This window comes from Crinia signifera, chromosome 4 (assembly GCF_055691185.1).
Source record: "Crinia signifera chromosome 4, ASM5569118v1, whole genome shotgun sequence".
In the NCBI taxonomy this organism is placed as follows: Eukaryota; Metazoa; Chordata; class Amphibia; order Anura; family Myobatrachidae; genus Crinia; species Crinia signifera.
This window is the reverse complement of record NC_139220.1, coordinates 111,990,105-112,278,462: the sequence shown is the minus strand read 5'-3', so window position 1 is coordinate 112,278,462 and position 288,358 is coordinate 111,990,105. Positions and strand designations below refer to the sequence as shown.

The following is a 288,358-nucleotide window of genomic DNA, read 5'->3' as shown; positions in this document are numbered from 1 at the left end:
TAACGGATATTCGGATACGGGATACTCGACCTGTATATACATATAAATTGGTGCATCTTTATCACAATTTAAAAAATATATATTTTTAATTAAAATACTAGTATGTCCAGTATAGCGCAGTGTCTCTTGCTTTTTTTCTTATTATGACAGCATTATATTATTATAAAATGGTAAATAAAATGACAAGCATCTCCAGTTCTTCAGGTTACTGGGACTTTTTAATAAATGCTTGTGAATGTTCTCCATATATACTGTATATATTTTGTATGTGCACTTTGTTTTTAGGTTTAGTCATCCTATATTGTCAATATAATAGTACAGTGTCTAATAAGCCCTTCTGACCAATGACAAACTGTACCGTACTGCTTTGGGATTTACACCTAAATTTACTTTTGGTCAAAAGGTCACCTGTTTTTGTTTACTCATTTGGTACTACCTGTATGTACTGTACACATAACAATAGTAAATTACTAATGCATTTTAGCATTGTAAGTTTAATTTAACAGTTATTGTATCGTAATGAAAATTGCTGCACTGTGCGACTGAGAAAAATTTAACTTTGATGCAGAATAATTCCAGGAACGCAACCACATTCAGTGCCAACTGGAAAGTGAGTCATCGTTTGCCGATGTCTGATGTGCAATGATTTGAAGGTCTTAGTCGTGGGGTTAGTGGTCTCTCTAGTGAATAGTCAGCTATATTCATTTATGTAAAGTTTATGTGACCGACAAACTTTACCAAGAAAAATTACCTGTAAATTTCTTTTTATTGCCAATCATGCTTATTTCTGAGAACCATGTTCCACAAGTCTGTATACTTGGAAGAACAAGGGTGAAAGGTTGGCTAACAGCAACCAATGAACTATGGGCCTGATTCTAGTTCACTCCCAAAGCACATTTGGGGCCTGATTCTGGTTCACTCGCAAAAGCAAATTCTTTCTCTAATGGACAAAGCCATGTGCACTGCAGGTTGGGCCAATGTAACATGTGCAGAGAGAGTAGAAGGGAAAATAATAAAAAAAATATTAAAAGAAAGAGATGTGCAATATTTGACGTCAATTTATAGGATCCCAAACAGTATGAATTTACTGGGGGAGTTTGTGCTGAATAATCTTATTGAGATTTGTGACCAATTGTGCATCCACTAAACATTCATTCACAAGGCGAGATTTCACTATAGCAGGGCAGCATCTACTTGTTAACTGGCCGCTGCCAATGCGCACGGCATCGATCAGGTCTGAATCGGGCCCTTTATTCCATGTAGTGAGTTTGCTACTTGATTGCAACAGGTATCTGTTTGTTCTGTTAAAACGAGTGTATGTTGTTTACAGGAGTGTAAGCCTTATGGGTACAAAGTAAGTTTAGGGCACATTACCTAACATTATTCAATGCCCTATATTCAATGCTTCCCCGACAGCATTGAGCAGGGTTTCTTGGCAGAACGAGCCAACTTCACAAGCTGCCGGGCTCGTTCTGCCGAGAAGGGCCGGGAACAGACGAGCTGCCGCCTGCAGCTCGCCTTTTCCTGGCCGCAACTCGCAACCATACCCCCTTCTCGTCCCACTGCAGGCGGGACATTGAATCCCACCTGCATGTTCTCGGTCGAGCTGACCGAGAACAGAACAGGGTCACGGAGCAAGCTCGATTGTTGTGACCTACACATTGAATACCCCCCTAAGAATACAGTTTAATAGTTCATGAGCTTTTATTAAATTCAGCATGTAGTGGCTACACATGTGACATTGGTCGACATTATGAATTCTTCTTGTGTCTTTTAAAGAGTAAAATAACAACTGTGGCCATTAAATGCTGAAAACTATATCCTTTGCTCTTTCAATAAGGTTTATTTAGAATTGCTATCTATTACATCTAGTTTCCCACACTGCTGTTCTAGGCAAAGTGATAGGAATAGCTGCCAGATGAAACTGCTGAATCCTATTATAAATTTGTGTTTATGTAACTTTGATCACCTAATTTGAGATCTTGAAGTCCATGTCTAGGACCATCAAAGAAAGGTCACGGTGTCAGTGACCGTAATTATGTGACTGTTACAAGCAACGATGTCCAATGCCAAGGAACAAGCAATGTGAATTATTAAGGTGACCTTTAGTTAATGTTTTGAATGGGAAAACGTCATTTGTGCTTTTTTACAACAGATTATTTTTCATTACATCAGCATTTTGTCCAAGATCCCTTCTGTCCTTCCAATTGCCCTATGAGTATCGTATTCTTGTGTCTAGGTAAGAAATGTAAATAAAAAATAGTACATGTCAGCGGCGTAAGTTCATCCCAGTTGCCCAGTGGCAAGATAAATATTGGCGCCCCCCAAACACACACACACACCATTTTATATAAATAAATGTATGTATGTATGTATGTATGTATGTATGTGTGTTTTTGGATATTATCTTTGGAATAAAGAGATTGGGACATCTATGGTCCTGCTAAGATTAGGAGTCAGCCACAGAAGCGATATCAATGGATTTCAATTAACTGATTCAAACTTGCAGGGGAGGAGAGGTTCCCCCTTGAGAGCAGGAGCAAAGCAGCTGATGACTCAATTGCCTCCCAGAGTTCTGCCTCTGTGTACAGTACATTGGTATTCTTGAGCTGAAAATTTCACATCATGCAATCAGCAGTTCAACTTGTAAAAAGAGATACTAAGAGATCCTAAGTAAATAACAAGTAGTAGTACCTTTATTTATAAGGCGCCGCAAAGTGTCCGCAGCGCCGTACATAGCAAACAAAAAACAAATTACAAGGTAACGTACAGGGTGTGTTGAAAGATACAGTATAAATAGGGGTATAGCTGGTGGAACTAAAATCAGCATCAGTTCAGAAGTAGGTGTCAAAATTGTCGAGGAGACTGAAGATGAAGTAGAGGAAGGGAAGAACAGGACAGGAGCACAGGTGAGGTAATGAGGTAGGGTGAGTACGTGAGGAAGGAGGACCCTACTCATAAGAGTTAACATACTAAAAATAGGTGGGTGGGCGAACGAAATACAATAGGATAAGTACAGTAGGAACGGAGGGGAACAAGCACTATTACATGTCCTCTGTAAATGCTTGGAGAAGCTTTCCTTCTTCATATGGCATTCACCCAATGCTGCCTAGACATTATGCATTTCTAAAGTTCTATTGGAGCTGCACTGGGTTCTGTTCAAGGACTGAATCTTTCTGAACATTCCTGTGTATAGGCGTAAAGTAAAAAAAAAGAAATATATATATATATATATATATATACTGTAAACGTAAAGTACATAGGGGCAGATTTATTAAGCTTGGTGAAGTGATAATGCTGCGCCGCGGGCCGCTCCTCCCATGGTTTACGGCTCCGTCTCTGTCCTCCTCCCTGGTCCCGACTCCCCGGCAGGCAGCACAGCAGCTGTCCTAAGGTTTAGGTTTGGTGCGTGCGGTACAGCATTGCAGTGCCGCGGCGTGACCTAGACGATGTAAGTTCAAAGTTTTACAGCCTGTCCCCCCGCTCTTTCCTCCCTTAGCCTCTCTGAATGTAGTAAATAGCAGAAGGCTTGCTATAATTATGGAAATGTTATATGTATATCTACAGTGTGTATGAATATATTTATCTATATATATAGATATATATCTATAGATCTATAGAAGACAAAACGAGGGCTGCATAGGCCAGAGTGCAGTTAAGAGCCCGGGGATTTAGGGGTTAAACGCAGATGCACATGCAGCACAGAGCAGTGTGTAATTCTTAGGCAGGTTAGCATGTGGGGCATAGGGGCCAATCAGCACCTAGAGGGGAGGTAGCTTAAGTGGGGTATATAGGGTCCAGCTTGGGGGAGGAACTTCCTCTTGGAATCCGGATTTACACAGTGCAGCACGCGAAGCTAAGTACCTTTTACATTGTATTTTAGGCCTGTATCATCGCGCAGCTGCAGTCATGTCCGGCCGCCCCAAGAGATCTGCACCACCACCACGGTGGTTGGCAGACGCAGCCCGCCCGCTGGTGACTGTACCAGCGCGCGGCGGAGGCAGGGGAGGCAGCAGGACGGCCGCGACCGCGTCATCGCGGGTGCGCGCGCCGTCTCCTGCACAGTCTTTCTCTGGGGGACATGTTTCCCCAGCGCAGGGAAGCGTCTCCCCGGCTCGGCAGGGCTCTGCTATGAGCGGGGAGCGCGCTGCGCCATCAGCACATGGTGGGCACCCAGCAGCGAGTAGTGCTGCTGGGGACAGTGCTTTGGCGCCATCTGCTGGCGTTTTAACGCCAGCGCAGGTTGTTCAGACCCCTATGGACACCCCGCGCGCCTCAGGCAGCGGGGTGAGCGGTGGGGGGGTTTCACTTAGAAGGGGAGACGAGGGGGTGCCCCCCAGGACTAGTACCCCATTAGCGCAGGGTCCAGGGAGTCCTCTGCAAGTCATAACAGGGGGTCCCACATGGAGCCCTCTGCGGATGAATGCAGGTGGGCAGCGCGGGGCGGGTCTGGGCCCTTTAGCCTCCCTGACAAACATCCTGGCCCCGGGAAGGGGGTCGCTCATCCCCTTGGGCTGGGACGGTGGCCGTGGGGACGCTTTCGTCGGCGGCTGGATAGATGGCGGTGCCCCCCCCTTACAGGGTTGGCAGGCCCCGCAGGAGCAATGGCATCAGGGCCAGCAGCCGTTCCCTGCGCCCCCTCAGGGCTTCGCCGGGGCCCCGGCGGGGCAGGGGGGACACCAGGGTTTTGGCCACACGGGTTTTGGTGCGGGTCAGCAGGCATTCATGCAACCCCCCGTGCAGCAGCAACAGCAGTGGGCTTTTCCCGGTCCGAACGCGGGGGGGTACCCAGGATACCCCATTCCCAGCCCACATTACGGGCCCTACCCAGGGACTCAACAGGCTCCTTTCCCGTACTTCCCCCAAACAGCGGGGGCAGGTGGAGGGTTTTCAGGGGGGTATCCCGGGGGAGCATGGCTGGGTGCTGGTGCACCACAACCGCAGAGCCCGGGGGGGCCGCAGCAGGCTTTTCAGGGGGCGGCTTACACTCACCCCAACATGTATGCCCAGGCTCAACAGGTCAACCAGGTTTATGCGACTGGGGGCCTGGGGAGCTCTGGTACAGCAGCGGGAGGGTCAGTGAGGGTGACAGGCTCAGGATATGGTCCTAACACTGCACCTTTCTCTCCTGAGGTATCCTCTGTCGGTGGCAGGAGTGGCATTTTCGGGGGATCGTCCCAGGAAGAGGACGCAGAAGGGTCCAGGAGGGTTCCGGAATCCAGGCCAGCAACACCGGTGGCGGCTCCAGCCACACCCAGGGTCCCGGCACCAGCTCCCAGGACGACTGAGACCCCGGCGTCCACATCAAGAGCGGAAGCATCCACTTCCGCAGGGACGGGGGCCACAGCACGGGTGGATCCCGTGGTCCAAGGCGAAGCCTCTGGAGATGGTGAGAATGATAATACATCAGAGTGTGCATCCTCTTCCTCCCATTCCTCAGCTAGTAGTGACGAGTCTGGGTCCCCCAAGCGCCCACGCAAGTTCGCAAAAATGGTTGCGCGCGCGGTTGCGAAAAAAGTGGGTGGCACTAAGCGGGCTAGGAAAGAGGCGGAGCCAGAGGTAGCTACCAAGGCAGGCGATATGGTCCATTGCACCAACACCGCCATGGCCAGGGGCCTGCGTAAGGGGATAAAGGATAAGATAAAAAGGGGAAAGTTTGTCGACTTCTTTACACTGACAGTCGACATGAAAAAAGATTTTGAGGCAGCCAAGAAGGCGGGGTGTGGTAGCGAGGCGGCCTTTAAAGGCTTCCACAATTGGCTGAAGGGCTTTCTAATCTTCTCCTCTTGTTACCTGAGCACAAGGCCTGGGGAGCACGTGAACGTCTTACGCTACCTGTTCCTTGTGAACGAGACGTACACGGATTATAAGGGGCTGGCGTGGCGGAACTACGATGAGAAGTTCCGCCTCGCTCACGCCGGGTCAAGGGTCATGCCCATGGGCTGCAAGCACGTGGAGATATGGCTCGAGGTCATAGGCAAGGGGCAGCATAGCTCTGACGCATCGGGCAGGAAGCCATTTCCTGCGGCCAAACCCGGTTCCAAAACCGGCGGCAAAGGGAAGTGCTTTGCATACAACGAAGGCAAATGTGACAGGGGCGCCAAGTGCCGCTTCCGTCACGACTGCAGTAACTGCGGGGGGGGCGGGGCACCCCTCCAAATCCTGTAGGTCAGCGGCCAAAGGCGGGGATCACGGGGACGCCAGCACTGGTGGAAAGTAAGGCCCCTTCCCCAATTGTGGTAGACGCCCTGGCCCGTAGGTTAATGGCGTACCCTAACAGGGCTGACGCACGTTTTTTGTTAGACGGGTTTAGTTTTGGTTTCCCCCTCCCCATCCCTGACGAAATCAGAGTTTCCTGCATTAGGAACCTCAAGTCAGCCAGGGATTTTCCGGAGGTGGTCCGCCAGAAGGTCCAAGCTGAAGTGGCCCTGGGCAGGATGGCGGGCCCCTTCCAAGGGAACCCCCTCCCCGACATGTGTTTTTCCCCTCTCGGGGTGGTCCCTAAGAAGACCCCGGGCAAGTACAGGTTGATACAGCACCTGTCGCACCCCCATGGCGCGTCCATAAACGACGCCATTCCGGATGAGTTCTGTAGTGTACAGTACCAGCTATTTGACGAGGTACTTGACATAGTCCGGGGTTTCGGCCAAGGAGCACTTATGGCCAAGCTGGATATTGAATCCGCGTTTAGGCTCCTCCCATTGCACCCTAAGTCCTTCAGGTTCATGGGCTTCAGGCTAGATGGGGGCTCTTACATAGACAAGTGCTTACCGATGGGCTGTTCTGTCTCCTGCTCCTACTTCGAGAAATTCAGCACGTTCCTGCACTGGTGCATACAGAGCAGTACAGGCTGTGCGGGCGTAGCCCATTACCTGGATGACTTTCTCTTTGTGGGACCAGGAGATGACGGCACATGCGCCCATATATTGTCCTGGGCGGTTTCCCTGCTGGAGGAGCTGGGGGTCCCTATAGCTGCGGATAAGACGGAGGGACCCACTAGGGTCCTATCTTACCTGGGTATAGAAATAGACTCGGCTGCGGGGTGCTGCCGTCTGCCTGAGGATAAGGTGACAAAGCTTCAGGGGTTAATAGTTGAGTGCTTGCAGAAAAAGAGGATACAGCTGAGACTATTGCAGTCCCTGCTGGGGTCCTTTAATTTTGCTTGCCGCATCATTCCCATGGGGAGGGTTTTCTGCCGCAAGCTCGAGAGGGCCACGGCGGGGGTTCAGGACCCCCACCACACGGTCAGGCTGTCACGGGAAATGCGGGATGACATGGAAGTGTGGTCCGCATTCCTGGGGCAATTTAATAGAGAGCTTATATGGCCCACAGAGCCCGAATCCAGCAAGGAACTGCAGCTCTTCACAGATGCTGCTGGCTCCACGGGATTTGGAGCTTATTTCCAAGGGGAATGGTGCGTCTCACGGTGGCCACAGTCTTGGATTGACAGGGGTTTCACGGTCAATCTTCTGCTGCTGGAACTGTTCCCCATCATAGTATCAGTGCAGCTGTGGGCAGCGGAATTGGCAAATCGGAACATAGTGTTCTGGTGCGACAACCTGGGGGTGGTACACGCAATCAACAATCAGAGGGCGGCTTCCCCAGAGGCCCTCAGGTTACTGCGTTACCTTGTGCTTCATTGTCTGAAGAACAATATACATTTTAGGGCTAGACATGTCCCAGGCATGGAGAACACTATCGCTGACGCCCTGTCTAGGTTTCAGTTTACAAAGTTTCGGGAGCTTGCTCCTGAAGCGTCACCCCTGGGGCTTAGGTGTCCAAATCTTGTATGGCAGATCATAGAATCGGCATGAAGGGTTTGGCACTGCTGTCACTGGCGCCCTCAACCCGCAGGGCTTACGAGGCAGCCTGGAGGGACTGGGAGGAGTTTCAGTCTGCGCCTGACGCTAGGGGTAAGTCGGTTGAGGACCGGTTACTCGCATTTGTATGGGGCCATTATGTAAGAGGCAGATCAAAGTCGGCTATGACGGCGGCTTTGGCGGGTATAGCATTTCACAGCAGGCTGAGAGGGGAGCAGGATCCCACAGCCTCTTTTGTATTGAGCAAGGCTTTGAGGGGCTGGGCTAAGCAGCGGCCGGTGCCTCCTGACACTCGGCGGCCTATAGACGAGCGCATGCTGGGGGAGCTAGTAGCAAGTCTGGATAGGGTGGCCGATGGCCCCTTTGAGGCTGCGCTCCTGAAGGTGGCCTTTTCATTCGCCTTCTTCGGGGCATTCAGGATTGGGGAGCTGGTAGCTGCAAGCAAGAAAGCCCAGTCTGGTCTTAGGGCGGAGGACGTGGTTCTCCATGAGGACCACGTCCTGTGTAGGATACAGAGATCCAAAACAGACCAGTTGGGGAAGGGTAGTTGGGCCACCCTGCGATCTGGTGTGAACCAAGCCATTTGTCCTGTAGCATTGTGCAGGGACTACATGTCTCTTAGGCCGGTTGGAGCCATGCAGTTTTTGGTGCACACAGATGGTGTGCCCCTCACCCGGTTTCAGTTCGGGGCTGTGTTTAGACGGTGCTTGACCGGCATAGGCCTGAGGGCTCAGGATTATGGGACACACTCCTTTCGCATAGGGGCCGCAACATGCGCAGCGGCGGCGGGGCTTCCACCCTCTGCCATACAAAAGGTAGGGAGGTGGAAGTCATCGGCTTATAAGAAATATATAAGATTAGATAAGATAGATAAGGTAGATAAGTTGTAGAATGCGCCGGTTGCGCCAGCCCAAAAACGTAAGTTTACAATCGGTTCTGGAACGGCTAGCGTTCTGGAATCGACGGTGTGGAGTGAATTTTTTACTTTTTCCTCCGAGATAGAACTAATTCAATTCGGCTGTCACCAAAGTTCACCGGAGGTTTTTTAAGTTTTTCACCTTCACTTGGGCTGTTTACTGTATTCTGGTTGTGTTACAGTGTATATTATATTAATGTTAACGTTAGGTTTTTTCTCTTTCAGCCTTTTCCCTTTCCTCATCACATCAGGGGAGAGTTTGGGTAGTGGGCCACTCATATATTTTTTGGGCGGCCAGGCATCCCATGGCCTCCAGAGCTTTAGGCTTGCTACGAGCTGACTCAGTGCAGTGGTTTGGGGTTAGGGGACTTCAGTGGGGTGGGCTTTATAGCCTACTAGTTTCCAAGGCCCGCAGTTCAGGTCCCCCCAACACATTGATAATACATCTAGGGGGCAACGACCGGGTCAAAAATACGGGGCTCTCCCTCATGTGTAGCATAACGGCTGACCTGGAGCGCATTGCGGCCCTTTGGCCAGGGGTGCGGTTAGTGTGGTCTGATATTGTCCCCCGGCTTCAGTGGCGGGGCTGCAGGAATGCAGTTGCCATAGACAGGGCAAGGCGAAAGGTGAACCACGCTGTTTCCAGGAGGGTAAGCGCCATGGGGGGTAGGGCAGTGCGGCACCCCACGATAGTTAGGGAGTCGGCCCACCTCTATAGGTCAGACGGGGTCCACCTGTCTGACGCGGGCATGGAAGTTTTAATGGGCGACATCTTTTCTGGTGTGACTCGGCAATAGGAAGGCATTAGGTCTAGTTGAGGGGTGGCGGGCCTGGTCCCGGGCGACCTTGTGTTAGGTCTGGGGAGCCTTGGCAGTGGCGAGAAGGCGCTCTCGACCAGCAGTCGGGTGAGGTGTCAGGTGGTCACCGTGCGGTATTACCCCCCCCCCTTGCCAGGACGGTGGGCGAGTCCCGAAATGAGCGGGGACGGTGGGCACTTCCTTGAGGTGTCCGCGCCCTACCTTAGAGGGGGCGGGGAGCCGTCACGGTGCAGGCTGTACCTTACGTAAGGGGTGTGTTTGTTAGATTGGAGCGAGGCAGTCGCTGCCATTGACATACACCTCTGACTGGTGCTGGTCTCAAGTGCTGTCTTGGCCATCCCTTTGATAGACTAACAAGGGTCATACCACCTAAATAAATAACTTGACCATTTTAAACTTATGCCATGGTTGTCTGAGTCTTATTTTTAGATAAGGTGTCCGCGTGAATTATTTCTAGGAAGTTATGTAAGGGTAACAACAAAGGGTAACCAATATAATCCCTTGGGCGCCTTAGGCAAAACGAGGGCTGCATAGGCCAGAGTGCAGTTAAGAGCCCGGGGATTTAGGGGTTAAACGCAGATGCACATGCAGCACAGAGCAGTGTGTAATTCTTAGGCAGGTTAGCATGTGGGGCCATAGGGGCCAATCAGCACCTAGAGGGGAGGTAGCTTAAGTGGGGTATATAGGGTCCAGCTTGGGGGAGGAACTTTCTCTTGGAATCCGGATTCCCACCCTCCCATCCCTTCTTTTCTTTCCTCTCTCTGGTGCTCATTGCCTTCGGGCTGTCCAGACAATTCGGATAAATTTAATTTAGTTTAAAAATCGGCGAGAAGGCGCTCTCGACCAGCAGTCGGGTGAGGTGTCAGGTGGTCACCGTGCGGTATTACCCCCCCCCTTGCCAGGACGGTGGGCGAGTCCCGAAATGAGCGGGGACGGTGGGCACTTCCTTGAGGTGTCCGCGCCCTACCTTAGAGGGGGCGGGGAGCCGTCACGGTGCAGGCTGTACCTTACGTAAGCGGTGTGTTTGTTAGATTGGAGCGAGGCAGTCGCTGCCATTGACATACACCTGACTGGTGCTGGTCTCAAGTGCTGTCTTGGCCATCCCTTTGATAGACTAACAAGGGTCATACCACCTAAATAAATAACTTGACCATTTTAAACTTATGCCATGGTTGTCTGAGTCTTATTTTTAGATAAGGTGTCCGCGTGAATTATTTCTAGGAAGTTATGTAAGGGTAACAACAAAGGGTAACCAATATAATCCCTTGGGTGCCTTAATATATATATAGATCTAAAGATATATATCTATATATATATATATATATAGATATATATATATATATCTATTATAGATATATATATAGATATATATCTATCTATCTATATATATATATATATATTTATGGAAATGTTATATGTATATCTACTTATATATGCATGTGTGTGTGTGTGTATGTATGTGTGTATATATATATAAATATATATATATATATACACATACACATACACACTAGTGTTATGGTGTGTGGCACATAGAATCAGGGGCATTACGGTGTGCGGCGTATAGTGTAAGGGAATTACAGTGTGACGTAACGTGTAAGTGTTGTTACGGTTTGTGTCCCATGTGTAATGGGCATTACGGAGTGTCACATATTGTGTAATAGGAATTGCGGTGGGTGGCATATGTAATGGTCATTGCGTTGTTTGCCATATTGTGTAATGGGCATTGCGGTATGTGGCATAATGTTTAATGGGCATTGCGGTGTGTCAAATATTATGTAATGGCCATTGCGATAAGTGGCATAATGTGTAATGGACATTACTGTGTGTGGCATAATGTTTAAGGGAAATTAAGATGGGTGACATATTGTTAATGGGCTTTGCAGTGTGTGGCATTTTTCTAAATGGCATTAATCATTGAAGCGAGGCTGCACATACATTTTTTTAAATGTGTGCATTCTTTATTTTTAAAATATCTATTGGTAGGGCCCATTTTTACTGTTAAAACTGGGAGCCATATTGTCTAGAAACAGCCCTGTTTGTTTCACTAGAACGCTATTGGGGGGGGGCACAGGAAACTTTTTTGGCTTGGGGGAGCAGATTTTATAGTTACGCCCCTGAATCTGTTGCACATGAGACTGCGCATCGAATAAGATGTCAAACACATGCGATTTTGCTACTTTTCACCTGATTTCTCAGCCCGATCCGTCGAAACAGGGTGAAAAGTGGCCCAATCGCACTAGTGTATGGCCAGTTAACCCTTTGAGTGCCAAGGAAAAATTGACAAAATACAGTAGCTGTGAAAATTGCAAAGCAAACCTTTTTATTACCCCTTTGAGTGCCAACGTTGCTGTGAGAGATTATCAGAATATCCGGTAAAAATGCCAGCGCCGCTCACATGGACTGGTTGTTTTTTGGGGGGTGCAATATTTAACTCAACGTCAATTATTTGGCTGTAGTTGTATTTATTTATGCTAAAAGAGCAGTCACTGTGCTGGCTTTTTTAGGATTACTCATAGCAACGTTGGCACTCAAAGGGTTAAGGTTAGGTTAGGGTTAGACATTAGGAAGAAAGTTAGGGACAGGCTATAAGGTGTGTAGGTTTAGGGTTAGGCTGTGGAAGGCGACAGATAGGCAGGGCCGTCTTAACATGAGGAAGGGCCCCTGGGCAACCTAGTTCACTGGACCCCCCCCCAGAAACCGGTACACATTCGGAAAGGGGGCGTGGCCACATGCAAAGGGAGGCGTAGACACACCCCCTTACCGAATGTGTACTAGCCATTTTTTTCCCATATATGTATTTAACTTAACAAATCTACCCTACAATAGCTATTTATCCCAATCTACTGCCCGTGCCCTCCCTGTATTTATTATACCCCCACATGGCTCTGCAGCAGCAATTATGTACCCCATCTGCTGATATTACCCCCACACGATTCTGCGGCACCAATAATGTACTCCATGACTACTTAGTACCCCATCACACACTGCGCCATCTACTGATAACACCTATCTACTGATAACACCAACACATGGAGTCCAGCTTTACTATGGACTCCGGCACGAGGACCATGCGTTCCCAGCCTAAGTCCAAGCAGTGCGTTATGCCCTCCCCAGGCGATTATACCCCGGTTACCTGTGCTGCCGATGCCCCCGTTTCCATTACATGAGAGCCTGTACTGCCGCTGATGCTTGATTCAAATTCCAACTGCCGCGTCCCAGCCCGCTGCGCTGATTGGTTGCGGTGCAAGCCTCTGCAGCCAGCCCCTGTTCTTCCGGCGCTGCCTTCAGTGACACCTCCGCTTACCTCCGAGACTCGTCTGTTTACTTCCGAGACCACTGCGTGATTGGCGGATGCGTTCTCTGGCACCAATTGGTGCTGTCACGCAGGGGAGCTGCGTCCTAACAGGGGTCTGATCGTCAAAAACCGGTACATTCGGTAGACTTTTATTTAGCCGGTACAGACCATACAAAAACGGTACTGTACCGGCTAAATCGGTATAGTTGGAGGGTATGCCACCATCTTTCCCATTGGGCTGGGCCGGGGGCCCCTAGGTCCTAGGGCCCCCGGGCAACTGCCCATCGAGCCCAATGGGAAAGACGGCCCTGCAGATAGGGTTAGGCTGTGGGAAGGATGGCATAGGTTATGGTATAGGTTTAGTCTCACCTGGATTCATGGGAATGTTGGGGGCCCACTGTCAGGATTCTGATTGTTGGGATCTTGTCTGCCAGTATTTCAATACAACCAGTGCCAGATTAAGCCTTCGGGGGGCCCGGGGCACTTTAGACAGGGGGACCCCCTTGCACAGTGACATTACTGGCCGCAAACTGCATGGGAGAATATTACACTGTCAAAACACAGAGTAAAGGCAGTATAAACTTGGTCAATGGGTAACTGCAGGGGATATATAGATATATAGATATAGACAGATAATATATATATATATATATATATATATATATATATATATATATATATACACACACACATATACACATAAATACATACCACATGAAAAGCCTGTGTTTGTCCCTCTACACCTTACTCTGTAGGTGACCTCACAGTCTCAGTGCTGCCTCTGATTAAAAACCCTCCCATGACTAGGCTGCTGCTGTTCTCCATGGGCCTGAGAAGCATGTAATGAGCTTCACCAATCAGAGCTCAGCACAAACATTTCAGCCTCTGCCCTCTGGTTCAAAGTGTCATGGGGCTTAATCAACTCCCAGTAATACACTGCACACTTGTGCAATCAGTGTGCCAGATGCTTAGCCCGATTAAACATTGTCACATTGGCAGATAGGTGAACCTGCAGCACTACCCCACTCCCATGCACAAAACCTTTAGCTAAAAAAATATATATATATTTTTTTTAAATACATGCCAACCACAGGGTGCCCCTAGCTAGAGGGGGGCCCAGGGGCACTGACCTCTTGTGCCCCCATTATAATCCGGCCCTGAATACAACTTAATATGGACTAGCTCAGTATTACATACATGAATATGAACAACAGCTGTCGGCAGCCAGTGAAAACCTTGTAAAAGCATAAATGTGCATACTTAATTTCAAAAGGATGCGTTAAAATCAACGATGGGCTAATAGCAAGGCAAATATGCTATTGATAATTTAATAACTAGCTATAACTAATCCCTTGTGTTTCCAGTTTAGCTAAAGAAATATAACTTAGAAAATAAGGGCTACAGTATGTGGTCATTAAAACTAGTTAAAGCTTATACTAGACTTTAAAAGAGCATTACAAGTGAGCTGTCTCCATGCCTCCCTGCAGCAGAGTGCAAAATCTGGGTTTGCGTTCAGGGGGGAGTTGGCGACAGGGGGTAATTCGGCATTGCAGGGGCACCGACACAGTGTTGCGGGGAGTGGTCTGGACAATGTAGGCCTGTCTGGACCATTTGCTAGGGCTTTGTGATGTCACACACAGTTGCTGCGATCCAAAACATGGTGGTCCAGCACTTGCATTCGCATCTAGATCGAGCAAGCAATGGGCCACCCTTAAGATGTGAACCCTTTGGTGTATAGTACAATGCATTTGCACAGTTTTGCAATTGCATCGTGGTTAAGGACCCAGCATGCAAAGCGGCCTCTCTCTATGCTGGGCGGTCCACAGCATGCTAGTGACAGCAGATGTAGTTTTGCCAATCTTCACAAAACAACAACTGATCCAAAATTAGGCCCTACTGTATGTCCCTTATACAAGCAGTTTGCTGTAGAATATTTCTATTATACCATCTTATGCTTTTACACTGCAATTTAGATATCAGTTTGACCTTCAAACTGCTTTTGGGCACTGCAGCTGAGCTCATGGGTTTGATTCCCACCATGGTTCTAACTGTGCTGAGTTTGTATATTCTCCCTCTGTTTGCGTGGGTTTCCTCTGTGTACTCCGGTTCCCTTCAACAATCCAAAAATATACTGGTAGGTTAATAGGCTGCCAACAAAATCAACCCTAGAATTTCTGTGTGTGTGTGCATGTACATGTGGTAGGGAATATAGATTGTAAGCGCCACTGGGGCAGGGACTGATGTGAATGTTCAAATATTCTCTGTAAAGTGCTGCGAAATATGTGTGCGCTATATAAGAAACTGTTAATAATAATAATAATAATAATAATAATATTACATATAATGGTGGTGCAATTGTCGGCCACAGACGTTGGTTGATCTGTATTCAAATTAATGGGCAAGATTTAGTGAAATGCGATTTTTTTAGAAAGTGCGATTTTGTTCAAAATCGCCCTATATCGCCCTTTTTTAAAAATCGCACTTTTGCTGTGAATTCGCAAATTTAATAAGATGCGGATTTGCAGCAAAAAATGCAATAATGTGCGATTTTTAGTCATGAAAATGTACGATTTTTAAGTCATGAAAATGTGCGAATTTGATAAAATGTGCATAACCAGCCCCCGGGTCATTGAGCCGAACCAGATTCCAAAAATATGGGGGGGGGGGGGGGGAGCGTAGGAGTCCCCCGTATTTCTGAAACCAGCCCCGGACTCTTGGACCGGTCCTGGTTCCAAAAAGCTGGGTCCCCCGTATTTTGAAACCAGCACCGGGCTATAACAGCCCGCGGTGTCATGCCGCAGCCAGGGGACACTTTTTATATAAGGTCCCCTTGCCAAAACATGAGCACCATGGCTGGTCAGCCTTGGACGGGGTACCAGGAGGAGTGGGGACCCCCCCCCCCAGGCTTCACCCCCCCAGGGCTGAAGCCCGGGGCTGTCACCGGTGTCCGTGGCGAGACAGGACTGAGCTATGCGTCTCCATGGAGAAACATTGGCCAATCACGCTCTCAGCCTTTGTAGCGCTGGGACAGCGCTACAGAGGCTGTTAGCTGCGACGGAGAAAGCCGGCTCACCCCACTGTCAATGCAGGGTGAGCTGACTCTAGAGGAGACAGACTAGTGCTGGACCCTGGATTGGTAAGTATATTGATGTAAAAGTGAGGTGTGTGTTTGTGTGTGTAATAAAGTTATACTTTTCAGTGTGTGTGTCTTTTATTTTAACATTCTTTTCACAGGTGGACTACAAGTCCCAGCGGGCCCATTAATGCCCGCATGCTGGGACTTGTGGTTCTCCAAGTTCCAGCATGCGGGGGAGGTCTGCTGGCACTTGTAGTTCTCCTGCATAAAGTAATGTTAATATTGTGAGAATTAACCCTATCAGGCCGGCGTCCACTGGCCCTGGACAAGTGAAGCCTGGGGAGGGACCCCTTTAATAGGGAGGGGGGGGGTTCCCACTCCTCCAGGTACCCCATATAAGGCTGACCAGCCACGGTGCTCATGTTTCGGCCGGGGGACCTTATATAAAAAGTGTCCCCCGGCTGTGGCATGACACCGCGGGCTGTTGGAGCCCGCTGCTGGTTTAAAAATATGGGGGACCCCAGATTTTTGGTCCCCGGTATTTTTGGAACCAGGACCGGTCCAAGAGTCCGGGCATGGTTTCAGAAATACGGGGGACCCCTATGCTTTTCGTCCCCAAGATTTTTGGAACCAGGTCCGGCTCAATGAGCCCGGGGCTGGTTATGCTCAGGAAGCATTTTGTTATTTTATTTTTACTTTTACACATATTTTAACACTGAACCTCAATGATCTGTGCATGGTTCTGTAAAATTTGCCAGTCAGAACCTGGTCTATTATTTTGGCGATTTTTAAAAAAAATTTGGGGCGATTTCCAAATTCGCACCTCATTAAATTGGTGATTTCTATATTTTTCAATGAGAAAACATCTGGATGTGATTTGAGAAATTGCCACTTCTGAATGTGCGAATTTGCTTCAAAAAGTGTGATTTTTGCAGCAATTCGCATACCATTAAGTTGGCGATTTATGAAAAAAGTGCGATTTTGGCCATTTTTGCGAATAAAGTCTCCAAAAACACAAAATCACTCCCTATTAATGTCACCCAATATGTAGTGATTACTAGATGGCATAACATGTACAATTGATTCTCTATAATGAAGAAACAAATAAAGAAATAACTTAAATAACTGTCTAGAAGAAGATTTTAAAAATGCATTTTGTTTTTAACATACTGTAATTCCAAATTTTTACTTGAATAGCATCCAATATGTTATGGTTGATGGTATTTTCTGTCTGACAATAAAAGAGTTGGCGCAAACTGTAACTATTTATTAAGTGTAAAGTTTTTAAATAAGGAACAAATTTGCAGCTCTCCATCTGTTTTTATAGTGGGAAAATGCACACAATTCCCTGAATACCATGGGTGTTTGTGTGGCCATCAATAAACACAAATATCTTTTACTCAAAATCCCTTAGTACTTATTAGTCACCAGCACTCATTGTGGTAAGGTACAGCCGGTCAACTTTAATCTTGTATCTGCACCTATACTAAATGGATTATTAGTGAGTGGGCATAGGCGAATCTAAGGAGTGGTCCGGGGGTGCACCGGACCACCCATTAGACCGCCGGCCACCGCACACACAATTTAAAGAAATTACAGCCGGGCATTAAGAGCTGTGCGCTGCCCGGCTGTATAGTCACTGTCTTAGTAAAGCAGCAGCTCCATCGATATCTTCAATGCTCGCTCTGGACCATGAGCCAATAGGAGCTCCCAGTCCGGCAGCCAATCAGGAGTGGCCACCAATACCACCAATGCCGCTCTTGATTGACTGCCGGCTGCCAGCAGGAGCATTGAAGATATCGGTGGACCTGCTACTTTGCTTAGACAATACAGCCGGGCAGCGCACAGCTCTTTCTGCCCAGCTGTCATTTCTTTAAATTGTCTGCGCCCGCTGTCACTCCCCCTTGGCAATGAGCAATTCCCTCCCTCCTTGGCAACAAGCAATTTCACTCTCTTCTGGCAATGAGCAATCCCCCTCCCCTTTGGCAACAAGCAATCCACCCCCCCCTCCCCAGACGCAAATTCACTCCACCTTTGCAATGAGTATTTAATTCCCCCTTGGCTACAAACAATTCACTCCCTCTTGGCAACAAGCATATATTCCCCCTTAGCAATGAGCAATCCCCCCCCCCCCCCCATTGACAATGAGCAATTTAACTCCCCCTTTGCAAGGAGCATTTAACAACTCCCTCTTGGCAACAAGCTTGTATTCCCCCTTGGCAACGAGCATGAAGCCCCCTTGGCATTGAGCATGAAGCCCCTGGCATCAAGCATGAAGCCCCTGGCATCAAGCAAGAACCCCCCCCCCCCCCCTAGCAATGAGCATGTAGGTAAGCGGCATTTAAGTGTAAAATATGTAATGGTCATTACGGTTTGTTATATAGTATGTAATGGGATCATGATGTGTGGCACAATGTGTAATGGGCATTACGGCGTGTGGCTTTATTTGTAATAGGTATTACGGGGTTTGCTAAAATGTGTAATGGGCATTACGGTGTGTGTGGTCTAATGTGTAATACCACGCCCCTTTTTGTGATGACATGCCTCCTTTCCATGAGGCCATGCCCCCTTTTCACAGCGCAATGGCCCAACCTGCTTCGGTATATGGATCTGGGACCACCCATTACCATATTTCTAGATTCACCTATGGGAGTGGGCTATACTGAGGCTCATTCAGCCGTTACTGCGCAGCAGCTATTGAGCTGAAATGTAGACATGCAGAAAATGAGATTGCACTTAGTGGTGGTAATGGAGAGGGTTAGCTGAACTCAGGCATGTCATAGCCATTCAGACTGCGTTTTCTGGGTGTGTATAACAGTTGTGAGCATAGCAGTTGTGATTTTACTTGCTACTGGAGAGCTTTCTGTGTCCCAGGAGAGCAGCTCAAACTGAGCATCTATAGAATCAATCCGACTTGACCCAAATTGCAACAATAGTGTCGCGTCGCATCGCATACCATCTCATGCCTTATGGTCTGCGATGCGATGGGCGCCGTGATAGTACACAAGTACCACTATTTTATTTTTTTAAAGCGATAAGGTGCGATTTCAAAACCTTACTAAAAATTGCACTCTATTAAATGTCACCCATGATGTCTAGGTCAAGAGCCATGGTCGAGATGCACAAGGTCGACATTGACAAAAGGTCGACAAGCAAAATGACGACATGGAAAAGGTCCAAACATGAAATGGTCGACATGTACTTTTTAAGATTTTTGGGATCAATGTTGACACCTGGGGACGTGGACCCCCAAATAGCTCCTTTTGCTCGCCATGGTCCGGGCCAGGTGCCTCACTCCACAACCACTGCGCTTGCCACAAAGTCACTCATGTCAAACTTTTATTGTGTTGAACTTTTTTATGTCAACATTTTTGTTGACCTTTTTGGTTTTTGGTATTTGTTGACCTAGACATTATCTGTCAGCCATCCCGATACCCTTTAGAATTACTGTACATTTAAGCAGGCATAAATCAAGACTAAGGTCCTACAGATGCTTTTCACTAATGTAGTTAGTTTTGAGACATATGGTATAGACGATGTCTATACATCATGGCTTAGTGTGTAACATGAAAATCTCAATTGTCTGCTACAGGTACCAGGATGCACACTACATTGCCGCTGCCAGCTGACAGACATAAAGCTATTCTACTACCAATAGCAATACACAGGATCTGATTGGTGGTGCTTTAGCATAGGTAGCGGGAAGCTATGCACCAGCTACCTATGCTAAAGCACCACCAATCAGATCCTTTGTATTGTCATTGGTAGTGAAATACAATTGGTTTGTTTTTTCGGGAGAATGCCACCTAGCAGCAGCTGGTGGGCATGGTGGGCAACATCCGTATTCTGCTAAAAAGCAAGGGGCTACACCTACAGGTCACTGAGGAAAGTTATCTCTTGATTATCTCGCGCTGAGGGATGGAGGATGCCGTTTCAGTCTCTCTGACTGACACACTGGTTCCTTTTCCTCATGTTCCTCATATATTATTAAAATAGGCATAAAACCCTGAGAATTTTTTTTTTTTTAGAGTGAGGGCCAGATGCGCTAAGCTTCAAAAGTGATAAAATGGAGAGTGATAAACAGCCAGCCAATCAGCTTCCTACTGCCATGTCACAGACTGTGGAGGATATTTACTAGCAAAAATACGCATAAAATAGGCATATTGGAATAAAAAATACGCCTATTTTATGCATATTCGTATTTTCGGCATTACGATGCCGAAAATACAGCAGTTTGTATTTGTATTCTTAGTAAACCTGTTTTCTAGGAGTGCCAAGGCTAGAGTTAGCATCTACCAATGCAGTTAACCTAGCCTCAGCTACAGAGGGGTTACTCAAATGGCCAGTGGCATATCTATAATGGGTGCACTGGCGGTCCCACACCGCACACACTGCACCAATTTTTAATACTTATCCCTCCAGAGTCCGGAGATGAAAGTAACTGAGCCTGCGAAGTCGTTGGAAAAAAATGTCCATGGCTGCCATTTTTTGGGAGTTCTGTGCATGCGCAGTAAAGTCGGAGCCCTCTAGTGCTCAGACCTTACTGTCAATTGATTTGATTTGATCAGCGGGCATCTGAATGTGAGGCCTCTCTCAGCCAACACAGGGCCGCCCAGTGTTTTAAACTGTTTTTTTTTCAATTCTGCCACTGCCATCACTGACCCCGCCACCCGCTAGCGCTCCTTCACAGCGCTATGCTACTCCGCCGCCCACCTTCTTCCAACTCCCAAACTTTTTTATGGTCAGGGAAGTAAAATGATGGAACACTCTTCCTGGAGACGTGCTGTGGGCAGACACAATAAATACATTTAAAATATGGTTGGACAAACATCTATTGGGTAAAAACTTCCAGGGTACACACAACAATCATAATCTGTCTATTAAATCACATTTCACAGTTATAAAAGGGATGAAGCAAATAGATCATGCACTATAACAAAAGGTTGAACTTGATGGATGCACATCTTTATTCAGCCATACCTACTATGTAACTATGGGCCTTATTCTAGTTCACTCTTTCTGACAAAATCCTTCTTAGATGGACAAAACCATGTGCACTGCAGGTGGGGCAGATGTTACTTGTGCAGACAGAATTGGATTGGGTGGGGTTTTACTTCAAAGTGAGATCTATATAGCAGTGTAAAAATAAAGCAGCCAGTATTTACCCTGCACAGAAACAAAATAACTCACCCAAATCTAATTCCCGCTGCACATTTTACATCTGCCCCCATGCAGCAGGGTCGGATTAACAATGTGCTTGATGGAGCTACAGCTCCAGGCCCACTCTCCATTTTGTAGCTGAGTGCCAGGGCTTTCCAACGAGCCCATCCCCGCGTCACTAGCCCCCCGGGAACCGGAGATACCGCCAGGCAAAACTGGAACGTTTTCCCCATAGGATTACATGAGACCCGCTAATTCCGACCCCCACTTGACATTACAGAAGCTTGAGGTTGAACTCAGTCGAACTCCAATCGCTGGGCCTTCAATTTGATACCAGGCTGGTCCATTTGGGTTCATTGGTTCTAGAGATATTGCAGGTAAACCGATTTTTTTCATTTCTGAAATATAATTTCATGGCTGGTCATGTTGTTTGAGGACAAGTTTCTCGTGACCAAAATCATTTGAAGACCACATGTAAATGGGTCAGTTGGTTCTGAAGATATAGGTGGTTGTTTAAAGAGGAAGGGTTCTCTCCCCCTCACACCAGAAAATGCAAGGGCCAGCCCGGGACTGTCCCTGCATGATCCTGGGACCATATTCCCGGGTAAATCCCTACATTTTCTGGTGTGAAAGGGATATTATTTCAAATAGCCAGGACCTGCAGTGTTCTGAATACAGCCAGGCAGCCCCCTGCTCTCTGCCCAGCATAGGCAAATCTAGGGGGTGGTCCGGGGGTGCACAGGACCACCCATTAGCCCATTTTGTAGCTGATGGATGGGGCTTTCCAACGATCCCAGCCCCGTGTCTCTAGCCCCCTGGGAACCGGAGATACAACCAGGCAAAGTTGGAACATTTTCCCTATAGGATAACATGGGACCCGCTAATTCCGACCCCCACCCAGTTCAACGGCTGCCAGTTCCCCCTTTGGCATCACTGAAGCTCGAGGTTGATCTCAGTCCAACCCAAATTACTGGGCCTTCAATATGATATCAGGCTGGATCCATATGGGTTAATTGGTTCCAGGGATATTGAGGTAAAACCGTTTTTTTTTTTTTTTTTCATTTCTTAAATGTAATTTCATGACTGTTTATGTTCTTTGAGGGCAGATTTCTCTGTAACCAAACAGCCCAGTTTCATGGGACCAAAATCATTCGAAGCCAACTCAAAAGTTCTTCAATATGATACTGGTCTCATGTAAATGGGTCAGTTGGTTCTGAAGATATAGCTGGTTGGTTAAAGGGGGGTAGGGAGAGGGGAGTGGTTGTCTCTCCCCCTCACACCAGAAAATGCAGGGACTAACTAGACTGGTGTATAAGGTGTCAGCCTGGGAATGTCCCTGCATGATCCTGGGACCATATTCCCAGGTAAATCCCTGAATTTTCTGTTGTGAAAGGGGTATTATTTCAAACAGCCGTGACCTGCAGTGCTCTGAATACAGCCGGGCAGCCCCCTGCTCTCTCCCAGCTGTCAATGACTGTCACCCCTGCAGCTTCCGCTCCAATTCTTCTCCCCGCTTTCACCTCAGCCTCCCCCCCCCCCTTTTAATCATGTGGTGCCGGCGCCCGGCGTGCTCCCCCGACATCACGCACAACAACAGCGGGCACAATATTTCAAATGTCCACTCGGATAGAGGGGACACCAGGAGGGGAGTGTCAGTCTGTTCTGCGCTGCACTCTGCTCCTCTCCCCATAGAAGCAGCTGCACCGCTCTCCATCTCTCCCTTCAGCAGCAGCGAAGGCTCATATAAAAATTTACAGTAAGTGGCACTTTTGGGGGCATTGCTTAAGGGACACTACAAGTAGCGGTATGTGGGGGCATTATGCATAATTTGTGGCTTAATGTGTAAGGGGCATTATGGTGTGCAGCATCATGTGTAAGCGGCATTATGTGTGCTGCATCATGTGTAAGGGACATTAGGTGTGCAGCATCATGTGTAATGGGTACTATGGTGCGCGGCATCATGTGTAATGGGTACTATGGTGTGTGGCATCATGTGTTATGGGTACTATGGTGTGTGGCATAATGTGTAATGGGTACTATGGTGTGCGGCATCATGTGTAATGGGTACTATGGTGTGCGGCATCATGTGTAATGGGTACTATGGTGCCATCAAGCAAGAACCCCCTAGCAATGAGCATGTAGGTAAGCAGCACTTATGTGGCAAATATGTAATGGGCATAACGGTTTGTTATATAGTATGTAATGGTCATCATGATGTGTGGCACAATGTGTAATGGGCATTATGGTGTGTGGCTTTATGTGTAAGTGGCATTACGGCGTGTGGCTTTATGTGTAATGGGTATTACAGAGTTTGCTAAAATGTGTTATGGGCATTACTGTGTATGGTCTAAAGTGTAACACCACACCCTTTTTGTGATGCCACGCCTCCTTCCCACGAGGCCACGCCCCTTTTTGGCACGCGGCTACGCCGCGCTAAGGTCCCCCTACTGTTATGTCTAGATTTGGGACCACCCATTACCATAATTCTAGATTCGCCTATGCTGCCCAGCTATCAATGGCTGTCATTTCTGCCCGGCGGCAGCTGTCCCCCAGTTACCGTGAGCATGTATTCCCCCTTGGCAATGAGCATGTAATCACACATGGCAATGAACATGGAACCCCTGGCAATGAGCATGTAGGTAAGCAGCACTTATGTAGCATAATTTTTTAATAGGCATTATGTTGATTGGCATAATACGTAATGGACATTATGGTGTGTGGCTTAACATATAATGGGCATTATGGTGTACATTTTTTATGCGTGCAATGCCCCTGTTTATGAAGCATATTGTGCATTATTGCTCAATCTGTTTGGTATAGTGTGTATTTTGCCTTAATCTGTGTGGCATAACGTGAATTTTGACTCAATCCGTGTGCCATAGTGTGAATTTTGGCTCAGTCAGTGTGGCATAATGTGTAAGAGGCAAGTACAGTATAAGGGGCATACTATTGTGTTGCATGATTTGTATAAGGGGTATATGGTGTGGTAAATTTAGGTGACTACATTAAAGCTGCTGAAATGTTGTCTACCAAGTTTTGGCTTTCAGTATGTTTTTTATGACTGGAGTGTCGCCTCACCCTGCAAGTATCTTAGGACATCAGCATCCTGCGTATCTTCCTGCATTTTTCCAATTGCCAGCCCCCTGACTTTTCCAGGCATATATAATTAGTTGAAAGCATTTACACAAATAGAGACACACCCATGAGCAGACCACTAAAACAGAACATTGGTCCCACATTATTAAGTGCTGGCCACAACCCCTATTATTGCGCATAATAGGCCCTTGATAATTTTCAGCTCCAGGCCCATTTAGACCTTACTCTGGCACTGCCATGCAGTGCACATGGTTTTGTCCATCTAAGAAGGATTTTGTCAGAAAGAGTGAACTAGAATAAGGCCCTATGTAACTATGATGTGGCATCGCAGATGATATGCAACATAGGGTGCCGGAAAAGAGTACTTTAGGCACCATAAGTTCCGATCGAATGCGATGGGACATTGCATTGCGATATCGCATCCGATCGCATAACTGTATGGATACATAAGTGTCACAGACCATTGTTGTAGTCCTCGAAGATCATGGCTCTCCAGTGGCTTTTGTTTAGCTCCATAACAAATTCATGAAGGAAGTGAAAATGCTGATGAAGTGCAGTGCTGCTTATATGCATTTTGGTGCATTGACATGACAAGAACATTATTAGTCAGAGGTTACAGTTCACAACCAGGCAGTCAAATTCAGTGGTGGCTCATACTGGCAGCAGGGAGGCTGCCGCTAGCTGCATTGCAGACGCCCCCCTGCCGCTGCCGCCACTGCTCCTCCTCCTGGTCGCCACCACACAGAGTGTTCCTGGTGCCTGCACTATGATGACAGGCGCCAGGACTGGCGCGTTCACAGTACATACCTCTGTACTGCGCTTGCAGCAAGCTTTTATGGGCAGCTTTGGCAACAGCCCATAGAAGGGAAATCACGGTTCTAGCGCATGTATAATACAGATGACACTGGGACCAGTGCATGCGCAGTCTCTGGATTTTACTCGGCAGCCTATAGAGAGGTGTCCCGGAGGGAGGGAACACCTCCCAATGGGACTGCCTTGAGTGACTGGCAGGTTGGACTTCCAATAGGAAGTCACTGCCAGTCACAGTGAAGCCAGTGCAGTCTCACAGACTGCATCTAGCTTGACTACAGTGGCGGATTTTACCTGGGGGTGTGTGGGGGGGGGGGGGGGGGGCTGCAGCTCTGCAACTCATACTGTAGGTAAAAACTGCCACTGGTCAAATTGTATCTACTCTTCCTTTGCACTGCGCATCTGTAATCTTATTGACACCTTAAAAATGACACAATTCCACAAAAATAGGCCCATGGCATCACAGGCATTTTCTATAAATGACCATTTGTTTTTTTAAATCTGTAAAACATTTTTATCAGCATTGACAATAGAAATTGCTTCCTTCTGACAAATCAATAATTCTGGAAATTGCACTTGCATTGGTCATTTAATATTTAGCATCTGCTCTAGATTTATATCGCTGGTAATTAAATAAGATAAAAATAAACTCAGCATAGCAGTAATAAAATGCACATGAACAGTACTACAGAACACATTTTGTTCAGTCTTATACAATCACCTTACATGACCCAGTATATATTTCTTTAATATTCCTAAATATACTCTACCATAATCCAATAAATTCTCTTCACTGAAAAAAACACAAAACATACTTTTTCTATTAACAGTTATGTTTCATGCAGTCACATAATTTAGTCTACATTTCCACCTGCTGTTTTATTTTACCAAAATTTGCACATTTCGTTGCCCAAGCAGTTGCAACTGTGGCGTGAATGACATCATTTCATACTGAGTGCTTATGGGAAATGGAACAGCAGCCATTGTGTGTATGAGTCCAAAGCATATCATGTATCTCTTCATTATTCCTAACAACTAGCTTTTGTATTCTTTACATGGGTGCCAGGTTCACACTAAACTGTGGTCTTCATTTCTTCTTTATAACAACTGTCAGGGGTTTAGGTTTTATGAATACAATGAGAACTGGATGTTCTAAAGTTGCTTAGTCCCCAGACCACCTTGTTACAGCTTAAAGAGCTAACTTCCTGGAAGCGAGCGTAATGTTCTATCTTAATGTATATGTTCTGTGAAAAACAGAAATATAGCCAAGAGTGTTCAAGGTTCAATGGAATAGCAAAGCTTGTATTAGACTTGCTATATGGTCTATTGACATCAGTATTTCAGATATACTTTGTTACAATTGTAATAGAAATGTCAGCTGTAAATCATCTGCTTCTACTGAGAGATGTTCAAATGATCACAAATCTGTTCTGGAACCAGTTTGACACATCCAAGTGAAGATATAGAAAATTGTTCAATTTCCATTCAATTAAAAAAATATAGAAATCTATGCTGTTCACCTATGATTGAGTTAGTTCATGTATATGCATCATACAGTACTTGCATCTGATAAGACATGTTAAATGTCGACATGAAAAAGGCTGACGTGGGTTTTTCAAGTTTTTTCCACAAAAAAGTGTTTTTTTTATACTTTACTATCCAAGTGGGCATAGAATTACTGTAGATTATAATAGTGTGCCGAGTGTAGTAACATGGGAGAGGATGCAGTACACCTATACGGTGTTTATGTTGACGTATGTTGACAGAGACACCAAAAAAACATGAAAAACTAATGTTGACCTTGTTCATGACGACCTTTCCCATGTCAACCTGTTGCGTGTGTTCACATTTTGACCCTATTGATCTAAGGCAGTGGTTCCCAAACTGTGTGCCTAGGCACCCGGGGGTGCCTCAGGGCACTTGCAGGGGTGCCTTGGGTTGGTGGACCAAGATCAATTCATATTATTTATGGTCAATGTACCAGTTAAAACCAGTGCTTGTGGCTGCCAATCATAATATATGTGGACAAACAGAAGCAAATCCTGTCCCTCACCAGATAACTGTGACATATAAACACAATGCACTTCATTTAATATTTTTTTCCTGAATTTCTCGATAAGAAGCATTTGGCCTAGAGGTGCCTTGAAAATATTTTGATGCTCTAGGGCGCCGTGATTCAAAAAAGTTTGGGAACCACTGATCTAAGGAATGTTGATCTTTTCCATGTGTCGATCTATGGCCTGTTGACCAATAGTGGTCGATCTATTGACTGTCGACCTACTTTATGTTGACTCTATGACCCATCCCTTGTAACCATTTCCAACAATGCTATCCCTATCATTGTTCCTACTTACCCAATAAAAAGAACAACTTTTAAGAGGTTTAATTGTTTTCTGGTTTTGATTGTCTTCTCATTAATCTCTACCTTGTTATTATGGGTTATTATGCTTTGCAGGGAGTGCAGGCTGGCATCTAACTAGAACACTATTATAAACTCCACAAATATCATAATATACCTTTAGCTATATCAGTTTGAAACAGATGTCCCATCGCGACATAATGTAAAGTGTTAATGGTAAGCAGTACTAGTTTTCTGGAAAAATAGGTCCAGGAACTCCAGGTCTGGGGGTGAATCAAAAAGAGAAAATGTGTGCTCCCTAGAGTGCACAGACAGGCGCTACCAAGGGTGCGTCGCTAAGAGCTGCCACTTGAAAAGGGGTTGTCAGCCCCAATAGGCTAAAACAAAAGGAAAGATAAAGTGGCGCTGATTTGATGAAAAGATGTATGAACGTTTAACCCCTTCCTGACAGAGCCAGTTTTTGCGTTCCTGACAGAGCCCTTTTTTTCAAATCTGACATGTCTCACTTAAGTGGGGATAACTTTTTTTTGCTTTTATTTATCCCAGTGGTTTTGAGATTGTTTTTTCGTGACACATTGTACTTCAAATTAGTGGTAAATTTGGGTCGATACAGTCTGTGTTTTTTTGTGAAAAATACCAAAATATCGTGAAAAAATGGAAAATTTAGCGATTTGCAAAATGTTAAATTTTCTGCTTGTGAGACAAATAATCTTACCACTCAAAATAGTGAATAACTAACATAGACCATATGTCTACTTTATGTTGACATCATTATTTCAACTTCCTTTTAATTTTTTGGGACACTAGGAGGCTTACAATATGAATAGCAAATTCTCAAATTTTCAAGAAAATTTCAAACACTGATTTTTTTAGGGACCAGTTCAGTTCTGATGTGACTTTGAGGGACTTGTATGTGAGACACCCCCATAAATGATGCCATTTCAAAAACTGCACCCCTCACAGTATTCAAAACAGCATTTTGGAAGTTTGTTAACCCTTTAGGTGTTTCACAGGAATTAAAACAAAGTGTAGGTGAAATTTCAAAATTTCTTTTTTTTTGCAGATTTGCAATTTTAATACATTTTTATAAGGAACACAGTACATTTTACTGGAGAAATGTGACTAAAAATTGATTCCCCCAATTCTTTTGTTTTCATAAATATCCTATATGTGGCCCTAGTGTGCACGGTGACCAAACCACAGGCTTCATAATAGAAGGAGCACCTACTTGATTTTGGAGCCTCCTTTTTATGAGATTATTTTTTAGGCACCATGTAGGTTTCAAGGCACCATAAGATGCTAAAAGTTAGGAACCCCCCCACAAGTGACCCCATTTTGCAAACTACACCCCTCAGGGAATTCATCTAGGGGTATAGTGTACATTTCAAACCCCCAGGGGTTTCACCAATTGTGGTACAACTGGGCAGTGAAAATGAAAAATTATTTTTTTTACACAAAAATGCAGTTCTGGCTCCAAATTTGTCATTTTCAGAAGGTATGAAGGAGACAAAGCACCCCAAAATCTGTGCCCCAATTTCTCCCGAGTACGGCAATGCCTCACATGTGACCAAAAAATACCAGTTGGGTGCATGGCAGGACTCAGAAGGGAAGGAGTGATTTTTGGATTTTGCAGCTCAGATTCTGGTGGAATTTTGGTGGGTGCTATGTCGCATTAGCAAGACCCCCCAAGCACCAATACAGTGGAACCCCCCCACAAGTGACCCCATTTTGCAAACTACACCCCTCAGGGAATTCATCTAGGGGTATAGTGTACATTTCAAACCCCCAGGGGTTTCACCAATTTTGATACAAGTGGGCAGTGAAAATGAAAAATTACATTTTTTTACACAAAAATGCAGTTCTGGCTCAAAATTTTTCATTTTCAGAAGGTATGAAGGAGAAAAAGCACCCCAAAATCTGTGCCCCAATTTCTCCCGAGTACGGCAATGCCTCACATGTGACCAAAAAATACCAGTTGGGTGCATGGCAGGACTCAGAACGGAAGGAGTGATTTTTGGATTTTGCAGCTCAGATTCTGGTGGAATTTTGGTGGGTGCTATGTCGCATTAGCAAGACCCCCCAAGCACCAATACAGTGGAACCCCCCCACAAGTGACCCCATTTTGCAAACTACACCCCTCAGGGAATTCATCTAGGGGTATAGTGTACATTTCAAACCCCCAGGGGTTTCACCAATTTTGATACAAGTGGGCAGTGAACATGAAAAATTACATTTTTTACACAAAAATGCAGTTCTGGCTCAAAATTTTTCATTTTCAGAAGGTATGAAGGAGAAAAAGCACCCCAAAATCTGTGCCCCAATTTCTCCCGAGTACGGCAATGCCTCACATGTGACCAAAAAATACCAGTTGGGTGCATGGCAGGACTCAGAACGGAAGGAGTGATTTTTGGATTTTGCAGCACAGATTTTGGTGGAATGAATGGTGGGTGCTATGTTGCACCAATACAGTGGAACCCCCCCACAAGTCACCCCATTTTGCAAACTACACCCCTCAGGGAATTCATCTAGGGGTATAGTGTACATTTCAAACCCCCAGGGGTTTCACCAATTTTGATACAAGTGGGCAGTGAAAATGAAAAATTACATTTTTTACACAAAAATGCAGTTCTGGCTCGAAATTTTTCATTTTCAGAAGGTATGAAGGAGAAAAAGCACCCCAAAATCTGTGCCCCAATTTCTCCCGAGTACGGCAATGCCTCACATGTGACCAAAAAATACCAGTTGGGTGCATGGCAGGACTCAGAACGGAAGGAGTGATTTTTGGATTTTGCAGCTCAGATTCTGGTGGAATTTTGGTGGGTGCTATGTCGCATTAGCAAGACCCCCCAAGCACCAATACAGTGGAACCCCCCCACAAGTCACCCCATTTTGAAAACTACACCCCTCAGGGAATTCATCTAGGGGTATAGTGTACATTTCAAACCCCCAGGGGTTTCACCAATTTTGATACAAGTGGGCAGTGAAAATGAAAAATTACATTTTTTTACACAAAAATGCAGTTCTGGCTCAAAATTTTTCATTTTCAGAAGGTATGAAGGAGAAAAAGCACCCCAAAATCTGTGCCCCAATTTCTCCCGAGTACGGCAATGCCTCACATGTGACCAAAAAATACCAGTTGGGTGCATGGCAGGACTCAGAACGGAAGGAGTGATTTTTGGATTTTGCAGCACAGATTTTGGTGGAATGAATGGTGGGTGCTATGTTGCACCAATACAGTGGAACCCCCCACAAGTCACCCCATTTTGCAAAGTACACCCCTCAGGGAATTCATCTAGGGGTATAGTGTACATTTCAAACCCCCAGGGGTTTCACCAATTTTGATACAAGTGGGCAGTGAAAATGAAAAATTACATTTTTTTACACAAAAATGCAGTTCTGGCTCAAAATTTTTCATTTTCAGAAGGTATGAAGGAGACAAAGCACCCCAAAATCTGTGCCCCAATTTCTCCCGAGTACGGCAATGCCTCACATGTGACCAAAAAATACCAGTTGGGTGCATGGCAGGACTCAGAAGGGAAGGAGTGATTTTTGGATTTTGCAGCTCAGATTCTGGTGGAATTTTGGTGGGTGCTATGTTGCATTAGCAAGACCCCCCAAGCACCAATACAGTGGAACCCCCCCACAAGTGACCCCATTTTGCAAACTACACCCCTCAGGGAATTCATCTAGGGGTATAGTGTACATTTCAAACCCCCAGGGGTTTCACCAATTTTGATACAATTGGGCAGTGAACATGAAAAATTACATTTTTTACACAAAAATGCAGTTCTGGCTCAAAATTTTTCATTTTCAGAAGGTATGAAGGAGAAAAAGCACCCCAAAATCTGTGCCCCAATTTCTCCCGAGTACGGCAATGCCTCACATGTGACCAAAAAATACCAGTTGGGTGCATGGCAGGACTCAGAAGGGAAGGAGTGATTTTTGGATTTTGCAGCTCAGATTCTGGTGGAATTTTGGTGGGTGCTATGTTGCATTAGCAAGACCCCCCAAGCACCAATACAGTGGAACCCCCCCACAAGTGACCCCATTTTGCAAACTACACCCCTCAGGGAATTCATCTAGGGGTATAGTGTACATTTCAAACCCCCAGGGGTTTCACCAATTTTGATACAAGTGGGCAGTGAACATGAAAAATTACATTTTTTACACAAAAATGCAGTTCTGGCTCAAAATTTTTCATTTTCAGAAGGTATGAAGGAGAAAAAGCACCCCAAAATCTGTGCCCCAATTTCTCCCGAGTACGGCAATGCCTCACATGTGACCAAAAAATACCAGTTGGGTGCATGGCAGGACTCAGAAGGGAAGGAGTGATTTTTGGATTTTGCAGCACAGATTCTGGTGGAATGAATGGTGGGTGCTATGTTGCACCAATACAGTGGAACCCCCCCACAAGTAACCCCCTTTTGCAAACTACACCGCTCAGGGAATTCATCTAGGGGTATAGTGTACATTTCAAACCCCCAGGGGTTTCACCAATTTTGATACAAGTGGGCAGTGAAAATGAAAAATTACATTTTTTTACACAAAAATGCAGTTCTGGCTCAAAATTTTTCATTTTCAGAAGGAATGAAGGAGACAAAGCACCCCAAAATCTGTGCCCCAATTTCTCCCGAGTACGGCAATGCCTCATGTGTGACCAAAAAGTGGCAGGACTCAGAAGGGAAGGAGTGATATTTGGATTTTGCAGCACAAATTCTGGTGGAATGATGGTGGGTGCTATGTCGCATTAGCAAGACCCCCAAAGCACCAATACAGTGGAACCCCCCCACAAGTGACCCCATTTTGCAAACTACACCCCTCAGGGAATTCATCTAGGGGTATAGTGTACATTTCAAACCCCCAGGGGTTTCACCAATTTTGATACAAGTGGGCAGTGAACATGAAAAATTACATTTTTTTACACAAAAATGCAGTTCTGGCTCAAAATTTTTCATTTTCACAAGGAATGAAGGAGACAAAGCACCCCAAAATCTGTGCCCCAATTTCTCCCGAGTACGGCAATGCCTCACATGTGACCAAAAAATACCAGTTGGGTGCATGGCAGGACTCAGAAGGGAAGGAGTGATTTTTGGATTTTGCGGCTCAGATTCTGGTGGAATGAATGGTGGGTGCTATGTGGCATTAGCAAGACCCCCGAAGCACGGTGAAATTATGAACCTAATATTCCATAGATGTGTGGTATATTTTAAAACACTCCTTTATACATAGGCCGGGTTTGTCGGGGCAAGTGTCACACTGGAAAATAGTTTGCTTTCTTATTCCCTTTTTATAGCAAACTTTGCACCTTTTTTGTGTCCTGCCCTTTTTTCCAGTGGAGGGGATTTCATCAGGAAAATGCTGCCCTGGTACAATACGGGGGCCAGTACTAGAAGTACTGGGGCCCTCTGCCTGCTGGTTCCCAAATATTAGGCCCTTTATGACTTCCTCTTGAAAGTGCATAAATGTCCCCCTCTGGCCGGTAGAACGGAATAGCACGTAAGCGTTATACAGTGCCATCTGGATGATATACACGGCCACCTTCTTGTACCAGATTTTTGTTTTCCGCAGGGCACTGTACGGCTTCAGTACCTGATCTGAAAGATCAACTCCGCCCATGTACCTATTGTAATCCAGGATACAATTAGGTTTGGAGGTGTGGGTACTGGTACCTCGTACAGGGATGGAGGTGGTACTGTCTCCGTGAATTGTTGTCAGTATAAGGACATCCCTCTTGTCCTTATATTTGACCAACAACATATTTTCGTTGCATATTCCCCTGCTTTCACCCCTTCTCATTACTTGGGCAATGTGCGTTTTTGGGAGGCCTTTTTGGTTCTTGCGCACAGTACCGCAAGCTGCTGTACCTCTTGAACCAAGGGCCTTAAACAGGGGGATGCTGGTGTAAAAGTTATCCACATAGAGGTGATAACCTTTATCCAGGAAGGGGTGCACTAAATCCCAGACAATTTTCCCACTAACACCTACGAGGGAGGGGGGGCATTCTGGCGGTTCAATTCTTGAATCCTTCCCTTCATAAACCCTAAACCTGTGGGTGTACCCTGAGGTGCTTTCACACAGTTTATACATTTTTATGCCATACCTTGCCCTCTTACTGGGAAGGTACTGGCGGAATTTAACCCTTCCTTTAAAATGTATAAGGGACTCGTCGATACAAATAAATTTTTCAGGGATGTACACCTCTTCAAATTTGGCACTGAAATGATCAATGACCGGCCTGACTTTGAATAGCCGGTCAAAGGTGGGATCATCTCTGGGTGGGCACTGTGCATTATCGGTGTAATGTATAAATTTAAGAATTGTCTCAAATCGAGTCCGGGTCATGGCCATACGGTAAAATGGAGTACTGTACAGAACATCTGTACTCCAATATTGCCTAATTTCTGGCTTTTTTACTATGCCCATATGAAACACCAGACCCCAAAACGTCATCATCTCTACTGCATCTACAGGGGTCCACCTAGCAAATGATGACGTGGGGTTTTGAGCAATAAACTGCTGGGCATATAAATTAGTTTGGTCCACCATTAAATTTATAAAATCATCAGAGAAAAATAATTTGAAAAAGTCAATTTCTCTGAGACCTGTGGAATCAAATTGGATTCCTGGCATGGCCAAAAACTCAGGAACCTGGGGCTCAAAATTGTCTGGTGGTGGGGTCCATACGAGATCAATTATTGGGGGGGGGGGGTCTCAGCTGCTCTACGGGGGCGTCTTTGAGGGGGTCCCTCATCACCAGAGGAGGAAGAGGAGCTTAAGGCGAATCCTTCAAATTCCCCGCTTGCATCACTGGCTGTGTCAGAGTCAGAAGCAAGCATGGCATATGCCTCCTCCACTGAATACATTCTCCTGGATGACTGGGAGGACATTTGGGAGGACATTTGGGAGGACATTTGGGATGCCATTTTTATTTTTGTGTTACTGGTAGTGAAATGTTTCAACACGTGTATAGTGTAGGGGGGGGTACAAACTTTATTTCAATCCGGGGGGTATGTAGTGTGTAGTGTGTATGTGGTGCAGAAAAAAAAAAATACTTTATACCAATAAAAAAAAAAAAAAATGAAGGGGTTAAAAATAAAAAATTTAAGGGGTTAAAAAAAAAAAAAAAGGTCCTGCGCCAAAAATTGATCACAGATGTTGGTCAGTAACGTCTGTCACTGAACAGCGCTCAAAGGCAACAGGAATTTGATCAAAAAAAAAATATATATAGATCAACCCTGTGCCGAAAAAGATGATCAGTGATGTACGTCACTGATCAGCGCACAGCGGCCACAGGACACCCACAAAATCACAGTGTGTGTAAAAAAAAATTAAAAAAAGACCCCACAGCACACAAAAAAAAAAGGTGATCAGTGATGCGACACTGATTACCAGTGAGGTGCAGCAGGTGCACAACCTTTGGTGCAACTGACAGGTATATATAAAAAAAAAAAAACCTCTGTACCCCCAAAAAAGTTGCTGATCACCTCAGATATAGTGATCAGCACAAAAGGCGGGGGCAGCAGACACAAAATTTAGCACTCTCTATCACTCTCTGTCACTATCTCTCTCTATCTCTCTATCTCTCACTATCTATCACTCTATGACACTGCAGCAGCAGCACTGACAGGTATATCTATATATAAAAAAAAAACCTGCGCCCCCAAAAAGTTGCTGATCAGTTAATTTATACTGATCAGCACAAAAGGAGGGGGCAGCAGTCAGTTATATCAAAAATATATAGCACAATCTGTCACTATCTCTCTCTATCTCTCTCTCTCTATCTCTCTCTATCTCTCTATAACTATCACACTGCAGCAGCACAAAATATAGCACTCTGTCACTAGGCCTCTCTATCTATCTCTCTCTCTCTATCTCTCTCTCTCTATCTATAACTATATCACACTGCAGCAGCACAAAATATAGCACTCTCTGACACTATCTCTCTCTCTATCTCTCTCTCTCTATCTCTCTCTATCTCTCTATAACTATCACACTGCAGCAGCACAAAATATAGCACTCTGTCACTAGGCCTCTCTATCTATCTCTCTCTCTCTATCTCTCTCTCTCTATCTATCTATAACTATATCACACTGCAGCAGCACAAAATATAGCACTCTCTGACACTATCTCTCTCTCTATCTCTCTCTATCTCTCTCTATCTCTCTCTATCTCTCTCTATCTCTCTATCTATCTCTCTCTCTATCTAGCTAGTACACTGCAGCAGCACAATTTCACAGGAAGGCACAAGTAGCAACAGGATCCAGGAAGCAGTGATGAAGCAGCGATCAGGTAAGTATGGAGCAAGTATGAAGCAAGGTTCTGGTCAGTATGGCGGCAGGGAGGTACGGTGACCGCACTGCACGCTATTCCAGACCGGAATGGCGTCTGCAGTGCAGTCACCGTTAGTTTAAATCCCCCTCCTTGGCTGTGATTGGTCCGTCGGTCCGACGAACCAATCACGGCCTTTGGGGGCGGGCGGGGTGAGGTGGGGTGACACCAGTGTCACCCTTACACCCCGCGGTGATTGGTGCTGTACTTTACAGCACCAATCACCTCTGATCCCGTGTCACCGGCGAACGTTATTCGCCGGTGACACAGGAAAACGCTGTAATTGGCTGTTCACACTGAACAGCCAATCACAGCGATCGCCGACGGGGGGGCGGCATCGCAGCCCCCCCTGGGCATGCACGGACATGTCTGCTGTCAGGGACAGCAGACATGTTGAAACTGTCACCGCGTCTATAGACGCGGTGACAGTTTAAATCCATGACGTACATTTACGCCATGTGTCGGGAAGTGCTTCCCGACCATGACGTAAATGTACGTCAAATGTCGGGAAGGGGTTAATAACAATTAAAAGACAAGATACAATTACACAAATAAAAATGAAAAAAAAATTATATATATATATATAACAATTAATTAATTGATATATCTGGACCGGAGGCTGAATTGATGAAATAATGGATTGATACAGTCCCAGGGAATGCAGGGGTGTGACAACAACTGAAGAAAGTCAAAGGCCCAGCAGGCTGATAATTACCACACAGTATCTCAGATGGTCCAGCATCTCAGATGCTCCAATTACCACACAGTATCTCAGATGGTCCAATGTGATTGCGATGATATCCTCAAATAATTGCGGTGGTGGTGGGGGGGGCAAAATGGGCAATGTCCCAATGATGAAGGGGGCTGCGATTGTCTGTAGCCAGACTTTCCCACTCCGCTAGAGGTCCCAATTTGCGGCTGGTAAGGGGCAGGTGTCCTCAAGGCTATTAAACTTGGATGTTGATTATAAGTAGCCAACCTCAATTCCTGCACTCGCTGTACACCAGATGTCTGGTTGGGATGGTAGCCGAAGAATGTGGAATAGGTACAGATGTGAAAGTCTCACTGTCATGGGGGGACAGGCTGAGAAAGCGTGGTTGACAAATGGCAATGGTGATCCAGATGAGGGGGGGAGTGAGGGGAGATTCAATGGGTATCAGCTGGTCCGGTCCAGAGGTACTTCTAACGCGTTTCGCTGCTTGAGGGGTGCAGCTTTTTCAAAGGGGGTGGATCAATTAAATAAAAAAAATATATAAAAGAGAGAGGGAGGGAGAGATAGATGCATATATTGTATTTAGAAACAAAGGCACTCACAGGTGACTTTAAAATAAAACTTATCTTATGGAAGAGTACATTTTCAGTTCCTGATGATGTCATATTTAATTAGAGGTTCAGGAACTGAGTTCCTGCTGGTTCCTGCTGAAAAATAAGATAAGAGATGCATTTACTACCCTGTAAAAAAGGTGTGTGGATTATTAAGTGGACTAGTCAATAGGTCTCCCCAAAAGGTTGACATGCAATAGGTTGACAAGGTCAAAAGGTTGACAAGGTCAAAAGGTTGACAAGGTCAAAAGGTTGACATGAAAAAGGTTGACATGAATAAGGTCAACAGAGTCAAAAGGTTGACATGCAATAGGTTGACAGGGTCAACAGGGTCAAAATGTCTACATGAAAAAGGTAGACAGGAAAAGGTCGACATGCATATTTTTACAGTTTTCTTGTGTAGATGTAGAAAATGAAATGGCCCCACAATTAATGTAACTTGTACCCTTGGATGGTTCGCTACCCTCGCCATGCTTCAGGCTCAGTGCCTCCCTACGCTCAGACCACTATTATATTCTCCTTTGATACCGACATTGATGATGAAGCAAGAACAAGTCAGTTTAAAAAAACATGAAAAACTCATGTCATCCTTGTCATGGGTCTACCTGTTCATGTCAACCTGTTGATCCTGTTGATCTATTCCATGTTGACCTTTTACCCTGTCAACCTATTGCATGTCGGCCTTTTGGTAGACATTGTAGATCTATCAACCAGAACCATAAAAAAAGCAAATTGCCCTCTTTGTAAAGACTGTATATCTATTGAAGGTAATACATGATACAATGTGCTCGTCATTCTGAAGCATTAACCTGTTTCTAAATACAGAAGACAAGAGCACTGTGGATTTCTAACTCAGTCAATTATTATACACAGTGGTACACCTACAGTAAGTCAGCCATTGAGAGCTCTATAATCAGAGGAAAATGACAGACATAATAACAGACCTGTGGGTTGAAATGTAATAGGATGAAAGATTCAGAAAGTGACAGATTTGGTAAGAAATCTCCAGGGTTTTTTTTTAAAGCGGCAATCATTAACACTGCAAAATCAAACTGGTTTTGCAGTGAAAATGATTGCCGCTTTAAAAAAAAAAACATGGAGATTTCTTACCAAATCTCTCACTTTCTGAATCTATCATCCTATTACATTTCCCCCATGGTTTTGATAATAACTATATCAGTAGCTGATAAAAGAACAGCTGGATACCTGCTATGCTACAAGAAACTGACTTAATTGAGGTGAATGGTGAATGTCATTAGTTACATCTCTGTAAGGCCGCTCTATAATAACCTATTGAAGACTGGTGTTAAATTTGATAAAAGACAGAGGAACACAATATAAATAACAACTTTGGAGTGCCTGTATTCATCATTATTGTAATCAATGTTGTGCGGATTATGTGTCCCTGCAGTTCATGCTGAACAGTTCATGGCTTCATGTTAAAAAGAAGTAATCAGGGATGTATCATTGAATTGCCTGGCGTCATGTGGATAGCAGAATAATTTGTAGCTTTTAATTCTCTAATTCACATATTATTCCATACCATGTCTGTTTATCTGAAAATCAGCCTGTATATCCAACATAAATATTTTTCTGCATTCAGTGTATTAAAAACTGGCTTTCTTTGAAAGCTTCTGAATTCACTTTATCACTCCATTGACCGTATACTGTACGCAGCTCTCCAAATAGCAGCCTGGGAACGAAGGACTTGGATGGAACAATACATAATGTAATGGGATCAGGAATGAAGCCCAGATTCAGTTTGATTGTCTTAAAAGAGCTCATCAAATATTTGTGCTATTCTCCAAAAACATCACCTCAGTTTTCCATTGGATGAGTAAATATGTTTAGAATGATCATTCAGACACATATTTTTCCCTGCAGCTTCATTAGATATATTTTGCAATGACAACTCAGAGTACATCAGTCTATACCACCTAAACGTCCACATTTTTTGCCGAATGGTTCCAATACATGGCATTTAAAGGAACAGCAAAAGTCTTGACCTGATATTCTAATTTACAATGTTGGTGGGTATTTTTGTAAATTGTAAAACAGTCAACATGACTTTGTGTCGACAGGTCGTGATGTCGACATGGGTTTTTTCACAGTTTTTTGACCCGACATGTGCCGACAGGCGGTATTTCATGCCCTACCATCCACTAGGGCATGGTGGGAGAATAAAATAGTGTGCCCGAAGCATCGCGAGCGAAGCGAGGGACTGCGGTTCACTTCCAACTGTGTCCACGTCGACCGTGTCGACATTTGGGTAAAAAAAACCTGTGAAAAAACCATGTCGACCTCGCGACCTGTCAACACAAAGTCATGTTGACTGTTTCACCTGTACATTCTAAATGTCGGTATTTTGACCTTGTCAGGATTTTAAATGTTGGGATTTTGTCCTTGTCCGGATTGTAAATGTTGGGATTTTGACCTTGTCGGGATTTTGTCCATGTCGACATTATGACCCATTCAGGATTTTGACCCTGTCTGGATTTTGACCGTCGGGATTTCATACCGAATCCTTTATAATGATGTCTGTAGATATTGTCTAAAACTCTGCATTATGGGCCTTATTCTAGTTCACTCAAAAGGACAAAGCCATGTGCACTGCAGGTGGGGCAAATGTAACGGGTGACATTTAACCACTTGAATGGTTAACACAGCAACAGGGTTTGTTATTCGCACAGGACCCTCATTACGCTCGAGGAAAAAAGGAAGGACCCCCTATGTAATATTTAATACTTGATGTATTTCTTCAAGTCTTACTGTATGGGATGTGTGCTACCACTGGACATAGATGAGATATATGTGATCAAAGGAAAGAAAAGATATGTCACAGTGTGGGGCACCTTATTGACTCTCACGAATAAAAGTTAACTTTTATTAACACAGTTTAAAAAGTAGCGAAATATAAAAACACACAAGACAGAATAACATAAATGTGGTGTGTTAAAAAACGGTGGCTCACTCTTTCGCACACTTGATTTGTTGTAAATATCAGAGTGCTGTCGACAGGTATTCCCGTTGACACTCTTATATTAAATCTCTCAATAGTTTCATGTGATGGTGTCACAATTCGGGTTGTGCTGATGCTGGGGGGTACATGGAACTGTCTAGGGTCTGTTTAATCTAATATGTATATTCACACCTTTCAGTTCCCCCTATAATCAAACAGGTGGGGTCCAGATGGTTAAGTGTTGCACATACAAGGAAAATGTGTGTTAACAGTGTGCTGTGACCTGTTTATTCACCAACACTGGCTCATATAATTTAAATCTGATGAAGTATGGACATGTCAGCTGAGTATTACTGTAGTGGTCAGTCAACCTAATATTCCCTAAATAGGCTGAAGTCCTTGTTGGAGCTTTGCATAATGTATCAATATCTATGCATACAAATGTTCTGCTACTCCATACAAATATTTGCAACACTGTATAAATATGAGACCAGTGTGGTTTTTAGTACACTAGAGAGTTATGTTACACTCCAGCACTATGGCCCTTATTCTGATCGGTGCGTACTTTCCCGAATTCTTTCGGATCGCGTTTTGTAGCCGTCTGCGCATGCGTGGGGAACGCCATGTGCATGTGCCACGCATGGTCTCCGTACTTGTTCTCACTAATACCGTACAGAAATGTGCACCGCAATCAGTCGGCCAATATGGGTGTGTTATGGGCGTCATGCGGAATGACACAGGGGCGTAGTTTCAAAGTGGGCTAAACTGGGCGGAAACATGGGCGGACACGGGGGAGTACACATATTTTGGTAGGCGTGCATTCGGACAGCACGCCGAATGCACACGAAAAAAAAGGGAAGAAATGTGCGGTGTCCAAAAGGCTAGTATTGCTTAGCGGACACCACTCGGTCATGCGCTAGGCAATCGGAACGCCTAATCAGGACGGACGTACCTCAACCAATGTCAGCTGAACACAATACAATCACCTACTTTACTCATTACTTGTTAATTACACGCTTCTCACTGCTTCAATTGGAACCATTGCAGCTTAAAGGGAACATTACATGCTGCACTTGTCACACACGTTTACACTGCAAATAATGAACACAACTTAATATTAATAATACTAATACACATGTCACTTCTGCATGTATCAATTAATACAGACATTTGTGGGGCCAAACTAACATTTATTAAAGAAACTTAGAAAATAATTTCGAAACCATCACAAAATAAATGGTACCATAACAGGACTAAAAGTAAATAATATATAATAAATAGCCACAGCAGAATCATTAGGAACACATCAGGTGGCTTCACAACAAAAGTAGAGCACCAACACTTCAAGTACAGCACACAGCAATGCTAGCCGAAACTGGGCAACAGGGGAACCAAACATGACATTTGAACCGCGGGCAAATGTGGTGACCCTCGGCACGGATTTTGACACAGGATGCTGACACACACAGCTCAATGGAAGATTTGGGAAGACATAACGGTGGAGATTAATGGGGACACAAGTTCATTTGCGGGCACGTTTGCCCCTGGCAGGCTCCTTGCCACGTGCAGCAGCTCTTCGGCCTCGCCCACGGCCAGAGTCAGATGGTGGGTCACGTGGAGCACATGCTGGGGAGGGGGTGGATCTTCTTCCCCCTCTGGCAGCAGGGAGTGATGATGGTGGTAATGCACCAGAAGCGGGTGACATTAGGACCCTATTGGTGGTAACTAGCTCCACCATAAGTTCATTATGGCGGAGGAGGAGTTCATTTTGCCGCAGGGCTTGATCAGCCAGCACCTGCAGGCTAGCAGCGATAGCCTGCATGCTCGCAGCAATACTCTGCTGGCTGGTGGTCAAACCCTGCAGCACCTCCTCGGCCCTACGCACCCGCTCTGATGCCGAGTCTCCCTGCTGCACAATACTTTCTAGCACATGCCCCCACGTGGACAATTCAGCCGCGGACATTGCCGGCTGCTGCTGCACGGGCCTGCTACTGGGGCCAGGTGGCACAGACTCCACAACCTCCTCAAGAGATTCTTGACCAAGCGGTGGGGATGCTGTTGAACGAGAAAATACCAATTACCACACATTCCATGCAAAATTCAAAACATCTACTTATGGCCTGGCAAATAATTATCTTCAAGCGTAGAAGCCATCACTTCCGCTGGGGACTCGCTGTCTATGGTGCTCACCCCCCGGACCTCCTCCACTGCAATGCAGCACTGTGCCATCTCTTCCAGGGGGGTGAGCTGCAGCTTTGATGGCATGGGACCAGCCCCAGAGGTGTGGCTGTGTTCCCACCGCTGGGTCAATTTCTTCTTGAGGTTGCCTTTGAAGTCGTGCCACCTGCAATCAAAGTGTACATATTAATACATGTCACTCCTCATGTTTGCTGTAGCACCCATTGCAATCTGAAACATAATACAACATGTGCCTACTGACACCAAACTTAGATTATATTCATTTTTAAAAACAACCCTTAGAAGATACAACCACAGTCACCCTACAATAACTATCAATTCAATGTCATGGCAAACATGTCTGTGCCTCCAAGCAACGTGACCACCCATTGACCAACTCCATCTAATATTGAATGTAAACATTACTGGACTTGTACTGCTCAAATGTAACACACATGTACTTGCCTCTTCTTAACGTGCTCCGCCTCACGAACTTGTGGAGCCACTGCATTAATCTCCGCCGTTATCTCCTCCCAGATCTTCCATCTCCTTGTGTGTGGCAACTTTACCGCTGGGCACTCTATCAAATCACGTGCCCGGGTCACCAGGAATTCAAGCTCCTGCGGTTCATATGCCATGTTTCTTGTGGTTGGTTCCTCTGTTGCCCGACTGCGGCCACGGGCACGGCCACTGGCACCGCCACTGCCACTGGCACTGCCACGGCCACGGCCACGGCCACCGGTTGCTGTACTTGAAGTGCTGGCCTGGCTACTCTGTTGGGAAGCCACCTGCTGTGTTCCCAATGATTCTGCTGATGCTGAGGATGGGCCAGCTGCTGATTGGCCTGATGTTGATGGCCCATCTGGCTGCTCTGGGTTGAGGGGGACATAGGTGGTGTTGGCCTCCATGCGGGACAAGAGATTCTGCACCACCTGTTCTTCCTCTGACTCTGAGCCAGCCATGTTTGCAACAACTGTTTGCCTTTCTAGGACAACTTTAAATACTATTTCTGTAATTGGCGTTAATCAGCTGCAACCTGCGTTCCGTACGGCCGCGTTCCGTACGGCAGCGTCAACCGTGCGGCGCATACGGCACGCCCCTTGGTGTGGATAAATATTTCACAAAAACCTGGCAAACTGAGTAAGTCTGATTTAGTAGCTAAATGCAGATTTCAACACCAAAGACCAAATAAAACTGAGGTCACACATGAAATGTATATTTGAATGTACATCTGTACTGTGCACTTGTTTGGTATGTAGTACAACTGACACTACCCATTCCATATGTAAATCCAGTCCACCACTTAGGCACAAGTAATCAGTGCTAGCATCCAAATCACATGTGAAAGCACTCCAAATTCAGGCTGGATGCTAGCTACTTTTTATTCCACCTCTGTAGTATGGGCCAGTAGAAGGTAAGTGTACACATGGCAGCATGGGCTAATTTTGGGAAAAGGTCTGCCACTATTTGCTATGTTTCTGCTGCATAGCTTTCATTATAAAATAGCTGTTTAGTACCTTGTTGAGTTAGGTGTAAGTGTCTAGTGATGCAGACTATTTCACCTGTTGCTTATACCCATGTTTGGTGAATGTTATAGATTATATATAATGTGTTTCCATCTTAGTTTACACTGTCTGTTTAGGATGGGTGTGCGATGCAATGGGTTAGCCGTCTGTTCGGGCGCATACACGCTGTTAGTGTAAAAATGAACAATAAAGTTAATACCAAATATCACTCTGACCAACCAATGACAGCACATGATTGTTTGATTTGTGCCATTGCTAAAATGGCTGCCTACCAGCGAGCACAACCCTTCTCCACTGCGGAGCTGATGTCGCTGGTGGCAGTGATGGAGCGGAGACTGGGCCAGGCAGGCCCCTTCATCACTAATCGGGACAAGCGCCGGGCATATGTTGCGGCCCGGCGCCGCATATTCGCCCGCACTCATGTGCGGAGGACCATCGCCCAACTGGAGAGGCGATGGTCCGACCTGCGGAGGCGGGAGCCGGAGCAGCTGCAGGCTCTGAGGCGGCGTCTTCAACGCTGTAAGTATTTTCGCAAAATACATATAATTGACAGTGGCCCGGATTCGGTCTGCTTCAAAAGTGATAAAATGGAGAGTAATAAACAGGCAGCCAATCAGCTCCTACCTGGCATTTTTCAACTACAGTCTGTGACATGACAGGAAGGAGCTGATTGGCTGCGTGTTTATCACTCTACATTGTATAACTTTTGAAGGCTAGTGCATCTAGGCCAGTGAGTGTTTGCATTTTCACATTATTTAATATTAATATTACATGAGGTCAATTGGGTGTTGATGACATAGAAATGCCATATACTATATGTGTGATATATAACACATATATAATGTGGTTATGATATGTACTTGTTAGAGTGATTTCAATGTCAAATGACACTCACCCATTTTGTTTGTTTAAACCACAGCGCGGGAGAGAGCCAGACAGGCCCGTGAGGAGGCCACACAGGAGGCCCAGGAGGTGGCCAGTGAGGAGGACATAGAGGAGGCCCAGGAGGTGGCCAGTGAGGAGGCCACACAGGAGGGCCAGGAGGTGGCCACGGAGGAGGACACAGAGAAGGCCCAGGAGGTGGCCACGGAGGAGGACACAGAGGAGGCCCAGGAGGTGTCCCAGGAGGTCGGCCAGGAGGTCGAAGTGGAGGAGGAGGAGGTGACCCTACCCCTCCCCGATTTGCCACCACCTCCCAATGTGGAGGATGAAGAGATGGTGGAGCTGGCTGGCAGGGGTAAGTAGACATAATGCATCATTACTGACTTAGGTACAGTTTGTTATGTCGCACAGCTGATTAAATTAATTAATATAATATAGTAAAGAGTAGTCCAAAAAAATGGGAAACAACAGACACACTTTGGCCTTATAGGGCCATGCTGCAAACGTGCAATTTGGATGCTCATGTAGGTGATGAGTGTTTATTTATGGAGGGTCTTAGAAGCAACAATAAAACATTAATGGAATATGGGCAGCCCTGATTTATACTGGAGTCCCAAGTGGCCAGTTCGCCTGGGCCCCCCTCTAGCCAGTGGGCCCGTGTTGTTGGCATGTATTTTTGAAAGGTATTATGTAGGATGGATTGACTTTAGAAATTGTTTGGTGTATGGCAACATCGCTCTCTTTTAAGAACTCACTTTACAAAATGTACCACTGTGTTATTATTGCCTGGTGATTACCTCTGAGCACCAGACAATAACACCCTGAACTGCTGAAATTGGGATGCGGTTAATTTCCCGGCGGTCGGGATCCCGGCGGTCGGAATCCCGACACTGGAATCCCGACCTCCGAAATCCCGAAACTTTCTCCCTCCGTGGGTGTCCACGACACCCATAGAGGGAGAATAAAATAGCGTGCCGAGCGTAGCGAGGCACCGGGCCCGCTGCGTGGCGAGCGCAGCGAGCCCGCAAGGGGGGGCGATCCATGTCCCCCCCTTGTCGGGATTTCGGCGGTCGGGATTCCAGTGTCGGGATTCCGACCGCCGGGATCCCGACCGCCGGGAAATCATATCGGATCCGCTGAAATTAAGGTATAGGGGTGACATGGAGAAGGGAAATTATCATGTGCATACAGATGGGGTACCCTTCATTCAGGCAGGGGCTGGCGGTAGATTCGCCAGCCGTCTTAAGGGGACAGGCGTGCGTCCCCTTACAACGGAGCACCCCTTGGGTCCCGCCACCTTGCCGCCGGTCCCCAATACGTCCCCCCACCTCACCGCTCCCCCCTAACCCTGCCTGTCTCCCTGAAGCGGAGATGAGCAGGGTTCCTGTCCCCTGCCGACAGGAAACTGGGAAGTGCGTGCGTGTGGGACACTCACGCGTCCCAGTCAAATGTAGCGTCGGCTCACCAGTGGGGGTGGTCTGGCGAGCCTCCATCCTGTATACTGTTGAAGTGACCCTCATTTTAAAGAAGAGTGTCTGCACTTTCAGATGATGTGGCCCATTAGTTATTGTCTGTTCATGTCTAAGCAATAACATCTGATGCTACAGAGAGCATTAAGTTATCCAGAGATAAAGGCTGATTCTAGAGCCCAAAGATAACATGTGGCTGGATGACAACCAAAATGTCTACGAGCAGTATATGGGCCCTGGAATGCAAGTGTCTGGATGCTACTTAAACATTTCATGCATTCTGACTGTACAATACATCTGTTAACATGGTAGTAATTCAAACTGCAGACAGTTTTACTACCTCTATCAGTGTATTCGAAATACTTTATGCTGCATTTTACACTTGCCAACATCTGAAAAACCAATAGTTAGGTGCTGTTGGAGGGATTATGGAGTACATGATTGTATAAGTGAAGAATGGCAAAGTACATGAGGGATGAATGTCCTGCTTGTGAGAGGGACAGAAAGACAGAAGTGATGCAGAGGGGGCAGACAGTGAGTTAGGATGAGAGATTGCTCGGTTTGATGAAGAAATGGGTTTAAAGTTCCCTTTTGAAGTTTAAGGTGTAGATGTATAAAGCAGTTATACGGAAGGAGAAGGGAGCCAGTTGGAGAAGTGGCCCGTGGCAACCAATCAGCACTGAAGTAACATCTATAATTTGCATAATATAAAATTATACAAAGCAGCTGATTGGTTGCCATGGGTCACTTCTCCTATGGCTCACTTTTCCTCCCTTATCACTGCTTCATACATCTACCCCTAAGAGAGAGAGGCAGAACTTGCCAGAGCTATGGAGTAACACAGGCAAAGACTTGGAGACAGGAAAGGGAGGAAGTAATCAGTTTGCACATTACTGACTGCAAGTTACAGTGGCAGTGCAGCAAGGCTGGACACATCTCGGATTGCAGTGGCTTCATGTGGTGCCATGCAGCTGCCGCGGCCCTCCCCCAGAGTTGTCTGGACATGCCTGTGTTGTCCAAACCGCTTACATAAAACAGTTGGTTGCCCCCAGGGGCTCTGAAACTCACAGTTGCCTACCCTCCTGCATTCTGCAGGAGACTCTCTAAAATAGAAGCAATCTCCCTCTCTCCCTCATTAGTCTAGCAATCTTTCTCATGTCACCTATCCCACATTAAACTGTTACATTTTTGAGAAAAAGGAATGAGAGATAAATACATTTACTTTGAATCATCAGTGCCATTTCCCAGCACTTTACCAAGTATAGTAGCTCTTACTAACTGCTTTGGGGCAGTGCCGTCTTTCCCATTGGGCACGATGGGCAGTTGCCCAGGGGCCCTAGGACCTTGGGGCCCCCGGCCCAGCCCAATGGGAAAGATGGTGGCCGGGGTCCGGGAATCCGCTCACCCTCGCTGGGGGATCCGGGCAGGGGGATCAGGGCCGTGGCGGTAGCTAGAAGCCTGATTCGGCGAAGCTCTATTTGCCGGCGGGGCGGGAAGCGCTGTTGCATTTGAATAGACTGGCCGGACGCTGATTGGCTGAATTCAGAAAATCAGCATCCGGCCAGTCTTTGAAAAGGCAACAGCGCTTCCCACCCCGCCGGCAAATAGCGCTTCACCTCCTAGCTAGCAGTGAATTTAATTTCGGGGGTCCGTGTGCCAGGGTTCTGATCACCCTCACTGGGTGATCCGACAGGGGGATCAGGGCATCGGTGGCGGTAGGTAGGAGCCCGAAGCGGCGAAGCGCTATTTGCCGGCAGGGGGGGCGAGAAGCGTTGCTGCATTTAAAATGACTGGCTGAATGCTGATTTCCTGAATTCAGCCAATCAGCATCCGGCCAGTCTTTTCAAATTCAACAGCACTTCCCGCCCCCGCCGACAAATAGTGCTTCGCCGCTTCGGGCTCCTAGCTACCGCCACCGCCGCCCTGATCCCCTTCCCCAGCGAGGATGGTCGGATCCCCGCCACCCGGCCACCATCTTTCCCATTAGCGCTATTTGCCGGTGGGGCGGGAAGCGCTGCTGCATTTGAAAAGACTGGCCGAACGCTGATTGGCTGAATTCAGCCAATCAGCGTCTGGCCAGTCTTTTCAAATGCAACAGCGCTTCCCGCCCCGCCAGTTAATAGCGCTTTGCCACTTCAGGGCAGGCTCCTAGCTACCGCCGCTGCCCTGATCCCGCTGCACGGATCCCCCAGCGAAGATGATCGGATCCCCGGAAGCTGACTGGCTGCCGCACGGAGCCAGAGAGGTGAGGGTTGGGGAGGTGACTGTGGGCTCCTGGGCAAACTAATTTGGGGGGGGGGGGGGGCAGTGAACTAGGTTGCCCAGGGGCCCTTCCTAATGTTAAGACAGCCCTGCTTTGGGGATAATCTATATTTTGATCTAAGTACTTTTAAATGATATCTCTCAGATGTAGCAGTACACACTAACGCTTCTAGGTGCCACATTCACAATCTCTTTTAACAATCTCTCCATATAAGGGACTAGACACGCCCTTTGGATGGAGCATGGCACGCCCCCCTCAATTGCTGTGCAAAATTCTACTGTCAACTATAATCTCCCTGAAATTAGTTTTCAAAAGTAGGCAAATATGCTGAAACTGCAATTGCCAGTGATGGCAGTTTCAGGATTCATACATGCTTCACTGAATAGCAATTTCAGAACTTCTGGGCATGGGTTTGAAATAAGCCCATAATCCACAGATCATACTGTTAAACATGCTTTCAATTAAGTGTACAATTTATTAATTGTTGATCTCTATTAGCATTAAACATTGTAATAGCGGATGTGTGTGACCCTTTGCATGTACCAGATGACCACATAAAACTTAACTTCTATATAAGAAATAAAGACACGGAGACTTAAGTTTGGCAGAAACTTGTTAGCTGAATTTATTTTTGAGAATAATTTTAAGCTAATTTAATTTAGGTTATTAATTAATTTAAATGGTGGCCAAGAAAGAACGGCTATTATCTAACTCCACCCCAAACTGGCATATGTAGTTCGGCCTAATACAACAAGCGGTATCCACTTAAACTACAGCATTGACTGCCCACCCGGCCGGGTGGGCTCGCTGTCCCCGGGCGGGTGATACAGCGAAGGCCTAAGCCAATGAGAGGCAAGCGCACCGAAACAAACCAAACTACGCAGCAAACCTAACTTAATAACGCTTTAAATTTATCAACTTGACGCTCTTTCCCGCTAGAGCGGGGACTCCTAACCCGAGGCCCACGCCCAGCCACCGACTAAATCACTGACTCTATCACCACTAGCAGATCCTCTATAAAGAGATGAACAGACCCTCCTCACCAAGATGGATTCCATCAGGTCGGAACAGATGTTGATACCCAAACCTGATACGCTCGTGCGGGACCACTGAACCACCTACTTGTAGAACCCAATGGGCTACCGCTGAATTCAATTTCTTACGGGCTTCGTCAATTGCTCTGCAGTCCCTCGCACCTCTCCAGCACAAACGAGGGACCACAAATGACCATATTAAGGTGCATGAAGGCCATGCTACTCTAATGGTGGCCAGATCACCAAGGATCAATGCTCGTAGCTCCAATTGGGACATTTTCCCGAGGTAATTGCCGCCAAGATGGAGAACCAGTATTTCAGGTAAACCAAATGACCTCACATACTTCATGAGGATAGACCTTAGCTCGCGCCAGGACATACCTCTCACTCCCAACCAACGCACCAAGCGGCCACACTGAAAGACCGGTCCACCACCAGAAGCCACTAGCCTAGCCGCCCAGAATATAAAAAGAGTGGCCCACTATCCATACCTTGAGCCGGTCGTTGCCCACACCTATGAGAAAAGAATCGTAGAAGGTATTAGAAGTTTTGTTTAAACAAGGACGGTAGAACATATTTAGGAGGGTCTGCCAAAAAGAATTTTTTTTTGAAGTGGTGCACAAATTTGGTGCAAAGAAATGCTTCAATAACAATTGAAGCCACTCCTAGACACAAAAGGTATGAGACGAACCAAGGGAGGGAAGGGTATTGGAAGGGGAGGTAGGTAAACAGGGGATTACTCGGCCGGAGGAAAAAACGTCTGGACCTGCTGAGGGACTCTTAATTGGAGCCGAATTAGCCGAATTAAATTGTGCAGAATTCAGTCCGTCAGGTCAGGTAAAAAGCGTGAAAACTCCGGACGCTGGCCCAACAACAGAGCGTAGCTAATCCCCGAGTAGGAAACGGGAGGTATGGGGAACACAGGAGTACGACCAATCAGCTGGAAACCAAACATTCGCAGAGTCAAGGCATAAGATGTGGACAGATGTATTTCCTGTAGCTGGAAGAGCGCCATCTACCTAACGCCTTGATGTCCTGAACCTGCCAGCCCGCCCTAGCGGTGGACGTTGCTGCGCCTATTCTAAAGGAATGGGTGCCAAAGTCCCCCGGTGAAAGGCCCATGGCGACCAAACAATGTCGCAACATCCAGTTGAACTGATACCTGGTCAGAGGTAGCTTGTCGTAGTGCAGCAGCCATGAACCATCAGAAGCCGGTCTAACTTGGGCATACTGAGTAGCCAACGCCACCGGGCAGATTGTGGCAGGCATTGACACCCAAGTCCCCCTAGCTAATTGATTCGTTTTAGAGCGCCTAAGTCTGCACCAAAGCGCCCCCTCCTCGATGCAAATGTCAGTAGCCAGCAAAGTTGCATACTTGTATTTAGAAGGGGCAACAAGTTCTAAAATTCGAAGAGCTCCATGAAACGCCATGGAAAACGCTAACCTAAATAATAGAGCCTCAAACGCAGACTCGGCATAGCTATAAACACTATCTAATAAGGAAGGAAGCATGGAGATTACAATAGGGCGTCTGCAATCCGGAGCAGCAGGAGCCGCCCGTAACCATCCTTTCATTGCTTTGCGCACTAAAAACCCTTTCGTGAAGTCAGGAAGGCCCTTAAGCTGTGCAAAGAAAGATATCCCAGCCAAGTAACGCCCTGCTATCGCCCTGGACTTGCCCGCGTTATAGAGTTGCTATAGAAAAGAAAGCAGTTTTTGGCCACGCCTACCTTGCTGCGCAGACCCTCCAGAAAAGTATTCCCACTCTGACCATGCCTGCCTGTATGTCCTAAGGGTAGCCGGCGCTACAGACAACTCGGCTAGCCCCTCCAGTCCGGCCCGATGACCTGCCAAACATAAAGTGGGCACGCGACCCCGACAAGTTCAGCATCTGGGACTAGCTCCCTAAATCGCTCCCACTGAAAGCGGGATAGCGCATCCGCCACCCCGTTTTCAGTGCCTGGTACGTGCCTAGCTTTAAACAGGATGTTGAAGCGCAGACATTGCAATGACAGCTGGGCTAAAACGCGCAGGACCAGGAGGGACTTAGCCTTCTGGTTATTGATGGCATGTACCGCGCTGTAGTTATCGCACCAGAAGAGTAGGCTGCGATTCGCTAACCGTGCTCCCCAAACTTCCATAGCGTCCATAATAGGGAATAGTTCCAAAAGCAGCATGTCTTTGGTAAGGCCTTTGTCGAACCAGGAGGTCGGCCAGGGCTGAGCGCACCAGCTCCCATTCAAAAAACATCCAAAGCCTGTTGAGCCTGCCGCGTCAGTGTATAGTTGCAATCTGGAGTTGTCTACCACCGGGGCCAGCCATATGTGGGTACCGTTAAAGTCCACCATAAAGGAGGACCATACCTCTAGATCCCGCTTTATTTCGGCGGATAGACGCACAAAGTGATGCGCTTTCTTGACCCCAGCCGTAGCCCTCTCCAGCTTGCGACAGAATAGCCTACCCATGGGAATGACGCGGCACGCAAAATTAAGTTGACCTAACAGCGACTGCGCCTGTCGCAGCGTGATTTTGCGGGATGAACAACAGCATGAGATTGAGTCCCTGAGCTTGGCTATCTTATCCTGTGGCAAACAGCAATGGCCCATAACCGTGTCAATCTGGATCCCCAGGAACGACAAACATGTTACCGGCCCCTCCGTTTTCTCCTCCGCAATTGGCACGCCGAATTGCTGAAAAAGAGAATGGACGGTCGCCAGAAGCACAGAGCACTGATTAGAGCCGGAAGGCCCAACACATAGGAAATCATCCAAATAGTGCGCGATCCCGCGCACCTTGGATGACCTCTCCACACACCAATGCAAAAAGGTGCTGAACCTCTCAAAAAACACACAGGAAACAGAGCACCCCATCGGCAAGCATTTGTCAATGAAGTACTCATCCCCTATGCGGAAGCCCATCAACCTAAATGCATCGGGGTGCAGCGGCAAAAGCCTGAAGGCCGACTCTAGTTCGATCTTGGCCATCAGGGCACCATGGCCATAAGATCTGACCAATGAGAGTGCGTCATCAAACGACTCATAAGTCACCGATGAGCATTCATAGGGTATGGCATCATTCACTGAAAACCCCACCAGATAAGATAGATGTTGGATCAATCTGAATTTATCTGAGACCTTCTTGGGAACTACCCCTACCGGTGATATGACCATGTTCGCCAGGGGAGGGGACGAGAAGGGCCCAGACATGCGTCCAAATTGTAACTCTTTGGCAACCTTTTCCCGTAAGATGCCTGGGAACTCGTTAGCAGACTTTAAATTTCTGAAAGATCCACCCAAAACCTCCCCCTGTATGGGAATGCGGAACCCCCGATTAAAACCTTAGAACAAAAAGGCAGCAGCCTCCCCTGGGTACTGGCGGAGCCATGTGGACATGGCTCCCACCAGCACTGGGGTAGATGCTCTAGCGAGCACCTCCGGAGGGGTGGGGCTTAGGTGCGGCCGGAGCAACCGCCCCCCTGGAGGGGCGGCCGCCCCGAAAGCAGCTTGATGCTGGATGGTTTCCCGAGCAATTGATACAAACATGCTTGTAGCGGCAGCGTTGGCCTAGGGAACAGGATGAGTTATTAAATGCATAGCATTTACGCTTGGCTGTGCCTGGTGTGAATGACCTACCCCCTGCAGGGAAACGTTTCGGGATGGCTACCTCAGCTGAAGGACGCTGCGGGGCATGAGAGGGAGCAGCGACCGGATTACCGGAACGAGTCCCCTCCATCACCTCAGTATTTGCCCTGGTAAGCCCCATCCATACCTCAACATCTTTACAGCCAAAATCCATAACATGCAAGCAGTCCTGCTTCCGCCTGAACTGCTCGTCATATGTCCTCCAAGCGACACCCCCGTATGATCTATACATGTCATGGACCATATGAATATACCAAATGATATTCATATGCTCCTCTGGCCTATCCTCCAGGTAGCAGGGGGCAAAAACGCAAAAGCCAGCCAGCCAATTATCATAAGACCGGAAAGCCTCTGACCCAATGCCACCTTTTGCCTTGGCTGCCTTGTAAGCTTTTTTTGACTCGTCAGTGAGACTGAACAAGTCAACAAAATCACCCTTTTGAATCTTGCTCCTGCAACTTTCCCTGAGGCCCCGTAGCACGGCCGTATAATCGCAATGAACCACACTAGGAAGGTTTCTACGCTTCCTCTCCCTTCGTGACAACGCAGAGGTGCGTCTGCGCTTGCTGCTGGGGGCATGACACCCCGCCTCTTTTTTGGCGTATTTAGCTGCCCGTTTACATGCTTTCTTCTTACTACCCACGTCAGAGCCACCAGCAGACGAGGAGGAGGACGTGGAAGAATCATGGCTAGAGCCTGACCCCACTGTTGAGGAATATGCCACTGACTCAGTCCCCTCACCAGAGGAGTCCTCACCTGTTGCCTCCGCTGGATCCTCCCAAGTATCATCGTCGTCATCAGAATCCGCAGCAGCTCTGGCGTCAATCTTCACTTCACCCTCAGGTACCTCCTCGTCGACATCTGAGGAGACAACAGACAAAGGCCTGGGGGGCAACACGGGCCCATCACGCGCGAGCCCGCGCCTGCTGGGCCCAGGGTTATGATCCCCCCCTTTTTCCCTACCCCGGCTAGACCTTGGAGCAGTATGGCCTAAATCCCTAAATGCCCTTACAAATTCTGCACATCCAGGGATGAGCTGGACCCCAGACCCCATGCAACCATGTTGGCCAGAACCGGCGCCACTCACCAGTACCAGAATCCACCAGAGGAGCCAGGGCACCGGCCACAGAAGCCAGAGCGGCCGAGAGTAATGTCGAATCAAAAGCAGTGGCCGCGGTACCCCCCCCCCCGCTGCCAGCCCTAGGACCCGTTGAAGCCCCATGACGGCCACCACGGGAGGATGTCCCGCCCCTGTGTCTCCCAGACTCACCAACCTCGCGTCCCCTCGCCTGTGCAGGCCTCCCCTGACGCTCCCAGGAGGGCTTATACCCATAGTGTGGGGTCTCTGGGTCCGGGGCAGGTGATAGGACTTCAAAGTCCTCACCCTGCTCCCTATTATGAGCCAGCGGTTCTGGCTGTGGCCTGCGAGTAGAACGCTGCTGCTGTCGCCCGGGCCCTACTGCCTTACTGCCTCTGCAGCCTATGCTCCGCTCAGGGCGACTACCGATTTGCGTTAGCCGACGGGCGCCCTCCCCTCGCGCGGGGCGGTCCTGTTGTCACGGGAGCCCCATGCCCTGAATCGGTACGGGCAACAGGCGCCGCCCGCGGTCCCCGGCCAGCAACAACGCGGCGGGCGCGTCCTACTGACGCGACCCCCCTGCGCGACGCCGTCTTAGTAGGCCCGACCTGAGCCACCGTGGAAGCCGAAGCAGCGCCCATGGCCGGTCGAGACGGACCCCGCGCAACCGCACGCCTCGTCCTGGAGCCCTGATCCAAGGCCCGAGGATCGGCACCGACCTTAGGGGAACCTGCGGCCGCGTCACCAGCTGCATCTGAGGTAACGAACCGGGCAGGCAACCGGACTGAGCGCCTGGGCCGCTGGGGAGTGGAACGGGGCATGCTAAAGTAAAATTGCTTATCTTTTACCACAGAAACGGGAGAGAAGGGGTAATACTCCTACTCACCAGAACCTTCAGGAAAAAGAGGAAGACTCCTCCTCCTGACAGGGATATTATTTCAGCTAAGCTGCCAAACCTAGCCAAATCATTGGCTCTCCGAGTCACATGCTCTAAAGGTACCCACCCAGCTATCCATGTTTAACACATTTCATGTCTACCTAGCCATTACGTTGTTCATATTGCAGCTGCTTACCCTACTGCCTTAAAAGCGTAGAATTTTTCACGATATTGACCTCTCTATTATCTAATGAGGTACAATATGTACAGTATGTATGAATGAATGTATGTATGTTTGTATGTACTGTATGTATGTATGTATGTTGTGTATATGCATAAATGTATACTATATATGTATGTTCTGTGTGTGTGTGTGTGTGTGTGTGTGTATGAATGTGTGTATGCTGTGTGTATGTATGCAGGTACTGTATGCAATGTTTGTATATATGCTGTTTGTAGTGAATATGTTGTCCATCAGTGTGTGTGTGTGTGTGTGTGTGTGTGTGTGTGTGTATGCAGGTATGTATGTACTGTATGCATGTATTTATGCTGCGTGTGCATGTTTAAGTATTTATGTATGCTGTCAGTGCCAGATTAAGGTCTAAATGGGCCTGGAGCTGAAAATGATCAAGGGCCTATTATGCGCAATAATAGGGGTTGTGGCCAGCACCTAATAATGTGGAAGGCGTGACCAATGTTCTGTTTGGGTGGTCTGCTCATGGGTGTGTCTCTATTTGTATAGATACTTTCAACTAATAATATATGCCTGGAAAAGGCATGGGGCTGGCATAGGAAAAATGCAGGGAGATACGCAGGATGCCGATGTCCTAAAATACTTTCAGGGTGAGGCGACACTCCAGTCATAAAAAAATACTGAAAGCCAAAACTTGGTAGACAACATTTCAGCAGCTTTAAATTTACCTAAATTCACCACACCATATACCTCTTATACAAATCATGCAATACAATAGTAACCCCCTTATACTGTACTTGCCTCTTACACATTATGCCACACTGACTGAGCCAAAAATTCACAATATGGCACACAGATTGAGCAATAATGCACAATATGCTTCATAAATAGTGGCATTGCACGTATAAAAAATGTACACCATAATCCCCATTATATGTTAAGCCACACACCATAATGTCCATTACGTATTATGCCAAACCACATAATGCCTATTAAAAATTAGGTACTTGTGGAGTATCACGGCTCCCACGATGGTCATCGCACTTGAAAAAAATCGCATTGCATTGCATGCAATCGCATGCAATCGCATCGCATCGCATGCAATCGCATCGCATGCGATTGCATGCGATCGCTTGCGATTTTTAACAGAAAAGCATCCAAATGCATTGAAATTAGTACCAAACATGTTCAATGGCCCCCAAATGTAATTTTTGAGTCTGTACCACCCCCACTATCAAAGCGAACCCGAAGCGTGGCGAGCGCAGCGAGCCCACGAGGGGCGGCGGTACGCGTCCTACGACCTTTTCATACCCCCATTATCCACGTCGGCGTGGAGTTAAGAATAGAAAGTGTGGCGAGCGCAGCGAGCCACCGAGCCCGAAGCGTGGCTAGCGCAGCGAGCCCCGCGAGGGGACACGGATACCTTTACAGGTATCCGCGTCCAATCGCGGGCTTCACAGGTGTCCGCGTCCCCTCGCGGGGCTCGCTGTGCTCGCCACGCTTCGGGCTCGCCACACTTTCTATTCTCAACTCCACACCAACGTGAATAGTGGGGGTATGAAAAGGTTGTAGGACGCGTACCGCCGCGGAAAATATACAGGTTGAGTATCCCGTATCCAAAATGCTCGGGACCAGGAGAATTTTGGATAACGGATTATTCCGTATTTCGGAATATTTTAATATTTCAATTATGTATTTTGATGTATCTTGCATTTATGCTGTATAAACACATCAAACACATGAAATGCACACAAATATATTTTATTTGTTCAAAAAACAAGGTTTCAAAACATGAAACAAAATTTGTGTACTATCTCAGATATTGAATTTGAATGCCAAGCAATCATTTTCTTGTACATATATAGTGCCAGTTACATATCATGTCCTCAGTAGTGCTGTTGCAAATGTCCCCAGTGAGTTTTTTAGCAAAATTATTTTTTTTTCAGTTTCTGGAATGTATGGTTTTCGGAATAATTCGAATAACGGATATTCGGACACGGGATACTCAACCTGTATTTGTATTCACTATTCATTATTATAATCCTTTATTTATATGGCGCCACAAGGGTCCCGCAGCACCCAATTATAGAGTACAAATAATCAAAACAGTAACTTACAGTTGAAGACAACACAGGACAAAAACATGATAAATGATTATAGGAACATCAGCCGATTACTGCAACATAAGTATCCAGGTGGCAGCAAACAGCACGCTTTGGAATATATATATATATATTTACAAATAGATGTATGGATACATTACACCTGAATAGAATATTGAAGAAATCTAACATTTTACAGTTTAGCAAAATAATGTGATTTCCTATCACCGAAAAACTTTTTGACATTTACACAGTATCATATGTAGATTTCATTATGCACACTGAACAAGTGTGGGATGATGCTGCAATAGACATTTGGGGCATTACCCTTGAAGTTTATCTTCACATTAAAAATTGATCAATTTCCACGAACCAAAAAATAAAAATAAATAAATATGCCAATGTAAACTGTACTTTTTTCCTCACTTGTATGCCCACGCAAGGTGGAATTTGTACTCAAGTTTAGCACCTTTTGTTGTTTAAAGCCTTTTAGCACAATCCGTTGGTTTTTCTAAGGATGTCAATATGCACAAAGCAATCACTTATATTAGGAACAGTAACACATTACAAAGGGCCTTATTTTGGTTCACTCTTTCTGACAAATTTCTTCTTAGATGGACAAAACCATGTGCACTGCAGGTGAGGCAGATGTAACTTGTGCAGAGAGAATTAGATTTGGGTGGGGTTTTACTTCAAAGTGAGATCTATATTGCAGTGTAAAAATAAAGCAGCCAGTATTTACCCTGCACAGAAACAAAATAACTCACCCAAATCTAATACTCTCTGCACATTTTACATCTGTCCCCCTGCAGTGCACATGGTTTTGTCCATCTAAGAAGGATTTTGTCAGAAAGAGTGAACTAAAATAAGGCCCAAAGTGAATGAAGACATGCCAACATCTGTACATCTAACTGTATTCAAAAGTATAACTGAAATTTACTTGGTACTTAAGAAGGAATATTACTTTTAATATACTGTACCTTTTATAGTTTGTTTTTTTAAAATTTGACACAAGATGAAAATATTGATTTTATTAAATTTTTCCTGCAAATTTATAAACTACATTTGAATATAAAAATACTTTGAATAGACTATAAACTATTTATTTATTTACAGTTTCTTATATAGCGCAGCAGATTCCGTTGCGCTTTACAATAGTAGACAGTGATAAAACAAACTGGGTAACAACAGACAGACTTGGAGGTAGAAGAGCCCTGCTGCAAGCTTACAATCTATAGGGATATAGGGGGGAAACACAAGGACAGTCACCAGTAATAGCATAGCAGTCCCACCAAGTTACAAGTCCAGAAGGGAAGCTATATAATACATAAGTGCTGCGGAGGGTTATGCATGTAGAACTTAAATATGATAGGCTTGCCTGAAGAGGTGAGTTTTCAGGGAACGCTTGAAAGTTTGGAGGCTAGTGGAGAGTCTATTTAAAATGTTTAAAAACTATTTAAAATGTATCTAACATTTCCTAGAATTAAGACCACTGAATCGTACTGGTTACTAGTGATTGTCAATGCCAAAGCACAGACTACTATAATTTGTAATTTACTTAATACAAAGTAGCAGGGTTATTAATAGGTGGCAAAGTTTAAGCTAGATGACAGTCACAGTTGTAATTACAGTGATTTGCATGTCTCATTAGTGGGAGATAAGAATGTATTAAATCCCTATACACAACTATATTTTTTATGAGAAAAATATAAAACAAAAATAGGAATGTTGTATATTCATGTTATGTAATTAATAAACTGCAGTTCCCTTATTATTTATTGATATATTTCCAGATCCTTATTATTAATTGCTTTATATTTCCAGACCCAAATTTGGTATTGCTGAAACACATATGTGAAACGCTAAATTTGATTAATTTACTGGTGCTTGGTAACATTATATTGTGGCACTGTTTGGATTGACCACATTCCAACATCAATATTAATAATTGTATGCGGTAATCCAACACAATTTATAACATGATGCGTTTTTGGAAGACTTTCCATCTTTCCTTGTTTATTTTGTTATTGAAATTGCAAGAATGTGAATAAAATAGTTTATGTTATTACAATCCCCATCACCACCTCACAAACATACAAACACATATCATACGCATGCAGCCACAAACGAACACACACGCACTTCTCTTCTTAATGCTTCCTTTATTCAGAATGGCATATTGTTTGAAGAGGGGACTTCCCTTATTCAAATAAGGGTGTCGGATCCAGGATGGGGGATGAGGCATGTTAATTATCTTTACCTATCCTCTGACAGTGCAATGCCCATTAATTTTCTCTGGTGATCACATAGGAAAACGGTATGTGTGTCTGCAATGATACAAAGCTTGAAAAAATCAACTTGCTGACTGCTTTGCCTATAAAATCCCCTCTTTCCAGAAACGACAATTGTTTACTGGTACTCAGTAGTTACTAAGACTTCAACTGTAGTGCAAGCTTATTGTGGCACAGTCACAGACCCATATACTTAAAGAAAACATGGCATTTCATAGACAACAAAAACTATACAGAAAACAACATGCCAAATCTGTGCTTGCCATTCTTCCAACAGCATAAACAAATATTTCCCCATAGTTACATAGTTACATAGTAGGTAAGGCTGAAAAAAGACTTGCGTCCATCTAGTTCAACCTGGTATAGATATCCATTGCTGATTTGGTAGGTTCTGGTATTTTACAGACAAATTATATTTCTTATTTGTACCCATGGATGTTTTTCTCCAATAAATGTTTGTCCAACTTAGCCTTGAATGCATTTAATGAGCCAGCCGTTACCACCTCTCTGGGAAGAGAGTTCCAGAGTTTGACTGTTCTGACCGTAAAGAAATTCTTTCTACTAGCTGAATGAAATCTTTTTTCTTCTAATCTATACTCATGCCCTCGCGTCCTAGATTCCTTTCTAGTAGAAAAGAGGGTGTGTGACAGTTCCTTATATTGGCCCTTGATATACTTGTACATGTTGAGCATGTCCCCCCTTAAACGTCTCTTTTCTAATGAAAATAGTCCCAAATTGATTAATCTCTCCCCGTAGCTTAAATTCTACATTCCCCTAATAGTTCTCCCAAATAATATGTCCTTTCCACAATAGATAATTAATGAGAAGTACAGTAACAGGTCTGTTGCATGGGGTGTGGTATAGAAGCCGAGAGTCGGGATCCTGACAGTCATTAGTCCGACATCGGGATCCCAACTGGCCAGACTCAGACAGTGGGGGGGGGGGCACAAAGAAGCCCCTTGCAGGTACAGTAGCTCGCTATTCTGTTCTCCCTCTATGGGGGTCGTGGTCCCCCACGAGGGAGAAAAACTGGTAGCAGTCGGGACCCCAAGTGTTGGGGTTTTAACAGTCGGGATTCTGACGCTGGTGTAATGACTGTCGGAATCCCGACTGTCGGCTATCCGTCACCCATTGCATGTATAGGTAAATGTCATACTGTATATACTGTAGATGTTAAACTGTTATTGATATCTAAAGATATGAATAGATCCATAGTGACATGATTTCTGCATTCATAAAAAAATGTATTTTGTAGAGATAATGCACAATATTTCCAGCAACACAATTCATTTGCACTGTAGAAAACTCCAAATTAACAGTACTGTAATAAAATACCACACTCTTCTTTTCCAAATGCACAAATCACATACTTAGCAGATCTTCCATAGAGTCAAGATTACCGTCCCATAGTGAGATGTCTTCAGCTACAGTCTTTCCACAGGCTACAGGTAGATACTTCAAGTGCACCTAAGGACAAGACAGAGTCAGAATGAATATAACCCTATAAGGGCTGTAACACCGAATAAATACCAGTCAGAATTCTAACTTCACCTGTTATAATCAGGAGTCAGAAAGACGCCTACCACTATGAGATCTAGTCTGCACAGTTTACTGGTTGCCAAAAGACTGGAAATTGAAGTTGACTTGAGCGAGATTTCCTAAGCTGTCACTGTTAATGGTTCTAACAGGCTACAAGAGAATATACTGTAACTCCTAAAGACCAATGGGGCCACATCATTAGAAAGGGCCATTTAATGTTATCTCCCACATTTCCTGGCTTTTGAAAATATCCATAGCTCCGTTCATTCCCTATTCTGAACAAAAGCAACTATTAGGGGAGGACTCGTGTATTTTTTCTTCCCTATTTGAGCCCCTGCAGTGCTGAGGATGTCATATTCAGCATGGTTTTACTTTTGTATTATTTCTGTATTAAATACTATTCTAATTTGCAAGAATCACATGGGCTCTTAAAATTCATAGGTATTACATATGGCCCAATTCATTCTGCGTATCAATAAACAATTGGAACATTTTATGTCAATGATTTAAAACAAATGATGTTTTAATCACTATACAAAATGATGCATGGATCAGCATTATGGAATTTTTTAAACATCCAATCATAGAATTACAAGGGAAAAGTTATTCATTGAAAGAATTGATTATTTTCATGCTGTATGGTTTTAACAAGATGAGGTTGGGATAAGCAACAGCACACATTAAGCTAAATAATATAGAGCTCCCTGCACAGTTGAGGTAGAACAAGTGAAGACACAAGAAACTCAGGGGCAGATGTATGATGACAATGCAGTCTGCTTTTGTAATGTGTGAGCGCGTTAACTTACCTCCTTGGAGATGTGCACTGAGCCTTTCTCTGCTGTCCGTCTTGGCACACTGGCATCTTTGGCATAGGCTCCCTCTTCCAGCACCCCCTGCAGCAGCAAGCCTGGTGCATGCATGTTTGTTATTGTAGAATGCAGAGGCTCTGATGAGGACCACCAAGTTGGCTCAAGTGATTATGCAACCACCGCAGCCAGGGACAGTGCTAACCCTGATGTGGTGAATGGGCAACAACACCTGAAGCTGGCAAAATCAATAGATGCAGGTGTCGGAATTGTGAGTTCCACTGACCAATCATACACTGCTGTACTATCTTATACAGTACTATATAAACATTTTTTTTGTCTTACAAATATTATTTTCTCTGTGGATTAAGGCCATATAAATCATACATATGGTTTTCTCAATGGACCATGCTAAAAAATTACTTGGCGCAATACAGCTCTGTATTGGTTGTATAATTCTCTTTTTGGTATGAACGTAGCAAACCATTTATCAAAAGAAATTTAAAATGATATGAAAAGCCAATATGGTGTGTAATATCAAATCACTCTATTGGTTCAATCTCACCTACAGTATTATAGATGTATTCAGTATGGGCGGGATGTACTAAAGGGAAAATGCTGTAAAAAACAGGGGTTTTACCGCATTTTCCTATGTAATATTACCCGTCTGCCCCGTTTCCCCCTCTGGGTGGCGATACCCTATAGAAGCCTATGGGCTTCTTTCGCCGCCCGCCGCAACCTCGCCGCCTCGCCGATCCCCCCTTTCCCCCTCCCTTGGGCTTACCTTCTTGCAGGTCCTCCAGGAACCCGGAAGGTAAGCCCTTCCTCCCCCTATCAATGCAGCTGGACATCCTTCCAGCTGCAGGGGGGAGGAGGAGGTGCCGGGGACAGCCTGCTTAGGTGTCCCCGGCGTGTAGGCATCAGGAGCCGGCAGGGAGGAGACGGAGACCCCCCGCAGACCACAGTACAGGTATCGCGGGGGGTCTCCGTTACCGCACCGCGATGCCAGCCGCAAATGTTAGTACATATGCGGAAGCATCGCGGCGGACACCCAGCGAAGGGCGGCGATGTATATTAATACATCCCGCCCTATATGTAGCTATTATAAGTATAATTGTCAATGCTTCAGTTCTAAACTATGAAGCCAAAAAAAACAACTAAATCTGTGTGACCAGAAATATTAGATCCAGGTGATACCCCATCTGTGTAAGATATAGGGGGTTATTGTTGATTCGCAAGGCTGCTAATTTGCAGCAAACCCCGCCTTGCGAATGGTGGTACATTGGCCCACAGTTCGCAAGGGCGATTCTGCGACTGCGTAATATCCATTCACAGCCTTGTGGGATCCGCCCACATCATTCTATGGTAGGTGTTATGGAATGATGGTCAAGGCGCACTTATATATGCGTGGATGCTCGGGGGGGGAGTCAGCGGGTAGCTGACATCGGTGATGTCAGCTGCCCGCTTTCGCACTCACGTCATTGGCCTGGGCGTTCCCATATGCTAATGGGCCGTCCTGCCACCCCACGCCCTCCGCCCGCAAGGATGGGTGCATGCATCCAGCGAACAGTCTGCACATGCGCAGATGCAAAACAAGACCCTAGAATAGCAGACTGACATCAAACTATGCATTCTGGAGCTTGTAGTGTCGGGTCCGGGGGGGTGTCCTGTCCATGGTTGTCCTGTCCGGGGGGGACAGCCTGTGACAGCTGTCACCAGGGAGAGGAAGAGGGAGAGAATAAAGCCTCCCTGTATGGTCCGGGCATGTAGCAAAAACCAGAACGGCTGTAATTCACCCTTCCCCATGTCCTTGGTGAAAGCTATCACATGCATATCCCGAACAAGACACCTCCCGGATGGGACACCCCTGCAGACCTGACACTACAAACTCCAGAATACAGAGTTTGATGCCCAGTCCAGCGTTCCAGGGTCTTGTCTGGGTCCAGTTTTTACTTAGTCTCCATCATCAGTGCAGTATCTGTCTACTGTTATCTGATTATTATAGCCATATACAGTTACAGTACTAAGTATTCATAAAAGTATACCACAAAAATGTATTTCCAGTGTATATTGATGATGCAAAAAGAAATAAATATAGTGGTTCAGATACAGTATATGTTTCCAGTAAGGATCAAATATTGTAACTGTACATATTATTAGCAAAATGTACCTCTTCGTATCAGTTTCCAAATGGCAATATGTACTGAATATGTGCTCTTACCAAGAAAAATAACTTATTCGGATAGATTTTACAAAGAATGTTTTTTCTTTTCCTTGTAATCGTCATTTTTTCCTAATAATTTAGAGATTATTAACCTGATAGTTTGGGCAAAATTCTGAAAATGTTTTCAAGCTTTTGAACTGACAATGTATTACAGTACCTTTGACGTGTTTCAAACTTTCAATTACTTTACTGTTATGTATAAATGAGGCATGATACGTTTATAATAATGCATAGGACATTTGTACACATGTACAATATATATATATATATATATATATATATATATATATATATAACATATACACCTGAGGAACCAACATATATATATATATATATATATATATACAGTATATAGTACATGTGTACAAATTTCCTATACATTATTATTATCCTATAAATTCCTATACACATCTGAGGAACCAATTAATGCAAGTTCGCTGACAATGACAACATCACAGCAGCACCTGGACGAGGGCCGAAAGTAGGTCTCCTGGTGCCTGGGGCAAGGCAGTCTCCTGGTAGTCTGAGTGGACGAGCGGCACTAGGGGAGATGAGAGCGGGTCCGCAGCAGCAATTTTCACTGTCAATACCCCAGCAGCCCCTAGACACACATCGTTCCCCTACATTAACAGCCAGCACTCCCGGAGAAGCCAGACACACGCTCCCCCTCCCCATACATTCACTGCCAGCACTACAGCAGACTTCTCCCCCAATTAATTACCAACACCTCAGCACACAAACTCTACTGGTTGCTTATAAGGGTCCTCCAATCTTGCTATTGGCAGCTCCCATAGCAATAACAGAGGCAGCAGGTCAAATGCATGTGCGTGCATGTGGGTGTGTGTGTGTGTGTGTGTGTGTGGGGGGGGGGGTTTGAACCAATATAGCCAGAGCCCCCACATAACCCCCAGTATCATATCTGATTGCATTCCATCTGGACTGTCTTGTAATGTGATGGGACTGCCATGCTATGGAATTCTATCCTCATGTATCCCTCCTATTATCCCTATGGATTGTAAGCTAGCGAGCAGGGCCTTGTTTCTACCCAGTTTGTTTAATCAATGTTGTTTCCAATTGTAAAGTGCAAGGAAATATGCTGCGCTATATAAGAAGCTGTAAATAAATAAAATAATAGGACCGAAGGGCCATGCCCCTGACCTCCCTTTTATATACATTGGTGTTTTTTCCTTGCTACAGTTTTGTCTCTAGGCTGAAACCGTAGCCTAAAGACAAGGAGCGGGAGGACCAAAGCAACATGCCTCCTGGGTTCCCTGCATATTTCTGCTTTGTGGTATATAACAAAGAATCTGAAGTAATGAAGAAAGATCAGGGTACCCCCTTCAGGGTTGGTGCCCGGAGGCCAACTGCCTTCACTGTCTCCTGTATTGATGCCACTGCAGAGGTGTACTCTCCAGGACATATCAGACCAAAATGATGGGGGGGGGGGGTTTAGTAGTTCTAGGCATATTTGAGCGCACTGTTACAGTAACAGGGAAGGGGGACATAGGATTCTGGAGCAGTACCACACTGGTTAATAATGTAATATCATTTATAATAAATTATGGTGTGGTTGCTTCTTCTGGAATGACTGGCATAAATCTCAAACATGAGGTGTTTTTATCATAGTGCACATTTGAAATGGACCTTTCATAATGCACCGGTTGATTGACTGCCAGTGGTGCACCCTTGAGTTCGACAATAGCTACTATTTGGGCAAAGGGAGGATAAGAAAGCAAGAAAACTTTTTTGGGGGGGCACCCTTAATTCACAGAAGAAGTATTTTAGTACAAATATAGTTATAAAACCTTATTTTTTTATTAAGTATGCATTAGAATGCGTTTGGATGTTTTCCTTGTCATGTATTAATAGTGGCACTGGGAAAATATATATTTGTAATTAAAAGCTATCTGCTTAAACTACAGATTGGTCTTTATGGACTGTCAAGCGACTCTCATTTCTTCCTACCATTTACATACCAGGATATGAATAATGGTATAAGGATGGTCACTTGTCGGTATCCTCATATGAAAGAAATATAAGTTAGTCCTGTGTAGAAAGCCACGGCAGGTCTTAGTGCCTGCCGGCTTTTGTTAATCTGATGGAGTCAGCAGACTGCTGCTGATCCCGTTTAAAAAAATATTTATGACAGGGGGAGCATCAGCCGTTGTGCCCCCCTCGATATGCCATTGCCTGTACATCAAAGAAAGAAGTGGGAGCACAAAGACTCAGCTGCTGCTTGGACCCTGGTTGTATATTGCTTTTAAAGTCAGTCTTTGAAGTAGAGAATGGGTGTTATGTGGCAGGTGATAACACAAATACATGCATGAGTTCATGGAGATGCTGACCTACTGTTCTCCCTCTGGCTCTCTCTCTTGTGGTTGCCTACTCTCCCAAATTGATCGGGAGGCTCCCAAAATTTGGGTGCTGTTCCCACCACTCTGGAATGGTAGGCAAGTCTCCTGGAGCTCACACCCCAGCCCGCATATATATAAATATATATATATATATATTTCTCTCAATACAGTTCCACAGTGAAAAGTTACAATTACATGCTATCATTTTTTTGTTCTTATGTAATAGAAATTCATTGCACAAGTTACATTTGTCAGAACATTATTAATGGCTGCCGGTACACGGCTAATGAATTTACCAGTGCTTTTCTGCAAGCGAAATGTTACCTAATTTGAGGATGCTGAATTTTCTTTGTAAAAATACTAAATAAAGTTCAGGTGGATAAAATCATAAAACCATATTGAATACATGTGAAAATGCCATCACTGAGGATTAATGAGCAGATTATGAAATGTTACCATAGTGAACGATTGGCTTCAACACCAGTTATGCAATATTTATTCTGGCTGTGTGAAAATAGGCCAGATTTTATTTCCCTTTCAAAATCCAAAGCGGGTATTGCTTTAAAATCTGACTTTATTAATATGTAACTAAATATTAAATGAGCATCCTGGAAAGTCAGTAACATTAATTTGTCTCAAGAGAAGAAGGTTATTTGTAAAACATGTTGGGCTCGTTTGTTTTTAGCTCGATGAATAATGTGTTAGCAGGAGAGAGAGATGGAATGCAAGAGATGATGGGAGCGAAAGCCAGAGTACTGAGAAGGGGCCTGACATGAGTGGGATTTTGGTGCATAGAGAGAGTGGGTTTGTTCGTAACATTTGTGCCCCGCCCCCTTTCCTTCCACATTTTCATTGTTCCTAGAACATATGCTTTGAGCAACAGTTGGCAAAAGTTTGGTGTGAGACTGCATTGCTGATGCCAGCAACAATAACATTCACAATGGTCTGCATTCAATTATATGACAGTGTACTTAATTTCATGATATAACTATGCATAGAGCCACTTATACACATACAGACAAACTGGGCAGCTGCCAAGAGCTCCACAATTCTAGGGTAATTTGAGCAGGGGGGTGGTGGTCACCCACTCAGAGGGACAGGCAGCATTCTTTCCCTGCCTCTTAGGCTGCAACCAGGCAGAGAATGGCCATCAGCATGCTGATTGGTTGAAGCTGGCTGGAGCTATTCACCAATCAGAGTGCTGACAGCTATGCACTGTATGGAAGCATGTGGAGAGACGATACAGGACTGCAATATGGATACGTTCTTATTTCTATAATTCTTTCCTGCTTAGCCTAGGGCTTACTCAGTGGCAAATTTCCAGTGAGGTACATGACAAACTCAAATGCTTATGCCAACCATTACTGTTGTAACTAGGGGCACCTTCACCTGTAAATTAGGCCTCTCATTGTAATCAATTACCAAGGTTTTATTACTGAGGAAATAAGAAAAAGGGATATCGACCAACTAAATTATAGAGACTACTACTTATGAATATAATAAAGAAATATATTTTGTTTAGGTAGTGGTGCTCCACAAAGAGTAAAGAGTAAACATATTGTTTTTGTAAACCAGAATAGAACGAAGAAAGAGCTATTTTGAGTTGGGGCATACTTAATTCAGATTGCATTGTTTTGGTTAAAATGTAATGTTTGTTGATATATATTACCATTAAATGAGGTAAAACATCAAACATAAATTGTGAAAAAGTATTTATGCTGAAAAGTATAGAAAATCTACGGCAGTGAATTTCAACCTTTTCCCACTAGCGGCACAGAAAACTGTTGGCAGAGCATATAGCGGTGCTTGTGGTGTTGTTAGAAGACACACTTTTGTAGGAATGTAGGTTTATTGTAATGAGCACGGTTAACAGGATATGTCTGATGTCTTAATAGATATCACTATATGGTCCACCCAGAACCAAGAGTGGTAACATCTCTGTAACATTCCTTTTGACTTGCTCATCTACAGACAACAAGATGTGAATTGAAGTGCACCTATGCTAGACATTCCTCATGAATAGAAGGGGGGGTCAGTTACCAAGGTAACTGAAGGGGCGCCTGTATGAGTGGCTTCAACCAGCAGCTGTCAATAAAGGGATGGTCAGTCCCTATCGAAAATGGAAAAAAGAAGGGTAGACTGCGCTTATTGATGACAGAGTGAGGATAGTAAAAAATATTTTTTAATACTACAATAGCATACTATAATGTAAACACGTAAAATACAATTTATACAGTAAAAGAGGGGGGGGAGGGGGGAGAGGGAAATAAAATGCTGCATCCACTGGGGTATTGATATCACCTTTGTATGTCCACAGTTCAATGGGAACCCAATGATGGTGTGATCCTGTAGTGCTTGGCCACAGCGGTGCTCAGTAATAACTTTATCCAGATGTGGTGTGGGGGTAGCGAGCCTCCCAATTGGAATGGAAAGTTAGGTCGAGACGTCCGCAAGATGACTCTGGGTGGGTATTAGATAGGCGGCTTGCCTTCAGAAGGTGAGTGCCTCACTCCAGGTCAGGTGTGCCGGTGGTAATTCGCAGTTGTGGATCTCCAGTTGGTAGTGGATAGTGGATGGTGATGGTAGGGAGCAGCGTGTTCAGTGGGCTGATGGGAGCCTGGGCCAGTTATGACCAGTTCCAGTTTATATAAAACAAATCATATCACAAGGACCTTTCCGGTGTGTGTCTACTGACTGAAGCTTAGTCCAAGAGGTGATCCTGACTGCGTGGGTAAAACTCAATTGCCAAGGGTGCCGGACAGCTCCCCGTCAGTCGGGATTCTGACAGTCAATACTCCGACGTCGGAATCCCGACTGCTCCCTCGTGGGGGTCCAAGACCCCCATAGAGGTAGAATAAAATAGGTGGCAAGCGCAGCTCGCCACTGTGCCCACAGCATGGCGAGCGCAGCGAGCCCGCAAGGGGCTTCATTGCGCTCCCCCCGATGTGCAGTCGGGATTCCGACGTCTGAGTAATGACTGTCAGAATCCCGACTGTCGGGTAATTATACCACACCCATTGCCAATACTGCTCTCCTCAAAAGCAGTCTTACCCAGTGCCTTAGCATGGGCTCACACTTACTGGGCACACTGTCACTCCAACACACAGCGAGGGACTTAAGGCTCCAACAGGAAGGCACGCTAATTACTCTAAGCGTGTGGGAACAAGGGGAATAGCAAGTGCAGAGGGACAAATCAGCCTGCGGGCTATTGCTGCTGCTGCTGGACTTAAAGGAGACAGTTGCAGAGCACACCACTTCAACACTCCCCCTTGCTCTAAGCTGTCTCTGGTTACATATAAAAGAACATGACATTTTAAGATAGTCATACCTGTAACTGGAGAACATAGGTTAAGAGAAGTAAACAGTTAAAGAAAATCAACATTAAAAACATTCAAGTTCACAGTTTTTAAGAATGTATTTAGCAAGTGTGTCAACAGTCCTTTTGTCAACATGTCGGCAACATTATTTTCACTTGCGATCCAGTGATCTATCACAAACTGGCTTGTCCGACTCACTGCATGTGTGATGTAGGGGCGAGTCCCAATACTTGCGTACATCTAGGGTGACATTCTATGGGATGAGATAAAAGCGCATTTTTTTATCTCGCTCCACATGGCCGCTCTTTGCACTTTCTGAAATCGCATTTTTTAGTAATAAATCGCATATTTAATGGGATGCGCTTTGGAGGCTGAAAAGTGCGATGTAGTGCGATTTGCGGGGAAGTGGTGCGATTTTATGACACATAAAAGTGCGATTTCTTCTGCCGGTCATGTGCGAGTTTTGGAACAACCGGAGTGCGATTTACAAGACTGTCTCCGCATGACTAAGAACCCCCTAACCTATTGGCCCACCTAGGTCCCCACCATTATGCATCACACCCCCTATATAAAGGGGCACTGGCGCCATTTCACTCTTTGATAGGAAGTAAGGAGCATGGAGAGGAGCAGTGGCAGTGTGAGCAGAGGAAGAGGTGTTGGTGGCAGAGTGAGGAGTGGCAGAGTGAGGAGTGGCAGAGGGAGCAGTGGCAGAGGGATCAGTGGCAGAGGGAGCAGTGGCAGCAGCCAGCTAAGAGGAGCCAGTGGGAGGGGGTGGAGGATCCCCTGGCATCCCCATCCTATACCCAGGACCTATTCCATACACCAGAGTAGCTGCAGGAGGGACACATATCAGAGGTGGAGGAAGATGGACGTGAGGAGGAGGAGGAGGAGGAAGACACTGGCATGGAGGAGGAAGGGTACATGGCTGGAGTAGAAATTGAGGAGGAGGAGGAGGTTGAACTGGCCACACAAAAAGTGGCAGAAACGTGAAATTCTCCTACGAGGAGAATGCTGCGCTTGTCCGGGCTATCATACCCCTGTTTGACCGGTTACTGGGGAGAAGTCACCACAAGACCACTGCACAGCGTAAAAGGGCTATGTGGAAGGACATCACTCAGGCGGTGAACGCTGTAAGTCACCACAAGCGCCTGGTCAGAAACGTCAAGAAGAGGTTCAACGACATAAAGAGACACCTCAAAAGTAAAATGGCCATGGAGTTGGAGGAGGCCACCAAGACTGGCGAAGGAAGCCCCAGATTCCCCCTCTGCGTACCCCTCACTACCCGAGGTGTGGTAGGCTGGGCTTCCTGCATGACTGCTGCATGTTCCTCCTCCATATAGGCTGGTTGGGACAGGGCTATGTTGTGTAACATGCAGCAAGCCTGGACGATTATCACTACTTTTGCTGGGTGGTAAAGCAGCATACCCGATGACCGGTCCAAACACCGGAATCTACTTTTCAATACTCCAAATGTACGCTCCACCATATTGCGGGTTGCAATATGGGATTCATTATACCGGTGCTGTGCAGGGCCCTCTGGGGAGCGCAAAGGTGTCATGAGCCAGGAAACACACCCATATCACCTAAAACAAAGATAGGAAGTTATTGCCTTATATGGTAAGGTATGTGCATTGTGCAAACAGGAGTCACAAGGGACAAGAGCAATATGCTTGTGAAACTGGAAACACACACATTTGAGCAGGTATAAATAAGGACAGAGAGGGTAATATGTAAAAATGTACTTACCAAGTAGCCAGCCCTCTGGTATTTGTTGTTGGTTGAATCGGTTCCAGAGGGCTGAGTGCCTCAGAATATAGGCGTCATGGCAGTTCCCAGGGAAGCCTGCAACTACACTTAGGATTTTGAGATGAGCATCACATACCACCTGCACGTTCAAAGAGTGCCGCCCACGCCGATTGACATAGACGTATCCCCGCACGTGCGGTGCCCTAATCCCAATGTGTGTGCAGTCTATAGCTCCCAGCATGTGAGGGAATGCTGAGAGTCTATAGAAAGCCACCTTGTGGTCCTGCCACTCCAACTCAGAACGTGGGAATCTGATGTATGTCCGCCACAACTTCTTTAAAGCAAGTAACACTTGAGTAAAATGCTTAGAGAAAGTGGCTTGTGATACCCCCAAGGACCATGAGGTCACAGACTGAGTGGAGCCTGTGGCCAAATAGTAGAGGGTACACATTAATTTCTGCAGCTCAGACACTGCATAGTTTCCCCCCCCCCCCCGAAAGGGTCCAAATCATCTCTCACCTGCTCATATAAGTCCAACAGGTTATTGCGGTTCAGCCTAAACATCCCCACAACCTGTTGATCCAAGAGGGAGTCCAGGTACAGCCTAGCACGATACATATGTGGGGTACACAGTAGTCGGGGGGTACCTGGATCTGGTGCACAACTTCCTCCCTCCTGCGCAGCTCCTCCAAATGGGCCACATCACAAATCAGCAACTCCAAACCACTCTGCAAAATCTCCATGTCTCAAACCCTCACAGGTGTCCTTAATGATGTTGGGGTATATGTAGGGGTGTTTCTGAGTGAAATTGAGGCCATCCGTGTTGAAATTAACCATTTGTGCACTTAACCAAAGTGAGTTCTGGGCTAAATCGCCCAACAGAACCTGGTCTGAAAAAGTGCGATTATTAGACACCTTAAAAGTGCGATTTCCGAAAACGCATCCCATTAAATAAGCGATTTGTATACTTTTCTGTACGAAAACATCTGGATGCGATAAAAGTGCGATTTTTTTAAACACTTTCAGTATGCATGAGTTATCGCACAGAATATGCGATATCCGGCCCTTAGCGCATCCTATTAAATATGCGATTTCAAGAAAAAATGCGATGTCGCCAATTTTTTTTACTAATAATCACCAAAAAAACACAAATCTCATCCCATAGAATGTCACCCCATATGTGTATTAAAAAAGTAAAGTAACTGTTCTCCAAACCGGATGCAGCTGTGAACCGGTAGTTTCTCCTACTACCCAAATATAAAGCAAATTCAAAAAGTGAGACCCACGCTTCCTATAAACAGATTTACTAAATATCCTGATTGGGTGCTTCAATGTTGATTTTCCCTTGGTTTAGTCCACAATGTTAACCTCAAAAACAAAAGAGAAGACAATTCATAGTGCAGCTTGTACTAACATGTGGTGTTTATATATGATTAGGTAATAAATTATGCCTCCGTACCCTTCTTAGGCCAATAAAGTCCAATCACATAGTGAGGGGGTCATAAATGCCAAAAACTTCTAAGTTCCTCCAGGCAGCGAGATACCTGAGTTAACATCTGACCCCTTTTACGCCTACAGACAAGCCTTTTTGTTAAAAGGCCGGACACGGTACCAGGCTTCTTATTTATATATGTTTTTTCTGTTTGTTGTGTGAATTAATTGGAAACTTTTTACGTTATGAGCATGCATGCTTTCTATTCACATATCTGAGGATTACTGGAGGAGCCATTTGTGACCCCCTCACTACGTTATTGAACTTGGCCTAAGTGAGGCCAATAAAGGGTACGGAGGCCATGCAGACTTTAAAGCTGTGGTCTGTGAGGGCAACAGCAGGGCTAACGCTGTGGCAATGCATATACAGGGAACTGCTGGCGGTGATTGGCAGCTGGGCTCAGAACGCACTGTGTTTAATGGCGGCGTCTGACTCTTCTCACAAGGCGCCTCACCCAGTGCCTTAGCCTGGGCTCATACTTACATAGGAGGGACAAATCAGCCTGCGGGCTGATGCTGCTCCTGCTGGACTTAAAGGAGACAAAAACCAACATTTTAAATTGCCATGGCACACCATCAGACCCCAACAGGGAAAAACTCATGTACCCCTACAGGAAAAAAACAAACCCATTGGCCCCAATATGAAAAAAACAATCACACTTGTCCCCACAGTTAAGATAAATAAAATACATTCCCACATAGAAATACTATCAATCACATTTCCCTTATAGAACAAAAAAGAAATCACATTGACCCCCAGATAAAACACAGTACAGTCTGTGCCAGACTCATCTGCTTGCAGAACACAGGAGAGACCTTATGCCAATGCCAATTTCACTGTGTAGTGTCCCAAAGTACAGAGTTCAAAATTCCCTCATGTGATCACCAAATGAATCACTGCCTAGCTGCCATTATGTTCTCCTAGGTCGCTAGCTGATACAGTATAACAGCAAGACACTCGAGCAGCTCCTCACCCAGCTCCCTGTGACTCGTCTTCTATAAATCTGATTAATGTCCACCATCAGTTTCTTAAACAACAAGCCCTTTAATTGGGACACTGGGACTGACATTGACACCATTGATGTTAGAGGGAGAGCAACAACACCTGCCTCCAACCAGTTGTGATTAGAAGATGACAAGATAAAGAAGGGCCAACAACCAGAGCTTGACCCACTAACATCAGAATGGGGTGGTTTCATATACTCAGGATACAGAGATAGGACTGGAGCAGATAGCGACCAGTGAATAACAGTTAAACTGGTGGTGGTTGTAAACTGGTGTGGGCATCTCTAGCTATGACACTTGAGAACAGCTCAAAACACGAAAATGCTGCTCTAGCTGCATCGCCACCCAAATACATACAGAGCTGTTACGTTATATGTATTCTAATACAATATTGACCCTTAGTCTGTTTTTCAATAGTAGAGAATTTAGACTGTAAGGTTGCAATCACACATTGCGTTTTAGCAGGATGCAGTTGAACAGGATCCTGTTTAGCAGGATGCAGCTTCTTGTGTTCACACATTGCGTTTTAGCAGGATGCAGTTTTTTGGCAGAAATAAAATGAAATAAAATGAGTAAGGATTTTCATGTATTTTCAGAACCAGCACCGAGCTTTTGGAGCCAGCCCTGGTTCCCAATATATGGGGGGACAAAGTGAGTGTGGATCCCCCATTTTTAAGGGACAAGCACTAGGCTCTTGAGCCAGCCCTGGACCAACACTGGGCTCCAATAATGCCATAGTCAGGGGACAAAATGCCAGCACAGGCTGGCATTTTTTGAGCAGGTGTGGATCCCCTGAAATAAAGGGGTCCCTCTCTCCAACGCCCCCAGGCCTGGGCTGAAGCCCGAGGCTATCCCCAGCACCCCTGGGCAGTTGGTGCAGGGTTGATAGCTGGTTGATCAAGTAATATTGTCCTTTACAGTAGAACTTCAGGTCCTGCAAGACTGACCCAAATTCTGGTACTTGGGAGAACCACAGGTCCTGCTGGCGTGTGATGACGCGGAGAGCAGTATTTGGCCGACTCCAATGGGGACCCGTACTACCACCAATGGGAACCCGGACCGCCACTGCCACCAACTGGATCTCATGGGGAACACAGTTTGGCACCATTGCGTGTGGACACATATATTGAAATGTGTGTGTTTGCCTTGAGATCCGGTCATCCTGCCATCCATTCCAGCATGCTCTGGTAGGTTTCTGCGACTACGGCCACACCCCATATGTGTGTATGGGCACTTAGAAAGCCTGTGGTCAGGCCATGCTTAAAGTGACATATGGAAATGCCCCTGTGTACGACTGCTTTGTATTTCAGAATAAATTAAATATATTACCTAGGAGACCACAAATAAATCATTTACACTACTAATGCAAACAGTGACTACTACTAAATGTCATGCTGGAGAATATTAATGAAACAATTATTAAACACAAATATATCAACTAAAGAATGGCATTGTTTTCAGTAATACATATGTCAATATTTATATGTTAATATTTATTATTATCTACTAATGGACCATATACTGTAGGACCATATACTGTATCAGTTAAATTCAGGTGACAATATATTTTTAATCTGTTTAAAAAAGTACAGTGAAGTTTAGACAAAACTTGTATTCATGTAAAAAAAAAAACTGCACACATAAAACACCGCAGTATAGTTGTGAAGAGATCCAACAAAAAGAAAAACTTCCCTTTAGGGATATACTGTAGGGATCTCTGAATATTAGGATCAAACATATTGTTGATAACCTCCAGAAATGTAAAGGATTTAAAATATTGGGTGTGACTAAATCTAATTTGGCTATGCTAATTTGTTTGGTACATGTGTTCTGCATATGTTTCCCATGGGTAGGACAAAGAGGAATCTTTTGCATGTGACTGCCAACCAGCTGCACGACCACCATCTGAGATTGGACACCTGTTCCTCTAGGGCCTCAAACTGCAAGGCAGGTTCCATACTGCATTCAATGAAGACCTACTGCTTACTAATTTAACCTCTTCTGTTCAAAAGACATTCTCAGCTGGAGACCATGCATTATTTATTAATATTAGGTTTAATAAATGTTTTTTATATTACCTTAAAAGGACATGAATTGAAAAGTGTACAAAGCACGAAAGATAGCTTAACAGTGCTCAACCGGACTTCTGTGGGCCAGCTACTATGGTGAGCCCCGAGGATTGGCTGGCAACAGAAATAGGATTTTCCTAACAAACCCAGAAACCAGTTACCTGCATCTAGATAGTATATATAACTTTGTTGGAAATACTCATTTAACAACACCGGTCATAACTGTAAATCAATTCCCAACATGGATGCCGTTGCCCCCTGGGGTGCCTTGTTGTGTTGTGCTGCTTTGGGTTGTGTTCCGGGACCAATTCAAATTATTTATCATGCGCAGACTTGCGTTTTGCTGTGCAGCGCTGAGCATTTGGCTGAAATACTATCCCGTCCCAGGCCGGCAGTGCAGCTGCGTGTGTTATCAGAGGACTCATTGCACAGCACTCCACCAGCATTCACCTCATGCCCCAGCATGTGTAGGCAAGGATCACCACTAGACAGTCTAAAGAAATATGTCACCTTATATATAGAATAGAATTGAACACACAAGGGATCTTGACTACACAAATTGCCATGATAAAGAACATATCGTTCGAAACGCGTTGGAATAGAGACTGGTGTGGACATGATCAGGTGGGACTATTTACAGCCTCCAGGGATGCCTGTGGTAACATCTCAAGCTGTTTATGTCTGCATTTCGTGTAGACAATACCCATCGGTGAGAGTCCACTTTTATTTCCTGATTATTGTTGGTGTTAATAAAGCTGTTTGGTGGAAATTTACACCTATTGTGAAATCCATTGTTATTCCAGAAATGGAATTGATACTCCATTCTCTCATGCTCTCTTTGTCTTACAAAATAGACATTTGAATATGGTATGTTTAGACCGACTTCATAAAAATGATGTATTAGTTTGTCTTATATCAGCGTAATATATATAGTGTAATATATTATTACACTATATCAATGTTTTTTTCTGTTTTGGTACCATGTTATTCGAGGGCATCAGCATTGGAGTCTGGAGATACCAGAAGTACTCACCTGTTACAGGTTTCCCAATAGAGGCAGTGTTCAGTAGACTCTGGAAAGAGGGTACGACTCTTACTTACACCAACATGTTTTTCATTGTTAAACATAATACAATATGATTGTTTTTTATGTTTTCTTTTTCTGGGTATTATGATATGGATATCCCTCATCTGCATAGGCATGCGCACGGGGGGTGCCGGGGGTGCACAGGCACCTCCTAATGCCTGCATCCCCCTCACGCTTGTATGCAGTGCAATTTTGCCAAAGGCAGCGGCGGCTCTGCTCATGCTTCTGAGCCGAGCCGCCTGCACTGACCGGAGCGGGTATTAGCTGTGGCCGCGGCGCTGTCCCCATATATGCGCCCGCCCACACACTTACTTCCTGTGCGGCACTGACCGGAGCGGGTATTAGCTGTGTCCGCGGTGCTGTGTCCATATACGGGCCCGCCCACACACTTACTTCCTGTGTGGTACTACGTCACATGGTTTGCTGCTATGTAGTGTGGCCGCGCTGTCATGAAACAAGTGCCGCCCCGGCACCATCCATGCTGCTGCGGCAGGCTTCAATCACCGCAGACAGCAAAGAAGACTCCCGGCAGCAACAGGTACAGGAGCTTGACATTTAGGAAGCTGCCTGTGCTTTGTGGGTGTTAGTTTGTCAAAGCATGGGGGAGGGGGAGGTATCATTAAATATACTTGATAAGGGTAGGGGTGGGAAAAGATAATTACATATAAATATGGTGCGTGGTGTGAGGGAGGGACATATGTAAGATGTCGCAGATTAACAGCCCCCATACACTATACAAACAGCCCCCATACAATATGCAAATAGCATGTGTCTGACGTCCGATCAGTTCCGCATTGGATCATACACGTAGATCATACGTGCTGCACGTATTATCTCCAGGTTGGACTCCCTCCCAGCAGCAGGGATCGGGGATCGCATTTGTTATATCGCACATGATGTATCAAGGGAATTGGGCAGGTTGCCCACCGCTCTCCGCCCAGCCGCTGTCCCCGCTCTCCCAGCACTTATGTGGCATAATATGTAATAGGTAATAGGCACTTATGTGGCATTATGGCATGTTTTCTAATGTGTAATTGTCATTACAGTGTGTGTGGTATAACATGTAATGGGCTTTATGGTGTGCGGCATAATGTGCAATGGGCATTACAGCATGTGGCATAATATGTAATGGGCATAGCAATGTTTGGTATAATGTGTAAATGGCATTACGGAGTGTGGCATAAAGTTTAATGGACATTACTGAACGTGGACTAATGTGTAATGAGCATTACGCAGTGTGGCATAATGTGTAATGGACATTACGGTGTAAATTTTTGATGCACACCCTGTCCCTGTTTCTACAGTGTGTACATGGTGTGTGTGTGTAGTGGGGGGGGGGGGGGACAACTCATTCTGAAGCACATATACATAAATAAGTCTGTTAGTTTGTATTGATGCCCTGTAGACGGTGATAGACACATTCAGTAGGCAGTGATAGACACGCCCATCAGGCAGTGATAGACATGCCCCTGGTGCACCCCCTAATAAAATGGGCTGCGCACGCCTATTCTCATCTGCAATAATAACTGCATTTAGTGAAAGGCTCTGTCCACTCAGGCAAGGTGACAGGGCAAGATTCACCAAACTAAAAATGCCAAAATGAGCGAAGTTTGGCTTCCTTACTCCTGACTTTAAGCTGCAGTCTTGGATCTGGCCTGAGGTATGGCTGTCATGGCTTTGGTATGTAGGCAGGTGTCAGGTAACTGATTAATTATCCATTTCCAGCATGCACTACACCTAAAATATGGCTATTTAGTTTACCTGAGCACAGCGCATATAGTAGTGATGGATTTTTATTGTTTTCTGTTTAATGCTGTTGGTTTGTTCCTGTATACTGTTAAAACTACGGCCCTCCAGCTGTTGTGAAACTACAAGTCCTATCATGCCTTGCCGTAGTTTTGCTATTAGGGAATGCTAAATCTATGTCAAGGCATGCTGGGATGTGTAGTTTTGCAACAACTGGAGGGCCGCAGTTTGGACATGCCTGATCAAAGGGAAAGCATCTCAATCCAAGCATGCCCTGTCACAAATCTAAGAAGTGAGTTCAACACCCTGCAGAGAGTTCTGCATATGTTCAGCCTGGTCAACTTGGGGACAAATCTCCTGGTGTCTGTGCACAACTCCAACTTTTGGGCACAAGGAAGCCGTCCTAAGTGTCAGGGCATTTGCTGTACCATGAGGGATTTCCAATGTTTTTGTGGAGGTTTCCAAGATTTCCATTCTGGAGGGGTCTCTAGTGCTGCAGTCCAAGGAGTGTTCTCTCTTGTCACAGCCCCAGAAGGGGTCTCTAATGTTGCAGACCCAGAAGGAATCTCTTAACTTGCCATCCCAGTAGGGGACTCCAGTTTTGCCACTGCAATGGGGGACACCAGCCTTGATGTTCTATTGGTTTACGCCGACTTCACTGTCCCAGTAAAAACTTTAACCTATTAGTTCCTGAGATATGCCATCTCTCCAGCCTCTGCTGTGCCAGAATTGCCTTAAAGTGCCACCCTGGGATTCAGCACAAAGCTCCATCTTCCCTTGCCTTCGAGCATGAGGTTCTTCCTGCACATGTCTTCAGACATGACATTATTCCTGCATTTGTCTTCTGCATTTGTCTTCAGCACTTGTTTTCAGGCATGATATCCCCTTCTCTTCAGGCCCTCATGTCTCTTCAAGTACCACAGTCTTGGTCCAATCTCCAAGTGCCACCCGATCATTCAAAGCTTCCAGTGTGCCACAGGTCCAAGAGGAGTCTGCCTTGCAGAGCTTTCAGCCTTGTTTACTGCCAGTCCATTTGTTCCAGGCTCATCTGCGACCATTCCAGTTAGTCCTGTATATGTCCAGTCTGGTTTTCATGAGAGGTCTACCATTAACTCTCTGTTTTCTGTGTCTGTCATACAGTCTTCAAAATGTCCGGGTTATCAGTACCATGATGACTTACCAATAAACAGTTTTTCACCAATTAAATAAATACAATTAATGTATGACACATGTCAGCGATGGAGCTGGCTTCCGATCCCTACGTGCGACCCCCCCACATGTTCCCAATGAAGCTGTAAAGACACAGGGTGGCATGGGGCTGTTGAGTACATTGATTAACAAGGTTGGCAAAACAAAGAATAGGAAAATACATTGGGGCCACACTAGCGGCCTGGTGAATGAATACTACTATATATAGAATTTATTAAGCCTTCACCTCTTGGCACATGTTGCCTTCACATGAAAAATTAGTCTTGACATGTCTTTCTAAAGTATGTAACTGCATGCCAGATAGATTGCTATGCCGTGTTTTCATTGGAGGAATATTTCAAATTAAAGTAACAACTAAAATGTGTAATATACTAATTTAACTGTTGGTTTTGGCATTGAATCATACAGATGGAGCCAACCTCATCTAGCTGTCTTTGGATAGCCATGGTGAGCCATGCTGAGACAAGGCCTATTGTTCTCAGCTGCAATACAAAACATAGAATAGTACAGTAGTAGATTAGCAGAGTAATCCTATTACTCACTTACTCCTATTAAAGGGCTAGATGAGGAGGGCTCCATCTGAAGTGTTTTGCTGAACCTCTGTGATTTTGTTGTTTGTTGAAATCAGTGTGTTTTGTTTCAAGTTGTATGTTAGAAAGCAACATGCGGAACCAACGGGAAGGGTTAATGATACATAATGCCAGGAAAATAAATTAATTTGATAATAGTAAACGTACATATGATCATTACAAAGTACTTATAAATAATAGCTAAAAGTGAAAAGATATACTGCATGGGAGAGACGCAGAATAAGCAATGACACAATACATGCATATTGTGGAAATTTACTAGGAAACTTACTTAAGTTTAGCATTAAATATTATATTCATTTGTCCTGGATATTTACAACATTGAAGTCAGAGGCAGAACTCTGGGAGGCAATGGAGTCATCTGCCGCCGGGCTCCTGCTCCCAAAGGGGCACCTCTCCCTGGAAGTTTAAATCAGTTATATAAAAGCCAACGATATTGCTTTTGTGGCTGAGTTCTGAAATATATATACATGTTCTATCTATCTATCGATCGATCTATCTATATGCTGCACAGAATATATATATTTTATATAAGGTTATGTGTGTACGTATGTGTATGTGTGTGTGTGTGTGTGTGTGTGTGGGGGGGGGACCAAAATATATCTTGCCTCCGGGCAACTGGAACAAACTTACGCCACTGATTGAAGTCTCTGCATTTGCTTAAGAACAAAGGGTCTGATTCTGGTTGACTTGCTATGCTGCTTAAATTTGCTGCTGAGTGAGCCATCTACCACCGCTGAATCTAAAAATTGTTTATATTTTATATGTTTTTCAAAAAATCTTATATATGGTTGTCGACGCATGGTGTGCTTCTTTCTCAGAACATTGTGTATAAAGTAAGAAACTCCAAACACTTTCATGTATAGAATGAAATTCAGATTCCCTATTTGGAACTTCATAAAGTTAATCAAAAATAAATGTTTCGGTACTTGTGTACTAGCACGGCGCCTACGATATTTGGTCGCACAAGTTTTAATCGCATCGCATGCCATACACCCGATGCACTGCGATGCGATTTAAAATTGTATAAGCCCCCTATACAATGTTTAATTGTATAAGCACCCTAATGGGGGCTTACAATGTTAAATGCACCCCCACGCCACCCCCACTATGAACGTGAACCCGAAGCGTGGCGAGCGCAGCGAGCCCGCGAGGGGCGGCGGTACACGTCCTCCGACCTTTTCATACCCCCACTATCCACGTCGGCGTGGAGTTGATTTTATATAGTGTGGTGAGCGCAGCGAGCCCCGCGAGGGGACGCATAATACTGTGAAGTAATGCTTCGGGCTCCGTGGCTCGCCACACTATATAAAATCAACTCCACGCCCACGTGGATAGTGGTGGTATGAAAAGGTCGGAGGACACGTACCGCCGCCCCTCGCTGGCTCGCTGCGCTCGCCACGCTTCGGGTTCATGTTCATAGTGGGGGTGACATGTGGGTGCATTTAACATTGTAAGCCCCCATTAGAGTGCTTATACAATTTAACATCGTATATCCAATGGTATACAATTTTAAATTGTATACCATCGGGTGCCAATCGTGTAGCATCGCATACCATCGCATGCCTTATGGTCTGCGATGCGATGGGCGCCGTGATAGTACACAAGTACCAATGTTTCTAGTAAATAAATATTTCAGTGACAAAGAACTATTGGACGAAGCACTTGAATTAATTAGTGTAGCAAAACACATAAAGCTTTCTCATGTCAGATCTCTATGGCTCAATTCACTTTATGATCAGACATTTATGAGGCAGATGTAGGAACAGTTGATCCCATACTAAGAAACTATTATCACTGGCTTAAGTGTCAGAGCAATACAGTACTACTGGCCAGACTAACACCCTTTCTATTCAAATGTGTAATAAGTAAGCGCTGCCTTGCCGGTGTTGTTTGTAAAGTGGTGAGTGGTAAGAATGAGAAGTAATGAAAAGGCAATCTGTTTGTGGAAAAATACTAAAGATACGGAAATGTGGGTAAAAATTGCATGTATTTATTAATAAATTGACATTTGCAATGTTGAAGGGTGTAGGTGCACACAATGTTCTTTATACTGTGTGGGCTCTATGTTAGATACCTTATGTGGTTTAAATGGTGTTTCAATACACCTATATGAGGTCCAAAACAAGTGTCACTATGGGAGATTCCCAAATGGGGTTAAGAGGGTCTCTAAATTATGTGTGCAGTTGTCAAACTCATGGTTGTTGGAGTGTTGGAGGCTTGCGCTTTGCCCGGTGACTAGTCTCCTTTGCGCATCGGTCCCGGCATTGCGCGGCATCCTCCGTCTGCTGTTACAGCTCAGAAGCTGCTGGTGCAGCACTTCCGGGTTCTGGATCTCGTGAGATGACGGCGGAGCCAGTGTCTGTTAGCGCTGGTGGGATGCGCTGGGCTTTTTTCTGTCCTGAAATAGGGAATGTGAGTCTTAGGTTAGTTCTGTGCTGTGAAGAAGGCCAGCAGAACTGAAACGCATCGTTGCAAACCAGCCCCACAGCACAGAACTAACTCTAGCTAAAGAGGGACACTCACCCGAAAAGGGGACAGGGCCTATGCAAATGAGGCCGCCGTCGGGCCACGTCCCTATTTTTCATCCTTTGTGTCGCTGAGTAGATGCTGTGCGCATGCGCACAGCGTCTATTCCCTTCAGGCTGGGGGAACTCTACATTTATAATTTAATACTTATGGTTAAGCATACGTATGATACAAAATGATTAATCTGAGACAAAAAGACTAAAATGTATATATTTTTAATATCGGTTTTACTGCAAATAAGAAATATACAGCATTAGTATATTTTAATCACAGACAAGCTTACACAAGACCAAGAAGACTTGCTACAAGATCACCGCAGAACCTGGCTTCACTGTACTGTATATCAACAAACAGCTTTTCATGGTATTGACAAAGCTCAATAACCCAATCAGTAAGGAAGGATGACAGTGTTCCGGAAATTGTGCTTGTAATGTATCCTGTGCATGGCATGTTAATGTGTCTCTGAAGTGGTTCTGCTGTACACTAACATTTTAATTTGAGCTTTATTTCATTATAGCAAGTTAGTGGAGGAAAAAAGCAATGTGTAACCTAATAAACCTGTATTAAATATAATTAGCATCCTGCTTAGCCTCCTACATCTTGCAAAGAGTTCAGTGTAAAGATAAACAAATATATTTGCAAGGAATGTGATATCAAAGCTAGAATAGTGTAGAATGGTGTTACTCTAGTCTATAGCTGCTATATTAATTATATGTAGTCATTAAACAAGCACAGAATTTATTGAGTTTTATTATTCTCTTCACAGATTTTTGGCTCAATATGACTTCTTCTCCAAGCGAGCTATATATTGCCCCAATGAGAGTTTAATTTGGAAAGTTATAAGAATTACTTTACACCACTGCAAAACCCCGGGTCTTCGGCGGGTCAGACCCGGGTCAGCGGCGGTGTAAATGGGACACGTCGTGTCCCTTTACACCAGTGCTGTAGCTAGGTTCCACGGTGCCCGGAGCAAGATCATGTTTTGCGCGCCCCCCCCGATTTGTAGTAGGTGGGACCCTTGCACGGCAAAAAGGGGGCGCCGCCTAACATTATACCACACACCGTAATGCCCGTTGCACATTTGTCACATAAGTGATACTTACCTACATGCTCATTGCTAGGAACTTCATGCTCTATGCCAGGGGCTTCATGCTTGTTGCCAAGGGGGACTGTCCTTGCTCATTGCCAAGGGGGACTGTCCTTGCTCATTGCTAAAAGGACTGACCTTGACAGTGTATATTTAATTCATGACAAAGTCCAACTAAATTTCTCCTGACTGTACCAACACACACAACTTACACGGCGTAGAACTATAGTTTATTGCTATAAGATGCCAATGAAGAGAGTAGACTTGGACAAAAGCAACACTTACAGTCACTGACATACTGTATAGCAATAACTGAAAACCACAACTAAATTCTATCAAACACGAAAAACTCCAACATGAAAACTCAGCAGGCGCATTAACTGTAGCCAGCAATGAAAAGGTTAATGTTGCACAATGGGTAAACTCATCTTAATTCCTTTACCATCAGAAATCCTCACAATGAAGTACAGTACAATGAGTTGCAGAGCCATCTGGTAGCAAAAGGGATTAGCAAGTCTCTCTTCATCCCTAATACTGGTGCCCTCCAAGGTGCATGTGGTCCCTGTGCTCCATGCTGGTGCCTGACAGGAGTACTGTATTGGGGTCAGGTCCCCCTCAGTGTAACAAAGGGGGGCAGGTACCCTGGGGGTTCAATCATTTCCTTCTGTAGAAGATGTATGGAGCAGGAAGTACCGCCACTGTGCACAATTTTCCCTGCTGCTGTCTGACAGGGTGAGGGGGCATGTAATGGGGGTCAGGTCCCCCTCAGTATAACACAAGGAGGGGGGGGGACGGGGCAGGCACCCTGGGGGTGTGATCACTTCCCCCTGTATTAGATGCATGGAGCCGGCATTACAGCCACTGTGCACACCGTTCCCTGCTACTTTCAGGTGACTGCTCCATCTGCAGAAGCCGCAGAGGGTCCCCCAGCATTGGGCGCAGGATGGGGATCACACTGATCACCATGTGAGGGGGGGATCAGGTTCCAGGGAGGGATCCCTCACATCTCCCGCCGGAGAGCAGGAACTTTGCTGGCTGTACCTGGAGGATGAAGGAGGCTCCTGGTCCCCGGCAATGCAGCTTCCGTCCCCGTGATGTCCGACTGCACCCGCCCCCCGGCAGGGTCCTGACAGCCTCGGCCTGCCTCCTCCCGTCCCCCCGGGGCCCCGCCTCTTCAGTTCATGCAAATCCCCCGCTCCTCGCTGTGCCCGGCATCAATCTCAATGGGAAAAGTAAAAATCCGGCGAGCGCTCTCACTGCGCATGCGCCAGTTTGGGACGCGCAGTGAGAGCGCTTGGCGGAATTTTACCTTACCCCACTGAGACTGATGCCAGCACAGCGGGTGAGCAGGGCGGGGGAGCCGGCGGCAGAGCTCCGGCGCCAGGTGACATGTCACCGCCCGGAGCTTGTGCTCCGCCGGCTCCACCGTAGCTACGCCTCTGCTTTACACGTGTCTTCTACCGAGGTCCTGACAGCAGCTTACCTTGGTGCTGGGCTGCCCCAAGCGCCACCTCCGTCTACACTGCAGGTGGGCACCGCAGTGTAAACGGTGTAAATCCCGGATCCAACCCGGATTGGATCCTTCTTCTGAATGCCGAGTCGGATCTGGGATTTTTGGTGTAAAAGGGGTATTTTACTGAACTTCTGAGACAAAAACATGCGTGTTGGTGCGAATAGGAGCTGGTTCACAGGTGAACGCTACATAGATTTTTGTGCAATTCTGTGCAGGAGCTGTTCTTTTCAAATCCAGTCAGTAACATGGCAGTTAGGTGCTGATTGGCTGGTGGTTTATCACTCTACACTTTTTGAAGCTTGATACATCTTTCCCTAAGTGAGTTGCATGATGGGCTGCTGCTTACCACAATCCTTTGGGGGGGAGGGGGGGCCCCAACATCTACCTTGTCTTTGAGCTACTGGATTGAAGTTATGCCGCTGGTAATTCGAGGTTAAAGAGCTGACGAACTGAACGCTTTCCCAATGCAGTGGGATAATATACAGGGTTTTTTAATAATCATAAGGCATTGATTTTAATTTTACATTTAGACAATTCATTTTAACAGCAAGCGGCAAGATCATCTTGAAAGCATTCACTACCATGAAGAATAGTGATGTGGTTGATTAGTGAACAATGTGACACTGTTTTAATGTAATTCATATTTTATTCATTTATCCATGTACTTTTAAATTCTGAAGGTGCCCATACACGGTACAATGGTGCTGTGCGATGCGCGCTCCCGCGGGCATCCCATCGCACAGCACATACGGTCTGTGCAGCCCGTGCTTTTTGAACTAGACCCTGATTGCATTGCATCGCATGAAATTCACATGCAAATCGCATGCGATGCGATCTAGCTCAAAATGCACGGGAATATTGTACAAGGTATGGGCTCCTTAAATCATACAAAATGTAATATTTGATTCAAAATATATTCACCAAGAAAGAAAAGGAGAGTTTAATTGAATCCACCAGTTTTGGCAGGTGTGGTGTGTGTGTATGGGGCATAACTCATGTACGAGAAAAGACCCATACTGTACTACTGAGTTACAAAGATACTATTACGTAGTTTAGTACATATAATAGTAAAAATTAGATTTATTTGTTGGAATGTCAATGTGACAAACAATACACTGGCAGAACATCCAGTAAATTAAAGACACATATGCAGTACATGAACATCTTTAGGATATTAAGAGAGCCTTTGAAAATCCTACGTGTTATAACAGCTCACTAAAATGTTTTATGGCAATGGCTTAGAAGTAAAAGGGTAATTATAGGAATAATGATCTCCTATAGCTGGGATTAAATGGATGAATAAGGTGGGAGTTCTATTGAAGATGGACTGTTGTCCATAGCAACCAATCAGATTCTATTATCATCCAGAAGGAGCTAAATAAATAAGAATTAAAATCTTTAATAAAACTCCCATTTTAGTAAATGTACCACTTAATGGGAACTGTGTTATAAATATCTTATTTGATTTTTTTTTTAGATAGTCATGAGGTGGGAGGCTGGGCGGCAGCGGGAGCTGTGCCTCCCGCTGACAAATGAAGACTGTCGGGCAGCGGGGGGCGGGGATAACCCGCAGGGAGAAAATAGGCTGAGAAGCCCATTGAGATTGTATAGGGAAGCGGCATCTACTCCTCTGCCTCAGTGACAGGGACGCACGCCCCTGTCACTGAGACAGATGTGATAGGACAGCGGAGCAGGCTGTCACTCACTGACAGCCTGTACCCGCTGCCCCTGAGCTGTGTAGTGTCATTGCCGTTTCCCGTATACCCACACACTCACTGATTTTATGTAAAATTTAATTTAACCAGGGGGCAGGCAGCGGCGCTGGTGGGAGAAGGGTCAGCCGCAGCAGCGGTGCTGGCAGGAGTAGCGGGCAAAGGCAGTGAGTACCGCTACTGACGTTGCCACTACCAGCCGCCGCCAGGGCTGCAGCTGTAATACTCATTGAAGTGGTAGCGGCGGGTAATGTGCGCACCATGACGCGGGACTTGGCCGCCTGCAGCCCGGCGCTGAACTACGGGTGTGGGGGGGGGGGGCGGCGGCTCAGCGCTGTATAAACATATACAGTGTGCAGCGGCTGTATCTCTGGACCCCTCCGGGAGGCCTGGCTTTCCTTCACCTGCCGCTGAAGCCTGGGCCAGCTGTATCCCCTCCTGTGGGTCAATGGACTGCAAATGCTACCGGTAGACTTAAAGAGTAAGTAATACTTCAGCCCCATGTCCCCACTGTCACTCCCCCCCCCATTCCCCACTGTCACTCTCCCCGCTATCACTCTCCCCCATCCCCCACTGTCACTCTCCCCCCTCCCCCATTGTCACTCTCCCCCATTCCCCACTGTCACTCCCCCCATCCCCCACTGTCACTCCCCCCATCCCCCACTGTCACTCCCCCCATCCCCCACTGTCACTCTCCCCCATCCCCCACTGTCACTCTCCCCCATCCCCCACGGTCACTCTCCCTGCTATTACTCTCCCCCATCCCCCACAGTCACTCTCTCCGATATCACTATCCTCACTGTCACTATCCCCCGCTGTCACTCTCCCCCAACCCCCACTGTAACTCTCCTCACTGTCACTATCCCCCATCCCCCACTGTCACTCCCCCCCATCCCCCACTGTCACTCCGCGCTGTCATTCTTCCCATAACCCACTGTCACTCTCCTCCATTCCCCACTGTTACTCTCTCCCATCCCCCGCTGTTACTCTCCTCGCTGTCACTGTCCCCCATCCCCCGCTGTCAATCTCCCCCATCCCCTGCTGTTACTCTCCTCACTGTCACTGTCCTCACTTTCTCATGGTCACTGTCCCAAATAGCACATGCCTCACCTGACACTAACCTCACCGCACGTCACTGTAGTATACAGACTGTTCAAATGCCTCAATTAGCTATCAGCAAGGATCTGCAGGTGTATATCCTAGGTAGCACACTATGAGGTTGATTTATAGTACTAAGGAGTTATTCTGGTTCATATGCTTGCATGCGAGCGTGATGTTTTTCATCTGCGCATGTGCATTTCTGCACATGTGCATGCACCGGGTGCCAGGGCCATCTTTTCGTATGGGCTTAATGGGCACTTTCCCAGGGGCCCCAGGTTTATAAGGGCCTGATAGCTGAGGATCCCCTTTTTCCAGGGATCCCAGAATTTTGAAAATCGGCCAAGGGGAACAGGAGATATTCAACTTCAAAGCAGCAGTCCACATCCGACCTGTTAATTGCAATTTGCAGTCATATGTCTCAGGTTCTCTCTGATTTAGAGTTTTTCTGAGAGTATATTCCAAAAGCTGGGACTCTCCCCTTTCTGTCGATACTAGCGGCTTGTCTCTATCATGCCCAGAACCAGAGATATCAGACTTCCAGCAGGACTCTAGGTTTTTTTTACTATTGAAGGCTAAGAAATCTATTTCCAAATATTGGCGATATCTGCACTCAAACAAGCTGCCCTTCCACCGGAAAATGACGAATATTAAGCCCACTCCATTACCCAACCCTCCCCTGCGTATAAAACACCCCCTACCTCCCTGAAAATCATTTACAAGGGACCCTTCATACAGATCAGTGCCCCCTTCCACACGTTAGTGTTCACCCTCCCACCACCTGTGCAGTAAAGGAGTAATTAGCAAAAGTTACTGCTCCAGGTCCTACATGTTGAATGGAAGATAGAGCACCCCCTGCCACCCGTGGGACATCAATGCTGCTGCTGATACCACCCCCCACCCCTAGGAGGGGAGAATGGGTAAGGGCCCCAGTGCATTGCTTTGCCCAGGGGCCCACACTGCTGTTAAGATGGCCCTGCCAGGTGCAGAGTGTTTGCCGGGTGCTCGCACCCACCACTGCGGGCGGGGGGACGTAGGGCAGGCAGTTGTGCCCATAGGAACACCAAGTGTTTCATGGGCATTCCCATGAAAATTCTGGGCATTCCCATGGTAATTACCCAATGACTTGGATGCAAGGGGCGGCGGCTGACATCAATGGATGTCAGCTACCCGCCTTTTTCGCCTAATACCCCTTTCACACCAGCCTAAATTCCCGGAACACCCCAGGCGACACCCCAGAAAGATCTTCCTGTGATGCGCACCAATAGTATTTCTCCTTGCTTTAATGTCCTAAGCACTTGCATTCCAATACATAGTAATGCTGCACTATACGCCACCATAACCGTCTGCCGCAAAGTTTGGTGTCGCAGAGTGTATCAAGTGTAGGTGGGAGGAGGCCACAAACACATACAATCACACCACTGCTTAATCATCCTAGCCTCTGATGTGTGACCTTATGCATGTATACAGTTTCACGTTTCAACACTTACTTATATAAACCTGAAATAAAGACTCGGAGACTTGGGTTTGGCAGAATTGTTAGCTGAATTTATTTAAAACACTTTAAGCTAATTGATTGTCCTATAATTCCTTAATTAAATGGTGGCCCAGAAAGAACGGCTAATGATCTAAGCTCCACCCCACAACTGACGTATGTAATGACGTATTCCCTAAACAAGCGGTATGGCTCCACCTATTCCATTGACTGCCAACCCGACCGGGTGGTGTCGCTGTCCCCGAGCAGGTGATCCAGCGCAGGCCTATAGTCAATGAAAGGTGAGCGCACTGAAAACAACTGATGTGATGTATAAACATCGCTTAATGAAGACCTAAATCAATTAATCTGCCATTCTTTCCCGCCTTTCAGCCAACGCGTTTACAGCCCCCCTTTCCCCCCTTGCTAATCCGTAGTAGGGTGGGTAGGATGGGAAATTCCATAGGGAAAAGAGGAAGACTCCTCCTTCCCTGTTCCTATTATCCCAGCTAACTCTGCCCTCCCCTGCTTCCTTATTGGCTCCCAGTCACATGCTCCATCAGGTACACGCAGCCTTGGATGTTTAATTCACTCCTTTCCTATGGTAGTCATTCCGTTGTTCTTTTCTTATGCCTTTTTCTCCTTCTTTTACTCCCCTTGCAGTATATACAGTTCCCCAGCGGAAACGCAAAGTCACCAAAGTAGAGCTCGCAGCACGGGAAATGACCAGGGTGCTCTGGCCCTTATTCTGGTTGGTGCGTATATTTCCGAATACTTTCGGAGCGGTCCGTAAAAACGCCCACCGGTCCTCCGCATTCGGACGGTCTCACTCTTTAAGAAGAGGGCGTGTTTACGGACGACACCTGGCCGTACGCACGGATGCGGTGTATTTTCGCAAAAATCACCACACTTATCTGAACACTGAAATCGGTCACATGACACACTTATGCAATTAGGTAACCTCATTAAAAAGTGTTTGTTTGGAATTTGAATCAATTAAATCCTAATACATACTTAAACACATTACTACCACATCCATTACACACAGTAACTCTTACATCATGTGAAGTGATATTTTAATCATTGTCACCCCTTTATGTAGCTTTTATGTATGCATATTATATCCGAATTGCACGTCAAATGCAATTTTCTACAATGTGCTAATGATTAGTAAGGATGTATACACTACAATAACATACATCTATAGACAGTATGTACCTTTAGGATCAGAAAAATTTTCTAAACAATTTACACATATACTGTTTATTGTGTAAAAAACACACATACAACTTCAAACTGGGATAAACGTTTTATTAACAACTATAATAATTAAATAATTTTTATAAACAAAGAAAGCATTTACAACAGTAGATCTGTCAGATCCTGGAGGTCTGCAAGGACCAGCTGCACGTGATGCCGCAGTCTGAGGAGGGCCCCACGTACACCCTCCTCTGCTTGGGTAGGCTCATCTGTGGGCATGTTAAAGGGGGTACAATTAGTAATGATATTCATGAATAGATTTAACATAGTCATACATAAATTAAATAAATGCAAGGTGACAGGTGTGTGTGTGTGTGTGTATATATATATATATCTATATATATATTTGTATATAGAGACATATATAACTATATATATGACACATACATCTATACATACATGCATACATACTAGATGGAAAGCCAGTTTTTTTCACTCTACCCTTTACTCTGTAGAACACCTCACAGTCATAGTGCTCCTTCTGAATCCAAACCCACCCATGACTAAGCTCTGAGAAGCATGTCATGAGCTCCACCAATAACAACTCATTAAAAATCGCTCAGTGTCTGTTCTCTGATGCAACTTGTGCAATCATGGATGGCTTGATTGCTGATGGTCTGCTCCATAAATCATTGTCATATTGCCAGTTAGGTGAAGCTGCAGCACTAACCCACTCCCATGCACAAAATCATTATTAAGACAAAATCAACCAACAATTATGTTTGCAAAAATACATTCCAACCACAGGGGGTGGCTAGCTAGGGGAGGGCCCAGGGGCACTGACCACTTGTGACTGCAGGGCCGGCTCTACCACTAGGCAGCTTTAGGCAGCTGCCTAAGGTGCCAGGATCTAGGGGGGCACCACCAAGTCTGCCTAGGGAAAAATCAAGGATGTCTGTGAGGATCCTTGTTGTACTTAATGCAGGTGGTTGCTGTGGAACATCTACGACCTCACCTCCATACTTCCTCTTGAGGCATACTTTCCTATTTTGCTGCCTTCTCTTCCTGTACTCTGTTGTGAGTGGCAAAGGGGAGGGTGCTGGGGGCCTCCAGAGAAAGCAGGGGTCTTTCCCAACTACCTGAGGGGCTGGGAAGACTACTCAATTGTGGGAGGCTCCCTGCCATTCCAGAATGTTAGGCAAGTATGCATTGATGTTGGAATATGGTTATTGGTGGCATTATGGGGGGGGGGGGGAGGGCAGTAGGTTGAACTTTTGGCTAGGGTGATGAGAAGCCTTACACCGGCCCTGTGTGACTCCATTATAAGCCACGTCTGTCCATTTATGCCATACTTAAACTTGTTTAGAAATAAAATTCCACTATAAACTCTAATCACCTATATGAGGCTACAGATTGTACGCTTGCAGCAGGGGCCTGTAACCCTAAGGTCACCAACTCATCCCTTTAATCCAGGATACAGATTAACTACACAGGATCTGTGGCAGTTTCAATCGAGATGAAAGCCATCTCCAGAACCTGTGTCATTAAGATGTGTCCCAGATGAAAGGGATGACTTGGTCACCCTATCTAACCCCTAAGTGTGTATGTTGTTACCCACTTTGTTTTTTTACTGAATACTATAGTAATACACAATTGATTCTGCAGTGCTACATTACAAATAATAGGGCTACAAATTAGTAGTGATGCATTATGTATACCTACCACTTTCAGCCACCTGCACCTCACAGGCCTCCTCCTCCGTCAGCAACTCCTCTCCCACTTCCTCCTCTGCAAATTCCACCTCTGCAGCCTCCTCCTCGACAACCACCTCTGCAGCCTCCTCCTCGACAACCACCTCTGCAGTTTCCTCCTCGATCACCACCTCTGCAGCCTCCTCCTCCACAACATCTTTCTCTGCCACCTCCTCCCGGCCCTGCTCCTCCTCGGCCTCCTCCCGGGCCTGTCTTGCGCGTTCACGTGCTGTTAAAAATTAAAAAATGCAGAGTGTTAATTAAGGCACATGATTTTTTCATTCATCATTCCCCAAAAACAATGACATATTATACCTACATTACAGCATGTCAAACAGGAAGTCACACATATATAGTGAATGATTATTCTAATCATTAACAGCCATTTACCCACATTAACATAAATAATCTATTAAAAACATTCACTGGTAAATATGTAATATTTGCATAAAAACTCACATCTTGCGATCTGTAGCCTTAGGCGTTGCAGTAGCTCAGGCTGCCGGCGCCGCAGATCTGACCACCTTCGCTCCAATTGGGCCACGGACCTCCACACCTGTGTGCGTGCGAAGATCCGTCTGCGGGCTGCACGATAGACCTGGCGCTTTTGTGCATTTGTAATAAAGGGCGCCGCACGCCCTAGCCTGGTCTCCATTACAGAGACCAGGGCCCTTAGCTCAGCAGTACAGAATGGTGCTGCACGATGGGAGGTCGCCATTTTCCCAATGGGGCACCACAAGCAATCATGGACTGTAATTGGTTGGTAAGATTGTTATTTGGTATTAACTTTATTGTTCATTTTTACATTAACAGCGTGTATGCGCCACAACAAACGGCTAAACCATCGCATGGCAAAACAACACTTGCTGTAGGTTGGCATCGCTGAGTTAACCTTGGCAGTACTTAGTATATTCAAAACAGACAGGGTGAAAGAAGTTTGAAAACCAATATAATCACCAAACATGGCAGAAAACGAATCATTGAGCTGTGTGTGTCAGCTTCCTGTGTCCAATCCCGTGCAGAGGGTCCCCACATTTGCCCTCGTTTCGAATGTCTTGTTTGGTTCCCCTGTTGGCCTCTTTCGGCTACCATTACTGTCTGCTGTACTTGAAGTGTTGGTGCTATACTTTTGTTGTGAAGCCACCTGATGTTTTCCTAATGATTCTGCTGTGGTTCTGTATGTGACAAATTCATTTATTTATTATATATTATTTTTGTACATTCATGGCATGGTACCTTTTATTTTGTTACGGTTTCCATTTTATTTTTGAATTTATTGTAATAAATGTATATTTGTATCCCCAAATGTGTGGTTTAATTGTTACATGTAGAAGTGACATGTCTATTTATATTATTGATAGTAAGTTCTGTCCATTGTTTGCAGTGTAATTTTGTGTGAAAACTGCAGCATATATGTGTTTGTTTAGTAATGGTCCATTTAAGCTGCAATGGTTCCAATTGAAGCAATGAGAAGCGTGTAATTAATGAGTAATGAGTAAAGGAGTGTATTGTATTGTGTTCAGCTGACATTGGTTGTACTGATTAGGCGTTCCGATTGCCTAGCGCATGAACGAGTGGTGTCCGCAAAGCAATACTTGCTTATGGACACCGCATATTTCCTGCCTTTTTGTTCGCGTGCATTCGGTGTGCTGTCCGAATGCACGCCTACCAGAATGAGTGCACTCCCTCGTGTCCGCCCATGTTTACGCCCAGTTTAGCCCACTTTGAAACTACGCCCCTGTGTATTTCCGAATGACGCCCATAAGACGCCCATATTTCCCGAGTGATTGCGGTGCACATTTCTGTACGGTATTAGTGAGAACAAGTACGGAGACCATGCGTTCCCCACGCATGTGCAGACGGCTAAAAAACGCCATCCGAAAGTATTCGGAAATATACACACCAACCAGAATAAGGGCCTCTGTGAGGAACTGCGCGATATGGACAACAACATGCAGCGACAGGAGGATACCCGGCAACTCCGTTTCATAGAGGCAGAAAGAGAGCTGCAGCTGACCTTCATAACGCAGATAATGGGACACCAAGAGCGCATCTTGCACAGCTACCAAGACTGTCAATTCCAGTTCCTGGAACACATCCTGCCTCGCTTTGTGGGTAACAACATGCACCCAGCTAACCAAGGCCCTACTGCCCCTGAGCATAACTACCCCCCGTATTCAAGAGGTCCATACTATGACCCTCCTAACCCGCCACCATCCTCACCTGAATACCCTATATACAGACAATTGCAATAGGGATTTTCACATTGTTTGCCTGTTTTTAGTGCATGTTTCCTATTTAGGGGGGTGAGGGTGGGTTTTGGGTCTTTAGGGTGTTATATTTATGTTTGATGTGCACTTGATCTATTTTTATGCCTGTGTACAGTCCAGGCAATTGCAATCGCCAATGTTTGGCTTTCTACTACAGTTTTATATTTTTGCCCTTTTGTAAGGTCCTAATGTTTATAGGGCAGGGCGGGGGATGTACGTGTTAAATGTGTTACCCACATGTTATACTTTTGCGCCTACAAAAAGGCAACGTTTTACACTTTATATGCCTGTTATTTGCAAAAAGTAAAACAAAGCCTGAAACACTACAAATGTTTTCTTCATGTAATTATTAACAGTAACTACTCATAGCATCTCATTTAGGTGGTTACAAATAGTTTCCCTAATGAGTTCGGCACTAGAAGAATGTTGCCACTCATCAGCTGTCAAATCCCCAATACAGTGTGGCACTTCAGGGTCCTTCACAGTCCACTCCTCTAGGAAATGTTCCTTCTGCATCTCACATAAGTTGTGAAGGATACAGCAGGCCCTGACTACATGTGGAATGAACTTCAGGTCCATGTCGTTCCTCTTCATAAGGCAGCGCCAACGTCCTTTTAGGCGGCCAAAGGCATTCTCCACCACCATCCTAGCTGAACTGAGAGTGTGGGTATATGCCACTTGAATGGGAGACAGCTGCACACGATGCGTGTACCCCTTCATTAGCCAGGGCCACAAAGGGTAGGCTGCATCCCCGATAATGTGGCCTGGGATGTCCACACCATGCACAGTTTTGGATTTCTGCAAATAAATGCAAGACTACAGTATGAGTATCACTTTAATAGAATGCTGAAACACGTATGGGATGTAAAGGCATAGATATATTTAATTATTATTTACCTCTCTGGGAAAAAGCCATCCTCCCTGCTTGTCCTCCGCAATATTATATAAGTCAGAGTTGGCAAGAACACGAGCGTCATGTGCTCGCCCAGGCCACCCAATAAAAAGCTACAAGAAAGTTTAGAACAATTTTTAGAACAATGAAAGTGTGACATACCTTAAGTTTTAATGTTGTACATGTGTCATTATTATCACAGTGTAAGCTGTATGATTATTTGTATGCTTAGAATACCCTGGACTCTTTACACAGTGACTCAGGGGTTAATAGAAAGGAATGTTGTAACTAGCAAATCCGGTCAATAAAGTTGAGGGGAGCGTGGCGGAGACTGAGATAACCCTGGGCGCGTGCTGAGGGGGTTAAAAAGGGAACAGCCGTTACAGCTGTGGCGCAGTTCCCCTCAGGAAAGGGTTAACGGCAGAGCTACGCAGCATAGAGGCAACGGAGAGCGGTGCTGTGTGGAGAAACAGGACTTGTGACGTACCTCCACGGAGTCGTGCAGAGCAGCAGTGAAACAGCGGGAAGGGACTCTGACAGGCGGGGAGATCTCCGGCAGTGTCTTGATCGTGGATCCCGGTGGGGAGTCCCGGGACAGACAGGCGGCGCCATTGTTGGGCGGTGACCAAGGCAGGGCCGGAGACGGTGACTGGAGTGCAGATTCCGGCGGGGAGTTCTGGAAGATCAGCCGCGTCATCTGTGAGGCGGCATCGTCATCCCGATGGAGGTAGGCCGGAGGGAGCCATGTCATCGCTGGGCGGCTGGTCAGGCGGAGACTGGGCTGTGACGCAGCAGCGGAGGGATGGTCCCCAGCTGGCATTAAAGCTGAAGGCCTGGCAGTAACTCAGCATCAGAAGCGGAGACAGTGGGCTGGCTTGAAGGCGGTATCCGAGGCCCAGCTGATGTATATAGAGGTGGTGAGTCCCTGTCAGTGCCAGAGGGGAATAGGCACTCATATTTAGTTATACCGAGACGGTGTCTCAGGGGCAGGGTGTGCACAGGACGTGCATCTGTACAGTTACCACAGCTCGCTTAAATACATACAGGCTGAGTGGAGGGACAGATCAAGGCAGCTATATAGACACTGTCATGTTATAAGGCGGAGTGTCATTATTACGCTTAAAAACTTATGGAAACCTGTCAGAGTCAGCAGATTTAGACAGACATCAGGCACCAGTTAACACAGATCATAGCTTGGATAAAGGGGCTAAACCCGACTAGCCGAGTCAGGGGACACCCACAGCGGAGGTGATAAACCCACAGTCAGCAGTAAATAGGAGGGCTAAACCCGTTGTAAGAGTCAGGGGACGCCCACAGAAGATACAGCAACCACAGCATCTCAGGACAGTGTAGCCGGAGGACTATGTTCAATAAAGTCGTAGCTCATCACCTGTTTCTCAGGATATTCAAGGTTCTATTTATAACATAGACTGTGCACAGTGAAGATCAGAGAGGGTCATAAATACATGTGGCAGCAGCTTACAAAGAGATACATATAGATAGTTGATAAACTGAACGGACACATAGTTGGTACTAGCTCCTATAGGTTAGAATCGACCTTGCTGAAGTTTATATAGGCCGATTGGTAATAGATACATTGTAGGGTTTGTTATGCTTACCTATTAGCAAAGTATAGTATATCTTGAGTATATAGGATCCTAAACGTAAGAAACGTTAAGTAGTAGTGAAAATACATTCAGATAGAGTAACATCATTGCACAATAATATTTCAAGTTTAAACCGCAAGTCATAGACCTAAGAAGATTAGATTCTAGAGTATAATATTTGTTTGACTAAAATAACCTGTATTAACAAAGGTAAAATTGCTGGAGTTCGGCTATAGGAACGTGAAAGGAGAGTAGATATTCGACATTGGAGACACGTTCCGGTTTAATAAAGTGTACACTACAGTCTGTTTGGGAAACTAATCGGCATCTGTTTGCCGTCTATTTTGTGAATGTGATGTCTTGTGTGCAACTGTTCGGTTGAAGCTGTTGTAATAAAAAAAAACCTGTTCAACTATACGTACGGAGCCATACCTGAGAACAAGGAATTTCAGTTAAATAGGAATGGGGAGAGAAAGAGGACTCTGTTTTTGGGGCACTCTTATGATATGATAGTTTATAAATAAAACTTAGCTATTAATTAATTATTTTAAAAAATTATGTATAGAGGGCTTCGACTCTTGGACAAAGTAGCCTTATTAGTTCAAATTCTATCACCAGTCTTGCAGTGAGCTCTTTATAATATATGCTATGCGCTGGAGATTTTGATAAAAAAAGTTCAGATTGGTTCCACACTGGGGCCAATTTGAAACAAAGATGTGCACCTAGTGAGCCTTGCGGCCGATTTTAGATAGGGCACGTAAGAGGCGATGTTTTTTTGGAATTTAAAGGGTTAATTCCCTATTGTTGTGGAGACTGCTAATTAGTTACAGTACAGTATTTTTACACAATGAGAATGTGTTCAACAATTATTTAGAGGATCTTATGCGTGTAGTGTAGGCATATGTTGTCTCTGTCGACTTTAAGGCATATATCGTTTAATTATGCGCTGTTTATCATCTTGCTGGCAATTGACACACAGTATTTATATTGGCACCGCCATGGTTTGTCTAAGGCTAATTACAGCCTAAATCACCATTCAGCTTTGATCACTGCCCTAAATTGGGCTTCACACAATTCAACTGGCTGCTGAGCACATATACAGAAAAAGTCCTCTGCTTAAATCTTGAAACACTGCCCCGAATTGGGCTTTGCACAATTAAACTGGCTGCTGAGTACATAAACAACTAGGCAATTAGGTGTTAATTAAATATCAAATAACAATTCCATAACAGTGGGTATTGAAACGTAGTATGCACAATATAGATAACATGCACAAAACAGTTTTTAGCACAATAAAGAAGTGCTAATCAGTTACTCTAGGAATCTTGCGCATAAGATTTCAAGTTTGTTTATTGCCTGTGTCGACTAGGCATGCATAATGCTATTTCCAACACAGCTGACACACTGTAACAATTTATAGTCGATACTGATAAATTATTTGACAGTTAGATAGACCCTTAGATTGCTAGTTGAGATTTCTTTCCTAGAGTCATGCAGACGTGCATTGGACTCCAGGATGAGAAAGTCCCAATCTGCACTGCGGGGTCAGGTAATGATAGGAAAAGTAGACACTTCTGCTGTAGACAGTGGGGTTAGCAGTGTGATACTGGTGCTAAGTTAGCATAGCAGGATATTCTTCTGCCCCTATTCTGTCCATGAGAGAGTGTCTGGAAAAGAGTGGGGTGATAGACAGAGAGGGGGGGGGGGGAAATAGCTTGGTGGCACACCTGTTAACCTTCTGCTTCCCACTGAGTCATGCTCCCGCAGTGGACTCTGTGGGTGAGAGAGGTATATTCTGGGTGCTTTTGGGCTTAGTATAGTGGTAGGTATAAAGGGTCGCCTCTACTGTCAGTGTTGGATGTCTGGTTGCCCTGTTATACACGGACAGAGCAGGGACACCCCAAACAGGACACTGATGAGAAAGCGACAGAGTACCTTTCCGTTGTAATATTTTCTCTCCCGCTCAGTCAGATGTATCTTTCCGTTTCCTATTGATCCCCGTTAGCTGGTGCTGGTGTGTCTGGTCCCAGAGGGAAAGGTGCTCCCGGCTGGTATACGTGTGCTGGACGGCTTGGCTTGGTAGCCGCGAGGGGAGAGAGGGGATGCGTTCCCCGAACGTTCTCTCCCTCTCTGTGCGACTCCTACTGCATGTGGCTGTGCAGCTGCTACGTGCGGCTGTGGTGCGCTCCCGGCTGGTATACAAGTGGCCGGAGTGCTGGGTGGCTTGGTAGCAGAGAGGGGAGAGAGGGGATGCCTTCCCCAGACGTTCTCTCCCTCCGTGTGCGGGTTCCCCTAGACAGCTTAATTAAAGAACACTGACACGGCATACGTCACCTGATGTGAACAAGCAGTCGGGGCGAAACGCGCGTCATCCAGCTTCACTGAACACCGGCGCCGGTGGTTCAGTGTCGGGAGACTGCTCGGCAACATAGCCGCACGCAGCAACACAGCCGCACGTTACAGCCGCACGTAGCAGCAGCATAGCCGCACGCAATAGGAGCCGCACACGGAGGGAGAGAACGTCTGGGGAAGGCATCCCCTCTCTCCCCTCTCGGCTACCAAGCCACCCAGCTCTCCGGCCACTTGTATACCAGCCGGGAGCGCACCACAGCCGCACGTAGCAGCAGCACAGCCGCATGCAGTAGGAGCCGCACAGAGAGGGAGAGAACGTTCGGGGAAGGCATCCCCTCTCTCCCCTCGCGGCTACCAAGCCAAGCCGTCCAGCACACGTATACCAGCCGGGAGCACCTTTCCCTCTGGGACCAGACACACCAGCACCAGCTAACGGGGATCAATAGGAAACGGAAAGATACATCTGACTGAGCGGGAGAGAAAATATTACAACGGAAAGGTACTCTGTCGCTTTCTCATCAGTGTCCTGTTTGGGGTGTCCCTGCTCTGTCCGTGTATAACAGGGCAACCAGACATCCAACACTGACAGTAGAGGCGACCCTTTATACCTACCACTATACTAAGCCCAAAAGCACCCAGAATATACCTCTCTCACCCACAGAGTCCACTGCGGGAGCATGACTCAGTGGGAAGCAGAAGGTTAACAGGTGTGCCACCAAGCTATTCCCCCTCCCCCCCCCCCCCCCTCTCTGTCTATCACCCCACTCTTTTCCAGACACTCTCTCATGGACAGAATAGGGGCAGAAGAATATCCTGCTATGCTAACTTAGCACCAGGATCACACTGCTAACCCCACTGTCTACAGCAGAAGTGTCTACTTTTCCTATCATTACCTGACCCCGCAGTGCAGATTGGGACTTTCTCATCCTGGAGTCCAATGCACATCTGCATGACTCTAGGAAAGAAATCTCAACTAGCAATCTAAGGGTCTATCTAACTGTCAAATAATTTATCAGTATCGACTATAAATTGTTACAGTGTGTCAGCTGTGTTGGAAATAGCATTATGCATGCCTAGTCGACACAGGCAATAAACAAACTTGAAATCTTATGCGCAAGATTCCTAGAGTAACTGATCAGCACTTCTTTATTGTGCTAAAAACTGTTTTGTGCATGTTATCTATATTGTGCATACTACGTTTCAATACCCACTGTTATGGAATTGTTATTTGATATTTAATTGACACCTAATTGCCTAGTTGTTTATGTACTCAGCAGCCAGTTTAATTGTGCAAAGCCCAATTCGGGGCAGTGTTTCAAGATTTAAGCAGAGCACTTTTTCTGTATATGTGCTCAGCAGCCAGTTGAATTGTGTGAAGCCCAATTTAGGGCAGTGATCAAAGCTGAATGGTGATTTAAGCTGTAATTAGCCTTAGACAAACCATGGCGGTGCCAATATAAATACTGTGTGTCAATTGCCAGCAAGATGATAAACAGCGCATAATTAAATGATATATGCCTTAAAGTCGACAGAGACAACATATGCCTACACTACACGCATAAGATCCTCTAAATAATTGTTGAACACATTCTCATTGTGTAAAAATACTGTACTGTAACTAATTAGCAGTCTCCACAACAATAGGGAATTAACCCTTTAAATTCCAAAAAAACATCGCCTCTTACGTGCCCTATCTAAAATCGGCCGCAAGGCTCACTAGGTGCACATCTTTGTTTCAAATTGGAACCAGTGTGGAACCAATCTGAACTTTTTTTATCAAAATCTCCAGCGCATAGCATATATTATAAAGAGCTCACTGCAAGACTGGTGATAGAATTTGAACTAATAAGGCTACTTTGTCCAAGAGTCGAAGCCCTCTATACATAATTTTTTAAAATAATGAATTAAAAGCTAAGTTTTATTTATAAACTATCATATCATAAGAGTGCCCCAAAAACAGAGTCCTCTTTCTCTCCCCATTCCTATTTAACTGTTTACTCGGACTCTAGGGAGCACCACCAACCACTTAGTGTCTGCCCAATTGGTACATAGACATAGATCTTAGTTGGTACTAGGCGACTCAAGCCGAACCCCACTGCGGGAGGTAGGGATCTCTTTTGATCCCCCCATCCCGAGTGGGTACAACTTAGTACGGAATCCAAACAAAACCACATCCCCAACAAGGAATTTCATACAGCTATATCAATTATACTTACCTGGAAAGCAGGAGAGTGACAAAAGGTACACTGCATTTAAAAAATAGACCATGAAAAATATGCTTACCAGTATTTATGGTCGATCACAGCTTGTAAAACGATGGAATGCCATCCTTTCCGATTATAATAATCAGCAGGGTTGTCACGGGGGGCAATGATGGGGATATGGGTCCCATCGATGGCACCGGCACACTGGGGGTACCCACGTCGCAAAAAAACCTGGATGGTGTCATCTAGGTGCTGTCCTTGTGGCAAACAGATGAACTTTTTATATAAGTTATCCAGAATAGCCAGGGCCGGCGCCACCACTAGGCAAATCTAGGCATTTGCCTAGGGCGCCGGCCACTGGAGGGCGGCATTTTGTGCCGCCCGGGTACCTGTCCTGCGGCGCTGTGTATTTAAATCTGGCGGCGGAGGCAGCGGGGGTCCCTGCAGTCCATTAGAAATCACGAGCGCTATCCGCCGGGCTATGCGGAAGCGCTTCTAGTGTGAAAACTCTGGCAGCACGGCGCACGCTGATCTCAGCCAATCAGCGTGCTGCCAGTGTTTTCACACTAGAAGCGCTTCCGCATAGCCCAGCGGATAGCGCTCGTGATTTCTAATGGACTGCAGGGACCCCCGCTGCCTCCGCCGCCAAATTTAAAAACACAGCGCCGCAGGACAGGTACCCCCCCTCCCCCCGGCACCGGGGCGCCCCCACCCCGACTCGCCTGGGGCGCTCCGGTGCCTTGCACCGGCCTTGAGAATAGCCTTTGTCACCTGGTGCACAATTATGCAGACAGTGGAGATACCAACCCCGAACAAACAGGAAATTGTGCGGTACTCTCCTGGCGTAGCATACCACCACAGTGCAATCGCGAGTCTCCTCCTTGCTGGAATAGCTGACCGGTAGTGGGTGGTCTGCATCATAAGTGCAGAGGTGAGTAGGCCCAGCAAGTAGTCAAATGTACCACGTGACATGCGAAAGTGGGCCATCCACTGCTCATCCTGAAAAGCCTCCACAGTATCCATGAAAAAATCTCCATGTGGCCGGTCTCTGGCCCACATCCTTCGCTTGCTCCTGGTACTCATCCGCATAACAGAAGCCATGGTCTGCAAAATCAGGGTTCTCCTCCTGCGAGAATACTGACGTTGAGACCTGGCCCTAGCTGCCAAAAAAGCTCTCTCCTCCTCTGGTATAACTCTGCACAATAGAGCACAGGGTTAGAAGCTGCATCAGGCTCTCACTTGCTGGGTCAAACAGCAGTAAAGCCCAAAATATCATGAACACAGGCAGAGACAGTGCTACTGAATCGGCCATGATTGCTGCAATGAGGTGAGCAGGTCCGCCCTCCTTCTCTCCCTCCCTCCCTCTACCCCTCCCTCTCTCTAGTGACCTCATCTTTGTGAGCCTAAAAAAGTCCATTTGTAATGACATTCTAATAGAAATGCAGGGTAAACCCGGGTCCAGTGTGAAAGGTGCCGACCCGGGTTGTCCCTGCTTGAAAAGCATGTGTCAATGGGTCCAAACCCGGGAAAGTACCTGCTTGTCCCGGGAACTTAATTCCCTGGTTTGTCTCTGCATTTCTGGTGTGAAAGGGGTATTAGGAATACACGCAAAGCTAAAGACACCTACAGTATGAGTGTCTTAGTTTTGCGTGTACCTTCCACATCTTGGGTGTTTCCCCATAGGCTGCAAACGGATGTTTATACTAAACATCCATTTATAGTCATTCACCCTGTGAAGGGGGGTGGCAGCATATGCGAACTACGCAGCGCTGCCTGTCAACCGGAATAACCCCCCTAAATACGGGAGTGCTTTTTATTTCTACTTACTAGTTTGATAGGATTATGTTGGAAACTGTGTGGAATTGGAGGGGGGAATGTAATAGGGTTAAAGTATATAAGATAGTTTGATAGATTGACTCTAGGTCAACAGCAGGGCCAGCTCTACCATTAGGCAGCTTTAGGCAGCTGCCTAGGGTGGCAGAATCTGGGGGGGGGAAGGGGGGCGCCACCAAGTCTACCTATTAAAATTTCAAGGATGCCTATGAGGATCTTTATTGTTCTTAATGCAGGTGGCTGCTGTGGAACCTCTTAGACTTCACCTCCATACTTTCCCTTGAGGCATACTTCCCTACATTGCTGCCTCCTCCTTGTGGATGGCAAAAGAGGGCCTTCAGGGAAAGCAGGGGATGCCCACCTTCTCGAGGGGCTGGGTGGACCACCCAATTTATGGGAGCCCCCCTGGCATTCTGGAATGTTAGGCAAGTAGGCCTTAAGGAGTTGGAGAGTGGATATAGGTGGCAGTGTGGGGGTGGGGCAGTAGGTTGAAGTTTTTCCTAGGGTGCTGAGAAGCCTTACACCGGCCTTGGTCAACAGTCATTAGGTTGACCACTAAGGACTGTATTTCTTAAGGACTACAGTCTATGTCAATATTTTGATTGTGTCGACCTTCTATCACTGTTGACCTTGAGTGTGTTGACCATTAAAGTTATCGACCAACCCACTGTCAACCATAAGTGGTCAATCTAATGACTCTCGACCTAGAGTCAATCTGAAATGAGTCCGGATACAATGTAATAAGGCGTGAGAAGCGGTTAGCATAACAGGGTTGACATAAACTAAACATCTAACAACCTGCAAAGTAATGGAGGTTTTATTTACTGATGAGAAGCTGTTCTCTTGACTGGGCTTTGTAATGTGCACTTGATGTTCTGATACATTGGGGTAAGTTTACTAAAAATGGATTTTGATCAATAAAGGTCTTTCAGGGACCAAGAGCCTGAATCTGTATTTTGCAGAAGACAGGCTGCTTACAAAATTCCAGTTATCCTGTATTAAGGCCGGGCAAGCCCTGTTCTGTGCATGTGCAGACTGTACAGCATGATCAGCAGACAGTAAAAGTGGCAATCCATTAGTGCAATAAGGCCACTTTATGGGATTCCAACACATTGCCACAACGGATTGCATAAAAAGTGACATATCGCATGTCATTTTTCTGGCAATTGTGATGTTCCCGTGCGTCTCGCATCGCAGATCCTACATGTTGCCATGAATATTCATTGCAGCCTTTAGCCCCTGCTAGGACCACATAAGATACATTGGGGTAGATGTATAAAGCAGTGATAAGGGAGGAGAATGATAAAGTGCCTGCTACTTTATCACTGACCAATCAGCTCTAACTGTCCCTTTTTAAACCCAGCCTGTAATTTAACAGTCAGGAACTGATTGGCTGGTGTTAAAGTACCAGGTACTTAATCACTTCTCCTTCCTTATAACTGCTACATACAGTACATCTAGCCCATTGTATGCAAAAGGTCTGCATACAAGGTATCATATGCAATCTTGCCGCCTGGCAGCTGCCTAATGAGATAGTGGGGTATTGCATGAGAGTTACCACATGCTATACATCACTCCAGTGGATGGGGGCCTTAACTGTAACAGTAAAAGAGACCCTTCTTTTAATCAACAGTGCCTTTACTTGTGTAGGGGCCAGTCTGGAGGAGATACATAAGTCACATCTGCAGCCATTGCCCACATGGAAAATGTAATGTTTTCTGCAGTACTGGTTGTTGTTATTTAATATCAATATGTGTCATACAATAACTACTATATGACCATACTTTTTATAGAGGAGACATTTTACTCACTTGGGTACTACCAGGTCTATAGGTGCAAAAATGGAGGGAGGTGGGTCTCCTTTAGTTCCTCGCCCCCAGGGACGAATTTAGGGGTCAGGCCGACCCTAGGCACAACATTTTTGCCCCCCCCCCATATTTTAATGTAATCATTGTTAAGGTATAAGTCCTAACTAATATTTCACAGATTTTATCAATAATTATAGAAGTTTTATTTTATTTTTCATTAAATGACTCTTAATGCACACACATTATTGCTTATTTTTTTGGGGGGTATATATATATATATATATATATATATATATATATATTTCACTCAAATTTAACTCTAGCCCACCTTATTATTTTTTTAAGCAGCCTGCATTGCTCACTGTACGGAGGTCCCAGAGGGAGGGAGGCCGGCAGTTGGAGGAACTTTTTTAGCAGTGTCTCAGTCAGTCTCTCTTACAGTCTCACACTGTGACTGACGGACTGACTGAGCGCAGGGAACTGTGCGCCGCTCAGCTCAGCTGCTGTACCCGCCCATTGGATACACAGCAGCCAATAGGCTGCATGTATAGGGTAGCCAATGGGTGCAGATGGCAGTGAGCCTGAGCAAATTCCCAAACGTGCAGGAGGACTGTCGACCCTGCAGATAACCGGTGGGCAGCGGCAGGTGACTAAATCATTAGTAATGGGTTTTTAGTGCGGCACTCTGCCTATATGTTATATTGTGTGGGATCTGGTGTTAAATAATACAACTTTTGGGAATTTCCCTTTTTTCTGGCGTTTGATTGGACCCAATTATCATATCCAATAGAGCATACACGGAGCCCGATCAGATCAAACCGCGCGTCTGAGACATTGGGGATTGGATGCGCATTGGAGACGATTTATATTATTCTTTATGAACACTTGTGAATTTAGACTGTGCAAGCACTGGTAGCCATATAGGTATCAGGAGTTATTGAGAATATATGGTACTTATGTACTAACTGGGCTACTGATTTTGAAATCGGGTCCATCGCATCGCATCGCATCCGACCATATCGCATGCGATGCGATGCGATGGACCCGATTTTTCCATAGGATTCAATGTTAAAATGGACTGAGTCCATTTTAACATGGAATTCAATGGGAAAAGGGGTCCTTTTCATACCCCTACTATCCAAGTGGGCATGGAGTTGGATATAAACCTGTGGCGAGCGTAGCGAGCCACCGAGCCCGAAGCGTGGCGAGCGTAGCGAGCCCAGCGAGGGGACACAGAATACAGTGTAATGTGTAATTGGCATCACAGTGTGCGGCGTAATGTGTAATTGCCATCACAGTGTGTGGCGTAATGTGTAATTGTCATCACAGTGTGCGGCGTAATGTGTAATTGTCATCACAGTGTGCGGCGTAATGTGTAATTGTCATCACAGTGTGCGCCGTAATGTGTAATTGTCATCACAGTGTGCGGCATAATGTGTAACTGTCATCACGGTGTGCGACATAATGTGTAATTGTCATCACGGTGTGCAGCGTCATGTGTAATTGGCATCACGGATAAATAGTGTATAATGATTCAAGTAGCCTGTCATTGTTTGGCCTTGATCTGTGAGGCGTACTAGGTCACTGTGTGGGCCTTTATATTTTTATGTCAATGTGTGGCCTTCAGCCCGCCAACTAAAGTGCGGGAGTACAATGACAATTCCTGCGGTAACCAATGTCTGGACATGCAGGTTGCAAAGGTGAGATGTAAGGTAATTGTTTTCCTGCTTATATTAAGCCACGCCCCCCTATTTCGGCGAGCGCAATTTCTTTGTATTCCTTTGCCCTGGGAGCTAAATTGTCTAGAAACGGCCCTGTTCATCATGTGGGATCATGTAAGACACACTCCTTTCACTGATTCCTTATAAGATTCTCCATGAGGAAATGTTTAAGTCAGAAACAGCAGAACGCCTAAATAGTGACAATTACAGGTGGAGTATCCCTTATCCAAAATGCTCGGGACCAGGAGAATTTTTTCATAAGGGATTATTCCGTATTTCAGAATATTTTTATATTTCAATGATGTATCTTGAGGTATCTTGCATTTATGTTGTACAAACACATAAAATCCGCACAAATATATTTAATTTGTGCATGAAACAAGGTTTGTGTACTATCTCAGATACTGAATGTAAATGCCAAACAATCATTGTCTTGAACATATTTAGTGCCAGTTACATATCATGTAATGACATAGCATGTCCTCAGTAGGGCTGTTACAGATGTCCCCAGTACAGATGTCCCCAGTAGTGCTTTTTACAGATGTCCCCAGTAGTGCTTTTAGCAAAAAAAAAAAATATTCCACTTTCTGGAATGTATGGTTTTTGGAATAAATTTGGATAACGGATATTTGGATAAGGGATACTCAACCTGTACTCATTTAAACAAACCTGAAAGAATTCACAGTATTCACATATACAATTAATATTTTAGATATTTATATTTAAAGTACTCATTTTATACAATTTGTTGTATCCCATAAATGAAACATAAACAGCCATCACCTCTTTCCCATAACACTTTTTGTGTTATACTAGGCATTTAAGTGGAGCTGCTTGAACATGGCCTTGCTGTGGTGACCCACATTAATACAAGCACATCTGGAAAAGGTTCACAAACATATGTCGATTAACTGATGATTTTCAGATGTAAAACTTTTGATGTTAAATAGCTGTCTCATATACAATCACTCAGTTGAACATTGATGACATTAATTTTACGTAACAACTTTTTGAATGATGTAAGAACCATTAATTGTCATCTAGTATTTTCTAACATTACCGGTTTGTCAGTGGCGTAAGTTCGTCCCAGACTCCCAGTTGCCCGGAGGCAACATAAATATTGGTGTGTGTCCGCACATACATACATACATACACACTGGTTTTATAAATATATGTATGTATGCATGTGTGTATGTATGTACAGTATGTATGTTATGGATATGATGTTTATAATAAACAGAGTGTGATGTCTCTGGACTTCTAGGAGGGGAAGTCAGCCAAGAAAGTGATATCAATGGCTTTCAATTTACTGATTCAAACTTGCAGGGGAGGAGAGGTGCCCCTTGGAAGCAGGAGCCCAGCGGCAGATGACTCCATTGCCTCCCAGAGTTACGCCTCTGCAGTTTGCCTTTCCAGCTGTACAACCACCTTGTAAAATTTAGTGGGGGCAGCTAACCTTCTTCCTCCAGTCGAAGCCTCAGAAACTACTATGTGCCCCATTTTTCAAGGACTTCTCTGTTTCTCTCACAGCTGTTCCAAAGAATAGCATGGCAGAGTGAGACAGATGTCAACATAAACATAAAAAACGTAAAAAACTGATGCCACCCTTTCCCTGTGTTGACCATTTCCATGGAAACTTATTGCTTCTATTGACCTTTTGTCACTGTCGACCATTCGTGGTTGACCTAATGACTGTCGACCTAGACACTGTGAACCTTATAGTCCACACCACTTTCTGATCCAGCCTCAGTCACTTGAATTCTCTGATGGCTGCTCCTCTTTGCGCATGGCTCCATGTCTTCTAGAGCAGGTGCATGATGTGAGGTCTAGTTGTCACATGTGCTGCTCTGCAATAAATGCAGAAAACTTTATTGAGCTGTAGTGCTGTTCTGAAGACACAGGAGCTGGCACAGGAAAACAAAGTAACAGCACCTGCCAGCTCCCTGGACATTGTACATGCCTTCAGACTGCTGATCATGCATTGGTGCAGGCAGTAGTTAAGATGGATTTATCTGTATGGGAGGCAGACTACTGTGCCACCCCTAGCAGGTGGTACCATCACATACCTCCCAACTGTCCTGCCTTTCGCGGGACTGTCATGTTTTTTGGGACAATCCCAATTCCTGCCCGGAGCTGGCAGTAGCCCACGGTGGGGGTGCAGTTGGGAGTCCCCCCTGTAATCTGTGAATAGACACTAAGGGATTCCCTGGGCTGGCTGAGAGGCGCTACATCTGTAGGTGCACACCTCAATGAGTACTGAGCAATCTTAGAAGATGGTTAGAAGGTTAGATCAAATCAGTTGTACTGTACCCAGCCTACTGTATAACAATGTTTTGGGATCAAATGTGTAGCAATAGCTAGTCTTACAAAACTTTTATATTGTTTATTCTCCATAACACTATGCAATAATAATAATAATTAGTAGTAATAGTAGTCATCAAGCCCGGCTCTACCATTAGGCACCTTTAGGCATCTGCCTAGGGTGGCAGGATCTGGGGGGGGGGGGGGGGGCAATTGAGTCTTCCTATTACAAAAATTAAGGATGTCTGTGAAAGATGGTATCCGGATATAGGTTGACATTATCTAGATCGATAGTCAATAGGTCAACACTAAAATGTCAACACTGACAAAGGTTCTTCACCAAAACGTTGACTCATGTTTAGGTTAACCTGAGTTTTTCACAATGTTTTCTTTTGTTGACTTTTTCATGCTTTAGGAAGTAAGTGAACTACAATTGGGACCAGCCCAAAGCATGGCAAGTGAAGCAATAAGAGGGTACACACTAGACTAATTGGGGGTCCATATAGAAGTTGTCTTGTCATTGACACTTTGACATGCGTTTTCACTTTTTAAATTTTTTCATTTCTGTACCTTTTTCCTGCCCTCCTTTTGCTTGTGTCAACCTTTGTCAATCATCCTTTTCCATGTTGACCTTGAGTCAATGTCAACCTTACGTCTGTGAACATTTTGGCTTCGACTTATCAACTATGGACCCTTTACACCACAACCTTGTTCCAACTCATGCAGATGCCATATGTGGAACTTCTACGGCGCCACCTCTACACTTGTAATTGAAGGGCTGGGAAGTGGGCAGTAGCCTAACGTTTTGCCAAGGGTGCGGAGAAGCCTTACACTGGCCCTGGTGGTGGTAGTAGTAGTACACACAAACCACATATTATAAACAATTATCCTATTTAATAAAAGGCTAACACTGCTCCTAACTTTTACGGAGCAATTTTTTGTGTGCCAGCGGCCACTAGATGGCATGCGACGGAGCATTTCATGTGTTGCTCTGTGCTCACAGCCGCCGGCACTGACATTGCTGTAATGTGGTTCCGTCATTTGGACGGGCTGGTAACTAGACAATACATAATTAAATTAACCTTTACTTTCCATATTATTTCTATTAAAAGTAATTGGTACTGTAGTGGAAATGACAACTTAAATAAATATATTTGAATACGTAGATATTGTATACAGCTGCCTGTTCTTGTTACAAAATCCTGATGCTTTGGGAAAAATAGCATTTGCAACCCAACATCTTTGAAAGATTACAGTAAAAGCATCCATTAAAAATGTGGTCTCATTAACATAAATCATTTTGCTTGTTTCCCTCAGGTCACCAGATATTACACTTTCCTACCATGATGTGACCGTAATGTGTTTTAGGCAATGCTGTTAACTGATATGTACTACATGTTCTGTACAATGTATCGTACTTCACCATTTATGAATCTCTTTCACAAGTCATAAATTTAAAGTATATTTCTGTTTGACTAAGAGAAATCTATGTAAAGCGCACATACAGTATGAGTGAGAGTAGAATAACGCTGGCAAGTAGAGCAAGTGTTACAGATGTATTGTTCATAAGGGAAAGCATGCTCTTTACTCATTATATTTTCCTGACTGTAACCTCATAGGGATTTATTAAGTTGCCAATTTCACATGTACGACAATAGAACCAGGTCCGTGTTTAATGAATAAGCATGCTAACTTCTGAAAGAAATCTACAAGTAAAGTGTTTGGCCTGCAGTGTACACCTGTTTGACTGAGGCAGGGCCGGAGCAAGGTCTCTTGGCACTCTAGGCAAAACTTCCGCCCCACCCCCCCACCCCAAACATCACCAAGTACCCACCTTCCTAATCAATCAGGTGAAAATGCATAAGCAGCTTCTTATATGTTCTGTGCCACCATTCATACATATCCATTAGAACTTACCTTATCCAAGGCTTTCTTGAGCCGTTCGCGTCCATCCCACCGATAATCCAGGTCGAAAACGAGGCCAAAATGTCATCATCCTGCATCGGATTCTTGCGAGGCCGGATTTCTATATATGCTCCGGCTTCCGGCACCATCTTCATCTGTGTGTGAAAGTCAGACAGCACGGATGTGTCCATGCTGTCTGCAGCAGGAGGGGGACACTATGGGGCTACAGGGAGGGAACAAACGCAGAGGGAAAAGCGTGCTGTCTGCAGCAGGAGGGGGACACTATGGGGGCTGCAGGGGGAGGCAAACAGCAGAGGGGAAAGCTATGGGGCTACAGGGGGGTACAAACAAGGGGGAACTCACAGGATGCATAACTTAATGGGGGCTGCTGGACGGGGAAAAAATGATAGGGTACAGACACTAAGGGGGAACTACTGAGCGGCCAGGGTACATCTCCTAAGGGGGAACTACTGTGATGGAAACTATACTAAGGGGGAACTACTGAAGGTGCCACTATTAAGGGGGCATTACTAAGGGTGCTATTATGTGGGCACTACTATGGGGGGCTGCTATATGGAAGACATTTTTACTGCAGGGCTGCCTGCTATAAGTCTAGCTGTGCTGCCCAGTGTCCCATATCAGTCCAGCTGTTCTACCCAGTTTCCCATATCAGTCCAGCTGTGCTGCCCAGTGTCCTGTATCAGTCCAGGGGAGCTGCCCCCCCCCCCCCCTTTTTTTTATTAAAAGAAAAAAAAGGTGCTTTCTTATTTTTTATATTTTATGGCAAAGGCTGTTATTTGTGCTGTATCAGTCCAGGGGTGCCCGCATGTGTCCCATATCAGTCCAGGGATGCCCGCAAGGTGTCCCATATTTATTTATTTAAAATTTCTTATATAGCGCAGTAGATTCCTTTGCTCTTTACAATAGTAGACAGTGATAAAACAAACTGGGTAACAACAGACAGACTTGGAGGTAGGAGAGCCCTGCTGCAAGCTTACAATCTATAAGGATATAGGAAGGAAACACAAGGACAGGCACCAGTGATAGCATAGCAGTCCCACCAAGTTACAAGTCCAGAAGGGAAGCTATATAATACATAAGTGCCTCAGAGGGTTATGAGTGTAGAACTTAAATGTGATAGGTTTGCCTGAAGAGATGTGTTTTCAGGGAACGCTTGAAAGTTTGGAGGCTAGTGGAGAGTCTAATTGTGCGTGGAAGGGCATTCCATAGGATGGGAGCAGCCCGATGAAAGTCCTGTAATAGTGAATGGGAGCTAGTGATCCGTGCAGAAGAGAGACGCAGATCTTGTGCAGAGCGGAGTGGTCGAGATAGTAAGTAAGTAAGTTTTATTTATATAGCACACATTCTCCAACAGGCAGGGCTGGGGCTATGGTGTCTGGCGCCCCCTGTAAACTGAAATTTTGCGCCTTTCCTTCCATAGCCCATAAAGGGACAGCTTGTGATACAAAAAAAGGTTTTGTTAGAGTACCTCTTCCCCGTTTGCTGGAAGAGGAACAGTGAAGGAGTAGCGTAGCGCTGTGAAGTAGCGGCGGGGTCAGTACGGCAGCAGAATTATAATTTTTTTTTTAAACACTGGCCGGATCAGTGTTTTCAACTGTTTATTCAAATTTTGCTGCCACCGCTGACCCCCGCTGCCCACTAGCAGAGGCGTAGGGAGGGCGGAGCTACCGGAGCTCCTGCTCCGGGCGCCGATTGGTTGGCTGGCGCCGCAGGCCCGCCCCCCCTCCGCAAATGATCCCTGCTACTTGTGGCGTACGCCCGGGCAGCGCCGGCGGCTGCCCTGCCCGGCGCCTGCCTCCTTCCCAGCCTGCTCGCCCGGTCCCCGCCGCCAAGCGTCACGGGCGGTGAGGCCGGGCGGCGGGCTGACAGTCACGCCGAGTCCATCATGTCCTCCTACTGCGGGCCGCGGCTGCCTCTGAATTGCTGCTGCTTAAATGATGGCTGGGGTTCTGTGGGACCGGATGTGGTCACCATCATAGCGGCAGCACTGGTCGGACATGGTGGGCTAGGTGGAGACACTGGAGAGACCCTCCTCCTAGCCCTGTAGCGGCAGATCAATCGATGCGGGGGGGGCGGTGCAGGTTCCCGGCCAGCAGCAGTAGCACTGTGCACATTCGGGAGGAGGACCGAAGGAGCAAGGAGGATCCGCAGCAGCAGCACAGCATGGGGCAGCCGCGGGAGCAGCACGAGCGAGCAGCAGAGGAGACAACAGGACTCCGGAGCAGCAGAGAGAGGGCAGCCCGTCAGCGCCGCAGATAACATGGTAAGCTAGCGGCTGGCTGCTTCGGCACTTCCCTCCTGCTTCTCTCCCTCTGCTCACGCTGTTTACTTTAATAAGGCTCATGCTGTCTCTCAAACCCCCGCCCCCCTCACTACAGACCCCCACGCAGCTTCAAAAGTACCCTCTGAAATGTACTTTGGATAGCTCTGCCCATGGCCCCGCCCCATTTACATGCCGTAAATGGGGTGGGGCCATGGGCGGAGCTATCCAAATTACAATTGAGTGCTCCCACGCCCCCTCTCTCCCGCAAAGCCCAGCTAAGAAGTCGGCAAGTATGCTTTACAGTGTCTTCTATAGCGCAGCAGATTCCGTTACAGCGTCTTATATAGCGCAGCAGATTCCGTTACAGCGTCTTATATAGCGCAGCAGATTCCGTTACAGCGTCTTATATAGCGCAGCAGATTCCGTTACAGCGTCTTATATAGCACAACAGATTCCGTTACAGTGTCTTATTCAGTGCAGCAGATTCCGTTAGTGTCTTATATAGCGCAGCAGATTCCGTTACAGCGTCTTATATAGCGCAGCAGATTCCGTTACAGCGTCTTATATAGCACAGCAGATTCCGTTACAGTGTCTTATTCAGCGCAGCAGATTCCGTTAGTGTCTTATATAGCGCAGCAGATTCCGTTACAGCGTCTTATATAGCGCAGCAGATTCCGTTACAGCGTCTTATATAGCACAGCAGATTCCGTTACAGTGTCTTATTCAGCGCAGCAGATTCTGTTAGTGTCTTATATAGCGCAGCAGATTCGGTTACAGCGTCTTATATAGCGCAGCAGATTCGGTTACAGCGTCTTATATAGTGCAGCATATTCCGTTACAGCGTCTAATATAGTGCAGCAGATTCCGTTACAGCGTCTTATACAGCGCAGCAGATTCCGTTACAGTGTCTTATATAGTGCCGCAGAATCCATTACAGTGTCTTGTATAGCGCAGTAGATTCCGTTAGTGTCTTATATAGTGCAGCAGATTCCGTTACAGTGTCTTATATAGCGCAGCAGATTCCGTTACAGCGTCTTATATAGTGCAGCAGATTCCGTTACAGTTTCTTATATAGCGCAGCAGATTCCGTTACAGCGTCTTATATAGCGCAGCAGATTCGTCTACAGTGTCTTATATATTTCAAATGTAACATGCCAACACATGTTAGCCACGCCCCCAATTCATTTCCGGGGGGGGGGGGCGCGAAATATGCCCTTGCTCCGGGCACCATGGCTCCTAGCTACACCGCTGCCCACTAGCACTACTTAACAGCGCTACGCTACGCCACCCTTTTAAGTCCAGAGACCCTTACGTTCCCAGCACTGACTGTGAATAGTCCCAGTGCACATGGTGCCATGATTACCCTGACTGCTTAGAACCCCAGGCACATGCAATGCACGCTCCCGTGGGCATCTCATCGTACAGTACAAAAAGTATGTGCCACACATACTTTTTGTACTGCCTTCTGATCTCATTGGAAGCACATCGCGTTTTGATGCAATGTGATCCAGCCCAAAAAGGGTGCGATCATCACACCTTGTATGGGCACCTTTAGACTCACTGACTGCACTAGGTGCCATGACCCATAACTGGCAAAGGTGAGTTTAAATAGCACTGTTGCTGTATGCCTATCTTCCTCAGTGCCACTGTGCACTACAAGATGACAGATTTTAGCAGCATCCTATACAGAGATCTTGAGAGAGACAGGAAGAGATAGATAGTATAGACAAAAAGAGAGAGGCAGGCAGAGATAGATTTGGTACTCTTTACCTAGAAGGGCGCCCATCGTGGCCATCTCGGGCATTGAATGCACTAAAAAATCGGGTGCGATTCAACCGACGAGATGCCCGAGATTTCCCATAGGGAACAATGTTAAATGTCTCAATTGACCCAATTTTCCTGTTCAATGCCTCAATTGACCCGATTTTTCCATAGGAAACAATGTTAAATGGGCCACAGAGGCCAAATAGGCACCCTGAAGTGTGAAATGGCCACCCCAATTGTTAACGCCACCCCACGATCAACGTCAACCCGAAGCGTGGCGAGCGCAGCGAGCCTGCGAGGGGCGGCGGTACGCGTCCTACGACCTTTTTTTACCCCCACTATCCACGTCGGCGTGGAGTTGAGAATAGAAAGTGTGGCGAGCTCAGCGAGCCACCGAGCCCGAAGCGTGGCGAGCGCAGCGAGCCCCGCGAGGGGACGCGGATACCTTCACAGGTATCCGCGTCCCCTCGTGGGCTTCACAGCTGTCCGCGTCCCCTCGCGGGGCTCGCTGCGCTCGCCACGCTTCGGGCTCGGTGGCTCACTGCGCTCGCCACACTTTCTATTCTCAACTCCACGCCGACGTGGATAGTGTGGGTATGAAAAGGTCGTAGGACGCGTACCGATGCGCTCGCCATGCTTCGGGTTCACGTTGATCGTGGGGTGGCGTTAACAATTGTGGGGGCCATTTCACACTTCAGGGTGCCTATTTGGCCTCTGTGGACCATTTAACATTGTTTCCTATGGAAAAATCGGGTCAATTGAGGCATTGAACAGGAAAATTGGGTCAATTGAGACATTTAACATTGTTCCCTATGGGAAATCTCGGGCATCTCGTCGGTTGAATCGCACCCAATTTTTTAGTGCATTCAATGCCCGAGATGGCCACGATTTTTTACTAACGATGCCCACGATCAAAATCGTGGGCGCCGTTCTAAGTAAAGAGTACCATAGATTTTATATATATATATATATATATATATATATATATATATATATATATATATATATATATATATATACAATTTTCCAGGTGATCCGCACTCTATTAGATATCCGGTAAGGGGGATGCTCCTACTGATGACCAAACATCAAGGTATAGAAGAGTTGAAAAAGGGCACTCACCAATTTTTGTAAAATCTCAAAAGGTATTTATTGGCATCAATGAACTGTTATATCACCATCGACGTAACGTGACGTTTCGGCCCACAATGGACCATCATCAGGATAAGGTACAGCATTTAGGTACAGCAAAACACAACAAGCAACCTGGCATCCATCCTCCAGAGAGGTGTCCTGGATCTCAGAGAGCACACACACTCAGTAGCTATACAGGGAATATTTTGTAATTCCGCTTGGCCCTAACGGGAATTTATACACTGAAAAGGTGGTTGAATGAATTAATGTGTATATTGGAACTTTGAATATCTTTATGTACTGAGACGGCTATATATACCCTTTTTTGAGCCTTCAATACACAGGTGTGATAACACCTAAAGACGTTTGTGTCTTATTATAATAACACAAGGTATTTACCACTGTAGAGGACTGAGTCCAGTTTTTTGTTCGACCAGTAGAACAACATCAATTGTTTCAGAGCCTTAATGGGCATTTAATGTCTATAAGAAAAAAAACCCTGATGAAGTCTCCAAGAGAGATGAAACGCGTTGGGTTCTGTCTTAAAGCTATGTGAAAAGAAAAAGAAAATTTATTCCACAAGAAACAAGAAGTTTCAAGTGTATATTGTTTTTATATTCATTTATCCATTTTATATAGTTTAAGACATCAAAAATTATAGGGTGCTGAAGACACTATTGTTGGTGTTTATATATATATATATAGAGAGAGAGAGAGAGAGAGAGAGAGAGAGAGAGAGAGAGAGGCAGATATATTATAGAGAGAGAAACAGGCAGGCAGAGATAGATTATATATATATTTAGAGAGAGAGAGAGGCAGATATATTATAGAGAGAGAAAAACAGGCAGGCAGAGATAGATTATCTCTTATATATTTGGCTACATCTGTCACTCAAAATGTATGAGTGTGTCTATAACGCTGGGTGGAACCATCCCAGTGAGCCTACAGTGCCAGACACCCTCTGCCTCCCCATGCTGCCCCTGGCAAAGACACTGCTACTCGCAGCCATAAGCTGAGCACCCCCCCCCGCGCGCCCCCCCTCCCGCGATTCGCGGCACATCACACACCCCCCCACGCGACCCCCCTCCCGCGATTCGCGGCACCCCCCCGTGACACACCCCCCCCCGCGATCCGTGGCGACCAACCCCCACCCCCCGTGACCATCCCTCCAGCGATTCACGGTGATTTCCCCCCTCCCCCACGACCCCATCCCCCTGCGGTTTGTGGCACCCCCCCGCGACCCCCCCTTCCGCGATTCACGGCACAACACACACAACCCCCACGCGCCCCCCCCCCCCGCGACCACCCCTCAAGCAATTCGCGGCAACTCCACCTCCCCGCACCCCCGTGACCCCATCCCCCCGCCGCGCGATTCCCGGCACCCCCACGATTCACAGCACCCCCCCACGACCCCCCCCCCCCGCAATTCACGGCACCCCCATCCCCCCAACCCTCCCTCCTGCAATTCACGGCCCCCCTTGAGATTCAAAGCACCCCCCGCAACCCCCCTTCTCGCGATTTGCGGACCCCCCGCAATTTGCGGAACCCCGCCCCCTCCCACTATTCGCGGACCCCCATCCCGCGATTCATGACACCCCCTGTGCCCACCCCCTTCCAAAATTTGCGGACCCCCCGCGCCCCCCCCCCCCCCCTCCTGCGATTCACTACCCAGCTTCCTGCTCTCCTGAACCGTAACTTCCACCACTGGGGAGTCGCTGACGCTGTGTTGCCCATATACCCCTGTGCTGCCACGCTGGACCCTTACCCACTGGCAGAAGCTGCACAGTGTCCCCCACCCTCTTTAGTCCCCTGTATGCCCACACACCCCTATCACTACCCAGCTTCCTGCTCTCCTGAACCGTAACTTCCACCACTGGGGAGTCGCTGACGCTGTGTTGCCCACATACCCCTATCATGCCTCATAGCCCAGCCTCCTGCTCTCATGCACCCTAACTCCCAGCCAGTAGGAGGAGACACTGACTCAGGGCCACCATCCTGTACTCCTGTACCGCCACGCTGGACCCTCACCCACTGGCAGAAGCTGCACAGTGTCCCCCACTCTCCTCTTTAGTCCCCCCACACACCCCTATCACTACCTAGCCTCCTGTTTTCCTATGTCGTGACCTCCGCCAGTGGGGAGCCGCTGACTCAAAAACACCCTACTATACTATTGCACACACACACACCTAAACAACACGCACACACCCCCCACACCCACAAGTGTCACTGTACCCTCCACACTATCGATGTACATCTTACTCTGTAACCGCTTTTTAATTAAACAAAACAATACACACCCCCTTCCAAATCATATGCTCTCTATTTAATACATTTCACCTATAACTCAAGTTACAATACAGGGCATCTTTCATACAATTCTAACCATATATCTCACAATACAAACGTTCACAAATTAAGGGGGCGCAGACCCTTACGACGGTGTGAAGAGTGCCCGTAGGGCGCGATGAATCACCTAGTATATATATAGAGAGAGAGAGACAGACAGACAGACAGACAGACAGATATATTATATATTATATAGAGAGAAACAGGTAGGCAGATAGATTATATATATATATAAAGAGAGAGGGACAGACAGATATATTATAGAGAGAGAAAAAGGCAGGCAGCAGGGCTGTCTTTTCGTATGGGCTTAATGGGCACTTGCCCAGGGGCCTCAGGTGTATAAGGCCCTATGCTGATAGCTGATGATCGCGTTTTTCCAGGGACACCAGAATTTTGAAAATCGGCACTGGGAAACTGGAGATATCCAACTTCAAATTAGCAGTCCACATCCAACCTGTCAATTGCACTTTCCAGTCATTTTTCTCAGGTTCTCTCTGACTTAGAGTTTTTCTGAGAGTATATTCCAAAAGCTGGGACTCTCCCCTTACTGTCAACACTAGCAGCTTGTCTCTATCATACCCATACTCTGGTGTACAGTTTTATATTTTTGTCAATGGATTGCTCTGGCTCCTGATCTCTGATCCCCAAGTTCCCAGCACCTCCTGAAAGTTGGGACTCTAGGTTTTTATACTATTGAAGGCTAAGAAATCTATTTCCAGATAAAGGCGATATCTGCAGTCAAACAAGCTGCCCTTCCACCGGAAAATGACTATTATATTAAGCCCACTCCATTATCCAACCCTCCCCTGCATATACAACACCCCCTACCTCCCTGGAAGTAATTTACAAGGGATCCTTCATTCAGCTCAGTGCCCCCTTCCACACATTAGAGTTCTCCCTCCCACCACCTGTGCAGTAAAGGAGTAATTAGCAGAAGTTACTGCTCCAGGTCCTACATGTTGAGTGGAAGATAGAGCACCCCTGCCACCCGTGGGACATCAAGGCTGCTGCTGTTAGCACCCCCCACCCCTAGGAGGGGAGAATGGGTAAGGGCCCCAGTGCATTGCTTTGCCCAGGGGCCCACATTGCTGTTAAGATGGCCCTGGCAGGCAGAGATAGATTATATATATATAGAGAGAGAGAGAGATATTATATAGAGAGTAACAGGCAGGCAGAGATAGATTATATATAGAGAGAGAGACAGGCAGGCAGAGACAAAGGGCGGTATTCAATGAGGCTGATTCGCCAGGTTTTTATGGCGATTTTGTGCTGTAAGGCGAATTTCTGACTAAAACGTTGAATCAGATGACCAGATGGCGAATACATTTTAAGGTTTTTTTCGCCATGATTCACCGAGTAGCAATCGCTATCTTTTTATGGTGAAGTGGAAGGTGAACTTTTAAAATAAAGTGTTTTGTTTTTTACAATTGGTGTCAAAAAATCTGGAATTTTATTCTGAGGAGGGGCATGCTATTTTTATTCATGTGCTGTAAGCACATGAATATATATTTAATTTAAAAAAAATATATATATATATATTTTTTTTTACACAGACCAGCCAGCAGGGGGCCGGAGCCGAGCCGCTCATTAGATATTCATATATTCACTTCACCCGATCATTACATATGCATGATCGGGTGTAGTGAATATACCCGGTCCCATGCTGGCACCCCTGGGGGGCAGCCTGTGCTGCCTGGCACCCGGGGAGCCCACCTCCCCCCACAAATGTTCTGGGGCAAGCAGGGAGACTTCCATCAAGGATACCCTTTGAGAAAGGCGCTGTGCGCCGAAACGGCCTGTCAGGGTATTGGTGTGACCCACGGCTGCTGCCTACATTCCAAGATCCATGCTGCATTCATGTAGATCTGCTGCTGCCCGTGTTAAGTATCATGGCCTTATACATTGCCTATAAATAAATGTATATTTTTGCTTTATTCACAAGTGGATGTGCTGGTCCTATCATTGGCTTTTTTGCCTTCAGCGGAGTGCCGGCCAACCCCCCTCTGGTTTATATATATATATATATATATATATATATATATATATATATATATATATATATATATATATATACTGGAATAAGACGACGGCACTCGTAGGACTTTCAAACAAACTGGTGTATTCACAAAATGACCAACGTTTCGAGGTGCTTACACCCCTTTGTCCAGGTACAAACTGGTGGGAAAACAGTGCATAATAGGTGTCTTACCTTAAATAAGGTGGACAGAGAGACGCCACATCCCCCGTTGTCCCGCGCTCGGTCCGGACCGAGCGCGGGACAACGGGGGATGTGGCGTCTCTCTGTCCACCTTATTTAAGGTAAGACACCTATTATGCACTGTTTTCCCACCAGTTTGTACCTTGACAAAGGGGTGTAAGCACCTCAAAACGTTGGTCATTTTGTGAATACACCAGTTTGTTTGAAAGTCCTACGAGTGCCGTTGTCTTATTCCAGTATCTCTATCCCTACCAACGGGCACCGGGGCCCCAGGACCCACAATAGGAGTGCCGGCTCGCCACCACCTGCTATATATATATATATATATATATATATATATTTTTATATATATATATATATATATATATATATATATATATATATATATATTAGAGATGAGCAATCCGAGTCTGGATCCGAGCCAGCTCGGGAGTTCCCGCCTAAATTCCGGACCGAAAACGAGGCAAAACGTCATCATCGCGCTGTTGGATTCTCGCGGGATCTGGATTCTATATAAGACGCACGCGCGCCCCGCCATCTTTACTCCAGCATAGGAGTGGGAAGAGGGTGGTTGTGCTCTGTGCTGTGTGCTGTGCTATAATAATAATATATTATTTTGCTGCTGCTCACTCGATTAGGGTCTGCAGGGGCTGCTGTACACAAGTCCAGTGTACAGGGGCTGGAGTGGCCAGTGTACAAGGGGCTGTGCAGGGGCTGTGTTCAGTGTGACAGGGCTTGTGTCCAGTGTGACAGGGCCTGTGTACAGTGTGACAGGGTCTGAGTCCAGTGTACAGGGTTTGTGTCCAGTGTGCAGGGGTTGTGTCCAGTGTACAGGGGCTGTGTCCAGTGTACAGGGGCTGTGTACAGGGGCTGTGTCCAGTGTACAGGGGTTGTGTCCAGTGTACAGGAGCTGTGTACAGGAGCTGTGTCCAGGGGCAGTGTCCAGTGTCCAGGGGCTGTGTCCAGGGGCAGTGTCCAGTGTACAGGGGCTGTGTACAGGGGTTGTGTCCAGTGTGACAGGGCCTGTCACACTTTGGAATCCTGGTATCCACATCCGGTTGAGCTCCTGCTTGCCTGGTTCTTCTTGTTACCCTGTTTTGTGGAAACTTGGGGTAATCAATTCCCCTTAAAACCAACTCTTCTGATTTGGGACACATTGAACTGCCAGTATTTATTGCTACACCTGATCATCAGGGGATTGCGAGTTTATTCTTCGTTTGGGAAATCTGGTCCCTTAATTGCAGGAATCCTATCCAAGAAATTAGCTTTCGTGTGAAATTTGTCTGTACAAATCTGCTATAATGCCCCTGAGGAAGTCAAGTTTTTGACGAAACGCATTGGGCTACCTACATCTTGCAGAAGACACTTTTGAATAAAAGTTGTTTTTTAAAAATATTGAAATTTATATTGTAATTTATTGAAAAATTACTTGTGATTGTAATGTGTAAATAGAGGCGCACTCTAAACTCCCTTCTATCTCATTTCTACTAATTTGGTTCCTGTCTAACAGAGGATCCCTCAGAGTTGCTGCCACTAGCAAACTTAAGCGAGGTTTGGGTATCTTTTCTTTAATATATATATATATATATATATATATATATATATATATATACACACTGCTCAAAAAAATAAAGGGAACACTTAAACAACACAAAGTAACTCCAAGTCAATCACACTTCTGTGAAATCAAACTGTCCACTTAGGAAGCAACGTTTATTGACAATCAATTTTGCATGATGTTGTGCAAATGGAATAGACAACAGGTGGAAATTATAGACAATTAGCAAGACACTCCTAGGTGGTGACCACAGACAACTTCTCAGCTCCTATGCTTTCTGGCTGATGTTTTGGTCACTTTTGAAAGCTGGTGGTGCTTTCACTCTAGTGGTAGCATGAGACAGAGTCTACAACCCACACAAGTGGCTCAGTTAGTGCAGCTCATCCAGGATGGCACATTAATGCGTGCTGTGGCAAGAAGGTTTGCTGTGTCTGTCAGCGTAGTGTCCAGAACATGGAGGTGCTACCAGGAGACAGGCCAGTACACCAGGAGACGTGGAGGAGGGCAACAACCAAGCAGCAGGACCACTACCTCCACCTTTGTGCAAGGAGGAACAGGAGGAGCACTGCCAGTGCCCTGCAAAATGACCTCCAGCAGGCCACAAATGTGCATGTGTCTACTTAAACGGTCAGAAACACGAGACTCCATGAGGGTGGTATGAGGGCCCAACGTCCACAGGTGGGAGTTGTGCTTACAGCCCAACACCGTGCAGGACGTTTGACATTTGCCAGAGAACACCAAGATTGGCAAATTCGCCACTGGCACCCTGTGCTCTTCACAGATGAAAGCAGGTTCACACTAAGCACATGACAGACGTGAAAGAATCTGGAGACACGAAGGGGAACGTTCTGCTGCCTGAAACATCCTCCAGCATGACTGGTTTGGCAGTGGGTCAGTAATGGTGTGGGGTGGGATTTCTTTGGGGGGCCACACAGCCCTCCATGTGCTCGCCATAGGTAGCCTGCCTGCCATTAAGTAACGATATGAGACCCTCAGATCCCTTGTGAGACCATATGCTGGTGCGGTTGGCGCTGGGATCCTCCTAATGCAAGACAATGCTTGACCTCATGTGGCTGGAGTGTGTCAGCAGTTCCTGTAAGATGAAGACATTGATGCTATGGACAGTCATGTCTTGCTCCATACACCAACGCCACATTGCACCACAGACTGTCCAGGAGTTGGTGGATGCTTCAGTCCAGGTCTGGCAAGAGATCTCTCAGGAGACCATCCGCCGCCTCATCTGGAGCATACACAGGCATGGAGGCCACACACACTACTGAGCCTTATTTTGACTTGTTTTAAGGACATTACATGAAAGATGAACCCGCCTGTAGTGTGTTTTTCCACTTTAATGTTGAGTGGGACTCCAAATCCAGACCACCATGGGTTAATAAATTTGATTTCCATTGATAACTTTTGTGTGATTTTGTTGTCAGCACATTCAACTATGTAAAAGTATATAATAAGAATATTTAATTCATTCAGATCTAGGATGTGTTATGTTAGTGTTCCCTTTTTTTGAGCAGTGTATATATATATATATATATATATATATATATATATATATATATATATATATATATATATATATACAAGGTAACCCTTTCACCGCGCTGTGGATATTTAGGCTGCAACTCTATAAGTCCCCCCCTGTTAGTAGGGGAAGAAAGATAGATACAAAAATGGAAATATAAAGTGTGCCTATAAGTATACCCCCACCAGCTAAAAGAACACTAATAAGTGTCATTGCAACAATTAGCTAGGCAAACTTTTTAGACATTCTTTATAAAATCTTTTAAAAATAACGGTACTTCCGGGTTCTACGCTCGGCAAACTATCTAAAATAAAGTAACTTAACTCCATGCCAACGTGGATAGTTCAAACCCCCACTATACACGTTGGCATGGAGTTAATTTTAGATAGCGTGGCGAGTGTAGTGAGCCACTGAGCCTGCAGCGTGGGCGAGCGAAGCGAACCCCGCAAGGGGACTCAGACACACGGTGCCATGCTTGCGTCGTGAAACTACACAAGTACCAAAAGTACAATCAAGCAAAATCTTTTGCAGCATGACTTGGTCCAGTGGTTCATAAAAAACATGGTTTCATATGGTTTCATACTGAATGGTTTCATACAGTAGTCATCACAAATACCGAAGCATTTCGTCATCTAGACTTCATCAGGGGTGAAACTCTGAGTGGCAAAGAAGAAAGTCATGATGTTAAAAAAGGGGGTAATTACTCCCTTTCAAAGGATTAAAAATTGTGCGGTATACATACTGGTAATATATTGAATATAGTGTTCAATATAGCAAAATGTGTAGGTCCTCTTGGACTTCTTATAGAACTATAAACATTTGCTGGCATCTGTGAATATTATTATACCAGTATTAGAGGATGAGCATGATAAATAATATCAAGGAACGTTTTAAAACGATAGTACATACCAAACATAGTTTTATAGATTTAGTAAAACTAAGCAAATAGCTTAGTGGGCGCCCAACTAACATATAAGTACCAAAATTAGCATAATTTAGAGAGAACTTAACAGACAGTCCTGTTCTGCTAATCAGAAATATCTACAAAATTGATAGGTTGATATCATGTCACTCAGGGCCTTATTCTGGTTATTGCGGTCCGTTCCGAATTCTTTCTGAAATGACCGAACGCCACGCCATGCGGACATTCTAAGAATACACGCCACAGGTCGTCCGCATCCCTTCGGACGGACTCACTAAGGAGAGGGAGTGTCTTCGGACTACATCCAAACGTGCGTGTGCGGTGGGAACACAAAGATTCTGCACGGTCTTACAGCGTCCGAACGGACGGGAAGCTGGCCGTACGCACCAAGTTGGTGTATTTCCGCAAACCTCACTACTCTATTCAAAACTCATGCTTCTGCAACATGACACACTTATCCAATTAGCCAACCTCATAACAAATTGATTATTTTTAAATGTAATTAATTAATTCCTAATTGTTACTTAAACACATTACTAGCACTTTAGATTAACCCTTACATCATGTTAAGTGTTGTAATGGGCCATTTAGGCAGCAATGCTTCCAATTGAACCTGTGAAAAGAGTGTAATTAATCACTAATGAGTAGAGGAGTGGATTGTATTGTGGTCAGCTGAGAGTGCTTCAGGTGCGGGCGTACTAATTGGGCGAACCGAATGCCTAGCGCATGAACAAGTGCTCTCCGCAAACTGAAACTTGCTTATGGACACCGCATATTTCATGCTTGTTGGTTCGCTTGCAGTCGGTGTCCTGTCCGAATGCACGCCCACCACAGTTCGTGCATTCCCATGTGTATGCCCAGATTTGTGCCCAGTTTTGCCCACTTTAAATCTGCGCCCTTGTGTACGCCCACATGACGCCCATATTACGCCCATATTTCCCGAGCCAATTCGGTGAAAATTTCTGGACGGTATTGGCGAGAACGAGTGCGGTAACACTACGTTGCACATGCGCATTGCGTTGCCTACGCATGCGCAGAAGGCTAAAATACGCCCTCCGAAAGAATTCGGAACGGACCAAGCAGAATAAGGCCCTCAGTGACAAGAACTATAACAGAGTCAGGTTAAACAGGGGCTAATAGGAATGATAGAATACAAAGGTCTAACATTCTATTCATACAGAAATTAATTACTTCTTGTCTGTTCCATTATCGATAACAAATTGATTATTTTTAAATGTAATTCATTAATTCCTAATTGATACTTAAACACATTACTAGCACTTTAGATTAACCCTTACATCATGTTAAGTGTTGTAATGGGCCATTTAGGCAGCAATGCTTCCAATTGAACCTGTGAAAAGAGTGTAATTAATCACTAATGAGTAGAGGAGTGGATTGTATTGTGGTCAGCTGAGAGTGCTTCAGGTGCGGGCGTACTAATTGGGCGAACCGAATGCCTAGCGCATGAACAAGTGTATCCCTCTAGTGCTGCAAGTGAATGACTGAGTGAGCTGTGCTGCAATATATAATGCTGAGGGTGAGACATCACTTCCGGTCACGTAGAAAAAGGAAATTGTGCCTAGCGTGGCTAATAAGCTTAAACTAGGTGAACATATTAAGATCATTTAATGGTGTATGAAGTGGACAGTGTTCACTGAAACCGGTTTCTTTTTACCCGTATTACTGGCCTCCTGGGGATAAAAGAAACCTTTATGTGGAAACCACTCGATAGCTACTGTATATGAGTACAGTATGCCATTAACCACAGGTATTGTTGCACTGATAGAAAGATACCTTTATAAGACGAATGTGCTCCACTTTGGTGTCATTGCATGGACTTCACTATAGAACTTTCTCAACTTAAATAATTAAACATACTACACAATATTTTCAATTTGTTTTCTATTTTTCCATATATGAATGACATGGAGAAGAGAAAGATTGTGACTACATTCATTTTCTTTTTTTGGGACTTTTCCTTGTTCTCATGACTGTGAGCGCTGTGTTATACATGTGAAAAATCTTTCTGTGTTAAGTAAGAGTGTAATTTATGGTTGGCTGACCTTCTCTTTACAGTATATGTGGTGGCTCCCATGTGCGTAATTAGTGGTACTGCAACTCTTTCATTCTCATTTTTATTGTTTTTTTTACAATAAACAATTACCCTAACAGGTAGACACAACAATAAACATATGGAGTGTAACGACCAAGTGACATAGTGCATCGTAAAGAATAACAAAGCATCATACATTAAATACAGGATATACATAGGTCTTTCCGCATACATGTCTATACCAGGAATACCCGAAGGCGCCATTCGGGTAAATACCTAGTGTGACTTAGCCGGAGTGTACGGTGCAGTAGTGTACAATTCACTCATTGCAGGATATCGGGAGGTTACCTACATATCAAATCAAAGGGGAACTTCGAAAGGATTCATTGGCATTGATGTGTCTACAAAAAAAAAAATAGAAATCCCCATAAAGTAAACCATCCCTTAACCCCCCACCCTGTATGACCTATCCGCAACACGGTATACTTGGATCCCTAAACTTAACCCCCCCTTATTCACTAACTATCTATCTATACACCCCCCACCCACCACCCCACCAGATATGGGGACAAAAGACTAATGGCCTTAAACTAAGTTGACGCTGGCTCGCCCACCAGAAGCATGTATAATTGGGTTATTATAAACAGTGTAACACAATTAAAGTTTTTTAGAAAAAGACAGGATAAAGTAATATTAGCAGACAAATAAAATTAAGTATATATATATAAAACAGGATATAATAATATTAAACAATATAATGTAGTGTAAAGTGGTCACAGTTGGAAAAAAGCCTTTCCATTAGATAAATGCAGTGCATCTTCAGTCTGGCCACCTGTAAACATTTCGATATGGGGTAACACCAGTATAAGTCCCATTCCTACGCAGACCAGAATAAGTATTCAAACATCCTGTGCATTTACATATTGGAGATGTCGGCGGGGTCAGCAGAACATGGGCAGTATCTTTGGAAAGAGTGCAGGTATTCCACAGCATGTAGTTATGGAGTGACAGTGAGCCAGTAGACCGGGGATATTCTTGGAAATAGGCCAGTTCTCATCATGTATAGGCTTATTACGAATTGTAGGGCAGTTACACGGAGGCATAGTTTTCCCATCTCGGACATCAGGTGATTCAATGTTGTATAAAGGGAAAGGTGTTTCCATATAACCGGTCGCAGATTTTGTAGAGGAAACATTGTAGTAGTCAGGACGAAGAGTTCCACTTCCAATTTCCAGTTCCAATTGCATGATTTCAGGATATAGTGGATTAGCGGAATAATAACAGACAGATGCAGCACCTGTATTTCCCTCTGCACCTCCATCAGGGGTAGAGGAAAGGGAAGGTTTTCCCACCTGTATCTCTTCAAGTTTGTGGAGGAGTCTCTGGGTAGAGGCTTGAATAAATTTGAGGATTAGAGAGACAGCCATATTTGTAATTTAGCTTTTGCAGTGAATTGGCCTAGAAGATAGGTAACAATACCAGCGTATAGGGTAATGTCCAGCACAATAAAAATAATGTAGAGCCTGGTGCACTGATAGCAAAGATGGCAACAGGAATACCTTTCCGGAGATTTGTGATATATTGGAAGGGGCTGGCTGACTCACCGCACCAAGTTTGCTTCACACGGGGGACACCGAGCCAGAAGAGTCCAAGATGGCCGCGGCAGACCCGGACCACAGAGATAAGCAGCTAAATGGCAGGCGAGTGTTGGGAGGGTCCTGTTCGGGTTGGTTGGTAGCCCAGGCACACATTGGAGGCCTGCTTTTTTCTCTGGTGGGTACCGATCGGGGGAGCGCACCCGCACGTCACAGCGGCCGGCAGTATCTGATGGCGCAGCTCTGTGAACTGCATGGAAGGGCCCACCGCTGGGCTGGGTGTCTCGAGCCACAGACTGAGAGTATCACAGGAAAGTCTTAAGTAATCCACCGCCGGGGCTGCAGGAGAGGCTCCTGAGTATATTCAGCACAAAAATAGGAGTAAAAACTGCTTAAAAAGGAGTATTAGACAGGATGTTAGGCGGGAGAGCCAGCAGACACGTCTACTCCTTAGTCACTCCAGGCCACGCTCCCACTGCAACTCTTTTTAGTTGCATGCTATCAAATTTACATTCCTGCTAAGTGGATAAGGACAAATGTAGTATGGCTCAGTTTGTATGATGGCTTCTTCAATGGTCATAAAAGCAAAATGCATCTTAGTTGGCATGGAAAACGATGAGTATGCATTTTTGAAAAATGTAAACATTTTTAGGGCCAGATGCACTAAGCTTCAAAAGTGATAAAATGGAGAGTGATAAACAGCCAGCCAATCAGCTCCTACCTGCCTTGTCACAGACTGTGTTTGAAAAATGTCAGGCAGGAGCTGATTGGTTGGTTGGTTGTTTATCACCCTCCATTTTATTACTTTTGTAGGATCTGGCCCTTAATCTTGTGAGGTTACTGTTCCAAACTTTCTACTCTGTCAAACTTATTTTCTTTAAAATGTAAGTGATTTTGAAACAACTGATAGATTGTTTTTCTATATTAAATTGTCATTTTTCACAGGTTAATAGGAGTCCAATATATTTCAGCAGGGACGGATTGGGAACTAAAAGTGGCCCTGTAAAAAATTGTAGTAATGGCTTCACATGAGCAGCACCAAAGTAAATGAAAGTGGAGCCAACACATCACTACACCTGGGTGAAAGCTCTTTGTTTCAATATTCTTGGCACGTTAGTGACCCCCAGACTGTTAAAAGTTGTTACAAACCATAAACCTCAACATTTCAAATCATACTCCATCCCCCCCCCCACTGAGACAGAAAACAGGTACCAATACCTCCATCAAGCAAAAAAAAAAAACTTATTACCATAATCCCCTGAATATACTGTAAGAACCATCCCCAATCCTCCCCAGTGGAGCCCAAACACACCACAGAAACTGTTACACCACCAGATAGCACCCACTCCAACATATGTCAAAATGGATATAGATGGGAGCCTGCCTTAGATCAGAATTTGCAGTATTGAGTGCTCTGCTCTGAGAACTAGCAAATGTTGAGTGTATGGGATATAGGAGTGGGACACGTTCACTACTCTGGGCAGGGACAAATCATAAAAATAAGTGAGTGGCGTACAAGTGGCCTCACAGGTGCGTCGGCCTACAGGGAATCTTACCTGTAAGGTCTATGGCCAATCCGCCCCTGTATTTCAGCATAGTGCCGATATTCTCTAAGAGGAGGGATGCACTATCAGTATGGTTCCAACTTTAAATATTACAAGGAAATTCAATGCTTTTTGGACTCTATGGCCCTTATTCAGATCTGATCGCAGTGCAAATTTTGTTCTCAAAATGGACAAAACCATGTGCAATGCAGGTAGGGCAGATGCAACATGTGCAGAGAGACTTAAATTTGGGTGGGGTGTGTTAAAACTGAAATCTAAATTGCAGTGTAAAAATAATGCAGCCAGTATTTACCCTGCACAGAAACAAAATAACTCAAACAAATCTTACTCTCTATACATGTTACATCTGCCCCACCTGCAGTGCACATGGTTTTGCCCATTTTGAGGACAAATTTGTACTGCAATCAGATCTGAATAAGGGCCCATGTTTCAATTTGACCCAACACAACAAAGTTTTTTTATTTTATTTTAAATTCTTTTTTTTGCATTTTTTCCTGTAAATTTCAATTGCTCCTTCATTTCAATTGGATTGTAATTATATGATTTGGTACTTGTGAGTTATCTGGGCTGCCGATTTTTTGATTGTATGCCTTAAGTTAAGGCATACAATCAGATGCGATGCGATGCGATATCGCATCGCATCGCATGCGATCATCGGATGCGATGACCCGATTTTTCCATAGGAATCAATGTTAAAATGGACTGAGTCCATTTTAACATGGAATTCAATGGGAAAAAGGGGTCCTTTTCATACCCCTACTATCCAAGTGGGCATGGAGTTGGATATAAACCTGTGGCGAGCGTAGCGAGCCACCGAGCCCGAAGCGTGGCGAGCGAAGCGAGCCCCGCGAGGGGCCGGTATTCTGTGTCCCCTCGCGGGGCTCGCTACGCTCGCCACGCTTCGGGCTCGGTGGCTCGCTACGCTCGCCACAGGTTTATATCCAACTCCATGCCCACTTGGATAGTAGGGGTATGAAAAGGACCCCTTTTTCCCATTGAATTCCATGTTAAAATGGACTCAGTCCATTTTAACATTGATTCCTATGGAAAAATCGGGTCATCGCATAGCATCGCATCGCATCCGATGGTCGCATGCGATGCGATGCGATGTGCCCGATCCGACCCGATTTAGAAATCGGCAGCCCGGATAACTCACAAGTACCTATGATTTTGATGTAGAAACACCAATGAAATTCATTTTAAAAAATTGTTTGTAAAGTACTGACATACTATGCAGTTCTATACATGTATTGGCCGGTGATAAATTACCAGGCACTTTATCACTTCTCCTCCCTTATCACTGCTTCATACATCTAACTCTGTATTGTTCTTGTAAATCTTTAACAGATGCTGTGAAGTTAGAGGTTATCAAGTAATTATTCAGCATTGATAAATCATCTGTAAATTCTAAATTTAAATTTAGCATAATTTACCAAAGTAGATGTCTCATCGTCTATTTTTCAAAAATACTTCTGCATCATTGGCATGAAAATAAACTTTTAGATTGGTGGTAAAACATTTCTCTTACTAGGAGGGAATTCTGGAGGCTGATTTCCGAATTCCAGTAATACATTCAACCGTAACTACTGACATGGGGTTGTTTTGAACTCACTGATGTAGTTTGTGCTTTGAAATATTTCCTTTTCTTGTTGTGTGAGTATGAGCAAGCATTTCTTGGCAATGTTCAAGTATTGACTCACTTTTTCCATTTGTAGCATGGAATCAGAAGGGTCGTGATTAAATAATCATTTCTTTGCTTGATATTTTCAACACACTTGTCATTTTGCATGTATAACAGCAGGTTGTGTCTCATGGCTGCTAATTCATTACTTCGAACAACATGTTCATTCTGGTTTCATTCTACTCAATTAATAGTTCTTGACTGTGATCATCCATCGATACATCTGACCACCAGTATTGTATTTTCATTGATGTCTGTCATACAACTTGTACTTGTAGATTATTGTAGAGACTAGTGTTATGTTTCGAGAAATCAATATATTTAGAGTTAAAGATAAATTATTAGCAATTGGGCATAGCACTTTTTTTCACCAATGATATCAGTTCATAGGCTTAATGGTGCCCATACACGTTACAATTATTGTATACAATATTGTATACAATATCGCATCTCATCCGATTTCGGTTTTGCGATGATATCAGATGAGATAAGATCTAGTACAAAAAGTATGTGCAGCACATACTTTTTGTACTAGATCTCATCTCATCTGATGTCATCGCAAAACCGAGATCGGATGAGATGCGATATTGTATACAATATTGTATACAATAATTGTAACGTGTATGGGCACCATAAGGGTCAGATGTATCAAGCTCAAAAAGTGGAGAGTGATAAACAACTAGCCAGTCAGCTCCTATCTGTCATTTTTCAAAACCCAGCCTATAACATGGCAGTTAGGAGCTGCTTGGCTGGCTGCTTATTACTCTCCATTTTATCACTTTTTAAAGCTTGATACATCTGGCCCTAAATATTTTTTTCCTTTGTAAACTGCCTTGGTAATAGCCCTGTGGTTAAGTATATACTGTCTTATGAAGTCCTTTGAAGTGCTGCAAAACATTTGGGCAAGGCCGCTGAGATCTTAATGGGGTACAAGTACTGGGGACATGACCAAGTCTAATAGAAAATACAAAAAAAGCACAGTAAATAAATACCTTTTCCTGGAGTATACAGAGAGGATGAACTATGGGCTTTATTCAGATCTGAGCTCAGTACAAATTTGTTTGGATAATGGGCAAAACCATGTGCACTGCAGGTGGGGCAGATGTAACATGTATAGAGAGAGTTAGATTTGTGTGAGTTATTTTGTTTCTGTGCAGGGTAAATACTGGCAGCCTTATTTTTACACTGCAGTTTAGATTTCAGTTTCAACACACCACACCCAAATGTAACTCTCTCTATACATGTTACATCTGCCCCACCTGCAGTGCACATGGTTTTGCCCATTTTACAAACAAATTTGTACTGCGATCAGATCTGAATAAGGCCCTATATTCACTATTAAACAATGTTGCTAATATTAGAATTGTTTTATCTGTAAAACTCCAATATATAATGTTACCCTATACACTGAGGCATGATATTTATAACTGTTATATGAACTAGACACGATTTAAACTAAAATTATTACGTTGCACGTGATAATCGCACCGTGTTTGAGCACCATTAGGACTGATTGCAGGATAAGCCAGTGTGTTTTAATGTAGGCTACATGGTCCAGGACCCAGATAGTTCGTGAAGGTGTTGAAATCGGCTGTTAAAATATATAAGATGAAGACAAACAGTAAAGGCCCCATACACTGGGCCGATTTGTCATAAGGACAAGTTGGACCAGTTTGCCCTTGAGTACCCCCAGCAGCTACTCGGGAGGCTCACATGCTATTTGGCACTTGATGTACCATTTTCACACAAATTTTTACATTAATCGCATGCGATTTATTGCATGCAAACCCGGGGAGCCGCTGCAGTGCAGGGGTGTGGGTGGCAGGGTCAGGGAAGCTAGTGGTTGTGGGGGACGGGCAGCTCATAGTGGCGGGCAGCAGGGTCTGTCCAAGCAGTGGCGGAGCTTGTAGCAGCATTTTGCCAGGTGGTGGGGCAGGATGCGGCTGCTGAATATTTTCAAATGACTGGCCGGACACTGATTGGCTGAGATAATTCTCTCAGGCATTCAGCAGCTCACCATCTGATTGGCTGAGAAAATTCTCTCAGCCTTCAATGTCCATCCAATCATTTCAAATTATTCAGCAGCTGGACCCCGCCCCACTGCCTGGCAAAATGCCACTACAAGCTCCCAGTCACCGCTGCTGCTCAGACGTACCCGCTGCCCGCCACTGTAAGCTGTCCGCCCCCTGCCACCACCAGCTGACCGCCCACTTCACAGACCACGCTGCCCACCCCCTGCCACACAGACCCTGCTGCTGGCTGCATATAGGTGTGTGCCAGAGGTGCTTCACTGCTGGCACACACCTAGGATTGGACCCAACAAATCGCAGTTGCTAAAAAAGCACCCACAATGTGCAACTTATGGCATGTCACACACAGCCGATCTGGTCCGATTTCACGGCCCGATCCGTCAGAATTGGACCAAAATGGCTCAGTTTATAGGGGCATTAAGAGCAGGCATGCTCACTCCTTCGTCATACTTACAGCACACAATTTTAACAAAAAGCTAAATACCTCAAACTTTTTCTATTTTTTTTTGTTTTCTTTTTCCTCTGATTTGCTTCCTTTTCTTTGCTAAAACATGTCCTGGGGATTATTTATTGAGTGGTGCAATATTTATTCTAACACGTTTCAGAAAGAGGAGAAAAATGTTTCGAAAATGCAATCGAGTTATTGGCTTTGATTTGCTTTAGTGACATAGATTATTGTTTATATTGAATGTGAACATTTTGTGAAGTACATGGAATGTTTATTTAATGCAATACTGGGCAGAAGTACAGGCTTTATGTTGATTCTGTAGGGACACAGTTCTAATGTTCAGGACAAAGACCATTTTCATGTACATGTTCTATAAACACCTTTGCAATCCCTTAGGTTTCTACTAAAACTACAACCCACTGCCTGTCTGTGGGAAGCGGTCATCTATTAGAATGAACTTAGGTCTACAGTCATTAGGTCGACCCCACTAGGTCGACTGGCAGGAAGGTCGACATGACTTAAGGTCGACATGGGCCAAGGTCGACATGACTTAAGGTCGAATTTGCATAAAGGTCGACATGAGGAAGGTCGACTGGTCATAAGGTCGACATGGGGTTTTTCACTGTTTTTTGAGCCGACATGTGCCGACAGGCGGTATTTCATGCCCTACTATCCACTAGGGCGTGGAGGAGGTTATTAAAGCTGTGGCGAGCGAAGCCAACTGTGTCCATGTCGACTGTGTCGACATTTGGATCAAAACACAGTGAAAAACCCATGTCGACCTTATGACCAGTCGACCTTCCTCATGTCGACCTTTATGCAAATTAGACCTTAAGTCATGTCGACCTTGGCCCATGTCGACCTTAAGTCAGGTCGACCTTCCTGCCAGTCGACCTAGTGGGGTCGACCTAATGATTGTAGACCTAAGTTAATTCTGATAGATGTACCGATTCCTTTTAAAATAAATACTGTTGTACGGGTGGTTTCTCATATCCAGTACAATGGCGTACATTTGTTTAAAAAATATATGTTATCAGGAATGGGTGTGGTATAGCTTACAGACTCTAGGTCAACAGCAAAAGGTCCACAGTACAAGGTTCATTTAAATATATTGTGCATATAGCAGTTCACAGTAAAACCTATATATTTCAGCATATTTGAAAGTAAAAAACTTCTGTCTAACAACCACATTCTCACTCTGGGGGGGATGTACCAGCTCTTGCAGTACATCCTGCAACACATCGTGCCGTGCCACTACTAATTGCATATTTACATACATGTGTGGTTGGTAATGCAAATGCCAGATCTCCTGATAAGAGCTGCCCTTTGAGATGGCTGCTGGTCCCTGGACTTCTGGGTTTCAGGTCTAGAACTTCCTCTTCACTTGCGTAGACTGACACAGCGGCTGCAGGGGATGCTGGGAGGGATCGGCATTGGAACATTGTTTGTAAAAAAAGAAAATCTGAAATTGAATGCATCAGTACCCAATTGTGTGACAAAAAGTGACCTTCAAATCAAACGAGAAGTAAAATGTAACATTATTGGACATCAAGGAAAAGATTTGTATATCATTCAGGGAACATTTTTCAGACATTCGAGAAGATAATGATTGAATTCATAATGCTTTTGTTGACATCATCATCTCCTCAGTGTCACACTTGACTGAGACATTAATTCAAATTGCAGCTAGTTAATGAAGACATGTTTCCAGAGTCATCCATTGCTCTCTATAAAAAGCAGCTGTTTGGCGGGATGCAATAGTGTCCAAGTTCATCGTCTGGCCTAAGGTTTTTTTTAAAGCGTCAATCAGTTACGAAGCCAAACCATGCCTTGTAAATGATTGCTGCTTTTTAAAAAAAAATGTCTGCCGGCAGCCAGCACTTATGGTGAACCAACAACCTGTTTGTGTGTGAAAGCTTTTTCAGGAAATGTTTAATGCTGAACAAGACTTGCAACTTCTCCTTTCTAATGTAATTCTAGACTTTAAATCCCCCTGCACATCTAAGCAGGCCCAATAATCACACTAGTGTTAGTGTCATCAGCTCCCACATGACATACTAAGGACTGTGTGTGTGTGTGTGGGCTCTGGGGCTCAATAGTACACCTTAAGACCCTCATTCTAACAAATTTGGCCCCATTATGATGTTTTGGGCTCTGCTTATGCGCATGGTATATTATGCGCATGTGTAGCTTCTCTTTGCGAATGGCTTTGGCAACTTGCATAGTCACGAGCCATTCGCAAGGATCAGGGCAGGCTGGGGACGGATGGCTGTGGACACAAGGGTCGCTCCTGGGAACATCCAGTGTTTTATGGGCATCCCCATGAAAATGCTGGGCATTCCCATGGGTACACAGATAATGTGTGCCGGGGGCGTGCGGCTGATGTCACAGGATCCCGGTGCTCGCATCGATTGATTTCTCTTGCAGCGGAGGCATGTGAGGGGATGTGTTTTCATTACATATCCCCTTGCATGATAGTGCGGGGAATCAGCAACGTGGGGGTGGTGGTGGTGTATGTGGTACAATCCTCGAAGCTTACTGAGAAAACTAGAATCAGGCCCTAAGTGCAATTTGAAGTATAGTAGAATAAATACCAGCCCCCCTGTGTTGTGATATTCCCCTTTGTGCCTTTTTCTACCAGTTGTGAGCACCCTTCAATCCTTCCTGTAGTATATAGACCTCTTGCAGTATGTTCCAGTCACTCTTTTCTCTTGAAGGCTCTCTGACATAAGAACGGTTATGGAATCATAGCTGCAACTGCATTTGCGTTCCACACTGAATCAGACTCTGAGTACTGGAGGATCCTGTTGTAGACAGCATGGCTTGCCAACGGACCATTGCCCATGTCAAGACCAAGTTTACAATGCTTGTTATTGCTTTCTCTATGAGCTCTACTCTCTGTTTGTGGTCTTAAAGTTACTAACAAAATATCAACATTAGTTTCCTACAAGGTAAACTCTAAAGACTGCAAACATTTAAAACAACATTGTTGTTATGATCCCTAGTCATAACAACATCATCTAGTAAAAATTTAAATCTGAAATTTGTTACAAAACACCTTTATCCACACTCCCCTTCACTTGTGAAAGCAAACTGGAGCTGATTCCTGATATTATCTGAATGGCTGACAGATAATGGGCCAGATGCACTAAGCTTCAAAAAGTGATAAAATGGAGATTGATAGACAACCATCCAATCAGCTCCTAACTCATATTTCAAACCCAGCCTTAACATGGCAGGTAGGAGCTGATTGGTTGGTTGTTTATCACTCTCCACTTGAAGATTAGTGTATCTGGCCTTATGTCTAGATCAACAGTCAATAGGTTGACACAAAATGGCTGGCATGCATAAGGTCGATATTGACAAAATGTGGACATGGAAAGGGTCGACATAAAAATATTGACATGCATTTTCTAGGAATATTTTCACACTTATCCATTCAAGTGGACTCCAATTGGGAATGGTACAGTGCGCTGAGCGCAGGGGTATAGAAAGGGATGCACTAAAGTAATTTAGGATCCACTTGCTCATTAACAAGAAAAAATGTGAAAAAATGTCAACCTTTTCATATTGCTCTTTTGCTAGTCGACCTTTTATCAAAGTCAACCTTGACAGCATTTATTTGATGGTTTTCCCCTGAAGTTGTACATTACATCAGCAGTAAACAGGCACAAACAAGCATGCTATGATTAATCAAATCTATCGCATTTGCTGCTCAGATTTGCAATTAGCTTTGCCCCAGCTCTACCCATCCTATCACACATTACATTTCCAGAGTTCAAAGTTATGTTTTAGCCATTTGCAAACGAATTTTAAATAAGTGACCCAAGCTGAATTAATGCACTTCGCCTCCTATGGGAGGCAAAAAACATAAGTGGTTTGCCAGTGGCAATGTTAAAGTTTAACATGCCAGTACGTGTTGATTAAGAATTCACGGCTTAGAGATCCCTAAAGATTTAGATGTGAGAAACCTTTCAGTTAGTCTAGAAGCTGGACAAATGTACATCAATGAGTCAACGTCAACATCAAGTCAGTAATGTGCAGTATGCTGTAGTATGCGTTCAGTTCTTCATGAATCACACACACACACATACTTACCATCTCTGCCTCAGATTTTTGCTTGTACAGGATTTGAAAACTGGGGAAGACTGATGTATACAGTAGTTGGGCATGTGAGAATGTGTGGGGGCAAATTGCATGTTTGCACAAAAAATGAGGAGATATTTTGCTCGCACTGTATGCTTTCTTATACCAAGGTATACTCTACAAAGAATGAAGGGGCATGCAAGCACTGGTCAAGTACAGTAAGGGCTTGTTCTCCAGAATGTTTCCTATGCTGTCCAAACCATGGAGAGAAATTCTCTCTGCACATGTTACATCTGCCCGCCCTGCAATGCACATAGATTTGTCCATTTGAGAAGGAATTTGCCTTTGCGAGTGAGCCAGAATAAGGGCCTTAAAGTATGTGCATGTCAGGATTGCTGATCCTGGACCAAAATATACAGGAATGATAACGATGACGATGACGTTTCTGGTACTTTTTGATCCCTCTGAAGGCAACAACCATAATGGTGATAGCAATATTTTCACATTATTTTCCTGAGATGTGTGACTGCTCTTGGTAGGTAGGTAAGAGTATGATAACATAGAAATGTGGCTTCACAGTGTAAGTAGTAAAGGCTACAGACACACTATTCTCTTTGAAGTTACAGCATTTCCAACAAATGAGAGGTTTACATTCCAAGGGCATAATAGCAAGAGACACAGAGCTCCACAGCACCATATCCAGTTATTTCAGTGGACAATTTACCACCTGGGTAAATATATTTAGTTTCACAGTTCATGTTTAATATTTTTTTATATATATTCCAATGTGTCATTAAATATGTATTTTTATTTATCAAAACTGATATACAGCCACATCCTCTTATCATTTTGTGTACCCTATGGGAGTGATTTCCCATATTTTTGTGGCAGCTGCTTGACAAAGTCAACCCATATCGGAGCACCCAGTTGATATTTCTATATCATTATTTTCTTTTTTTCCTCCGTATTCTGTACGAAATCTGTATGATGATTACCGTGTTTCCCCGATAATAAGACATCCCCCGAAAATAAGACCTCCCCCAGATTTTGGACATGTGTCCAAAATAAGACCTCCCCCGAAAATAAGGCAGATTCAAATTTCAATCCTGTGGCTTGCAAACAATAAATACTAGACCCCGCTAACTTCCGCTAACCTCCAGGTGATCTTCAATCACCTCTGAGGTATTTAGAGACCTCCGGCTTCTACAGATGCCACTTTGCTCCCGGTCCCAGGGATGCATTGCCGGAGCCGCGTGAGGTCGCCGCGCACATCACGCGGCTGCAGCAGAGCACGGAGCGCTGGCGTTGATGAGACAGAGAGGAGGAGAGGTGTGTAAAGGAGGCTATGGTACGTTCCCTCTCTTTAACTGGGGCATGTTTACAAGGAGCACTGGGGCATGTTAACAAGGAGCACTGGGGCATGTTTAAAAGGAGGACAGGGGCATGTATTAAAATAAGACCTCCCCTGAAAATAAGGCCTATGGTGTTTTTTTGTGGGTTGAAAAAAAAATAAGACAGTGTCTTATTATCGGGGAAACACGGTATATGTGACAAATGGTCAGTCTCTAATTAACTGGCCAGTGTTTACTCTGGACTACCAAGCATGGATCTGTTTGTGAGGAGGTCTGCTTACTATAAATGGTAGGGTGTCACGGCAACAGGCCAAAAACGCTGGGTCTAAGAAAGTGGCAAATCTCTTTCCTGACCAAAGCCAGAGGGGGAAATTACTAAGGTGGGAGATCTATTTCATATGGGGTGCTGCTATGGGCAACCTATCACAATCTACTTCTTATTAATTTAGCACCTTCTAGAAGATAATAGATAGTATTTGATTGGTTGCCCATAGCAATGCCCCATGTGAAATTGAACTCACATCTTCGTAAATTTCCCCCATCACATCCCAAACCCTTAGGCTTCAAACGGACTGATGTACAGTAGATAATTACATTAACCTTTTGGCACTTGACAAATGAGACCTTCAGATACCGCAGTAGAAACAATTAATTCTGTTTTTTGAAGGGTAAAAGTCCAGAATGGTGGGTATTTGTGTGTTATGAGTATTTGCTACACAGATAAATACAATAATAAATGCCTGGTTAAGTGAACCCAGTGTGCACTCTTTGGGGACAACTATGTGTTCAGGGTGCCCCATAGCTCTTATCTCTATAAAGCAGAATTTCATAAACTTTATGGGATGTGGGATGTGAAGTAAAGTCCAAAGCTCCATGAATGGGATCCCTTGTAAAAATGGGGCACATACAGTACATAAGCTGTATGCTTATGATGGGCCACTGCTAACATTGATTGACATTAGAGAGTTAGATTTTAAAAGTGGCATTATTATCTCTATGCTGATAATGCTCAAATTGGCCTTTCCTCCCCTGACTCCTTTCCCTCTCTGCTTATTCATGTCTACCGCTATCTACTATTTTCTTCTGGATGTCTCAGTAGATCCTTAACAGTCTAAGGGTTAAATTTACTAATATGGGAGTTCTATTGAAGATGGGATATTGCGCATAGAAACCAATCAGATTCTATCTATTGTCTTCTAGAGCGTGCCAAATAAGTAAGAAGTACAGATGGAGCACATCTCAGCCAGCGCTGGGATTCTCCAGACTCCCTTAGCTGGCGATCGCTGGCGGAGAGGCGCTCCATCTGACGGCGCTTCAAGGAGACGGGCAGGGATTGGGGGGATCTGGGGGCAGCTGGGGGGGTGGGGGCAGTGGGAGAGCGGCAGCAGGTGGTGGAGGGCAGCTGAGCGCTTCATCAGAATGGGGCATGCGAGTGTCTCGTGCTCACCCCCTTCCAGTGGATGGCGGTGGCTGGTGATAGCATCTGTAGAAACTGATTGTTTGCTATGGGCAACATCCCATCTACAATAGCACTCGCTATCGCCGGCGGAGAGGCGCTCCATCTGACGGCGTGGAGCGCTTTCCCTGCACTTCTCCACTTCAAGGAGACGGGCAGGGATCGGGCGATCTGGGGCAGCTTGATGGGGCAGCGGGGGAGCGGCAGCGGGGGAGCGGCAGCGGGGGAGCGGCAGCAGGCAGTGGAGGGCAGCAGCAAGTGTCTCGTGTGCGCTTCCTGTGCTACTGCAGGTGCTTGATAGCATGAACCAGCAAGATGGCGACTGCTGTATATCTGCGTGATGACATCACGTGGAGGTTGGAGGCTGCTGCGGGAGCCGGTCCAGTGGGGTCGGAGGCTTAGGCAGGAGATGGAGAAAGGAAAGGCTGCAGCTAGAGTCTGGGGGCTTGGAGGCTTCTGCAAGTGCCAGGGGAGGACACTTCGTGGGAGAAATGCAGGAGGGTCCGGTCTGTAGGAGGGCTGCTGCTGTGCGTACCACGCGCATCATGGCATCTGCTACTGAAGAAGGGTCTGAAATACTGTATCATTCAGGTGAGAGTGGGAGTGAGGGGCTGTGTAAACTGCAGTAACTGAGCATGAAAAAGTTAAAACCCCAGTGCCTTCCTCTCTCTCTCTCTCTCTCTCTCTGTGCCCCTTCTGTCCATCCCCCTGACTTTGTTCCCCCATCTGTCCATCCCTCTCTCTGTGCCCTCTTCTGACCATCTCTCTCTTTGTGCCCCCATCCATCCCTCTCTGTGCCCCCTCCTGTCCATCCCTCTCTTTTTGTGTCCCTTCCTGTCCATCCCTCTCTCTCTGTGCCACCTCCCGTACGTCCCTATCTCTGTGCCCATCCCTCTCTCTTTGTTGCCCCATCTGTCCTTTGCTCTCTCGGTACCCCCTTCTGCCCATCCCTCTCTCTTTGTGCCCCCATCTGTCCAACCCTCTCTGTGCCCCCCTCATGTCCATCCCTCTCTCTTTGTGCCTCCTCCTGTCCATCCCTCTCTCTCTGTATCACCTCCCGTCCCTCCCTATCTCTTTGCTCCATTGTGCCCATCCCTCTCTCTGTGCCCCATCTTGGCCATCCCCTCCATCCATTCATCTCTCATGGACACCTCCCATCTGTCTCTCTCTCTGTGTCTCCTCCTTTCTGTCTGTCCATTTTAGTCCTCTCCATCTGTTTATCTCCCCTCCTGTCCGCTCTTCTCCCTCTCTCTTACTCCTCTATTTCTCTCGCTGTATCCCTCATTTCCTCCTTTTCTATGAAAGCCCCGTTATCTCTATCTTGCTCCTCACTCTCCTACTAAGGGACATTTCAGTGACTTGGGGTTGGGGGGGCCCTTTTCAAGATTTTGCTATGGGGCCCCCAAAGTTCTAGTTCTAGTTACGCCCCTGATCTGACCACTCTCTTTAAACACTGTTTACTACACCAAAATTATGTAATGAGCATTTCTGTGAGAGACCAAATGCAAAGAATGACAGTCATATGATTCACTGTTCCATTTTTAAGTTTTATTATGCAAAATAAATATAGTTTACAACAATCTAGTTTTTCTTTTTGCCTTTATTTTCACTCAACACCCTTAGTTCCAGTTTTCTTATCTCTGTGCTATAATCGTACACTACCTTTTATTAGCCTTGTGTTGTTTGCTACTATTCACGTACTCTAAATTTGCTTCCCTGCTTCTCACTACACACTTTAACTCTTTTCTGTTTAACTGCATCACTTTCTAAAAATTAACCTTTTTAGTGCATATCAGGGAACACAAAGAGTAGCACTCAGACATGTATACAATAGGATCAGGACTGATGCAACATAGATCCCAAAATAGCAAGGACAAAGCTTAACATTATACTCACAATAGTTTATCACTTTGCCTATTACCCTCTGTCATACTTTATTTCAGGGTTGCCGACATTTGAAAGCTTCTCCCGGAGAGGAGACTTTCTGCACGAGTTCGGGGCAGGGCTTAAACGTGACATCATTAAGTCCCGCCCCCATGAAGGAAAGTGCCTCAATTTGCCGATCTCCGCGGAGGGTAGCGGGGCTAAATGACGCGATGATGACACTTTAGCCCCGCCCATTGTGGCCCATTTGGAGGAGCTGCGCAGGAGGGAGGAAGCTGCACACCAGATCCAGGTAGCCCCCCGACTACTGCGTACCCCACGTATGTATCGTGCTCGGCTGTACCTGGACTCCCTCTCGGATCAACAGGTTGTAGGGATGTTTAGGCTGAACCGCAATAACCTGTTGGAATTATATGAGCAGGTGAGAGATGATTTGGACCCTTTCGGGGGAGGCAACTAATCAGTGTCTGGGCTGCAGAAATTAATGTGTACCCTCTACTATTTGGCCACAGGCTCCACTCAGTCTGTGACCTCATGGTCCTTGGGGGTATCACAGCCCACTTTCTCTAAGCATTTTACTCAAGTGTTACTTGCTTTAAAGAAGTTGTGGCGCACATACATCAGATTCCCACGTTCTGAGTTGGAGTGGCAGGACCACAATGTGGCTTTCTATAGACTCTCAGCATTCCCTCACGTGCTGGTAGCTATAGACTGCACACACATTGGGATTAGGGCACCGCACGTGCGGGGATACGTCTATGTCAATTGGCGTGGGCGGCACTCTTTGAACGTACAGGTGGTATGTGATGCTCATCTCAAAATCCTAAGTGTAGTAGCAGGCTTCCCTGGGAACTGCCATGACGCATATATTCTGAGGCACTCAGCCCTCTGCCACTCCTCACTCTGCCACCAACACCTCTTCCTCTACTCACACTGCCACTGCTCCTCTCCATGCTCCTTACTTCCTATCAAAGAGTGAAATGGCACCAGTGCCCCTTTATATAGGGGGTGTGATGCATAATGGAGGGGACAGAGGTGGCCCAATAGGTTAGGGGGTTCTTAGTCATGCGGAGACAGTCTTGTAAATCGCACTCCGGTTGGTCCAAAACTCGCACATGACCGGCGGAAGAAATCGCACTTTTATGTGTCATAAAATCGCAACACTTCGCCGCAAATCGCATCCCTAAAAAATGCGATTTCAGAAAGTGCGAAGAGTGGCGATGTGGAGCGAGATAAAAAAATGCGCTTTTATCTCATACCATAGAATGTCACCCATTGTTTTTAGTGAAAAACTCATTAAATATGGTGATGTGTTTGATTCCTGCTTATGCCCTGTCAAACCTTTTGGGCCCAGGCCTTTGGTTGCATATTATTTGGTGTTTAGACCCATATTACTCTTTTAAAGTGTAAGCACAGTGTTACCAAGTAATCTATAAGCAGAATCGGGCAAAGGGCCTGTGTTTACCTCTGTATGGTGCACCTAGTCTGCAAGTGTATTTATGTCTCTGCACATTGAATGTTTTGTGATTTGCATGCTAATAAAAAAAAAGCTTTAGAGGCTCCTCAATGCTTTCCACCTGTAACAGATGGCTATATATCGTATATGAGAGAATGGATAACTACTGTAGGCTCTACTTTATGAAATAAAACAAGTGTGTGTGGCCACTCACTATAGCACTAGAAAGAAAGAAAAATCAGGGGTACAATTGGGCTAATAAATCAATAAAAATGATCAAGACACGTATTTAACAGTGTAAACATTTAATACACAGCTAAAATGGAACAAATACACTTAAGAAAAATACATATACAGATATATCATAAATACATTTTGATATTAAATACAATATATCTCATTATAATACAAATTATTTTATAACTGAATTCAACAAAATAACCAATAAAAGTGCTGGTGAATAAAATAGTAATAAAAGAGTCCTAGTTATGTGAGTAAAGTCCCAGATTCATGTGCATGATTTCATTACCAGAAATCTCCCAGGAATGTAAATGAGAATTTACCCAGGGTCCTTTCTCCAATGGTTATTTAATGAAAAAAAAAAAAAACATTTAAGAATCACTGAGGCCCAGTGGAGGTGAATGTGGTGGCAGGTGATTAAGCCAAAGAACGGGTCCCTGTGAGGTCAGCTTGCATGGTCTAGTATTGCTATGAGTCTGAAGCCAGCAAGACGAGGACCTCTGCAAACTGACGTATAAACACAATTTACTTAATTGGATATTTTTTTCTAAATTTCTCAATAGGAAACTTAAGGCCTAGGAATGTCGTGAAAACAGTTTTGTTACTCTGGAGCACCAGGAATTAAAAAAGTTTGAGAACAACTGATGTATCGCAAAGACAATTTATTTCTCTCTCAATTATGATTTATTTTTTTGATTTGTGATCAATTTGCAGCAATGACAAACCTTCGGTGCCCACGCCCAGTACTGGAACATTAAGATGGAGGGGAACATATAGTATTGCTTCTCAATATGGATCAAAAGGATCTTTATGTCATCTACCTGCAAGTGCTTATAGCCTGTTAGTTTACAGACTTAACACATTTGAAAGTCAGTATCAGTTCTCCCATTAAACGTATAAAACTATAAGAAAATACTGCAAGCATATATTGTTAAAACAACAACAGTTAACGTGTGTAGTATATAAACACAATGTATCAATAATAAAACACAAGTAACCAAATTAACAACACTAGTTAGGCTGTATGTTCAGTATGTTCAGTACTTTAAACATTTAGGGTCACGACTGTCGAGCTGGGCCAACAGCCGTGACCCTGTCCCATTCTCGGACGGCTCAACTTCAAATCGGCAGACGGAATTCAATGTCCTGTCCTCCGAACACCGAAAAGGGGGCGTGGCCGTGAGATGCAGCCATGGATCGTCGAGTTGTGGGAGTGAGCTCGACAATCCATGGCAGTTCTCGGAAGAACGGGCCCGACTGCTTCTAAAGTTGGGAGCGTTCTGCCAAGATCCCTGTTCAATGCTGTCGGCAAAGACAGCATTGAATAGGACCCCGCCGCTATTTTCCCCATTGGGAATAGCGGCGGGAGATTGAACACCCCCCTTTGCAACCAATAACTGTACTCTATGGGGGTATCAAGTACCTTTACAGGGGCCGTTATCTGTTTAGAAAAAACAAACCTTACTGATTGGCTGTTTACATATTAAAGGTAAGTTCGGTTCAATCATTGTTGTCACTGCTGTTAGACTGGAGGGGAGGTGCATGTCAGAAGATGGATATGTCCTTTAATTTATTCCAGATTGTTCATTTTCCCCTTTTCATGTTTCCGATTGTGGTTTTAGAATATGAGATATACACATAAATTAATAATCCTAAACTGTATTGGTTGCACATGTCAACATGCTTAGGAAGTTTGCCAATTCTCCAATCATAACGACATACATGATCTCCTCTAAATGGTAAAATTATGTTGTGCGACAAAAGCAGAATGCTGCCATTTTAAATTAGGTGCAGCATACCAGTCTACCTATATTCTACTCCAGTGGTTCCCAAATGTGGTCCGAAATGAGCAGCAATGGGAGTTTTGTTTAAGATCAGATGCTGCTATGGGCAACCAATAGGATTCTATCTATTATCTTCTAGAAGTTGCTAAATAAATAAGGAGTAGATTCTGATTAGTTGCAACATCCCATCTTCAATAGAACTCACATCTTCGTAAATGAACCCCTAAAAGCCCAGGTTTTAAATATATACATGCTTTGCCACAGGTAACTTAATTAATACTTCAACCAATTTGATTTATGACTCTCTGTGCTACGCCATGGATCGTTTTTAACCTTAGAGTATTAGTACTCCTTGAGGACCGGGTTTGGCGTTCTCAGCCTGTTTATCTACCTGTGAAGATACACAGGCTGGGAACTGAATGCCTTTCGCCCGTGCTGCTGCGGCAGTGGCTGCTGATCCCCAAGATCTATTACATAAAACTGTACATGTATATTTATACAGTATGTGCTGACCAGCTTCCCCCCTGCATTCTGTGGTCGGATCTGTAGCTCAGGGGCAGCATCGGCTGCTGTTATAAATTGCAGAATACTTGTAATTACATTTCCATGTTTGTATCCAGTTATGTTATCAATGAGGGGTGTGTCATTAGCCCGACATCGGGATCCCAACTGCCCGGACTCAGACAGCTGGGGGAGCACAACGAAGCCCCTTGCGGGCTAAGGTCACAGTGGTTCGCTACGCTCACCACCTATTCTATCCTCCATCTATGAGGGTCCTGGACCTCCACGAGGGAGAATAGCTGGTGGCCATCGGGATCCCTAGTGTCAGGGTTTTAACAGTTGGGATTCCGACGTCGGTGTAATGACTGTCGGAATCTCGGCTGTCTGTCAGCCATCTGGCACCCATCAATGAGATGGTGTATAAGTATCAGTAATGTATAAACAATGCATTACTGGGCAGAAAAAGCAGAGACACCCAATAGCAAAATACCAGGAGAATGCACCCATTAAATGTAACCAACCTATACATGTACCAGATCTTGTGCTTAATAATACTTTCTATAAGCTGAAGTAATTGGAATCAATGACCAGTGTCTATTGTTGGGACATAATTCCTGGGAATTAACTAATTCACTAAAAGGAATGAAGAGGTTTCAAAATAACTTAAATTGTGTAATATCAGTAAAAACATGTTTATTATCCTTAACTCCACTAGTGTATGGTTTTCTCATTCATGAACACCATTTTGCTCAGGTCTATAGACAATGATCAATTGTTACTCAATACAATATTTTTCTCAAGAATTGAGATATATACGATCAAGTCCATATGGAGGTTGTTCTGATGTATGGCCAGCTTCAGACAGACTCATGGAAAATCCCCATATTCACTATATCCACTGCTATGCATTGCTGTTTCCAATTTCATGAATGCCCATCAGTATATATATTTAGTAACAATAGTAAGAAACCAGGTGCATTTTCTACCTAGGTGGTTGCAACTCAACATGTGTTATACTGTGTGTGGGAACACACACTGGGCCTTATTCTGCTTGGTGTGGTCCGTTCCGAATTCTTTCGGAGGGCGCATATTAGATGTCTGCGCACGCATAGGCAATGCAATGCGCATGTGCAACGTAGTGTCTCCGCACTCGTTCTCGCCAAGACCGTCCAGAAATGTGCACCGAATTGGCTCAGGAAATATGGGCGCAAGATGGGCGTCATGTGGGCGTACACAAGGGCGCATTTTCAAAGTGGGCAAAACTGGGCATAAATCTGGGCGTACACGTGGGAGTGTACGAACTGTGGTAGGCGTGCATTCGGACAGGACACCGACTGCAAGCGAACCAACACGCATGACATATGCGGTGTCCATAAGCAAGTTTCAGTTTGCGGAGAGCACTTGTTCATGCGTTAGGCATTCGGTTCGCCTAATTAGTACACCCTGAATTAGTGCACCTGAAGCACTCTCAGCTGCCCACAATACAATCCACTCGTCTACTCATTAGTGATTAATTACACTCTTTTCACAGGTTCAATTGGAACCACTAAGACAGGTAAAGGGACAACAAGGAAGTAATACCACTTAACATGATGTAATGGTTAATCTAAAGTGCTAGTAATGTGTTTAAGTATCAATTAGGAATTAATTGATTACATTTAAAAATAAACAATTTGTTATGAGGTTGGCTAATTGCATAAGTGTTGCAGAAGCATGAGTGCTGAATAGAGTAGTGAGGTTTGCGGAAATACACCAACTCGGTGCGTACGGCCGGCGTACCAGGATGAAACCATGCAAGCATGGGGAGAATATACGGTTAGGGCCATGGTGGGGATCAAACCCATGACCTTAGTGCTGTGAGGCAGTTATGCTAACCATTACACCATCCGTGCTGCCCCAATAGTTGTGCTTTGTGTGTTTTTTTATCAAGTTAGTGGAACATTTTGCATAAAACATAAGCATTATATTTAAAAATATTATGTTCATCTGCACAATAATTCAAGCAATCATATAAAATGCGGTTTCGTGAGCTATGTTGGTATTATATATAAAAACCAAGGTAGATGTGACTAATAACAAAGCACTTTTCCTGCTCCATCATGTGGGGCCATTTAAATGTATATGACCCCCTTTATATATAGCTTTCAGGCTTCTGTGATACCTGGATATGTAGGGTTAATCCTCTGTACAGTAATCAAAGGCTATCCCTGAACATAACTGGAAACCATAGTGACAATGAACAAAAGTCACAGCCTACCGTTATAAAATTCTATAACTTAATGGTTAAACACCCAAATGCAGCTAAGTGCAGTGCAATATAAATAGAAAAAAAAAAAAAAAAACAGCTGAGTTGAGCTTTCATGAACTAACTGAGTTAAGGGATAGGAATGACATCATAGCCAGTGAGCGCATAATGATCCCCAGCTGCTAGAATTTAAATGATGCTATTATTGTTGTTTTATATACAATGTAGCTTCAATATCTGTCAGACGTTTATTTTTTTTCTTGGAAAAAAAAATCTTACATTTCTCATGGCAAGTAATATGGCAACTTATTACAGTAATGTTTATAAAAACAATGAAAAAAAAACCCATCTGTTATTCCCATCAAAGAGTTACCATAACATGCTGCATGTTGCAATAAAAATACATTTCAAGTCATCATATTTTCCTCCTGAACTTTTATCACTGTGTACGTCAAACATACTGAAGTGATTACTTGCAGAATATTACCTACATCATGGGAGCTTCATAAGAAAAAGATGTGAGGACAGGCAACAGAATGCAAAGCAGCAGACTCCTCTCTAGGGTTTTTTTTTTTTTTTTTACTATGTCACCAAAGTGCATTCTTTTAAGTAAAAATAAATATGCTTTGTGATCCAGTCCTGAAATGCTAAGGTATGATGATGTTATTTGTCAAGCAGCCCAAAAAAGTCCTCGCTCAGAAACTTGCCAGAAGAGGGAGAGAGAGAGAGAAAACAACTGTTCTCCCAGCTGTTTCCTGTCTACAGTGTCTGTAAATGTAGATAAATGTGAGGATTTTCTGTAAATCCTTCTTCTGTTTGCTAAATCTGACTGTCACTGCTAAAATCAGAGCAGATCCTACGCAATGGAGTAAAGTCCTAATATTCAAATGTGACATAGCTCTGAATCTCTCTGGATTTCTTTTTTTTTTTTTTTTTTTTCTAGTTATCACAGCTAGCAATCTCATTTCAGACCCTGTACTTAAAGAAGCCATGGAAAAAAACAACTGTCTCTCAACACAATTATTTAAGTGCTACTTTTGTGATATCTTAAAGGTAACTCATTTCTTATTTCATCTCATTTTTTTATTAATATTTTAATATCTAATGAATGGAAACATTTGCTGTGTCTCTTTTATCTGTAAGAATGCTTAAAGTAGACTGTTCATCCCAGCTGTCATAGAGCAGTGGTTTTGCCATAACAAAAATGCTGAATGGGCATTTGTTGCATGTGATCCACAATTGTGTGTGCATATATATATATATATATATATATATATATATATATATATATAAATAGATTGTTTTGCTATGTTGTCCTGTAAATAATATGTAACATATGCACTATTTTAGATTCTTATGGGTAACATGTGACTTATTGATAGTTAATGGGTTTGTGTTGCATACCTGTGCATATATTGTAATACTTCTGATACAATACAGTGTGTTACACCTGTGCAAGAGCATTTACTATTGGAGGTATGCATAGGCTAACTTGGCAGCTGGGTAAAGGCTTTTCCACTTGTTAATCAACTTTATGCCTGTGTGCAAACCCTTTAATATAGAAGCATCTAGTTCTGACATTTAGAATATTTATGATTATTGTATTAGTTGCATGTGCCTTCCCTATGGCTAATACAGCTGCCTGGAAGGCATTATCACCTGTCTTCAGTGCAAGTTTAGATTATTGTACTAGTTAACAAACAAGCCTCTTAGCTCTTGATATTCCCTGGGAGCTGTGAAAATGCTTGCAGATGTGTGATTTAACATCATTTTCTAATGATTCACCCTGTTACTGGATCATTTCTACTGCTCAGTCACATTCTAGTGGTTTCAGAGGAACAGTCTGACTGTGAAGAGTTCATGTGTTGTATTATATATTTAAGGCTTTTATTCTGCACCATTTATATCTTTTGTATTTCAATACTTTTCACATATTTGGTCCGACTGGATTTAGTGACCTTTCTAGCAGTTGCTGGCCGGGCTTCAAGTTTCCTTTCTCAGCATAAAAAAAGTTTCTGAAAGCTGAAGTTTTCTTTTTTACATTGTTGGAATGGAATGCGCTAATGCCATTGGATCAGCCACTTCAAGCATTCGCTTTAGGCCCAATCCATAAAACATGTGATCGCTGCACATTTGTAACTTATTTGTTTTAGGCACAAAGAAAGTGACAAACATATTGTAATGATCTTTAAAACAGAGTCTTTTATCTTGGCTGCCAGAGTTTTATACTGTTCTGTTTGTTTTTGGGGAAATGGAATGGTGTTATTGTTGGTTATACTCTGAGTTCAAAATGCTTAAAGTCAACCTTCTATTTCAATAAATCTGTCCTTTTATTGTGCTGCAAGTAATAGAAAATATCAGTAATGGCTGAAAACGCACTTAGCTCTGTTACAGTAGAACATGAATGGAAAGTTGTAGAGTGTAGCATGAGTAGTGTAGAATGTGTAGCATTAAACCAAGTAGAGAGTAGTAGACTGTGTAGAGTATAGACCGTGAAAAGTAAAATGTAAAGTAGGGTGTAGCGCAGATGTTTTAGTTCAGGTTTTAGTGATATCCGGGCGGCAGCACCGATGGTTAAATCAAAATAACGGAGGGAGTCACCTGCGCTCAAGCATGAATATCGCTAAAACCTGGACTTTTATTATGCTTTGGGGACTGAGGTTGGGAATGCCTGGTGTAGAGTGTAGAATGTACTGTACAAAGTGTAGAATGTGTACAGCAGGGGTCCTCACAGTCCTCAAGGCACACTACAGTCCAGGTTTTAAGGATAGCCATATTTGGTCAAAGATGAACTAATTAGTACCTCCATTTATTTTATCAAACATGGATATCACTAATACCTGGAATGTAAGTGTTCCTTAAGTTTTGAGTTTGGGAAATACTGATATATAGTATATACTGTGCAGCCACCATGTGGAAAGTTTAGTATAGTTGCAGAGTTTCCCAAACTCTGCTATTACAGTCCAGTGCTTGAGCACTGGTGACTTCATTAGTACCACACCCAATTTGATTTAGCCATCTGGACTCAAGCATGGATATCCTTAAGACTTGGACTGTAATGGAGGAGTTTTGGAAACTCTATAGTGTAATAGAATGTAGAGTAGCTGTACAGTGGACAATGTGTTATAGAGGGCATGTATTATACATTGTAGGAAATGTAGTATGTAGAGTTTACAATGCATAGTATGTAATGTAAAGTGTATGTATTATTTAATGAACGATGGGCAGTGTAGTATGTGGAATGTACAGTTTATGCTGAGTTTACCAAGTAGTACCGTAAAAACTCGGACAATTGTAGATGTCAGACAACATGTCTACTATGTCTACACAGTCTTTTTCAGACATACAAGACTAAACGGGAGCGATTACTTTAAGTGGAGTCATTAGCATTGGTGTCACCCAGTGTGGATTCCTTACTGTATTACTGTATGTGCGCAAAATACGGACATTAATGGACATGGCCTCATGGCGCAACTGGGTGTCTGATGTTTTGGGGGCATAACTGCATATAATGCATCTGTTCTTGTCATGCTGGGGGCTTGTCCAGCTCTCCTTGAACCTAAACCACCCCCAACCACCCAAATTCCCACCCTTACTAGTGACTCCACTGGCTACTGTAGGAGTATGTGAACTATCATGTCAGCATCCTTTCCCATGTTCTTTCACATTCTAAGAAAATGTCAGACATGGCCTTACAGAGACTGACAGTAGTCCTGAAAGGCCATGGTATGCCTGTCTGTGACCACTAAATCTACCCAAAATTCAAATGCCTTAATCAAGAATGTAGTACATGGCAAAATGGGCCATGGTAAAAATTCATCCTGCTAGGGAAGGGTATTACAGTAACGATTTGTGTTCCATGTGACACTGTCTTCAATTATTTGCAAAGTTAAAGGCCACCTTCTACAAGTTATAGTGCCAGCAAGGTACCAGCCACTCCCAGACAGACAGCAAACTATGTGGAACGGTATTCTGTGTCATACAACATCAGCAGCAGTGCAACACTCCAGTCTCTCAGGTAGCTGTAATGCTGTGTACACACCAGTACAATCTGCATAAGATCCAGATGCGATTACAATTTAGACTATCTGCATACAATTTACACTATCTGCATTCAATTTAGACTATATAGTGCAGATCTGCACTATATAGACAGGGCAGCCAAGACTTTCTGGTTAAGATATGGGAGCGCGCATCTTGAACGCATCTGGATCGCTTGGGATAAAACCCATACAATCTGCATGAGATCCAGATAAGATTTTGACTATATAGTCAAAATCTTATCTGGATCTTATGCAGATTGTATCAGTGTGTACACAGCATAAGTCACCATTTCTTTCTGCACCTGTGGAGAGGGCAATCCTGATAGAACCATGGGGGCAATGTCACAGGGCACTGCTGGTATGACTATATAGACACTGTAAGAATTACACAGTTAAATAACTTTCACTAGTTTCCAGAGAGGCTAATGTGTCCCTTGCAATATGTGTTCTCAGACTGGTCCCTATTTTTGCGTTCTGACAAAGGAGGTTCTTCTAGACTGTGAGGAACTTCATGAACTTAGGTGTGCATGCTCCGTGGGGAGGTATTCTGGGAAATTCTGCCAATAATGGAATTTGATGTTATAATCCTGTCAAGGGCAAACAGTAATGCCTGACTTGTATAATAATATTTTTTAGTTTAGGGCCCCTCCCCCTATGTACTATATATTGTGTATTCATACACACTGGAAGGAACTAGAGACGCCTTCCTCCTTAACTAGCACCCCACCCACCTGTCCCAAATTTGATTTTAATCAGGTTGGAGTCCCAACATTCAAGACTGCACACCTCAGCTTGGCACTATGAGGGTAAGTCCTACTATACATATATGCTGAGTGTTAGTCTGTGGGACTGTGTTTGGGGTGCAGGGCTCTTTGGGCTGCTGTTGCTGGGCTGCTCCATGGCATCATATCGTACACTTTCCTTCACCCCTTTAGTTTGTTTAATATATATGTAGCACCCTTCACATTTATTATTACCAATTACTTAGGTAAGTCTTATCACATATAATTTCCCCTATCCCTTTTACTATCACTTCAATTTCACACTAATGTGATGCCATGGGGTGGCTCTGCTGGGCTGGCCTGGGGGGTCCTGTGCCCTGGACCTGTCTCAGAGTAGTGTTAGGGACTTGTCCTATTGAGGTAACCTGGACGTGGTGGACAAGCCGATAATAATGGCCATCATTATGCTAATAACCTCCAATGCAATATAGCAAAGTTATTAAAAGGTTTAGCATTTATATTTAGTGTGCACCTGCAAACTCCTCCTCCTGCTTGCTGCACTACAGGTCTCAGCAGGTAGCACCTCATATGTCCAGGGTGTGCAGTTTAGGGCCCCTCCCCCTATGTAGTATGTGGAATGTACAGTTTATGCTGAGTTTACCAAGTAGTACCGTAAAAACTCGGACAATTGTAGATGTCAGACAACATGTCTACTATGTCTACACAGTCTTTTTCAGACATACAAGACTAAACGGGAGCGATTACTTTAAGTGGAGTCATTAGCATTGGTGTCACCCAGTGTGGATTCCTTACTGTATTACTGTATGTGCGCAAAATACGGACATTAATGGACATGGCCTCATGGCGCAACTGGGTGTCTGATGTTTTGGGGGCATAACTGCATATAATGCATCTGTTCTTGTCATGCTGGGGGCTTGTCCAGCTCTCCTTGAACCTAAACCACCCCCAACCACCCAAATTCCCACCCTTACTAGTGACTCCACTGGCTACTGTAGGAGTATGTGAACTATCATGTCAGCATCCTTTCCCATGTTCTTTCACATTCTAAGAAAATGTCAGACATGGCCTTACAGAGACTGACAGTAGTCCTGAAAGGCCATGGTATGCCTGTCTGTGACCACTAAATCTACCCAAAATTCAAGTGCCTTAATCAAGAATGTAGTACATGGCAAAATGGGCCATGGTAAAAATTCATCCTGCTAGGGAAGGGTCATTACAGTAACGATTTGTGTTCCATGTGACACTGTCTTCAATTATTTGCAAAGTTAAAGGCCACCTTCTACAAGTTATAGTGCCAGCAAGGTACCAGCCACTCCCAGACAGACAGCAAACTATGTGGAACGGTATTCTGTGTCATACAACATCAGCAGCAGTGCAACACTCCAGTCTCTCAGGTAGCTGTAAGTCACCATTTCTTTCTGCACCTGTGGAGAGGGCAATCCTGATAGAACCATGGGGGCAATGTCACAGGGCACTGCTGGTATGACTATATAGACACTGTAAGAATTACACAGTTAAATAACTTTCACTAGTTTCCAGAGAGGCTAATGTGTCCCTTGCAATCTGTGTTCTCAGACTGGTCCCTATTTTTGCGTTCTGACAAAGGAGGTTCTTCTAGACTGTGAGGAACTTCATGAACTTAGGTGTGCATGCTCCGTGGGGAGGTATTCTGGGAAATTCTGCCAATAATGGAATTTGATGTTATAATCCTGTCAAGGGCACACAGTAATGCCTGACTGGTATAATAATATTTTTTAGTTTAGGGCCCCTCCCCCTATGTACTATATATTGTGTATTCATACACACTGGAAGGAACTAGAGACGCCTTCCTCCTTAACTAGCACCCCACCCACCTGTCCCAAATTTGATTTTAATCAGGTTGGAGTCCCAACATTCAAGACTGCACACCTCAGCTTGGCACTATGAGGGTAAGTCCTACTATACATATATGCTGAGTGTTAGTCTGTGGGACTGTGTTTGGGGTGCAGGGCTCTTTGGGCTGCTGTTGCTGGGCTGCTCCATGGCATCATATCGTACACTTTCCTTCACCCCTTTAGTTTGTTTAATATATATGTAGCACCCTTCACATTTATTATTACCTCTTACTTAGGTAAGTCTTATCACATATAATTTCCCCTATCCCTTTTACTTTCACTTCAATTTCACACTAATGTGATGCCATGGGGTGGCCCTGCTGGGCTGGCCTGGGGGGTCCTGTGCCCTGGACCTGTCTCAGAGTAGTGTTAGGGACTTGTCCTATTGAGGTAACCTGGACGTGGTGGACAAGCCGATAATAATGGCCATCATTATGCTAATAACCTCCAATGCAATATAGCAAAGTTATTAAAAGGTTTAGCATTTATATTTAGTGTGCACCTGCAAACTCCTCCTCCTGCTTGCTGCACTACAGGTCTCAGCAGGTAGCACCTCATATGTCCAGGGTGTGCAGTTTAGGGCCCCTCCCCCTATGTAGTATGTGGAATGTACAGTTTATGCTGAGTTTACCAAGTAGTACCGTAAAAACTCGGACAATTGTAGATGTCAGACAACATGTCTACTATGTCTACACAGTCTTTTTCAGACATACAAGACTAAACGGGAGCGATTACTTTAAGTGGAGTCATTAGCATTGGTGTCACCCAGTGTGGATTCCTTACTGTATTACTGTATGTGCGCAAAATACGGACATTAATGGACATGGCCTCATGGCGCAACTGGGTGTCTGATGTTTTGGGGGCATAACTGCATATAATGCATCTGTTCTTGTCATGCTGGGGGCTTGTCCAGCTCTCCTTGAACCTAAACCACCCCCAACCACCCAAATTCCCACCCTTACTAGTGACTCCACTGGCTACTGTAGGAGTATGTGAACTATCATGTCAGCATCCTTTCCCATGTTCTTTCACATTCTAAGAAAATGTCAGACATGGCCTTACAGAGACTGACAGTAGTCCTGAAAGGCCATGGTATGCCTGTCTGTGACCACTAAATCTACCCAAAATTCAAGTGCCTTAATCAAGAATGTAGTACATGGCAAAATGGGCCATGGTAAAAATTCATCCTGCTAGGGAAGGGTCATTACAGTAACGATTTGTGTTCCATGTGACACTGTCTTCAATTATTTGCAAAGTTAAAGGCCACCTTCTACAAGTTATAGTGCCAGCAAGGTACCAGCCACTCCCAGACAGACAGCAAACTATGTGGAACGGTATTCTGTGTCATACAACATCAGCAGCAGTGCAACACTCCAGTCTCTCAGGTAGCTGTAAGTCACCATTTCTTTCTGCACCTGTGGAGAGGGCAATCCTGATAGAACCATGGGGGCAATGTCACAGGGCACTGCTGGTATGACTATATAGACACTGTAAGAATTACACAGTTAAATAACTTTCACTAGTTTCCAGAGAGGCTAATGTGTCCCTTGCAATCTGTGTTCTCAGACTGGTCCCTATTTTTGCGTTCTGACAAAGGAGGTTCTTCTAGACTGTGAGGAACTTCATGAACTTAGGTGTGCATGCTCCGTGGGGAGGTATTCTGGGAAATTCTGCCAATAATGGAATTTGATGTTATAATCCTGTCAAGGGCACACAGTAATGCCTGACTGGTATAATAATATTTTTTAGTTTAGGGCCCCTCCCCCTATGTACTATATATTGTGTATTCATACACACTGGAAGGAACTAGAGACGCCTTCCTCCTTAACTAGCACCCCACCCACCTGTCCCAAATTTGATTTTAATCAGGTTGGAGTCCCAACATTCAAGACTGCACACCTCAGCTTGGCACTATGAGGGTAAGTCCTACTATACATATATGCTGAGTGTTAGTCTGTGGGACTGTGTTTGGGGTGCAGGGCTCTTTGGGCTGCTGTTGCTGGGCTGCTCCATGGCATCATATCGTACACTTTCCTTCACCCCTTTAGTTTGTTTAATATATATGTAGCACCCTTCACATTTATTATTACCTCTTACTTAGGTAAGTCTTATCACATATAATTTCCCCTATCCCTTTTACTTTCACTTCAATTTCACACTAATGTGATGCCATGGGGTGGCCCTGCTGGGCTGGCCTGGGGGGTCCTGTGCCCTGGACCTGTCTCAGAGTAGTGTTAGGGACTTGTCCTATTGAGGTAACCTGGACGTGGTGGACAAGCCGATAATAATGGCCATCATTATGCTAATAACCTCCAATGCAATATAGCAAAGTTATTAAAAGGTTTAGCATTTATATTTAGTGTGCACCTGCAAACTCCTCCTCCTGCTTGCTGCACTACAGGTCTCAGCAGGTAGCACCTCATATGTCCAGGGTGTGCAGTTTAGGGCCCCTCCCCCTATGTAGTATGTGGAATGTACAGTTTATGCTGAGTTTACCAAGTAGTACCGTAAAAACTCGGACAATTGTAGATGTCAGACAACATGTCTACTATGTCTACACAGTCTTTTTCAGACATACAAGACTAAACGGGAGCGATTACTTTAAGTGGAGTCATTAGCATTGGTGTCACCCAGTGTGGATTCCTTACTGTATTACTGTATGTGCGCAAAATACGGACATTAATGGACATGGCCTCATGGCGCAACTGGGTGTCTGATGTTTTGGGGGCATAACTGCATATAATGCATCTGTTCTTGTCATGCTGGGGGCTTGTCCAGCTCTCCTTGAACCTAAACCACCCCCAACCACCCAAATTCCCACCCTTACTAGTGACTCCACTGGCTACTGTAGGAGTATGTGAACTATCATGTCAGCATCCTTTCCCATGTTCTTTCACATTCTAAGAAAATGTCAGACATGGCCTTACAGAGACTGACAGTAGTCCTGAAAGGCCATGGTATGCCTGTCTGTGACCACTAAATCTACCCAAAATTCAAGTGCCTTAATCAAGAATGTAGTACATGGCAAAATGGGCCATGGTAAAAATTCATCCTGCTAGGGAAGGGTCATTACAGTAACGATTTGTGTTCCATGTGACACTGTCTTCAATTATTTGCAAAGTTAAAGGCCACCTTCTACAAGTTATAGTGCCAGCAAGGTACCAGCCACTCCCAGACAGACAGCAAACTATGTGGAACGGTATTCTGTGTCATACAACATCAGCAGCAGTGCAACACTCCAGTCTCTCAGGTAGCTGTAAGTCACCATTTCTTTCTGCACCTGTGGAGAGGGCAATCCTGATAGAACCATGGGGGCAATGTCACAGGGCACTGCTGGTATGACTATATAGACACTGTAAGAATTACACAGTTAAATAACTTTCACTAGTTTCCAGAGAGGCTAATGTGTCCCTTGCAATCTGTGTTCTCAGACTGGTCCCTATTTTTGCGTTCTGACAAAGGAGGTTCTTCTAGACTGTGAGGAACTTCATGAACTTAGGTGTGCATGCTCCGTGGGGAGGTATTCTGGGAAATTCTGCCAATAATGGAATTTGATGTTATAATCCTGTCAAGGGCACACAGTAATGCCTGACTGGTATAATAATATTTTTTAGTTTAGGGCCCCTCCCCCTATGTACTATATATTGTGTATTCATACACACTGGAAGGAACTAGAGACGCCTTCCTCCTTAACTAGCACCCCACCCACCTGTCCCAAATTTGATTTTAATCAGGTTGGAGTCCCAACATTCAAGACTGCACACCTCAGCTTGGCACTATGAGGGTAAGTCCTACTATACATATATGCTGAGTGTTAGTCTGTGGGACTGTGTTTGGGGTGCAGGGCTCTTTGGGCTGCTGTTGCTGGGCTGCTCCATGGCATCATATCGTACACTTTCCTTCACCCCTTTAGTTTGTTTAATATATATGTAGCACCCTTCACATTTATTATTACCTCTTACTTAGGTAAGTCTTATCACATATAATTTCCCCTATCCCTTTTACTTTCACTTCAATTTCACACTAATGTGATGCCATGGGGTGGCCCTGCTGGGCTGGCCTGGGGGGTCCTGTGCCCTGGACCTGTCTCAGAGTAGTGTTAGGGACTTGTCCTATTGAGGTAACCTGGACGTGGTGGACAAGCCGATAATAATGGCCATCATTATGCTAATAACCTCCAATGCAATATAGCAAAGTTATTAAAAGGTTTAGCATTTATATTTAGTGTGCACCTGCAAACTCCTCCTCCTGCTTGCTGCACTACAGGTCTCAGCAGGTAGCACCTCATATGTCCAGGGTGTGCAGTTTAGGGCCCCTCCCCCTATGTAGTATGTGGAATGTACAGTTTATGCTGAGTTTACCAAGTAGTACCGTAAAAACTCGGACAATTGTAGATGTCAGACAACATGTCTACTATGTCTACACAGTCTTTTTCAGACATACAAGACTAAACGGGAGCGATTACTTTAAGTGGAGTCATTAGCATTGGTGTCACCCAGTGTGGATTCCTTACTGTATTACTGTATGTGCGCAAAATACGGACATTAATGGACATGGCCTCATGGCGCAACTGGGTGTCTGATGTTTTGGGGGCATAACTGCATATAATGCATCTGTTCTTGTCATGCTGGGGGCTTGTCCAGCTCTCCTTGAACCTAAACCACCCCCAACCACCCACATTCCCACCCTTACTAGTGACTCCACTGGCTACTAACTGTAGGAGTATGTGAACTATCATGTCAGCATCCTTTCCCATGTTCTTTCACATTCTAAGAAAATGTCAGACATGGCCTTACAGAGACTGACAGTAGTCCTGAAAGGCCATGGTATGCCTGTCTGTGACCACTAAATCTACCCAAAATTCAAGTGCCTTAATCAAGAATGTAGTACATGGCAAAATGGGCCATGGTAAAAATTCATCCTGCAAGGGAAGGGTATTACAGTAACGATTTGTGTTCCATGTGACACTGTCTTCAATTATTTGCAAAGTTAAAGGCCACCTTCTACAAGTTATAGTGCCAGCAAGGTACCAGCCACTCCCAGACAGACAGCAAACTATGTGGAACGGTATTCTGTGTCATACAACATCAGCAGCAGTGCAACACTCCAGTCTCTCAGGTAGCTGTAAGTCACCATTTCTTTCTGCACCTGTGGAGAGGGCAATCCTGATAGAACCATGGGGGCAATGTCACAGGGCACTGCTGGTATGACTATATAGACACTGTAAGAATTACACAGTTAAATAACTTTCACTATTTTCCAGAGAGGCTAATGTGTCCCTTGCAATCTGTGTTCTCAGACTGGTCCCTATTTTTGTGTTCTGACAAAGGAGGTTCTTCTAGACTGTGAGGAACTTCATGAACTTAGGTGTGCATGCTCCGTGGGGAGGTATTCTGGGAAATTCTGCCAATAATGGAATTTGATGTTATAATCCTGTCAAGGGCACACAGTAATGCCTGACTTGTATAATAATATTTTTCCAATGCTGATGTATCAATGTGTAGACACTGGTCTAGTTCATGTGTCCGCAATATAGATATAATCATGGGTGGGCACAGCTCCTACTATCATGTAGGGGGAGCATGGATTTTATAATGTGTGAAAACTGTTAGCATGAATGGGAATGGGCACTGGTATTATATTTTAGAACACTGGCAGGATAGGAGCACATCTGGTATAACACTGTGTGTGTGTGCGTGGGTGTTATATCAGGGGTGTTCTGCTAATGCCTCCCTGACATAGTTATAGAAGTGTCCTCCAGCTTGTTATGCTAATTAGGCATAATGTTTTTTCCATGTTGTCTGAAGAGGGTTTTTTTGTCATTATCTTTATTGTTACCCATAATTATTTTACATAAGAGTATATGAAATGAGGAACTATTATACTAGTATGTTCGTTGTACAAAATACAAAGATAGCACGCAGCTAACCAACTGTTGGATGGTTAATGTTATTGTACTGTATGTAATATGTTTTTCTATTTATTATTATTTGGCAGGTTAAAATGCACACAATGACCTACATTCATCTCATTTACCTGAGCTTATGTCTACTCACCATAAGCCAGTCAGCGGCTGCTGGTCAAGAAACACTCTGCGGTGCTGAATTAGTGGACACCCTTCAGTTTGTATGTGGAGAGAGGGGATTCTTTTTCAGTAAGCTGTTCTATTTTCTTATTTGTTTACTTTAAGTTCAATGTATTTTAAATGCAAATTAAGGTTCATGTGTACTCAGTAAGCAAAACGTGACAGAGAAGGGCTGTGAAGTCTAACGTAAAACCCTGTACAGTGGAAGGCTACAGAGTTTTGGAGGGGGTAGCAAGTACAAGTTAATGGTCCATGGCACCAGAGCACATGCCCACGTTTACAATAATATGATTATGGAAAGTGTTACATTTGCAACCATAATGCTGGGAATGTTGGAAGGTATTTACATATCACTGCAGCTCTGCATAGCAACTGTCACTTGGTGCATGGTATTGACTGGGTGTTTATAGTAGGGGGAATGAGGCCTAAGGCTGTGGAAGTGCAGGATTTCCCCCTAGTTATACATGGAAGAAATGCTCCCAGTGTTACATGGCCATACTCAGGTGATGTGTGACCATGCATTTTCCCAATCACACATTGTGGAGGGAATGTAAACGCAAAAGTAACAATAATGCCTTCTTTATTTGCTTTTGGCACCAGAGTGGGGCTTTCCAACCCAGTCACTACACCAGTCATGCCTTCTGGTTTTATGATACATTGATGAATTCATTCGAAGTTGGGGCTTTCTGAACAAATGGCGCTATGGCATAACTGTGCTTTACCTCCTAGCATTAGTATCCAAATAAATTTTAGGAAATGTCTGTTGCTATGGGATTTAGTATGTTTACAAACATTTCTGTATATACGCATTATTGCTTTCTGAGACATACTCCTGTATACAGGATCCCAAAGGAAGGAATATATACTTTACAAGCTCACAGGGCCAGATGCACTAAGCTTCAAAAGTGATACAATGGAGAGTGATAAACAGCCAACCAATCAGCTCCCACCTCACATTTTTCAAACACAGCCTGTGACATGGCAGGCAGGAGCTGATTGGCTGGCTGTTTGTCACTCTCCATTTTATCACTTTTGAAGCTTAGTGCATCTGGCCCTCTAACTGTTTATTGTTAAGCGGATTCTTTGAACATAACTTCCGTATAACTTGTCTGCTGTTCCTCCATGTAATTCTCGTTTTCCATGTGGTATCCAATGTGTGTATGCATTTTAAAGGAATGCAATAAACAGTGTTACGCTTAGAAAAACACATTTTAAAAGGGAGCAAATTTCTATATTAACAACATTTATACTGTATGAGCCGAAAAAATCCTCTTGACTAATACTTTTGTTTTGTTTGTTTCTGTGACACAATATGATTGGTTTACATTCACAAGCTTTGTGTTTTAGTGGAGCTGCAGGACCAATCAGAATCACTAGTTTTTTCATTGATTTTCTTTAGGGATTTAGGGCCAGATGTACTAAGCTTTGAAAAGTGATGAAATGGAGAGTGAAAAACAACCAGCCAATCATGTTGTAACTGCCATTTTACAAACACAGTCTGTGACATGACAAGTACAGTTGGAGCTGATTGGCAGTTTGTTTATCATTCTTCATTTTATCACTTTTCAAGCTTAGTACATCTGGCCCTGAGATTTAATAAGGCTGTGCTACCACACATGTATAGGAGAGGCTTTGGATATGCCTAGGCATGTTTCATGTGTGCCATTCTTTCACAGTACTGGTGTCTAGTCAACACCCTCCAGTACAGTGAGCTCACCCCTGCTCTGTCCTGTAGGATGTAACTTAAAGGATGTGAATGTTTACTTATCATGCATGTAGGAAAAATAATTCTTCATTTTTTAAGATCTTCTTGACCTGACATATTTCATTTAAAGCAATGTACTTACCCTTTTCAATGAGTTTGATGTCACCTTATCAATTGCAAGAGGACTAATATTGATGAGCTAAGAAATATAATAAAAATGAACTGCCAGCTGTTAGGGTAAACCTCAGCACACATGGAAGGGGTATTCAGTTAAGTGCTGTTTTTTTTTCAAATTTTGCCATTTTTAGGTTGAATTTACATTTAACCTATTAAAGTGCCAATATTTCAAACTACTCACTGATTCACGTGTTTATGTCACAATTGCAGCCATTTTTGACTATATTTTAGTCATGTCACGCCAATGCCGTTTTGACTGAAAAAAGCTCATAAATGGATGCAATTGAATAGTAAAGTGCATTTTTTTTTTCATCTAGCCAAAATAACGGACTTATTTAAATATCACCCATGGTCTTTTGTGATACCCAGTTTTAGCGGAAGATATATAGATTTGTGGGCCAAACCATCGGCACGTGAAGCATGTCTTAATGATTTTACATTTCGTATTGCAACTGACATTCTTACTGATCAAGTGTGTATGTTCGCTTCAGGGCATGCACAGATTGCTAACACACTAAGGACCTTATTCTGGTTGCAAATTCGCAGCCCTGCGAGTCCACCAGACGCCGCCCTGAGAATGCTGCTACGCATGCCCCCCCCCCCCCCCTCACATGCCGCATTCATGAGCATAGGCTGCAAATGGATGTTTAACATTAACATCCATTCGCAGGCTGTGTGGGAACACCCACATCAGACGATGATCGCTAACCATCGAATGATGTGGAAGGCACATGCACATCTAAGGTTACTATGAGGTTATTGAGGTTACTCTATTGCATGGGCTTTCAGAAGGAAGTGAGGGGGGGGGGCAGCTGATGGCATCCAGTGATGTCAGCTGCCTAGCCCCGACACCCATGTAACTGGCCAATTTTCATGGGAACGCCCAGCATTTTCATGCTGGACGTTCCCATGGGCGCAACTATCTACCGCCGCCCAACACCTTCCTGCCCTAGCCTTGGGTGCATGCACCCTGCGAGCGGTCTGTTTGCAGTAGCCGCACATACCCGGCGTATGCACATGCGCAGAAATGCGGCTGCACATGCACATACACAAAACAGTGGTCACCATGCGAATGTATGGTACTTGCGAACATTCTAGAGGTGCTTGAAGTGCCATAGGTGTGGCCTGCCCCCAAAGGCCAGTGTGGGTACAGTGTTGGCTCCTACACAGTGACAAGAGACAGGTCCCACACGTAATGTTACCGTTTAGCACACGGCTCCTATCCCTCCCTAGTGATGACACTGAATGAGTGCACCTAGAATAATTTTCTATATCTATAATTAATCTGATTGCACATGGCATACCTTCTGTGTCATCTTGCTTCTGAGTCATTTTCCTAACAGGAAAGCTATTGAACATTGGGGCTAATTCAGCACCCATCGCAAACTAGCGTTAATTATACACATGCAATTGCGTGCATGCACTACCCCTTCAACTGCGGTCACATTCAGTAAAATGCGACTGTAGTCTAAGCATTAATGGGGGGGGGGGTGGATATGTGGCGTTGCAGGGACGTCGGCATTATGAGATTGTTTGCTAGGCCCAAAACATGGAGGGCTCAGTCATGCGAGGTGGTTTGCCCTGTGTTGGGCAGCCTCCCACATGCTAGCAGTGGGAGTTGTACTTTTGTGTCTCTTTGCAAAACTACACTTCATACTGAGTTACTCCCAAAGCACAGTAAGATGTGAGTAGTCTATTTATGAAGCTTAAAATTGCAGTCAGGCCTCAGAAACCAACTGTTGAAGAAGTGAGTATTTGGAAATCTTCTGTGATCGCAGCGTCAGTCCATTTAAATGTTAATGCTGATTGTGAAAAATTCCCCAACTTCAAAAAATGTAGCTACATTTTCATTCAACCTGACAGCGCGCCGTGTCTTCCCGCGTGTGTGAGACGTTCACGAGCCCTATTCATGGTAATGGGGCATGCGAGTGAGAGGGATTGTGGGATTCATTTTCACTGACTCATAGTAACGGTAATTGTAGTTTTTCAGTATAAATACTAGTGGATTTCCTCATCCAGATGGGAAATGGAATATAGAAAATGTGTCAGCTATATACTTTTAAAGTGGGTTATAACATAGCCAATAAATTTAAATTTATAGCTCTTTATAGAATTCTTTAACATCTTAAAGGAGGTGATAGGTGAAGAACTGCAGTGTGAAAGCACAATATGCCTTTGAAAGCATTCAGCGAGAAAGGCCTGGCATGAAACACGTTGCAATTTACTCGTACAATTTTAATTCAAATTGCACCTGTTTATTTTCCCTTGAGATGTGATACACAGTCCCGTATAGTCAATATCGCATGGCAAAAAAAAATATGTGCAGGCAGGTATTTTTTAACTCTATCGCATGTACCCTGTAATTGACTATTGTAGTGTAGTCAAAAATCGCATGTAGCTCAGATAGCACCCAGTATACTGTACAGTCCAAATTGTATAGCTCAAATTGTATGGCTCAAATGGCACCTAGCACACATGTCAACCTGTGTGGGCACATTAATTATTTTCACAGGGATCATTGCCAGTGACATGGGGTGGGACGCCTCTCTCCGCCACATATTGCCGGCTACTGCTTAGATAATTATCGTATATGCACTAACATATGCAATAATTATTGCAAAGGACATCTCTTGCGTTAAGAGCTGCCCTTTGTGTTGCGGCGGCGATGTGCAGCGGCTCCCTGGTGGCTCCCCCTCCCTCCCTTACCTGGCACTGATACTGCTGCGGGTGGGTTCTCCTCCTCCCTGTACCCGGAAGAGGATGTGCAGTGCAGCACTGTGCTGCCCAGACACAGGTGAGGGGGGGGTCCTCAGGGGTCTGTGTGGGGCGGCACTGGGTCGCGTTAAGAAGCCCCTAGATGGGTGGTTTTTCCTGCATATTAAAATGCGGTAAAAACTCAGATAGCAGGTGTTTTTCCCCCTTTTTTCACTTAGTGCATCCCACTCATGAGGGGAGGCAAAGCAGGTGAGGAGAGTCTTTCCTGTCATACTCCAGTATAAGCCTGCAGGCTGCACACAGCAGGGAAATCATGTGACGGGAGTGAGCTGTGAATGGATATACAGGTTTTTGCTGGGCCGGGGCATCTTCGCTACCCATTTGCAGGTTTGGAAGGGTGGGATTACACTCTGGTGGGGTGGTGGCTAACTATTCCCACAGTGACCACGCGGCACTGCTAAGTCGCTGCTTTGCAATCAATATCTGTGTCATTGGTGTAACGCTGTCTTATGAGGTGTTGAATATATTTTATTTAAGTGCCTCCACCCCAAAAATAGTATATTAAGCTACCTTTTGTTTCTTCCCACCGTAACCTTATCACTCGAGATTCTTCACTGAACTTTGGATCAATAAGGTGATTAACTTAATGGTTATCATTAGCTTTCACAGTGACAACATTTCATATGCAACATTACCATAACAATATTTTACATGCTTATATATTATTCTGTATAAACTTTGACTACTGTATAGCCCTCCTTTACTTAGACCCTTTTTCTTTAATATATATGCATATATATCTTATTCCTGGTGAGAAATACCATCTGCTGACTGATCTTCTTTTCTTTTGGTATACCGAACTCCTGGCTTTGTTGGCTTTCCTTTCCCTGGTTAACTCATTTGTAATCCACGTGAGACATTATAAAATATCTTCTCCTATTTCACTTTTAATAAGGTTGTTTGTATCCAAAGGGGTCAACAGAGGTAGGGGTCCATGTGTCCTTATCTCAAAAGGTTGCTAGGTTGATGACCACTATGATATAGCTATATGTCTATCCGCCTCACAAGGGAGCTACTGTCTTTGCCGTACTAGTAATTTTTTTAGCATATAAGCCCATAAGCGATAAGTTCCTTTCTATGTCTTATGAAGCATACTTGAACGCTTTCTGTTATTTTACAGAAAAGGCTTCCCACGACGTTCAGCACAGGCCTGTAACGAGTGGGTATTTCCTCTCTTCCTTGGCCGGGGATCACCAGAATGTCCTCGTTGGTGATCGTCGGCGCAGAGGAAGTCCATCTGACTGGGTCGCGCGTGTGTCTCACACGCATGCGCGTCCCAGTTTCAGGAAGGCGCCGCTGCGGGTCCCTGTCCGTCTCCACTTCAGGGAGACGGGCAGGAATAGGGGGGACAGTGGGGCAGCAAGGGGCACCGGGGGAGGTGGCGGGGACCCGTAAACAGCTCCGTAGCCACGGCCCGGGCGAGCATCTCACGCACGTGAGCCCCTGGCGGGAGCCGGCTCAATCTGTAGGCTCCATCTGTATTTATTAAAGTTCTTACCATTGGCTGCAGTGTATTAGAATCCTTGCAGAAGAAAAGTCTATTACCTCCCTTTGTACTCATAAGGGGGTGAGAGAGAATACCCTTGCAGTAACTCTGTAGTAGTATCTCCCAGTAACTTAGGTGACAGTTTATATTTATAGGAAACTTTCTCTTTCTTTAACACTTGTTATTTGCATGCTGTGTTGCATGTATCCGAGGCTTAACAGTTTGTGATGCTGTAGTCTATAACCTGCACATTCCCCGGGTCCTTCGTCAGCCTGAGGACATTACCATGGACGGTGCGGAGGCTGATAGTCTGAGTAGGTGTGAAGCGAAGTTGCCCACTGGAGCTCCAGTGATGTGGCGCTCCTCCTCTATTACGCTCCCCCAACGTCACTATTCTTTCCCCCGGCTTCCCTGTCTCCAAGAAGTGTGGTTGGACTCACCTATCCTCTCCCTTTATTTAGCCTAAATAAAGCTGAAGTCCCAATTTCTGGGTTTCCTTTCCATCAGTAAGTTTTCCCTTTGTGTTCCTTATAAAGGGGACTTCTGAATGCTCTTTAAATGCGCTGTAGACAGATTAGCCCTGAGGTCTGTCAACCAAGAGTCTCTACTGCTGAAGTGTAATTGATGGTGTGTACACACGGTATAATCCAGCATGAGATTTTGACTATATAGTCAAAATCGCATGCAGATCGCATGCAGATCGCACAGGTTTTTTACCTTGCGATACCAATGCGCGCTCCCAAGACAGCACAAATCAAAACCCAGATAGACAGGGCAGCAATGACTATATAGTGCAAATCTAAAGCAGATAGCATGAATTGTATGTAAATAGCACATGAGTTAGCAAAGATTGTATAGCAAGTCGAATAGCAAAGAAATCTCACCATGTGTACACACCATTACGTCTCTCTCCGTGCCCAGCTATAATTGGTGCATGAATAGCCATTTCTATTTCTGGCGAAATCTTGGGACACATTACTGTAGGAGGCTGTCACTCCCCTTGTACTATCCCCTTCTGCAATGTATCTGCTATGTGACTCTAGGTGTCACTTGCACTCAATGTCAAGCTGCACCTTTTCGGCCTAATATGGGACTCTGAGGGTGGTCTAACTCACCACCCTCCCTCCTCTGTCCCTCTGTCCAGCATCCTCCAATGAGTTCTCGTGTTAAGTGCTGGCTACTTTATTCTGGCTCCTCCATCTCCTACTCTGAGCCAACTGACAAGCCAGGTTCAGCTCCATCTGCAGGCACACAGGAATGCCTCACCTTTCTCCTTGTGAGACTACAGGTCTCTGTCCCTCACTTACAGGTACCTCACAGCTCTCCCTCTTAAACATAGGGCAGTCTTTTCATAGAGTCCTCTCAGGTACCTCATCCTGACCTGTACTCCTCTCTTTTCCCTTTCCCTTTTCCTCTGCCCCTTCTCCTCTGACAGGGCAAATCACTCCCAGCTGTATATCACTACACCCTCTCTTCAACTGTCAGCAACATCTGTAAAATGTATATATATATATAGAGCGAGAAAGAGAGAGAGAGAGAGAGAGAGAGAGAGAGATAACCCTTTCACTGCGCTGTATAGATGTCGGCAGCACCTCTATAAGTCCCCCCTGTTAGTGGGGGAGAAAGATATATATATATATATATATATATATATATATATATATATATATATATATATATATAGCATCCAACAATTAAGTCCACTGCCATCAATGAAATCCAACAGTGTCACCAACACACCAAAATATTAACATTTAAAAAAAACCTAGCCATACAGTACACTACATTTAGTTCATATATTTACTGTTATTTAACATAGGATATGATATTTCAATACAGGCATTTTAACCAGGGGTACATTAGCATATTTTCACAATTGCTCTGCTTGGAAATGTGCAAATTTCTTTGCATGAATCATACTCCATATCTCAATGTTTTACTAAAATCCAGATGGAAAGCAAATTATGATTATTACTGATTACTGCTACTGTTAACAGCAAAGAGGTCAAGATCAGTTGCATATCAATAAAGTGTGCAAGGATTTCAGTGCATATGGGCCCCTGGGTTCAAAGGTGCCCACACTGCAAACCCTGCACCCATTAACTGACTGCTTTGTGATAGTAGAGCTTCACAAATCACCAGGAAAATGGCAATTCACATACCATCCAACTTAACTTTCCGTGGGAACGTCCCAGTTTTTGCACTGTTCCACAGCAGGGGGGAAAGTTGGGAGTCCCCCCTGTCACCCGGTGAGCAGTGGTGAATAGATGCTGTGTGCATGCGTACAGTGTTTATTCACAAAGCCAGAGGGGCTGCTGGGGGCATGGCTAGAAGCTCACAAAGCCTCTGGGCCATACCCCACAGCGCTAAAACAGGGGCGTAGTCTAGCAGAATTATTAGAATTGTAAGCCACGCCCCTTGCCAGTAGGCCATGCCCCAAATTTTTGCTGTCGTGGAGTCGAAAGTTGGGAGGTATGCATTAACAAGGTGATTGACAGGAAGTCTATGATTGGGGGTGGTAACCGGCATTTTCTGGGAGTGCCAGAAAAAACACAGGTGTCCAAGGAAACATGCAGGCATGCCTACGTGTTTGGAGGGAGGGTGTATGATGTCAACCCTGGCCTCGGTCATTGAATGGTGTTTTATGCATGCGCAGTAAGAAATTCCATGAAAAATAGGTGTGCACTGGACTCTGGTACAGCACTAGGACCTCCTGGTAACACTAGTGCTCAGAGTCTCACTGCCAGCTAGAGAGGAGGGGGCCCAGACAGAGACTGCACGTAGGCCTCCTCTTCTCTTAAACTGCCCCTGGTCTAGATCTATGAGATACTTTCTAGTAAAATACTTTCAATTTCTAAACATAACAATGCTTCTGAGAATTTCCATATATGTCACATCTGTTCTTGGAAAATGTAATTGCAATGCAATTTTTTTTTTTTTTTTTGCTGTGAATTTATTTTATCTGTGATCTGACAGCTCACATGGGGATGTTTGAATTATGAATCATACAGCATTGGGTCAAATAAAGGACTCTCTCCATATTGTCTGATTTAAAAAAAAGCTGCATACTGTATTTATTAAATCGTGTTCGATTATAGCCAGTATTTGGGCAACAGCTGAGGGCCGGATTCTGCAAGGTGTGTTAAGCAGCAGTTGTTCGCTGATTAGAGAGCCCTGAAATTCCACCCGGCTGAACCTTCCCCCCCACCGCCTCTGAATACCATCGGTAACATGTGAGGGGATGTACGTGAACATGCAGCCGAAGGGAAGAGAAAACAATCGATGGTCGCCAACCATCGAATGACTTCTCTCCCCATTGTAAATAAAAGTCAGTCTGAGCTGAGTTTTATTTCCCTCGGAGTCCGCCGAAGAGGTTGCAGGCACTGACATCATGTGACGTCAGCCGCATGCCCCCGGCAAGTATCGGCCTGCCTTCGCCCCCAAGGGAAGCTGATCATTTTCTTGGTGACACCCATAAAACACTGGGAATTCCCCTGCAGCCTCCCCCTGCCTGCCCCAAACCCTCCCTCCCCGCAGCGAGAGGCCCGGCCAGTATGCAACTTGCCAAAGCGTTCGCTGGGGCCGAATTTTGGATCACACAGAGTGATCCTTCGTCGGACACGAGTTTCATTTTTTTAGTGTATTTCCACTTTCATCATGTGTATATCAGTGGTTCTACCATTAGGTCACTCCAAAACAAAATAGTGGCTATAAAGTGCATTCCGGTACTGCTGATGAAAAGCATTCTCCTAGGAGTAATCTCTTAACGTGCATACAAATGGTGCGATTTGAGAAAAGTTAGCACAAACTGCACAGTGTGTATACAACTTGCTGACGCACGCCCCATAGGATCGGCATTGCAAGAAAACAATCAGGGTATGCAGTTGAGCTACAGCTGTTGTTATTTTCGTGAATATGATTCATTTACATGAAAACGACTAATTTTCGGGAATTTTCTTAAATATGACTTATTTGAATTTCAAGATCTTTATTTTATTATTCACATTTTTTTATACATTAAAAGTAAGTTGTCTTTCTTTATTTTAACATTCTTAAACGCTTACAATGTTTACAAATGTTTCTTTTCTTTACAAAATTATTATAGTTTACAAAAAGCACAATTGTTACATTTTCAAGACTTTATATTGTTAATTGAGCAAATTATCTTCACAGTCCCACATTTGTTACAAATCTAATTGACTAACATACACACTATCACATACATTGTGTGGCCCATATTTGTTGCCTATGAATTGTTTCTTGAAATGTTAATTGTCCACTATTCACATAACAAATTAATCCCACTGACAGACCCATAGCTGATCCTACTTGGAGGCCGAAATAACCCCCTGTATTGTTGCACACCCCGTCTTGTTTGGCATTGTTGAAATCATTAGGATCGTCCACATCCATTGATACTTTATTTTTTTATAATTTCCTTGTCATTGTTCGAGTTACAAGTGGCGTAGATGGCTAGTCATCAGCAGTTGAATTTTGTTCTTCACTCGCAAGTACATTTTCTCCTGGGGATTTTATTTAGCCAATTTATAACTTAATCTGTAAAGCTGAGCCCGCTCTGTACTTGTTAGGGGTTGTGGTCTAATTTTGGACTCATTTACACATAATGTTGCAACTTTTCTCTTCTTAGCTCTCGGCATTTTCGCAAACAAGTAAGCCAAACTTTTACAAATTTAGCTCCACAGTAATCGTATATAAATTATAGTGTAGCTAGTAGGCTCATTTGCAATGTATGATATTCATAAGCTACTAAAACGACCATCATGGAGGTGTGCGGTGCTGGAACTGACACATGGAGCACACTGAACAGCTGTTAGCAGAGCTATATTTGACATGACATCACCAGAAGTGAGAGGCAGGAAGAGTTTTGAGTTAATGGAAATCAGTAAACCCCACCTAGGAAGTATATGGATGTTCATCATAATCACGTCAAAATAGACCAATTTTTACTATATTGTATACAGTATACTGTTCTAGTATAATCACAATCAGCCATAGTCAAAATCTCAACTAAATATAGTTAAAATCTAAGAAAATATAGTCAAGAGTGTATGGTTCTGGGCTCTGAGGAGTTCAAGGGAAATCTCATAATCAAAATCATTCATAGCCAAAATCTCACCATGTTTAATTAGGTACCTTTAGGCCTCAGCAAGGGGGATTCAGAAGAAAATACCAGGGGGCACTATAATAGGGGACTGGGTCATTGGGGGGGGGGGGGGGGGGTTATTGGTGCCAGGGTGCATGCCCTCCCAGAGAAAAGGGTGTGGCTTCACTGCAGAGGGTATGGCTTCACAGGATAGTAAAAAATAGGGGATAGAGAATGGCAGAGAGAGGATGACAAGCAGGGAGTGACTAACAAGTAGTGGAGAACAAGGATAGGGAAACAGGGAGAGAGAAATGTGACAGGAAAAAACAGTGGGTAATATGGAGATGCAGAGGATGATGTGAAGAGGCAGGTGGTATCTGGTCTCTATTTGAGGGAGTACAGGTGGAAAATTGGGCTTAAAGTGTTCACTGAAAGTATAAGTGGGGAGAAAGGCAGGAAAAACATGGGAGTGTAATGTAAGTGCTGAGAGGAGACAGATGGGGGAGAGGGTAAGGAAGTGACTGAAAGGAAGAGAAAAAGGGAGAGAGAGAGAGAGAGAGAGAGAGAGAGAGAGAGAGAGAGAAAGAAAGGGAAGGAAAGAGAAGGGAGGGAAAGAGTAAGAGAAAGCAGGAGAGTGGAGAGAGAGCAGAGATAGAAAAACAGTAAGAGAAAGCAGGGGAGTGGGTAGATAGAGGACAGCATGGAGAGAGAGAGAGAGAAGGAGAGTGGAGTGGAGAGTGCAGAGAGAAAATGAGAGCAGAGAGGAGAGTGAAGAGAGAGAAAGGGAGAGCAGAGAGAGAGAGATGGAGAGCAGAAAGAGAAAGGGAGATCAGAGAGGAGAGCAAAGAGAGACAGAAATAATTAAAGGAGATTGGAGAGAGAAAGAGAAGGAGAGCAGAGAGGAGAGTAAAGAGAGAGAAGGACTGCAGACAGAAGGAAGCAGAGCAGAGTGGAGATAGAGGGAAGGAGAGTAAAAGAGTGGATAAGGAGAAGGGAGTGGAAAGAGAGAGATGGAGAGCAGTGACAAGAGCGAAGAGAGACAGAGATAAAATGAAAGGAGATTGGAGAGAGAGCAGAAGAGAGCAAAGAGAGAGATGGAGAGCAGAGATGAAAGCAAAAAGAGATAGAGATACAATGAAAGGAGATTGGAGAGAGAGAAGGAGAGCAGAGTTAAGAGGGAAGAGAGAGAACGAGAGAGGAGATATAGAGAAGGAGAGCAGAGAGAAAGGAGTGCCGAGTGGAGAGAGGACAGCAAGAGAGAGTGTGGAGAGGAAAGCAGAGAGGAGAGAGTGAGGAGAGTGTTGTGAGAGATAGCAGAACATCAGAAATACGTGAAGGAAAGTGGAGGGAGAGAGAGAGTGAAGGAGAATGAGAGAGAGAGAGAGAGAGGATAGTGTGATAGAGAAGGAGAGCAAAGAGGAGAGCGTAGAAAGAGAGAGAGAGAGAAGGAGAGCAGAGAGAGACAGTGAAGGAGATCAGAGAGAGAAGGAGAGAAGAGAGAGCAGAGTTTAGATGATATATTAATCCCCAGAATTAAAGGTTACATGGTATACCAATCCCCAGATTTAGAGTTTACATGGTATACTAATCCCCAGAATTGGAGGTTGCATGGTATACTAATCCTGAGAATTGGATTTTACATGTTTTATAATCACCAGATTTGGAATTTACATGGTATTCTAGTCCCCAGAATTGTCTCTTACATGGTATATGCCCAGAAGAATTGGCTCTTGTATGGCATCTAATCTCCAGATTTGAAGCTCACAAAGTCTAATTGTGATATGCATTACATACCAGTTCTATTTGGTATGTTAGCCACAAATAATGGTTCTCTGTGGCATAATAGCCCTTAAAATTTGCATCTGCATAAATATCTTAGCCAGTAGTGCTTGATTGTCCGTATTGCAGGCATTCCCAACCACGGTCCTCAAGGCACACCAACAGTGCAGGTTTTAGTGATATCCAGGCTTGAGCACAGGTGACTTAATTAGTACCTGAGTGATTCTGATTAAACCATCTGTTCTGAAGCCTGGATATCACAAAAACCTGCACTGTTGGTGTGCCTTGAGGACCGTGGTTGGGAATGCCTGCCATATTGCATCAGCCTTTAAAATGAAGGTCACTGTGGAATACTGGCCGCCAGAATGGGACCTAGGTATTTTTTCTGTCTATACTGTAATCCTAATATATATATATATATATATATATATATATATATATATATATATATATATATAAGTGTGGTGAACGGCAGCACTCGATGTAGGTAAAATAAGACCAGGAGACCTTGGATATTTAATCCGATGTTTCAAACCCCCGTGGGTTTTATATCAAGGTGCAAGAGACAAATGTGCAACATACAACCACATACCTTTATGCTGATCTCCTCCATTCACGCGCCCCCCGGCGTCCCGCCCGGCGCTGTAACATGACATCACCTGATAGAAGGAAGCCGACGAAGCCCAAGAAGGGATTCACTGATCTACATACCACAAAACATAAATACAAAAATGTAAACAAAGCGCAAAGATCTGTGTACAAAACTGCAACAGTATATACATAATAGAAAAAAAAGGATATAAAAACAAAAGATAAAAATATGCATCAAACAACCTGGTCACCTGACCCAGGGCTGTCCGTAGACCTATGCAGATGCATGCGATACAAATTGTGACAAATAGAATGAAAGTGAATGACAGTACATCCATGTATCCATACGGGACCTAAATTGTGACCACTATGGACCTATCGGGGACTGTCTAATGCAAAATTAAATACTGCCCCTACTCCTACCCTCATCAGAGGGAAAACGCCACATTTGAAAGGAAATTGAAACATAAAGCAGAACTAAAGTTATTCTCCTGGCCTGCTACTGAAGTGTATGTATGTATATATATATATATATATATATATATATATATATATATATATATATATATATATATATATACATACACCTTATACAAAAGTGCATTTGTCTTTATCATGACTTCATCATATGGCATAGTCCTTATAATGCCACCATCATAGCCATCATTTTATCCTGTTTTTTAAGCATATGGTATAGAAAGGAACTCTTTGTTGAGTATATGCAGTAAAGATAGCCATTGGGTGGCTTTTTTGTCAGGATGCAGTGAACTGGGCTCACGTACTAGATTAAATCACTTCCAATGTGATGCTAAATTGAGTGGAAAATACTGCAAAGAATGATTACTTGACATGATTATTTAAACTACTGTCAGTTTTATTCAAATTTAACGCATTGTTTAGTCTCTCATTGGCAAAAGTCATCTAAAGAAGCACTTGGCAAGCTTAGAAATGATTCTTGGCACAAAGACTACTTTTACATTTCCCTAGACCGAAAATACCAAGAAAAACCCTTGTATTACTTAACTTCTGGCAATTTACTCTCAGCAATTGGACACAAGTTTCTGCATATGGTCTTATACCCGTTTCTGTCACAGTTAATTGCTTTGATTAACCATTTTAGTTACTGGGCCAAATGATACAGTTGACAGAGACCACACAGTATTTTAATTAAAATCATTTGCCTTTCTGGTCATACGTATATTTAAATGACCTGCATAGTGAGTATTTTAGTGGAAAAGGATCAATATTACACATGTGGGAAGCAAACATTAATAAACTGAACCTAGAGTTACAATTCCCTTTGTACATGCTGTAATTCTGCTGTAATTCATGACATGAAGAAACATATATCAAAAAGACTAAGGCAACAAGAATTAAGATCCTCTTAAGTACTTTCCAAGGAACACTGGAAATCATTTTTCATGTTGTCATTCTTTCCTGGAATGTTAGAACTGTAGTGTGTACTGCTGTGAAGTGTTGCAGTCCTGGTGGGGAAAAGCTCATTGAGCTGCTGAACTATGACTATACTAATGAAAGTATGATGGGAAAGGACAGACCTTGGGGTAAATTTACTAAGATTGGGCTTCTATTTAAGATGGGATCTTGCCCATAGCAACCAATCAGATTCTACTTCCTATGTATTTAGCACCTTCTAGAACAGTGGTAGCTATACCTAGCCCTCGAGAGCTACCAACAGTTCACATTTTCCAGACAACCTAGCTGCTGCACAGCTGCACTCATTAATCACTGACACATTTTAAAAGATACACAGATGGAGCTAATTAGCTCACTTGTGATTCTGTGAGGAGACCTGCAAAACATGCACTGTTGGTAGCTCTCGAGGACTAGGGTTGGCTACCCCAGTTCTAGAAGATAATAGATAGAATTTGGTTGGTTGCTATGGACAACATTCCATCTTCAATAGAACTCTCATCTTAGTTAATTTACCCCCTAGTGTCTTTATGGTAAAATGTATTTAAAGCTCTGAGAAGCCCAGTTTAATATTTTTATCCAATGATATCATTAGATTCAGTTCTTTTTCTTTAATTCCATGGATTATAAATGTTAAAAGTGCAGTAAACACCATCTGATATTATCTGAAATGTTCAGATAATGTATGGTCATGGTAAAGGTAAAATACTGTGCAGTGGAATTCTACTATACCTCTATTGTTACGTATAAGCTTTGGATCATCGACCATCAATAGTTATGTACCAATAGTAAATAGTTTTACCTTCAATGGATGTTCACTGATCTTGAACATTGGCCATGGTCTGTTTATGTGCAATTAGAGGATAACGAAGGTTAAATCATCAATGGTTTCCTCCCAATTCTAAAAAACTATTGACCACGAATACTTAACACTATCCTTAATTACCTTCCCCAGACAGTCGCAGCTCTGCTCACAACTGCAGACAAGTGATCTAATGGGAACATTTACAGAAATGTGACATCCTGATGAAAATGCGGTTGCATTGAAATGTCAACTATTGGCTAACAATCTAGGCATCTGCCTCTTTATTTCATTAAGCCGAATGCTGGCGCTCCCTGTGTATACATAGTGGTCACCGATGTTATGCACATCAATCTCTTACTCAGAGGGCACCAACTGCAATACCAATCTGGAGGAATGAGTGCCGATGAATCAAACAGAATCAATCTGTATTAGGGAGTAAATGTTTTTGGGACCGGAGACCCGTTATCAGACTCTACACCCTTAATGGCTAACCTAGGACACACCAAGGCACTTTGAGTGGCACGTGTGCTGGTGTGCGGAGAGATATGCTCGACGCTTGATTGGTATGCCTGGGCAGGGAGCTTCACTCTTCCCAGGAGATGCATGGGCTATCTTGAATGCAGCCGCCAGCTGGTTCAGCGGATTTGGAGATCAGCACGTGCCCATCTGTCTTGTCTCCTCCTATACTGCCCAGGAAGCCCACCAAGCAGCATGAGCAAGTCACCAAGACAGTGTGACCTATTTAAACTGTGCAGGGGTGGCATGTGCTGGCCGGGGATGGCCAGCACAGTGTGTGTGACCTGAGTAGATGCTGCAGCTCTGAGTGGACATGCAGCCTGGAGTATGGTAGTGCAGGTAGTGTATTCAGGAAGGCTGGCATAGTGAAGTGCTGGTGTATCCCCTTGGATAACCCCGCTGATCCTGGCACCTCCAAACTCCTCTCTCTCTGCTCCTCTCTTGGCCTATCTCAGTGGACTACCTCTCCCACCCACATCCAAGGACACTCCCTCGATCTCGTCTTCTCTCGCTCTTGTTCCCTTACTGACTACACTATCTCAGCTTTTCCTCTTTCTGACCATCACCTCATCTCCTTCTCCCTCACTGCTTCCCCCTCTCCCACCCCCCCTCCCAAGCGCATTGTCTCACGGCATAACGTCAACACACTTGATCTTGCTGCCTTCTCAAACACGCTGTGTCCTCTTCTCGCCCCAATCGCCCTCATGTCCTGCCCGAACCTCGCTGCCTCCCTCTATAATGACACCCTATCTTCGGCATTGGACTCTGCCTGCCCTCCCTCCTCTATCCCCCTTCGATGCTCCAACCCCCAACCGTGGCACTCACCTATCACCCGATTCCTTAAAAAGTGCTCTCGCACTGCTGAGCGCTTCTGGAAGAAATCACGCTCCCTTGCGGATTATCTCCATTTCAAATTCATTCTTTCCTCCTTCAGCTCTGCCCTTGCTCTGGCCAAGGAATCCTACTTTAAGTCCCTCATCCTTTCCCAATCATCCAATCCCCGCAGGCTCTTCGCCACCTTCAACTCCTTGCTCTCCCCCCCTCCTCCAGCTCTTCCGTCCTCCATCGTAGCCGCTGATTTTGCTACCTACTTTTTAACCAAAATCTCCTCTCTCAGGACTGCCATCACTGCTGCCATGACCTCACCCTCTCCCTCCTCCCCTCCTACATCTCCACTCCCCTCCTTCCAACCCCTGTCCTCATTTTACCCCACCACTGCTGCTGAAGTCCACTCTATCCTTCAATCCGCTTCTCCCTCCACCTGCCCGCTTGATCCTATCCCCTCCAATATTATCCGTCGTCTCAGTCCATCAGTCTGCTCTCACCTGGCTCACCTCTTTAATCTTTCCCTATCCTCTGGGATCTTCCCTTCCTCCTTCAAACACGCTCTTGTCTCCCCAATTCTCAAAAAAACAAATCTGGACCCCAACTCTCCATCCAACTACAGGCCCATCTCCCTCCTCCCTTTTGCCTCCAAACTCCTAGAACGTCTGACCTATAATCGTCTCCTAAGCCACCTTACTGCTAACTCCATTCTAGACCCCCTCCAATCCGGGTTCCGCCCTTTACATTCCACTGAAACTGCCCTGACCAAAGTCACTAACGATCTACTATCGGCTAAATCCAAAGGCCTCTTCTCTATCCCCATCCAGCTTGATCTGTCGGCTGCCTTTGACACTGTTGACCACCCTCTCCTGCTCAACACCCTCCGCTCCTTTGGCATCACTGGCACGGTCTTCTCCTGGTTCACCTCATACCTCTCCGATCGCTCCTTCTCCGTCTCCACTCCGAGCTCCTCCTCTCCTACTACCCCCCAGCCAGTCAGTGTTCCCCAAGGGTCAGTCCTTGGCCCTCTCCTCTTCTCCCTCTACACCACCTCTCTGGGCACCCTCATCAGCTCCTATGGTTTTCATTACCACCTTTATGCTGATGATACCCTAATCTATCTCTCCTCCCCCGACTTATCCCCATCACTTCCGTCCAAGGTCTCCGAATGCCTCACGGCCATCTCAGCCTGGATGACCCAACGCTTCCTGAAACTAAACATGGCTAAAACTGAACTTCTAATCTTCCATCCCCCGAACATCCCCTCTTCTCCCACTATCTCCATCAGCATTGGTGAAACCGAGATCACGTCCACCGACCAAACGCGCTGCCTCGGTGTCATCATTGACTCCTCCCTCTCTTTCACCCCCCACATTCGTGCTCTCTCACAGTCTTGCCGCTTTCACCTACGCAACATCTCACGCATCAGACCATTCCTCTCCACTGACGCGACCAAAATTCTCATTCACTCTCTTGTCATCTCCCGCCTTGACTACTGCAACATCCTTCTCTCTGGGCTACCTCTCACCCGCCTCGCACCTCTCCAATCCATTCTTAACGCTGCTGCTAGGCTCATCTTCCTCTCCCGCCGCTCTACCTCCGCCTCCCCCCTCTGTTTATCTCTTCACTGGCTCCCCATTCCTTTCCGAGTTCTCTTTAAACTCCTCACCACCACCTACAAGGCTCTCTCCTCCTCCACAGCTCCCTACCTCTCTTCACTGATCTCTATCCACACTCCCTCCCGTCCTCTTCGCTCCATCGCTGACCGCCGACTGACCTCTCACCTAATCACCTCCTCCCACTCCCGTGTCCAAGATTTCTCTCGCGCTGCCCCCCTGCACTGGAACAACCTCCCGCCACCCATCAGGCTATCTGATTCCCTTACCTCCTTCAAGCGCTCCCTCAAAACCCACTTTTTTCGACTAGCCTACCCCTCCTCCTAACCTCTTTTGATCCTCCTATCCTGCCTCCGTTCCCCTCCGTTCCTACTTATCCTATTGTATTTCGTTCGTCCACCCACCTATTTTTAGTATGTTAACTCTTATGAGCAGGGCCCTCCTTCCTCACGTACTCACCCTACCTCATTACCTCACCTGTGCTCCTGTCCTGTTCTTCCCTTCCTCTACTTCATCTTCGGTCTCCTTGACTATTTTGACACCTACTTCTGAACTGATGCTGATTTTAGTTCTACCAGCTATACCCCTATTTATACTGTATCTTTCTACACACCCTGTACGTTACCTTGTAATTTTTTTTTTTTTTTTTGTTTGCTATGTACGGCGCTGCGGACACTTTGTGGCGCCTTATAAATAAACGTACTACTACTACTATGGGATACGCAAGCTGTATATAGAGCGCATGGACAGGATGTTTGTGGCACAGGAGTCTGGCAAGGTACTGGCAGTGTGTATCGGCTGGCAGGGTGCTGTACCAGGATACTGGTATATAAGCAGCAGTGTATAGGCTGGCAGGGTGCTGCACCAGGATACTGGTATATAAGCAGCAGTGTATAGGCTGGCAGGGTGCTGCACCAGGATACTGGAATATAAGCAGCAGTGTATAGGCTGGCAGGGTGCTGCACCAGGATACTGGTATATAAGCAGCAGTGTATAGGCTGGCAGGGTGCTGCACCAGGATTTTGGCCTACTATAAGCACATCATAATTAGGAGACATGACATCATGGACAACGCTGCATTTCTTTGTACCAGAGCAGAGTGCTGGACCCGACAGAAGCGCCTCCTGCCACCAGAGCTTCTGTCGGGTCCCGGCTCTCCTGGCTCCTGCTGCTAATAAAAAGGGACACTTAGAAAATGGCTGCCCCCATACAGCAGACTGTTTTTAAGGTTGCTAGAGGAGGCCGCCGCCTCCTCTAGCATCCTCAAAACTGTTTGAGGGTAAGCCCTTTTCTGAGTGTCACTTTTTATTAGCAGCAGGAGCCAGGAGAGCCGGGACTCAACAGAAGCGCTGGTGGCAGGAGGTACCGGCCGCACGGGGTTGTTGTTTTTTTTTAACTCTACGAGTGGGGGGTTGCTTTTCATTAGCAGCAGGAGCCAGGACCCGCAGACAGAAGCACCGGTGCAGGGGAAGACGGGTAACCTTAGGTCTGCGAGTAACCATAGCCCCACAGACACACACCCCCCCCCCCGGCGCCCATACCTCTCCAATACGGGGGCTTCCATTGAATCCGCGGCAGGGGGCGCAAATTTAATAGTTACGCCACTAATTGATTCTGTTTGATTGATTGCACAAAAAAAGGGGGGTTTGTGGCCTTTTTCCACGCCTTAAGCCTTAACAAGAGATAAATGCAAGGGTGATAAGGAGAGATAAACGTCCAGCCAATCAGCTCCTTACTGACTTTTTTCAAATACAGCCTGTAACATGGCAGTTGGCAGGTGATTGGCTGGACATTTATCTGTCTTTATCACCCTTGCATTTATCTCTTGTTAAGGCTTAATACATCTGCCCCATTGTGTCTTAACCACTTCGGTGGTGAACGGTGCAGCTAGGCGCCATGGTGCCCGGAGCAAGGGCATGCTTTGCGCCCCCCCTGGCGCCTGGGGCAAACAAGTAATTTGGTGCCCTGCTCTCTCTCTCTCTATGCTGCCCCCCCCCCCCACACACACACACACACACACATACAAAAAAAAACTTAACAGCTCTTAAAAGATCCTGTTTGGAAATAAAGCTTGCCCATAAAACTACATATGGTGCAACATTCCCAGGGCTCTGCATATGCTGGGACATGTAGTTCTTAGTGTTAAAACACATATATGAATACTGCCACCCCTATTTGAAAGGTGACTCTCATACAAATGTAAAATAAATATCCACTCATGTGACGTGCAATCGTGTGGGGGTGCCATTAGGAGGTGCCTGTGCACCACTGGCACCCCCCGTGCGCACGCCTATGTACTAACTACTGCCGCCGTGGAAAGTTTCCTTCTCCGGATTTTTGTGTTTGCATACCTTACCGCCTCCCCACTGCCCGCACTGACCGTCTGCAGGTCCTCTATAGTCAAGGCAGTGTCTCTGCTACTACCGCCTCCTCTCCGCAGCGGGCCAGTCTGCTGCTGCCGTGCGCGATGTGAAATGTCTGGCGCACGAGAGGGGTCTAGTACGTCCATGTCAAGCGCCGGGCCAGAGTGTGCATGTCTGGAGTTCAGGATGTCTGCGCATGCGGCCCACACGCTACATGGCAGCAGCAGACTGGCACACTGCGGAGAGGAGGCGGTAGTAGCAGAGACGCTGCCGTGACTATAGAGGACCTGCAGATGGTCAGCACGGGTGGTGAGGAGGCGGTAAGGTATGCAAATGATCACATAGAAGGACACTTTCCGCGGCGGCAGTAGTTAGTAAATCTCACCTTAGGCTGGCCACAGCAGGGGGCGCCCTGCAAACAATTGGCGCCCGGAGCACAAGCTCCGCCGGCGCCACCCTCGCTACGCCTCTGTCGGTGGTATACCCAGGCTGAGCTGTGCTGTAGGAGCGGGCTCGCCTGGAAAATATCTGGGCAAGCCACTGATGAGCAGGTGTGCGCCAGTGATGTCTCCAGCGGTGCACCACTGTGTACTACCAGTTGGCAACTCCAGCACTCCCCCCTCATCACTCCAACCCCCACCCATCACCCCAGCGCACACACACATAGCCCCCCCCCAACCCCTCCACCCCTTGCCGGTGCTCCTCTCTGTCACTGGTCCCCTGCACCAGTCCCCACCGCCGATCCTCCCTATCATCGCTCTGTCTGGGCCACTCAGGAGTGCTCAGGCATTTGTGTGTTGGCCGCCCAAATACATGAACGCGCAAACATCCAAGCTCTCCCGAGCCAGCCCGAGTAGCCTCAATCGTCCCAGAGCGGCCGCAAATAGCCAAAGCCAGAAGCAGCAGCCCCAGGGGAGTAGGGGCTGCTGCAGAAGGCAGCAGCTGTCCTTTCTGTGGTGAGTATTTCTGGGGCAGGACAAACCTGCCCTAGTAGATTTGTCCTGCCCCAGGAAAACCCATCACTCAAAGGATTGATATTATTCACATTTATTATTACATTGTTAAATATATCTGTTTGCACTCCCAGTATAACTTTTTTGTTTCTGCTTGTGTTGGTTCCACACCAAGAGGGATCAGCTTTCTTCACACTGAGTGAGTAGCATCCAGATATATATTTATACTTCTCTCATCAATTTTAGAAGCGCCTGGTTGTTTGTGTTTTCTTTCGGCTGTCTCAGTAGGAGCAGAGGGACAGTATTCTCAAATCTGGACATAGCTGGCTAGCTCAGGACTAGGGGTACTAAGCCATGGATAGAGAAAAGTGCAGCGAGATAAAGTACTGACCAGTCAGCTTTAACTGTCCTGTTCAAACACAGCCTGTAACTTACCTGTTAGGTGCTGGTTGGCCTGTTCTTTGGGTCCGATTCAGACCTGATTGCTGGGCTGCGAATGTTTCAACCCAGCGATCAGGAAAACACTGCATTGTGCAGACAGGGGGAAAGCCACTCACAATCACTCACATCAAATGCTTTTCCCCCTTTTCGCAGCCACCGAGTAAGTCTAGACTTACTCAGCACTGTGATCACCGTGGGGAGATGAAGGCCACTCCATCGGCCCTCCCCACGGACAGGCCCGCCTTAATTTTTAAGCGACACTCCCAGAAAATGCCGGGGTGCCGCCTGCAAACATCATTTACCTTGCAATCAGCTAGAAATGGCTATATATAACTGTCTTTTTGTTCACAGATGGTCATTCTATAATCCCCGAGTGAATGGGTCTGAATCAGAACTTTTATCCTTTTCCAATATATCTCTCGCCAAGGCTTAGTACATAGACTTTGAAGTTATATACACACTAGATGACAATTTTACATTTGCATGTACAAACTAGCTGATTTAATGAACTATGGAACAATATCTTCTTTATTGCACATCTGAGGATGCGTTGAACAATGCATGGAAGTGCGCAAAAGTGCATACGCACTAGACAGTATGGATTCTAGGGCATAGATGTGGTGGGCAGTGTCATCTGTAGATGGCATTGCCTTATCAAAGCCTATGGGCTTCTATCGGATTTCCCCACTAAGAGATATAATTACCAGACACATGCGCACGTAGGACTCCATGCCATAAACCTGGAATTCTTATCATCGAAAAGGACAGTTTCCCCGCAAGAGCTGGGATTTTCTTCAAGCATACGTTGCTCATAAATGCTGTTTTGCTTCCGATGAGTGGTGGAATGCATCATAAGCAAAATCCGTCCTTTGTCTTTCCAAGTCGTCTCAAAATGAAAAATCATCCAATATAGTCAACTCAGCGTTAAGCATTGGAGAGATAAAGTGTCAACCAGCCACCTCCTGTAATTATAAAACACAAATTGATGGCAGTTATGGGGTGATTGGTTGGTACTTTAAGTAACTACACCCCCTACTAATGCTTAGTAAAAAGTCCCCCTACAATAAGTACCCTCTATACATCAATGGGTCCCTAATTTAGAAATCTTATTTTTATGCAGGAAATTAAATTTAGAGTTAACATTGTCTGTTTTTTTGTTATATCTTTGGTTATAGACAATTCTGTGGGATTCCGACTGTCAGTCTGACCCCAGCACGCGCACCGGGCGCTGGAGGGGGGGGCTCTGTCCAGTCCGGGGACAGCCAGCGGAGGTCCGGTGACAGGCATCTGGGTTCTGGGTAGCTGCTGTAGCGGCAGCTTGACTCCGTCCATCTCTACGCTCTCCTACTAGCGCGGCGGCGGGAAGCGCTGGTGATGACTTTGAAAAGACTTGCCGGACGCTGATTGGCTGAATTCAGCCAATCAGCGTCTGGCAAGACTTTTCAAAGTCATCACCAGCGCTTCCCACCACCGCAGCTTGACTCCGTCCGTCTCTACTCTCTCCTACTAGCGCGGCGGCGGGAAATGCTGGTGATGACTTTGAAAAGACTTGCCAGACGCTTATTGGCTGTAAGACTTGCCGGACGCTGATTGGCTGAATTCAGCCAATCAGCGTCCGGGATGCTGATTGGTTGAATTCAGCCAATCAGCGTCCGGGATGCTGATTGGTTGAATTCAGCCAATCAGCGTCCGGGATGCTGATTGGTTGAATTCAGCCAATCAGCGTCCGGGATGCTGATTGGTTGAATTCAGCCAATCAGCGTCCGGCAAGTCTTACAGCCAATAAGCGTCTGGCAAGTGTTTTAAAAGTCATCACCAGCGCTTCCCGCCGCCGCGCTAGTAGGAGAAAGTAGAGACGGACGGAGTCAAGCTGCCGCTACAGCGGCTACCCGGAACCCCGCTGCCTGTCACCGGACCCCCGCTGGCTGCACACAGGAGGTAATTTATGTTGTCAGCGGGGCGGTGAATGGGGGTGGGGTCTCCGGCGCCAGGGCCAAGGCGGTCATTTGGTACCCCGCCCCGTCCTGTCAGAGGGAGGGGGGGCACCAAATGACTGCCTTGGCCCGGGCGTCGGAAACCCTAGTTTTGGCCCTGCAGAGAGTAGGTATACACACTGCAACTAGCCCTTAGTGAGCCTCAGAGATTCTTTTTGCTCCCTGTCCTTTAATGTCCAAATATTGTATTGAAGGGTTTACATATAGTGGGCGCAGGCGTTGCCCTTGGTATGAAGTCTAAAAAGCTAGCATGTAACAAGCCCGCCCACTGAGCTGCACTGGCGGTTCCTGTTGCGGCTGTACGGGTGGTCGGCTGATCACCTGTACACACAGCACAATGGGCCGATATATCTTTAGATATATCGGGTATCGGCTGTGGTGGACAGCCAACGCAAGATATCTTTGAACGATGGTACATTGATATATTGACCGTTCAATCAAATTGGCCGATATATCGGCCAATGTGTGTGATCCTTCACTTTTCTTTCCTTTCTAATCTAATTATCTAGAGGTAAGGAGTAGCACCTGTACATAAATTATTAAAATAAATGTGTTGTGTGTTGCATCAGTCATCTAATATACAAGTGAAGACCCTTTCTCCTTCCTTGTTTGGCAATAGCTAATTATTTTGTTGTTGCAATAAGCAATGATAAAATCTAAAAATCATTGTAAATTACATTTGTTATAAATAGGTCCCTAAGAGATACAAATATATGGGTAACAAAATTGGTAGTGAAGAAACATGTTATGTTCCTTGACACATAAAAATAGTTATTTTTATAGCTTTCAAAAAAGGTTTCTAGGAACTGGTAGGAAACCCAATCTGGTAATTATAAAACTTCTTGCAATAAGGTTGGAAAACCAATTGGCATGTAATAAATACTTCTTAGATCCAATTTCTTTATTTTAAAAAATTGACGTAGTTTCGATATAAATTAATTTTCCTTGGCCTAGTATTTTGGTACTTTTCCCTCTAAAAACTGTACTTCATGCCAATGCCAAGATAAAGTAAGATATTGCATTTTATGATTCCCTGCATGTATAAAGAAACATTTCCATTTTAGCATAATAATTTCTCCTGTTTTGTGTTTGTTTGTTTGTTACCAGTCTTTCACCATATTAAACTACCTAAAGGTATGACAACTATGGAATAGAATATGCCGGAATACCATAGAAGTAGCCACTTTATAGTACAGTACAATCAATTTGTCATTTCAATTAGCAGCCTAAAAGCCCAGTTCAATGTTTTAGTATGTCTTTTCTTAGCCCTCTCAAACCGTATTTTGAGGTTAATGTACTGTATCAAGTAATGAAAAGAGTGTAAAAGAGAACCAATAGTGAAGTTGCCCATGGCAACCTATTAAGGTAGTATTTAAAAAGTATTACATGCACAAAAAGGTTCAGTGTGTTTTAAGTAACACAATCTCTGTGAATCCAAGGATCCCCTGAACTGTAGATCCTTAATATTACATTTTAGTTATAGTCAAGTTTTTCAGAGGCTTGACACATTATTTATATACAGTAGTGTGACCATTTATTATAATGGTTACCAAAATGAGCAATTTACCAAAATGCAATCTTCAGATAACATTCGCCCATTGTAGACGAATGGTTATTATACTGCATATTATTTTGGAGAGAGAACTGAAGGAGCCTTCTACAGTAATCGCCACTCATATGTGTGAAGGCTGATAACTGTATTTAATCATAGCTTGGCCCGGTCTAAGAAGTAAAGTGATCATGTACAATCACCTTACTCATGTCCCTGTGTGTCACCATTACTAAATTGTTTATGCTCTTTAATAATATTTAGCTCTCACCTTTGAGTCTTTTTCTGACCAACGAAAGATGGCACTGTGATACTTTTAGATGGATATATAGGTTGAAAACCTCTGCACTAAGGGATGATACTGTGGGAAAACTTACTGGAGGGATAATAATGTATGATTGCACCCAGAGCAAATGATATGACAAGCTTGCTGAATACATTTACAGCCCATAACTCCCTAGTGTCATGCTGTTGATTGAAAATTCAGATGTAGATGTATTTATAGACGATACTGATCCTTGGTTGGAAGGAGTTATTTTAAGATTAGTGTGTGTGTCAACTTAGTAACTCTGATAATGTCTTTGCTTAGTAAGTGGTAATTGGTTCGCTTATTACATACACTTTTTTAAGACTCCTATTATATGATCTTTACACCAATAAAAAGACAGTAGTGCAAATTTTGTCAATGCATCGGTTCCAGTTTAATGTAGCAATTTTTACATTGTGGTGCTGGGTCACACACAAAGTGGCTGTAGTGGCAGGTTGCCACAGAAGCCTGTTTTTCTACTTTAGGCTACGAGTAACTGTTCAACTAACATGGCGGTCCGTGCATGGGCAAGCGAACACCTGAGCAGCTAATTGATTTAAGCTGGCCACCATGTACGTCATCACTAAGTACTAGTGCTGATCAGAAACAGGCTTTCCTTCACTACACAGATCACACAGACCCTTAGCTACTGTATACACCCATTATACACCTATGGTACTTCCACAAGTCAGAGTGGTTATGGGCGATCCTACTTGGAAACAACCTACTTCATGGAAAAGCAGAACCAGTGATGTTCTGACTGACTCAGAATGGGAGGAGCATACTCAAAGAAGGAGTGAAGAGAGAACCCTGCAACCCACAATTAGCTTCTGTATTTGTAAATCCATATGATCAATGAATAGAACTTGGACAATGATGGCTGCTATTAGGTTGTTTCCATCTTACCCTTAGCATAATGTTGTCTGTCTTCAAGGTTTGATGTATTGTAGCAGCTGCCCTAGGCTAATAATCGCATAGCAACCCTCCTTTGCTGCTTACATTCAGTGGTACATACCTCCCCACAGTTCCAGCGACCAGCCCCATCCCCCACTCCAGCACACTTAGATTACATGTGAATTGCCCTTAGCCACCCTATAGGGCCCAGAGCTGAAGGGGGCCCATTTTTACTGTCTAAGTAATATGTTTTACATACATTTATCACCATCAGTTGCTAAATAGGGGGCCCAGCTTTATACTATGAATATCTAGTTACACCCCTGGTTGGCATGCCATAATTATTTTGCAATAAAACAAATATCTGATAACACTGTACATGATAGGATTCATGTCTCTTTCTAATCACAAATCCAAGAAAATTCCCTTTTTGGGGCAAATGCACAGCTGACTGCAACTCCATTATTACAGGGCAATTTGCATTTCTTTGCTACGTGCATGTACCGTAAACTAGTGTTGGCAACTATGGGTAATTCAAAGTCGTATGTATACTGAAGGCATTTCCTCCTGCAGCTGGGGTCTAACTGAGCTTCCTCACATCAACAAACTTTATTGAGGGCATATATACATGTCATTATGCCTGTTTGCAAAGACATTTTCCTCTAGGGGCAGGCTAGATGCAAGTGATGCACTGGTAGTGATGATAATGATGACAGCTTTAAAACAAGTGATGTACTGTATGCTGAAAAGGGTTGTTCCAGCCTCAGCCATGTGTACTACTCTGCATATAGGTGCATATATAAATTAGTACCATGCATGCAATGTGGAAACAAATACAATTGACTTACTGTATATTCAATTTTGCATCTGTACTGCACATCTCTATTGAATACTCTGATATGAATCAATAACAATGACCCAAAGCGGGAAAGTCAGCTTTGACAAACTGCATGTTTTAATGTGCTTTGATGGGCAGTTTGTAGATTGTATATTCATATCCTACTTTTAATGTACTATTAAAAGAAGCATAATAACATTGATATCCCTACATTTTGGTAGAGGTCAGGAGCTCAGGTATGGCAAATGGCAATCTCCCATCCATGACTAGAACTGACTGAGCCAGACTGTAGGTGAGGAAAGTGTGCAGAACAATAGCATAAAGTAGTCTGCATATTCCTGCATAAAGGAGTAGAACGCTGATGTAAACGATGAACGTTTTTCTGATGAATTAGTTTAAGTCACTTTTTAAGATGCAGAGTATATATCATACCTTCACTGCATCATTGATACACCATGAAACACTCCAGCTGGTTGCTCTAAAGCTGGAATGGGGTATGTGCGTATATTCATGTTTATGATTCATAGAACAAAAAAACAAACCTTGAATATTCTGTCAAAGTGGACACACAGGAGATCAATCTGTAGCTCTACAGAATAAAGTAACTTTAATGGTGGAAATGCACGCCATTACTTAATGGGTCAGTGTGGATATGTTATAAATTAAAGTTCAACACAGATTCGAAGTCCCAACCAATGCAAATCACTCTCCACATTTATGAGCAGAATTCTCAGCTGTGTTAAAAAGTACATTTCAAACCTGTTGTAATTTGCTTGGCAAACATAGTGAGAGTTTTATAGCTATATTTAATCTGGAACTGATAAAACATCAGGACCTGTGGTTTAGGAACACCAAGGGAATAGATTTGCGCGTCAATTTATGACTACATTTTTTAATCCTGCTGAGCTTGTTATGTGGAAGAGATTTAAAGACGCAGGGCCATCTAAAATGTACACATGGGAGCATAATGCATTTGTCTTTCGTGGTTGTTGCTTGATGTTATGCAATAGAATTATAAAAAGTATTGGAAAGTTAGAACGTTACATTTCTATAACAGCTACCATTTTTAAAGCCCTCTTCTAATAACTTCTAGTTCTGTGGTACTATAGACATTTTTCAACTCCAGTTTTTAAGATAATAAAACTATTCACATACATTTTCTAATAAATTCTAGCATTATAAACTTACAGACTATATCCACTGTTTGTGCTAATATAAAATGTTCATTTTGACATAACAATTGGAACGTGTACTGCATACTGGCCTACTTTTAAAAACTAGTTTCAGGGAGATTATAGTTGGTAGGAGAATTTGGCAAAGCGGCCCATTGAGGGGGGGTGTCATGCTTCACTCCGAGGGCGTGTCTAGTTCCATATATGGAGAGATTGTGAAAAGAGATTGTTAACGTGGCACCTAGAAGCGTGGGGGTGTACTGCTACATCTGAGAGGAATCTTTTAAAATGACTTATATCCAAATGTAGATGATCCCCAAAGCAGTTAGTAAGAGATACTATGCTTGCTAAAGTGCTGGCAAATGGTGCTGATGATTCAATGTAAATGTATCTATCTCTCATTCCTTTTCCCCCCAAAAAATGTAACAGTGTAATGTAGGCTAGGTGACATGAGGGAGATTGCTAGACTAATGAGGGAGAGAGGGAGATTGCTGCTATTTCAGGGAGTCTCCTGCAGAATACAGGAGGGTAGGCAGCTATGGTATACTGTATACTAGATAGATTACCTGTTTTTTCCAAACACGTATGTTACAAGAACACATTTAAGATGTTTTTTCCTCAATTAGCAAGAGAATACATTATTGCTGTTTACAGCTCTAGTTCTTTTGGTCATTACCAAAACACATAGTTATGAATACATTTTTCAGCATTGCATGGCACCACAGACATGGCTATGACTTACCATATACTTTAAAGCAGTAACTGGTCCTCAAGATCTACCATGTTTTCCAGCCAACCTGTGGATCTGTAAAATGTGTCAGTTAGGAATGAATGCAGCACATGTTTAAAAATGTGACAGTTAGGAATGACTACGGGCCAGATTCTCTAAGCTTCAAAAGTGATTAAACGGAGAGTGCAAAACAGCCAGCCAATCAGCTCCTACCTGCCATGTCACAGACTTTGTTTGAAAAAAGAAGCTGATTCGCTGGCTGTTTATCACTCTCCATTTTATCCCTTTTTAAGCTTAGAGAATCTTGCCCTACATCTGTGCACCAGTTGGGTGGTCTGAAAAACATATACTGTTGGTAGATCGTGAGGCCTGGTTTGGCCAGCCCAGCTTTATACTTTTAATAACTGGTTATTCAGACCTGATCACACGGCTGCAAATTCACATATCGGGTGATAATAGATTGCGCATGCATATGGCTCGTAGTACGCATGCACAGGCCACACTGCGATAAAATCCTGCTACCTTTTTTGATTGCTGGCCATGTGCAAGTTAATTGACAGGAAGCTGGCGTTTGATGGTGTGCATTTATATATAAAATCTGCTTGTACTTCCTTTCCGGCACTCACTAGATAAATAATCAGACCCATGTGATCCACCTCTATGAGCGGAAGTCACCCTGACTAACACAAAAAACACTAGTCTAGAAACTGGGACAATTACCCTCATATCTCCCTATCAGTGCACAGTTATATGAATCCAGCCAATCAGAATTGCCGTTTAGGTTTTTTAGGGATGTTTACCAGCATAATCAGACTCCAGAGCAACGCTTTTCACAGCAAGTTGTATGTGTGAAGTGTCATGATCTCACATCACCGTCTGGTAATTCTCTAGTTCCAAGTATTCTTCAGTTATACAGTTCCGGTCCAATACGTCTGGTAACTCTTCAGTTTTGAGTATTCTTCAGTTCTTCAGTCATCCAGTCCAATCCCTTTTGTAATCCTACAGTTAAAAGTATTCTTTAGATCTACAGATCTTCGGTCATCCGGTCCAGTCTGCCTGGTAATTCACCAACCCAGAGTAGTCTTCAGTTATCCGGTAATCCAGTCCAGTTCATTTTGTAATTCTCTGGTTCCAAGTATTCTTCTGTTCTCTCCAACCAGTGTTCTGATATTCTGTTATATCCAGTCTTTCCCAGATTCTGGTCCAGAGCTGCTCTTTCTTTATTCCCAAGAACCAGAGCAGTTGTCATTAAGTACTAGGATAGAGGACTCAGTTTGGGAGCTGCAACCTGCACGTTGAGTACCCACAGAAGTCCATACATCCTTGCAAGGGTTCCTCAAGAACACCTCCAACACGTTAGATTCCGCGCCCTTGTTCTGAGTCTCATCAACCTATTTTGCTAGCTTCTACTTTCTTACTGTTTATGCACAAACAGTATATCAGACCTGCAGTATTCCAACTTCCTAGAGCTACTTCTCCCGGGCCCCAAAGACCTCTGTCGGATCCACAAAAACCCTTTCATATGACACTCTATATATAGCAGTGGTTTTCAGAAAATATATGGCAGTGGTTTCATTAACTTATCTATGTAGATGACTTCTGACAAATATTCATCCGTGTTCACATACTATGGACTATTCAGTTGTTGGTTACTGAGTAAAACCTTCTAATTGCTTGACTATTGGTAGAAAAGCCATTTAGACATTAAATGGGATCTTATTAGTGGGCTTGATTGTATCAGCATGTGACACACCACATTTGGTTTGCTGGCTGTAGTTTGGAGGGACTTGATGTAAGTGCCTCCTGTAATCTTTATAGAAGCAGTCTCACTGCAATATAGGGTCAGGGCCGGCGCTACCCACTCAGCAGCTCCTGAAAAGCAGGGAGACGCCATGCTGAAAAGGAGCTGTCTCACTCCCTGCTCTGCTAATGCTGCCTCTGCCTCAGCCCTCACTGTCACTGCCTCGTGCATGTCTGACAGCGAGCGGGCGTCAGTATAAAGAGCTGCTCTCTGCACTGCGCGTGCACACAGCCTGCATGCCGCCCACAGTGCCTGTCTGACAGTGGGTGGCAGTATGGAGAGGCTGAGCAGCTCCCTGTACCGCGCACACACTGTCCTCCTCCTGCGACCTGCCCCCTCTTCGCTGAGGCATGTAGCGCTGTTTGTGAATGCCGGGATGACATGTCATGTCCGGATCCTCCCTTACCCATTGCTCCCTGCGCCTGTCAGCTGTCAATCAAATGACGAACAGGCAGCAGCGCCACCATCATAATGGGCTGGATTAAAAGAGCATACCAAAACGAGGCGTGATCACAGAACAAAGAATCGTTCGTGTAGTACAGTGAATAGAGCCGTGACTATTCAGATCATTGCTAGCTGTACAGGATATACGTACGTACGTTTGTCTATCGGTGAATTTGGGCCTTTTTACAAACAATTTAATTATGAGCTTGAGGAGAAGGAAGGCTCGTGCGTGTATTTTAGCTGCTATGGCCATTAGATTGCAGGCTATTAAAAAAAGAAAAAGGACCAAGAATCGGAGCTGCTGGACCAGAGACTGGCTTCTGAGGAGAGACACCTTCTCCCACATGCCATTGCTACAGGAAATACGGGAGAACAATCCTGATGTTCCCATTCTCTGTTCCCATGTGATGCGTTGCTGCCGTGGGACCGCTTTCCACTACATACACCACCATGTTCCAATGTGTTTGATGTTTTTTGGATGGGTGGGCGTTCCTGCTACACCTTCACGTGGCACTTATGTCATGGCAAGCAGTCTCACGGCAGCAATGCATCACATGTGAGCAGGCCGGGATGTTCCCATGTGATGCATTGCTGCCGTGGGACCGCTTTCCACTACATACACCACCATGTTCCAATGTGTTTGATGTTTTTTGGGTGGGTGGGCGTTCCTGCTACACCTTCACGTGGCACTTATGTCATGGCAAGCACCTGTATGTGACACTCTGTTCAGGTCCGACCACCGTTTTACCTCAAATAAACAAAGTGTTCACAGTATTTTTTGTCAGTATTTCTTAATAAATGTTAAGTGTTTATGCAGAACAATGAACATCAAATATCTATCTATCTATCTATCTTCTATAACTATATCTGTCAGGAATGCACACACAACGATTATTTATTTCAAAAGGAATGCACACACAACGAATATTCTTTAACAGCATGGGGCGGAAAGTACGGGGGAGAAGACTTCCTGTTGTTTACATGCTGCGCTGATGGAGGGATGACACAGCTAGTCAACACCCACATGGGCGTGCTGCTTTTGGGAGGAATGATCGCAGGAACGGGCTGCATATCGATCAAACCTGCGTACACATGTCACTTTTCTTGCGATATGGAGCCGTCCTGTCGGAAGAATATTAAGCAGCAAAGAACCTTCGACCGACCGACCGTGGACGGCCAAGAGCGTTTTTGGCCGTTTATCAAATATCTATCTATCTATCTATCTTCTAGAACTATATCTGTCAGGAATGCACACACAACGATTATTTATTTCAAAAGGAATGCACACACAACGAATATTCTTTAACAGCATGGGGCGGAAAGTACGGGGGAGAAGACTTCCTGTTGTTTACATGCTGCGCTGATGGAGGGATGACACAGCTAGTCAACACCCACATGGGCGTGCTGCTTTTGGGAGGAATGATCGCAGGAACGGGCTGCATATCGATCGAACCTGCGTACACATGTCACTTTTCTTGCGATATGGAGCCGTCCTGTCGGAAGAATATTAAGCAGCAAAGAACCTTCGACCGACCGACCGTGGACGGCCAAGAGCGTTTTTGGCCGTTTATCGATCGCAACGAAGGGATCGGGACTGCGTACATATATATACAATCGAACGGCCGTTCGTCCGCAGAACGGAAGAACGGCCCGACGATTGTACATATGTGTACCCAGCTTTACATGGAACTCATTTAGCTTTTGTCTATATTAATTTAACTTTAAGAGCTTTGAGGTTGCTTAATGGTGGTTGCTTGAAATGGTTACATAACTTCTTGCGTTTAGGTGACCAATGATATTATTGGATTATACTAGTTCCTACTTCCTGTTAATACATGGGGTATTTCTATCCTTTTCTGAGATTTTTAGTGAATCAGTCTGAGAAAAGACATTTTTGTGGATTTTTTGTGAAAATATACCAGGCAGTCATGAAAGGTCAGCTTTGGTCTGATTTGGCACTTATAACTGCATTTTAAGCTGAGCACTGGCTGGGAGAACAATACACTGCAGTTAATGGCTTCTACATACACTGCTAATGACAGCTATGCAGGGTGAATGAGTGGGACACTCAAACTCAGGTTAAGTCTGCGTGTGTCCAGCATATCCCCGGCTTCCTGGCCGCACGAATGTAATGAGACGGCCTCTCCAAAAATGGCTGCAGTCTTATAGGAGATAGGTACTGCCCTACCTCTAGTATCTGCCAGAAGAGAACAGTGCGGCCAGCGCTACCCGGAAGTGCGGATTCAGGTAGCGCTGGCGCGCTATTTAAATGGTACCCCTTAGCGATGAGCATGTACCCTGGCTCCCCCATGGCAAAAATTCCCCATGGCAACAAGAATGAGACACCTGGCAAGAAGCATGTAACCCCTGGCAACAAGTGATATTCTTCTGACAATGAGCATGTAGGTGAGCAGCAGTTATATGGTATAATATGTCATAGGCATTATTATGTTCAATGGGCATTATGGTATTGGCATTATGTGTAATGGCCATTATGGTGTGTGGAATTATGTTTTATGGGCATTACATTGTTGGTATTATGTGTAATGGGCATTACAGTGATGGCATTATGGTGCTGGCATTATGTGTAATGGGCATTAGGTGTGTGGAATTATATTTAATTGGCATTACGGTGTGTGGCATTATGTGTAATGGGCATTACACTGTTGGCATTATGTGTAATGGGCATTTCGGTGTTACAAAGTGTTAAATAAACTGCGCTGATGGTATAGCAGCTCTCATAGATTGTAAAGGTAATAGTGGGTAAAAAAGAGCGCTGGGATAAAAGTATTTATACGAGTGACACCTGTAAAGTAAAATTTGTTAGTAAAATGATTACACTCCTTTTGGAGGGTGTGAGGTGAGAGAGGGAGATGGTTGTGCTGTCCCTACTAACCCTAACCTTACAGAGGCAGCGGTATTCCTCAGCTGAATTGCTGTCCGCTTGTAGGTGGAATCCTCCGTTACAGCTTTGGTCCCGGGACGCGGCTTGCTGACGTCAGCGGCTGGCGTGTCGGTACTTTGGGCAACAGCAAGACGGCTTCTCCTCTCCTTAAGTCTCCACTGCGTTTCATGCCTCAATGGGCACTTTGTCAAGGATAACTTTATTAAAACAACAAGCTTTATTTATACTAAGAAGCGTGCAGGAAGTGTGTTTGGTTTCATCACTTCTGGATTTTGATAAAAGCGGGAAGCACATGTTTTCTTTGTCATTGTGCTAATATACAGGATTTCAATGGTGTTTTTGCCAAGGATTTATTTCAATCATTTAAAACATATTGCGTGTCACTCGTTACTTATGTTCTATGGGAAAAGATTTTTTGGGGATTGTTTAGTGTATAAATTTATTTTAATATTTTTATTCTTGCAGTAATTAGAGGAAAGCATTTAATTTGATGTCTATATTTAGACCTTTTGGTTCCAAGGTTTTTAATTCGAATATCCACTTTGTCTCTGCTTTTTTAAATTCTGTTACTAGGTCCCCCCCCCCCCCTCTCCACTGCTTCTTCACTTTTTGAATAATTGTAAATTGTAACCCTCTTGGATTTTTCTCATGATGCTCCAGAAAGTGGTTTTACAGGCTGTGTGTTGTAAGTTCTCTTTTTATATTAGGAAAAAATGGGAGGGTCACCAAGGTGGCCCAAGGGCGCCTGAGAGGAGTTGTTTGGCTGGAGCAGCGGTCTCGAAGCTTGGGAAGTCTGACCCAAGGAAAGGTAAATAGGAAAAAAGGGGATTTGAGACCGCGCTCGCTAAAAATGCATGCAACAGGTGTAGTTAAAACATTTATTAATGAAAAAATACATATAAAAACTGTATAATAAAATATCAAATAAAAGAGATTGAAATTATCACAGATAAATATAGAGAGCAGGGATATTCACCCACAGTCCGGTTGGAAAATTGTCCTGTATCCGTTCCTGGGTTGCCTCCAGGTAAGTGTCCTGTACAGAGGATACCGGTATTGGGGGTGTAAGTAGGGAGAGGTGGTTGTCTCCAAACCAGGGAGCTCCAGATGTTGAGTGGTGCTCTACCTGGTGGGCTTTGATGTTATTGCCGCTTGGGTTCCTTAGAGAGGAGGATGTTGGTCTCCTGACCAGGGAGCTCCTGTTGGTGGGTGGTGCTCTACCTGGTGGGCTTGGTGTTGTAGCCACTTGGATGCCTTGTAGGAGGATATCTATCTCCTGACCAGGGAGCTCCTGGTGATGCGAGGTGCTCTACCTGGTGGACTTGGTGGTAAAGCCACTTGGTTCCAAGATGGAAGGAGATTCTGGAGGCTGGTCCGGTTACAGGATATCGGTGTATGTGGGGTCTGTAAAGTGGGGGTGTCCCTGCTCCCCTTCACCAACGCGTTTCGCTAGAAGCTTTTTCAAGGTGATCTATATTTATCTGTGATAATTTCAATCTCTTTTATTTGATATTTTATTATACAGTTTTTATATGTATTTTTTCATTAATAAATGTTTTAACTACACCTGTTGCATGCATTTCTAGCGAGCGCGGTCTCAAATCCCCTTTTTTCCTATTTCTCTTTTTATATTATATGTTCCGTGAACCGTATTTTTGCTTTTCTTTTCGTTTGTCCAACATACTGCATTTTGCATGGACACTACAACAAGTAAATCACACCTTCAGTTTCACAGGTCACATGATCTTTGATTTTATATTCTTTCTTTGTTGTGTTGGATATAAATGAGTTTATTTTCTTTGTAGATGTTTGTTCATTGCTACATGCTCTACAATTCACACATTTGAAATAGCCTGTGGTTTATTTCGGTTCATCTTTTTTGTAGTTAATTGAGCCCAAGACCAGTTGATTTTTTATATTGTTGGCTTTTCTGTATATAATTTTTGGCTTTTCAGGAATGATTGTTGTTAAGATTTCATCTAATTGTAGAATGTGCCAATGTTTTTGGATTATTTGTTCTATTATATTGGAATTACTTGTGAATTTTGCAATGAAGGTTAGTTGAGTGTCTTTGTTTTTTTCAGTTGTTTTGTACTGAATTAGGCTTGTTCTTTTAATTTGTTCTATCTTTTCAAGTTGTTTATCCAAATCTGATTCCTTATATCCTTTTGATATGAAGTTTTGCTTAATTTCTTGGCTTTGTTGATTGAATGTACTATTTTCTGAGCAGTGTCTTTTCAGTCTTCTGAATTGTCCTGTGGGAATGCTAGATGTCCAATTTTCATGGTGATTGCTAGATTTCGGTAGAATGTTGTTTCCGTTAACAGTTTTTATGTGGGTTCTTGTATTTATTCTATTGTTTTTGATGAAAATTTCAAGGTCTAAAAAGACTACCATTTCCTTGCTTGTTGTGAATGCAAATTTTAAATTCAGATTGTTTTCATTGATGCAGTTAATTAATTTTTCAAGTTGTTCTTTTGTCCGCCCCCCCCCCCTCCGTCCCCGTCCCCCCACACACAAAGAAGACATCGTCGATGTATCTATACCATCAAATTAAAAATTGATTAATGTGGTTTCTTTTCCATATGAAGTCCTCTTCCCACTTAGCAACCAAGAGGTTTGCGTAGCTTGGTGCTACTGGAGTCCCCATTGCGGTACCCCACTTCTGGAGAAAGAATTGTTTGTTGCACCAGAAATAATTGTGGTTTAAAATGAATTCGATGTTTGCCATCAGAAAATTAATTTGATCGTTTGGGATGGAGGTTGCTGTTGATAAGAAGTGTCATGTGTTCACATCCTTGTTGATGATCTATGCAAGTATACAATGAGGTGACATCTGCTGTTCCTAAAATTTATTCTGTTTGCCATTCAAAGTCTTCTATGATTTGTAGGAAACTGGTTGTGTCTTTCAGGTAGCTTTTTTGAGATGAAACAATTGTCTGAAGAAAGAAGTCTGTGTAGGTTGATAAGTTCGATGTAATTGAATTTATTCCAGATATTATTGGACGTCCTGGCGGTTGTGTGAGATGTTTATGAACTTTTGGTAAAAAATAAAATGTTGGTATTTGTGGATTGTCCTGCAAAAATAAAATAAAATTATTTTTTGGGTGATTATACCTATGTCTAGACCTTCTTCAAGGTGCTCTCTGAGTTCTTTGTTGAAAGTGTTCGTTGGGTCTACTTGTAGGAGTTTGTATGTTTCAGTGTCTTGTAAAAGGCGGACTGCTTCCTTTTCATACATTTCTTTGGATAAGATCACTATTCCACCGTCTGCAGGCTTAATAACGATATTTGTATCTGTTTTTAGTTCTTTTAAGGCTCTTTTTTCTCCCAGTGATAAGTTATGTTTATATTGTTGTTTTTCTGGGATTGCGTCTATTTCTTTTTCTAATAATTTTTGAAACGTTTTTATATGAGGGCCTTTTATGTGAGTTGGGTTAAATGTTGAAGTAGGTTTGAATTTTGTATGTAGATATTCGTCCTCTGCATCATTGCTTGTGGTGTTTTGTAGATCTTTGGCGAATAACTTTTTTATACACAGTTTTCTTATAAATTTTTTGGAGTCTATGTAGAGTTCAAATTTATCTATCTTGGATTCAGGGGCAAATTCTAACCCTTTTTGTAAGATTTTTGTTTCATCGTCTGTAAGGATTTTATTGCTTAAGTTTTGGTGTGTTGCATTATATGTAATTGGCATTACGATGTGTGGCATTATGTTTAATGGGTATTACAGTGTGTGGCATTATAGTTAATGGGCATTATGGTGTGTGGCATTATGTTTAATGGGCAATACGGTGTTGGCATTATGTGTAATGGGCATTACGGTGTTGGCATTATGTGTAAAGGGCATTACGGTGTTGGCATTATGTGTAATGGCCATTACGGTGTGGCATTATGTTTGATGTGCATTACAGTGTGTGGCATTATGTTTAATTGGCATTACAGTGTGTGGCATTATGTGTAATGGGCATTATGGTGTTCTCATTATGTGTAATGGGCATTTCGATGTGTGGCATTATATTCAATTGGCATTATGGCGTGTGGCATTATGTGTAATGGGCATTACGGTGTTGGCATTATGTGTAATGGGCATTATGGTGTGGCATTATGTTTGATGGCCATTACGGTGTGTGGCATTATGTTTAATTGGCATTACAGTGATGGCTTTATGTGTAATGTGCATTACAATGTAAATTTTTGCAACGCGCCTTCGGCGCGCACCCAGCCCGTTTCTGTTGTATGTGTATGTGGGAGGGGGAGGGATTGTGTAATACTTGCTGCATACTAGTGGGTAGAGTGTAGGGTGGTGAAAAGATGGCGATGGTGATGGGTCATTTGCTTGTGTTGCCCCCCCAGGCTTAAAGTTGCCAGCCAGCCCCTGCTCAAACTGGAGACATTTACCAGTGGATACAGCATCTCTTCTGATCACCTGACAGCATAGTTGTCTACCCTCCTGCATTCTGCTGGAGACTCCCTGAAATAACAGCAATCTCCCTCTCTCCCTCATTAGTCTAGCAATCTCCTTCATTTCCCCTAGCCTACATTACATTGTTAGATTTTTGGGGGAAAAAGGAATGAGAGATAGATACAGTTACATTGAATCATCTGCACCATTTCCCAGCACTTTAGCAAGTATAGTAGCTCTTACTAACTGCTTTGGGGCTCATCTACATTTGTATATAAGTCAATCTAAAAGATTCCTCTCAGATGTAGCAGTGCACACCCACACTTCTAGGTGCCAAGTTCACAATCTCATTTCACAATCTCTCCATATATGGAACTAGACACGCTCCTTTGGCTGGAGCATGACATGCCCCCTCAATGGGGCACCTTGCAAAATTATATTACCAACTATAATCTCCCTGACACTAGTTTTCTAAAGTAGGCAAGTATGCCTGACATACAAGATGCTCTATCTACTGGTAATTGTCTTCAGTTCGTGTTACCCAGTTCGTGTTATCCAGATCCAAAACACGAAGGGAGATCCAGATCCAAAACCAAAACCCGAAAAAGTGGCCGCCGCACATCTATAATATATATATATATATAAGAAAGGCAAGGGGTACCCAACACCGCGCCCTATTAGCCCAAAGCTGCACCTCTGAAGGATCCCTGTTAGCTGAGACCCGGGACGGACAGAAATACAAAGAAGATCAGGGTGCGCTAAGGTAAATTACACAACTTTCTCATTAAAACATAAATATTTAATAAAAAGCCTCTAATAAGGCTTAGAATAAATCAAATCAAAAAGAGTTACACGGCCATTTCATAGAATAATTTAACAATCCACAGTATGGAACAGGCCCAACGCGTTTCGTCACCCACGTGACTTCATCAGGGGCGCTTTGGATGTTGATTGAAATAAGGTGCGATAGCACTTCTAGGGGTGTATCCAATTGGTCAAACCATAGATATTGTATTCAAGCAAGACCCATACAGATATATATCTTCTTGGAGCGTCTCTAAATGACCAAATAAATAGCTGTGTACTTCAGCTAAAGTTGCACAGATGTAAATAAATCGCCAAATATCGGAACAAAAAATGCAATAGTCCAGGCGTATGTCACCAAGGATCACGTTTCTCACACCTTTTATATCAGTGTTAACATCAAGGACCAATGAGCAGCTTCAAAAAAATATAAGGCTGGGAGGCCAGAAGTTCACTCTAGTTTCTGCATTTGGATCCACTAGAGTGAACTTCTAGCCTCCCAGCCTTATATTTTTTTGAAGCTGCTCATTGGTCCTTGATGTTAACACCGATATAAAAGGTGTGAGAAACGTGATCCTTGGTGACATACGCCTGGACTATTGCATTTTTTGTTCCGATATTTGGCGATTTATTTACATCTGTGCAACTTTAGCTGAAGTACACAGCTATTTATTTGGTCATTTAGAGACGCTCCAAGAAGATATATATCTGTATGGGTCTTGCTTGAATACAATATCTATGGTTTGACCAATTGGATACACCCCTAGAAGTGCTATCGCACCTTATTTCAATCAACATCCAAAGCGCCCCTGATGAAGTCACGTGGGTGACAAAACGCGTTGGGCCAGTTCCATATTGTGGATTGTTAAATTATTCTATGAAATGGCTGTGTAACTCTTTTTGATTTGATTTATTCTAAGCCTTATTAGAGGCTTTTTATTAAATATTTATGTTTTAATGAGAAAGTTGTGTAATTTACCTTAGCGCACCCTGATCTTCTTTGTATATATATATATATATATATATATATATATATATATACACACACACACACACACACACACACAAGGTGTGCCTATTAAATTCCAGGACTGTACTTGTAGTTAATGAATGAAAATGTGTAGGAACGCGTCATCATGCGGATGTGATAGCGTAACCAATGAGGCGCGAAGGTGGAACAAATGCGCAGTGATTGCATCAGCATTTCTGGATTTGAGAAGGTAAACGCAGGTGGTTCATTAGAGCGCGTGTCACGGTCGGTTATGGAGCAAAGAGTGAATATCAAGTTTTGTTTCAAAATTGGGAAAACGCAGAGTGACACCTACGAGTTACTGAAAATTGCTGCTATGTCCCGCTGCTATAAGATGCTGCTATGAGATGCTGCTATGTCCCTCTCCTTTACTTTCGAATGGTATTCACGCTTTCGAGATGGCAGGGAAAGCATGGAAGATGACCAGCGCAGTGGGCGACCCATCACAAAACTAACAGAAAATGAGGTTGCAAAAGTCCGCGCTTTGGTGACTGCAGATCTCCCGAAAGACCCTTAGGATGCTTGCGGACGAGTTAAATATGGGAGAGGACACAGTGCACAAGATTTTGGGGGAGAATTTGGGAAAGAGAAAGATTTGTTCACGGTTTGTGCCGCATTTTTTGACAGATGATCAGAAGCAATGCAGAATGGAAGCTTGTGGGGACTTAATCGACGCAGCTGACCGAGATCCGTCGTTTCTGCAATCGATCGTGACAGGCGACAAATCCTGGTGTTACCAGTACGATCCCGAAACAAAGAGACAGAGTAAAGAATGGAGATCACCATCTTCTCCAAGACTTTTACTTGTTCCCAAAACTTAAGACTGCTCTGAAAGGGCATCGATTTCAGGACGCAGAGGACATACGAAGCGTGTTTCCAGAATTTGTACCGCCGTGCACAAAAGTGTGTGAGTGCCGGAGGTCATTATTTTGAGGACTATTAAACGTATGTTTGTTTTTTATTATTCATTCCGTTGTATTAGCCCCAGTCCTGGAATTTAATAGACACACCTTGTATATAACCATAGAATGCAAGAGGCTGCACTCACGGATTTATGGAATAAAAAAAAAAGTGTATTAAATTCCAAACAAGTGTCACATCAGTTAGCCCGACGTTTCAAGGCCCTTGGCCCCTTTATCAAGGTGTGAAATATATATTACACACCCCCAAAAGCCAGCTTTCTGTCAATCAACTTGCATACGGCCAGACCCCAGATCTGACAGCCTCCTTCATTCCTCAAATATAACGATAACACCAAAATGACAACTCTCTCCTCTCAATTGCAGTATACCCCAGACCAGGAATTTTCCCCCACTTTTCTCACTAATACTCCATCGAATAACTGACAATACCCTCCTGTCTCAATGAAAATAATCATGTTACAAAGCTGCTACCAGCCCCCTCTCCCTAAACAAAATCATGCCCCAGAATTGCCTCCCATATCCACTTACAGTGAGACCTCAGATACTGTATCTAAGGGGCGGCCCATTACAGGTACAATGACTCACCGTCTTCCTGAAGTTGTGTGCCCCGCAGCCCATCCCACTACTCTCCAGCCATGCTGCTCTTTACTGTGTGCTTCCTGGGTTAGACATCAGGACTTCTCATCTCCCCAGCCCAGTGTTACTAGCGCACCAATGAGATGGGGGGGGGGGGGGGGCAGTCAGCCGGAGAACACACTCTCTTTTCCTAGAAGAAACCTTCTCTACTTTAGTGCAGCTAGCAGGCACCGCAGAGGACACCCTGGCCCCAGCGTCAGGACCCTGAGGAGGTTGGACCCACAACACAGGGCCTCGGTCTGAGTTGCATCCGGAGTAGCATTTCATGTAAATACTCTGGGGGCTGGAGCTTAGGGACAGATGTGTACTGCTCTGCTGCTGCCTGCGTGTCAGAATGGAGGAGTGAGGATTGCAGACTGAGTGAGAGCCCGGCGCTTCCCTGCAATGCTAGTGCTGCGCCTGGTGCATGGGGCACCGGTTGCCGGGGGGGGTGCATTTCTAGTGGCCTGGGGTGCAAAGCTTGGGCATTATCAGGGTTATGGGGCAATTGGGCAACTGCCCATCAGCCCATGCGCAAAGATGGCCCTGACGATGCCGATTCAACTGGACGTGATGCAACGTAGTTCATCTCCACAGCAGCGGGAGATTTCTTCCACCATCAGGAGACTTCTTCCTCTTCCTCCACCATTACCAATAATGTTTGAAGTACACCCAACTGGTCTGCAGTGTACCCCCAGGGAACCACTGCTCTAGATAATGACTTGAGCTTTTAGCAAATATAAGTTGCACTCCATCAGTGGCTTCTGAATATGTAGAGTTGAGAAGAGAAAGGTTAATAAATATATATGTAATTTGAATCATAACTGGCAGCTAGGGTGATGAGTGAGACAGTGTATACAGCATGCAGGTACTTCAAGCAGGAGTACAGTATTATCAACATATCCATTTGGACCATACAGAATTCTCATGTCTACAGATCATATAAAGCAAATTAGCTGAGACACGCTTTAATGGTGGATTTTATTCCATCTTTGGAATTCTTAATCAACAGCTATTTCACGAGCGAATGATCGTGATCTGCATGTTTGCTGCTTATTTTTTTATCCACTCTTTTTTTCCAAAGGATATATTTTGCTTGGCATAGGTGCGTTGGTGACTCACAGCATGAAAAGATTCAGCGGAAAGCTACTGAAAATGGATTTGATCCCCTTGAGTATACAGCGAAACATGATCTAGACATTAAAATGACTTTTTCTCTATGAAATGTGAAGCGCTATCAGCTGATGCTCACATACTGTAACATTCCTTGGTTATATTAATGTGAGCATGTGCGTGGTGCAGGTGAGGCTTCTCAGGCACTGTCACATTTCCTAGTCACTTCTATAATCCATCTACCATTATTATCATCACTCTTGTTAGTGCTGTGTTTCCATGCTCACAGTGAGACAGGAAATCCCTATTGTGTCATTCCCCATACTTTCCATCAGTAACGCTGTAGATGGAATGCAACATTAAGACTTTGAGAGCAGCTACACTGGTGTTTTTCCATCTCTCTCTCTTTGTATGTTTCTTAAAATGTGAATACTGAAAAATGCTATGTTTTATTTAAAGGTAGACTATACGTAAATAATATATTCCATTACCTGTAAAAATGGAACTTGTGCTGTACTGAACACAGCTCCAGGCTTAGGGGCCCATTTATCATTTAATATTTGTGGCTTATTCGGGGGTTAGCCGCAAATATTAGATACCCCCTGAATGTAAGACTGAGGGACTGAAGAAGGAATCTCTGATCCCTGCTGTGATCCCTCCTGCATTGCCAGCAGCCACGTTCCCCATAAGTTTTTATGGGGGTTGCAATGCTACCTAATGGGCTATCGCCATGCATTCTGGGATGGCGATAGCCCATTGTAGCCTAGGGCTACAGACAACACTGACGGCAGGACGCATCGCAGGGACGTACTTCTTTCTGAGCCCTTGTCCCGGCAGGCGCTGGAGGATACATACCATCGGTAGTATTGTATATTACAATGCGATCCTGGACGGTAATCTTCTGCCCATATTGCATTGTACTGTATATGCAATCCTTGTTAAATGGGCCCCTTACATTTACCCTTTGTATTTCCAGGCCCCTTTTGCTTTGCAACTCTCCTAAGGGTGTGGAATATTAGGTCGACAGTGTAGACCTGGGGTAACCAACTCCAGTCCTCGAGATCTACCAACAGTTAATGTTTTCCATATCTCCTCACAGATACAAGTGAAGTAATTAGCTCCACCTGTGGTTCTTTTAAAATGTGACAGTGAGTAATGAGTGCACCTTTGCAGCAGCTAGGTTGTCTGGAAAATGTGAACTGTTGGTAGCTCTCGAGGACCGGAGTTGGCTATCACTGTGTAGACGCAGAACAAACTTCCTGCGACTACAATTTTGCCTCACGAAACCCAGACCCCATAAAGAGTAAATCCAGAATCGCTACATTGCGACATCAACATCACGGCTACTTTTGCTCATATTCACTTATTTTATTTGTAAGCATATGGATGTCTATCCAAGATAGTGGTAATGTGATGCAAAAGAGTCTCATTTCTGATTGGATGAATTGGTCAGATGTTCATTTTGGAGTGAGGATTGGGCACATGAGTACAACTAATTTTACACTTTGGGATTTAGATACTCAACTTTGATTGAAGTGATTATTTAAATGAGCTCACTGCATAGAAAAAGTATTAAATGATGTTTCTGGTATCAATGTTGGTACACAGGCTTTTCCTCCCCATACAACATTATGCCAAGGGGTTGGGCCCACCAGCTGCTGGGAATAACAGCATTAGGATCTGTCTGACTATGTCCATATGCAGTTGGTGCCTGTAAGTGTATCCCTTGTAACTGCCTGAAATGAAATACACATTGGTAATGATGATCTAGCTAGCTACATCTGATTATGTGATTGCAGATTGACCTCCGAAGCTGAAAGGACTTCTTTAATGAATGGGGCATTATTACATTATTTTATGGAGGCATAAACATTTATGTGAATTCTATTTGTACATAAGAAGATTCTACTTACTGTATTATTGAAGTTTTTTATTTAAATAAAACCTAATAGCAAATTGTTTGACTTTAAAAACAAATGTAAAAATAAGAAAATAAAAAAGTGTTCTTGCGATTCTGGCCTGATAGGTTGTAAGGATGAAGGTCTGATGTAAATCTGCTATGTGTGGTATGAGATACACAGTTATATTCATCCTGTAATGATTCCTCCAACTCAGCATGTGGGCGTAAATATATTTTTATGTTCATTTGACTTTAGCATATTTTAGATCCATAGTATCATCCTCATGTGATGTGAAATAATGTTGCAAATCCATACAATTAATTCTTTACTGCAGTATTGTATACCTTGAACAGATTTTTCACCCTCCAAAAAAATATTTATACATTTTTTAAGTGGATTTAGAAGGAATAGAGCTACTGGTCAATAGTTGAATGAACGTCAGAGGTGGATTTTCCACAAGGCAACTTAGGGCTCAACAGGCCTCAAGGAGCTACATAAATATACCCTGGGCCAGATGCACTAAGCAACAAAAGTGATAAAATGGAGAGTGATAAACAACCAGCCAATCAGCTCCTTCCTGCCCTGTCACAGCCTGTGTTGGAAAAATGTCAGGCAGAAGTTGATTGCTTGGTTGTTTATCACTCTCCATTATATCACTTTTGAAGCTTAGTGCATCTGGCCCTCTGTCCAAAATGTTCCCAGAGGAGCACAGCGCGACCACTGCATGATGTCATGACAACACATGGATCTGCCCACACTCCTAAAGTTCCTTGATGTTCTTTGATACAATAATAAAAAAAAAAAACGTTTTTATACACATACAATAGTTTCATCCACTGTATGTGGGCAGTCAGTTTACTTTAAATGTAACACCAGTATGAGGCCTACTTCCAAAAGTTCCTAGAGCCTGAAGCAGATTTGTACGCAATGCCAATGTTCATACAGCTGAGTATTTATCTGTAGACTGCCCATGTGCCTAGGTATTCTAGCGATCGTGCCTGCAATCAGTAGCAAAAAAATAGTGCTTTGGATTGTTGAAGGGAGGAGGGCCCCACACTGGTATCTTGCCATGGGCCCCATGAGGTATAAAACTGAGATCTTGTTTATACAGTATGGATCTTCTCAAAATAAATTTCCCTTATCATTGAAACATCAGAAAGAGATACAAAGGGTCTGAAAGGGGCTGGTCCAGCACAACATGGAATGGAATGAGCAGGCCAGTGATCAATCGCTCTGTGGTACCAGAGATGCTAGTGCTTTGTCACAGCAGATTCTGGGACCGATGTATTAAGCTTCAAAAGTGATCAATTGGAGAGTGATAAACAACCAGCCAATCATCTCCTACCTGTCATTTTTAAACCCAGCCTGTGACATCACTTTTTGAAGCTTGATACATCTGGCCCTCACTGCTTGTATTGTAGTTGTTAAGTAGTTGGCGTGATTGCACTGTGGGCTTTCAGCTGTTCCTTTCATTTTGCCAGTTGCAGTGTTTGAGCTTTTGGCATGATCATCTCCTCACGCATGTAATCTTTCCTCACACATTTTTATCCATGCTGCAGCTTTTAAGTATTACAAATATTATTAGTCTTGTCAGGTTTATGACTATAAATTTATATTTCATTATAAAGCATTTTTCATGGTTGGAAAACAAATCATACAGTAAGCCAAGCGTGGACTATGATGAACATGCATTTTTGCTACAGAACTACAGAGGTCAAATAAGCTACAGTTACTGTTTATTTCTTATGGGAATTGCGTAACTTTCTTAATATGTCATTGCCCATAAAGTGTAATCTAGGGCAGTTTCATTATATGTTTCATGGATTCAAGGATTCCAGAATTCAAAGACTGGTGAAATGAAGCTACAGTATCAATAAATAATCCCTGAACCGGTCTGTATCTACAGAGAGGACATTTACTTCATTGAAAATGCCGGTTCCAAAGTTGTTCACCCTCTGTGCACCTTAATTAAAATTTAGAATAGCACACAAAGGGAAATAGTGAAACAATGGACACTTGAAATCTAGTGAAAGTAATAAATACAAGTCGCATAGACCAGTGGTTCCCAACCTTTTTTCTCTCCCGTACCCCTTGATTAGGCTTTTCATTGATAAGTACCCCCTCCTCTCATTTTGAAATATGGACAGTACTTAGCGGTATGCGGATCCTTATGCATGTCCTTATATTAAGGAGGAGCGGAGGAGTAGTATACAGGCAGGAATCATGCCCTTCTGTGTCTAGACACTGGTTGTGTATTATCTCCAGGATTCCCACCAACACCGGTAGGATTAATGCCGCTGCTTCCTCCACCTTTGTCAGTGCTGGGCAGATGACTGCTGATGTCTGAGGGCAGCATGGGAAGCTCCCAGTGGATTGCTAGTCAGGCATATGACACAACATGGTTTGTCTCCATGGCAATGGGTCTTCAGCCATCAAAAGGCCTTTTCATCATCCGCCATTACCAATATTATTTTCAAGTACCCCCAACTGGTCTGCAGAGTACCCCCAGGGGTACTAGTACCCCAGGTTGGGAACCACTGGCATAGACCATAACCTGAAGTGGGTAAAAGCAATGGAAAAGCAAACAATTTAAGGTACTTGTTTAGTTTCACGGCGGCAGCATGAACGCACGCTATTTCCGGGTCTGTGTCCCCTTGCAGGGCTCACCTGCCCTCGCCCACGCTGCAGGCTCGGTGGCTCGCTACGCTCGCCACACTATTTAAAATCAACTCCATACCTACGTGGATAGTAGGGGTATGAACTATCCACATTGGCATGGAGTTTATTTTAGAAAGTGTGGCGAGCGCGAGGGAACGCCGACCCGGAAGTAGCGCGCGGCCATGCTGCCACCGTGAAACTAAACAAGTACCCAAATTAATATATACATGACTTTTTTAGATGCTTTTCCTTATCTCATCCACACATAAGTGAGATGAAATACATGCAAGTTGCCATGACATACACTGTGGTAAGACAAAGCTGTTAAAGTCAGGGCCAGTTTAAGGGCCAGATACACTAAACTTTAAAAGTGATAAAATGGAGAGTGATAAACAACCAACCAATCAGCTCCTATCTGCCATGTCACAGACTCTGTTTGAAAAATGTCAGACAGGAGCTGATTGGCTGGTTGTTTATCACTCTCTATTTTATCACTTTTGAAGCTTAGTGCATCTGGCCCTAAGCCTTCAGGGGGCCAGAGGCACTTCTCCAGGCATCCCCCTCTTTTAGCACACCATCCCTTTTCCTGCTGTGCCCACTTTGTGCTCTCTCCCCCACCCATCCTTGAGGCTGGAGAAAAATGCATGCAAGTTGCGGTATTGTCCCTGGACAGCAGTGCCATAGCTGGGTTGGAGTAGCCCTGGTTGCGATGGGGGCCCACAGAGCATATGTCCCACCCTCCCCATGCCCCCCTTAATCCACCTATGGGATAAATTCTGACGCACTCATGTCTTGATCAGCAATGTTCTATCTAGCTGCTTTTGTTTCTCTGTGAAAAGTAATCACGCCTTCCAACTTTTCTGGAGAGGATGCCATGATAAATGCATGCAGCAAAGGCATGATGTGTGCATTGGCCATAGACCATCGAATGATGTGGAAGGTGCACGCATATCTCTCAGGTCAATTAGATTTGTGTGCAACCTTGACAGGAACTGGAAGGGCAGCTATCTGGTGATGTCAGCTGCCCGCCCCCCGCACCCACATCACCGGGTGATTTCCATGAGAATGCCCACCATGAAATGCTGGGTGATCCTATGAGCGAATCCCTCAGCCAGACACCCCCACCCGCAGTCTTGGGTGCGTGCGCCCGGTGAACAGTCTGCTATCCGTGGCTGCACACACCCGGTGCATGCAGATTCACATTTCAAAAACATCAGGCTCGCATTTGAATTCGCATGCAAGCATGTCTATCAGAATAACCCCCTAAATATGGATGTGAAAGCTACGTGCAGTATTTCATTATAGCTCTTTTAAATAATACATTTCAATATATTTTTATAGGCTGTGTTAACCAGGGTTTTTTTGGGCACACACAGGCACAGCACAACTATTTTCCTCATCCTCATTTACATTGGCTATTGTGTGTATCCATGTACTTTATACCAATTGCGAAACAGGATGTCACCTGTGCTTTGTGTATGAAGTGACAGTATGTTGTGTTTGCTCTGGACAACTACTAAATTCTGCACGTTTCATGTGTCCCAATTCCCCCGGCTCAAAAATCAGATAAGAAACAGACAATAATTATGTGATAAACATTGTAGGGATGGCGATCTACAGTGTGCATGCGCGAGCCCTCTGTGTGGCCACAGCAAGTGATGGTCTGTAGACGCTGGTCATACACTGGCTGAATTACAGCCATCTGGCATTAGGGAGTGGCGCAAAAGAAACGCAAGTGGTCTGTGCGTTGGGAGGGACGTTGATGTCAGCAGCATCTCCCCAGTACATCGTGACTTAGGCATTGCTGCGATGGCCGTGAGGAGATGCACACAAGGAGGGGGGGATCCAGTCAATGGTGAGTGATTGTGAATGGATGAAGGGAGCTAACTGGTCACTGCAATCAGGTCTGAATTACCCTCACGGTACACTAAAGATGGGTGATAAACAGAATAAAGAAATTGTGTTCTTTCAGTAATAAAGTTACCAGTTTTTGATGCATTTTTGGGTACTTGTTTCCTAGCACGGCACCCACTTATTACATCTTATACAATCGCATTGCATGTAATATAGTGGCATGTGATGCATGCAATGCTATGCGATCCAATTTTTAATTGTACAAGCACCCTGATGGGTGCTTTCAATGTTAAATGCATCCCCAATATCAACGCCAACTCGGAGCGTGGCGAGCGGCAGCGGTACGCGTCCTCCGACCTTTTAATACCCCCACTATCCACATCGGCGTGGATTTGATTTTAGATAGTGTGGCGAGCGCAGCGAGCCACCGAGCCCGAAGTGTGGCAAGCACAGCGAGCCCCGCGAGGGGACACGGATTACTTTACATGTATTACGCGTCCTCTCGCGGGGCTCGCTGCGCTCACCACACTTCGGTCTCGTATTCCGTGGACCCTCACGGGGCTCTCTGCGCTCGCCACGCTTCAGGTCGGTACTTCGCTGCGCTCGCCACACTATCTAAAAACAACTCCACGCAGACGTGGATAGTGGGGGTATGAAAAGGTCCGTACCGCCGCCCCTCGTGGGCTCGCTGCGCTCGCCACGCTTCGGGTTGGTGTTGATAGTAGGGGTGGTGTTGACAATGGGGGTGCATTTAACATTGTAAGCACCCATCAGGGTGCTTGTACAATTAAAAATTGCATCGCATCGCATGCCATTTGCTGGCATGCAATGCTATGCGATATTTTATTGTACAGGCACTCCTGTTAATTTAACATGAATATCGCATTGCACACATCGCACACCACTAAGTATGGTATGCGATGGGCGCTGTGCTAGGAAACAAGTACCCATTTTTGCAATATTTGAATGTATTACAGTGTGAGAGGTTATGTTAAGCACTCGCCTCATGGTTTAGTAGAGGTGACGGGGCATTTACTGAAAACTTGGCATGCATTACACATGGAAGCTCTTCAACTAGTATTAATATTATTTTAGAAGAGTTGTTGGAATCATCTGTGTTTCTGTGTTACAGAAAGTTATCCTGTGGCAGTTAGTGAAAAGAAATTATACTGTACAATGGTTTTCAGACCTTTAGCTGTCTCTTGATTGGCTATACCATAACTTATATTGAGGGAAAAAAGAAGAGTCTCAAAGTGTGGTCTGCATGAAGCATATACAGTAACAATTTATACTATGTATATCTTAATATCATTATAGCTAAACTCACTTTTACTATAAAATCATAACTGCCTCACAGCACTGAGGTCATGGGTTTGATTCCCACCATGGCCCTAACTGTGCAGCGTCTGTGCATTCTCCCCGTGCTTGTGTGGGTTTCCTCCGGGTACTCCGGTTTCCGCCCACAATCCAAAAATATACTGGTAAGTTAACAAATTAACCCTAGAATGTCTGTGTGTGTGTGTACATGTGATAGGGAATATATATTGTAAGCTCTACTGGGTCAGGGACTGATGTGACTGTTCAAATCTCTGTAAAGCGATGCGGAATATGTGTGCGCTATATAAATAACGTAATAAATAAGACTGTATTTGAAGAGAACATGAAATAAATGATATCTCCAATAGTAAGTGTTTATGAATAAAAGCTTTTTGAATTGTTGGTTTACTTATTCAGAACAACCTTATAGATGATGGTTTTTACTTTTTTAATCTAACAAGTACAGTATATTTGAATTTAAGAAGGTTAATTTATTATAATATTGAAATGTAAATAGTGATTTGTCTGTCACTTGAAAGTAATATTAATCATAAAAAGGCAATGATGATAATAATGCCATTTATATAAAGCTAATTAAAGGTATATTAATCCAGGGGATGTAGACAAAAGACAACAATAATGTTGACACTCAAAATGTTGACAGTTATGAAGACATTTATTAAATATGTTGACAATGTTGTTGTTATATCAACATTAGGATAGGCTGTGTGTGGAGGGATTAAGCTGCATGGGTGGGGGGAAGGGTATGGGTGGGAGGGAATTAGGAGTTTACATGACCAATAGAACACAGAATATGCCTACAGAACCGCTGCAGTCAGCGGGCCATCACGGACAATATATGGATATTCGATGTCTACATGATGAATATTGACGTAGTCTACATACACATACTGTACACATCTCAACATACTTTTTAATACAAATTATTACAAAGTAATGCTCATTTATGCAAATGTGGGTTCAATATACTTGGTCGACACACTTTAGATTGATGTTCATTAGGTTGACATGAGAGTGTTGGCAAGGCCATCATTTTGGCATTGTGATTTTTAAAAGAAAGTATATTACTGGTTCTTAAATGTAACTTCTGACTCTAAGCCTAACTTTCACCCTTACCCTTTTTATAATGTTGACATTTTATCTGTTGACATGGTCAATCTCAACGTTTTAAGGAGGTCCACATTTATGGTGCCAACATCATAACTGTCTACATACTGGTGATGATATTGTTAATGCTGACATACTGACTGGTTCTGGCAAAGTTCACCAAGTGAACATCACAAGTGTAATAACATACAGCGTTGACATTGACTTAAATCTAGATGTCAAACATACACTTTTTGAAGCCAATGAAAAGTTTATCTATACATTAGACCCAGGCAGCTGGGAGGAAAATATTTTTCTAACAACCTTTATTAGGGGTAAATTTCACACTATAATTGTAGTTTTTGAAAATCTTGCTGACTCCTACAATTTATATAACAACAACATGGTTCCAGGCTAGTGACTATTCCATCACACGGGAATGTATAAGACTGAGTTATTACAAATAAACTGTATTTAATGGTGCTGATATGATTAACATGTCAAATTCCCTGCAAATCAAATAGTGGACAGTATGTTAACATCAAGGAATATTAACCGGAATGTTTTACGGGACCCTGTGGCAGAAAAGGCATTTAAGTATGAAGTTTCATTCCAGTATCAGATTCACAACATTTATAATTCCTTTAAATCTAATTAGACCAAGCTAAAGACAGCGATGGATGGAGCCAAACCACTGCTGACTTGAATTGTATAAATATAACTGATCATGGGCAGCGCTGTATTTGAAATACACAACTTTTTATAAATCACAAGGGTTTCCATATAGCAAAGGGTTCAGTAAATACAAGCTGTTGTTTCCAATATTGGAAATTGACTTTTACAATAGCTGAAGAATGTTTACTGTATTTATACCAGGGCAGCGGCGTAACTATCATTTCGGCGCCCCCCCCACCGATAATAAAACACCCCCCCCTCACCCCACCACCACTCCGGACGCCCATGCCCCCCCCCCCCCCCATCCCCCGCATACTTACCTGTATTCGCTGCGCTGGTCCCGGCTCCCATCCTGGCTTCATTCTGATATGAAACACGGACCATCACAAAATGGCCGCCCCCATACAGCAGACAGTTTCAGAGAACTGGCTGCTATATGGGGGCGGACATTTTACGATAGCCCGTCGCAATAGCAGAATGAAGCCAGGGGAGTCGGGACCACCGCAGCGAATATAGGTAACGCTGCGGGGGATGGGGCATTACAATAGCACCGCAGCCCCCCGGCGCCCGCACTTACCCAGCGCCTCCCCGCGACCGCAGGGGCTGCGGTGCTGTAGTTACGCCACTGTACCAGGGCCGAAATGGGATGGAAAACCAGCCTGGGAAATTTCTGGAAGCAGCCCTAATGGAAACGGGATCTGTTGAGGAGGCGGGGCCTGTTAAAGGGGTGGGATCCTTTCTCATAGGGCCTGATTCTCAGTTGGACACAGTTGCAGCTGTCCTTGTGTATTTTCCTGCAGTTGTGTCTGCAACTTTATGCTAATTACATTACAATGCCCTTGCCTGGTGTCTTGGGCAGACTGGAAAAATTTCCAAAGAGTGGAATACTTACATGCTCACATCGCTGGCCTGCAACCTTCTACCCCCTAACACATTCACACCCACATGTCACCCTCTGCACCCTAACACATTCACACCCACATGCCACCATCTACACGCTAACACAAACACACCCCCGTTCTGTCATCTGTTACCCTCTTCCAGCCACAGGTGGCCCCACTGCCACGCCGGCCCACCAAGAATCTTCCCTATGGTTCCTATGACCAAACTGCCCCTGATTTATACTATGTGTAAAACTATGCAGTAGTTTGGTCAAACATCATAATACAATTAAGCAAGCTGTGGATATGAGGTGATACCTAGGAATGATTTAGTTGATTCTAAAATATATTGATTGATTCTAATGATTCTAAAATATATTTATTGGTAGAAAGCTTTACGCCAGAGTGATGTTAACTATTGTTTAGTCAATAAATACAGGCAGACTAGGCAAGCAAAAAAACAAATCTTTCTTGCCAGAGTAAAAGCACATAAATACTGTATATGGGCAAACTCCAATGTAGACTCTTATATTTTGACAAGAAATATGAAACATGAAGTTTGCTAAGTCCATAGAGCAGAGATAGCCAACCAGTGAGAGACTTGGGGCGAGATTTAATGCAGTGTGAGTTCAGGGGCCATGTGGATTGCTGGTCGAACTCAGTCCTGGATTAAAAGTGTCATTTGTATAAGGCAAAACTATGCCTTGTAAATGATAGCCCCTTTCCATCCTGCATGGCCGCCGGACTCCCAAAGCATTACATCTAGCCCTAAGAGACAATAATATCTAGCAATACTGCCTAGAGACATGACCTTTAGGTCTCTTCAGAAGTTCATAAGACCCCCCCATTATGACATCAGGGGTTCTCAAATTAATAACATTCCTTGACATGCTCCATTTACCTTTTCAAATGTATATCAGGCAACGTCATAACTGTCCATAAGACTTCCCCACATGCTATCAGACCTACACACATGCCCCTTACATTCCCTTCGTACCTTCCTACATGAGCATGCTTTTCCAGAATCCTTTTAGCAAGTAACCAAAATGCCAGGCCATCGCTGTTAGTCATGGCTTTATTGAAGATGTGTATAGAACTGTAAGGCCATTTTTGACACATTGGAAAGAATATTCACCTAAGTGAACAATACAGGCGCTGGTGGGGTGAGATGTTGAGCTAGCTGCTCACACACAGGGGAGGGTCAATCCCCCATGAAAATAGAATAAAAGCAAAAAACAAGTTGGTGGAGGAGCGCTTACCTATGCAGAAATCGCAAAAAACATCATAAGTATTACTGATCAATTGGGTATAAAGAAGTAACATTTAATAAGCGAATAATAATTAGCAAATTAATAAAACATGATCAAAAATTCTCCTTATAAAAGGAACATATATATATATATATATATATATATATATATATATATATATGCACAAATATGAAAGAATATATTTTAAGTTACTGTTGGAAGGACAATGGAAAGTTATACTTAGTGTCAGTCCCGCCTGTTCCTATTAGTGCTCCCCTCCGATGGTTAGACTTGGTCTCCCACTTTGTAATCCATATGAAAACTTGCATGTTGGACATTGGATTCTAAATTGGACATCCCATTTGGACCAGATCCCCTACAACACTTCCCTCTTGGATCCCCACTTCTGTTATACACCATCTCAACTGGACAATTCAATCTGGGACACCACCACCTGCTCAATATTGGAGACCTGCCTACTTGGAGACAGGAAGACCTGATCCCCATACTACCAGGGGCAAGCTACAAGGTTTCCAGTCAGGTACATGGACACCCACAACACCAGTTTTCATATGGATTACAAAGTTGGAGACCAAGTCTAACCATCGGAGGGGAGCACTAATAGGAACAAGCGGGACTGACACTAAGTATAACTTTCCATTGGCATTCCAACAGTAACTTTAAATATATTATTTTATATGTGTGCATTTATATATATTTTATATGTTCCTTTAATAAGGAGAATTTTCTATAATGTTTTATTAATTTGCAAATTATTATTTGCTTAATAAATGTTGCTTTTTAAATAAACTTCAACTTCATATGTGATACCCAATTGATCAGTTATACTTACCGTATGTTCGTTGCGATTTCTGCATAGGTAAGCGCTCCACCACCAATTTGTTTTGTTTTTTTTGACACATTCTAAACATCATAATAACTATAACTTAGGAACATTAAAACAGGAGGACAAGAGTTAAGCAAAATAAAAGTTAATAAGCACAAAATAATTGTAATATGTATAAGTGAATTGTTTTACTGGTATTGTTGCTATGTGCGTATGTATGTTAATGTTGAATGTACTGATGTATTCCTATTCTGTAATAGAAGCTTATGTTTTATATGGTTCTGTGACACTGGAAATGGCATGTTTACAGAGCATCTGTTCTTAATCTAGGTAGAGGATGGCTTTATTTCGAGTTGTTTATTGTGCAAAGTAAAAGGTTCGTTCTTATGACAGACCTGGGGAGAAATAACTGCACATTAGCAAAAGTTATTACCCACTAGGGAAGCCAAATCGAATCCTGATCAGTTGGCTCAGTGCAGTGTACTCCTTTTCCAGCCCACACATCACCTAAGTGGAACATGGTAGGGACGGTAACTGGTAAATCCACGGTGGTATACATGTGGCACTTACATGATGAGTGTCTAATGGCCAAGAAACACTACTAGGAATGTCCAGCAATGGCAGGTTATTCACGGTAAATCTCCCATTAGATACGCAAGGTACATGTCTAGGGGCACCATTGTTGGGGGGAGAGGGAAGTGGATGCTTGTTTTGGTACTGTCAGACTGAAATGTACCAGTAACTGTAAATTATTTCCACTGTACTGTACCTTATGCCAGCTTGAATGTAGTGTAAATGGGTAGGACATGCATATACTGCCGCTGTAAGTTGTCTTACTTGATAAATATGTATACTTAATTAAACATTTTAAAAAGTCAAAGATAGTGGCTTTTTTTATTAAATTGGCAAACTCAAATGAGGGCTTATAAGCAATCAACGAAAATATTCAAACTAGACAAAGGGAGGGGGCAGCCATTACTGTTGTGCCTAGGGGCACCCTCATTGTTAAATTCGCTGAATGAAAGGCCCACTGGGGAAATGCTGTGATAGGGGTCCATGCTAAGGGGTGTGATGAGCCACATAGGGGCATGGCTAACCATTAGAAAATGCCCCTTGATAAATATATATATATATATACATATATAGTATATACTACTACTAGTCCAAGCATGATAATGTACCATATTAATAACAGCAATGCACTGTAGAAAATACGCCATAATCCTGTGCAGTATAATCTAACATATGTATACAGTGGAGTAAGTTCAGCCTAGCTCACCTGAGGCAAGATATATATTGCCCCCCCCACACACACACACACACACACACACACACACACACACACACACACACACAACTAGAACATATTTTTCAGAACTCAGCTACAGAAGTGAAATCAGTGGCTTTCAATTAACTGATTTAAACTAGCAGGGGAATAGAGGTGCCCGCTTGGGAACAGGAACCCGGCAGCAGATGACTCCATTGCCTCCCAGAGTTCTGCCCCTGTACAGTAGGTATCATTTATGATTCTAGTGCACAGTCTAGAACCTGGGTTTCCCCTGTACCCATTTGGGCCAGTTCGACTCTGCTTCCAGGGTATGCGGTGCAGTGTAACGGTTACAATGAGTTTTCAGTATATCCCAATGGTTACTGTTTTCAAAGACTTGGAAGCAAGAAAATATAAAAAATAAATATGATTGGTTGTTCAGTAAATATTTTTCTGTACTTTGCCATTTTAGGTGATGCAAATTAGTAATCTCTAAGCGGTGACCTAATTTTGTAAGCAAAATAACGAAAAATAACAGTGTTCCCAGCTCTGTATTTAACACATGTGTCAATATCAGATATATGACCTTAACTTGAACTGGCTGGCATGGTTTGTATGCAGGATTTTGCAACACAAATATTAACAATATTATTTCACCGACTGCCATCCTCATTGCTTTCCAAATGACTACAATATACAGTAGTTCCTATGTAAGCACTACTAGGAATATTGTGATTTTCTTAGCTGTAAAACATTATGGATGCCCTTTGCTACTTATGAACTCATTAGGTAGAATTCTACCTAATGGCAATATTGGGTGTTTAGTGGGAAATTAACTTGCTGGCTGCTGGGGCAATTGTAAACATTAGATGCAGAAACCCAGTGGTCTAACTAGATACTTGTGGGCCCCATAGCAAAAGTATTTAAGGGCCCCTATTTATCACCTAATGCTGAAAAATGTATACAGCACATGATACAGCCCCTCTCAGTTCTGGGCCACATAGCCGCTGCACCCCCTGCACCTATTGGAGTTACACCCTTGTGTGATACCCATCATTACAGAGACTGGGCTCTGTATGTTTCTATATCTTACTTAAATATAGCAACATACATGTGCTTTTTAGGTATGTTCTTATATTGTATAGTAGAGAGTACGGTGGAGGAAGCAGATTTGTATTGACACTCATCATCACTGTCTCATTCTATCACAAGCAATTTTCCCCTGATAACCATTATTTCCTATGGCCAGATTATTTATCTAGACTTTCTTACTCATAAATTGTTTGTTAAGAAGATAAAATAGTTTAGTATACCCGATCACTTTACTGTCAGGTTGCCTAGTGTGCAGTTGTGGAAATCTAGTGCAGCAGTTCTCAAACTATGGGTCGTGACCCCAAAGTACGTCTCGACCTTCTCAGCATGGGGTTGCGACTCCATGCTGCTGACCATCAGACTGATGACTTTCCTAATTTCAGTCAGTGATTCAAGGAGTCAAAATCTGTTGAACTGTCTGTTATTTTAGACTCCTCCCATCATTGTATGCCTCCACAATGCTGCCATGTATGTGCTGTCTGCTGACCACACATGTGATGTGATGACCTGCAGTAACTTGCTGGGGTCCTGTCATTATTTCTATTGTCTGATGGGGTCCCAGACCAAATAGTTTGAGGAACCCTGATCTAGCGTATCTAGCGTATAGACCACAATGATGAATGCCATTTAAAGATGGTGTTAGTTATCAGGACCAAGTTATAAAAAGCTAAGCTTTTCTGAGCACTTGGAAACCTGGGCATTCTCTAATTTTTTATAGAAAGCTATAGCCACTGCTTCTGGAATAATAAAATGTGGAGTCACCATTTCAGTGGTTTGACCATAAATAGTCTTCAATAATTAGGTCCCTCAGACAGTCAAAAGAGTACATTAATGGTTTATTTTCATGTATGTATGTAAAATTGTGTATGTCTATGGAACTCACCATGTATAGCAGATTGCATATCCATAACTTAGGATAATTATGGAAGAATCAGAGTTGTACTGATCATTCAATGAGGCACAGTAGAAGCCATAAGTTTAAAAAAGGAATGTTCATGATTATGTAAAAGTTTTACCTCCATCATATCCTGGTGAGAAAGTCACAGTGTTGCCAGCATGTCAAGTCCTAAGTCCTTCCCTGATATGTGATGGTGGGAATTGACATGCTGGGTGGCCTTGTACAATCACATTTATGGTGTAGCCCAATCTTCCGTCTCGTATCGTCTGCATGTGAAGTCACGCAGTTGCCACAAACCATCCCAAAAACAAACCAGACATGCCTGCATTGTCCAGACTGCACCCTCCCAATGTGACTTCGCCAACCCATTGCCTGCCGCACTATCACTTAAAATGCAATCACATCCTCCCAGAATAGTGAGCATTGTGCATGCACTTCTGTGATTCATGCTGAATCCACCTTATAGTACAGAAATGGTGTGTTGCAGAGAAAATACAGTAGGATTGACCACTAGCTATAAGAAACACTGGCATGACATTTTTACATGTTTTTACATGTTCTCGTTGATTTGCTTACCAATCTGGCTTAGGATATAAGTTTTATAAGTAGTTTTTGTGTGGATAAGTTATTATGCAGCTTTTATCTTATTTTGTAACCAGTAATAAATGGTCTTGTTTTCGAAAAAACATAATACATCAGATCTTTGGGCTTTTTTTAATGGAATGTAGGTCAACTGCAAATATAACTTTGAAGGAAAAGAGAAGATATATGTCTGTCATGCCATATTCCATTATTCTAGTAAGAGTAATCATTTTTGGGGATCCTACCTGGTCCATCTACAATACTAAGAGATTTTAACAGTGCAATCTATGGAAGACCTGAAATTGCATCTATAAGATAAATATACAAAAAGGCTACTTTTATTATTATTATTATTATTATTATTATTATTATTATTATTATTATTATTATTATTATTATTATGTGCATTTTTGAGATACAACATGGTTTTTTGTTATTGGTATCAAAGAAGTTTATAATGTTTAAAAGTGACATTTTTGAATGAGAATATGGGAATTGATGTACTGTAAGTGCCAATATTGCACAGTTTTTACTTGACTTCTTCAAAGTAATTGTATCTAGACAAACTAACAAATTTCTATTTGTGACATAAACACCATGCATTCCTCCAAACATTTAGAAGTTTAAATTTTCTGCTCAAAAAGGGGTCAAGACCTTGCAGAAGGTCAAGTGGCTTCACAGCTTCTTGACTGTGTTGACAGGAGGAGGTACGAAGTTGATAGATTTTGCAGACTTTCTGACACTCGCTACATTGAATACAAATACAGAGTTCCTGTCGGAAGGAAAGAATAACGGCCCGGATTCCGACTGTCAGGATGTTCCGACAGTCCGAATCCAAGTCCGAATACCACTCTATATATGTGAAGTATATTTTAAGAATAAATGTGTGTGAATTACAGGTTGATATAGAATTTCCACCACCAGGAGGGAAATAAAGCGGCAATACATTGGTCATGGAAAATGGAAATTGATACTAAAACGAACACGTTTGCCTGCTGTCAGCATACATTTGATAATAACCTCTTCATGGCAACATAAACAAGTGGTGTTGGGCACAAGCGTCTTGGTGGGTAGGAAACCAAATTGGGCGTATCATATGCCATTGATTTGAAGCAGCAGCATGAATTACATGTTGTATTAGTGGTCCTAGGAGTGGTTGCTTAGACTTGTGCTTTTTAAACTAACAAAAGATAATAGGAAAGCAAAGGGATTTGAGAGACTTGAACAGAGCCAAGCATTTGACGTATCCCAGTAATAAAGTTTAACCACACAAGGGAAAAAAATCAGATCAGTCTTAGTCAGGGATAAGTTCCCTAATATTTAATTGCAGGGAAACACACTTTAAAAGGGCTTCACAGAACACACATGCTTTGTGGGCCTAGGCTTTAATCTACAAGTGTGCGTTCTTTGAATGCTACCCAATATGTACTTGAATATCAGGCAACAGCAGAAAATGGGAGGATTGAGAAAATGACCTTGTGTTTATAGTTAAAGGTATATGGCTGCCAGAGACACAAATCCTCTTAAAGCTTTTACGTTTATATTGAAAGTGAAATATAAATTGTTAAAATAATCCTTGATGAATAAATTGTATAGCTTCTTCACAGATAGCTCCTTGGCATTCATCCATAACATCTGCAGAAAATCTAAGGGCCCAGGCTCAGATTCCTGGCAGTAGTGACTCATCTTTTTTTTCTGCTGTGATAGACAAAAAAGTTTTTTCTTTCCTCTGTTGAAGAGCAAAAGAAATGGAATTGTGTCCCTGTTATATAAAAATGACTGTATTAAAACGAAGTCAGCTACCATGATTGCTTATTATTAGAAGAAATGCTAGTTGACATAACACTGCAATCAGCAATGAATTAGACAGATTTGTGTGCATGTCAGACAACCTGTCTTCAGTTTATAGACAATTGTAAGGGAATTTTCGTGTGTGTATGGTGGCTTTATAATATCATGAATATGGGCTAGTAAAACGGGTGTTATTAATCATTGTGTACAGAGAACACACTTCGCACCTGATTCAGAGTATGCAGAGAAAGTACATCGCACAGTGTGTACACCTCTTTAGATCTGGGTGAGGTGTGTTCAAATTGATATGTAAATTGCAATGCAAGAATAAAGCAGCCAGTATTTACCTTCCACAGAAACAGAATAACTCTCCCAAATCTAACTATTTCTTCACGTTTTATCTTCCCAATGGCAGTGCAGCATGGTTTTGCCCATTATAAGAACAAATGGTCTGAATTAGGCCCTTAGTCATTAAGGGGCATACACATGGGGCGATTTTCACCCCATTTGTACGTAATCTGACTAGATCACTTAGAAATGGAGCCCTGATCACTCCATGTGTGTAGCCCTGGGCGACGGCGATGCGCGGTCTTGTGCGTTGCCATCGCCTGCAGGGAAAGACGGTGCTTGCACTGTCTTTCCTGCTAGATCGCGGGGCTTTGACTCTTACAGTAGGCAAATATCTGCTCAGCACAGATTGCTCAGAGACAGCACAGATCACGGTGTGCATCACAAGTGTACCGTCATCTGTTCTGAGCGATCGTGCTTTAGCGGGTCGCTCGGCAGTGACTCCCCAATCGCCCCATGTGTACGGGGCTTAAGGGTTCCCATTATTCAGAGCTGGATATATATATATATATATATATATATATATATATATTAGTTTTTGTATAATGTATTTTATGTCTTCCTGTACTGCATACCGTGTGTGCACCAAAGTTGTTTATTGTAGACTATTCTCTCCTTTTAAGTTCTGATGTAACAAGATGATGATGATGATGATGATCGGAGCAACTGTCAGTATCATTGACCTGCCACCCAATTGTCAGCAGTATTTGCTATCCACTCAGTTGCAACTTGTCACCACTCAAGTGTCAGCAGTATTTGCTAGCCACTCAGTTCTCAGTAGCACTTTACTTTTTAACTACATTATCTATTTTACAATATAAGACACAAATCTATATTGTATATATGACATATGATTGCATTGCTATTGCTAAGGTAATGTGACTTTATCTTATTTTACTAACACAGTTCAGAGACGCTTATATATAGCCACTTGCTATAACTGGGCGTATACACGTGTTACACCTGATATATGCCTGGCTAGTTATCTAATATATGCAGTGTGTGCATCACAATACTCTGTTATGTACACCTATGACTGGAGAGCAAAATCATCCACCTTTAAAAGAACTCCTCCTTGGCAGACACTCTAATACGTAGTAGTTCTATGCCATACTGTTTTTCAAAAACCTGATAGAATGTAAAAATATGTTCTATTGAAGCTGTTTACGGTTTTCTCTTTATAGTGACGCAGGGGGTCAAACATTGCTGACATTCCTAAATGAAGCAGACATTATTTTATATAGTAGGAGATCCGTCAAACTTTGGTAAAGGAAATCACATTTTTTCTCCTTTGGCAGTAGTTCTTGTTGATAACCACAGGAACCGAGTGGAATTGCATCAATCCCACTGGCTCAGTGGCGTAACAATAGCCCACAGACACTGAGTAAGTGCGGGCATCGGGGGTCTGCGGGGATATCTCAGCAGAGTGCTCAGTAAATTGTACAGTATATGTGCACGACTGATCCCAAATTATCAATTGGACGTTCACGCTTTCTGTTATATGCAATGTTTTGCAGTTGCAAGTCAGACATACATATCCCTGTTCCTTCACAGTAGGAATGGGGAAATGCCTCCCTAGAGGAGGAACACAGATATTGGGGAATATTTATCACAGTCACATATGTGATGGCATTGCATCAATCAAGTGATAACTGATTACATTTCATGGATGTATCAATTATTGCATGCTCTGTGCCTGTGAATGCCCTCCGCAGCCTTATCAGGGTATTCCATGAAAAATACCCAGAAATTGTGCTAGGCGTGTGCCACTGCCAACATCTTGCCGCTGTTGCTGCCACTAGACCCCCACCCCTAATTGGGGCTTTGACCCCCAGCATCATGTCTTCCCCTCCTAGTGCTCATACTCACCTATACCCAGGTGCTCCGTGCGGGCTGCCGGTGATCAGATCCTCTTCCTGCTGTGGTAACTGATGCTGTAAAGGGCGTTGACGCTTTGCATCACTTTCACACAGCAGTGCAGATGGACCGAATGCCCGGTAGGCCTCACAAGAGTGATGATAACTGGTTCCTGGGTGAGAATGATTTTCTTTTGTTAAGTTTTTTCACAATGATCAGCTTGTGTTCAGGACACACATTCCTGGGCAGAGGAAGTAGTGCAGGGGCAGGTATAGCACAGTGAGCCCTGCGATTACATTATCTCAGGATAGCATTATTATCACTGGGCTTACTGCTGGGTTTTTTATTTTCCCTAATAAATTCTTCCAAATCGCATTTCCCTTTATAACTATGGGAAATTAAATCTGGTTACTACTTGGTCTATTTTTATTAATGGATTTTGTAAAACTATTTTTAATCTAGTAAAGATGTATTCTAGTACAGATCTGTACATCAGGGCTCCCAAAGGCCCACATTTTACAGGCCCAAAGTGGTATTTCTGGTGATATAGCCTATTCGGTACTTGTGTATTCAGGGGCAAACGCAGGATTTTCAGAAGGGGGTTTCCAGAGGGGCGGAGCAAAGCACGGAGATGGACACTTAGGTGACCCAGTATATCCCGGGTCAGTCCAAGTATTATAGATAGACCGATCCTCCAGTGGTAGGGGTGGAGGAAGCTTTGATGTCCTGCAGGTGGTAGGGGGTATTATATCAACCGCTCAGCATGTAGGGCCTGGATCAGTAATTTCCACTAATTACCCCTTTACTGCACAGATGGTAGGAGATGAGGTGGGAGAAGAGGGCATTGGGCTGAATAAAGGAGCCCTTATATAAAAACCAGGGTGGTAGAGGATGTTTAATATGCAGAGGAGGAGTGTATAGTGGAGTGGGCTTATTAGTCATGATTTTCTGTTGGGAGGACAGCTTGCTTGACTGCAGATATCTCCAGTTCACGGAAATAGATTTCTTAGATTTTAATGGAATTAAAAACTAGAGAATCCCACCTACCTTTTGGAATATATCCTCAAAAAAACTCTAAGTCAGACAGAACCTGAAATATCTGACTGGGAAGAGCAATTAACGGGCTTGGATGGGGACCACTGCTTTGAAGTCAGATATCTCCGGTTCCCTAGGGCCGATTGTTAAAATTCTTGTACCCATGGAAAGAGGGGACCCTCAGCTTTCAGCCTAGACTCCCGGGGGGGTTCTGGGTACTCAGAAACCCCCCCTGCATGCGCTACTGGTATTATCTGGGCTCCTGATTTTTTCATCGCATGCCACTACTTAAGGCATGCGATGCGATTTTTCATTGTAAAGACCCGATTTTTAATTGTATAGTCACCCATGGGTGATTTCATACCCCAACTATCTAACTACGCATGGAGTTGATTTTATATAGTCTGGCGAGCCTGAAGCGTGGTGAGCGCATCGAGCCCCGTGAGGGGACGCAGATTACTTTATATGTATTCTGCGTCCCCCTCGCTGCGCTCGCCACGCTTCAGGCTCGGTGGCTCGCTGCGCTCGCCACACTATATGAAATCAACTCCATGCGTAGTTGGATAGTGGGGGTATGAAATCACCCATGGGTGATTATACAATTAAAAATCGGGTCTTTACAATGAAAAATCGCATTGCATGAATTGTATGCCACTATATTGCATGCGATGCGATGCAATGAAAAAAGTACCGCCTATTCTTGTTAGACCAAGGTATTGGCTTGGTTTTGCCTTTTAAATGATTGCTGCTCTAACATATTGGGGCTAAATCAGACCTGATTCTAACACCTTTTTTCTTAAATGGGCAAAACATGTGCACTGCAGGTGGGGCTGATGTAACATGCGCAGAGGGAGTTACATTTGGGTGATATTTTTGTGTTTGTGCGAGTAAATACTGACTGCTTTATTTTTACACTGCAATTTAGATTTCAATTTGAAAACACCCCACCCAAATTTAATGGTGGCCACACATCAGACCAACTTTCCTCCAACCATCCAAGTAGTTGCTTGAATGGAATAAAAATATGATACTGGATGGGAGCAAATGTAATATTTATCTCATAAATTTGCTCCCAAAATCTCGAAAAGGACAAAAACTGTCGCTCAGACACGGTACTGTAGTTGAACCGGTTTGATTCAAACAATTTGACTGAATGTTTTTTGTCCATTTTACTGTGTTTGTGAGCACGTTTCTGATTGTCCTTTGCTCCCATCCAGTACCATATTTTTATTCCATCCAAGCAACTAGTTGGTTGGTTGGAGGAAAGTTGGTCTGATGTGTGGCCAGCATAATTCTCTCTATGTACATGTTATATCTGCTTCAACTGCATGATTGCCTGAAATGCATGATTGCCATCACCTGTGTTGAACAGGTGACTTGATAAGAAAGGTGCTTCACCACAGGTGATGGCTATCACTTATTAAAAAGGTCCAGGAGAGCATTCTGCCCCTCCTGGAGACGGTCATGTTGGGAGGTAAGAAAACGTACCGTATAATTGGGTTTAAAGGCTGAAAGGCACACAGATTTTTTAACATATACAAATATATATGTCAACTGTATGGCTATATAATACTAGGCTAATCTGCTGCTAACAGCTTCTTACGTAGTTTATGGTTTGTTTCTATTAAACTACATTTTCAGACATATAAATCATTATGATGAAAAATTACCCCCATATCAGTACCCTTAGTACCTGAATGTAAATCAAAGGTTACAGAATGGTTTATATCTTTTTTTTTTTTTTTTCAATAATAGATTTTTATTGGTTTTCATATAACAAAGAAAATAAAATGGGAAACAGAATACAGAAATCAAAAAAGGAAGGGAACGGGGGAAGGGAAAACATAAAATCAGAATCATTGCACAAATATGTAGTATTAAACCGACAAGCATTGCCACAAATAAGGTTTTGCTATACTGTACATCACAATAGAAGATTGACAGAATGGTTTACATTTTAGTTAAAGAGATCACATATGAATAAGCAGCACCTTCCTCTACTCCAATTCAGTTTTCTCTTCCATCTGTCAATAATTATCTCATCTTCTACACCCTGTTATGTTGACCCATTTCTTGTAGAAGTTACATGAAGTTTTATAATAGGATGCACCATGGAGTTGGAACATGTTTTACTGTCTGAATACTGTTGACATTCCTAGCTAAATCAATATTGCTACTTCCCACAGTGATAGCAAAGCTTAAGAACTGAAGACTAATTAACTAAAGGTAATCGGGAATATTCTGAACCAAATTCATTCCTGGGATTCTGCTTTGGTGAATCTTGCAATCACCGTAAGAGGCCCCAATGAACTGCCATCTCTGCATTTCAGCCAAATGAGCTGCTATCCCATAAATTCATCAAAATGTTAAATTATCCACACTATGGAACAGATGTACTAACTAAGCCTTGGAGATTGATATACTGAAGAGAGATAAAGAACCAGCCAATTAGCTCTTCACTGCCATGTTACAGGAAATGGGGCAGATGTATTAAACCTGGCAAAGAGATAAACTGGCGATAAAGTGGAAGGAGATAACGCACCAACCAATTAGCTGTGTTTGAAATATGACAGTTGGGAGTTGATTGGCTGGTGCATTATCTCCTTTCAATTTATCTCCAGTTTATCTTTTTGCCAGGTTTAATACATCTGCCACGATGTTTGAAAAATGACAGTTTGCTGATTGGTTGGTATCTCTCTCTCTCTCTCTCTCTCTCTCTCTCTCTCTCTCTCTACATTTGCCTCTGTAGCTTTAATCCTGCCTAGACTGTAATTCCATAGTCAGTGGCTCTGTGAAAATATGCACATCACAGCTGCAGGGATTTGGACTGAATGTCCACCGACAGTGTCTCAAATCTGCTACTTGCATACGAAAAGGAACCATTGGCTGAACATCGTTCTTGCCATCGATTATCTGTACGACCCTATGGTCACTCGGATTGTTCCTCAGAAGTAAGCAGCTGGAGCCTAATGACTGCATACACAAATGAAGTCATAGATGACATGCCCATGAGGATTGTGAAATACTCCCCTTCCTCGTTACCTCCAACACACACTCAATGACTGCCAATCATCTCCATATAAATCCTCAGTAATATCTAGGGCACATGTGCAGGTTACTCAGCAGAAAAAAAATCACCTAAATCTGCAAACATTGGCATTGCATCCACTCCTATATCAGGACCATGATATGGCACCTATGTATGTGATGCTGAGCATACACAGACAGATAAAAGGCCTGTCAGACCAACAGACATTTTATCTGGCAGCCTTGGACAGTGCTGATATCACAGGCATACAATGTGAGAACTCTCATAATGTATTGGGTGTGATATCGGCACCCTGACCCTGGGAACGAGATATTTCCTCATTCCTGGCCATGTGAAAGAACAGAGAAAAAGTCCATCAGTCGGCTGGGGTTAAACATACATTGCCCAATGCGACCGTAAGGACACAAATATGATTGCATAGGACAGAAATGCTGGACAATACAGCATGTAGAACAAGGGACATCATTGCCCTCGCCCCACTCTTGGAGATTGGGATTCCGACTTCGGGATACTGACTGTCAGAGCGTCATACCACACCTGTATTATCATGCTGCCCCCACACCCTAGTTACATTAAGCCATCCTCTGTAGTGGCTAGCCAATCCCATTAGGCAGGGGTCCCTACCATGGCATTTGCCCAGGGGGGCCATTCATGTGCTACAAGCATTATGCTCACATGACAGAATCTCATAGTAGGATGCAAGGAGAAACAGAAAGGAGATAGGAAGTTAGTGGGAGTCTAGGAGTCCTGATGTTCCAGAAGGCTAGGCAAATATGGGGGCAGATGTATATTAAGCCTGGTGAACAGCCAATCAGCTCCTAACTGTTATTTTTCAAACCCAGCCTGTAATTTGACAGAAGCTGATAGGCTGGTGCGTAATCACCTTCCACTTTATCAGTTCACCAGCCTTAATACATCTGCCCCAAGTTTCTTATGGTGCAGTAAAAAATCTTCTTTTGCTGTGTGGATGGTTTCATGTGGAAATGTGGTATCTTTTCATACATTATACGCAAGCTTATAATGCTATCCCCTTAAATCGGGACACTAATAAATTACACAGCACCTGTGGAATGAGTGTTTCAGTTTAAAGGGATGATATGGTAATCATAAATATACACACATTTGAAATATGTCCATGGGCCTTCTGGATGCTGTTTACAGAAAAGACGCAAAGCACCAATGTTCGGTACACTGTGCATGTGAATGCACCTGCAGTCATTCATGGTCAGGGAGGGGGCACATTGGCCTCCATTTTACAAACGTGCTGGGTCCAGGGTCTCCATTTTCAAATGGAGATGGTGGTGCAGAGTGATCTGATGCAGCAGAGCATCACACAAGCATGCAGGAGGGGTCTGTTTACACCAGATGCCTCCTACAGCATTACCATGTTGGATGGAAGCAGCAGATAATGAAACTACAACCGCACCTGAATAAGGCCTTAAGTCCAAAATTAAAACCGACTGCTACCTTCTGAGCTGAGGACACCTTGCAGGTATGAGGGTGGTAAAATAAGTTATTTTAAATAAACATCACAGTGAACATATCCCACTCAGTGGGGCAGACGATTAAGCCTGGTGAAGTGATAAAGTGGGAGGTGATAACGCACCAGCCTTGTGTGTGTGTGCAACTAGTTTGCAGCAAAGGTGATTATAATAGTGATAATGATTTCAAACTTGACTTTAAGTTACATGTCTCTTAAGATGTGCATAAAGACATGGAAAAGTACGAGAGAGATGTAGGGTCATTTTCTGAGCGATGTACAGATGGAACAGCCATCAGCCTGCCGGCTCCATCGCCAGATCTTCCTGTGCTGGTGCAGGCTGGCGGATGCCAGCTCCATCTGATGGGGACACACAAGCATCTCACGCGCTCGCACATCACTGTCGGCAAGGCAACAGGGAGCAGCTTCCCTGCCTGTCTCGGCTTCAGGGTGATGAGCAGGAGATTGGGGGGAGCTGGGGCAGAGCGGATGGAGGGACAAAGGCGAGCGGAGGGCTGCTACAGACTCCAACAGAACGGGGGGAGCGAGCGTCTCGTGTGCTCGTGCCCCCTTCTGTCCTCTGGCGGTGGGTGGCGATTGGTGATACAATTGCCAGGAGCAGCTCAGATGAGAGCTGCTCCCAGGGCTGCCAAGAGAAATCCTGGGCCCGGGTACAACAACTTACCAGGGCCCAATGGAGGGGTGGGACCACAGCATGTTAAGGGCATGAGTAAAACCCATTCGACCAAAGATAGCGGCACTTGGTCAGCCTTCTTCAAAAAACGTCCTTTATTGACCAACAGTTTGGGAGTCTCCCCCTATCGTCAGGGACAGCAGCACGCTGAGCAAGTGCTGCTATCTTTGGAGGAATATATATATCTACATTTATATACAGTGGTCGAAGTGGAACATGTAAAGTGGGTATATGGGAAGTGAAGGTCTGATTTATGTGCGCTCCGAAGGCGTGCGCGCTCCAGAAAAATGGGCGTGGTCACTTTAAAAGGGGCCTGTTCTTGAGGGTAGTGTGCCACTCATACTAGAACAATACACATGTGGGACATACAAAAAGGAGACAGGCATAAAAAATACATATACTTGCGGCTGCCCTCCCAGCTACTGCTGCAGTGCCCTGGAGTGCTACAGCAACTTGAGCAGTTGACTGCTGCCCTCCCCCACCGTTGCTGGTTTTCAGTGCTCATCTCTCATTCTGCATAATTCTGGCCACTGCCTCAATTGCTGAGATCCTGCCACTGCTGCTGCACAGAGCTCTTCAGCGCACTCCCGGACTCCCAGCACTGTCTTCCCGGGCACTCAGAAGCAGCAATCGGCAAAAAGGCGGGCGGCAGGCAGCATACTGACGGTGGGGCAGGCAGAGGAAGGAGTAAAGTTAGATACCTGTCCTGCTCTCTTCCACTCTAGCGTCTGTGGCTGGGTCCCGTCTCCTTTCCTGCAGCCTGTGCACCAGCCACTCTCGGTGCAGGCTGCAGGAGTCAGCCGTCACAGCCTGCACCACGGCTCTGTAGTGCTGGCTGCTGTGATGGCTGTCATTGGATAGAACAGTGCCACGGATCGGCAGGTGGGGGGGGGGGGGGCAGTGATATTATACAGATATTCTTTTTACTATACAAGAGGTCTTTGCCTTTATTTTATACCCCATATATCAATATATCTATATAGATATGGCTGCAATAATGATCTAATTAAACCTTTCAACTGTGGTTTTATTGCCTGTGGTGAGTGCCTGCTTCAAACCTTCTCCTCTATATATAGATATAGACAGGGCTATTTTTCAGCAGGCTCCAGCAGGAACTGAGGCCCTTATTCTAGTTCACTCTTTCCAACAAAATATTTCTTAGATGGACAAAACCATGTGCACTGCAGGTGAGGCAGGAGTCAAGACCAAGCTGTGGTGGTGTCCAACATTTCAGTTGGGATGACTTTTATCAAGAACAAAGGGCTAGGTGAACATACACATGTTATGTACAGAGATAATGAGGTGATAATATGCACCTGTGTCGTAAAGCCCCTCCCCCGCCGGATGCTACCTGATGTGTTAGTCCCATGCACGCCTCCTCACCTGCCTGTACCGAAGTGCTCTCTGCCCAGCGCCGTGGTGTTCCATCTCTCAGGGCTGCCGCTGTCTCTGGTCCGTCCGCGCTGCCCGTTGATGACATCATGCCGCAGATGTACAGATCCTCCGTCTCCATGGGGACGCACCATGCCGCTGGGAATGGACAACTCCAGTGTCAGCTCATGAGTGCGCATGTCTGTGGTCACGATCTTCATCCCCATGGAGACGGAGGATCTGTACGTCTGCGACATGACGTCATCAACGGGCGCCGTGGACGGACATATATATATAGATAGATGTATCGATCGATAGATAGATAGATAGATAGATAGATAGATAGATAGATACTAGAAGTATTAAGCCAGGCAGGGCAGAAAAAATTAACTTACAGGGCAGGATTGTTAAGTCAGATAGATTCAGGAACTGCTCCGGCTCCAGCCATCACTGCACCTTCCCCTCTCATCAGTCATGTGGGCACCTGACCTTTCCCCCTAATGTGCTGTGCAAGCTGCTGCAGTCTGTAGACACACAGACTCGAAAGATGATGAAATCATCATCTCGCAAGAATGTCTGTCACTGTATACAAACTGCAGCAGCATATAAACCCTTGCCGCTGTGCTGTCCCCCTTTCTCCGGGCCACGCCTATACGGTGGAAGCAGCAACGTCACCCTGTGTGATTGTCTGGAGACGGAGATCGAGACGGAGCGTGGAGACCGGCGTTATTCCAGCATGAGAGGCTGTCTGAGACCGAGTACCTCCTTTGACCGTGTCCTGTGAACACGTCCGTTCCTACATCACATTACAAGCTTGGCAAGCTGTTATACCCTAACCCACATGTATGTGAGCATATATTGTCAGTAAAGGAACTGTGTTTTATCTTGCTCATGGTGCGCTTCTCCTTTCTTTGCATATATATATATATATATATATATATATATATACATACATACATATTTATATATACAATGACACTACAAAATGTTCAGTTTCAAATAAAGTAAACTAAGCAGAAAAAAAATGCTATCTAATTATCTTATCTCAGACCTTGAAAACGTAGTTTCCTAGAAAAGTGATTCTGTGATGCAAAGCATTTTTGTTGCCAGGAAAAATTTCTTGGCTGTTGATTTCACGTTCTACCCTGGAATCTGACCTGCTCTAGAAAATAGTGCTGTGCTTGCTAGGCCTTTGTCCTCCGGAGCGTTAGATTTATCTATAGAAATATGTTGCCTGCCATTCAGATTTTTACATTGTCACCTTTTCATCGCTTCAGATGATTATCTAAATGATGCTAGAGCTGATAATGCCTACATATATTAGTATAATATAATAGTATAATAGTGTGCCGAGCTTAGCAAGATACCGTGCCCGGTGCATGGCGAGTGAAGTGGTACTCTTAAACCCTAATCTACAGTATGTCGGCATTGACACAAAATGTGAAAAACTCGTGTGGATTTTTTGCTTGTTTCAACTTTTTTGACTGTCAACCTGTCAAGGCATGCTGACCTTTTTCATGTGTTGATCTATGGCTCGTTGACCTATTGACTCTGGACCTGAATACTGACGACCCTATGACCCATATCCCCAGGGATATGGGTCATATGGGTCCCCGGTGCAAGCCCTGTCACCGCCCCAGGCGACCTGCCAATAGTCAGAATATCAACTCAGGCAACCTGATGGTGGGAATCCAAACAGGGGTCCAGTAAGTAGACTTACTTTCACATCCCTCCCCCCCATAACCTTCCCTCATGTTACCTTAACCAGTCTCCGGCCTGGCTGGTCCTGCCTTCTACTATGCTCTGTCCTACCCCTTCCCATCTACTATTCTGACCCCAGACCCCCCTCCATCATTCTGGCAGAGTACTGGAGGTACCTATCAAATTTTCCTATAGGGCCCAGAAAGGTCCAGATATGCCCCTGCGGAGGGATTTGGGAAATTTAGCAGTAGGTAGCATTTAGGCCAGGATGTAATGGGACCTGGTGTTTGCGGCCTGGGAAAAAGGCATTAGAATGTCCGATTTTTTTTCCTGGAACTTGGTCAATGTAATGGCATGCATCTTTAACGCTCCAAAACTTATTGGATCCAACTTCTCAATGTATTTTTAGACTAGCAAGTGTCGGACTTTTTCCAGAATGCATCATATAGTATAACAGTTGCATACCAATATGTAATAGAAACCGAAATAAAAAGTTGTATACAAAATAGCTCTGTAAAGGACATTGGATTAAGTTGTATCCAATAAAATGTAAATCAATAACAAGTACCCACATTGTTATGTGAATCGGAAGCACAAGCAACTTTTGCTGATTCAATTTCATGCCTATATTGTGTATATCTGCATAAAAAATTTTTATGCTACAGTATTTTTTTTAGCCAAACACTGTAAAATAACTTAGTATGCAGTCACAATTACACATAATTTAGAATATAGGCATTATAGCATGTATCTGCATACTAAATTGTGTTACAATGATTGGACGAATAACACTGTAGTATAACATTTTGTATGCGGATACAGTCACAATTGCATACAGTATGGGCATTATACAGTAGGTATGCTTTATATCAAGCAGCAGAAGCTGAAACTGCTTGTGTGTCCAATTCACATCCTGTTGTGAATGAGATGCGTTTTATGAGGAAAAAATGCAAACATTACATGTACAGTACAGGAGCAATTTTGAGAGCTCAAAGTATATATTTGTCACAGATTTTCTGTAATTGTGTACTTAAAGTGAATTTGAACATTGCCGCATACAACTAACTTTATTATGTCCGACTTTATGGAGTTGTTTTGCGTCCGACTGTCTAATTCCCATTACATCGGTTGAGTTGTATGTTTGACATGGGCAGAACATCTGGATCTGACTTTTTATTGGCTGCTTTTATTGGCAGACAAAACCTCCAACTCTTAATGAACTCAGACGCTATTACATTGGCTGCTTTTGCAAAATGTCCAACTTTTTCAAAATATCGGACATTATACAAAAATGAACCAAGATCGTTTCCCAATACATCCCATCCATAGGCTCCAAAAACGAATGTATCTAAAGATGACATTAACTACTGGGGCCAAACAGCTTGCCAACTTGCGCAATAAAGCAGCCTCCATAGAAACCTACCTGCTTTTGAAGTTGAATATGAGAGAACTGCAGCAGATATCTCTAATACGTCACTGTGAGAATGGACGTTTGTTGGAATCTTTGATATGTAAAGACCACATAAGCTAGTTATACTGTACAAAAAATACCCAGCAAACAGAAAGCACCAGCATGTATACAATATTTATGTTCACCAGGAAAATGGCTGTGAAGTTTAAAATAATGTCTCTTAACTGAACATCTGCTCGTTGAATCAAAAGAACACAGCCAATGAGTGACTCATGTATTCTTTAGCTTGGATATCCTTTAAACGTGACCTGTTACTGACCTGATGTAATAAACTTACTGTTTTGTCTGGGATTTTGATGAAAAGCTGATTGCAAATCTGCCTGGAATACCTCCATCTACTGGAATTCTTATTTGTTGCTGTAGATTGTGTACATTTATAAACATTGTTCAAGTTAGATGGCAGTATTTAAGGTGTATGCACTGCCACTAGCAGATTGTGAACGTGTGAGTAATTGGTCCTTGTGCAAAGATATAATTTGGGCCTCCCTCATCCACCCAAGTTCACAATATGCCACCCAGCAGTGGGTGGCAGCTGTGGGCCCCTTAGTCCCCAGTTTTCTGGGGACTAAGAGGCAATACACCTGCTGCACCTATGGTAGTTCTGCCTCTGGCTAACAGCTATATCACTATTTCACCAAAAATCAAGTTCCCACCCATGTTTCTGGACACAGTTCAACCCTAGGCCAGAACCTTTTTACATTGCACCTGCACCTCATTCCTGGGTCAGCTTGTTTTATGCTAAACTCCGGTGTGATCTACTGTACATGTCACTCGGAGACCCTCCCTTGAGGCTTACCGCTGCATACACAGCCAATCAGCAGCTTTTAAGAATAACCTGGGTCGGAAAACTCATATTGAGCTATATCAACTGCACCATTACCAAATTTCAATCCTAGTAGCCACCATTTCACCACTGTGAAGGGCAGGAGGGACTCCCAACTGACACCCCCCCCCCCTCCCCACTGTGGGACACACTGCTGGACCCAGGTGGGACGTGGTACAGTACCAAAAAAACAGGACTGTCTCATGAAAATCGGGCAGTTGAGAGGTATGATGTCTGCATTGTATTCAGTATGCTTAAATTTTCTGGAGGCCATTCATTTTTGCATTTACATTGGTTGATAATTATTTCATAAACCACACATGATTGTCTGACCATCTGATCATTGCATATATACAACTCTGTAGAGCCCACAGTTACAACTACAGAGTCCATCACATATTTGGTCAATGCAGCCTAGGTCAGAATGCCACCAAGTGCAGATGCAACTGATAAAGAGAAAGAAATATGCTACATCCATCCAAAAAATTAACTTTCATTCAGCTCTGTGTCACTAGATGGGCCATATGGTTAGAATGTGCCATCAGAATCTATGATACTGTGTGGCATGTGTATAAAGGGTATTCTGTGTGGCATAATGTGTATAAGTGGCTATTCTGTGTAACCTAATGTTTATAAGGGGTATTACTGTGTGTGTCGTAATATGAATAATGGATACTACTGTGTTACGTAATGTGTATAAGGGGTACTACTTAGTGGCATAATGTGAATAAGGAGCTCTGCTATGTAACCTAACATGTATAAGGGGTATTAATGTGTGGCATAACATGAAAAAAGGCAACTACTGTGTGGCATAATATGTATAATGGTTACTACTGAGTGACATTATATGTATAAGGGGCACTTCTGTGTGGCATAATGTGAATAAGAAGCTCTTCTGTGTGGCATAATGTGAACAAGTGGTACTACTATGTGGCATAACCTGAATAATGGGCATTATTGTGCATTATAATATGAATAAGGTTGTATTACTGGCATCATTTGAATTGGCAGGACTACTGTGTGGCCACAACCCTTCCCTGCGCAACCATGTCCATATTCAAAAAATTGGGGGTGCACCATTACACTTTTTGGAATAAGGCACCAAAATGTCTAGTTATTGCTTTATTTGACAGCAAACACAGCAAACATATCAATACAGTTTGGGTCTGCCAAATAAAAAATGCATGGGTCCATTATTTATGATATCAGATTTTTCTGTATTTTAATATTTTTTCAAACATAATGACATAGCTTGGTTATGGGACCCAAGTCTAAACACAGAATACATGCCTTTTTTATATGCACTTCACACATTCAGGGCAGAATGGACTAAACTTCTCTGATACATTTCCACCAAACATTGCATTGATACTTTTCACATATGGACTAACATATGTGATTAGTACAGCAAAGGACAGCCCTCCTGATAAAAGCTGTGTTGACTGTCGACCTAGACACTGTAGACCTATAAGCTGGATACCATCATAGGAGCATGTGTTAAACTCTGATTTGAGTTCATCACAAGCTCCTCTGACACCTAGTAGGGCTGTTCATCAATGCTGAAGGCCTATCCCAGCTGCACCACAATGAGTACAAAGCTCAGCCCATCTTTGCTCCTGAACATATAGATAATGGACAATGCCTAGGTCGACCACTAATGCTAGACATTGACTAGGCTGACATCTAAGAGTAGTCGACATACCCTAGGTTGACATTGACAGAAAGTCGACACAAGCCGCAGGTCGACATGAATATCATATAAGTGTATCGTGTACCTTCGCATGGCTCACTGCGCCCACCATGCCTCGGGCATGGTGCCTCGCTGCACTCAGCACACTATTATATTCTCACTCTATGCCCACTTGGAGAGTACAGCATGAAAAACCCACCTTTTACATTTTTTTTTTAAAAACTCATGTTGACCTTATTCATTTCAATCATGCCCATATTGACCTTAAGCTTGTGTCAACCTCCTGTCAATGTCAACCTATACCCATTTCACCCTGCAGCTGTTAAATGGTATATTAATATTTTTTGCCTTTTGCCTTTTAAAACGGTTAGAGCTGCAATGTGAAAGCTGCAGGGTGCTTTAACCGTTTAAGAAATACAAGTATTTCTTAAACGGTTAAAAAGCAGGGTCCTACCCGTTTCAGACCTGTTTTTTTTTTGCAGTCTGAACGGGTCTGAAACGGTATTTAGAACCCTGGCAGTAGTTAGCACTGAGCTGGTCCGCTCTGTGCAGTGACAGAGAGGGACCTCAGTGGCGATAAGTGTGCCAGAGCCTGCCGGCCGCTCCACACCTCTTTCTGCCTGCCGGATCCCCCGGACTCCTGTAGTGTCACTGCCGCTAGCCACTGCTCACCCGGGGCCTGCCTCCACCTCTGTACTCCCCTCCGCCGGACTCCGCCATGTTCCCGGGCCAACCTTACCTCAGGTAAACGGCATCATTGCAGATCAGTGGCCCCGTGCTTTCACACCGCAAACCTGCTTAATGCTGACATGTACTATGTGTAGAGCAGTGAAATGCAGTCAGGTTAGGCAGGGCAAACATACTCACTTCTCATACTCTGGTATGCTTCAAAGTTTTGAATATAGAAATTATTATAATAACAGAAGATATTTTGTAACTTATAAATATCATATTTGTATTATGCTAAACATTTTATAGTCAAAAATCTCCAAATTTGCAATGCTCTGGTAGAAAATAAGGGATTGTTACAGTGGCCCTTATTCTGATCGGTGCGGCCGGATCCGAATATGTGGCCAGCACCGTGCGTCCTAAACCCCGCCTTCCATACGGATCGCCAACTCCGTCCGTACGCGGTAAGAAGCTGTCCGAACGGACCGCACGTGTATTTCTCATGAATACACCTCCTCCATCTCAGGGAACCTCCCCCATCATTCGATGGTCGCAGAACATCGAATGCAGGACCGAGTGGCCAGGCAGCTCCCGCAACCTCAGACCACGCGGGCATTTCTCTGTGCAAAAGCAGGGATCTGGGCGGGCAGCTGACATCCTGCAATGTCATATGTCTGCCCCCTACACGTGCGTCACGGCCGCATTACCATACGTACGCCCAGCGTTTGCATGGGAACGCCCATGAAACGTGGGGTGTAAACATATGGTAATGAGCCCAAACAGCCCTTCACACCCCTCTCCACCCCCTGTTCGTAGTGTACACATTTCATGCGGAATGTGGCCGTGCGTCCCGCTCGCACATGCGCAGAGAGGCCTCTGCACATGCGCAGACACAAAACATCGGCGGCACGAACGCACGCGGATATTACCGCACCAACCAGAATAAGGGCCATAGTTACATAGTAGCTAAGACCAAATAAAGCCGTGCGTCCATCGAGTTCAACCTTGGTTAGTGTGTATGATCCATTTGCTAGCGTTGAGTATTCTGAAACTGTAAATAAATAAATAAAATGTTACAGGCTGGGTTTGAAAAATGACAGGTAGGAGCTGATTGGCTAGATGTTTATCACTCTCCACTTTATCACTTTTTGAAGCTTGATACATCTGGCCCAGAGGCAGCAGGAACATAGAGACAATACATTTATATTCAAAATTAAATAAAAGTAAATTACCTTTATATTTTAAAAGATGAAACTACTGTAAATTAAAAATTAAAACCGCAAAAATTCATACTGTATGTATACGAGTAAAAGTCTTATTTGTGTGGGAGTATTGTTGCTGGTCTCAGATTAAAGGAACACATTTACTGTATGGCCTAATTCAATAGTGATCGGAATGGGGGGAATTTGGCCCCGTTCTGATGGTGGGGGTTCTGTGCATGTGCGTATTTGCATATATGCAGATCCCAGGAGCGAATGGCATTCGTTGAGTTTCACTCTCGCTGAGCCGTTTAATCTAGAGGGCGGGTGGGGTCGCGGCCAGTGTTTTATGGGCATCCCCCAATGCCTGCCGGGGTGGACGGCTGACACTGAAGGAAATAAAATTCAGTTCAAAGCTCAGTAACTTTATCACCTCCTCCCAAATTTGTGGTGACTTTTTGGTTTCTGATAAATTTCAAATGTAAGGGACGTTTGTTCTGTGTCTTTATGTCCTTATTTTGTATTATTTATGTGTTCATCTATTTTCATTCTCAATTTCTGCTTGGTATGCCCAACATATTGGGGCTTAAAGGAGCTTTCTAGGAAGTATTTGCAGGATACCTGTTGTTTTATTTTATTTTATTTTTTACCAATTCTATTTAACTGAAATTGAGTCTTTTGTTCTGTTTTTCTCTCCGTGTTGGAATAAAGCTTTTTGTCAATGTCTGTAGATTCCTTGCTTTTTATTTTTGGATTGGGGGGCTAAGTAGGGAGTCTAGCTGGTTGTCAAACATACAGTTGTGCCAATGTTTTTCTAGAATGGTCTTTATCGTTGGTATTGACTGCTGTATTTCTAGATGAGTGCTGTTTCCCACTCTTTGGTGTCATCGTTCTTTGTTTGTATATTCGTAATTTGAAGCACTTTCAGACTACAGTAGCACCCCTCTCCACCTGCCTCTTATCATTTTAAGCAGGGATCCTAGTATTTTCAGGCTGCACGTTGACAAAGGCACAATCATGAGAAGTCCTATAAATGTATATATTATGTCAGGTGTGAGGCCAACTGGATTGCTGTGGCTGAGTTGCTTCAGGGCATCACAGTGTAACACTTATCTTAGCACTCTATAGAACTCCTACTAGTTGTTTTTATATACAGTAAGTTAAATTTTTTACACAATTATCTTTCACCACAATAACACTCCTAACTCAAGGAGTAGCTACTCCACAGTGAGATATGCACTATTTTTCTATTCGATTTTGCTTATAGAAGCGAAATCGAATAGAAAATCTAATTGGCATCGAATGGTTTTTCTACATTCTATGCAGATTCCCAATGCGCACTCTCGTGTATTGTAAATCGAATAGAGAAATAGGGTGAGCTTTAATAATGAGAGATCAGAAAGTGAGAGATTTGGTAAGAGATGTCCAGGTTTTTTTTAAAGCGGCAATCATTTACTGCTGCAAAAAGAGTTTGATTTTGAAGTGTAAATGATTGCTGCATTAAATAAACTGGAGATTTCTTACCAAATTTCTCACTTTGGCCCTTATTCTGGTTGGTGCGGCCAGAGCCGCACACGGTGCTCTGGCCGCACAAACCAATCCCCGCCCACGAGACGGATCGCCACGGCCGTCCGTACACGGACGGCTGGCGATCCGCATAAAAATGGTGGGGCGTCCGCCTCCACCATGGTGAGAGCTGCCCCCTGCATTCGATGGTCGTCGACCATCGAAGGCAGGGCCGCACGCCACAGCAGCTCCCGCAAGCTGAGACCACACGGACAATCGTCCGTGTGTTAGCTTGTATGGGGGCTGAGAGCTGACATCCGGCGACGTCAGCTTTCCGCCCCCATCAGTGGCGTCATACCCTCATTAGCATGCATACGCCCCGCGTTTGCATGGGAACGCCCATGAAACGCGGGGCGTATACATAGGGAAATGAGGGTATGAAGCCCCTCACGCCCCTATACGCCCCCTTTGCGGCGGACGAAATACGTCTGCGGCGAATGGGGCTGCACATGCGCAGATTGACCTCTGCGCATGTGCAGACTAAAAACATCGGCGGTACGGCCGCACGCGGGCCGTACCGCACGATGCAGAATAAGGGCCACTATGACTCTCTCATCCTACTGTGTTAAATTTCAAATGTGAATCTAATGTGTTCACTGCAGCATTCGATTCGATGTCTTCTGCACATTGAATGAAAAATCGAATAGAAAAATAGTGGAAATGGAAAAGGAGTAGAAAAGATATCTAATAGAAATCATATCGAAAACGGAATCGAACCATGTGTACGCACCTTTATAGAGGTTACACACAGTGAGAAATGCCCTATTTTAGTGTAAATCGAATAGAAAAACAGTCTTGTCAGGCAAGACTACAGTATATAGTACAGATCGGTACTATATAGTCAAATTGAATGCATTTTGCGTACCATTCGCTTTGATCCTGATTCGATCCTGATTCAATCCTAATTGAATCACAAGCAAAATCGCACTGTGTGTACCCACTATTATCGATATAACTCTCTTTAACACTTAACTTGCTCCACTGGTGTGAAGCATTGGGCTGGTTGGCTGAGCTGGTTTGGAGGGTGTCCCATATGTCAGACTTGAACCCTAAGAATCCTCGGTACTTGTGAGTTATCCGGGCGCCCGATGTGGTCATCGCATGCCATTATAATAAGGCATACGATGCGATGCGATGCGACGCGATTTGCCATCGCGTCGTATATCGTCGCATCGTACGCTTATTATATGGTATACGATGGGATGCGATGCGACGCGACGCGATGTTAACACTTCCCGCCCATTTTTAAACCCGCCCTCTGGCACATCTGGCAGAAAATCAGTGTGAGGTAGTTTCCAGAGGAGAGAGCAAGTGATTTACAGAGAGAGCAAGTGATTTACAGTCTTGGTGTATTAGTGAGGTGAATTTTTGGACATTTGCCCCAATATTGCCCCATTTGGCCCCTTACACCTGCCCCATTTTGGCCCTTACACCATTATTCCCAAAATGGCTTTGGTTGATGGCATCTTCAGCCTCCCAAAAACTGAGGAAGAGACAGTCGTATTCCTGCAGGAGAAAGGGCTGCTCCCATTGACTGCCACATGCCCAAATGGCCACCCTATGCGCCTGTCCCTGAAAGAGCGCAAATGGCGCTGCTATATTAAAAGTTGCAGCAAAAAACAGAGTCTGCGGGCCTCCCTATTCTATCCTGGGTGCAGGCTCCCATTCATGACTATCCTGCGCTTCATCTGGTGCTGGTGCGATGAACTGACGTCAATAGAGTTCTGTGCTAAGAATTTAAAGCTATGCAACAAAAGCACCATTTTTTATAACGCCTTAATGCGGGAGGCATGCCAATGTGACTTGATGGCACAGCCTCAACGGCAGATTGGAGGCCCAGGGCAAATGGTGGAGGTTGACGAAACACTGTTTGTGAAGCGCAAAGCCAATGTTGGCAGAATACTCCCACAGCAGTGGGTGTTCGGAGGAGTGTGCCGGGAGACAGGGGACTGTTTCATGGTCGCAGTTGCCAAGCGAGATGCACCCACTCTCCTCGGTGCAATTGTGGAGCACGTGGCACCTGGCAGCACCATCGTCAGTGATTGCTGGCGCGCCTACCAAACTACTGAACTGGAGCGGGCTGGTTACAGCCACTTGCGGGTCAATCATCGGTTTAATTTTGTAGACCCAGAGACTGGTGCACACACCCAGAACATTGAGAGACTGTGGGGTTGTGCAAAATGGCGCAACAAACGCCAGCGGGGCACAGCCCGCCATCATCTTGATTCCTACATGCAGGAGTTCGTGTGGCGAAAGTGCCTGGCGGGAGACAGCGCATTTGAGCGCATTCTGCATGCGCTCACGTTACTTGATAAATAATGATGTTGATTGATTATTGTGTGCTTTGTGATTGTTTGTTATTCTAATTTATTTCATTAATATGTTAATTACACAGTTATTCCCTTGGGTTGGGATCATTTGGTCTACTGCATTATGGTAGAAAGTCATTAGGTCGAATCCATTAGGTCGACATGCTAAAAGGTCGACATGACTCTAGGTCGACATGAGAAAAGGTCGACATGATTCTAGGTCGAAAGGTCATTAGTTCGACAGGTCATTAGTTCGACAAGGTCATTAGTTCGACATTGTCTATGTCGACATTCACAAGGTCGACATGGGGTTTTTCACTGTTTTTTTACCTGAATGTCAACACAGTCGACATGGACACAGTTTAAAGTGCACTGCATCCCCTCGCATCGCTCGCTGCGCTCGCTATGCGTCGGGCACGGTGCCTCGCTACGCTCGGCACACTATTTTATTCTCCCGCCACGCCCTAGTGGATGGTAGGGCATGAAATACCGCCTGTCGGCACATGTTGACTCAAAAAACAGTGAAAAACCCCATGTTGACCTTGTGAATGTCGACATAGACAATGTCGAACTAATGACCTTGTCGAACTAATGACCTGTCGAACTAATGACCTTTCGACCTAGAATCATGTCGACCTTTTCCCATGTCGACCTAGAGTCATGTCGACCTTTTAGCATGTCGACCTAATGGATTCGACCTAATGACTTTCTACCATAATGCAGTAGACCAAATGACCGCATCCCATTCCCTTTAATTCAGTTGTCCTTAATGTGTCAGATATGCATGATATTGATGAATGATATTGGATGCTCACAGCCACTCCACTATCAACGTGAACCCGAAGCGTGGCGAGCGCAGCGAGCCCGCGAGGGGCGGCGGTACGCGTCCTCCGACCTTTTCATGCCCTACTATCCACTAGGGCGTGGAGTGAGAATATAATAGTGTGGCGAGCGCAGCGAGCCACCGAGCCCGAAGCGTGGCGAGCGCAGCGAGCCCCGCGAGGGGACACGGATACCTTCACAGGTAAGCGCGTCCCTTCGCAGGCTTCCCAGGTGTCCACGTCGCCATGGACACCTGGGAAGCCCGCGAAGGGACGCGCTTACCTGTGAAGGTATCCGTGTCCCCTCGCGGGGCTCGCTGCGCTCGCCACGCTTCGGGCGCGGTGGCTCGCTGCGCTCGCCACACTATTATATTCTCACTCCACGCCCTAGTGGATAGTAGGGCATGAAAAGGTCGGAGGACGCGTACCGCCGCCCCTCGCGGGCTCGCTGCGCTCGCCACGCTTCGGGTTCACGTTGATAGTGGAGTGGCGTTAACAATGGGGATGGGACTGACATTGTGTCACTTTTTGGGACACTTTCTTGGGGGTTTTACACTGCTAAAATCGGGTGGTATCGCATCCCATCGCATTGCATACCATGTGGTTAACATGCGATGCGACGTGATCACTTTACATGGTACCCGATGTAAAATCGGGTTCGGGTGATCATCTCGTCGCGTCGCATCGCATGCCATTTGGTTAGCATACGATGCGACGCGATGCGAAATCGGGTTCGGGTGGTCATCTCGTCGCGTCGCATCGCATGCCATTTGGTTAACATACGATACCATGCGACGCGATGCGTATACGACCAAAAATCGGGCGCCCGGATAACTCACAAGTACCGAATCCTCATTACATAATGGGCCTGATTCACACCTGTCTGCCAGGCTGCATATGTTTGCAGCCTGGTGAACAGATTAATGCCAGCCACCACCTTGACAAAGCGCCCCCCCCCCCTGTGCTGATTGAATCCCCTCTCTAACATGCAAAGTTAAGTGTACGCTAACACATCCCCTCGCACGGGTGAAAAATCATTCAATGGTCATTCACCAAATGATATTCCATTGATTCACTAATAAGTCAGTCTTATTTTTTACTGTTATTATGGCCGCAGATCACCGAATTCTTGGAGGGCACTAATGTCATGTGATGCCAGCTGCCCACCCCAAGCAGACATAGACCCGTCTACATCTGCAGGGGTACGCCCAGCATTTTTATGCACACACCCTTAAAACCATGGGTGTTCCTCTGATCTCACAGAGCTTACCGCTGCCAGAGAAGGGCTGCTATGGGCTGACTGCACATGTGCATTATACTACAAGCTGGTGGGGAAGATCTAAAGGCTGGAAGAATGTTGGACCAAGAAAGGATTTGCTAGGTTTACATTGTTAAGTCATACTGAAACGAGCGCTGCACAATACCAACCTAAACAGTTAATGTCATTCTACGCATAAACATACAAGTGACTAAACTATTATGGCTCTGAAGTTGCAGAGTTCTAGTCAAAAATAATGAAACCGTGCAAAGAGAATAGAAGATGACAAAGTAACAGAATGATACACATATATCATTTATAAGTAGAGACAGGATTATATGCATTTGCATATTTGCATATGCATTTGCATATTTTGCCCATTCTCACTGGTTATTGCATATTTTACATAAAATCTAGTGATGGTGCATATTTTAGGACCAGCCCTCTTCCCACCAACGAGTCACAGCACTGCTTTCCCTTCTGCTGCTGGCCAGGTAGTGGTAGAGTGTGCAGGGGCAATATGTGCGCAGTGTGGGGCACCTTGGATGTACGCAATGTCTGACACTGCTCTAGGCTGCCAATCCATGTTGATAAAAGTCAGTTCGGGGTGGATGCCATTACAAAGCTCCTGAACCTTTGCCTGCCCCTGGCCTGGGACTTTACACCGAGACAGACTTCTGCAGCAGAGGAGGCGGGCCGATGGGTTGTGACATCATGCGGCGCGGAGGAAATGCCGTGTCACAGTGAGTATGCGTCGCAGGGAGGAAGCCTTCAACTGCGCCGCCCTCACACACTATACTGACATTTGATCCATCTGTGCTGGAGATGAGGGTCCATGTAGTTGATGTAAGCAGAGCTTTGGACACTGCAGTCTGCTGTAGCAGGCAGGAAGAAAAGGCCTGATGCTGTGGGCCTATTTTTGAGGTTTATTTGCAACTAATTGAATGCAGATTTTTAAATAAATACGTTAAAAAGTACTTTTCTATTATTTAATTTAGCATATTTTAACACTTTTCATGCATATTTTAAGTATTTTTCATGCATATTTGCATGCATATTTCAAGCTTTTTATGTTGCATATAATCCTGTCTCTATTTATAAGCAATAACAAATAATATAATGGTACTGCAAAAATACCAGGTTTGCAGTAACATAAAATATTTAGTTTGTTTATCACTAAAGTGCTGATAGTTATGTACGTTTATGCTGTGGTAACTGGAGCATAAAGGTGTCAATTTATTATTCATAGCTAAAAGCATCATTTTAGTGTTAACGTCGACTGATGTTCATAAAATAGAAGCATTAAAGCTATAACTACATAATGGAGTGGCATAATAAGTGCCTGGCCTGCCTTCAAGTAATATACAATGGATAGCAGATTGATATTAAACCAATAGTGATTTTCAACCTTTTTACCTCACTGCACACTTAGTAAGATTTTTAAATTGCCAAGGCACGCCATGAGATCCCCACAGGGCAAAACACATTGGCCCCACATAAAAAAGAATCACACTGGTCCCCACAGGTAACAAAAATGAATACATTGGCCCTTTACATGAAGAGAAGAGACCAGTAAATAACAGTTGAACTGGTGGTGGCTGTAAACTGGTTTGGGCATCTTCAGATATGGGGGCACACTTAAGAACAGCTCAAGGCACACTAGTGTGCCACAGCACAGTGGCAGAAAAACACTACAATAGACATTGCAAACAGGGGCATAAAAGGACGAGGTGTCCTGTGAGCAGCTTCTGTCCAGGACTTCTCCTCTTTAGCCATCAGCACAAGTTTTAGATGGCCTAATAATGAGTTAGCAATGAATAAATAGGTACTGTGCTGTAATCCCACCCAAACTCACTAATAGCATTAGTACTGATGCAATACAGTTTACTTTATTAAATATCATGTAGTTATTTATCACTAATGTATGTTTTGCTTATTCATTTCACCATAGTCATAGGTTTATGTTTATTCAATGTCACTAATATTAGGTAACTTATCTTCTGTTACCAGTCTGCTGCTCTCTGTGAGTAGGTGGATCCTGGCAGTACATAATAATCACTACCACCCTTTGCCCAGCAGTATACATGCGCCAACACCCCCAGAATTGTAGTTCTCTTCCATATGTTGTTTAATATTACTTGGCTGTATAATCGCACAACAGATTGTAGTAGTCTGAGCGTGAGCTGGGACAGATTTAGGTTTGTCTTGATTCATGCTGTGTCAAGCCTGCCCTGAGTAATTTCAGGCCCAGATTCTAAGAGGCGATTCAACCAAGCTTTGTAGTTGATGTGGGGAATGGTTGTTTTGTTTCTAAAGTGAACATGACTAGGGCCATCTTAATGTATGTGCTCAATGGGCATCTAACTGAGGGCTCCCAATTCTAGAGGCTTTTGAGCTGGGGCGGATTGAGTTGTGGGCATCTGCCTCCTGAGATTCTTGAGAGGCAGTAGCGTATGCTGCGTGGTCAATCTCATTGTGACATACAATCAGAAATGTCCAGGCATCATTCCCTTCCTGCCCCGAGCCTGCAGCCATACAGTAAATGCTGATTGGTTAATAGGTGGAGCTATACAACAATCAGAGTGCTGACAGCCAATCACTGTAGGGAAGAAAGTGGAGAGATGGCAAGAGACCACAGGAGCGGCATGTTGTGATTGTTTTTCCTTATTGTTGATATTTTGTTGTGTGAATGGGTGGGTAGGGACCCCAGTTCCTGTAATGCTGTTAAGATGGCCCTGGACATGGCCATGACATCTTGGGCATAAATGTGACTGTTTGTCTTTACCAGACCTATGCCCAAGGTTTTGTACCCTCCTCTCAGTGAAAAAGATCAGTATTCCCCAAGTCTGTTATCAGTCCCAACTTCAGTAATATGTGGTCACTTTACCTCCATCTGAGCCAATGGGCATGGCTGCTGGGCCATGGGTCCAGCTGGCTGCCTGTGTACACAATATGCAAATAAAAAAATACATTTATATAGATAAATAATAGAAAATAATAATAGGGGTCCTAATGAAAAGCTATTGGCTTTAAAATGTATGTGTTAGATATGTATTGTATTGACATCTGAAAACTATTAAAATACATATAACACAACATAGGTCACACAGGACCAAAAACTACAGCTAAGGTAAAATATATTATAATGTCTAGTTATTATTAAACTAGTAAGCCCGCTAGAAGCAAAAGCTTTGAATGTTAGTCTGCTACCTTCTGTGGTTTTTTTGCATGCGTGAGAAAGAGATGTAGTTTTACTCTCTGCCAGCAGGTGGCAGTGTTCCGGAGACTCCGAGACACTAGTGGTTCCCAACCCTGGTCCTCAAGTACCCCAACAGTGCACGTTTTCTAGGTCACCTGACAGGTGCAATCATTATTCAGACACATTTTAAAAGATCCACAGGTGGAGCTAATTATTTTGCCTGTGATTCTGTGTGGAGACCTATAAAACGTGCACTGTTGGGGGTTCTTGAGGACCAGGGTTGGAAACCATTGCACTAGACCAGGGGTGGCCAACCCGCGGCTCTCGAGCCGCATGCGGCTCTCCCCCTGCTAATGTGCGGCTCCTGCTCCCACTCCCATCTCATACATTGATGAGGCTCCCGGCAGCCTTCCCCACAGCAGCCCATTACGCTGGCTCCGCTCTGCGCGATGTGACGTCAGAACGTCATATCGCGTATGAGAGGTGGGAGGTGCTGCCGCATGACAGAAGGAGAGGACGCGATCGCGGGCCTGGAGGACGTCGTTGAATGGTAAGTATTCCTCTGCCTCTTAAGTCCATGCTGCAGCGGAGGGCAGGGGGGGGGGGCAAATGGTAGTGAGCGGCAGCAGAAGGGGGGAGCAAGTGGTAGTGAGCGGCAGCAGAAGGGGGGAGCAAGTGGTAGTGAGCGGCAGCGGGGGGGGGGGAAAGCTATCCTACTGAATAGATATGCTGCCCTTGCACTGTGTAAGGAACAGGACGTTTGTCCCAGAGTGACTATGACTTCAATAGGAAGTAGCCGGTTCTTACCCTGGTGCCACTCCTCTCTGCACAGAGGAAGGAGCATTCTGTGGACATAGGTATCGTGGGCATCAGGCTTCTTTATCCAAGTTGTATTAGTTGTTCCATTTTATTTATTTTATTGCAGTGTCATGTTTATGCCATTATCCATAAAACAGAGACAATTGAGGGTATATTAAAATCTTCTAGTTTTCACCACCTTATAGATCAGCTGATGTCTGGGCACTTTATCTGCAGTCATGGGTCAAAGATGGTTATACTTCTGTGTTAGGATTATCTTAATCTGCTCCTCCTCTGAGTTGGGGCACTCCCCTATCTTCCTCTGCCTGAGGAATCAGGGAGTATGGTGCTGTGAAAATACCACGGAGGGTCAGGGTGAGTACATCCTGCCCACCGTGGCATCCCCCTAACCGAGGAGCTGTCAGTTCCATAGGTGGCAGGCCCGCTCCCCCCGCTGCTCTAACTACCGCTCGCTGCATCCCGCTGATCGCTTTTTTCATGTGGACTGTCTTTTATGTGGATCTGGCAAGTCTCAGTGTATTTTATGTGGATCTGGCAAGTCTCAGTGTATTTTATGTGGATCAGGCTTCTCGAAGTGTATTTTATGTAGATCAGGCTTGTTTCAGTGTATTTTATGTGGATTTGGCTTGATTCAGTGTTTTTTTTGTGTGGATCTGGCTTGGCATAGACACAAAAATGGGGCTTGGCCTACTTCCAAATAGACCACGCCCCTTTTTTGGGTGCGCGTGCCTTCGGCGCACGTATGTTGGCTCTTTAACTTGACTACGGATATTTTTCGGCTCTTTACCTCTGACTGGTTGGCCACCCCTGCACTAGACGGATATATATATATATATATATATATATATATATATATATATATATATATATATATATATACACACATATATATATACATATATATAAACTTGGATAAGAGCCAGCACTCCACACAAATATGACAACGTGCCTTTGTAGGTATGTAGATAGCAAGCTAGGAGGAACTATCACACCCTTACGGTCGACAGCTCCCAACACGGCACTCCAGGGACTGGGTTCAGTGAAGCAAAAAGGTTTTTATTGCACTACGTTTCGAGACCCGTAGTCTCGTCGTCAGTATAAAATACTAAACTTAATATATATTATGCTTCTTTTTGAGATGATTCAGCTATGTTAGGACTCAAAGCTTAAAAACCTGAAAATGCTGAAAATAACTAGTAAGACATACATTGAGCAATAATAATCTCTGTATGAGTCAAAATACCGCCCACCAACACAAGAGGAGATATATGAAGCAGTGAAAGAATGGAGAAGTTACCCCATAGCAATGAATCAGCTGCTACCCAGAATGTACTTGATAAATGTTACTGCACAGCGGACTAGTTCTGCGCATATGCAGAATGGGTGCAGCATTCTCACACGCAGTGTCGCCTAAGCAGGTCTAGGGCATTAGGGGATTGGGAAGGGGTGGCAACTGGGTCTGTTCCTCAAAAAGTCTATTGACATAGATTTACTGACACTACCAATACTATAGTCAGGGTGCGCCGACAGGCCCCGGTAAAATGGAGGGGGTTTTGCCACCGAGAGGGGGTGAGGCTGCTGCGGCAGTCTGTCATCTCTCTCCCTACTGCCCAGCTCCCTGCAACAGGCTTGGGTAAAAAGTACCCCCCCCCCCCCCCCCCCCTTACTCTCAACACCACTGACTATAATGTGCTGTTCAACTCTATCTCTTGTTGGCGGTTCTTGCTATTGGATATAAACAACAATATTACATTTCAAAACCAAGAGTGTTTTGCATTAAATGTTGTTGCCCCTTTAAATCTCACACCTGCTATTGCCAAAAAGAGGCGACTTTTAAGAGCAGTTAAAAGCCACTGCTTATTAAATATACCCCAATAAACATTCAGCTCACCATGACAATCATAAGGGTTTATTTATGACGCAAAACCATATTCCACAGATGTTTGGGGGGGGGGGGGGGGGGGCTTGTACATCAATTCAAATTACTCAGATAACACTGCACCAAAAAGGCAACATGCTGTACTTGAGAAGCTTACACACATATGTGTAGTCATCTGACAGCCTGCCTCCTTCTCGCAGTGCTTTAATACTCACACGAGTCACAGATGGCTAAGTACCATATTATTTCCCTATGACACAGTATGACAGGTGTGTGAAATATTCCATGGACTGTCATTTGCATAGTTTATATTATGGATGTAATGCCTGATACAATTTAAGTGAATGTTTTTTTTTCCTTAAAATAACAATAAATGAACATTGTCAAGTGTTTAAGTCTTACAGCATGTTTTCTTCTCCAGGCAAACAAGTAGGGTATGGACCCAGCAGTCGGCGATCACATCACAAGGGAATCGTGAATGAGTGCTGCTTCCAGCACTGTGATCTGAGAAGGCTAGAGATGTATTGTATGCCTGCCAAGCCAGTGAAATCAGCACGGTCTGTACGTGCTCAGCGTCACACTGATATTCCAAAAGCCCAGAAGGTAATCTAGCATTGCAATTACAATGTACACCTGCCATGTGACAGAAGTATACATGTTACTGTTATTCATAAGCGACACATTACTCACATGTTATCAAAACACGTGGAAGGACACAGCATCATTGGCCAAGAAAGCGTGAACAGCCCCACATTCCCATATAATCTGAGGGTTACTCAGATGGCCGATGTTCACACTAGTAATCCGATGCGGCATCTTCGCACAGTGCAGTGTGTCACACAAGCCCACTGTAGGTGTCTTTTTTTTCACACACTGCAGTGTATCACACAAGCCCGCTGTAGGTGTCTATTTATTCACACACTGCAGTGTATCACACAAGCCCGCTGTAGGTGTCTTTATTCACACACTGCAGTGTATCACACAAGCCCGCTGTAGGTGTCTTTATTCACACACTGCAGTGTATCACACAAGCCCGCTGTAGGTGTCTATTTATTCAGGACGCCTCCTGCTGCTTTTGCAAATTTTTGTACAGCAGCAGCATCCAGTGATGAAGCTACTTTACCAAATGCGTCCATAGCTGAATCAGGTCCTAAATGTGCGCAAACTGACAAGCAAATGCAGCTACAGATGTGTCTTCCTAATTTAAGCCTACCAGTCACAGCATGGCATGGCATCTTGGTATTTCAGTATGGTCGGCCACCACACAAGGGTGTGGTATAACACACCGACAGACGGGTATAGCACACCGACAGTCAGGACAGTCATTAGCCCAACTTCGGAATTCCGGCTGCTGGGACTCAGACAGTGGGGCAAGCGCAATGAAGCCCCTTGTGGGCTCGCTGTACTCGCCATGCTGTGGGCACTCGCCACCTATTCTATTCTCCCACTATGGGGGTTGTGGACCCCACACAAGGAAGAATAGCCGCTGCCCGTCTGTCTGGGTTTTAGCAGTCGGGATTACGACGTCGGTATAATGACTGTCATAATCTAGACTGCTGGTCAGTCATCCGGCACCCCCACACAAGAGATCCATGCCATGCAATATACAGTTTAGCCACTTGGTGGCGAATGCTCCACAGACTAAAATTACAGAGCACGTTCTATTCATGTTCAATAGCAATGACATGCTGCTGTAGATGAGTGACGAGAGGCACCGCCACCAATATGAATCATGTCGGCGGCAGTGCCACTCGTCACTCACCGCTGCCTGCTTGGCCATGTACAGACTGACAGCTGCCGTCTCTAATAGGTGGGGTTTGGACTGGGGTTTGGCCATTGCTGGGCTTTACATTTGATATGGACTGATGTGGAAGAAGTATAAAGTTCATAGATATGGAGTAAAAAAGGAAAGCAGGAGAATGGTGCAGATACAGGAGGAGACAGCTTTGAGAGGAGCAGACTTCCCTTCTAGAAAGATAGGGAGAAATAAAATATGTAACATTAGGAGGTGTCATTTGCTATTTTTGTGACATGCAACAAATCACTATTAGAGACTTGGCCTTGAGACTTTTGGTGAAGTTCATATGCAGAAATGTCACTGGAATGTTGGAATAGTTGTTAATGTTTTCTACAGTGATGCATTTTCTGAGCAGTAATATATTTATCTCCGTTTTCTAACAGGAAGTACTTTTGAAGAATGCAAGTAGAGGGAACACAGGGAACCGAAGCTTCAGGATGTAAAAAATATTACAACTCAAAGTCTTGAAGAATGAATGTGCCATCTGCAGGATACATTACTGAAATGGAACAAAATCCGATAAAACAGGGAAAGACTTTACTTATCTCAACCAATGGGCATTCTTCCTCTGAACAATGCAAATACACATTCCAATATTATGTATTCCAATAGAATCATGTCAACTCACATAGCTGATCTAATACTGTGTAATCTTTCACCTGTTTAATAGCCTGCGTCTACTAGAGGTCCAAAAATAAATGGCCTTTTTTTCGATGGCTCCTATTGCACTAAACCTAACCAATGTTTTAAGAGTGCTGGACATATGACCCAGACTTATCTAAGAGAATCCTTTCTTATATTTGCACTTCTCTTCATGGGCTGTTTATTATCCAGCGTCCGATAACATTGTTTGCCTGCCCTTCTGTATTTGCACAGTTTTACTTTTCAGTGGCAGCAGCAGAAAAGCTTCTTTTCTCCTATCCCAATGTTCATGAATCCATTCAACCATATTGTGGGTCAGGTTCATATATTTCACAAAAATGGCTTTGTTAATCCACCGCTGAATATGTTATGATGCAACAGCTAAACACTTGTCTACGCTCATAAAAGTCACTGATCTGTCTAGGTATCAAGCTAGTTAATTGTCCAATGGTATCTGTTTGTTTTCAATCCATGCAGTACTTGTATATCACTAATGCACATATATCATTTGGTATGTAGAGCTGTTAAATAGTACAATGGTGCTACTGTATGTTGTAGTGAGTGTTGTGTAATGATCTGGTCACAAATATTAACTGGTAAAAGCAAACACATCTCTTGCAAGCAAATCTCGGGGCCTTATATTACTTGTAAGTGTCTCTTGGCTGGTTGATAAGCTATTGCTTCAACTTGAATTGAACTTGAAAGTGAGAAATGTGAAAAATATATTAACTATTTATCATTGCTAGGTAGGTTAACCTTTGCGAGAGTTTTTTTACTTTACATAGTAGCGGAACTATCTGGGATTGGGGTGTTTTAAGTTGTTTTTAATATCAGATACCCGGACAAAGGGCTAGATGTATCAAGTTTCAAAAGTGATAAAATAGAGAGTGATTAAAAAAAAACAGCCAATCGGCTCCTACCTGTAATTTTATCAAACCTAGCCTGTGGCATAGCAGGTAGGAGCTGATTGGCTAGTTGTTTATTGCTCTCCATTTCATCACTTTTGAAGCTCGATACATCTGGCCCTAAGATTGTTTTAAACCAACTCCCCCCACCCCCAATTAAAGAGTGTTTACAATGACAGCACAGATGTTATGATATGAACCAATTTTCAGTCAATTCACTAAAATTGTGCCTCTTGTCTCAGTGCAAATTGATTGCCTCGGTTCTGATCTTGGTTCAACGGAAAGTAAATTGTGTTTCCACTATGAACAAGTGGACTGGTACACTTTAAAAAATGTCAAACAGCGAGCATGAAAAATTGACAATGTGCGTCATTCCATTTGAGTACATGTAACAAACAATGATCCTTTGTGCCGATATGATGAAATGTTCACTCAACTGTTAGCTAAAACACATACAGTCTCAACAGACAAGGGAATTACCATATGTAAAGCTTAATTACAGGGTTATGCTACTTCCAAAACCACACAATATATAGAAAATATTTCCCATCCGTTTCTACAGTATAAATGCTTCTCTAGTCATAACCCCCCTTCACTTTTCCAGATTGAAATGCTATTTATCATTTTCCGATATGAAAAAGTGGTTACAATCACTAATTCATAACAAATGAACACATAATTCTTCTCCAAGAGGGTTCTGTCATAGTATTTAAATAATTGTTTCAGTCTTCTCCCGCTAAAGTATTTGTACCATTTAACAGTTTTGTTGTGCTTAACTTGTACAGCAGATGTCAGAAAGGCCTGATCCCTTGAGTCAATTTACGTCAATTCATTGCATCATGACCCTTATTCCATATGTGTCTTGAGGAGGTGGAACATTCAATTTATGGGAAAGGAACTGCCTGCTTTACTTGCATGCTTAAAAACTATTAAAAGTTAATATTTCTACAGTAAATTAAAGTCAAGTCATACCAATAGTTTTTAGCATGACTTTAAACAGGTATAACAAATATAATTGTCTACTACAAAAAAAAGGCATATTTAAATTGAGTATTTACAATAAAAACAATATATATATATATATATATATATATATATATATATATGTTAAAAGACAATTAAAATGGCAGCTTCTGATGTTCTTTCACTTTGAGGTGGGACAGTTTTCACCCCACACCCTATCCCCAGTCCGTATCTGCTCCTACCTCCAATCTATCTTCACAGCTCAATCTCTCCATATCCAGAAAGTTTGAAACAGATCAATGTCCCTGCAACTATTGCTTTCACTTTGGTCCATCAAGTGACCTCTAGTGGTCACTGGCAGTTCTTCGCCTCAGGTGAGGAATAGTTAGCCATTTATATAGATATATAAGTGGTTTCTGGATGATAGTTCCACAGTGGTTAGGTCAACAGTCAATTGGTTGACACAAAGGTCGACACAAGCAAAAGGTCAACATGATTGTTTTGAACTTTTTTATACTTCCACAAGGACTCCAATTGTCACTGACAAAAAAAAAAACTTTAAAAACTCATGTCAAATTTTCAATGTGTCAACTTTTTGCTTGTCTAGTGTCATCATTGTGCATGCCAACCTAATTGCTGTCGACCGCATGATCCAAACTCGGATAAAGTAGCGGTTCCTTAAATTTAAAGAAACGCAGTGTTCATTTTAATCTTCACTTCAATATCAAAAAAATGGAACTAAAGAAATAAATTGCTCTGGGAATTGTACAGTAAAAGGCTATGCTTTGGACGGCTAAATGAATGAATATGTGAAATGTTTCAATTAAAACACAACAATGTATTTTACAGTAACGAACGAATAAGAGTAGAATATGTAAGAGGTACATGGATGTTAGTGTATATGGTATGAGGAAAAAGGAAATTTAGTCAAATATATGTTATACTGTAGATTAATACTGTATAAATTAGCAATGCCAGCCACATCAAAAAGTCTGCAAATAGAAAATAAAGAGCACGGCAATGCTCCCCACCCAACATCATCACTGATTTTATCAGGCCACACGTGTCTGTGAAAGTGAGTGTCCACATATTTTGAGATATGGCCCTATTATTAGTAAAGGATTCACCTCATACAAGACTGTGTACAATGTGCAATACAGGTTGAGTATCCCCTATCCGAAATGCTCGGGACCGCGAGCATTTCGGATAGGGGAATTTTCCGTTTTTTGGATTTTTTTTTTTGCAGCCATACTTACCTGTCCCCTGATGGTCCCCGGGCGTCCCTCGGCATCCGCGCAGTCCCCGGGCGTCCACAGCAGGCCTCCGGCATCTTCTCCTGGTCTCCAGCGGTCCCAGGAATGCATTACGCGAGTGTGCGCGCGCGCCGGTGACGTCACCGGCGCGCTCACACTCGCGCAATGCATTCCTGGGACCGCTGGAGAAGATGCCGGAGGCCTGCTGTGGACGCCCGGGGACTTGGTAAGTATGAAAAGAGGGTTAGGGGTTAAAAAAAAAAAAAAAAATTTGAATGATTCCAAAAACCACGGTTTTTGGAATAATTCGGATAAGGGATGTCCGGATACCGGATACTCAACCTGTATAGCATTTTCCATTATATTATCTTGAATTAGAATTCCTAAAATCTGCACTTGCAGGTGACCTTTTATTAGCATATGGCATATTAGATGTCATATTGGGGTCATTACCAAATCCGAACACAGACAAATGTTGGAGATCCTGAGAAGCATTTGTTATTTCCTATTGTGTGCTCACTTCTGTTTTTACCTACTTGTGCCTTTGAATTGCTTATGAGTTGGGGCGACCAAATTTCTAGATGAGCACAGCATTATTGTTCCATATGAAATTTTAGGACAGATGCAAAAGTTCCTGCTTTTACACACAAATGAAAAAAGTTTACTTTTATATAGGACGACAATAGCTGTAAACCACCTAAGGGGTAGTAATTAAACCACAGCTACTAATTTCAATGGGACACCATTTACTTAAATCTGGCATATTTTGAAGCTGATACATATCACAGGTTGAATCTCCAATATCCGAAAATCCAATATCCAAAATATTCCAAGTTCCACACATTTGTGAACGCGACTGACATAGTGACACCTAAGATTTCAGTTGGATCAATGTTCCCCCCCCCCCCCCTCGCAGGGGTTGACCAGCCAGTGAGGACTGCACGCCTCCTCACATGTTTTGTGATGCCACTGTGTATATAGTGTGTATGAACCATCAATTAATTTTTTTGTGTGTACACAAAATTTATTTCATGAACAATCTTTTAAAAAATATTTGTAAAAAATTAACTATAGGCAATTCAGATATTGGAGACTCAATGTGTAATATGTTCAGATAAACCAAAGGTTTACTAAATGTAGTAATAAGTAGTTGAACCAATTGCGCTAGCAGGATTACCTGTCCAGAGCACCGGGCCAAGGTGCAGTTCCATGGCACCTGTATTTTGCATGCAGACGGTATCTGAAATGGCACCATACAGGCTAGCAGGCCGCCACCCATGCAACCTGCCCTTGACCCTGATACAATAATTGATTGATTGTCAATTTCAAATGAAGCTAAAAAGGTAGGGGTAACCGTCTTTCACTAAGCTATATACTGAGTTATACATATTTTCATTTTCACTATTAGCTCGCATGCAATAAGTGCATAGCAATAAAAAATACACTGATATGTAGCAGATTTGCTTTTACCAGTTACTTTGTCCATGAATGGTAAAGTGGTGCTATTGTTTTTATTAAAAGAAGTACTTGACTAAAATATAAAAATAAAGCATATAAAATATATTTTTTAAACATAGGAACTGACAATCCTTGTGTAAATAGAATGCTTATTGAATTGTTTTTTTTATGTCAATATATTTTGAAAAAAAATCTTGTGCCATCTGAAATCTAAATATTGTCATCTTAACTAATGTGTCATCTGGAACCAAAGCTATGCAAGGTTCTATACATTCAGAAATGTGGACTTTAATGTCTAATTGCAAGACCAAAAGCTGTGCAACAGACAATTTTGCCTTTGTTGGTAATGTTTATTTTTTTACATAGTGCTGTCCAAGCTTCCTGCACTTTATAAGATATATTTGGAATATTATGTAATTTTGTGGCAAACTGGTAAAGAGAAAAAACAATACAGATTCAATCAGTCTTCTGTCGATTGTCTTGTATAATCCCTTAAATGTCTGGAGAGACACTAGAGCAACACGTGTCATTTGTCCCAGTATTGAGTGGTACAATTTGGGAGATTGTATAAGTGTTTAACTGGATTAAATTAGATTTTCCAGTAAAACATTTACATTTATGGACTTTTATGTCAATTCTCGAACCTGCTTCTAGCACCTTCATTTATTGATATATACATGTTCATATTTAGCTAAATACAGTTGTGCTCATAAGTTTTCATACCCTAGCAGAATGTGTGATTTTCTGTCCATTTGTCAGAGAATATGAATGATAACTCACAAACTTTTCTTTCACTCATGGTTAGTGGTTGGGTGAAGCCATTTATTGTCAAACAACTGTGTTTACTCTTTTTAAATCATATTGACAACAGAAATTACCCAAATTACCCTGATCAAACGGTTACATACCCTGTAGATTATGGCCTGATAACATGCACACAAGTTGACACAAATAGGTTTGAATGGCTACTAAAGGTAACCATCCTCACCTGTGATCTGTTTGTTTGTAATCAGTGTGTGTTTAAAAGGCCAGTGAGTTTATGGTCTCCTAAAAGACCCTTGCATCTTTCATCCAGTGCTGAACTGATGTGTCTTGATTCTGAGTAATGGGGAAAGCAAAAGAATTGTCAAAGGATCTGCAGGAAAGGTAATTGAACTGTATAAAACAGTAAAGGGATAAAAAAAAGATATCCACGCAATTGAGAATGCCAATCAGCAGTGTTCAAACTCTAATTAAGAAGTGAAAAACAAGGGATTCTGTATATTAAAAGTTAAGTTTTAAATTTAAACAATTTTTCCTGACATATAGGGGGAAATTTACTAAAGGAAATTTGTAAAAAATAAGTGTATTTCTGGATACAAATACACCTATTTTTTTACAAATTTCCTTTAGTAAATTTCCCCCATAGTTTCTCCCAATACACTTGTGCAAGTTACGGGTATATATTGTTAAGGAGTGCCCCCACACATGAGTCTTCTTTTTCTTCTGTATATTTGCATGTTTTTCTGACTCTGGGGAGCACCGCCACCCTTGTAAATAGAAAATTACTATAGGACCTGGTAACCATCTAATTATCCTCTCCACTTTTCAAAATTGACATAAAATTTACAAATGTCTTAGTGGAGACGCCAGTGCGGGTTTCAACCAATAAACTTTCCAATACTCCATACAGCACAGAGCCTCAAAACTTTTGGAGAAGAGTCAACAAGGCCTATAATGAAAGGTACACTATTCCTACTGTGAAACACAGGTGGATCGCTAATGTTTTGGGGATGTGTGAGCTTCAAAGGCACTGGAAACTTGGTCAAAATTGATTGCAAGATGAATGCAGCATGTTATCAGAAAATACTGGTGGAAAATTTGAACTCATCAGCCCGGAAGCTGCGCATAGGACGTACTTGGACGTTCCAACATGAAAATTAACCAAAACACAAGGCCAAGTCGACCTGTCATTGGCTACAGCAGAATAAAGTGAAGGTTCTGGAGTGGCAATCTGTCTCCTGACCTCAATATCATTGAGCCACTCTGGGGAGATCTAATATGTGCAGTTAATGCAAGACAGCCCAAGAATTTACAGGAACTGGAGGCTTTTTGCCAAGAAGAATGGGCAGCTTTACCATCTGAGAAAATAAAGAGCCTCATCCACAACTACCACAAAAGACTTCAAGCTGTCATTGATGTTAAAGGGGGCAATACATGGTATTAAGAACTGGGGTAGGTAAACTTTTAATCAGGGTCATTTGGGTAGTTTCTGTAGTATTTATGATTTAAAAAGAGTAAACACAGTTGCTTGACAATAAATGGCTTCACCCAACCACTAACCATGAGTGAAAAAAAAGTTTGTGAGATTATTTATATTCTCTGACAAATGGCCAGAAGATCACAAATTCTGCTAGAATGTTGGTATGTAAATTTATGAGCACAACTGTACATGGCTTTGACTTTCAGACATTTTTAAAGCATTTTTAGCATTAGACATTAGAGATATTTATTTTACCTGCCCTAAAATACTGTACCACACAAATCTGTTCTACTATTGTAAATGTATTTACCACAGAGAGCACACCAGAACTGTAAAATTCTATTCAAATACGAAAGGGAGGAAGAATGAAAAAAGACAATGTATTAGGCTAGAGGGTGTGCACAAATAAATACATTAAAATAATTTGAAGGTTAGTTTTTAAAGGTCTTATATCTATAATACAAGTTTTGTTTGATATCAACATAAGTAGCAACATGACTCATGCAGAGAAGCTACTGTATCTGCTCTCTGTCATGACCAGTCACATCACAGTAACACCATTATAAATGACAACATCAAGCAGCAGAGGGACTTTTATTAATTAACATCCATTATAAACATGAGGGACTCAGCCTATCGGACAAACCCAAAAGAATCAGCGCAAGTATGCCCACTAACCTAACACCAAGAGTCACCCATGCTTTTCCCAGCCAACTGCTGTCTGACCTTCTGGTGACAAAAATAAAATGACCTTGTAAACCCCCATTTCATTGGACAGTGCCCACATCTTTTTCTCAGGATCCCCACCCCCCAAAAAATAAAAATAAATAAGAATACAACAACAAACTTTATTAAGGGGTTGTTACATGGCAAAAACTATTTAGTTACAGAAACAATAATAATAACAACACAATAAGTACAATTCCAAGAAATACATATTACATGGACATAGGATTGTATTCATGGCCTAAACTGCCAAAGAGACAATTTGGCCCTAAAAAAGGGGCAGAGCTGTGGGGAAACTTGTATTAAGTAGGAAACAGTCATTTTCTAATAATACTGTTAGCAAAAACATTCAAAAATAGCAATACATGTGAAACCATGAATATACAGTAGAACATAATTACTAGGAACTAAATTGTACCGTGAGATGAACTGAAAGCATTTCTTTAAAGCTTCTTTCAATATGGTGGGACCAAAATGTCAAAACATTTCTCAACAAATTTTTCATTATGTCTCTGTCCAATCCAACATGAACAAAAAGGACACCCTAGGGAGTAATAACGTAATTGGTGGGATCTGGTAAGCCACCTTTCCTTAACCACAACTCTGACTGTGACAAACCCAACTCATTTTAAATATAAGTATCTCCATCTTTTACCATATTTAAATAGTACACTTTTACAAGCTTTTTACAACACAGATCATAGTACATTCTTACTTTATACAGTATGTCATGGTATGTCCCAGATGAGTGCATTGCAGTACCCGATATGATTAAGCGCATCCACCTTCTCTCAGGGCCAGATTAACAAGGGGGCAGATGGAGATACAACTCCAGGCCTCCACATAAAAATAGGCACATCATCAAAGATACTGTATGGTAGAAGAATCTGTTTTTTTATCTGTATCATGTGCACAAGGTGCCAGGACATGGGAATGGCCGCCTGTGTGGTGGCAGCTCCCCGCCTATAATTAGGTAGGAGCAGCCACCGATTGTGTTTTGATATGTTATATGCAAATATTCACTCACAATACATTGGAGCTAATTCAACAACCCCCACAGAAGTGCTAAAACTGCTTTTATAAGGCTTTTGCACTCCTGAGCATGCGCGTCCTGGAAGTATACATTTGCATTTTTTAGTCATGGTTTGGCGGCGATGGGGCATTAAGAGGGTGCGGTCTTGACCAGGCAGGAATGTCCGTACCATTTTTGTGGTGGTTTGGGACAGCTGCGTGACGTCGCTGCATAGGCAGGGGGCTACACTAGAAGTGTGATCATATCACATTTCTGTGATGCAGTCGCATTTATTGTATCCCTGGGAGAGACTTGACATAATGGGTGGCCTTGTCCTGTGCTGGGCGTCCCCCTGCATGCGGGAGACTGCAGTCACTGTGACTGCTACTGAATAACGTCCAATATGTGTACATGTCTCTCACATTATGGGACTGTAGCACTATCAGGGATACACCTGCACCGTCATGCTTAGGCTGAATGCTGATAATGTATATTAATATACTTAGCTTCTGTGTGTAAAAAAAGGCAGATATCAAATAAGATCTAGATCTATCAAGCCATGAGAGCTGTTACTGGAATTTGAATTGCGCCTGCCCTTCCTGGCAAAGTGGTGGTGAAAGCATAAAAATGAAGTATCAGGCACATAATACAGTACATGATCGCAACTTCCTAAGCAGGATTAATACTATAGTAATAAACAATAAATTAGTAAGATCAGTTTTAGTAAGCATAACACAGAAAACACAGGTGCAATTATTTCCAGGAAAACAGATGACATACAGGAAAATGACAGGGTTTTTTTTTGGTCGATTTGTTGTTCAGCGGCGAAGCAAAAACAATAAATGTTCCACATTGTGCAGTCTATACGCACAACCTACATTTATACCTGCTATATCATTAACAACCAAACTAGGAAACGACTCACGATATATCGTTTCAAACAGTGGCGTAAGTTCGTTTCAGTTGCCCGGAGGCAAGATATATATTGGTACCCCCCCCCCCACACACACACACACACACAATCCTATATAAACTTATATAAAATATATACTTCTGTTCAGAAATATAGATAGATAGATAGATAAATAGATAGAGATAATATTTCAGAACTCAGCCACAGTAGCAATATCTTTGGCTTTTAAATGACTAATTTAAACTTCCAGGGGGAGGAGAGGTGCCCCCTTGTGAGCAGGAGCCCGGTGGCAGATGACTCCATTGCCTCCCAGAGTTCTGCCTCTGGTTCCAAAGTTTGCACAGTGTGTATGCACTATCCTTTGTCCAATATTTCAAGGAAAATCATTGCATTGTTTGCCCATGGTCTAGTGTGTACCTTACTAAACAGGACAAACAGACGCCATTTTGTCACTTTGCTTCTGTGCACAATTCTGTTCTAGGAATGCCTCTGTGCATTTAGTGATTTTCCACTTATCAGAATCTGCAACAAGTCATGTTGCTGTAATATAGGGTACAGTCGGTCTCTATTATTACTATTCATATTCGCTGGAATATCTATAAACATATCAATGCACAAACTGGACATTAACATATGTGGAGTAGGATGTACAGTACTGTATAATGCAGATGAATGGATCAATCATCAAACTCATTCATCTAACCTTTATAGGACCTAGCATCCATTATTCCACAGATCATCTCTCCCAATTTGTTCTGGGTATCCTAACTAAAATAGATGCCATCTATGGAAGCTATGAATAAATCATAAAAACATATTTATAATGAGGTGCACATCATTAGGCGCATTATTCAGATATCAGATTCTCTTATTAAGGTTGTTCGATTAATTTTGATTTATTTAAATGTCACATAGAAATATTTTTTCATAGTATATATTCTCATATCCATCCCTTCAGAAATATGATGGCACTAACCCTTACTGGCTAAAATTGCTCCCCAATCGGATGCCATGCAGTTCCAAGCCAGATGGATGCCTGGACTCCCTCCCCTCAGTCAAGACTGAAACATACTTTCAATTTTACTTTAACTGCTAGCTAATTTACATTATTGGCCTGGGATCAGAGGTTACAGTGGCCTGGAATGTTATGGGACTGTGTTCCATCACCTGCAACAGTAGAGTAGGTGGAACTAGGTTTGCCTCCGCCATGGCGCTGCACAGTCCAACAGAGAAGCCCACCCTACCACCCACACATATAATTGACCCTCCTCAGGTCTTAGTGGCTACATGGTCTTCTGACGCCTGTAGCCTGCCCCTCCTGGTACTCAAATTTGCTGTATCTGTTGGCCAATGTTCAGCCCTCCTCAAGTTCTTTTCAGGCACTGTGTATGTGATTTCTTGCCATCACCACTGCTGAAGCAAACAAGAGCTATGAAGAGGAGCAGACCCTGTGTGTGCTGAAGACAAGAAGATGAGCGGCGGCTGGAGGGAAACAGAGGGACGGGGAGCTGCTGGAGTGACAGTGTTGGAGGGATATGAACAGAGATCTTCTGTAGTGAGAGGCAGAGAGGTGTATACTGTGTGACGTGTACAATGATCCCTATTACTGTGGGCACTATGTCTATAATTAGCACTACTACTGTGGCATTATGCATAAGGGGCACTACTATTGTGGGCATTATGTGCATAAACAGCACTAATATTGGAGTTGTGTGTAAAGCATTATACTGTGGGTATTATGTCCCTGATTCTGGTTCATACGGTCCCCCGCGCGTTTGCACAAGGGAACAATGTTTTACTACTGCGCATGCACATAATGGTTTATGCACATGTGCAGGGTCTGGGGGCGTGCGGCGGGTGGGACAGGTGTCACCCATGGGAACGCCCAGCATTTCATGGGCATCCCCATGAAAATACTGGGCATTTCCATGGGAATGCGGGAATGACGCGGGGTTCCGGGGGGCGGATGGCTGATGTCACATGACGTCAGCTACCCGTCCTGTCTTTGGCCGGAAGCCCGCAAATTAAGTCAGTCTCCAATTACTTATATTTGAGAACCCTGGAGAAATCATTCGATGGTCGTCGACCATTGAATGATTTTTCCGGCTGCGAGCACATGCAGGGAGATGTGTCTTTGTGACACCTGGGGATACGACCGTAGGGTGGACATTACTGAGTCAACCAGAATCACCCCCTGAGTGAGAAAGCAGCACTCAAAATGATGCCAGGAGCATGGACTAGGCTCAGCAAGGAATTTGCGTATGTAATATTTCAAAATATTAATATAGTTGTACACAGTAGTTATTAGCGCCACATTATTACAAAGAATAGCATTCAGAATATACAAGATATACTAGTTGCATTTTCTTGCAGAACCTTAAATAAATAATTAAGATTTTTCATATCATTCCAGGATAAAATAAAATATATATATATATATTGCTTAGAGCAGATGTGAAAAGTACTGTGCGGGCTACAAGTCCCAGAAAGCTCACACCTTCTCTATTGCAAGCCAAAAAGAACAACCTCATTTATTGTTCTAAGTCTCAAGAGAGGATCTGGCTGTAAGTATAATCCTACTAGATATCCACAGGGAAGAGCCCTTGTATGAATTCCATGCTTTAGTGTGAATGAAGTACTTTATTGTATTGTCTTACACAAAAACAGCTCTAGTAAGTGCTTTACAGGCTTATTAGAGGGCTTGTTTCAGAGTGGTATGCTAATGCAATTGCAATGTTGTTAGGTTACAGAACTGCTAATGTTAGCAAAGGAAGTTGCCACCCAGGAATGACAAGAGGCACCTATGGAACGTTCATAACTCATTCACAATTGCATACACATTCACAACCTATACGCAATAATGGGGAACATGGGGACTAAATAGGTTTATTCTTGAAACAGACTGGACACGGCAGGTGCCACGTGAACATGATCACAGCTGACATCGGATACACACCCCAAAAATGACTATGATACATCTGCTTCTTAGCCTCCACACACCATTACCTCACCAAAACAGTCACTTCCTGCCAATCACTCTGTGATTATATCTTCACTGCGATCGCAAACGCGAAGGCACTTATACCTGTGATTGCAGCATATGCACCATCTGCCGGCAATTGCTCAACAGCAAAAACATCAACACAGTGCTATAGAAGCACTTAGCCCTGATTGGCTGTAGGCGTCTCCATGGAGAAGCTTTCAACCAATCAGGGGAAGCCACTCAGCCCTGATTGGCTGAAAGCGTCTCCATGTGTGATGTTGTCAGACTGAGATGTGGCCGTTACCTTGTACTCCTTTCCTTTCTCTGCACTTCTCATCGCTGTCCATCAGTAGATTTCCATCTTCACTCGCCTGAACTCTGAGGGCAAAGGGACAAGGAACTCCAAAGAGCAACAGCCCACACACACACCCACACAATAACAGGTTCATCACATGTGAGGACGGTGAACAGATATTTTATTAGGCAGCTCTGGATCAACGAGTCACCGTTGGATGGAATAGTAGATGTCGCAATAGAAGTAACAACTAACACAGGAAGAATAAACTTAGTAAAAATGGTGGTGCTACCAAAATTCCTGAACGTCTTCCTCCAATCACCAGGATACATCCCGGATAAAATATTTAAACAAATAAATAGTATCACTACTTCATTAATATGGGGGGGGGAGAGCAAAAATAAAACTCTGATAAGAACGAAACAGCAGGGAGGGTTGGGGCTCCCACATTTTCGATTATACTACGTGGCAGCGCAATTAACACACTTACAAACATGGATAATGAGAAACCCACAAATACATTTATACTCCAAGCATGTGGAAATTTTACCCCTGAACAGCTGCTACTCTCAGGAAGTAATATAAAAGTTAAAAACCCATTGATAAAACAAGCAATAAAAATATGGGAATATGCCAATAAGTTAATGGGCAATAAAAGTTTGGACCCAGAGATCCCAGTATGGGCGACCGGGTTTGCTAAAAGAAAGGATAGGTATGAGAATGAAAAAGAGGTGAAGGAGCAATGGGGGAAAGTAGGTATACAGAATATAGGACAAATATAGTCAAAAAAACGGCCTAATCAAGACATATAATCAACTGGAGATAGAATATAATTTACCAAAACGATTCTTCTTCCGATACCTACAATCAGTACTATTTTTCTGGAAAAATAGGTCCAGGAACTCTGGGTCTGGGGGTGGATCGATTAAATAAAAAGAGAGAGAGATAGATGTATATATTGTATTTAGATACAAAGGCACTCAACATGTGACTTTAAAATAGAACATATCTTATGTGAAGTACATTTTGGCCCAGAACAGGTTCCTGGTGATGTCATATTTAATTAGATGTTCAGGAACTGGGTTCCTGCTGGTTCCTGCTGAAAAATAACACTGCCTACAATTGAGGAGTAGATTAAATGGAGGGTTTGGACACAACGGAGTAAATATTCAGGAATCCCCGGTTAAGAAATTACTGACGAGTGCTAATAAGATCAGGATGGCTGGGATATACAGAGCCTTGTTAAAGGAACTAGATACCCCTCAAATAGAAAAAAACTAGGCAAAGGTGACGGTTTTGGTGAGGTAATGGTGTGTGGTAGGGCGGATGGATGTAGATGACGTGGGTTACAAATAAAACATTAAGGTACTGTAGTACATATATAAGAGTGGGTGTGGGATGAACATGGACACATTATACATATGGTACGAAAATTTGTTATAATAGATGTGTAATGACCATGAGTATAAATATTACAATCTATGGAAGATACAACATGGGGATTCAAATCCACAATGCACATAAATAATATAAATTTATAAATATATTAATATGTAAACTCCTTTTTAGTGTAAATATATTTATGTACAAGTGTACAAGTGTATTGTAAACTGTGGCTATTTTTGTCGTAACAGACCGCTGTACAGGTGGATAAAGAGTCATATGACAACAATGTTAAATTTATATTGAGAATGTATGATGTTATTATTATATAAAAAAAGTAACAACTAACTCTCTATAACAAGCGACTACAATAACGGGCTTTGCGTGATATCGTGCGCAATGGGGCCCTGTCACAACAGGCCGCAATTCGCACGATATACTGCACACAATTACAGTAAGCAATCAAAGGACATTGCAATCAATTTCAAACAATAGGAATTACAGAGCAGGCATATGCAATCAATAATACAGTGTTATACAATCAATTAAAGGATACTGTGTGCGGTGGGGCCCACATTAGGCACTGGGCCGCAATTTGCACAATATGCCGCCACGTCAAGTCACGTTTAACATTAACAGTAGGTACATACAAGTAAGGCACTTCTGTATAGATAACACAACAATCGATACTGCGTAACAATGAGATCCCAATAGGGTGTACTAATTACCCTAAACTGTGCAGTTTTACCCCTACAGTTATGTACCTTTGGCCTAGGTGCACCATGTATGCTAAGTAGCAAATGCAGAATTTGTAATCCAAACTGGATCAAGGATCCTGTCCTCCTGTATCACAGTCACTAGTGGACCAAAGGACGGTACTCCCAGCTGGAGACTTGTACATCAAACCCTCTCCTTGTAGCTGCTACACAGGCTATTGAACACAGGGTGTTTATATATACAGGCTTGTCCCTATAAGCCTTTGATGAAGTACTGTAAGTCTGCCAATATGGGGAAGCTGTAGGCAGCCTGTCACCAATGGCTGGTAGTAAGGCCTAAGATGGCGCCTGGGCGCGGTGGTGTGGAACGTGGACGACAGGTGACCCTGTTAGAAGGGCAAGGTCCCGGGGAGGCACTTTAGGTGGGTACTATAGGTGGGTACTTGTCTGTGTGGGGCAGTGGTGTAGTACCTGCTTGCCAGCTGCTGGTGCTGACTCCTGTCAGTCACTATTCCTTGTGCGCTGCTCCTTCAGACTGGGTACTGCCGCAGTGTCCAGTGATGGCCGCGTCTTGTCAGTGGCTCTCAGTTGCAGGAGGGTGCTGGCTTCCCTCCCTGTCGTATGGAACCACTCCTTCTTGCGGCTCTATCTCTGGCAAGGCACCGCTGGATCCTCTCCTTGCAGGGGACCGCTGCGTCACACTACCTCTCCCTTGTGCCCGGGGCCTCTGCACTGCTTTCTGGTGCTCAGTGCGGGAGTTCACTCTCCCTCTGCTGGCTGGGCCGTCAATCACCGCCGGCGTGCGATAGGGTCACTGCTGTGTCTGAAAGTTCATCTCCCGGCTCCACTGCTCACAGCTGGGCACTCTCTCCTGCAGCCCGTCCCAACGGCTGCTGCTGGGGCTCTCTACCTGCCTGTCCGCACTCCCTGCACATCTGCTGCTGCTCCTTATACAGCGCACACCTCCTCTCCCGACTCCTGTACTGTCGGGTGTCGGGCGCTGCTGCTAGTCGGGCGGTCTCTGCTCTCTGCAGCCGCTGACTCTTCTTCTCTTCTGCCGCACGCTGACTCACGTGTCCTCTCTCCTCACTCCGGCACTGCCAGCTCTCTCCTCTCCCCGGGCACACCAGACTGCTCACCTTTTCGCGCCTCGCACGACTCCTCCTACCCTGGTTCCCCCAGTCATCCCCATGGGTTTCCTGCTCCTCTGCCTCAGGCAAGTCTTCTCTCCTGTTCTTCAATAGTGTTCTTCGACTACACCTTAAATCACTGCGTGCGGACAGCAATGAGCACGTGATGCCTCTTTCTGACTTTTCTTGGACCTGTTGATGGCCTGTTGCATCAATAATAGGAATTTTTCCTTGAAATTGTTGTGTATTCATACTCGCTACCAGGCCTCTCTTCCTTAGGCTGGGATTCAACCTTCTCGGCTTCATTTGGGGTTTCTGTAGGGACATTGGGTTTAGACAGTGGCATAATGGGCTCTGAGGCCTTGGATTTCATGCGGTCCAATCTTTCTACCGCTGCCACGTGATGCACGGTTTCACTGCCACTTCCTCGGTCAGTCACGCCAACATCTGTTAGTCGAGGGTTGGCTTCTCCGTCATCTGCGTCTTCCATTCCCTGTATACCAGCATGCTTCATCTCTGGAGAACGTTGTGGCCTACCCACACCTTCCAGGCACTGCTGCTCTGCCTTGCTCTGAGTCATCACAACTGGTCTCTTACTTGCTTCCAGCTGTTCCCTGTGTGTTTATTTGAACATTCTTTTTGCAGGTTAACTACAAGTCCAAGGTGGCCAATTAATGTCCCACATACTGGGACTTGTGGTTCGCCAAGGCCCAGCATGCGGGGGAGGCTTGCTGGGACATGTAGTTTGACTGTAAAAAGCTATTTTTAACATTTTAATTTGACATGTATCAGCCCGGCATCCATCCCCAGCCCCGGACTTTAGCACTGGACAGATGAAGCCTGAGGGGGTCCCCATTCCCCCAGGTACCACGCCAGGGCTGACCAGCCATGGTGCACATGGTTTGCCTGGGGTATCTTATGTAAAAAGTGTCCCCTGGCTGTGGCATGACACCGTGGGCTGTTGGAGCCCGGTGCTGATTCCAAAATACAGGGGAACCCCTAGTTTTTTTGTCCCTTGTATTTTTTGGAACCAGGACCGGTCTAAGAGTCCATGGCTGGCTTAAGAAATACGGGGAACCTCTAAACGGGGGAGCATTAAATTGCATGCAAATTCTGACTTTATCTAAAAAAATTACACCCTATTACATCTCACCCCTAGTATTATTTCCCATTTCATAGAAACTATTCAGGTTAGACTACTTGTTATTAGACAACAGCATTTTGAATAGCTATTGTAGTAACAAAATGAAACATAAAACAATCATCCCTAATTACCCAGGTGCCTCTCTGGCATTCTAAATTATACATTTATCTTTGGGGAAATGTAATAATATCCTGATCAACAGCCAAACTGCAATAACTAAAATATTTAAAACGAGCCAGCCTGTGCACTAAATTAGGCACCTGTAGCATGCTCAGTTTACAGTCTGTGACATTCACATGGCTGTCCTGTCAGAGGTTAGTCTATTAGTGAGGGTTAATACTTCAAAGAAACAGCAGATTCCAAATTACAGGTGATTTTCAGGTGTTTGAACGGAGACATAAATTTGCTTTAAATCAATCAATAGAAGACTGACTTAGAGGAAAATGAAACTTGCTTGTTTATCTTGCAGTGCACATGACACAATCAGTTGTCCAGAAAGGGACTCACCTGGAAGATTGGGCCCACACATTTCACTCTCACCTAAAACCCTTAGAAAGTTTTCTACAAATTACACTAGTCTTGTCTTTTGCTCAGAGCTCCTGGCTCTGGGCTCCTTCACAGAGACTTCATAATGTTGTGGCCCAGAAATGTAGCGTTAAGTGGCTAAATAGACATTTTGGTTATTTAAGTTCTTCACTTTGTCAGGGAAGCCCAGACTGTGTTAAAGATTTATCTGTACAGTAGCTTGAAATCATTACTAGCATAACCCTCTAAGCTACAGTATCAAGCTTCCAAAAGTGATAAAATGGACAGCCAGACAGCCAATCAGCCCCTATCTTCCATTTTACAGGCTGGGTTTGAAAAAGTAGGAGCTGATTGGTTGTTTTTTTTATCATTCTTCACTTTTTTGATGCTTGATACATCTGGCCCTTAGAATGAATCAAGGCAACAGATGGTACACTACTAAGCGGAAATTCAATTATTTTGGGCACTATGATAATTAATTTAATATCATAATTAGATTATGAGCGTTGGATGAAGCAATTCAGTTGTGACATGCCACATTTTGTGTTGTTTCCCATTTTACGGGTTTGTAGTTAGTTAGTGCTGGTTAATCGTAGACCCAATTTAGGGTAATGGTGGTGTGGGGTGCGGTGCCCTTGGACTGGTTGGGCTGGGTGGCTTTAGTGCGGCACGCCCTTGCATTCTATTAACACTTTTCCCTCACTAACACTATCTCTCGCTTATTTTAATTACATTTCATTTTATCTCTTTCGCTTTATATATAGCTTCGGCTTCCTATCACTAATTATTAACACTTAAGGGCAGATTTATTTAGCTTGGAGAAGAGATAAACTGGAGATAAAGCGGAGAAAAGGTAAAAGGAGATAAAGCGCCAGCCAATCAGCTGTGTTTGAAAAAGACAGTTGGGAGTTGATTGGCTGGCGCTTTATCTCCTTTTACCTTTTCTCCGCTTTATCTCCAGTTTATCTCTTCTCCAAGCTTAATAAATATGCCCCTCAGTATCTCACTGGCGTGCCGCACTGGGCTTCCTAGCTTATGATAGTTTTTGGGGTGCCGCACCCTGCACCTAGATATAGTGCTAGGGACCCCCAATATACAGAGAAGCCTTGATGTGGCTTGGGGGCATATCATACACCTGCGCAGGTATATGTAACCAATATCTCTGAATTCTATTATCATGTAGTGTTCAAGATTGGTTACTAATACTATTCAGTGTGCAGGGGGGAAAAATGTCTTGTTTACTTACTCAGTATTAACCCCTCCCTCATGCACCTGAGTAATATTACTGAACTAATTGAGCATCTACCACTATCTGTATGTATGCCTATAGATTCATATGCATGCCCGGCTGTGTCTCTGCAGCATGACCATCCATTGCCCCTAGGATTTTAATTTCTATCTCATTTGGGGTAATTCACCCCTGTTCCCTTACCACTGTGTTAAAGGGACAGGAGTGGGTGCTATCTGGAGGGGTGTAACAATTTCAAGGAAGTATCTGGGCTCCACTGGGGGAGGGATAGGGATATTTGTGATATTCAAGGGATTATGATAATGAGTTGTTTGTCTGCTTGATGGTTTTGGGGTCTATGGTAAGTCTCAGTGGGGGAAGGGGGGTATTATGTGAAATATGGAGTTTTGTGATTTGTGAGCTTAGAGATCTGGGGGCCACCAGACTGACAAGCATATTGAAATTCACTGCTTCCACACAGGTGTAGTAATGTATTAATACTACCTATTTCGGTGTTGGTTCTGCCTACATTTGATTTGGCACCGCCCACATGAGGCCACTTCTAGAAATTTTTCCAGGGCCACTTTTTCTGCATGGGAGTGAGGTTTTCTAATGGGCTAGAACCTCTGAATGGACCAGACACCCTGCTGTCATCACAGAACTGTTTTTATACAGTACTTCCTTGGGTAAACACACCAATAATTGGATTTCCTTTAGTTATTTCTAAATCTATAGCAAAAGTTTATTTACAATACACAGAATAATCCAGCTAAATAATAAACCCAGGGGGTTTCAAAAATCAATAGCCTGAATCAAAATAATAAAAAAGTCAATAGTGAATAATATTCCCTGTTCTGTTGCCCAAATCCAGTGTAAAGCAGTAGATTATTAAATTGAATATTTTAATATATTGGTAATAAAAAAAAGTTCCAAGCATGTCAGGTGCTTGAACTCTTGTCCTCAGTCCTATTAACCGCCTGTGAAGTCACCATATTATGCTGCCAACAATGATTTCTTAGAAAGAAAGTTTGTTTAGTAAGATAAATCACACTAATGTGATTGGGACAGAAGCCTTGACAATCATGGGATCTGTACTTTTCCATTGCAACAGCACAAGGCAGTAATGTCACAGGGTCCTAGCATACTCGGCATTGTATGTGTAGTGTTAAAATACAGGTTGAGTATCCCTTATCCGAAATGCTCGGGACCACGAGCATTCCGGATAAGGGAATATTCCGGTTTTTGGAATACTTTTTTTTTAGCCATACTTACCTGCCCCTGGTGGGTCCCCGATGGTCCCTCGGCGTCCATGGAGTCCTCCGGCGTCCACGGCAGACCACCAGCACCGTCTCCGGCGTCTCCAGCGGTCACAGGAGTGCTTTGCTCAAGTTCCCCAGGCGCGCCGGTGACGTCACCGGCGCGCACGAGCACTCGCGCAAAGCACTCCTGGGACCGCTGGAGATGCCGGAGAGGGTGCTGAAGGCCTGCTATGGACGCCGGAGGACTTGGTAAGTATTAAAAGAGGGTTAGGGGGGAGACATTTTTTTTTTTATTATTCCAAAAAAACATGGTTTTTGGAATAATTCGGATACGGGATACCCGACCCGTATGTATCTCATTGTTAGCCATTATAATTATCCATATATAATTATCATTTATCAATGAATAGTGAATAAAATTGTAGCTTTCATGCTGCAGTTCAACAAGACCTGTACAAAAGTGCAAAAAGTGCCTAGATGTCTATCCATATTTATATAAAGGGCTAACTACTCCTCACCTATGAGCCACTGAAGGCCACTTAACGGACCAAATTTCTCCGTTGTGTGCTAAAAGATATCATAACAAAAAATGAAAGCAATTTTTGCAGGGACACTGATGTACTTCAAACTTGCTGGATATGGAGAGGGAGCTGTGAAGATAGATTGTAGGTAGGAACAGATAGGGATTGGGGGTGGGGGTGGAGAGTTTGTGGGCTCACAGCTCAAAGTGAAAGTAAAAACTGTCACAGCTCATTGAAAGTTGAAATTGAAAGTACATTGTAGAAGCCATCATTGTGACAGGCTTTTAACTAGTTTATCAAAATGCTGTGATAAAATACTATTGCCATGAATAGGGCACAATTGTAAGATGTCTATTGTACATTATGTTACATGCCGACTCCTTGTAATGTTGGTATTGTGGGCTTGTAATATGAAAATGTATTTAAGGCTAATGTGAATGTATTTTTTTTTCCAGTAATAGAAATGATATTACTTTTCCTGTGGTGTAACCTACAGCTGTCTACATGATCATAGGCGAATCTAAGGGGTGGTCCGGGGGTGCACAGGACCACCCATTAGCTTTAAATATTATTTATGACCGGATTATCGATACCACTGCCGGCAGGACCCTGACGGGAGGGCTGCGCGCATGCCCAACTGCACGCAGCTCCTCCCATGGTCCTTTGCGGAGCTTGCACCGCCGCCACGTGACCTCCTCCTCCATCCGTCTCACAGCGTGACGCGGTGTCCTCCCTCTCCTGCACGTGCTGTGCTGCTGCGGCGGGTGCTAGCTGGCGTGCACGGTGTGGTTGTGTGGAGCAGCATCACAGCCAGCAGCCAGTAGCCAGCACATGGGGGTCGCCTGAGTGACTGCCTGCCAGTGCTGTGGCTTTTCTATCTAGACTGATCCCCCTGGTCCTGGGCACCTGACCTTGAGGCTCCACTCACTAGTGCAGTGGGTGCTGGTAAGACAAATTTTTCAGTGTAAAATCATGCCTATCACCAATGTCTTTAATAAAAATAAAAAAGACTGTAATCTTTCTCAGTGCCCTGCCCAGTGGCACTGGGCAGGGCATTGGGAAAGATTACAGCTATTTTTTTTTTTTTAAATAAAAGCCATTGCTGGGCTAGTGGGCTGGGTGGCCTGGCACTGGGCAAGGGCCATGCCCACAATGGCTTTTTTTTAATAAAAGCCATTGTGGGCACGGCCAGTGCCAGGCCAGCCCACTAGCCCAGCAATGGCTTTTATTTAAAAAAAATAGCTGTAATCTTTCCCATTGCCCTGCCCAGTGCCACTGGGAAAGATTAAACTTTTTTTTTTTTTTTTTTAAAGCCATTGCTGGGCACTGGGCAGGCCAGTGGGAAAGATTACAGCCTTTTTTTAAATAAAAGCCATTGTGGGCATGGCCACTGCCCAGTTAATATTTCCCAGTGCAGCTGGGCAGGGCACTGAGAAAGATTACAGCTATTTTTTTTAAATAAAAGCCATTGCTGGGCTGGCCTGGCACTGGGCAGGGGCCGTGCCCACAATGGCTTTTATTTTTAAAAGGCTGTAATCTTTCCCAGTGGCCACCAATGGTTTAAAAAAAAAGTTTAATCTTTCCCAGCGCTGGGTTCCAGGTCCTTACTTTGCGGCAGTGACCTCCTGCCGCTCCCCCGCTGTGTAGCGGTTCCTCGCTTGGCGGCAGGAGGTCACTTGTTTGGATTAGGTGACGTCCCCGGCGCTAGAATTCGCGCCTTCTCCCTTGCCTCATGCCAGGCTCATTTATCGCCGCCACCGCCGCTGCTCCTATATAATGCCTGCATTCTGTAAACTTTCTTTTTAAACTGTGCGCAGTAGGTAAATTAGCGGCCTGTGACTCTAGCCTGCATACTCTTTTCACTGATATATAATGGGCATCATGTGTGTGGCATATGTTTAATGAGTCATTAAACATATGCCACACACATGATGCTCATTATACATATGCCCCACACCTTGATGCTCATTAATAATGAGCTTCACGTTGTGGGGCATATGTATAATGGGCATCATGTGTGTGGCATATGTATACTGGAGCATCACGCTGTGGGGCAGTTGTATAATGGAGCTTCACGTTGTGGGGCATATGTATAATGGGCATCATGTATGTGGCATATGTATAATGAGCATCAAGGTGTGGGGCATATGTATAATGGAGCTTCACGTTGTGGTCATAGGTATAATGGGCATCACGGTGTGTGGCATATGATTAATGGAGCATCATGCTGAGGGTTTTTTGTATAATGGAGCTTCACGTTGTGGGGCATATGTATAATGGAGCTTCACATTGTGGGGCATATGTATAATGGGCATCATGTATGTGGCATATGTATAATGGAGCATCACGCTGTGGGGCATTTGTATAATGGAGCTTCACATTGTGGGGCATATGTATAATGAGCATCACGCTGTGGGGCATATGTATAATGGAGCTTCACATTGTGGGGCATATGTATAATGGGCATCATGTATGTGGCATATGTATAATGGAGCATCACGCTGTGGGGCATTTGTATAATGGAGCTTCACATTGTGGGGCATATGTATAATGGGCATCACGGTGTGTGGCAGGGGCGGATTGGGAATTAAAAGCAGCCCGGGAAATATCTTGAAGCAGCCCCAACGGGGGGTCCGATCCTGTTGCTCGCTGGAGGCGCGCGCAAATTTTTTTTGGGGTGGCCTAGCGATATGGGGGCGTGGCCTATTTAAACAAGGACACGCCCCATTTTTCACCGCTGTGGGGGCATGGCTAGTGGGTCTCTGAGGATGGCACAGAACGCAGAGTGTGAGGGGGGCATGGTGGCACAGGATGCAGAGTAGGAGGGGGAACGCATGTATATAATATATATACACCTATATTTATATATATATATATATATATATACTGTATAGATATAGACACACACAGCACAGCCTGGCTTAATACTGACTCACTGTACTGTTGTAACCCAAGCCAGGCTGCTGCTGCTCACTCTCCACCCGCCGCCGCCCATCAGATGGATCCCCAGCTGCCAGTGGCGTAACTAGAAATTTTGCCCCCCCCCCCCCCCATACACCCAAAAAGTTTCTGGCGCCCACCCCCATACTTGAATTTATTTATATTTTTTTAAATACATGCTTGTTGCTGGGAGTTTCTATGCTACTTGCCAGGGGTTGCAGGCACTTTACAACCTGAGCTCCCCTAACAGACACTAAAGGCAATTTTTGCAGGGACACTTTAGACGGTAGGCAGACTACTTGGAATCTACCATGACCAGAGGCTGGCCGGCAGCTTTTATTCTGGAGGACAAGTGCAATCAAGTGGCCCTGGCATTTCCCTTTCTACCGCAAATCATCCCTCTGGCCTCTTCACTGTCCACCTCAAAGCAATCTTCCCCTGCATATACTGTATATACTGTGCTTGTGTTTTTTTATATATATGCAATGTATACTGAATACACTGTATATATTTTTTCACCATTTTCATGCTTGTTGCTGGGGGGTTCTATGCTTGTTGCCAGGGGGTCACATTGAAAGGGCCCCCCATTTTTACTACAATGCCCTTTAGAAGAGCATCAAAAAGAGTGAGGGGTGGGAGAGACAAAGAGGGTGTTAGGGGGAGGGAGAGAGGATTTCATGGAAAAAGACAGTTGAGAGAGAGAGGAGAAAGCGTGTGGATGTCAGAGCAAGGGATGAAAGGGGAAAGAGAGGGGGTATCAGGGAGAGAGATAAGGGAGGTCAGAGAGAAGGGAGGTGGGGGCTGGGGGTGAAAGTGGAGTGACAGGCTTTTGGAGCAGCCAGTGACTAGGTGCAGGGGGAGCTGTGGGCCCTGGAGATACTTTTTTTCCCCATAGCAGCTGCACCCTCGGTTGTTATGCCCGTGAATAGAGTAGCCTAAGGATTATGTAAAAGAACAGGGGAAGACAGAAGGAGTGGGGGGAAGAATAGAGGGAGAAAGAAGGAATAGGAGGAAGAATAGGGGGAGACAGAAGGAAAAGGAGGAAGAATAGGGGGAGACAGAAAGAATAGAAGGAAAAATAGGTGGAGACAGAAGGAATATGAGGAAGAATAGGGGGAGACAGAAGGAGTGGGGGGAAGAATAGGGGGAGACAGAAGGAATAGGAGGAAGAATAGGGGGAGACAGAAAGAAAAAGGAGGAAGAATAGGTGGAGACAGAAGGAATATGAGGAAGAATCGGGGGAGACAGAAAGAATAGGGGAAAGAATAGGGGGAGAGAGAAGAAATAGGTGGAAGAATTGGGGGAATCTGAACGAATATGAGGAAGAATAGGGGGAGACAGAAAGAATAGGGGGAAGAATAGGGGGAGAGAGAAGAAATAGGTGGAAGAATAGAGGGAGACTGAAGGATTAGGTGGAAAAATAGGGGGAGACAGAAGGAATAGGAGGAAGAATGAGACGGAGGTAATGGGGGGGGTATGGAAATATGGAAAACTGAAAGTAAAATGATCTCATCTGTTTTCTCTTACAGTGGTACAAATTCCCCCACTGGAAACCCTTCTACAGTACCACATTTATAGTTCAATCTAGGCAGCAGCAGATGTGTCACTTCTGCACTCCCCAGTGACCAGTCAGTATTCTACATACTACAGTACCACGAAGGATAAACACACACAACAGCTGCAGGAAGAGTAGGAACATAAAATCAGGCATGGAAGCAGGGAGGATGTGTAGCGAGTTACATCCCCATCACTCACCACCAGTCTTCTCACTTGGCGCTGCCGTGTCTGGCCATCCCTTGCTTCAGTTAGTTCTTCCCATGCTTTTTCATCAATTACAGCAGCCACCTGCCGGCTGAGATAATAGTGAGTGCAGTGCCTTTGCCGCATGCATTAATCCTGCTTGCTTGCCGGGCCAGCTCCTCCTCCTCTGCCTAGACCAGGGCAGAAACCAGGGTTTCTGGCACCCGGGGCAAGGCAGGCACTCAGACGCTGCCCGGCTGTTCCTGACCCGGCGTGTGGCCGGGAGAGGTCAGGTGGGGAGTGGGCTGTGTCCTGTCACTCACTGTCGGCATCACTGGGCGCCGTGACAGCGAGCGGATTCCGGCCTCTGACTGTTCTGACACTGGAGAGGTTCGGCGGTGAGTGGGTTCAAGCGCTAGAGATGCAGCTCTGCGGCCTGAGCAGCGTGACATATGGGTCGCGCTGCGCAGGCCTCAGCACTGCACCTCCTGCGCCGGAACCCGTTTGCGGCGCCTGACACAGCAATTACCTCCATCCAGGGTCACAGCGGCCACCAAAGTAAGGAGGACAAGGGCGTTTTTTTTTGGGATGCCAATCCCGGGATCCCGGGATTGAGCATTTTTCAATCCTGATTCCCGGGATTGAAAAAATGCCCCGGGATTGGCATCCCTACTTGGCATCTCCTCATTCCTATGTCTATACCTGGGCCAATGACACTGAAGGAATCAGGTGGCCCCGCCCCCTCCTAGTAGGACACTGCTGCCATCTTCCCTTTCTGTGATTATGCAGGATGGTCCCATGAAATGATCAGGTCCTGGGAGCATGGCCGAGAGGTATGCCAGACCCAAGTAACATTTGGGGGTGTGGCCTAATCACGGGGGCGTGGCTACGTCCCGCGATTAGGCCACACCCCCAAAATGTGCCAAATGTTAGGGGGAGGGGGGGAGACCCTCTAAAGAAGTTAAGGCCGGGGGGAGTGTTATTGTGCCCCCACCCAGCAATAGCAGCACACATATACAGCATGTGTGCATTGTGCTGTCAGCATGAGCTCTCACGCTGTCAGTGAGATGGTCATGCTGAGCCCAATGTCAGCAGCACAGCACAATGCACAAGCTATAGGTGTGTGTGTGATCCTGCGGGGGGAGGGGGGTTGGGGGTGTCAGATCAGGGTCCCTGCTCGGCACCACTAGCAAGAAGCCCAGGTAATTGTACCCCCCCCCCCCCCCTGCCCCCTGTGGCCCTGTCTGAAACACATTCCCCCAGAGTTTCCCTTAGTTTCAGTCACCTTCATTCTTTTCTGTGACTGGCTGCTTCTTATCTGGGAGGCAGTCTGGCAGAGCTTCTGGCCGGGAGGGGAAGTACGAGAGGCAGGAACATCATGTTCAGGCAGAGTCAGCAGATCACTGTGCCGAGTCCCTGCGCTCCCGTGGAGCTGGCTCCCCCCCCACTGCTAGGGTTGCCATAGTTACGCCACTGCCAGCCGCCCAGTCCAGAGTGCTGCCTTCTGGGGGATCACATGACCGGCGCAGCCACCAGCCGGCTTCATCCGTCCTCCTACAAGTACCGCGGGAGACGCTGTGTGCAGCTGCGCATGCACACCAGGCCTCCCGCGGCCATTTTACATTTGGGCAACCCGAGGCTGGCTGCGGCCATGTTGAATAAGGGCATAGTGCTGCGGCCGCGGCTGCTAACAGCGTAAATGGTGGTCCGCGGCCCAGCAGGGAGGGTGAGCGGCCCAATTTTACCTAAATGAGCCGGCCCACCGGGAAAATGCCCGGTTTCCCGGCAGGCCAATCCGCCCCTGGTGTGTGGTATATGATTAATGGAGTATCACGCTGTGGGGCAGTTGTATAATGGAGCTTCACGTTGTGGGGCATATGTATAATGGGCATCATGTATGTGGCATATGTATAATGAGCATCAAGGTGTGGGGCATATGTATAATGGAGCTTCACGTTGTGGTCATAGGTATAATGGGCATCACGGTGTGTGGCATATGATTAATGGAGCATCATGCTGAGGGTTTTTTGTATAATGGAGCTTCATGTTGTGGAGCATATGTATAATGGAAATCATGTATGTGGCATATGTATAATGAGCATCACGCTGTGGGGCATATGTATAATGGAGCTTTACGTTGTGGGGCATATGTATAATGGGCATCATGTATGTACAGTATACAATATTAAGAAGGTGATGAGGGACTGATGAAGGTGATGAGGGACTGATGAAGGTGATGAAGGACTGAGGAAGGTGATGAGGGACTGAGGAATGTGATGAGGGACTGAGGAATGTGCTGAAGGGCTGAGGAAGGTGATGAAGGGCTGAGGAAGGTGATGAAGGGCTGAGGAAGGTGATGAAGGGCTGAGGAAGGTGATGAAGGACTGAGGAAGGTGATGAGGGACTGAGGAATGTGATGAGGGACTGAGGAATGTGATGAGGGACTGAGGAATGTGATGAGGGACTGAGGAAGGTGATGAAGGGCTGAGGAAGGTGATGAAGGGCTGAGGAAGGTGATGAAGGGCTGAGGAAGGTGATGAAGGGCTGAGGAATGTGATGAGGGACTGAGGAATGTGACGAAGGGCTGAGGAATGTGACGAAGGGCTGAGGAATGTGACGAAGGACTGAGGAATGTGACGAGGGACTGAGGAATGTGACGAGGGACTGAGGAAGGTGACGAGGGACTGAGGAAGGTGACGAGGGACTGAGGAAGGTGACGAGGGACTGAGGAAGGTGACGAAGGGCTGAGAAAGGTGACGGACGGACTGAGGAATGTGACGGAGGGACTGAGGAATGTGACGGAAGGACTGAGGAAGGTGACGGAAGGACTGAGGAAGGTGACGGAAGGACTGAGGAAGGTGACGAGGGACTGAGGAAGGTGATGAGGGACTGAGGAAGGTGATGAGGGACTGAGGAAGGTGATGAGGGACTGAGGAAGGTGATGATGGTCTGAGGAAGGTGATGAAGGACTGAGGAAGGTGCTGAGGGACTGAGGAATGTGATGAAGGGCTGAGGAATGTGATGAAGGTGCTGAGGGCCTGAGGAAGGTGACAAGGGCTGGTGGTGGTGCAACTGTCGAGCATTTCATGTTTAATGCATAACCGTAATATTTTATATTGCTTCTTTCTTCATGCACCATAAACATGCACTTTTTGTCTCTTTCCTTGTTAATTTTTTGACAATGGTAGCACCTTACCTTTGAAAAATAGTTATATAATAATTGTTATTTATTTCAATACCTAAATATATCCTGGGGACAGAGGATCAATCCTGTTCTAAATGTAAAAAATGTATAGTAAGAATTAAAGAGTACAGATATTTATGGTTTAAAAATAAAACATATTGTGAAATGTTTATTCTGTTATATGCTATTTAACATATAAAAAAAAGTTTTGGATGATCATAAAACTTTGTATGTGACATACAAAAATAAAAAACATTGAATTTAAAAATGTTGTCTGTTATGAATGAACTACATTATGTTCTAGGACCACCCATTAGCATATTTCTAGATTTGCCTATGTACATGATGAATTGAATTTGAATGCACACACATTTTCACACAGGCCCAACGCTAGCAACTCAGGGTCATTAACACATATTGCTAATAAATAGAGCATGTGCGCACCTATGTCTTGGTTTTGGAGCTGTTTTAACTTCATGTTTTGGGTTCAGTTTTGGATTTGCATTTTTTTGTTCTTCCCATATTATTAACCTCAATAACATTAATTTCCAATTTGACCACCTTACAGATCACAATATTATTCCCCAACATACAGTAGGCCAAAAGCTAAACTAAGCAACAGAGTAGAGGCACAAACACATGGCAGCTATTTCTGTTCAAATATGTTTTACAAATTATTAATGTACTAACAATAACCAATCAAATAAACTCACAATTACTTTCAATGGAAAACAATACAACACAGAAATTGGTACTTGTGAGTTATCTGGGCTGCCGATTTTTTGATTGTATGCCTTAAGTTGCGATGCGATGCGATGCGATATCGCATCGCATCACATCGCATGCGATCATCGGATGCGATGACCCGATTTTTCCATAGGAATCAATGTTAAAATTGACTGAGTCCATTTTAACATGGAATTCAATGGGAAAAAGGGGTCCTTTTCATACCCCTACTATCCAAGTGGGCATGGAGTTGGATATAAACCTGTGGCGAGCGTAGCGAGCCACCGAGCCCGAAGCGTGGCGAGCGAAGCGAGCCCCGCGAGGGGACGGTATTCTGTGTCCCCTCGCGGGGCTCGCTACGCTCGCCACGCTTCGGGCTCGGTGGCTCGCTACGCTCGCCACAGGTTTATATCCAACTCCATGCCCACTTGGATAGTAGGGGTATGAAAAGGACCCCTTTTTCCCATTGAATTCCATGTTAAAATGGACTCAGTCCATTTTAACATTGATTCCTATGGAAAAATCGGGTCATCGCATCGCATCGCATCCGATGGTCGCATGCGATGCGATGCGATGTGCCCGATCCGACCCGATTTAGAAATCGGCAGCCCGGATAACTCACAAGTACCCAGAAATTTACTAAGAATCCTATGTGAAATATTTTTTCTTAAATATAGCGGTAATTAACAAACAACAAAGATAAGGGGGTCTGGGTTTAGGTGGGCTGGTCTTTCAGGGAATAATATTTATAATAATAATAATTTTATTGGTACTTGTGTACAATGACGGCTCCCACGATGTCCATCGCATAGCAAAAAATCACATGCGATCGCATGCGATTTTTAACAGAAATGCATCCAAATGCATTGAAATTAGTATCAAACATGTTCAATTGCCCCCAAATGTCATTTTTGAGGCTGTACTACCCCACTATCAACGCAAACCTGAAGCGTGGCGAGCGCAGCGAGCCCGCGAGGGGCGGCGGTACGCGTCCTACGACCTTTTCATACCCCCACTATCCACGTCGGCGTGGAGTTGAAAATAGAAAGTGTGGCGAGCGCAGCGAGCCACCGAGCTCAAAGCGTGGCGAGCGCAGCGAGCCCCGCGAGGGGACACGGATACCTTCACAGGTATCCGCGTCCCCTCGCGGGCTTCACAGGTGTCCGCGTCCCCTCGCGGGGCACGCTGCGCTCGCCACGCTTCGGGCTCGGTGGCTCGCTGCGCTCGCTCAGGGCATGCGATGGCATGCGATGGGAGCCGTGAAAGTACACAAGTACCATTTTATTTATTTAGCGCCTATGGCCCAACCCCGTCACTTGAGCCCACAACATTTGTGTACAGTGTGGAGGAACAGCAATCCGATTTGCAGGTGGCACAGACAGGAGACATCCACCTTGAAAAATACATTTTTCATCTCAAAACGCGTTGGTGTTGGTACTTGCTTTTAGGAGGTCCACATACACAGTTCAGGAGCTGCTTGGGGTGAGCGTGTCCGGTTTCATTTTTTTGCCATCTTTGCAGTACATCCTTGTATACTGTTTGCCATCTTATGTGGATCCTCTTCTTTTATATACGTTTTTATATATTGTATTCATTCATTTAATAAAAGAAGATTATTTTTTGGAGCTAGGACCTGTTATTTTAAAGAAATCATTATAGGAGGATACATGACAAATTGGAGTAAGCGATTGTGTGAGCACCTATCCATTTTCTGTACCTGTGGAGTGTGTGTGCAAAGATACCTTTATATGTTTACAGACATATGATTGAATGTAAGCTTCATGTAAGCAACGTTTCAAGTTTCTGCACTACGGTGATCCCATAGAAGAAGGAATTTACACTCCCCATAAGGAGAGAAGGAAGCTTGATATCCCGCATTTAAAAACTTTAATTGGACGTATTACACCATCCTCTTCTCTCTCTTGTAATTTATCTTTATATATGTACTTGGAGGACAAGAAGAGAGGAGAAGGATAGAGGACCCATTAAAGGGGACTTCTATTTATTAACTGTTATACCAGGTGATAAGAGCGCAATTAGGAGGTCATCGTTGTTTTTATTGTTCTACAGACAGGAGACAGCTGAATCTTTAGATGGTGCTCAAATCCAAATCCATATTCTAATTGACTTTATTCACAAAAAAATGAGTGGTCACCCTACTACTACAGTGTGGCTATATGTTGATAAATTAGGAATCAGTCCTAGTGTGCGCCAAGATGGAAATTATTGTTTATTCCATTTATTTAATTGCTTTCTATGCAAGGGCATATACAGTAGCTCAATGTACAGTGTCTGACTACATTGTGGCAGGTGATGGATTTGAATCCAGGGTATGTCGGAATCTTGAAATGTGAAAAAGAACAGTGTTACTGAATACCAAAGAACTCAATGAAAATAGTTAAGTT

The 288,358-nt window shown here is 44.2% G+C and overlaps 1 protein-coding gene across 2 annotated transcripts; it reads left to right on the top strand.

Annotated features, from left to right (window-relative positions):
- The first annotated feature begins 150,658 nt into the window (after window positions 1–150,658).
- On the top strand, window positions 150,659–259,897 carry IGF1 (insulin like growth factor 1). Of its 2 annotated transcripts, none has more exons than XM_083182250.1 (4): window positions 150,659–151,126; window positions 162,731–162,887; window positions 254,689–254,870; window positions 256,449–259,897. In XM_083182250.1, the coding sequence occupies exons 1-4, from the start codon at window positions 151,064–151,066 to the stop codon at window positions 256,506–256,508; spliced, it is 462 nt and encodes a 153-aa protein (XP_083038376.1). In that variant the 5' UTR covers window positions 150,659–151,063; the 3' UTR covers window positions 256,509–259,897. The 2 variants fall into 2 exon arrangements, with proteins under 2 accessions (XP_083038376.1, XP_083038378.1); XM_083182252.1 differs by lacking the exon at window positions 150,659–151,126 and adding an exon at window positions 160,490–160,517.
- The last annotated feature ends 28,461 nt before the right edge of the window (window positions 259,898–288,358 follow it).

Bases quoted from the DNA above. Each gene is read 5' to 3' on its own strand.
- IGF1 (XM_083182250.1), top strand. From the start codon at position 151,064: ATGGAAAAAAACAACTGTCTCTCAACACAATTATTTAAGTGCTACTTT. The intron at 151,127-162,730 runs GTAACTCATTTC...ATTATTTGGCAG, and splicing joins ACTTTTGTGATATCTTAAAG to GTTAAAATGCACACAATGAC. The intron at 162,888-254,688 runs GTAAGCTGTTCT...TTTCTTCTCCAG, and splicing joins AGAGAGGGGATTCTTTTTCA to GCAAACAAGTAGGGTATGGA.